At 40.6% G+C, this 284984-nt stretch overlaps 15 protein-coding genes, 1 long non-coding RNA gene and 1 other non-coding gene across 31 annotated transcripts; 9 read left to right on the forward strand and 8 right to left on the reverse strand.

Moving 5' to 3' along the window:
* Positions 1-28768: 28768 nt before the first annotated feature.
* On the reverse strand, positions 28769-36424 carry ddx54 (DEAD (Asp-Glu-Ala-Asp) box polypeptide 54). The gene is made up of 20 exons (XM_051412724.1): positions 36144-36424; positions 35059-35185; positions 34857-34927; positions 34576-34764; positions 34336-34385; positions 34206-34247; positions 34009-34104; positions 33790-33911; positions 33577-33638; positions 32843-32974; positions 32550-32760; positions 32300-32431; positions 31968-32189; positions 31804-31877; positions 31515-31721; positions 30760-30908; positions 30552-30665; positions 30326-30439; positions 30085-30203; positions 28769-29310 (listed from the first exon to the last, which is right to left on the reverse strand). The coding sequence occupies exons 1-20, from the start codon at positions 36261-36263 to the stop codon at positions 29027-29029; spliced, it is 2637 nt and encodes an 878-aa protein (XP_051268684.1). The 5' UTR covers positions 36264-36424; the 3' UTR covers positions 28769-29026.
* trnac-gca (transfer RNA cysteine (anticodon GCA)) lies at positions 35919-35990 on the reverse strand. Its single transcript has one exon. It is a non-coding gene; the product is annotated as a tRNA-Cys (tRNA).
* A 7381-nt stretch (positions 36425-43805) lies between the features above and the next one.
* LOC127370466 (uncharacterized) lies at positions 43806-50698 on the forward strand. The gene is made up of 3 exons (XM_051412548.1): positions 43806-44489; positions 47993-48133; positions 49798-50698. The coding sequence occupies exons 1-3, from the start codon at positions 44420-44422 to the stop codon at positions 49983-49985; spliced, it is 399 nt and encodes a 132-aa protein (XP_051268508.1). The 5' UTR covers positions 43806-44419; the 3' UTR covers positions 49986-50698.
* Positions 50699-51770: 1072 nt separating this feature from the next.
* rab14l (RAB14, member RAS oncogene family, like) lies at positions 51771-64857 on the forward strand. The gene is made up of 8 exons (XM_051411773.1): positions 51771-51892; positions 57083-57141; positions 58330-58383; positions 59129-59306; positions 60201-60267; positions 61602-61689; positions 62162-62192; positions 62312-64857. The coding sequence occupies exons 2-8, from the start codon at positions 57090-57092 to the stop codon at positions 62487-62489; spliced, it is 648 nt and encodes a 215-aa protein (XP_051267733.1). The 5' UTR covers positions 51771-51892; positions 57083-57089; the 3' UTR covers positions 62490-64857.
* A 159-nt stretch (positions 64858-65016) lies between these two features.
* On the reverse strand, positions 65017-99352 carry abl1 (c-abl oncogene 1, non-receptor tyrosine kinase). Of its 6 annotated transcripts, none has more exons than XM_051411771.1 (12): positions 98775-99352; positions 97396-97688; positions 74400-74564; positions 73265-73560; positions 71042-71314; positions 70690-70774; positions 70312-70489; positions 69545-69729; positions 69162-69314; positions 68978-69067; positions 68696-68824; positions 65017-68489 (listed from the first exon to the last, which is right to left on the reverse strand). In XM_051411771.1, exons 2-12 carry the CDS (start codon positions 97520-97522, stop codon positions 66808-66810), a joined length of 3363 nt encoding a protein of 1120 aa, XP_051267731.1. In that variant the 5' UTR covers positions 97523-97688; positions 98775-99352; the 3' UTR covers positions 65017-66807. The 6 variants fall into 6 exon arrangements, with proteins under 6 accessions (XP_051267731.1, XP_051267730.1, XP_051267728.1 ...); XM_051411770.1 differs by having other exon boundaries at positions 71042-71332; XM_051411768.1 differs by lacking the exon at positions 98775-99352 and adding an exon at positions 80932-81088 and having other exon boundaries at positions 71042-71332; positions 97396-97509.
* A 591-nt stretch (positions 99353-99943) lies between these two features.
* Positions 99944-103479, reverse strand: exosc2 (exosome component 2). Its single transcript, XM_051413142.1, has 9 exons — positions 103121-103479; positions 102567-102668; positions 102372-102417; positions 102170-102259; positions 101953-102018; positions 101794-101862; positions 101365-101541; positions 100946-101074; positions 99944-100317 (listed from the first exon to the last, which is right to left on the reverse strand). Exons 1-9 carry the CDS (start codon positions 103240-103242, stop codon positions 100237-100239), a joined length of 882 nt encoding a protein of 293 aa, XP_051269102.1. The 5' UTR covers positions 103243-103479; the 3' UTR covers positions 99944-100236.
* Positions 103480-104475: 996 nt separating this feature from the next.
* On the forward strand, positions 104476-140189 carry ric1 (RIC1 homolog, RAB6A GEF complex partner 1). 2 transcript variants are annotated; one of them, XM_051411752.1, is made up of 27 exons: positions 104476-105109; positions 110809-110916; positions 122911-122990; positions 124272-124379; positions 126414-126559; positions 126878-127014; positions 128067-128158; positions 128853-128941; positions 129569-129713; positions 129802-129850; positions 130226-130414; positions 130516-130728; positions 131231-131269; positions 131743-131853; positions 131972-132061; positions 132181-132341; positions 133244-133382; positions 133472-133588; positions 133689-134096; positions 134311-134622; positions 134818-134976; positions 135363-135499; positions 135648-135928; positions 136017-136229; positions 136336-136513; positions 136637-136825; positions 136943-140189. In XM_051411752.1, the coding sequence occupies exons 1-27, from the start codon at positions 104969-104971 to the stop codon at positions 137259-137261; spliced, it is 4350 nt and encodes a 1449-aa protein (XP_051267712.1). In that variant the 5' UTR covers positions 104476-104968; the 3' UTR covers positions 137262-140189. The 2 variants fall into 2 exon arrangements, with proteins under 2 accessions (XP_051267712.1, XP_051267713.1); XM_051411753.1 differs by lacking the exons at positions 104476-105109; positions 110809-110916; positions 122911-122990; ... (2 more) ...; positions 126878-127014; positions 128067-128158 and adding an exon at positions 128212-128566 and having other exon boundaries at positions 128831-128941.
* A 121-nt stretch (positions 140190-140310) lies between these two features.
* LOC127370057 (endoplasmic reticulum metallopeptidase 1) lies at positions 140311-163932 on the reverse strand. The gene is made up of 15 exons (XM_051411754.1): positions 163572-163932; positions 159397-159701; positions 157511-157638; positions 157231-157336; positions 156647-156793; positions 156370-156462; positions 154067-154279; positions 153608-153828; positions 150802-150976; positions 149410-149600; positions 148907-149059; positions 148165-148367; positions 147964-148079; positions 147125-147288; positions 140311-146206 (listed from the first exon to the last, which is right to left on the reverse strand). The coding sequence occupies exons 1-15, from the start codon at positions 163844-163846 to the stop codon at positions 146030-146032; spliced, it is 2667 nt and encodes an 888-aa protein (XP_051267714.1). The 5' UTR covers positions 163847-163932; the 3' UTR covers positions 140311-146029.
* Positions 152391-160312, forward strand: LOC127370058 (uncharacterized). Its single transcript, XR_007886138.1, has 2 exons — positions 152391-152449; positions 159354-160312. It is a non-coding gene; the product is annotated as an uncharacterized LOC127370058 (long non-coding RNA).
* A 2948-nt stretch (positions 163933-166880) lies between the features above and the next one.
* oaz1b (ornithine decarboxylase antizyme 1b) lies at positions 166881-172327 on the forward strand. The gene is given in 6 exon segments (XM_051413569.1): positions 166881-167087; positions 169861-169912; positions 169914-170000; positions 170442-170614; positions 170999-171084; positions 171222-172327. Coding segments are annotated over 6 exon segments (654 nt in total). The 5' UTR covers positions 166881-166962; the 3' UTR covers positions 171353-172327.
* A 5908-nt stretch (positions 172328-178235) lies between these two features.
* LOC127371017 (E3 ubiquitin-protein ligase UHRF2) lies at positions 178236-207493 on the reverse strand. Of its 2 annotated transcripts, none has more exons than XM_051413568.1 (16): positions 207475-207493; positions 195884-196279; positions 194292-194605; positions 185352-185570; positions 184973-185082; positions 184623-184809; positions 184127-184250; positions 182826-182933; positions 182606-182710; positions 182364-182470; positions 181723-181885; positions 181345-181482; positions 180752-181013; positions 180371-180519; positions 179544-179642; positions 178236-179446 (listed from the first exon to the last, which is right to left on the reverse strand). In XM_051413568.1, exons 2-16 carry the CDS (start codon positions 196277-196279, stop codon positions 179300-179302), a joined length of 2628 nt encoding a protein of 875 aa, XP_051269528.1. In that variant the 5' UTR covers positions 207475-207493; the 3' UTR covers positions 178236-179299. The 2 variants fall into 2 exon arrangements, with proteins under 2 accessions (XP_051269528.1, XP_051269527.1); XM_051413567.1 differs by lacking the exon at positions 207475-207493 and adding an exon at positions 204161-204495.
* LOC127371016 (uncharacterized protein KIAA2026) lies at positions 207281-217790 on the forward strand. Its single transcript, XM_051413566.1, is given in 11 exon segments — positions 207281-207824; positions 208351-209083; positions 209531-209731; positions 209849-211316; positions 211318-211486; positions 211643-211704; positions 211901-211990; positions 212101-212216; positions 212390-212592; positions 212803-214854; positions 215102-217790. Coding segments are annotated over 10 exon segments (7065 nt in total). The 5' UTR covers positions 207281-207824; positions 208351-208361; the 3' UTR covers positions 217084-217790.
* A 28-nt stretch (positions 217791-217818) lies between these two features.
* Positions 217819-220989, reverse strand: mlana (melan-A). The gene is made up of 5 exons (XM_051413570.1): positions 220863-220989; positions 219558-219650; positions 219286-219382; positions 218852-218959; positions 217819-218127 (listed from the first exon to the last, which is right to left on the reverse strand). Exons 2-5 carry the CDS (start codon positions 219644-219646, stop codon positions 218059-218061), a joined length of 363 nt encoding a protein of 120 aa, XP_051269530.1. The 5' UTR covers positions 219647-219650; positions 220863-220989; the 3' UTR covers positions 217819-218058.
* Positions 220990-223371: 2382 nt separating this feature from the next.
* Positions 223372-245028, forward strand: LOC127370462 (nipped-B-like protein). Of its 7 annotated transcripts, none has more exons than XM_051412541.1 (47): positions 223372-223736; positions 225117-225265; positions 225979-226144; positions 226554-226684; positions 229157-229265; positions 229347-229495; positions 229763-229893; positions 229984-230071; positions 230201-230722; positions 230815-232179; positions 232356-232463; positions 232719-232886; positions 233196-233267; positions 233362-233451; positions 233556-233656; positions 233782-233868; positions 233995-234226; positions 234553-234704; positions 234809-234889; positions 235023-235123; positions 235224-235353; positions 235454-235536; positions 235741-235873; positions 235976-236119; positions 236219-236305; positions 236560-236777; positions 236878-236980; positions 237072-237170; positions 237555-237701; positions 238219-238353; positions 238439-238537; positions 238623-238676; positions 238800-238908; positions 239024-239160; positions 240118-240258; positions 240385-240478; positions 240634-240788; positions 240884-240974; positions 241124-241297; positions 241413-241603; positions 241704-241811; positions 242016-242216; positions 242368-242514; positions 242663-243006; positions 243110-243284; positions 243506-243688; positions 244049-245028. In XM_051412541.1, exons 2-47 carry the CDS (start codon positions 225202-225204, stop codon positions 244406-244408), a joined length of 7959 nt encoding a protein of 2652 aa, XP_051268501.1. In that variant the 5' UTR covers positions 223372-223736; positions 225117-225201; the 3' UTR covers positions 244409-245028. The 7 variants fall into 7 exon arrangements, with proteins under 7 accessions (XP_051268501.1, XP_051268497.1, XP_051268499.1 ...); XM_051412537.1 differs by having other exon boundaries at positions 223373-223736; positions 229981-230071; positions 230198-230722; XM_051412539.1 differs by having other exon boundaries at positions 223373-223736; positions 229981-230071.
* Positions 245029-245645: 617 nt separating this feature from the next.
* Positions 245646-258484, forward strand: nup155 (nucleoporin 155). Its single transcript, XM_051412556.1, has 34 exons — positions 245646-245795; positions 246039-246206; positions 247092-247229; positions 247349-247445; positions 247542-247612; positions 247702-247794; positions 248341-248604; positions 248694-248767; positions 248872-248963; positions 249103-249200; positions 249298-249465; positions 249601-249701; positions 249865-250035; positions 250140-250250; positions 250489-250583; positions 250679-250764; positions 250991-251132; positions 251291-251357; positions 251465-251580; positions 251798-251901; positions 252113-252246; positions 252418-252609; positions 252883-253021; positions 253138-253273; positions 253369-253522; positions 253614-253718; positions 253889-254043; positions 254253-254382; positions 254469-254582; positions 254682-254802; positions 254916-255026; positions 255385-255521; positions 255649-255755; positions 257154-258484. The coding sequence occupies exons 2-34, from the start codon at positions 246065-246067 to the stop codon at positions 257290-257292; spliced, it is 4104 nt and encodes a 1367-aa protein (XP_051268516.1). The 5' UTR covers positions 245646-245795; positions 246039-246064; the 3' UTR covers positions 257293-258484.
* Positions 258485-258700: 216 nt separating this feature from the next.
* LOC127370472 (rhodopsin) lies at positions 258701-262094 on the reverse strand. Of its 2 annotated transcripts, XM_051412560.1 has the most exons (2): positions 260943-262094; positions 258701-260766 (listed from the first exon to the last, which is right to left on the reverse strand). In XM_051412560.1, the coding sequence occupies exon 2, from the start codon at positions 260627-260629 to the stop codon at positions 259676-259678; it is 954 nt and encodes a 317-aa protein (XP_051268520.1). In that variant the 5' UTR covers positions 260630-260766; positions 260943-262094; the 3' UTR covers positions 258701-259675. The 2 variants fall into 2 exon arrangements, with proteins under 2 accessions (XP_051268520.1, XP_051268518.1); XM_051412558.1 differs by lacking the exon at positions 260943-262094 and having other exon boundaries at positions 258701-260936.
* Positions 262095-262120: 26 nt separating this feature from the next.
* zdhhc8a (zinc finger DHHC-type palmitoyltransferase 8a) lies at positions 262121-273652 on the forward strand. Its single transcript, XM_051412557.1, has 10 exons — positions 262121-262425; positions 268922-269043; positions 269145-269302; positions 269848-270020; positions 270144-270246; positions 270390-270481; positions 270562-270691; positions 270828-270942; positions 271686-271798; positions 271916-273652. Exons 1-10 carry the CDS (start codon positions 262322-262324, stop codon positions 273206-273208), a joined length of 2403 nt encoding a protein of 800 aa, XP_051268517.1. The 5' UTR covers positions 262121-262321; the 3' UTR covers positions 273209-273652.
* The last annotated feature ends 11332 nt before the right edge of the window (positions 273653-284984 follow it).

A 284984-nucleotide genomic window follows, 5' to 3' on the forward strand; every position in this document is an offset into this window, starting at 1 on the left:
CTTCACACTGCTGGTTTATTTTGATTATGAGTGTATATCTTTGCCATACCTGGGCTGATAGGATTAAAAGAAACAATGCTTTTATCTACTAACGGATTGAACATGTCGAAATGTAGGGAAAATGTGCATCTTAGAACTGTTTATTATGATATGTGGACAGTTAAATGAGAACAAGCGCAGTAAAACAGCACTGAATTCCTTAAGTCTACATCAAGCATCTTTCAGTAAATCCTACATCTTTTTGTTACTTTAGCAGAGAGAAATTATAACAAGTCATCTCAGAGTAATGATGAGTCATGGCCTCAGTCAACCTTAAATCTGAAGCCTAAACAAATCATGGTCTGGGTGCCCCTCATGACAAAGGAGAAGAGTGCAAGAACAAGAGCATTCCTAGGGGTACAAAAACAAGGGAGGGGATTACTTTATTAAGATGTACTGAAACACAGATCACGACAGATGGATGAGCGCTTCGTACAAAGAGGGTTTTCAGAGAATCAAATCCATTTCGTGCAGGAGTCACAAACATCTGTTTGAAAAGTCAAACTGTTGCAACTTTAGGTCTTTCATTAGAGGCCGGAAACCTTCTTCTGAAAACATTTGGACAACAAGCTAAGACATCAATGTCAGAGGGGTCTGTTTAAGCTTTAAAAGACATGGAGAGAAAGGGACAAAGAGGTGAGATCTCCTAATGACTAGGGTTGTGCTTCTCCATGTGACTCTAATAAAGAGGCTCCAACCCGGGTCTCAATCGACAGAGCATCTGGGCCATCCACATAAGGAGGAAAATGCTAATATTGCTCTTGCTGGCAGATAAAATAAAGTCTAGCACACTTTTCTTGGCATACTCCCAGGGCAGATGTTTGATGCTTGGCCTGAGGCTTGTGGTGAGATGGCAGTGGGGGACGGTCTGGAATTAGGAGAACCCTCCATCAGATAACACATTTTCTGGTTCATGTAAAGACGTCCAGCATATCAACAAAGACATGCATCACCATGATGTAAAATCTGCATCTGTGCACGGCAGCCGGTTTTTGCCTCCGCAGCCGGCTGAGACGAGTCCTGGGACAAGAGCGCTGAAATGGGAGCACAGACCCTTCCATCTCCCACCATTCAGTCTTTCAGCACCACTCCTGGCCAGAGACCTGGTGAGAGAGTGGGAGGAGAAGGGGGAGGGCAGGGACAATCCACCGAGGGAGGCAGACAGGGATGGTGCTGTGTTGATAGGGTGAGAACCAGAGAGTGTTTCAAAGCTAGAAAGCATTGTCAAAGCTGTTAAGCCATGTCCATGCGGTAGCAGGGAACCTTCAACTGGAGCTGCTGGCTGTGCAATTCTGCATATAAGTACACAACCATCTGTCCATATATAAGCTGTCCTGCTAAAATCCTAAAATCACTGGTCAACAACTACAAGCCTTTCTGGAGGATAATAACATCCTTCTGTCACAGCAGTGAAGGTTTAAAGCTAGTTGGTCATAGTGCAGTAACTGCTATTGTGGAGGATATTGTTCACTTGCCTGGTAAAGGCAACATTGTGCTGCACTCTTGTAGATTTGTCTAAGGCTTTTGATATTGCAGATAGTTTGAAATCCAGTGGACAATAAATATGTCCCACAGGGATCAATATCAGGCCCCCTGCTATTTAATATTCCCTCTTTATGCTACTGCAAACTGGGTCTTCTCTAGATTACGGTTTAGTGTCGATGATCCTCACACCCCTCTTATTATTTTAAAGCTTGTTCTAAACATCAAAAAGAAAAAATATATCCATTTCAGAAGAGCATAATCCTTGCTCCTCAAGTTGATACAGTACAGCATTATTTATGCTTGCTTAAACACTAAAAATTCTAATTGGATTTCCATTCCCAAACAAAGTAGTTTCTACTTTCAAAACTGAAGAACTTTTATACAGTGCACATGTCTATCTTCCCATACTGCGTACTACTACATTATTATGGAGATATCCTGTATACTCATGCTGCTGCCATTACTCTTAAACCAGTGGAAGCAATTTATTGTAATGCCATTTAAATCATTACTCAAGATAACTCCCCACTGTGAGTTATATGAAAAGGTTTGATGGTCATCACTGACATGTAGAAGCCATCAGCATTCCTGTGTTTCTATTGCCTAAATATTTTACATCCTTAGTTGAATTCAAAGTGAACACCCAGGACGCTTGATCATAGCATATTAGCTTTAAAGGTTCCTCATACCAACTCCAACCTTTTTGAGGACTGGTTTCCAGTTCTGCACTTTACTACTGGACTGAACTGCAAAACTACTTGGCATTCATTCCTCTGAGGTAGTTAGTGCCAATATTTTAAATAATATTTGCTATTGTTTTAATAAGTGATCTTAAGTGATTGTTTGAATGAGTGGTCCTATTAACAAACATAATAAACTAACAGAGTTTTGAGACCAACACATTAGAAAATAGACTGATACAGAAAGGGGGGGGGAGCCCAGTGCACTTTCATCTGACAAGAAACAGATTATTTAACTGGTGAGAAAGATTGTAAAAGAATATTGAGAAACTCTGTGTGAGTCTGGGCCAAATCAATTTACAGTAACTGATGAGAGGTCTTTCTATGACAGGTAAATTATGACATTTCTTATCCCAAAAGCCAGCCCAGTCGGGTGAAATATTGTGCTGTACCAACCATGCTATTCCGTTTAGTGCAAAGAACACACATCTATTCATCAATTACACAATGACATCTTGGTGGAGACTCTTTTTAATCACAGCCCACATTAATCAGGATTTGATTTTAACATTATGTTTTCATCAAACAAAAAGGATTCACTGTCCTGCAATGACAGACCATTTTTAACCAAAAGACTGCTCTCAACTTCAGCTCTCCATGAAAGATAACCAAGAGTGAGTGAAATTATGGCATTTGCTCAGTAAAGCCATCATATCAGATTTGAATGTATGGTTAACATTGTAGAAGTCTCATCCATCCTTGTCATGGGGAGATCGGGCAGGGTAAACTATAAACGTTTCAATGTCAGAGCTGGGTCCAGCTGGAAAATGGCCTCCAGCTGTCTCATCACTAGAGCTGATAAGGCATGGTGGCCAGGCTCCATTCCTCGTTCAGTCTATGGGAATTACAGGTACAGACTGTAGGTACCGGCAAGTAGAAAGCAACCCCTTCTCTTATCCACCTGGGTAGTAGTTTCCCCATATGGAACACATTTAGATTTGGGTCTGTCCTTTGAGAGCGTGCTGGTTTGTTTCAGTTTTAAACATCTCTATCTGCTTTGTCCTGGGAAGATCTTAATGCATTGTATTAGTTTTGTTTCACATGAAACACAACAAATACAGTTATAGAAAGAGCCATAAAATGATAGAGTAATCTTCTGACAGCTATTTTTTATTTAAATGCTTATATATTTACCATAAGCAATCTTAATTGCTATAAATTATACATCAAGTTTATTACAACCAAGGGGTTATTTTGGTGGGTTTGCCCATTTTTTCAATTGGTGATGACAACATCCTCACCAAGTTGAATGCTACAGTCTGGAAATGGTGCAGCATCTCTAAAAGGAAACTTTAACAGGGCAAGGAATGTGAGAAGTCGGACAACAAACCTTCGAATTACGCACACTTCTTGTAAGAGACGACAAAGGCAAACAATAAAATTATCTCCCAAACTGTTCATTATAAACATCCATTATAGTTTTCAGATCATGCTGGTTCAAGCTTCTCTCCATTGTTTTGCAGACACAGTTTTCCTTTGCAATGAAAGATAATGACTGGCATTATGGTTGCATCCATAATAATCTTTTGTTTTTACCTCCAAATAGAGTGGTTCAGATAATCTGACTAAACTGTTAGCTTGTTTTTACGACATGCTGATTGCTTTTGTTTGAGTACAATGTTCTCATAACCAAAACTGTGAAAGTAAAATCCAAGTTGCAATAAAATGTAATTGTCCTAATTGGCTGATTGTCCGAATGTTTTAAATACGCATAATGTCTTTTCTGTGGACCACAAGAAGAGATGCAGCTACCATAGAGGCAATTGAAAAGTAGAAATGAAGAAGATAAACAAAGGTTAGCTAAGATTGTATAATGTTTTTTTAAATAAATTAAATAATACAACAGTGTACAACTTTGTTCATTCAGACACAACAGATGGAAATGGTCACAAAGTAAATGTTCAAATTGATTGGAGATTTTGGTTAAACAAGGTTGTGTGAACACCTAATCCAATACCAGCACGACACAGAAGGCGTAAATAATCTGGTCATACAAAGCTGTCGATTGAGCAGCCTTGTGACAAGAGTGGACCACGCCCTCGCACGAAAACCCTGCTGCATGTTATGAACTAGCTATGGGATACCACGGCCGTGGCTCTAGAGGAATACTCAACAGGGAGCTCTGTAACTGCTGGGGGATCAATACTATGCCTACAGAGTAACTGAACCCAAGGGTAGTGAGGCAGCAACCCTGCCTGACCCCTCTGTACATTCAGAGACAGTGTGCCAACACAGCAGGTCAATATGTCTAGAGGCAGCAGTATGGGGCCATCACATTTTGGGACAGTAAGTTGACTTATCATGCGTGTCACAGCCAGACTTTTGAAAATGGTTCATTCAGATTGCGTTACATGTGTCAAAAGTTTGTTTAATCAAAGGTTTATGTTGCTGTACTACCATTTAATTGACTGATAACATCTGAATTGGATGAATAACATTAGTTGTCAAGACATTTAATCTGTTTTGATATCTAATAAGTTTTAACTAAATAAGTGTTCTATCATTTTTTACAAAAAAACAGTATCGATCTTAATGCATCAAGTTAATTATATTGCTTTTCATACTGTTAACAGTGTAAATATTACATTACAAGGTGACAGGAATGAATGAGTCTCTTATGGGATTACTACAGTTTTGTTTTAGAAAGGTAAAAAGAGTTGACTTGAGTGGAGAATATCAGAAATATCGGCTCCTTCTATTAACACCAGTTCCAAATCAATACATTCTTTTCTCCTGAGGCACTCTGAGCTGTTTGTGGCAAGGTATTGATCTCCCTAAATGCAGGTGTCTGCATGTTGCTCTTGGAGAGACATTGTGGCCTCTCTGTGTGCCAGTATACCCCCAAACCCCCCACCCCCTTTGCCCTTTGCTTTCACTCCCGGTCTCTCTCTCCCACCACCCGGGCTAAGCAGCCAGCGTAGCACCTCCACAGAGGCCGATGTGTGACTTGATGCCATCAATAAAACCATCATCTGAGATGAACTTCCATCGCGCCCGCACAGTAAGTCAGGCCAACTGCGATGAATCACCTTGATAGAGGCAAGCCCTCGAGGAGACAAACACTCAATATCTCACCAGTAGGTTTTCTCAAATCCATACCAGTTCATGTTTCTGCTTTTTGTTTTTTCTCCTTTGTGCTCTAGGTCTTCAGGGTTCTGGGTTAGTCAGTACTCTCCAGATCAAGACATGGTGGGTTTAAAAAGTATTTAAAGTGAGGATGCATGACGGGGAAAAGTCAAGCAGAGAAGACAGCTACAGTAAGACTGTCTAAAATGAAATAAAACTGGACCTAGGAGTCTGTTACAAAAGAAGTATTCAAAAACTGAAACAACTGATTAAGGCTATTAATTGTGTATGTGTGTGTGTGTTGTGCAGTTTAATAGCAAGCTGTTGTAAAGCTGAGGCTAAAGGTATATTGCAGGATAGCCGAAGACTGAGGACTACCAAGCTTTTTGTGTCTGTGAATCAGCTGTTGTGTTTTTATCTTATCCCTGACAGGTTGTTTGGTTTTTGTAACAGCTTATTATCTCCACATGTGAAAAAGGTCACACGTTTGTGTGTGTGTAGGTGTGTGTGTGTCTGTGTCTGTGTGTGTGTGTGTGTGTGTGTGTGTGTGTGTGTGTGTGAGAGAGAGAGAGAGAGAGAGAGAGAGAGAGAGAGAGAGAGAGAGAGAGAGAGAGAGAGGCTGTAATATAATGCTGGTGGTCTTCTTCTGTCTCACACTTAAAAAAACAAACTGGCACTTTGGCAAGATAAATCCTTGATCTGAGAAAGACCAATTTCCACTTTTACAAGCATCAAGATGCCACATAAGCAGATTTTGGAACATATGTCCTTCAGTGAGAGGATTTAGTATTTGTTGCACAAGCCTGGAAAATAATTATATGGCATGTAAGGCACATTTTTCTTTCAAACAGTGAGTCTACACACAAATCAAATTGGGAAGAAGCCAGCACATTTTTTTATAGTCAGTAGAATTCATTTGCATGCTGAGTTCATTGCTTAATGCTTAGCAATGTGAAACTAACAATTGACAGTTGACAGTAACAGTATGGAAGACACCCCGTGGTCCCATATCTTAACAGAGCACACTATCAAGATGGATGGGTCTGAAAGGACACTATGGCTAGACTGACTGATAGGACAACAGACAGACACCAGTCATGATAGCCAAGTCTTTAAATGCTGCACACAAACATAACTGTAATCTCTGTCATTTAGATTATACTAGAATGGTCTTGGTGATACATGAGCCACTTGTTTTCACAGCACAAGTGACCAAAAAGGTAACTAATGAAGTCTTTTGGAAGACATTTGAAAAATTAGGTGCTGCAGATATAGAATCTAGTGATTTATGAAGTCAGTTACTGCCATTAACGTCTGAAAAGGTATGATGTTACAGAAATTCCCATCATAGTCGCTGCTATGTCTATGTATACCCTTGCTGGTGTTGTTTATACAATCTTTTTTTTCTCTCCTCCCAAGATCCAGACTGTAGGTAACCTACTTCTGCAGTGTTTGGGCTCTCGGGGAGAGAACTGCTACACCCGGCGTGAGTCCAGAATGTAGCTGAGATGGATGAGTGTATGACAGCACTCTCCCTTTACTCTTTCTATGGGAGGCTCGCACTGAGCAACACAGTGTGTGTGTGTGTGTGTGTGTGTGTGTGTGTGTGTGTGTGTGTGTGTGTGTGTGTGTGGGTGTGCACGCGCGTACTGGCTGTATAAACTCACCCAGAGGAACCCCAGGCCTGTGGGAGATAAAGACCTCTCCTAAAATGTAAACACTCTCTGAAGTGGCGAGCGGGGCAGCTGTAGTCGCACACACACACATTTAGAGAAATGCAAGCCCAAGGTCAAGGTTAAGCGGTACACTCTTTCAAGGCCCACTTTCCCTCTTGACCCTCCGTCTTACCGTTGGATCTGCTCTGGAGTTTGGGCGCTGAAACATGGGGCGCTTTGACTAAAGAGAAACAGCGAGAATGTGCAGAGGGCTGGTGCTACAGAACGACGGTACAGCTGGACACAGAAACAGTTCTCATTTAGGCCCACTAGCACTTTGAGTGCAAAACATTAAAGAAAATGGAAAGGAGGCAGCTTTAAAGCTAATTAATATGTATTTTAAGTGCATGCTTTTAAAGTGAATGGTTGATTCATCAAATTTTTCAGTTAGTACACAGTCTGATTTCCACTAAACATCACAGTTCCCAAGGTCTGAATATTATATTATATAGTCCAAATAATTTACACTTTACACTATACTGAAGTTAGCACTTGTGCAGACTACATGGAGTTAAGAGGGCAAAGATTGCAGAGAACAGCAACCACAGATTGGGGCTTTGATGGACAGTTGAGCAGTTATGGATATAATCATTCTTCTAAGCCTCATTTAAACACTGTTAACCAAACATTTGGCTTTGCACTCAAAGATTGAGAGGGGTAGTTCATGACAACTTAAAAAAATAAACAGATCAGGATTTGAATTAATGGCCACAGATTAAGGCCAAATTTCCCCTAAAACATTGCAAAGAAAAGAAAAACATTGCGGTATCAATAATAACCATTATCTCTTTTCCTTACTCCCATTTGTGATTAAATGGAAAATTGGGCAAAAAGGTCACATCTTCACTTGAAATATTATGCGTGTTTAATTTCTACAGCACACACACTCCAACACACTGTAACAATAATTTATTCTGTCCCACTACTTTAGGTTCATTTTCCACCTGAAGTCAATATCAATTTTCTACTCAATCAAAATAATCTAATTCACTAGCAGGAGAATAAATATAGCATGGCAACCGTAAAATGCCTGAATTATATATACTGTCAATGGTCTCAATACAAAAGTCTCCAAAAAGCCATGTACAAATAAACACAATAACACCCACTCAAGTGCTGTGTAGGTGTGCTATTACCAGGGTGATGTTTGTGTACAAAGAATAACACACTTAACAAGTACTTAACAAAGTACCTTCTGCTCAGTGAGAGTGCTGTGAAAAATGAGAGGGGCTGGCAGGAATTGCTGGTAATCTTTGCTTGAGTCCATCTTTATTATCTTGGTCAATGCACAGAAGTGGATCCTGAGGTAAAAATACCCAAGCCTGCTTCTCATCAATGTGATGCTCTTATCTGACATTTGAAATACATTCAGCAGGATGAGTGAGTGTATATTGTATGGAGCAATGGCTGAGATTTGTCTACCGCATTTATATAAATGTATGAAAAATCTTTTATAGTTTAACTCTCCTAATCATTTTCTTAATACGTCTCATGAAAGATACATTACAATCACTCAAAATGCCTCTAGATACAAATTCTCATTTTTTTACGGTTACAACTCAGAAAAATCTCTAAGTATTGTGCTTTGTTTGTAGTCATTGCTAGTAAAAGGTGCTAGTATTAAAGTCTAATGGTTAGGTTTTAAAGGCAAATTATGGTATATTTTAGGTTTACAATAAATTTACTATGATATTAATATAAATGTCGGCTCGCCAAGTCTTAAGAAGGAAATAAAATGACTAAAAACCTTCTTTTTGTTGACATTTTTGACTACCATGTGCAGTCTGACAGAAGCAAATGACGAACTTAAGGTTTATTTGTGTGACTGACAGACAAAGTGAAAGGGTTAATAGGAACAACTGTCTCTATCTTTGAAGCGCAACAGATATCAATCCGGCACAGGGCGGAGACAAGAGGAAACATTAGCTGTGTTTCAGAATAACAAGGTGAGAAATTGCAGCTCACAGTCTACAATAGTTCCACTCTAGTGAGCTATTGATTTTGTCCCCAGTTTTTCTTGGGCTCTGGACACTCTGCAGCCTTTGGTCGCACTCTTTCATTCTCCTCTGGGATGCAGGATGAAAGGACGCCGCCACTGAACAAGTAACTCAAATGTGTGGTGAATCATTCAGGGAATCACCTCCAGAGATGGATGTCCTTTTTTTAAACTGAGACAATAGTCCTTCGGTTTGCTGCCGCATCCCTAAGCTGCTTAGGGATGCAAACACTTACTCTCAGTCGGTTAAGTGCAAAGAGAAAGAGACAAGGCCTTGAAAACAAATTGGACTAGAGTGAGGAAAATGAGAAATGCAATAAGTGCACCTTGTATATCCACGTACACACATCAGGGAGAGTGAGTGACATGCAAGGAGAAGTAGGGGTTGAGGACAAAGATCAGACACATCACACAGAGAAGCACTGAAGCGACACAACACAACATCCAGAAAACTTTTGGTAAAAAGAGTACTTGGTGCCTGGTTTTAGAAATGGATATAAGTAAGTGGTTTATATATAAAATGTTGTTCCCCATTAACTTGCAGGAGAACACAGCGAGGCAGTTCATACAAGGTTTCAATCATATATTGTACATACAGGTGGATTCATGACAATAACATTTCTGTTGTTTTTTGTAAACTGTATCATTGAGAGTCATGATTTCATTTTTCCTTATATCTCATCATGCTCCTCTGGCTCATTGTTGCTTTGTTTTCCTTATAAAGTAATTGGAGTAGGCGTAGTTACCAACAGTTACAGGAAAGAAACTGGGAACAGTTCCTAAAGTTTCTGATGAAACTGATCTCATGTCAGAAATATTGTGAATTTTCATCTGTAAAAGTTATTTTCCATGTCCTATTTCAGTCAAATTACAGATATTCAGCACAACTATAGTAGCACCCCTGTAAGCAGACTTTGCTGAAAACAAATGTTTTAATGAACACTTAATAAATAAATAAAAACTGAATCATTTTTGCAACCACCGCCACAAAAACGGAATAAAACTGTCTGTTGGGTTCAATTTGTGACTACTTCTAATCCCTTTGATGATCTGTTAGATGTTTCATCTACCTTGAAGACTTATATCAAACTGGTTACTGCTAAGCCTGCTTAATAGCAGACAAATTGGTGTTCAACTCATTCACGTAATGCTTTACATGTGATTTAGTTTCTTCAGAGTTAGAATTATTTTCCCCTGAAGTGTTTCAGCTATTGAGACTCACATTAAGTTGTCAAGAATAGCTTAAATGTAAAGAGGCCATAATCAATCACAAATAACAGATCAGTTTTTCAGTGCTACACAAATACAAGCTGCAGAATGGCAGCAGCGGTGAAGGCATTAAGGCAGCAGGCAGGCAGACGGGCAGGCGGCAGATAAAGAGGACTCTATTAGTCTCGGCTCATTGTGCCACTCTGATTTCTTTCTACTTCCTAATTGGCTGGCTTCTGTAGGCTTGGCGGCCATATTTCAGTTTAAAGGGGAAGGCTCCATGGGTCACGGGAATAAAGGGGCCCATTTGACAGGTCAGCAGGCTGATGTCTACAGCATAGTCGAAGGTCGAAGGTCAAACTAACATCAAGATAGGCTGTGGCAGTGTGGGTCAGCTCCTACACCAGAGAGCAAGTAAGTCGGCAGACTGACTGGAATGTTGTATCTTAACTTTTTCCTAAGAATATCTTTGCAAAGACAAATGAGGTAATTATTTCATCATACATTATTCAATGAAACTTCTCTGAGCATGAGCCACACTTTTGACCATGCAGTTTTAGAGGTAGAGGAAGTGCCAAATGAAAACATTACAGATTTTAACTTCAATATTTTAGATAAATAATGCCCATTGCCAATGATATATGTTGGATTCAACAACTAAATTAATTCACTTTAAACATTATTATCCATCCCTCCTGGTTTTAGCATTGCATTAGTATAAATCTACTAACTACTAGCTGGTTGGCAAAGATGAATCCATGTTCAGTGCACACAATATTTACAAGGTGTTTCAAGTGCAGGTTTCAGGGAGCTCATAAATTGTGTACTGTTTCATCTGATTAATAAATACAAACATCGAATGCAGTGCAGTTAATAAAAAGCAGCAGTGAGACTTCAGGTTCAAGTTAGAAGTGGTGAATTGAAATAAATGATTGATTTCACTCATTATTCTATACATTACAGGAGCAAAGTCAGACAGAAATAACTAAAGTAATCAAATTATGAGTAATCCAGGATTTGCAGTAGTCAGTGGGATTAAGTAACTGACAACAGTCTTTAGGAGGGATTTGGTTTGTACAACAGATCACATTGGAATCAGCACCCTCCTAACTCAATTAGCATTAACGTTCACCTTTAGGAAATGAGTAGCCCGAAAACACGAAATTCACCATGCAGATTTGCACACACACATATACACATACACATGTGCGCACACACACAAGCGCAGGACAGTCTGCCTGGCACCAGACAGCAGTGCACGGCCAAATGAGATGTGTGAGAGCCCCCTGCTGCCAAGAGGCGGACAGGAAGAAGAAACAAACCCTCTCTAATGGAGACATGACATGCTCGCCGGGGCGGAAACTCAAACAAACGATTAATGGGCCATGGAGCCTTTAGTACAGCAGCAAAATACCCACCACTGCTCCCCCTCTCTGTACTCCCTCAATCTCGCTCTGTCCCACGTTGGCCGAGGGGGTTTGACATTTCAAGACCCAGGCCCCTACCCCGAGGCGACATATTTCTGCCATCCCCTTACCCCAATTCTACTGAGATCCCTGAACTGAATTAAGTGGACAACACAATACATCAATATCATGAACATCTCAGACGAACTTCATGTACCAAATGAGAGTGATTCAACAACTGGACACACAGACGTTTATTTACTATACTATTTCCACAATCTATTGCTATGCCATTGTTTTAAGCTTCACACCAAATAGCTTTTTACAGGTAAGAAAAGGCAAATACTCAACTTATCTACATATGACTTGGGTCACTTCCAAGGAGCAAGAGACAGAGAAGTTCTGTCACTATCTAGAGGAGACAAGAGTCCTGTGAGCAGGTCTTCTGGTAAAGAGCAGCTCAGTTGGGTTTGGCCCCCAGTGGAAGTGGTGACCTAACAACAGTGACGCAGCACCAAATGAGACAACAGGGCCTGGGAAAAGACAGAAAGCTTAATCCACACAGAGGTACACATCCAAGCAATTTCAGACATGGTTAACTGTACTGATGATGCGGTTTATAACAGAAATGCAGCTGACATGCTGGAGGTCGAAAATGGGGGGGTCACAGAGTTTTGAATGAACTTCAAATATTAGTGTGTAGCTTATCAAATGGGAAGGTTTTTTGATTCCAGTAATATTTTATCACAAAGTTAGTTTGTGGCTGCTAAAGCCTGTAGGAACAGCTGAGGCGCCTGAATGAGTCCAGGAAGTGATTGAGTGGGAGTCTTCCATTCTCATGGGGCCATGGAGGTCCATCCTGTCCGGTAGCTGGTGCAGTCTCCTCCTTTGTCTTCCCTTATATCTCAGCAAAGAGTAGCGAAGGAGAGCAGAGGGTAAGAAGGGAAGCCCCTTACGTTCATGTGTTTTGATTAGCAGGTAATGATCTTTGATCTAATGCGCTGACTGGGAAAGTGCGGCTCCCATTGAAATCCGGTGGATGCTTGGCCGACCTGGAGCCAGTGTCACTTCTCGTTAGGGCCTGCAGCTCCATGACCTCCCCATTGCCAGTCCCAGCCCCCTCCTCCCAGCATGTGCACCCCGCGTAATGATATCAATAGCAGCAGGGGTGCAATGAATACAAATCCGCGTGCAGAATGTTTGGACAAGAATTCGCTCCCAGCCCTCCCTCCTCCGGCCGCCCCACTCACCACCGTTCAACCTCTATCCCCCACACAAAGGGCTAGGTTAGGCTGTAATGTGGATGGTTGAGTTCACTCAAAATAGTTGGCTACTGCAAAGAACAAATGCCCCCTGCTGGTTGGCTATAACTGCATATGTTTCATAAAGTACTAGCTAGTCTGTTTTCACATCCCCTCCATCGGTTAGCCATACTGGGCTTAAAAATCAGCGTGTGAAAATGTGTGTGATTGCACTGAATTGTTTAAATTTATTCATGCATGCAACTAAAATCATTCAAGCTGCAAAGTATATGATAATGACTGTTACATGCTTAATTGAAAGAATACAAAACTCAGTTGTCCATTTGCATGAAATAGGGCAGTTCAAAAAAATCTTCAATTATATTGTTTGTTTGTTTCACATTGTCTAAAATAAGGCCCATTTCCCCTATGATGTCATCTAAAACATTTATTATGTGTATGCCAGAGGACTTGCATGTTGTTCTTATGGCCTCGCTGCAGCAAAATATAATTTTATTACTGTATATCATATCATAAATATACAACACCAACCTGCTGTGTGGAAAAGGAAACAACTACACAGTTCTGTGACCAGACACACAACCGTCCCCTATCAAACACTCTGTCCAGTGTAGGTCCTGACATGGCAGCCACCTGATTTCCGTCTCTGGTATTGACACAGCCGTTTAAAGCAGCCTGGCCACCAGTGCCCATAACAAAGGTATGTTCATGGAACCAGCCAATGAAAGCCTCTGTTAAATCAGGAAGGAAAGAACCAATGCATTTCTTTTCCGAATTAACAAGACTGGAAAAGCTATAAAATCCCTGCTATGAGACCTGTTTATTATCAATTACTGCGGCACAATGCAGCCACACTGTGAACTTACATACATGTGCTGCAGCCATGTGCCTCTCTGCAAGGATTGCATGCCATGTGCACATGCCCAATGCACACAGAGTCCTCTCTTCCTCTCTCGTCTGGTTCATTACTGCTGTCTGAACACACCTCTGTTGCTTTCTACAAAACTCTCTGTTACTTGGTTCAATGTTTAATGTGCTGTGAAATGGAGCAGAGTCAAGAACAATGTCCAAGATGCCTTAGATCAGTTTGGAAGAAGGGATAAATGATCATCCCAAAGGCAGACTTTATGGGTTGCCAAACAACACATAATTATAAACGTTTTAAATTTGGTGCAAATACACAGTAAAGTTTCTTGTCTAAAAAATTTATAGATTACATTAGAAAGAAACAGTGGTCATCTGTTGAACTCAAACATGAACTTATATCTAGTTGTGTCAATGTTTTTAAAGTTTTGGCATTTGAATAACTGCAGTTTTATGCAAATGATTCCCTATAGCAAGCCAGTAGGCCTATTTAGTGAACACTGCTGTAGCACAATAAGAGAAACTGTCATAAGTTATTGACTAGCTTCAAAAGAGATGTAGGTGCTTGTTTGGAGAGTTTGCTGTTACTGTTTCCTGTGGTGGGTCACTTTTCCAAATGGTATTGACACAGCCATGGCCTTCTGGGCAGCCATTAGCACTGGAGTGAAAACCACATGGTAAAAGATGACACTGCTCACATGAGCAGCTGGACACAAGATGATATAAACAATGGATATATCATCTTCTATCACAGAAGCTGAAAGCAGGAGCTGTGTGCATCTCCATATCCTTGCCACAGTTTGACAGAGGTTTCGTAGCTTGCGGTCTGTCATCACGGAGGATGACATGGTTTGAAATCTGTTAATTGCAAACACAGAAGTATGCACGCTGTCAATCTGTGGCAAGAGAGGCAAATTTATAACTTCTAGCTGGAACTGCCTGCCTTCCATTTCTTTCCCAAAATGCCCTGTGTGGAGATTCTGTACCTTTCTCGTATATATTTTGTGAGAGATCACATTTTGTATCCCTTTTCTTTTATTAATAGAGAGACATACATTTTTAATAAAGGTTTGTCAGACTTATCAAAGGTTCAGATTTTAGATCTATATTTAAGGAGTCACAAAAGAGTAGAGAGCGCAGATCAGTCAAATGTGGGCTGTGTTGAATATTTCATGGTGTAATGTATACCTTAAAAAACCCAATATGACATTTACACCGGTGTGAAAAGTCCCATCTCCTCTGATTCAACACTCAGGCAGTCTGTCTCTCAAAAGCTTTTTATTCCAGTACATATCAAATGCATTAGCATTAATATGACTACAGGAAATTAAATCTTTATGTGCACACGAAGAGGCTTCCTCGGGTCAAACATTTTTTGTCATACAGTGACAACATAGTTTCAGTTTATTATTGCACAAAAGTTTCAATTATTTTGTTATTTTATATGCAATGCTGACAATATAGTCAACATATCAAGATTATTCTCATAACAAGATGTCCCTCCAATGTTTGATAATGTAATGAAAAGTGAAATGGCCTCCAACTACATCTAGACTAAATGAGAGGAAAGATTAAGATAAATGGCTACATCTGGCTCTCACTTGAAACTCTAAAGGAAGTCGAGATAACCAAGGAGGGTCTGGTTATTCATCACCATCCTGACATGTGCCCGTACACAACTGTAACGGCTTAGAAAAAACAGACATGGACAGACAGAAACTCACCAGCAGTGCATACTAAAAAACAGCACCTGACTTTGGGCCCTGTTTTTAAACAAAATAACAGAGTAATACTGTAAAGGAGCAGAAGGGAAAGCGATAGATTGACAGCTGGGCTAGGAGGGCACCTGGTTAATTTCACCTATCATCCAGACCCTTAGTGCCCCACACATCCCCTTGCATCTCTCTCTCTTTCGCTCTCCACTCTTTTTCTCAAGGGAGCAACTTTTCCTCCAGATCCTGACTGACATAAACCCCAGAGCCTCAGACCCCAAACAGAATTCGCTGCAGACCCTGGGCTGCTTGTCTTCTGTCTGCTTCATCTATCTCTTTCTTCCACGATTTCCATCCCCTTAACCATCGCTCCCTTTGTTCTTGCAGTCGATCGATGCACCATAACTCAACTGGCCTCTCGTGTTTGATGTCTGAGCTCTGGATATCATTTCAACCGTTTTTCGTTGAACCAGTGAACCACACTGATAATACTGTGTCTCACGAACACAGGCGTGCAAATGATGTGTGCATGCACACACACGTATACACTGTCACACCCATATAGGCACAATATATATATATATATATATACACACACATAGTAATAAAAACAACATTGAGACAGAGGAATAAAGTGAGGGAAAAAGAAAAAGACCCTGTGGTAAGTCTTCATACACAGTAGGCCAGAAAACAGTAGGCGATATGTCAGAAGACCTAGAATTCTGTACAGCTCTCAGTTTGAGTCCCAAGCATAAAATATGTCAAATAAAGTTAACCATTTGATGGTAATGTGTTTAGTGTGAAATTTGCATAAAAAAATCATTGAGCACAAAAAAGTAAGATGATCAATTGCATATGGTATAATTTAGTCTCCTTTCATCACATCAGAACGTCATTGTAATTTGCTTTCCACGTTTTCCCATGGCCAGTGTGAATTACACTTGGTAAGGTCAAGTGTTTATTCTGAACACACCAAATTGGCTTTTTTGGATTTGACCAGGAAATAAACAGTGGAAGCTCACCAAAGTGTCTGAAAATGCATGGAAGGTATATTAAGTACAAGTATAAAATATGCCCCCCCACAACTGAAGCATGTGGCAGAAGAGCAGCCGTAGTGGAGATGCAGTAGTGTTGAAGATAAGGGTGATAGACTGGCATAAACCTGCACCTCTTAAAACTTTATCCATTTTAGGATTGCTGTGGAATGATCTTTTGCAGCAACATCCTGATTCATTTTCACAACACTTGTGCTGGTCAGTTTTGTGCTTATGTGCCTTGCTCAAGAGCACCTCAGCAGTGAACAATGAGGGAATGGTGAATGCTGCTAATTCAACTCCCCACAAGACTGAACCTGCAACATAAACAATAGCTACCTGCCTCCAGGAGGAATAGATAAAATGGTGGGTGGGGTCTGATTCAAGCCGATGGAGGACATATTCATAAATGATCACAAAAAAACAGTACAATTAACCTACAATACTACTAATTAATTTAAAGAAATGTTACAAGACAGAGAGCTGAATCTATTTGTTATTTTCTGATTAGTTGATTTAAGTTTTAATGTACCTTGTCAGTGACCACAAAAAATCCAAAACAGGTTTGGCACAGCTTTCACTGGCCTGTAAATTACATCTTGTCCGGTTTGTCCAAAAGAGATGAAGAGAAAAGAAATCTTGTAGGCTGACAGAAATATTTAGTTATCGTACAGTAACTTTATCATTTGCAGCGGTAGAGAACATCAAGTGTGTCCGCCATTTTGTGATTATTCATAATCCTCTTTGGAACCAAAATAACAAATAATAATGAATGTCAAACTGTCCGGATGACGCCATTTCATTGACAAACTTTGGAAAATATGACATATTTTTCATTTAATTGGGAAGCAAAGTTATCAAGTTGCCCTCTGGTGGTTAATTTCTTTAATTTTTTTTGTTAATTTGGGGATGTCAAAGAAATGTTTTGCAACATTCAAAAATGTTACCCCATTATCTTGGCTGTGCTATTTACATTCATATATATATGTATATAACTCCTATATAATATATATTTCTTTCTTTCTTTTGGCAACGATTTTTACGATACAGAGCACAACCAGCATGTATGTTAGTATTCAGATTGCTTGCAAATTTGATAGGAATCAATGATCTATACAACTCCTACCTCAGCTCCCTTGCAGCAGGCTGACTTACCAACGCGCAGCAGTGAGAGATCCGATTTGACCTATCATGTCATGAGATAGAGGAGTGTGTTCAGGTGCAATGAGCTGGGAGGGAGAGCAGTTGTCATGTTCCCTAACGTGTAGCAGGATGTATTGCTGGCAGAAGCAGCAGGGGAGATCCAGAGTCTCTCCTGAACACTCACAGCCTCATGAAAGAATGATGGTTGATTACCTGCAGGAGATGAGCTACGCAGGCCCGCCGGAGTCACAGGATAGCACTTTAGTACTGCTGAAGATGACTGAGAAAGAAGGAAGAAGAAAATCCATCTTTGTCCTGTTTGTTTTTTGTTTTTTTTCTAGAATTGTCCAGAAAATAAGACCTCACACATAGAAATGAACTGTGATTTGTTTATTTTATTGCCTATAATGTAAGCATAAATTGATATAAAGCATGATTTATAACCACATATTATAATCTGTGCACCTTTGAGTACACACCATTACATTTTGTAGTATATATGTAAACCAGCAAAATAAATGACCAAAAGTCTAAAATTGCTTTTGAAAAGGAGGCAACTTTCACCAATAGATCATCAGCAAATTCTGGTGCTTCCACACATACAACTAAATACCTCAAACTATTAATTTTACCAAACCCTTTGCTTTACCCAACTTCATTACCTGTTTACCGTCAACACCTGTTACCTGACACTGGCTTTCTTGTCTTGAAAACAAAATCAAGTCATATTCTCTTTACGTATCCTGCAGACTTTACTGTCAATACCCTTTTTGTGCCACAGCCCCGCTCTCTGGGAGAACAAGGTCCAGATGGCTTGGGGGCCCCGTCAGTTTCCCTCCACCAGCCACTCTGCTTATCGGCAAGTTCACTTCACTTCAAGGAACCACTGACAGCTCTGTTAATTAGCACCTTTAGCCCTTTTTTCCCAGACACGGACAGCACTAAGACATTCATATGCGTATTAACTTCTGTTCTCTTCCCTCGTATTTAGCCTGTTCGCCGAGTTTCGTCTTTGATATTCTGTTATGCAAAAATACCAAATTAGTGGAGGATGACAACAATTTTCCTCATATATAATGGCCTATTTCTCAGTTTAAAGTCAAAAACTGAATGGGTGGCTACTTGAAAGAGATCAGGAAAAAATGCAATCATTATATGTGCAACAAAAGTGTAATTATGAATGAGAAAGTCAAAGTTACAATTAGTAAACTCATGATGTATCTTTTAGCATAGGATATGATTTTTTTCTTTCAAAGCACATAGCACCACTTGTGCAAATTAGCTCTGTAGAAAACTTGAAGTGAACTTTCCATTACCTCCAGATGTTTGTTGTAATCACCACAATAGAGGAAAATTTGACGAACCCATGGCTAAATTTTTGCAGCACAGTTTTCATTTTGACCCCTTTACTATGAACAAAGATATGATTATGATTCACACAGTGTTGGATACTAACAGTGACACAATGCAGACAGTAAAAACTTGAGTCATTATAATTCCATCATCTCATCATTATAAACGCCACTGCCACCATCTCTACACCACCACTGAACAAAAAGATATGCTTTGTCTGAAACCAAAAGCCATGAGACGCAGTTCACAGCACAGTGGCATCAGTCCAGGGTCAGTCCAGGGCCCTTGGCCTCTACCCTTAGCGGAACTGAGTTCCTGACCTGTTGGTCATTTGTCCGAAGTGCAGGTTAGACCCTGGACAGCCTGCAGAGGAGGGAAATCAACCGGGAGCTTTGATCTGTTGTTACCATGGATTAGGAGTAATGAAAGTACCCCTGCTAAATTACAGTGGGGTTCAAAAGACTAATAAATAATCATGTCCATCAGCTACAGGTGACGGATACAGATCTAGGTCACATTCTGTAATTAAACAGCACAGATGATTGCAGGGGAATCAGTATTACTAGATTTATCACAGCAATCCAGAAAAACACACTCAACCTGAAAAATGAACAGTTCTTTTTAACGTTTCCCATCAATGAAAGAATAATTAAAATACAAGAAGTTGGATTTTTTCTGTGATCTGTACATTTTTCTTTTCTTATTGAGAAATTATTTTGTTAATTAAAACTCTATAAGAGTCTTCCTGACCATTAGTGATATGAATAATAATAACCAATAATTTGGTAATTTATATACAGGATAAATAAAAAAGAGTTGGCCATGGGTCTAAGCCTCCTGTGTGTTTGAAGTGGTCAGTTGGAGGGCGGGACAAAGGGTGTTGATTGATAGCCACTTGGCCTATAGGGCCGGCTGAGCTTCCTCCAGAAGGTCACGTCCTGTCTGGCCCCTGTCCACTGCACACTTCCACAACATATCCGGGGTCTCGGCCCTCCAAGCTGGCTGAATCACACGACATACACGCACATACACACAAACACACACAAACCTTGTACCCCCTTGGCGCCATGCTGCGGCGGTGGTCAGGGCCTTGCGTGCCATCCAGGGTCTGGTGTGAGGGGAGGGGAGGAAGCATGAGGGGGGAGAGAGATGGGAAAATAGTCCTCAACCAATCACAACCCTCAGTTCTCCTTATGGAAAAGGTTACAGCACTCCTCCTCCCATTCTCCAGTCACTGTAACTGTAATTTTAGGTCATTCTGTCTTTCACATCTATATTACTCAACACACCAGATGTAAAGTATATAACCTGTTAGCTCTGCACCTGGCTGTATATATATTAGTCTTCAAGGGACTCCTACAACCACTCAACCTTAGCCAATGTTACTGAAAACTAGTGGCCGCTTTCAAAGATGCTGTGTAATGTTAACTTTGAGTGATTCCTGATGAATGGCTCTTTACGCAAACTTTTCCACACTGTCCAGTTTGTCGGCCCTGACACCACGATCACTCCAAACCCGCTCACAAACATCCAGAACTCAAACCACGATGGGAGGCCCCGAGAAGCTCACTGGCTCTGCTCTGTCTGAACTTGGACAATGGCTATAGCGCCATCTTTTGGTAGGTAAGTTGAGTGCAGCAGTACACGAGGAAGTGTGAAAAGTCATTTGGAATTTTTTTTTAAGTAATTTAAAAGAGAAATAGTTTGAAGAAATAATATAAGAAAGAACATTGCAAACATTGATTAAAACATTGCATAAAAATAAAGTAAAGTGTAGCAATAGTTGTGCATCAAAATCTTTTAACAGCTGGAGGAAATACGATGATTCAAGCTATTTTTATGTATGGGCTTATGAAATGGAATAAATATTTAAAGTGAGTCCTTTTTTATATGTTTTTTTAGTGACACTGACAAGTTGATTATAATGTGCAATATTAGAGCGATGAAATGTTCATGATTAATGTGTGTTACTCTATTCTTATTCAATGAATGTGTGTTAAATCTGTGTTCAGCACTGTGGATGAAATTACAATAAAAATAAGCCAAACTATATAATTCAAACTTTCCAAAGCCTTAAAATATCAAATATAAATGATTAATAATTTAAGATAATAAAACATGCTTACGGTTTTTAAAGCATCCTGAAATATTGGTTAAATATGACTTATAAAATAACTGTTTGGAGTGGCCATCTTCTCAAGAGCTCTGTCTTAATGAGCTTTGTCATCTTGTTATCCAGGGTTTGTCTTAAGCTTTCTCCTACTTCAATGTCCAGTGATTATTTTGATTTTTCCTCTGATCCTGGGGAAGACAAATGAAGTGTGTAACCACAGAGAGACAAGAGCGCACACAGAGGGTGAAAAGAGAGTCTGGGAAAACATTCCCTAGACAAGAAAAGGAGAGAAGGGAAGAAAAGGAGGAAGAGGAACAGAAAGGTGTGTTGATAATATTTTTCAATATGCTCAGTCTTGTACAATATCAAACGAGATTTTACAACTCAGATTAGGATGCACTGACATTGTTTAAGTTAAAGTGAGTATTAAGATAAATAGGATTTTATATCTTATAAGCTAGGGTTTTTTTTTTTTTCAACAGTTTTACTGTTACTTTACGGATGCATGAACTACCACTGATTCCTGTTGTGTACAATCAGAGGTTTGACATTATACATAGTCACACTTACACTGAATGCGCACATTTAAATAAGTACAGCGATTTTAGTTTAGCTTTACACTGAAATCCCATTAACCCTAAAGCATTCTCTTGATGTGGCCAAAGCATAACACACCTCTGCTCTTGCTGTTCATCAATAATGTAAAACAGATGAGAAAGGGGAGATAGATAGGGCTTGGAAAGGTTTGAGGAGAGTGTGTTGTCAATGACAAAATTACAAAAAATATAATAAAAGAATGGCAATTAGTGTGAAATTTAATTGACTGGTATAAGAAGCGGTAGAGGAAATATGGTAGAAAGAGATGAATTCAAAGTGCTCAGTAAGGCCACGGGTCACTTTAGGGAGCCGGGGTCGGATCTGTGCCAGAGAAGGGTGGAAGGTGTTGAGTAAATGCAAACGAGTTGGCCCCATCGAGGAGCGACAGTGAAGCTGATAACCCACTTTCCACCCACCCAGAGAGGACCTCTTTATAAGGGCTTTCTGACGGGGCCCCAGGCACCTGAGCATCCCCAAAAATAACCTTCTCTGAATCCTGATCCAACGGGCTGTGGTTCCATGCCAACATGTTTCCCCCTTAACAGCACAGCACATGGTAGTCTCTCTTGTACTCTCAGTCATTCGCACAAACAAATCCTGTCATTTAATGCTAGCTTTAATTGTGCATCACTTGTATGGATTAGAACAAAGGAAATAACTGATTTGGAAATTTGGAAATATATATATTTCATGTGTTTTTAGTAAACATGCCGGATCAAATAGCCAACTTTCAAGAGAATCTGTTGAAATCTGCCCCTCAGTTCTAACTTCACATATACATTGATATGCAATCCCAGTGATGGGTCAATTTTTCCACTTTAGAATACACACAACAGTCCCAACAATCTCTATTTTCGGGCTTTGTGGTCACAATGGCACAAAATATGGAAAGTGTAGTGAGATGTTGAGGGTAATAAAGAGGTGCAAAAAAGAGGAAAAAAAAGAGGCCTTTGCGTGCTGATTGTATTTCATTTTCATGGCACAAAGGCGAGCAGCGGAAACAGTGTCTTGCAGCTTGCTTTAGACGTAATAGTCCCTACAGAAAAGCCTCTTTCCTTTCTCAGAGGGCGCATCCAGATTTACAGCTTGACAGCAGTAACAGATCATGGCTGAGACACAGTTCTCTGGCAATGAAAGATGTTCTTTACATTACAATTGGCAGGTGGTGGTTTCAGACCACATTGTTTAATCAGACAACACAGGGTTGGGTACTTGAAAATTTAAGAAGGGGATTATAATGAGACAGCAGAACATGCTTGTCATACATCTGTAAATCTTAAGTAATCTTAAATTGTCCCTGACACTTTCAAATCCACAGTAAGTCACTGTCATATTAAAATGATCGTTACTGTGGTGTGGAAAATGAGTTTTTTTGGATATAATTATTACAAATGAAAAGGCCATGCAAGTAGAAGGCTTGTCAAGCAGCACACGTTTAGCCAGGTTAAGCAAATGCTAGGGGTCAGGAGGTTCCCAGTTATTAGGAATCGTTCAAACATACCAGGAAAGTTTATAAAAAGACAGAGGGTTTTAAAGGAAAGAACATAGTTTGGTATAAAGTATAAACAAACATTAGAAAATGTCAAGTAGCACATTGGGTCTCACAGAGTTTTTTTCATTCACTGTACAACTGTTAGGGCCATTTCTGAACTTCAGCTTGTCACACTTCATCATAGAAAGTTCACATTTTCAAAGGGTTTCAGATCTATGTGATCATTTTCCCAATCTGGTTCTTATTCAACTTACTGTAATAATGGCCTGCAGCCAACACAACCCCAACAGACATTTCTATTTCTAATTAGGACGTTTCTGGCCCAGAGACAGTCCCACTGACTACAGTTCTCCCCCTGTGATCAAGCTAATTTAAGGTTCCCTTAAAGCATCTGCATGGCAGGTTGTTCCAAACATCTTCATGAGCTGCCTGTTTCCAAAACAAAGCCACAGCACTGTAATTACAATATGACAATAAACCGAGTTAACCAGCAGTTGACCTAACAGAATCTCAGCTCCACCCAGAGAGCAGTACTGATGTGACCTTCAAAAGAGAAACAACAACAAAAGAATATCCCATTGAATCCGCTAATGAGTCGTCAGCGGTTTTCTACGTAGGAGAGTGAAACTGCTGAGGCGAGAGCGGCTAATGTCAGTCATGTTGGCCCTGTCATTCCTCAAGTGGCCTTTTGCCTCGTAAGCGATAGCCTGAGAAAGGGCAGCAATCTTATCATTGAAGGGAGCACACAGAGAGGAGAGCCAGACAGCAGGGACGGCTGTTCGGGAAAGACTGAAAGAGACACAACACACTCACATATCTGGAAACAGATAATTGTTTGGATAATGGATTAAGATTAATGAGATATGGGGAAAAATCTTAATGTGTCGTTCATATACATCTGGAACACAAAGTTACAGTTTTTTTATGGGTTACAAAGCTCTGTACTTTTTCAGATTTGAAGGACCGTGTTTAGCCCATTCACTACACGTGTATAGGTTGTGTATGATTGCATGAATTTCCCTCGGGATAAATAAAGTATCTATCCATCTATCCATCTATCTGTTACATGTTTCCAAACTATAAGATTAAATTAAACCATTACATAGTAAGTAAGTTCATTTCTGTTTTGTCCTTTTCCATACAGGCAAGTTTTATATTCCCCTATATGGGAGTATCAGACAGTGCACTGATTGGTCCAGTCTGACAGTAGATTGACTCTGAATTATACAGATCACAACTGAGTAATGACAATGTCTGTTAGATTAAAACATTTGATCAAATAAATTAAATTTACTGGGAGCGATCAGTACAGCGTGCAGATCTTTTGCCTCACTTTTGTCTTCTGTTCATAACTTTTTGCACTGATTTTGGCAGCCATGTGTGAAAACCCGTATGTCAGAGCATCCTTTAAAGCACCAACAGGGGGAGATATGCTTTTCCAAAAGACACTGTGATAAACTGGGTAAATCAATGGGACATGGTATGAGCTGACCAAGAGCAATCTAAAGGTTACACAGATTCGTAATTATTGAACAAAAAATCTATAACCACTGTTCATTACAGCTATATACAACCAGCTCTAAACACTGACTAGCATGTATATCCCACTCTTATGGGAGCAGCAGTATCCTAATGCTCAGGCTCTTTGGCATATCTCAAGTGGATGCTGTGTCAGTCCTGGGAACCCTAAACAAAGATAAAGCTGCCGTTCCTGATGACTGGAGAGCTGCTGTAGCACTAGAGAACGCTGGAGGAGGACGGGGAGAGGGGCCATCAGATAGACAAGGAGGGTGAGGGATGGTTTCACAGAGGACGGGATACGAGGTAAAGGCAGGCTGTAGTTCTGTATCTCTGTGTGAGGATTAACTGATATCGTAGGCAACGCAACCCACCTCACTCCAGTTTGTTCTGGTCTCAGATAGTTAGGGGACAGACAGTACAAATGCCCTATCTGGATTTTGTTCTCCACAAATTACTTTTTATAGCAAGTCCACGGTTTGCTCAGTTGTGTATTTCATCAGTCAGTTGATGTACAAGCCCAGCCATTATCTCCTTCACTCATACACAAACAGACACACACACACTTTATTTACTTGTCTGTCTGTCTGCATGTTCTTTTGGTCTCTTGTCTCATATTCATCATAAAATGGCTTCATTTTTGAAAATTAAACAATATCCCGCAGAACTTTTTCTCAGTCACTAATACTCTAAATTAGTATTAAGTCTATAGACATGTAGAATGTAGGAAATTAGCCACTCCAATATTGAGGCTGCATTAAGCAAATTCAGTGGGATTACCTCCCAAGAAGTACAAATAAAACTATTTTATAAGCCTTCTTTGGACACTAAGATGTCACATAGGCAGTTATTTTACACAACATAATTACATAATATATTTTGCCAACTAACCTCCATCCTACATGAAATCTACTATACTTACAGTGCATTAAAGGAAATTAAAGTGTAAATGTCAAAATGTCAGCGAATACTATATCTAATGGATAATATATACTGTAAAGTGATTTCAAAAGTAAAGCAAAGTATATGGTATTTATTTTAAATCTGTAGTTAAAAAGGGGTTAGATATCCACATGGAATATATTGTATGTACATGCATGTAAATTAATACATAATACAAACTGCACATTTTTGTAATGTCATAATTATTTTGTATAATGTACATTCTTTGCTGTATGCACATTGATAATTTCAACACAAGAAGTTTGTACTAAATGTGTGCTAATATATTTTTATACTAATAATTAGTTAAAATTTTCATAACATATAGCTTTCCTTTCTCTGTACTTATGAGTAACAGTAGAACAATATAATTATTGGTATAAAAATATATATTTATGCAAATATATGAACACCTGGCATTAATAAGTTATAAATACACTTTGTATTTTAATAGAATACACATTGATACCGTTGTGGCTTGCCATAAACTGCACAGAAAACTGAAACTTTCCTAGACAGAGGACCTGGTGTGCTTAATGAATGATGTTATTTGGGAGATCCCCCTGCTTAGAAATATGACAGTGCTCTGGTGTGTGTCCAGTGACAATCTCCAAGGAGACACTGCTGTGTTTGGACCAAATACATTACCTACTGCACCTACCAACCATTTTCTTCCATCTTTAGCAGCATTCACACAGACGACTTAAAGGCACAAATCTTCATGGAAGAGCCTCGGCCCACGAGTAACTGCAGTCATGAATAACCTATGATAGCATGTGCTCATATCATCAAAAAACAGCTAGCACAGTAACCACATCCAGATGCACTGTGCAACTTGTCTCCCTCACTTTCATTGGTGTAGTACTGCTCTTTCCTCTGAGCCTGCTGTGCATGTGGTCATGTTTTGCACCTTCCCAGCAGCTGAAGAATTGAGACCAATTCTGCTTTGCCGGATGATCGACTGTTGTATCTTCTGCAGGAAATAAATTACATGATCATTTGACACATGTCCAGAAAAAGCACATTCGGATGAGATGATTCTCAGATGTGAGGCAACTGGTCCATTATGGATGACAGAAAAGCTCATGGGTAGTATGATGTTGTTGATTAATACAATCCCAAAGATTTTTTTTTATTTTAAATCAAACTATGGCAATTTATGCCTTAATGCAAATTAAACCTTCAGCACAACTTGTTTAATTTGGTTTTAGTTTAACTAAGTTTAGTTTGGTTTAGTATGGTGAGACTGTAGACACATAAAGTTCTGATGTGAAGAACATATTAAGGGAAATATTGGCTAAAAGCCATAATAAAAAAAATAAAGTAATGACAGATGTAAAAAGCAACACTTTAAACAAATAATCAATACATCAGTTGTTATTCATACTAAAATTAGTCCATTATAGTCATTTTATAGCCACTTGAATCTATTTAATATGACTATAAGATTATTTTCTCAATATGGCTAGCAATCTCTTAAATTCTATTACAGAGATATACTTCTAAGAAATTGTAAGTTATAATTGAGACCTGACTAATTGTGAAAAATAGTCAGACTATTTGTAATCTATGGATACAATTATTTTTATGTATAAGCATTCAAACTGAATCTGGATTAAGATTTAAGGCAGCAGCATTGCATCTCTTAACATATATACCATCTCAATTTTCCCTTTTCTTCTTCCTGTTCTCTCTTGCCACGCACGCAAGTGACCTACCATAAGCTATTGTGAATAAACTGTGGAAAACAGCAGTCTTAAAAACTTCTGGGATGCTTGGATACACTTGCAGTGCTAGTTTTCCACCAAAAGAGTGCAGCATTGTACCTTATAAAGATGCTCTAATGTTTCATAAAGTAATCTTGAACATATCACAGAACTGGAACCACTGAACATATTCATTTGGTGGATAATATTTTTACAGAGGAGATGAAATGAGACATTTTTGGACTGTGCAGTCTCTCTAAAGAAGTGGGTGAATTCATTTTTGAGGTTCACAGAAAACCCACTCACACAAACCAGTACCTCATTTCTCCACTCACACTATCCACTAGAGCAAAAACTGGGTGCAGTCCAGACTTAACACCAGCAGGAAGGAACAGCATATCAACAAATACGAAGGCCAAAGACAGAGAACAAAGTGACATCAAACAGCCTGTGGTTGCTAAGACTGGGCTTTCATTAAAATAGCGATAAAATGTACAAAAGGACACCAGATTGAGTAAGTCAGTCCATACATCCCCTGATAATATAATCCCTGTTTAATAGAGCTAAACTGTCATCCCATATGTAGACGGAGTTTCTCAGATCTTAAAGATATTCTTCCAGACACCAGATTCCCCTCATTAAACAGAGAGGGGAGACTTCAGCATCCCCGGACAGCTGTCATATCACTGCAGCTTTCTAGCACACAAACTTCACACTATTTATTTCCTGAAGGAGTGAACTCACGCACAAGGCTGCCTCTGAGTGGCTGTCATCAAACATGTCCTCATTCACTTTAGTTTTATTCTGCTGGACAACAGAACTGAGGGAGCAATTTAGATGCACTGTTGAAAGTCTTAAACTGTAGATTGTTTGATCCTAGTTTATAGTCCTTCAAAGACTAGAATTAAGCCAGTACTACTCAGCCTGTGAAACAGTCGTATAATGTCATCTGTGGCTCTGCACAATGCTTTCCCATGGAGACGTCATGTTTTTAACAAAAAGCCTGCATTACAAACTGGAATATAGAGTTTGAAAGATGTAGGTGTTTACCAGGCAGGGAAAGATACCATTGGTTGCATTATGGGAAATGTAGAGTTTTGGGAGCTTGACCCGTAGTGAAAACTAAAAATAAGGACATATTGGCCTCTGCTGCTTTAGTTATTTAGTTAAATGGTCTCTCTCAAGTGTCCACACTTTATTAAAGTGGAATATTAAAATCACTGTAGTACCTCTTTAATAGGATTAATTTCAGGAAACTATCTGTAGAAGAAAAGTGCATTAAAGAAACACTTTGCCAAATAAATGTACCATCATAAACACACTTTTGGTTGTTGCATTAACTTGTAACTGACTGCAAATGAAGACGACACAGAACATTACCTCATTATATGTATTTTGCCTACAGTTAATAGTATAGAGATATCTCAGGACACAAAGGAGTTCAGTAGGCAATGATGGAAAAAAGTTCATCTCTTCGGTCTAGAAATGCTTTTCTCAACTCCTTTAACTCACAGTCATGAAAGACTGGGTCAAGTTATTTAAGGGGGTTTGGTAAGATAATGGTGGTCATCATCCAGTCCCCCATGGTGGCCTCCATCTCAGCCATCTCACACCATCATCCGTCTGCGTCGTTCTCAGAGTCTCTTCCTCATCTTACCCTTCTTTTGACCACCGCGTCCAAAACCTGACTTCTTAACTTCTCCAAGCCACTGTTTGTTCTTGGAACGGACATTTTTCAAGCCTCCGCTCTGCAGAAAACGGTGTTTCTGCTCTTTTTTGCGCTGCTTAATGATCTGGTCACTCGTCTTTAGCTCTGAGCGCACTCTGCGGCCACCTGGCGTCTGCTGTAGTCCTCCAGGCTTCTGGAAGTTAGGGCTCTGGAAGTTAGGACCTTGCCTTCCACGGCCACGACCACGTCCTGAGACACAGATGATACAGTAACAAGGATTAAGAAAAAGAAATTGTACGTGGAACTGAAAAAACAAAAAAACAAATAAACACAATTTAACATATTAAAGATAAGTGACTCTTTTTTCTGCCTGGAACACTTTTTCAGGTTTGGATTCAAAATGGCAATATAACAGTCAGTAAAACAACAGTTTGCCATTTTTATCATTAGAGTATCACAATTTTAATTACAAATTAATTTTTTTACAAAATGTGTGATAAAACAGCATTAGAATGAAGTACTGTAGTGCTGTAGAGATTCCCTTTCCTATAAATCTTGTTCTCCAGATGTAAGATGTAAAACTCCAATTTTACAGGGGGTTATGTGACAGTCTATTTTTTGCCATCAACTAGTAACTTCCTGGAGTCTCTACTGGTTGCCTGGGAACTGCTCAGAGCCCATAAATAGTCATATAACCCCTGAAAAATAGAAATTGTATATTTTAAGCTACAGTTTTTGTACCAAAGTGTAAACAAACGAGACATTATGTGTTAATTAGAGTCACAGAGGTGCAGGCAAGTGGAATTTGTTAGAACCAGGCTCTAAGCTAAGCAGCTGTAGACTGTAGCCCTGTATTTAACAGATAAATGTAAGAAATGTATTTTCGTAATTTTACCTAAGAGTAACCTTTGGATTTATTTAGTAGATTATTATTATTAATAATTACTTTTTTAACAAAGCAGTCAATTGGCTCTAATGGAAGTGAATGAAGTGTTCAAATTGAGAGTACTGATGCTCTCCTACCTCCTCCTGGCCTCCTCCCTCTTCCTCCTCCTCCTCCTCGTCCTCGTCCTCCTCCTGTTTCTCCATCTGAGCCAGATCCTCCGTCATCAACTTTGTATTTCTTCTTCCACTCTTCGTAACTGACGCGTTGTTAAGTCATACAACATTTCATCAATACAACTAAATATTGTCAGAGAGATAGAGAGTAACAGCAGTAATCAAGTAAACAAGTAAATAAAGACACATTTTGTTGAAAGGATACAAGTTCTTCTTGTTTTTCTTGTTATTGATGACCTGTCCACCATCTGTCCTGATCCTCTTTTTCTGGTCCTCCTTTCCTCCTGTTTGTGTCACAAAGCGCTTCTTCTTACGGTCCCTACAAATTACAGACAGACACTACATTATAGTAGGAAATGGCTAAAACCAGAAGCATTAGGTGTCAGGAAGAGGAGGAGAGAGAAAGATTTTAAATAAACTTTCATTTTCACCATTTCATTATTTTTTTGTGCTGGTTGAGCCGTTCTCCCTCATCTCCCATGAGGTCCAGGACAGCCGAGGAGGCCTGCTGTTCAAAAGCGGTGCCCTCTCCCCCAAGGCTTAACCTAACATCACACAGAACATGATCCACAGGTTAGAAACACACAGATGATTCATTTTAGATCACGTCTGATGTCATTTTAACGGTTCATGCCTCACCCTCTCTCAGAGTTGAAGTCTTTGGGTCTGTAGGGGATGTAAAACTCCTCGTCTTTGCCCGACTGTTTGCTTCTCTTGTTCTTTGGCCGTTCTTCCCTGTCTCCCTGCAGACCTTTCCTTTTTCCACCAACCACTTCAGAGAACACCCCCTGGTGGATACAGACAAGAATTACATTTCAAAACTAATTTTGAATTTTGATCATTCAGAATATTCAGAATAATTTTAGATTCTGATATGTCTTATTAAAGTTTGCACACACTTCTTACAGTTTTATAAAATGTCTTCAAAATGTCAAATAACTGATTGGTTGAACTATTTTGATAAACAAATAATCTTTGAAGACATTTTTCAAAGAACAAATGCCAAAACATTCCCTCATTGTGGCATCTCAATTGGGATGAAGATTTGCTGCTCATCTTTATCATATGTGATAATAATCTCTTATTTTCTGACATTTAAAAAAACAAATCAAAATTGAATCTATACAAAAAAAACAACTTTTGCAGCCCTACTGTCTCTGGACATATAATGGATGATCAGACCCTCTTTTCACTTTCTTCAGCTGAATATGGGACAGTGGTAAATTACATTTCTTCCACCTGAATGAAGTATCAATGACCAGAACAGACTGTGTGTTCTGGCGTCTGGGTTATATTCTCCACATGCAGAGCTTACAAAAAATGCTCTAGAAGAAACATGCTGTAGATGGTTGGTTTCTAAATCATAATATCACAGAGGTGTGTGAGTGTCTTACCTGTAGGTCGTCTTCCTCTTGGTCTGAAGAGTGTGCGTAATCACCTGCGGCGGTGCTGGGTTTGATGGGCCGCTGCAGCTGGGTTTCTGCCGCCAGCTTGTCTCTCTGTTTGCTGAATTTGTCCACCAACCGCGTGTCTTTGGAGCGCTTGGTCCGCATCACCCCACTAGCCTGTGTCTTACTGCTAGAGTTGATTTCAAAGATAGTCTACAAGAAGACATAAAGAGGTTTTTAGCACAGCACAGCACTTTGAGATATCTTTATTATTACCTAATGTACAGTAACTCACCGATTTGGATTTGTAGCCTTTGATGGCATCAACTATCTGAAGGCGCTCAAGTTCCATTTTCTCCAAACCGGACCCTAAAACAAGATTAATCAAATGCCGTTACCATATACTGCCTGAGTAAATTATCACTTTTCTCTTCACAGTTTGTCCTCTTCCAAACTGACCTAGCAGTGGATGGACAGCCATGACGGACATGTCTGTGCTTTTGACCCGTCTGATGGACTCGGGCGAGGGGTTTGGTCGTGACTTGAGATACTGCTTGTAGGCGTTCTCTGACACGCGATGCAGGTTTTCCAGGTCCAGGGAGTTTTCGTGAGCTGTGATCAGATGGGCACTTTCGTCATCCAGGATGCTCTGAGGGACCCGACCAAACACACCCTCGGAATCTGGAGGAGGGGGAGGAGAAGTTTAGATTGGAGAACGTGACAGCAGAGAGGTAAAGATTGTCACCGAGATACCAAGACTTAGTAGCCTTGGTAGACCGGCGTTAGCCTACCCTCTGTGTGTTCAGGTGTGGCGAACTGAACAGGCCTTCCAAGGAAGAGGTGAAGGTCGTAGACAAAAGGCATCTCATCTTGACTAATCATACTGTAGGCTACGCCACTGCGCCCAGCACGTCCCACACGGCCTGATGGGAAAAGACAGGTGATGACCGATGGCCAAATCCTCAATCATCATATCAACCTCATCGCTTCTTTCCCTAATTAAAATTTGATCAAACAAAAAACAGTGTATAAGCCACTCACCAACTCTGTGCAAGAAGAGCTTGGGCTTGGAGGGGAAGTTGTAGTTTATGACATTGTCCAGCAGGGGAATGTCTATACCACGAGCTGCAACATCAGTCACAATTAGCACCATGGCTTTCCGATGCACAAATTTCCCGATGTTGATTTTCCTGGCAGTCTGATCGAGTGCACTGTAGATGTAGGCACACTCCACGCCTTCTAAAGTCAGCAGCTGGAGATCAGAACAAAACATATCTGTAAATATGAAGAAAATACACACAAAGACACGACTGAGCTATACTGCTGTATCTCACCTCTTTGACGTACTCCACATGGTGTTTGGTGGCTACAAAAACCACCGTCTGCTCCTGAGGTTTCACTACGTTCCTCAGCAGATGAAGCAGCAGTGCCGGCTTGTCATCCGCACGCAGATAGAAAAGTGACAGCTAAGGGAGAGCCAGAGAAATTAACATTTCGTAACGGCTGGACGGAGCTGAAGTTAGGATTTAGACGCATCGTGCACCTTTAACAGTCAGAACTGAATGCACAAGTTCTTGTTATGACGTTCTCACTTATCGAGTGAGTAAGAGCACCTGATGGCAGTGTAACACACTTTGTGTCAGGGGAAAACGCTGAATGATGATGAGGTAAATTGTGAACCTATGGACTCGCAGAGCAACTGTAGACTGTGGTGAAAAAAGCTTTTTGCTGTAATTTCATGGTCCTTATTTTATAGTCTAAGTCTGAACAATCAATTATGTGCCTTATCAGCTCTTTTGAAAGAAGTTGGGGAACAGGGAGACACACTGCTTAACACATCGTGTTATATTTTAAGTAACAAAACTTAAAATAAATTAATAACAGAGCTCTCAGATGGAGATTGCTGACATCACAATTCTTCAGCCACATGTTTCTTCTTATTGAGCATATCTTTCATTTGTTTTATCAGAATAACAGTATGAATTCATTTAAAAATTTTATGTCTATCCGTGGAACACCATGTAAATTATTACACTATCATGTTTAATAAACTGTGTCCTTTCCTTACCTTAATCTGATCACTGAGTTTAGAATCCACATCCAAACGAATCAACACTGGTTCAGTCAACCCTGGAAAAACACAAAGATTATTTAGTAAGCTTGAGTCTTAAGCAGAGATATGTTATTGTGCATATTATTAGGATGATTAAGATGATGTGCTTTAAAAACATTTTCAATCATGATGGACATTATGTAAAACCGAACTGATTGTTGATCTCACCGGCTCTGGCAAACTCCACCAGCAGTTTAGGCAGAGTGGCAGAGAACAGCAGGGTCTGTCTGGTGTCTGGGAGCCTCCGGATGATCTCCTGAAGCTGCTCAGCAAAACCCATTTCAAACAACCTGAGTGGAGGAAGAACACCGGCACGTTCACACATACACACATACACGCATACATGTGAACACCAATAGTGAAATGAAAATATGATAAGTGTCTCACCTGTCAGCCTCATCAAACACCACATACTCCACATTATGCAACTTCAGGTTCATCTCTGTGATGACGTGCATAAGACGGCCGGGGGTACCGATGATTCTGGGGGGTGAAAAGGACAGAGATAAGGACCACAACACTACAGCACACGGATGGGGGAAGAACAACATTATCCTTTAGCACTACAACGACACAACACTCACATGTCAGGGTTTTCGTGAAGAGCAGCGAACTGATCATCCATTCTGGAAAAGAGCAGAGACATTTACATTCATACTCAGAATACAGCAGAAAAATGAAGTAAGAGCACAAAAATATTGAGCATTAACTCACCTGTCTCCACCGAGGATCAAGGCAGTCTTGAGGCCAGTGAATTTCCCCAACTAACACCACAACACAGTGAAAAATAAACATCAGGGACAGCACTAAATAATAATAGTCCCAGAGGTTCTTGTCTCCAAAGACCGAGCAGATTAACCAACTAATTTGTTTAACCCAGAAAACATAGTAATACATGTAATATCCAACATGAACACCTAAGTAAAGTAAACAGTAAACACTCATCAGTCTGACCTCTTTTGTGAACTTCATGGTCTGCAGGGCCAACTCTCTGGTGGGGGTCAGGATGAGTGCCCTGGCTCCTGTTTGAGCTTGAGGGGCCTTCAACTTCTCAAACATGGGCACCAGGAAGGCAGCTGTCTTACCACTGCCGGTCCTAGCCATGGCTACTATATCCTTCCCATCCAAAATCACCGGGACAGTCTAAAGTGGTGAAGAGATGGATATGTGAAATATGGTGTCATTAGACATCAAAAATGTTTGATTTTAGGGATCCTGAAGTGGTACTGACTTACCTTTCTTTGAATCGGTGTAGGGACTTTGTAACCCTTCTTCATGACGCCTTTATATACAGGGTAACTGAGACCTGAAAGCGTACATAATATAGGTCAACAATATTGCTGTGAATCAGACTTCAGAGCACAAATGAATATGTAGAGGTAGATTTCCAATACTGTAATTAACCAGTGACCAGGCAGCTGGGTAACCAGGTCTTACCCATGGACTGAAAGCCTCCAGACTTCTTTTTCTTCTTGTTTTGAGCTCTAACCAGCTGCCTAGTGTCAGGCTCCACATCTGACAGGCAGTCTGCAGAGGCGGGGAACCGCAGTAGTTTCCTCCCCGGCTGTGGGACCAATAAGAAAACATGTTATATTATAAATGAATAAATATACATACTGGTATCTACTGATAAGCACAGAGAAACTTTCTCATTCAGTGTGAAAACAGACAACTATTTCTGCACAGTAATGGTCAAACATCCAAGTGAAGCAATAACTTTTTTGAGTGGTGGTACTGTAAGGGATGGATTCATTAGCAAAACTAGTTGAATGACTAGAAGATTAACAGACTGTTGTGGTATTATTTAGATAATACCCTCTATATACTATACAGATTATATATAAAAATATATAATATTTTGTTTTGTGATATTGTATCAATTCCCAAAAACACTGCATTAAATTGTGTGTTTAAACCCACAACTGCAAGATATCAGTATTGTAAACATAGAGAGCTAAGCTGTTGGATACTACAGGGACAGAAGGCGATAAATACAAATGCAGATTCTAATATTTTGGTTGCATAAAAAAGTTAACTTGTTATGCATATGGTGGTGTGTTCTTTATATGATGACAGTTTTCCTAAAAAGAAAATGACAATATATCGTCTTTCTTACAGTATCGGAATATATGAAAATATACTGATCGTATCTCCTGTATCATGATAATTATTGTATCGCCTGTTTCTTGCCACTTATCTAATACACATGTAATCTATCTATCTGATTATCTAATCAACAAACTGTATAACAGACTATTCCATCACTTATGAATATGTTTAACAGGTATAAAGAATTGAGGGGGCATCCGGATTTGAACCGGAGACCTCTTGATCTGCAGTCAAATGCTCTACCACTGAGCTATACCCCCGTACGGAAAACTACAGGCTGGTTTAAAAAAAAAAAAAAAAAAAAAAAAAACATCTGGTGGAACACAGCTGATCAACTTTCCACAAACTGTGCTACTGTGTCACTACATCAAACGCTGCCTGAGTAAGTCATTTTTAAAAGTATTTTTCCTTACAGAATCATCGTCTTTAACTTCAGCAGCCAGCTCAAAGTCTCCGCTGTCAGAGTCAGCCTCCGGCTCTCTGCTGGCTGGGTATCTCTTCTTCTTGGTCAGTTTCTTCTTTCTCTGGGCCATCCTGAAAAGCTTTAATGCGCCTCGAAGACTGCGGTCGGCAAGTTTACTGTGCTGATAACGAAATAAAACCAAACTACCGTTGAACTCAGATCAACTCAGCTCAACACACAAACAACACGGTAGGCAGACATGTTGGAAACACGTGTGGGCTTCTTCTTCTGCTGCTGTTTCCGTTTTGTTTGACTGCTGATATGTTATTTAAAAGCTCAACAGCGCCACCTACTGCCTCCAGACAGAGGACTAGTATCTATGACTCTCCCTACACTTCTCTTTTGGCCATTATATTGTATCTTGTGTAATTTCTGTTATCTTTAACTCTTTACAACCCAGTGTCTGATGTAACAATATCCAATATACTGACAGAGGATGCAGATTTTATTAACTTCAAAGCCAATAATGCATATATATTATTTTCCGGTTCCTGATTTTTCCATCCCTCCCCCAAACCCTAAATTCAGAGGAGACTAATATTTTGTTTAAAAGCTATAAGCCTTGGTGAGGAGGAAGCAGAGAGGGGGATCCTGATTCGCAGATTTCAGGCCCTTTTGGTTAATCTTTTAAAAATATTGATTTAAAATCTCATGTGCCTTTTAAAATTCTTTCAAACTACTTAATATTTGTTCATATTAATACATTTGTTTTTGCAAGAGTACATTTCTTCACCCATTGTGTATCCATTTATTGCACAAATAGAACCAGAGAGACATTTTTTGTTTACCTTATAATGCATAATACATGAAAAAGAAATTACCATTTTGCTGGTATTTCACCTGATTTATGAGAGAGAATATACATACAGCATCCTCACCTGATATTGTGTTAGCATTTTTATGTGAACGAGGGATAGACCAATTACCGGCCTGGCCCTTGTTTTATCCGATTGCCGAAAAAATGTATTTATTATAAAGTGTGCTACTTTTTTATGCCTCTGATGCAGTCGCCTCTCCCTGTCTATTCACTATTCTGTAGTCTCGCTCAGTGTCCCTCCCACAGCGTGGTTACACGTCATGAGTAATAGCCTACTGAAGGCTGCTGTGCCACAGATGGGGAAATGGAAATACCCAATAAGTGCCTCAAAACTGCACTTACAGTACCTGAGTAAATTTACTTTTTTTATTTTATTTTTATTTGTACAAGAAATGTATGTATGTATGTATGTGTCTAAATATTGGTGATTACTAGTGATCGGTATCTGCATCAGCACTGAAATAACCATATTGGACAATCCCTAATGTGAACAGTTGAAAAGCTGGCACACACTTCTGTGTTTAGTCAGTCTTAGTTTGAATATTGATTACATCCAAATTTTCTCAGTAAAGTCTCTGATGGAGACAAAGATGGAGATTTATTATGCAAAGTTCAATACTGATTTATTCACAGTAGGTGCTTTATCCCTCTTCCACAGTCAGTATACATAAATTTGAAACCTTTCCTTTTAACCAAGCAAGAAAACAGGGACAAGGCAAGTCATTTGCAAGCAAATAAAACAGTAAGCATTATTTGCCTTATTAATTAAATGAACTGAATTAACTTTGACTGGGATTATTTTCTTTATAAACCATCATCCACATGTGTATGATGTGCATGTGCATGATGTCTTGCAGTTTCAGTGTAACATTGTCATGCAAACTTATAGTCAATAGGTTATGCAATTTGCAAAAACTAATCTCAGGACATATCTTAACCTTTGGAAAGTGTTAAATATATTCTTTAGACATGTAGGAATGAGGACAGTAAAAAGTAAGCGCATTGCATAATATGCTTTGTAATGACTGTTTATATAGTTCAAATTAATGGTAAGAAGACAAGCTTTTCTTTTTTATTGCATAACTTTTCATGAAGTGACTGCATAGGACATTTTGGCAGGGAAAGCCTGCCCATTCATGCAACAACTGTCACACTTATGCTACTGGAATCAAGAAATACTGCGTTTACTGAGTTTAGTCCACTGCACAAACATAAGCTTATAGAATTACTTCAGTTTCAGCAGGAATTATGCACTATGCTAATTTTAAGGATTCTGTCCTTAAATGCCAAATTTACGAAACTAAATAAGTAATTGATTGAAAATATTTTTAGTATTTAACACAAAGCTGTATTTTGTCATTCTTTGTCAAATAATACCTTGTCATTGCTGATGACATAACAAAAACAGAGCTCTTCCTCCATTCATAAATACTGCCCTGTCAAAGCTGATATGGACTATCCTCTCTTGACAGCATTGAATAAGAATTAATCTTACACAACCAGTTGAATCTGTAAGGGGATCAAATATGAGTCTCTTACTCGAATTCTCATTTTTATTTTGCTTAAAACGATTTAGGATAAGTAATTTTCCCCAAATTTGTCCTTGGGAGCCTTCAATAATCCATGCATTCTGCACATTGATTATTGGGCAGTTTAAATGTCAGTGACATATCCCATATGTGGTTCCATTAAAATGTGCAGCCAGCTGCTGCTCAAGAAAACAGCTGCCCAAGACATCAAAGACCCAAATGAACTCCGAAATGTACAGTATGTTATTCATTAGGAGGCAATGTCAGGGAAAGATATCAACTGTGTTTTTCTTCCTATTTTTAATAAACATAAGTTCTGCTTTGATCTCATCAGGATTCGTGTGTTTTTTTATGATGTGTATCATTAATGAAAACCAATATATAAAGTGTGGATTTGATTTTGGCAAAAGATGATAACAATTGAAAAAACATTTTGTATTGGTGAGTATATCTACAGCTTGCAGGGCGTTTTGCATTTGCTCATAACTTTTGTTGTTTAGAAGCAGCCACAGCTCAATGTTTTAAATCACCCAGTAGAAATGTGTCCTTTGGATGATAACACTGACACTAATATGGCAGCCAAAACATGTACAGCGCTGTTTGAAGTCAGTGGGCTCATGTACAGTAAATAAGTCAACACCATGGCAACAGCCTGCAGCTAATGCCATTCATATTCCCTCACAGAGCCTGCCTGTGGTGGCCTGGAGCCAAATCTGTTCAGGGAGCTGAGAGGGATGCAGGGTTTACACGCGGGCAATAGGTGCAGGAAGCCACCTATAGGATCCGCTTTTGTTCTTAAAGGTGATTTAAGTGATAAAGCCTGAGGGGATTAAGATATGAAGCTGGCAGGGATGGGAAGTTTGTGGTGGTTTTGACTTGGCATTGGAATAAACCGTGTGTTGGCATCAGTGTGCTATCAGGTCAGCCTCCAAAGCTCCTGGCAGTGTCTTAAATCTCAATTTCCCCTCTATGTCAAGCCCTCATGTTGAAAACGCGCTGCTGAATCACTGCTTCATGCGCCTGTGAACCCGTCTGGTTCAGGCTGTTTATTTTCTGCTTTCTTATTCATGTGGCAGGGCTTTTAATGTTTCTGTTGATGTGTATCATAGGTTATGAAAGAAAATAGAGCAGCATGTTTTAATTTTCCTGCAGGGAGCATTTATAGATAACATCCCACCTCTTACAAATCCCCTGAGAGCCCCATCATTGATTTCATAAAGTATAGCAATAAGGTCTATAACTGACAAACATACACAGATTTGTGAGTACTTAATGAAGGCAAAGCTAAGCTGTATCCTGAGCTATATCGGACTTACAGCAGAGTATCTGACCTTTCATAAATCTATGGCATAAATTGAGTCAGTGATGGTTTTAGATAGTACAAATACGTTGGTTCACGAAGCAGTCAGTGAGTAAATGGGCACTGAATGAAAGTCATTAGGAAAACAGATGTCAACATGTCTCAGGTTGGATTTTTATAAAGATGTTCTCTAGCAGAGTGTGTGTGTTTGTAGCAGATGCTGCCTCTAAGCCTTGGAGATTGAGGGGAATGTTTAAATTAAGAGATTATTGAACTGATGGTTTGTAAAGCTAAGCCTTTAAATGGGGGTAGCAGTTAAATATTCTTCCACTCTATCTGTGTCGATTTAATTATTTATCAACCGCTCTTTAAAGGGCTGGCCGTGGGTTCAGTGGACCTTTTAAAAATAGTCCAAACATCCAATTAGTATTGCGAGTGATGTGCTGCAGCATATCAGGCAAGCATGTCCCTCCAGCAAGCCTTCAAATGCTGGTTTGATTTTTCATGCCAGACGCTGTACATCCAAGGGGCAAATTAATCTCAGAAATCTGATAACGGCCCCTCAAAAAGTTTGAAATGGCTGCATGAGAGGAAATATCAGCTTTGCAGTTGCATCTCATGAAAAGATTATATCCTCATCAAGCTGCTATGTTGTGCATCAAATAAAGCCATTGCTTTTATTTTTTTGGGGCCTTTTCATGCCTTTATTTGATAGAGACAGCTGAAGATTGTCAGGAAAGGGGGGTGGAGAGAGGGGGGATGACACATAGCAAAGGGCTGCAGGTCGGATTCAAACCCGGGCCACTGCAGCAACTCCCTATATGGGTTGCCCGCTCTACCGACTGAGCTAACCAGGCACCTGCCAATGCTCTTATTACCTTCTGCAGAATATGCCTTTTGGATCAGCAACCAGTGTGCATGATGCAGTTGTGAATAACCTGGTGAGGATGACAGTAGGTCTCAGGGCACTTGACGAGAGGGTCAAAGCCTGGTCTTGGGCTCACTGGGCTGCCATGGCACTGCAGACGTGATAGTGCCACCCCCAGTGACAGCAGCAGATGGTGAGTGGGCCCCTGGCTTTATCCTAAGGGCTCCTGGGCAAGGAAGGCAGGGCAGCCATGCGCAAAATACAAGGCCACTGATTGGACCGTGTTTCTTAAGATGCCACAGGCTGATAAGACACTGTGAGGAGCAGCGCTTACATGCTTGAGAAGACGTATAATTATGTTAACCCGGTAGTTTCTCTGGACCTTCCACTTTCCCATCATGGTAGACATTGTAGCTTATTAGGTCAGTTAATGGGAAGTCTCACTGGGGCATTGGCTGGATTGCAATCTTCAGAAATATGTTTGTAGGAGGTGTCAGCAACACTAATTTTATGATTTTTGATGGAGAAGATCAAAATATGCACAAAAGGTATGGATAACACTTGAATAATTTATGCAAAAACGATTACACAGATGCAAAAAACAAGCAGACATTTTAATAAATTATGGAAATGTATCAATTCCAATATGTCTTTGCATTATTAACAAAAGCAAACAAGTGCATTGTTTTCTATGTTTGAGTACATGAACTCGAGAAAGAGAATATCTTATAAATTCATTCAGAAAATGAGTGCATTGAAACCTGATTATATTCCTACATTCCTATAAAATGCTAGGGACCATGATTTAAAGGGCAATGAAGCAAAATTCAGAAATGCTTACTTTTCCACAAATGAAGCTAAGCCCTTTGCTGAGACATCTCCTTTGCTGTATAAGGAGAATCCGGCTTTGCACTCCCTTTAGTGTAAAACTGCAGAGGCACATACATCCGGTCAAACTTTCAATTACTTGATATTCTGGGTGCTAAAAGGCAGTTTCCGTTCAAGGCTTCAGCAGTTAATCTTACAGCTAGTGCCAGCATTAAGGCGATAATCATGAGACATGTGACAAAAGCACAAAAACTTTCCCCTAAAGGGAAGCGGAAGAGACCCCTGAGGATTTCTCCAACCAGCCAAATTGGTGGGGCATCAAAGTCTCAAACCTCGCTGCTCTTCGTGTTGTCTCTAGACCTTTGTTCTGATTCAGCTGCACATAGCCTGAAGAATATCTTTCCATGTTGTAGAGTATTGTGGTCAAACACTTCTGGATTACTGCTCATTAACTCTGAGAACCCGCTGGGCTGTGGTTAATACACGAGACTTAATGGCCTGTTCCAGTCTCATCTCCCCTACACTTTTAGGGGAGGGTTATATGCGATGACAGATGCCCAGAATTAAAGCCCACAGAGCAGAATTAACTTTTCATGTATTTCTTCCTCACATCCTTGTTGTTTCTTTTTGGTTGTTGCTTGCACAGCCTCTGGCTCACTTCTTCTTCTGGTGTCTTAATTGCAATTTCATCAAGAATTTAAAGCCATGTAGCCTTCCCTATTCTTGTCACTGTCACTCCAAACTAGCCACCGCAAGGGACTTGAAGGGTATTTAAAGCAGCTATTGTGTGTCATAAGATAAGTCAGGAGCAGCTCGGGGAAGACTCACTTTCATCATTGTGGTACAGCCGGACCTCCTCTTCCCCTTCCGAATCCATCCTTCTCTCACTCTCCCTTTCATGGCTTTATTACTCAAAGGCTCAAGCAGCTCAGCAGAATATAAATGAATAAGGGCTGTAGGATGGGGGAAATGAGAGAAAAAGGTCCTAGACAAAAATTGCATGTGCACATCAGCATTGAGACTATCACAAGGACTGATCTTTTATGCTTCACACCACTCAGTCGGGTTGTCTTGCAATATGAAAATTTCACATAATAGATTCATTACCCGTGTCCATGACAAATGGGAATCTCAGGATGCTGAGTTGTGCATGTGGGTGTGTGTTTTTGTGAGCGTGCATGGCAAGTTTGTTACTTTTAGAATTAGTACATCACATAAGATAAGGGGTTTTTTTATCATGGAAAGAGTTCACGTTAAAGAAAATGTTTTACATTTTGGGAAATATGATTATTTATCACTTTCTGGCAGAGAGTTAGATGAGGAGATTGATACCACTGTCATGTTGTGAATAGTACCCATCTTCTAATTTTTCTCTCAGTAAGAGTGCAAATAAGTGTATTTTCCCAAACGTCAAACTATTCTTATAAAGGTTACAGTTTACACACACAGACACGCACATACACAGGAATATTGATTAAAGCTTAAGCTTTAAACAGCATCTTTTCCTCCCTCACCTCGTCATGCACACACACACAATTGTCGACATGACCCTTTCTACCTACCATATGCTTTACACAGATAGTTCACACTGCTGGCGTTTCTCTTTTCTTGCCCTGTTTTCCTCTCACACACACTCACACACAAACAATGAGTCATGAATAAAAGCACAGCCAGGAGAAACAACTCACACGCAGCTGCACACACTTACAAATAGAAAGAGGCATATATATGTGAGTGCAGAAACAAAAAGATGGACTGTAAGTCATGATTAGGCATTGTTTGTTTTGTAAATGAGCCTGTGGGGAAAAAAAGCTTATCTGCATTCCACTGTAATCAAAACATATGTGGAAAAATCTGCACACGCCACTGTAAATATGTCTTAATATGAATGACAGCGATCATTGGCAGCCATCTATCAGGCTGGACCATATGTTGCTTTGGGTGGGGAGGGAATGAGGGCTTACCGCAAAGCCTGCCTTATCCTCGGGCATTACAGTCTCTAAGAAAGGATTTACTCTTTAATTCTTGATTAGATAGAATTTTCTCCCTAGTGTGCAAGCACAGTGATACACTGAGCAGAGATAACCTGCCCCATTGGGAAAGTGTGTGTGTTTGTGTGTGTGTGTGTGTGTGTGTGTGTGTGTGTGTGTGTGTGTGTGTGTGTGTGATTTGTATGTTCATTGTCCATTGGCAAGGCTCCCTCTCTGAAACACACACACGCGCACACACTCCCGTACACAACAACCTGGCCCCCCTGATGTGCCATCCCATTTAGTGCCTGGGCTTTTAACACATTGTGATAGGGCTATTATTAGAAGAGATGAATTATCAATCAGGAATTAATCCTGATTGATGTGTTTGCCCCAACTGGAAAAGGACCACACTCACTGCTACACTGTTTGTTGTCACCTCTGCGATAAGAGAAGGTGGTTCTTTCGTATTTTTTTTTCTTCAGGAGGTGACATGAGAGAGAAGAGGATTATTTTTTTTCATTTCTGTGATCAAACCACTAGTTCCACCAGCTTCACCTACTCAGGACGTGAGGAGACCACTGAGGAAGACATTCATTTATTTAGTTCCTTCACTCATTTATCTTCCTCCCCCTCATCTCTTTGCCTGACTGGCTGCTGAGCTGACTGACTGCCTGGATGGTTGGCTCCCTCTCTCACTGGACTCTCTCTGGCGCTTCACTCACACACTGCGTGAGCTTCGCTGAGGCTGGGGTGGGAGAAAGACAGTCGGGCTGCACAGGCTTTGGGAAGTGGGAGCTCTGCTAGATTTCTCTCTGTGTCTGTTTAAGTGGACTATTAGATGAGAGAAGGGGAAATATCTGGCTCTCTCTCCTCCAGCACTGACCACTGACCATTACTACTGTGCTGCATCCATGACTTTACATACCTGGCTTGTGTATGGGCTTGGATTTATCTTGGTTTGGGCACTCTTCTTGACACAGGGTGAGTAAGATTAATTTTGGTATTGAAATGTATGAGGAATTTTGTTGCTTAGAGATATGGACAGGGTGTGTATGTGGGTCTGTGTGAGTGTGTGTGTGAGTGTGTGTGTGTGTGTGTGTGTGTGTGTGTGTGTGTGTGTGTGTGTGTGACACATGCATGTTTAGATTTGTATGTGACAGACAAGAAAAAGTGCGCTGAGCACTAATGATATCACAGATACAAAAATCTTCACTCACAACAGCCTTTTTTAGTGATCAATAACATAATGACCAGTCAAATAAATTACATATACTGCAGAATATAAACACAGTAAATGTGATGTAAAAATTTATATTAAAAAAAAAAACAGTAGAATTATAGAAAATAGGCTGATGAATGTTGTGGACTAACTGATTGGATCACATTAATATAATGAACGACCATGTTAAAAGATGATCCCCGTAAGGATGCCTTTGTTCTGCATGTAATTGACCTGGGAGTTCATACAATGGGTAATATCCATAGATGGCAAACTAAATTTCCCTGTAGAGCAATAACAATTGACTTGACTCGACTTGGCTGTAACCTCTGTTTCACTAGGGACAAAAGAAGAAGAAACTGGGGTGATATTGTGTGCTGAGAGGTTGCTTTGCTTGATTCGTATCTCTGTGTTTGGGTCTGAGTCAGATCACCTCTGATCCCTACTCCAGACCAGAGGGTGAAGTGAGCTCCTGGACCGGTTAATGATGCAGCGTTTATAAATAGGGCAACATCCATGAAAGGCATGTATATGAGGCAACAAAAAGCTGGTCATGGTAAATTTACAGTGCCTGTTCAGAATTCAACAGAAATTCAAAGAAGGTGAAGCTGATAGTATTAAGAGGTTTTAATGTACCATAACCATAAAACAAACATCACCAGAGGACACTGAGCTTAATACCATAATAGCACACCTCTTAATACCTATTATGTATGACATCATTCTTGATTAAAGCAATAATCCTGAATTCATAAGTGGTTTCTAATATTTTTATGGTGCCTTAAAAGCTATTTTGAGCGTAATTTAATTTTCCTACCGAAAAAGCAAATCATAACAACATATAATGAGACTGAAAGCAGTAATTAAATTAAATCCAAATGTTTTTATGATAATTCTTAAAATAATTGCCTTAGTGTTGAAATGCAAATTAGTTTTACAGGCAAATTTGCATGTTAAACATGCTCGAAACCAATAATTGATGAAATAAGATTTAGGTCATGATATATTTTGATGTATACTGAGTGAATCAACATCTGCAATGCATACTGGGAGGGTTATAATGAATTGCATTGTTCCATGAAAGCTGAATGTCTTTACAATATGTCCTCATTATGTTGACAAATGATCATAACGAGCAGCTTTTCAATGTTTCATGAACGCGGTATGCACTAACAACATCACATCACAGTGAATTGATGAATCAGGTTGTTAGTCAGATGTAAATGACCATTCCACTGCATTTCCACAACCATTACCAGGCTCTAATGAAATGCTCCAATATTTATGAGAGCTTTGACTGGTGTATCACCAGCAGGGGAGTATGACACATTCCCTAAAGGCTGGCATGGGTTCACTGTCCCTGTTAGGCTTTACATTGATTTCAGCAGATTTCTAAAGTGATTTTTGTAAGAGCATTTGCCCGGGATTAGTTTGCTCCTGAAAGCTCCATCAGAGCTTTGGGTGGGCTATTTAACAGAGCAGAGGCAGCGAGAGGCTCGCGTCCGCTCACTGCCCTCGCTCTCCACAGGTTTGCACCAGATAAAGAGGGAGGATTGGTTTCAGCCAAAGCTGATCTTCCATCTTGTGTGTGCGGGATTTTGGAGGTCAGGCACAGGTGTGTGAGTAGTCTGAATTCACGGACAATCCCTTTAAGCTCTGGTGGATTTGTTCTGTTTAGGCTTAGCCTTACTTTCTTGAGAGGGTTAGACATTTGGGAAGTGAGACAGTGGCTCAGGAGAAGAGGGAACTAAAGATGAAAGAAGTCTTCTGAGCATTTCATTTCTGAAAATATGTGATCTAAAATCCCATTGTATCATGATCAAATGTGTGCCAGCTCCTTTTTTTAGCAGAATATGAACTAAACATATCATGGCAAATGTTCATGTTACTGTAACTGACTCCATGATTCTGAGGCTTCAGTTGAGAAGGAAAAGTAAACAGCATATTGTATCTGCATGTTGATTCAGTTCCTCTAAAGTCCTTCTCTGTGCTGTAGCTTCCACCACTTACAGGGTGTTGAGTGGTAGAGACAAGGCTTTGAGATCACAAGCTGGAGCTGGCAGGCAGACAGCTTGGGATGGGGTGTACTACTGGGGGTGAGTCACCCTTAAGCACAAGCTGTAGAAGAGAGAAGAGAAGAGAAGAGAAGCAAAGAGGAGCGAAGAGAAGAGAAGAGAAGAGAGGAGAAGAGAAGAGAAGAGAAGAGAAGAGAAGAGAAGAGAAGAGAAGAGAAGAGAAGAGAAGTACCATCAAGATAAGAACAAATATCAGACTCTAAAGCAATGTTCCTTGTTGGAACCGTGAAATCTTTCGGGGGAATCATGTTGCCTTTGATATTCAAGATACTGCCTTCAGTTGAACGAAAGGATTGATTTAAAATTAGCTAATTTGCACTGTTTTTGGGCTGCATAGCTTCAGGAAGGAGAACTATGATACTGCAATTCTACTTCCCCAGTTGTATAAAGATAATTTGAATCAGAAGGCAGATGCCACAGGATTCATGGATACATCTAAGAGCAGCTTGGGATTTGGAAAACGTTAGCTCTGAAGTAACAATATCACCATTACCAACATTGCTACAATGGTGGGTCTTATTATGTTGGATGTCTACCAGCAGCAAGTGTTTTAAAAGGGAATAGAGTCAGACAGTTAAGACTTTCGTATGTGAGATCCCAAAGGCCAAATCATGTGATGCACCAGCCAAATAAATGAATGAATTAAATGTGGCATTGGGAACAAATTAAGGGGAGTAGTCTTGCCAAATGATTGACATATTAGTAGTATACAGTGTAATGGGGTGTTGCAGGAGATAAGGTTGTAAACCAAGACAAGCTGTATCAGCAAAGAGGGGTGATGAACGTATACAGAAAGTAGGCCCAGTCCCCCATTGTAGGTGTCAATCTCTTACTGGATGTACAATCAATCTGTGATTTACAAGTTTAAAGTTAATCTCTATCATTTTCCAATCTTTTCCCTTATTATGTGAAAATGAAATCTTTATATTGATGATCATAATGGCCATGGGTATTTGTCCTGCCTGTAGTACATATAGTGTGTTGATAAGGCTCACACTTGGTGTTGTTCCCGTCATTTTAAGCACACACATTTCTTGGAATAATTGTGATTCTACTCTCTGTGCATACCATTCCTTCCATAGCCCAAAAGCAGCAGGGAAATTGCTTATGTACCGTAGTGAACTTTACACGAGGAAGCTAGCATATCCCCCTAACAAGTTGTCATGTACTGTTCTGTGTGTCCCCTGCAGTCAAGGGTCTGCAGTGCTATGGCTGCAACATCATACAGGGCCAGAGATATGTGGACGTGGGCTGCTCCAACCCAGAGGTCATCACCTGCACCCACTCACACAAAGGCTTCAAACACCGTTTCTGTATCAAGACAGAGAGCAGTGAGTAAACCTACATGAAAATATTATTATGACTAATAAACTGAAATCATATTCACAATTTCTTATCTTCTCTTCATCCTCTAACTTAGTGAGTTAATGCATCTGTGTATGATACTTATTTGAAGAATATTTATGCTGAGGTAGAAGATTAAAATTAAATCATGATGAATTCACTCTGGCGTGCCACTGGACATTAGCATAATTGTTTTTAATCATACTTGTTCTTTGTCCGCTGATGTGAATATTGTATTGCTCCTTGCAGTGAGGATAGTTACATAACCCTACTTTGGTGTGCTTTGCTGAGTAAATTATAAGTCATTCATTGTTTGATGTTAAGTCAAATGGAGGATGTGGACAGCCGCGACAGGATAGTGATGGTCAGATGAGTGGTTCTGCTGATATCCATGGAAGCGTGGATGATCCAGCTGTTCCTTTGCTTGATGTCTAACTCAGCTCACTCATTAAAAGGGCTGATGAGGCACATTTTCCATTGGCTCAAAGAAAGAGAAAGCTCTGACATGGACTGACAACAGCCCATCCAATGCAGTATGACAAGCACTTTGTCAAAATCTTGAAGCAGTGTCTTGGTAGTAATCTGTGGCTAGTCAGCCTGTTAATCTTCATGTGACCCCGCCAAACCCAAATCTAACAGATGCTAGTGAAGTTCCATAAGAGTCTTAGAGTTCTGGTCCCCTTTGTCCTCACTCAGATGCAAGACATCTGTCCTTAGCCAATAGCCAGTCCAATGTCATTCTGTCCTAAATTAAATTAACTCTCACTTCTCCGCTGTCTCCAACCTATAACTGAAGTGAAGATTCTTGACTGGCAAAAAACATCTAAGCTTGACTAAGAATCATCTTTATTTAAATGAAGAAGCCGGGCTGATCTGAGCTGACCCGATCACTCTTCATTTTCAGCTTGGATTTTAAAACAACAACCTGAGCTTCCTATGTCAGGTTGCCATGTGTCTTTCAGGAGATCCTAAACGACAGAGATGTTGTCAGGTGCTAATCAAGTGCAAGAAGGTGATCGATAAAATTTCATTATAGAAATGAATTTGAATGAAAAGGGTGGAAAAGATGAGGTAAGGCTAGAACTCCCCATTTAGAATAGCTTTTATGCCAAGTATTGCTGTTCTCAGATCAGATTCTTACTATGCATTTTAGTTTCATTAGTTCTAAGATGTAAGAACTCAATCTAAAGATCACATGAACTGTATTACATTATTGTAGGTCAGTTATTAGTCCAGCTCTTTTCTTCAAGACTATATATGTGACACTCAGAAGCAGAACCTTAGATTAAGGTTTGACATGAACCACTGGAATGCTACAATGTCTTTGTATATTATTTGGGATTTTATCCTGATAAATAAAGATAATAGAGATTTTAATCTGGGCTTTACAATATTATCTGAATGTTTCGGCATTGCTTCTCCAAGTTTTTATGTACTGCATTTAAGAGAACAAAATGTACTATTTGTCAGAGGCTTGGTTTCTCAGCTGTGAGTACATATTCTGTGGAGTGTACCTTTAAGATCTCTAAACGTCTTCCTCATTACACACTTGCAGTATTTGGTGCTTACTTATGCTTTTTTTTCTTGCTGACCCAAACACCAGCTCGTCACTCTTCTCTGACTGACTGTCTCCCCCCTTCTGTCCCTCCAGCGGCCCTGGGTATTGTCCTGACCAGCGGTTGTGCCACATCCAGACACTGCCAGCAGCAAGAACTGCCAGGTGTGCGCATCCACTGCTGTGACTCAGACCTATGTAACAGCGCCCCCTCCTGGCACCCAAGCACACTCCACTACATCGGTGCACTGTTCAGCTTCTTGCTGCTGAGGATGTGGTTGTGATATGGAGTCAATCAGGAGAGGAACGCAACATCAGTGGACTATTACGGGAGAAACACTTTGTATTAGTTACTCTCATTTCCTCTCATAGGGCTGAATGAGAGTTTTACTCAGTATGGTGTTACTGGCGAGCACCTTGACATTGTAGCTGTTGTCACATAGTCAGACTAATGGCAAAATAACCTTGTGAATCTGTTTGATGAAACTAAACTGATGAACTCATCAGTGATTTTATTGTGCACATCCATTTACTCAAATGTAGCTTGAAGTACAGTTTATGGGACATCATGGGACATTTGTTGCCACGAAAGAAAGATCCTTGTTAGAGTCATAATGTCAGTTCATAAAAAGCTTTCAGTGAAGACAACGTTTATCAGCAATGCGGATAAACACTGACTTCAGTTTTATAAAGGTTTACATCCACTTGTGCTGTAAGACATATGTCAATTTTCTCTGTTAAGGAGTTGGTTATCTTCCTCAACATCAAATCTTTGTGTCCAGTATGTTTTTTAAAAAGTCACAGGCTATTTACTTTGCAAAATTAAAGATATTTTTTTAGTTTCCTGTCCAGTTCTCCAGGCTAAGCTTGGAAAAGCACACTGCATGTGGTTATATGTAGGATTGTAAGAAATATTGTACAGTGAAAGCATGTAATGTTGTGAATTACTGTATTAAAATGTTTCATATTTTTCAAAATAAAAATGCTCTGAACTCTGCTATTTTTGTTATACCAAGACACACCATGATGTCACATACTACACATATTCAGAGCAATCTAAAATTAATTGACATGCGCGAATAAATTAAACCGTGTTAAATAGTTAGACCAGCTGGTTGGAAAGTTATTTTATTCACACAAATATGTTTTACACTAGACAGAATAAAACAGAAATAGAACAACCATATTGGGCTGCTATGGTCATAAAAGGTAAGCTAATATTTACCAGTACACTTACACACAATGGCATTATTATGGCCATACAGACAATTTATAGAGGGCCTTTACTAGTTTAGTATCATTAACTTACACTGTGTGTTTACCTGTCATGTACAAAACACACTGTATTTGCTGATAGTAGTCTATGAAATTTAGCGTAAAAGAGGCAAAGGAGCATAAATTCCATCGTACACAAGAACATTTAGCTAGAATGGCTGCTGTCCACCTCCAAAAGTTTAATAAACAGCTCATAGGGCCACTTTCCTTATGCTTATTGTTTGCATGTGACAAATATGTAATTCTCTCTGATTAATTACATATCAGTTTGTTTTCCACATGGGAGACACACCAACCCAAGCAACGTTGTTGTGACTAGGCTATATTGTTCACTGTTTGTAAATTAAGCTAAACATTCATTGATTTTATATAGTTTCCTAAATTTGGAAACGGGGAACCAAATAAACAATACATTATTTTTGGGCCATAAAATGGTTTAGATGGACATAGTGGACTAAACCTCCCATCTCTGAATTAGAGTGATGTAAAGGTCTTTAAAGGCAAATATGACGGTGAAACAGCAGTGTAAGTGTAAAGACCCTGAACCCATGTCAGTCAGGTGTAATCAAATCCCTGAACCTTGATCCCCCTCTGTCTTACATATGATTTCACCTAAGTAATGATTTCACAATCTGATGCGATACATAATCGGTATTAAATGATGTACAAGCACAGTATGCATGCATACACCTGTGCAGGTGAGGTTGCCTTTCACGACACAGTGCACACTATTGGTGCACACACCGCAAATCGCCGCATATGATGCTCTTTGTCCCAGAAGCCCATTGTATACAGCGGAGGAAACCCTGTGCCGTGAGCAGCCATCTTGGATAGACAGATCATACTTGAGCCAGGATAACCTGCATTCCTCTTCTGAACAGCTCAAGAACACAAAGCTCAAAAGACTTAATTTCTGGTAAGGACAGAAAAAAAGGAAACACTTGAACACACTCATACACACGTACAGAGTGTCTGATAAACGTCGAGACACTGATATTTAAATTACGAAACAGTTGGAACAGTTTAGCCAGCTAAATGACAAGCTAACGACGCTAGCTAACAGATGGCTAATACTAGGTTGGTGTTTGTCGGTAGCTTTCAAGAACAGGAGATATTACCGAAAGCACCGTTTGTGGAATATTATTGTAGGCGACAAATGACTTGCTCGGCGATGACTAAATAGGGGTTGACAAGCTAACTAAGCTACGTATCTAACGTTACCATAATCCAACCACTGCAGCTAGCTGGTGAACTAGCATGCCTAAGCTATCGCTAGCTGTCGATGGTTTGCTCTATGGTGGCTATTGTGAAAAGATGCAGAAGCCACGTTAGTTTTATAAATTAGTTATACTAATAAGATGGCATTGGCTCGATTGTGTGTGTGTTGGCAGGGGCAACCGACTTACAGGCTGTAATTTATGCGATTTGTTGTCAAGATACATCTACAGATGACAGCAAGCAGGTAACTAACGTTAGCTAACGTAAACTTAGCTGTCAAAACAGCTAATCTAGGGCCGTGATGGTTATCAGAGACGATCATGTAGCTACCAATCAAGTAAATGTCACGTTTTATGTCCTTTTAAGCTTAGTAACACTACTTGCTTTTTGTGTGCTAACTAGTGGCTTAGAAATAACTAACCAAACGCTTGTCACTTGGCCGGTTGTTAAGCTAAGCTAGGCACCGTTGTTGGGGAGCAGGCATGACGTTAGTGTGTCAGATTAAAGAGTTAACATCAGATACTACTGTAGTGTCTGTTTGGATGTGTGTATACAGACCGTCTCTCTCTCTCCCTCTTTTAATTTCTTGTATAGAAGTGCTCATTTTTAGTGCAGCGTTACACATAAGGTCCGATAATTCCTCAGCCAACAGTGTGTTAGCCTACACTTTGGCTTTACTTTTCCAAACAACAGATGTGAATCATTTAGAAACGGAAGTTGGCGACAGAATAGACCCTTCGTGACTCAAACATTTGCCTTTATCTAACATAAAATGCCGCATCATTTCTGTTTGTTGTGCCAATGCACTCTCATTACAAGCAGGCTTGAGCTGATACTTGTGTAACAACGTTACTTACATATTATTTTGTATTGATGTTCTATAATCATAATAAATAAAGTAAACCATATATTAGGTTTGTATGTATTCTGATAGTGTGTCTGTCTCGCCTATAAACTGCAGTGATGATCTCATTATATTGTTTTTAGGGCTTGAAAGGAGTCACATGATTTGAATAGTGGGCCTGAACATCATGGGAGGCACTGTGGCTATACAGTATGTGTCATGATTTCCTGACAGCCCAGGGATTTGAATTGCCCACAAGTTGTGCATCCTCTCCTCTATAGGACGTGTCTGTTGAGAGGAGAAAAGGCAGGGCCAGTATTTCTCTGGAGAAAGATTCGGTGTGTTAAAGAGTAAAAAAGAAGTGCTGAGGCTGCAGTCTGGTCACATGGTCTTGACTCGCCTTCTCCTTGATGGATTCTCATGGGGTTTTATTTCTATGTAATGAGAGGGAAATGAAAAAAGGGGGTTGGGTCTCACTACTGAATCACATTTAGTTTTTACTCAGGTTGGGGGTAACTTACTTATAGCTTACTTTCCAGAGCACAGAAAACCGTCACAGTGGGTATAGAAATGCCACATGAGGGTCATGTGACAGGAGGCATTGTGGAAAAAAAAGGCCCTCAAATGTTAACCTAGGACTTTAAAAGATTGCAGTAGTGTAATTGTGTGACTTGTTCATGTTATCTGTTTCAATTTGAAACCTGCTCAGTGCAATTACACTGACTACACTGATCCTCAACTGATCCTTTATCTCATGACCTGCACACCACTAGTGGCCTTTGCCCAGGAACCACAGATGAAAATGAGATTTCAGTTATAGCTATTAGCGTTTTTGCTATAGCTAAAAGCGGATTTTCTAGATATAGGCATCTGGTACAATACATGTATTGTGCATTTTCCCTACTAAATAAACTAACAAACAAGCAAACCTAATTTATATCTTTTCATCATATCAATCAGGCTATGTAGAAGCCCTGATGTTTAAAAAGCTACTTCATACAGATTTCTTTAAGCTTCAGTTAGATACTTTGTGTTAATTGCCTGAGTAATTACCAAATGTCAGGTCAAGTTGCAGAGTTGTTGGGCGATTGCGAGTGTGAGCCAAGTCTTTCCTGGGGCCACCAACAAAAACATAGTTATAGCCTGCTCTGGAATCCCTACATAGTTCCTTACATTGTTTGAAATGATAAGATTCAGCAGCTTCTGCTCTTATCAAAACATTATATTTTTCTTCAGGTAATTAGAAATATACCTTGAGGTGTCTTAGTTTTCTAATTGTATTATTTATTCTCTGAAAATAAGGATACTCTTTTATTATGATGTTTTCAGGCATCGTATTTTTAGTACTTTCCTCAAAGGGTTGTTGGTGGCGTCATTATGAAAGGACCTGACCCAACACCATTTTTATTTGAGCAAATGTTTTGGGTGACACCTTGACCTGAATTAAGCTGAACTAAGTAGCCTTGCAGGCCCTCTTCCTTTCCTGTCTCCAGTCTTTGCTGTTGGTTGTGTCAGCATTAATCTGGCCAGTCAAACGTGGTCACTGAGCTGCAGATGCAGATATAGGGGCATAACACCAGCACTAGGCTCTGATGTGGCACAGTGATTTCAGTTTCCAGGAACTGCTTTAACTGCAGCACAGTTTTCACTGAACTGCGGATCACAGAAAAGCACTGGTTTAAGGTGGACTATCTTTGCCAGGAACACAGAAACCATCAGGCTGCCGAATGATTATGCTCCTGATTGTTCAGCCTGAATTATTTACTTATCTACAGCAGTTATGCTGTACGGCAGCACCTTGATACAGATTTATAGAGCAGCCTTTATTCAGCACAACTACAAAATAGCCTTGATGTGAGGAGATGGCATTGCAATGCAAATTTTATGGTGAAACTGTTCATGAGAAAAACTGCTTGCTTTCAAAAGCAGCTTAATTGATGTCATACATGACCCAATCATTTATTTATGAACAAATCTGTGCATGTTCAAAAAGAGCTTCTCCCCCTTGGCTGTTCGTCCAGCGTATTTGTGTGAATGCACAATTTAAATTGACTAGTAGTGGTGATATTGTGTGGTAAATCTGAAGGCTTTTCCCTACATGCTTTATCTGTGTGCTATGAGTGGAGTGTGAACAATGAAGCATCACTTGGTATCAGATAGGTGTCAGGGCTATTTTTAGCCTAGCTCTGAGCCTGTGATGCTGGAGGTGTTCCTCTGTACATGTAAGTGCCACACTGTTTACTTGTAGACAGACTGTGTCTAATGCCATCAAAATTAGCCGGTGTTGCTGTTTTGGTCTCTCATTATTAGAAGACGCATCACCTCCATGCACCCGTCACCTCCCTTGTCTACAGGTTTATACATTAGGTAATTTTAACAATGCCTACTGTCTCTGAAGTGTGGGCTACAGAAGACAGATGTACCATTATATTTAATAAATACATGTCACTCTTGGCCTCAGTGACTTCTGAGATTTCAGTCTTTAATCAAGAGAGCTCTATTTTTGTTGGGAATACTCTAATCACTTAGGCCCAGTGAACCAACCCACTTGATTTAATTTTCACTCAAGCCAAGTGAGTATTGGTGCATCGTGTGAAAAGCTGCCTGAGCTTTGAGCTCTGAAATATTTTTAATACTTAAATGTGAAGTATGCTAACTTCAGCTGTAGTTATAGCTAACAGTTGGGCTTCCCCATGTTAAATCGAGTTGTGTTGGGTATAATATACATAACTCTGTTAAAAATGTACATCCTGGTGTATTATCTTTACCGTATTCTATCAGTTAGCTAACAGGTGGCACTCTTGAAGGGAAAAAAAGTTTGAAAATAGATTTTGACTCTACAAAGAAATTAGTTTCTGTACTATTGTGCAAGTAATACAAAGTAATATAAAGGGGTAAGGAATCATTAAGGATAATTAAAGTACCAGTGTGTAGGATTCAGTGGTGAAATTGTAGATTGCAACCATTTGAATACAGCTCAGCCTTGGCGAAACTTGGCAGTTCAACATGACGAGTATAAGTTTGTAGATGAACAGTCAGGTTGACACAAGTGGTAAGCATGCATTTACATTTAAGAAACTTAAGCAATTTGTCATTGGTCACCAGACTGTTAAAAGTAAATGACTAGGGTTGTTTTTTTCCCTGCATTTATTTATGTAAGCAGAAATATGAAGTGTGTGGGAAGTGCAGTCATACCACCTCCTAACTGACCAATCAAATGAAAAATATTAGTGTTGACTTTCATTTTTGGTTGCTTGTACAGTCTCAACTGTTGCAACATAGGAATTTAAAAGTAAGTGAGTAATCCCATGATCATGAGCTACGGGCAGATATTTGTGGTTTTGTTCAAGGTCACACTTGCTGATATTGGTTAGCACCATATTTCTAAACAGGTCATTTAAAATGATTTAATACTTACTCAAATGTACTGGACTGTTTACACACAATGTATGTGTTTTGATATGTTAATTGACATTCCTACAGAAGTATATTATTGCTGTACTTAAGCATGCATTTTTAAAGAATCTGGGCTCACATCATTATGGTCCTATTGCTCTAATAGGATTATGGCCTTGTAGAATAACACTTTCTCCTTAATGACCAATTTAAATCCAAGCATGTACAGAACTTGCTGTGTTTTTATTTTTACGTAGACATGCGCAAATTAGATTTTTAAGCCTCACTTCAAGTATAGTACTTGTTTTTTGTCACTTGTATTTAAATGTATAATACATTTGGTTATAAACTGTGTAGCACAACTGTTTTGTATTTTTTTTTTCATATTTATTGTTGATGCGTAACCAAAATAAGTCCTTAATGCTGATTCAGTAACCTAGCATTCAGAATGAATGTGCTCCGTGTTGAGTTTTAGTGCTACAGGTGACTGTTGTCATTGTTTGTAAGATAAAAGAAGGATTTTTACCCAAAAAATGTAATTACATTAAATTGCATGCATTACCTGGACAGCTTTTAGATAGGAAAGCTGCAAATTACCTTTACTGACAGCTTAAATACCTAAATCTTCCTCTCTTCTCTCTCTTTCAGAGCCACAATGGCCACCGCACCATACAACTACTCCTACATTTTCAAATACATCATTATCGGTAAGTGAGCAATGCCAGTAAGTATTTAAGGTCTCCAGCGCCTTGGAGCCAGTCTATTGATATATCCCACTTCCAAAGAAAGGTCTACTTGAATCAATTTTGTGTTTACTGTAGTGTATGAAAATTGACAAACACATTAGTCAAAGAAAGCTGTTGGTCCACTAAGGTTTTCAATGGCTTATTATATCATCTTATATCATCTTTGCAAAATCAATTGCCAATATTTTAATGCCTGACTACACTGTTCTCTTATGAACAGTTACAGTGCAAATAGATTTGCATTATATTCCACCTTTGTTGAGATGTTTGTTAACACAGGGGCTCTAAGTGAACCTACTACTGCTTTTGCTTGTACATACATTTACAGACAGACATATGCATAAACACACCCACAGCTCCAGGTTATTTATCCTCCTCTTCTGTGAAACCTAAAACACCCTGCCTCAAAGCTAACACTCGGCTGAGATCTTAAAGGTGTGTGCGGATGAATCAGCCTGGAGAGATGGTGTCTTGCTGCTTTACTTTTTTCTCATGTTTTTTTTTCCTTCACTAAACAGTAATGGAAACTTTCACAGTTCATTATTGAAAGTATGATTTTAAGATCTCGTGATCCTGCTTCCTGTTGGATTTGATACAGTTTTCTAAGCTTCTGCTTTGTGTTTTTATCCAAATTACTGATGAAGGTTTTTCAGCATTTTCTTGTGTGTGAGAGTATCCCTTGAAAGCATCATTCCTAAATTTTTGCCACACTTTTAATACCAAGGTAGTCAGACAAAAGTATAGATTTTTGTCAGTATTATTCACCGCTAACACAAATACATTTGTGTGCATTTGTTTGCTTGCATCATTGTTTTTAGGTCCAGTTTTAAATGAAGGACTCGGGAGTCACAGATGATTACACAATCAGGATCAAGACACAACACAAATGTACCATTAGTCTGTGTTAAAATGGCTATGAACATGTATTGTCAAACTCTGTTGGACAGTACACATTATATTTAAGTCATTTTCCATCACTCTTACTGCTCCACATTAGATTTTAAGTATCATCGTTGCTTACTGTCCCTGGGGGCTGCTACATCATGCATGGGGGCAACACTGCAGACTTGAATAGAGAATTGTTCTTTTATGTCCTTGGTTGACCTGAGGTTTTTTGTTTTTTTTCTCTTCTGTCTCTCTTCTCCACAGGGGACATGGGGGTAGGGAAGTCATGTTTGCTTCACCAGTTCACAGAAAAGAAATGTAAGTGCTGCCATGATTTTGACTCCTTTTCATCATTGCTTGATCCTCGGTGTATGTAAGGTTGCCAGGTTCAACTAGAGTGCCTAAATCGCTTTAGATTTCTTTATACGCCAGCGGAAGTCAGCGGCATAGAAGTCGAGTGTGAGCTCAACAGTGAGAGACTCTTCTTCTGTGTGTGTGAGTCAGCTGCAGCCTCCCCATTACCATTCAGCTCCGTTTTGTTTAGTGCTACTATTAACAAGCCAGATGCTGTGTTCCTCATTCACTCGCCACCATCACATCCTGCGTACACACACACACACACACACACACACACACACACACACACACACACACACACACACACACATTGGAGTGATTTAGAAATGGTTTTCAGTGTCAGTTTTTAATGAATTTTGACGGTTTCGGGGTTGATACATAAAATTGACAACTGTGAGTATAATGACTCTAAAGACTGTGATTGATTATTGATGCACCTGCTGGCTCTCTGCTCTGGAAAGACACATTACATCATTGTAAGCAAAAATTAGGTACGAGTTGTTTCATCAGCCTGATGAAGGAAGAAAAATGTCAATACATTTCCTGTCAAACTAAGTGTACATTTCTTTTCAGTTTAAAACTTGAATAAGATGAAACGTTGCTAATTCTATCAAAAGGTGAATAAATTGAAACATAGAAACAGTGAAACTAATTGACACAAAATATTCTAATTCAATTTATGGTTAACCTCACTTCCTCTCCCCAGTCATGGCGGACTGCCCCCATACAATTGGTGTTGAGTTTGGTACAAGGATAATCGAAGTGAGCGGTCAGAAGATCAAGCTGCAGATTTGGGACACAGCGGGGCAAGAGCGCTTCAGGGCCGTCACCCGCTCCTACTATCGCGGAGCTGCAGGGGCACTCATGGTCTACGATATCACCAGGTACAGGATACTGGTTATGTGTCAGTGTGTGTGGGAGATACAGTTACATGGTCTTAACTTTACACCAAAGCTTTCATGTGACGTATGCGACAACCTTTTTTAATTTAATGGATTTTTTATAAAACTATAATACTTGTACTTAAGAGGAAGGTTAATGGAAGCAAACACATCTGAGAGTCAGAGGCCTCCCTCCTGAACAAATATGAACAATTTGTCTTACAGCTTGTGTCTGACCTTCTTGCCCAAACTGTTAGATGGCAGTGTTTGTTATGTCATGCATGGTTGCTGTGAACACATCTGATAATTCCATATCCTGTAATTAAATGGTGTGGATTTAATAACCGGTTGTTATATTTGTGTTATTCTCTATAGTTCAAGTTTCGTTATTGTTGGATATGGTCCAGTCCCATTTAGAGGGTACAGTGTGTCAGTGCAGTGAACTCCAGTGCTTTTGTGTCTGCAATACCTTGCTGAAAAACAACTTAAAGACAGTTTGGTAGAACTCATTTGTACTTCAGGGCCAGTTTCTTTGTTACTCATTGACACAGTGGTTGTCATTCAGATCCAACTGTAATGCTGAAGGAATGGTACATTTATTGGACATAAAAGATAGTAGATTAGGCTGTAACTTGTTTATGCTAGATAGTTAGGGTTGTCAGTTACAGACAGAAAGCAGTGGGGTTTGTATGTTTCACCTGTGTGAAACTGCATAAATATATTTAGAACCCCCAGATTCTTTACTCTTTGTAATGATGCTGCCCTGCTCTCATTGTTACACCATCTTTATGATGTGGCAGCTGCAGAGTCTTTCCTGATCCCTCCTCAGAGATGGCATGATGTTAAGTCTTTGCCTGTCGTCATAGTAACCTCTGTCCCTCTGTTGATGTCATGCAGGAGAAGCACGTACAACCACCTCAGCAGCTGGCTGACTGATGCCAGAAACCTCACCAACCCCAATACTGTAAGTACACAGATTAACATCCTTTCATTTTGCACACTGCAGTTATTGTGTGTGTCTTCTGCATATCTAAACTGTGTCTCCCTGCTCTCTGTTTATTTTCTGTGTCATTCCTCTTATTTCTTTAAAGTTATACCCCTTTTAGTCACGTCCGCTGCTTCATTTCCTCTGTTTCCCCCTGTGTCATTCTCCCCTCCCCTGTTTGGAGCCACAGAGCCCTGTCCATTTCTTAAATTGGATTTTGTGGTAAATATGATTAGCTCTAAATCATACTGCTCTCATTTACTGTTCCTTCAATATGCCACTTCCACTCCAGGTTTTTAACATCAAGTGGAAAATGTTTATCTGGTTTATAAACAACAGAGAAGTCTAGCTATTTTCATACACATGTATGGGTTTCTTGTGGAACTGTCTTTTCTTTTGCTCATTTTTATGGATAAATGTGACCCCAAGGTAAACCATATTATGTTATGAATATCATCATGAATATCATTTAATGAGTTCTTTTGGGGGTAAGGGGTTTCTGTCAAGTGTTCTTAGAAACTATCCACAGAAGCCTATTAGCCTAAGCTGTTTTTTTGCTGAAGTAGCTTGTCTCGACCATGCGGTGGCAATGTTGCTGTCTAGTTATGGTCTGTGACACAAGTGTCAACATGTGCTCTTGCTTCAGGAGATGTTTATTTGGCTGCTGTTGTTTAAGATGGGAAACATAATGAACACATTATTTGATCATTTGACTGACGCTGTCGTCATCTGAATGAAAATAAGTTATGCAAGACCTCTTGTAATTTAGCAAGAGCTTCTAAAAATGTGCTCCCACTTTAACCAGTAACAGCCAACAAAACACAAGATGTAAATTAATTAATGTCAGTATCAAATCAGCACTCTCTTTTATGCAGTGGAAATGGAGCTCTCTTATCATCAAATTTTCCCCACAACACTAGTAATCATTAGTTGCTGACACAATGAGAATCTTTGTGAGAAATTCTGAAATAAAACAGGGAAAAAAACAGTTAAAAGACTTGAATGGTTTATGCTGAACATGCAGCAGCTCCAGAAGAGTCTTAAGGAAGTTCATTACATTACAGGTCTAATTACATCACTGTTGCTAGGGGCACCGTCTTGTGTGCTCATGTGGGGGTGTCAGTTCCTCAGTATATCTCTCAATTGATCTCTTAACAGACAGCTCCACAGAATAACAACTGCTTTAGGAAGAGTCTTCCTACACTGCCTTCAGCTTTCTTAGCTCTCGGAGGCTTGGAAAGCACATTTCTCCCTGAGAGACCATACCGTCTACATGATTTTCTCATTCTTCTGTTTTGTCAATTTATTCTCAGGTGATCATTCTCATAGGAAACAAAGCAGACTTGGAGGCCCAGAGGGATGTCACGTATGAGGAAGCGAAGCAGTTTGCCGAGGAGAACGGTGAGCCAGACACAGAACAGCGCATGTTCGGAAGGCTGAAGAAACGGTTTCCCATGCTGTTATACTCTAATCATGTTTAACTAATCATAAGACACTCAGACTCTTTCTGGAAAGAAATCTTCCAAAACTGCAACGGTTTAAAACATTTCAACAAAACAATAATCCCAGGAATCCGAACAAAATGTCCAAATATTTAGAGTTAAAGTGAGATCCAGCCTGTGTTCTTTTCACAATGTTTATAATCGTAGCCCCTTATTATTGATTTCAAGAGACAAAAGTGAAGATTAATATCCTTCTGAGTTTATATTGCTGAGACATAAACTAGGAGAAGGTGACTTGAGGAAAGATTAAGTGAGCAGAGAAATGAACTGAAACGGGGGGGGGGTCAGTGAGAACTTGGTATTTGAGGCTGTTGTGAGCTTGTAACAATGTTTTTTACTGACTGTCATTTTGTCTGTTTTATGTTGTACAGGGCTGTTGTTTCTGGAAGCCAGTGCAAAAACGTAAGTCTGCGCAGCTTCAGCCATTTCAGTGACTGCAGGACATGAAATATCACCTTGCTTACATTCTTAAACTCCCAATTGTCTCCTTTCTCACGTTGGTGTTTATGCTCTGTGTTCAGAGGTGAAAACGTTGAGGACGCCTTCCTGGAAGCTGCTAAGAAGATCTACCAGAACATCCAAGATGGCAGCCTGGACCTGAACGCTGCCGAGTCGGGGGTCCAGCACAAGCCCTCGGCCCCTCAGGGTGGACGGCTAACCAGCGAACCACAACCCCAGAGGGAAGGCTGCGGCTGCTAATGACCAAGCAAAACCCCCCTTCATCCTCCCTTCCTCTCTCTCTCTCCGTCTGTCCTGCCCGCCCTCCCTCAACCATCTCTCCCCCCCACCCTCTCCATCCATTCCTCCACCTCCGTACGTCCATCCACCCTCCTCCATTACTGCACCAGGAGCTGCATAAAAGCATGGGCTGCGGAGGGAAGGAACGGGGGACGGATATCGACTTGGGCCAGACTGAGCTGGGCTGTGTGGACTACATCGCTTCCCTCCTCCTCCTCCTCCTCCTCCTTCTCCTCCTCTCTGCCTGTCTGTCTCCCTTTTTGCCGTCTCACTCATCCTCTTTAAACTCTGTCTGTGTGTCGTCGTCCCATAACTTTCCTCTTTCGCTCCCCTCCACTCTTTGTGCACCATCCAGTGTAGTTCCCCCCCCTCACCCGTCATAGAATCGTAGACGCCACCACGCATTACACGGGTTACTGACACTTTAGATAGATGTAATGTTCATACGATAATGATAAACCGAGACTGTTTTTTATGTTTGGTTTTATAGCTATATATGACATGTAAACACCGCATTAAGTTTCATCCAACTCCGATCAGTTCTTTAAGAATCGGCTCTAAATTATATTCTCAAACTCCTGACGCCTTTCCTGCGTGGTTTACCAATCCAGCATTTTATCGAGGCATGCGGGTGTGATATCTCACTCGCTGTTAATTTTTGCGGGATTTGACAGCGAGGGCAGTGAAGTAGTGTATCATGCAGCCACGCAGTTAAGAGGCTCTTAAGTGTGGCGTCAAAGAATGTGTAGCCCAGTGAGCTATTTTCAGCAGGATTCAAACCTGCTTGTGGCTTTTAATTCTGTTTCTGCTGCTCGGCACAAAGTGAGTTTCTTTGCACGATGTGGCAACACTGATGCTCTCAGGAGAGAGAGAGGGGAAAAATATTTAAAAACCCAGGAATTACCCACAAATTCCTTGTGGATGATTCCTCAGTCTCTCCCCTGAGATATCATAGGAAGGAATATTGGGTGTTTTCCAGCTTGTCTGTGTGTGTTTGTGAGTGTCTGTGCATTAAGAAGTTGGGAGTTTGTTATGACTAAGATAAAATGACACTTTAACAAACAATGGCATTTCTGTTTCTGATAGAAAGATTCATTTACATGTTTCTTTGCACCAGCTCTCCCTCTCCTCACCCATCTGATCCGAAAACTCTCCCCCAGGTCATATCAACAGTTTGTCTTTACCAGCATTTTCTGTCATTGTTTGTTGCCTTATTATAATTAATGTTATTACTCTTTAATCTTCATTGTTTTCGCTGCACTCGCTCTTCACACTGCTGTTGGACCCGATTCAATATATCAACCCTTTTTTAGAATAATTATTGCATTTTACTGGATAACCGAAAATGTACAAGTGGTGGCTCACATGGTCTAAATATCTATCAGCAGCATGGTCTTAAGCCCACATCTCGACTATTCAGATGTAAAAACAAACTGTCAACACTCCTTTATCTCAAGTGCTGCACTGAAGAGCTGATCTGTTGTTCATTTGGGCGGTTGTTTCTCTGCCTTGTATAATACAACACCAAGCAGCATGTCCCCCCCCCCCATCCGAAACAGTGAAATTGTCGAAATCCAATTATGCTTATTTTTTTTTTTCCAAGTACAATTTTTCTGTACCATAGTGATTCCCTGATTGGACAGCTGTACATATTGCTTCTTAACTATTGGTGATGACCTCGCTACTTGGGATTTAGAAATTTATTTGCTGGCTCTGCCAAGATCTGTACAGTTGATGTGCTAGTGGGTTGCCTGTAATTCATGCTTGGGAAATTCTGTAACATAGTTTCTATTAATAAATGTATGTAAAGGACAGACACCTAGACACCCAACCACCCCCAACCACCCTGTCTGCACACTACTGAACCCGTCGATTGGTTGAGGGGAGAGGAAGTGGATTGAGATGATGTGCAAACTAGTATTTATGTCTGCAAACTTCTATTCCTCATTTCTGTATGGAGTGGAGAATGGGGCACTTTTTATGTTTATATTCTGTTTTCTTTTTTCCCACCCAGTCATTGCTCCTCCACATAGGAGGGGCCTGCATCGCTGTCTTAACTTTTGGGGAGTGGGGATTGGTTTGTTATTGTGGGAAGTCGGTGGGCTGGGTCTTCCTTTTTCCTGTGTCCCACCTCTTTGCAGTCTGAGTGACCACTTCCTGCTTTTGTCTGTCCACAAGTACAAAAAAAAAAGTACATATGTATAAATTTTTAAGGAGCTGTGCTAACATTTAAATGCGTTCTTGAGTGTATATGATTTTAAAATGTTGACATTTTGATTTTAATGACAAAATACTCTAGACAGAAAAAATAAATTATACATAACCTGTTGCTGTGTGTCTGTTTCTTGATCTGTCATTGGTTCTACAGAAACAGGCTTTAATAAACAGTCTGGAATTGAAATACAGAAAATGGTTTCTCAAGTTGAATTTTAACTACTGCCACTTTACTGAAGATAAGGTCACACAGAAACAGCACTTCACTCCATAATGTGTTTCAAGTAGCACAACGGCTTTGTATTTTATTGCAACAAAAATTGCACCAAGGCTAGAGGGAGAAACAAATAGGAAAAAGAAAAAATATTTACAAAGGAAAGCAAAGTTTGTCTACAAAATTGGTGAGGAGGCTTAGACACAAAAGTAGAGTAGTGGTATGGTTGGTAAGGGGGAGCAATAATTAAAACAAACCACAAAAAAGAGCCAACACTGACAGTACCATGTTGAAGTCAAGGCAGCTTGTGGTTGACTTGTGTCCTCAGGCATCGCAGTCAGACGGCACGTGGGGTGAGACGACTACAGCACAAATACTGGAAATGTCCAAGAGTTGAAGACGAGCGTAAAGGAACGTTGGTCGGTGTTAGAGTGGAATTTCGTGGGTACTTTTAGTCTATAATGATCGGCTTCTCACTTATACATTATTTTGTAAGACAGCATAAACAAACATTTCAGTCCAGTGTTTCCCCCAGGATATATATTTTGCTGGGGTGGAAAGGCCTCTGAAACAGCATTTAGACCATGTGACATGAACCCTCTATCCAAACTAATTCTTTCAGGCAAAGAGGCCCTTCAGTGGTCGGAGAAACACTGTTTCAGTCGGTGATCCCTCTTTACAGAGAAAAACAGCATGCTGCTGCACGGCCAAACTGCTACTGATGGCTTTTGTGACTGGCATGTAGAGAAAGTTGAATCAAAGTGTTTTTTTTTTTTTTGTTTTTTTTAAAAAGGTCCAGTCTAAGGACAACATAACACAACAGTCAGATCCACTGAGTTGCAGATCGTGCACCCTGGTCCCTCTCCAGTAAAGACTGGAGACAAAAGTTTTTGGTATGGCAATCAAACATTTAAATCCAAAAAAACAAAACAGAAACAAATCTAACTACATTCCTGCACTTGTAAATTGGCAAGTCTTAAACAGATCTGCCAATAGTGTTCAAGGCACTATTTGTTACCCAGGTGTGCAGTGAAGCAAAAAGGTGAAGGCCAGAGGCTCATTCTGCCTCATTTGCTTGCTCCCATTATTATTTTATGGCACATGGTTGCAAATACTGCAAAAAAAATAAAATAAAGCATTCATACAGAACAAACACTAACACGTTTTCTTCACTCAGCACACAACCACTGATCACTGATGACATGGTACAAAGCAATGGAAAATGTTGGGATGTGTTGGACAGAAGCATCAGGTTGTGATTCCGGACGCTCCCCAATTCTTACAGGTGATAACAGAAAACCATGATATCAGTAATTTTAGTGTTAGAAGGCATCCTAGAACAAGATGAGGTTAGGTGTTTTGTTTTTGTTCACTGACATCAGCATTGATGGAACAAACACGGACAGTGATGGAAACAAATATCACAGGCCTTCTTTTCCTACTAGTGTCACTGATAAAGGGGGAAAACACAACTAGAACACGTAAGACATGATCATTTCAAAAATGATTGGTGAAAGGTCATGTTGATAAAGAATTGGCCCCTATACTCTCATTAAGGCCAAAAGATAGCGTTCATTAATGGTTAAGGCTTTTCAATATTGCAAACACTGTCTGACGACATCTAGAGAAAGATTCCTTTGATTCCATCCACAATAACCACAGGCTTAAGTGTTTCAGAGCGTACTGTAGTGGGAGACCTACACTCTGCTGCGGCTCTCTCGCAGGCTTTACCCTCAGATCTCCGACATGAACTCAGGATGAACCGCAGTTCATGCGCATGCTCAGAAAAAAGGGTAATAAGATACAGTTCATATCAGTTTTATATTTTGGTAGTCTAAGATTTGTATGGCGCTACCTCTGAACAATGTCACTGATCTCTTTGACAGAGGACAGCAGCTTGCTGAAGTCCTGCTGTGCATTGGCGCCCCCTGTGGCAGTGGGGCAGATTTGCAGCTCACGCAGGCTGTTCTCAAGCTTGTTGATGGCCTCGCGAAAGGCAAACTTGTTCCTCATCTGCTGTATGGAGTCGACGTAGCTCATGCAGTACTTCGACAGGTTCTTGCCGGCCTCTAGCACGGCGCTGTGGCTACCCGTCTGCTCCGAGTTGCGGCAAATGGCTGCGCGGAGCAGTTCTGTGCCTTCCAGCACCATCTCGCGCGTCACGGCTGAGTTGGGGGTGCGCTCGGCAGCCTGGCGGGGTGCAGTCTTGCGGAGGGAGCGTCGTGTGTTCACTAGGGGGATGAAAGCAGTCGCCGTGGTCTGATCGCCGGGAGAGGTCAGGGAGGAAGAGAAGCCGCCGAGGCTCTGGCTGGAGAGGGAGGTGGTCACTGAAGTGGAGGAGGTGGAGGTCTTTAACGGTTGAGGTTTGGACATGGAGCCCAAGGGCAGCTTCTTGGAGCCTTCGCTGAGGGGTGAGCGGGCTTGGTCACTGGCAGTGGTTGTGTGGTGGGGCTCTGAGACAGAGGGGATGCCCTTAGCTTTGATGTCTGAGGTGGTGGATGAGGGGGAGGGAAGTTCTTGAGTAGGGCTGCGGGAAATCTTGCCCGTTTTGGCATTGGTGGGTGGTGGAGGTGGGGCTGGTTTGGGTTTCTGTAACTTTCCTCTTTCCCTAATAGATGAAGAGTCCACAGTGTGCTTGTGTCTGCGGGCCCTGCACTCTTCTCCAGCTGCTCCTAAAGCAGGAAACACATTGGGTTTGAGAAGCTCAGCGTGGAGAGCGCTGGTCTTGGAGTTCTCCAGCCCCGTCACCCCTGGTCTCCTGACCACCTTGGGTGTTAATGCCTGGGGACTGGAACCAGGACTGGGATCAGTGTCTTTGCCTAAGAAGGCAGAGGAAACATCTGATGATGTGTTCAGACGCGGCGGAGGAGTTAGGGTGCCCATCCGCGGGGCATTCTCCCCTTTTTGCTCACTGGTTCGCTTGCGTGGCAGAGCTGGCTTGCCCCCGAAGGTGCCTGAGTCAAAGTGGCGCTGGCCGAGGTCTCGCGGCAGTGTGACAGACTTCCACTCAGTGCCATCTGAGCCGGTGGGCAAGCTGGAGGACCAGAGAAAACGCTTGGAGTTAGACATGGATTCCTCCTCGCTGGGTGGCGTAGTAGCTGCTTTTCCTCCAGGACCGGGCACTGCGGGAGCTCCCTTCTTCCTGGGAAACAGAGGTCCCGGGTAGGTAGGAGCCCCATTGGTGATGCCCCCTGCCCCGTTATTGTTAGTACTCAGGAACTTTGCAGAGTCGAGGCCATGCGTGACGTCATTACTGGCCAAAGACGCACCATTGTTGAAGGCGTCACTGTCTCGGGGATCTGGAGTCACGCCCCTCCTGTCGGGGTAGACATCCATCTCTCTGAACGAGGAGCTGCGTTTGGGCGGAGCTGGTGCGTTCTTTTTCTTTTTCTTGATGAGACTGAGAAAGCCACGTGTCTTGTCCTTGTCTTTGGGTAGCAGGCGGTCATCCTCATTCAGGTTACTGTCCAGGAGGGGGCGCTCTTTCCTGGGGAGCATGGGTGAGGACACAGCTGCCTCGGGCTCCACTGGGTCTGAAGAAGAGCCCAAAAATTATCAGTGATAAAGAAGAATAAATACTTTCACTAACTACTACAATTACAGCATTTTCCTTTTGCTCAAACATATTTACCTTTTAGTATAAAGATTAAGTTCACTGCATACGCTATTCCTGTCACATATTTTAGAACAAATTGTAGCAGCAAGGGCGGGAGGAGCAGTGGGTGCGAGTGCATCTCACCTGGACTGTCTCCATCCCGGTTGTCCATGTTTTTGCGGAGAGTTCTGGTTTTGGTGGGCAGCTCTGGGGCCTGCTGGATGGAGCCTAGTGTCCCCTTCTTCCCTTTCTTGCCCAACTCCTTCTCCACCTCTAAAAATACAATTACAGTCAAGATTTTACAAGCGACCAAATATAACTTTCCACATCTTAATAACTACGACAGAAGAACCAGTATCTTTTGGATATCAGAAAATAACAACCACAAGGAAAGGTGCTTTGGCTATAAAAGAAAGCAGCACTGACCATCAGAGATGCTGGACTCCTGGAACATGGTCTCAAAGGCTTGGTGTGTTTCAGCAAAAGATGGTCGTTCTGAAGGGTTCCACCTCCAACCTGACAGGAAGACAAACATTTTTTAAAATAAAACAGTCCTTCCAATAGAACAGAGTGCCTCTAATCATATAGATAGATGAGTTTTGTTACTCACAGGCTGTCATGAGCTCATAGACCTTCTCGGGGCAGCCCTCTGGTCGGTCCATACGGTAATCTTTCTCCAGCAGCTCGTAAACTTGGGAAAGGTCGATGCCGGGGTAGGGGGACATGCCGTAGGTGGCGATCTCCCACAGCAGCACGCCAAATGCTGGAGATGTGGGCACAAAGCAGTTAGTTGTGTGGCTCATGCAACAATCAACAACAGAAACATGTCAAGAATGAAATGACTGGAATGTAAAGTCATGCTGGGAATATGTGCAATAGTATAATGAATAAGAATTGTTCTCCCTTGTTAAACAGGAACCTGAAAGTAATTAACTACTCAAGGAGGAACATCAGGAATACATTTTAGGATTGTCTGAATTCAATCAAACTTACCCCAGACATCAGACTTAATGGAGAACTTATTATAGGCCAGACTCTCCGGAGCGGTCCACTTGATGGGGAACTTGGCCCCAGCATGAGCTGTGTAGGTGTCTCCGGTCATTAGCCTGCTCAGGCCGAAGTCTGCAACCTTCACCAGGTGGTTCTCCCCGACCAGACAGTTACGGGCAGCTAAGTCCCTGCAGGAGACAATACAGAGAGGCGAAGGAGTGATAAACAGGAGGGCATGGTGGAATCCTGACTCTTTACAATCAGAAACAGACAATAATCTGCTCCAATCAATTGTGTGTTATTACAACATCCACTGCAGTGTTGGATTTCTACAGATGTTTTGCATGGAGCAGAGTCACAAGCTGTGTCTTGTCAGGTTTAAAAATTAAAATGCACTTTGGCAAATACTAAAGACATAAATCATCTCATCTCTTCAAAAGGATCTTGTTAAACGTGCCAGAACAAACTAGCTATGTTACAACACCGACTTGTCTGTGATACAAGTCAGTCCTCCTGCAAGAACAGATGGGAGAGTGAGAGGAGAGCAGCACAGGAATGAGAAGAAAAGAGAAAATAAGATTTGAGGGCAACGTTTTCCCTTCTCTAGTATTCTTGCAGCTCTGACTGAGCTCACACTACTGAAGAGAGGTAATCAGGCTACCTGACAAACATTTGACAATGAAAACTGAAATCAATTCACTCATACTCAATACTGTCAAATCTCTTTGATTAATTTCTTGACCCAGGAAGTGAAAGATCTTTCCACCCACCTGTGTATAAAGTTTTTTTTCTCCAGGTACTCCATGGCAGAGGAGATCTGTGTGGCCATGTGGAGCAGCACCACTGCATTGACCTCCTCTCTGTTGCACTCCCTCAGGTAGTCTAGTAGGTTACCATGGGTCATGAACTCTGTGATAATGTAGAACGGTGGCTCCCGCGTGCACACACCTGCCAAGGAAACAAAGTTTGCAAAACAAAATGCATCATATTAATTGGAATATAAACTATTTAACCTACATCTGCCAAAGACTAGTTCATCTGAGCCAAAAGAAATCCTATTAAAATGAAGGAGGTTAAACGTTTGATCAATAGTTTTTGTTCTTTGTCCTGTTCAGTAATGACTAACAAAGCAGGGGCTCTTAACATACCTAACAGTTGTACCAGGTTGGGGTGTTTGATCTCTTTCATGACAGCGGCCTCCTTAAGAAACTCCTCTACCTCCATCGTATCCTCCTGTAAAGAGTTATTGGCAAAAAAGTAAGCAACAGCATAAAATGGCTGTAGTTGCATCCATACAACACCAGATGGTAGCATTATTTAGCCAAATTAAAGATTTATAGCTGACTATTAATATCTGATGACAGTAGGTTTTTAAATTTTTCCACTTGACTAGATGGATATTGACATACGTCCTTTCCTCTTAAAGTCAAATGTAAGAGCTCAGGAGCAGCAGGTATGCAGGAATAAATCAGATCACTCTTTTTCGACCTGTATTCTTACTTTTAGTGTCTTGACAGCCACAGTGAGGTTGTACTTCTTCCAAACACCCTCGTACACCTCCCCATACTGGCCCCCTCCCAGCTTGTGCTTCATGGTAATGTCAGTGCGCTCCATCTCCCACTTGTCGTAGTTGGGAGAAACTCCGTAGATGGTGGGCTTGTTGCGCTTCGGCGCCGGATAGTGCAGTGTGGTGATGAGGCCGTCGGCCACCGTGGAATGGTGGTGCACCAGCTCTGCCAGTGTGTTGAAGCGGCTTTCTGATGAGACGTAGAGCTGGAGGAGAAAGAGATTCTACATTTGAGTAGATGCACATGAGAGGTCAGTTCAGCTTGAGATATCAACAGAATTTTTTTTTACTGTGATAACACTAATTCCTGTGCTACACCAAATATCTGACAGTTTTCTTTGGATTATTGCAAGATAAATTATTTCCAATGATGACATGAAGTTTACAGTATTCAGGCAGGTCAAAGGACTGCCAAAACAGTGAAACACAGCTGTTAAGATTTTAATAAACAAAGATGACAAAATCTTGCCAAATAGTTGTTTTAAAATTTATTAACAATGAGTGGTATTTGGGAAATGTATAACACCAAAAAAAGGCAGTAATACAGCATGAAATAATCTACAAAGTCAAAACAAAACTAAAACATTTTCTTCAAAAAGAACGGTCTTAGCCCATTCAAAACTCACAAGGCATTAGTCAGGAAGTTGGTGGAGGGAAGGATATTGGTCAGGGCTCAGTGGACACAGTCTTTTCCATTGTCCAAGTCTTACATAACCCCTAAAAATGATTTGCTCTACAATCTGCACTGTGCATTTCTTTACTTTTGAACAGGCTCTATGAGCAAGCTGAAGGCATGTGGAGGAAAAAAGAACAACCTTGACTGCAGTGAAAAGACCTTTGAAATCTAAAGAGGATTTAATGGTCAGTTGGCTGCTCTCCTGGCTTAAACCATGACCATTTAACTAAATCGAGGGGGGAAAAAAAAACTTTTTTACTAACATAAAAACCTTAGTTATTCAGAGCAGTGTTAATCACAGAGTCAGTGTGAAGCAAAACTGTAGCTCAAGGGAGCGCTGAGGTAATCTCAAATTATGGGAGAAGTCTATCATACCAGACTCTTGAGTTGTAGCTCAGTGGGAGGATGGAAAACAATATGAGATGGGGAACCGTGTGTGTGTGTGTGTGTGTGTGTGTGTGTGTGTGTGATGTGTACTGTATGTGCGTGTGTTCGTCCGTTTGTTCTGTGTGTGTGTGTGCATAGTTGGCTGCATCTGTCTGTGCTAATGCATGTCTTAGCATGGGCGTCAGTGTCTGGCCGGCCTCGCGTCTGCTGGCCATTATGAGGAGCACAGTGGTGGTTAGAGGCATTCTTGTCATAGCTTGCGTTCCTCGAGCTAGCTCACCTCGCTGCATCACAGACAGGAGGTTGACACAGCCAAAATGGCAGCGGCTTCTTGATTGACATAGCCTTTTGGGGGAATCCCTCAAAAGAAATTGAGCCAAACGCACAGTCAAATATGGCCTACACTCATCTGACATTACCACCATCATCATCATGGGGCGCTCAGCACCTTATTTAAAACCTGTTATTATAACTGTGTGCTCCAGATACCCTGCCTTCTTTGCTCAACCTAAGTATTACGTTCTTCACATTTATGGTTTTTGGTTTTTAAGCACTAAAATAATGAACTTGCAATCTCAAATTCAGAACAGAACAATGCACAGATCTGTTCTTGTAAATATGTGTGTGTGTGTGTGTGTGTGTGTGTGTGTGTGTGTGTGTGTGTGTGTGTGTGTGTGTGAGTGTGAGTGTGTGTCTTCCCATTTCTCAATGTGCTGCACCGATTGAAAAGCAGTCCCCTGGGTTACTGCACCTGGCTACTATCTTTACTTTAAATCAGCCATTACATTCCAACAACAGCTGATATAGAACAATGTGGCAGATCCTGCCATGTGCTGTAAGTAACGTCCTGCCTTCATGGAACAAATATTAAAGCTGCATCTAAATATGAGGTTTAGCCGTTAGATTCATTTAGATACCAACATACGTGAACATAGGATGCACTTTGAGGTGTCTGTGAGCATGCTTTGGGGTTATTTTGGCAAAAAGTATTCTTTTAGTTATCAGTGTATAATAATTACACCTTTATATTTAAGTGGATAGAAGACATCTTGGTGCATATATACAGTATGTGTTTGTGTTTCCTGATGCTCACCTTGCCGTCAGACGCAGTGTTAATCCTGTAATGGTAGACTCTCCCCTCGTACCGCAGAGAAATGGACCTCTGGCCGGGGCTGCTCTCACTCTCGCGGACCAGAAAGCTTCCGTTGATGCCTGAGCTGAGCAGGTACTCTGCCGCATTGCGTGACACAGGTCCATGGTACCAGCTGTGCTTCTCCAGGCTGTTGACAGGGGTGATGTAGTTGGACGGCACCCAACCCTGCCCATTCTTGGTCTGTGCCTCGCACCACTCGCCGTTGTGGTTGTAACCAAGCACACGCAGCTTCTCTCCTAGTCAACATGTGAGATTTGATTTCTGTTTTATTATCCAGGCAAGTATCTTGTTGGCTCCATACCTGCGTATACTTTAATATTATTTTAATGGTTACAGCTCATTCCAGTGATCTTGAAAAGAGTATTTCCACAGGTGGAACTGTTATAAATCTTCCATATTTTTTGTATTAAGAACAGGCTACCATGGCATGGACACTGTACTAGAACTAAACTCAGCATGTTTTAAGTCAGACATGCAGGAATTCACTGTATCTAATGTCATGTTTCCTTAGATCAGGAAGCAGGGGCTATTATTTTCCAACAGTTATGTGGTGACCTAGACTCAAGAAATATATTTTCCCCTTTAGTTTAGACTTAAAATTACACATTTAAATAATAAAAGTGGCTAAGTTTGTTGGCAAAACTTCAAACTGAAATTAGTAATGTCATTTGGCAAAACAGACCCAAAGTAAAAGTCAACTTTTTCGTGCAATGGCTCATATTAGAGCGAATTGGAAAGTTATGTTGAGGACATTTTTCTTGTTTATTCCGGTACATATGCTCCCCCCTTCCTTCCTCTGTTTGTCTGTGTGATCCATCTGTGGTATTGTTTTACAGCCACTCCAGTGGAAGAAAACAACCCACGTGTGAGACCATCGTCAGGAAGTGAGAGTCAGACAGGGATGAAGACAGAGAGGGAAGGAGACGGGAAAGCAAATAAGCAGATTCCCAGTAAGATTCATAACCTTATTGAGACCTGACCTTTCTCTAGACATGTCAAAATCCATCAACAGTGTCAACTTGTCAAAAATGTGTTGTCAAATTTATAGAACCGTACCAGTTTCTCTTTTATATACCTTTAGTAATGCTGAGTGTGTTGTCACCACTGGCCACAAAGTCGTAGAGTGCGACAAACAGGTTGGGGTCATTCTCACTGGGTCCGGCCAACAGGTTCTCTTTGGAGTTCCAGCGGGCCGCTTCTGTCAGACCCTGACTCTCAAAGTCTGGTCTCTGGAGAGCTTCTGAAAAACAAAAAGAGACCATCAGTGCACATGGAGTTAACTGAAATCTGAGGGAAAACATCAAACAATGCTTTGCTGAGGGTGAGATTGAGGGAAATCTGTAGGTGTGTGTTTGGTATGCAGCGACATTGTGAAGCAGTTTTCCCATACAGCTTCACACATGCAGGATGATTAAGCAAAGCAATCCGTGTGTCATTTTAAATTCTTCTACGTCACTCTTCAACGAGTCTTGCTCCAACAAGCAGGTCATCAAATGTGATCCAAGGTGGGATTAGAGCAATAAACCTGATCATGTGACCTGCTGTGTCCCTGCTGTCTTTATAACTTTTCATTTCCTGGATTATCCCTGCTTAGTTTTCATTTTCTTGAATACCTAGACAACTACCACACATCAGACCGTGAGAATGTGTTTCAGCATGAATATTCACTGTAACTGCAAAATGGATGCGCTCGCACTTACAGGTAATGAGCCCGAGTTCAAAGTGCTTTAACTTATAGTTATGTTAATTATAGACATAGCTGGAATTATAGCAATTTTAGAGCAGTAAAACTGATGGCTAAATTACAAAATGTGGAAAATGGAAAGAATGTGGAGACACGAAGAAAGGTTTAAGAGTAAGAGAGAGAAAAGTGAGGAGGGAACCTTTAAATGCAGTTTGTAGCTTGCTCAGCTGTTGTCACACATGTTTTAGAGGCATCTTACGTTTCATCTCCAAACCAGAGCTCACAAAACACCCACATTTTTCCAACTGAGACAACAGGCTGGAGCTGCACTAGGGTTTCACCTTCCAGTAAGAATGTCACAAACAGTAGTAAGACGTAAGGAGGAAATATTTCAATTAATATGTAAGATAATAGGAACAGCACATAGTTCACACACAGTACCATTAGGAAACCAACCAAACCTTTAAAAAGTGACGAAACACTCTCACAATTCTCCACAATCACAGTATGACTGGAAAAATAGCTGCTAACTTGTGACAAACTAAAGTGGCCAAGCGCAGCAATGCATATTTAGGCATTCAATGGGCTTTGGGCCTCTGGACAACAAATACTGAATAACAATGAATCTGTTTCTTTAGTAATTCAACCATTATGCCCTCCTACAGCTGTAAAACTACCCACAACATTAAAGAAAGCCAAATACAATCCAAAAACTACTTTCTTCCCTGATGCAAAAATGACAAGTGAAATTAAAACAAATGTGCAGCTGAAATGAAGACATGATTTTTCACACATCCTGACAAAAAAAATGCTTTTCTTAACTCAAACACATCCTGCAACAGAAATATAGATCGGTCCTAGGAAGTAAACTATTCTACAACATTGATAAGTAGAACAAAAGGGTCTAAAGGCAACTTTTATCTCCAGAGGATATAGTAATAATGTTATATACTATGGGAGAATGCGACTTGGTGTCTACGGCTTCTCCTCAAGGCTAAATCATATAAGAAGCAGGCAACTGTGAACTTATGGTGCTCATTGTAGGTGTTTGTGTTTTGTTGCCCAAACTAGATTATATAAGTACATAATTAAAATGTCTAGAAAATCCTTAATATCAGTGGAAACTCCAGTGAGTGAGTTTTTCTCACATCACCAACTGAGCATTTGTTCCTCTGCAAATCTTCGGCCTAGGTATCGTCATTCACAAACATATTGGCTAAAAGGTAAAATTGCAAAATGTTGAATTTCACAGCTCAGTGGATTAAAAAAAGATTCTAAGTTGCAAAGGCTTTTTCTCAGGATAGCTCAGTAACAGCAGACCTTTGCCAACATGTCTGAAATGCTGGTCACAGTCTGATAAAAGCATAAAACCAGCTGTCGATGACAGTTTTAAGTTAGTGCATTATATCATGCAGTTAGTACTGCAGGCAAGAAAAGGGTGGCCAACTTTAAGCATTTCCCAATCACACACATACACAAACAGAATGAAACTGTTTCCCCATTGTTTCATCTCTGTCAATTGAAAACTATATATTTGCAAGTTTTCATATTTTTATGTTTCCTCTGTGTTTTAGGCTCGTAAAACCCTTCAAAAACCTATTCACCTGATAAGATACGTCATTGTCATGGCTGTTGAAAAGGTGGCATTTTGAAGATCCCAGCTGTATAATGTAGCAGATTCCGACTTGCTCGCCACATTTACTGCGTAAGTGAATGTGAGCGGAGAAAAATAGATGTATTTAGATGACCTGTTGTATATGTTACAGACATTACTCCTGTTACAGGTGCTAAGGTCTGTCTGCTCTGAAGGAGACTGAAGTGTAAAAACAGTCAAAATCATCCAGTACCTGTGTACTGTGCCACAAGTGTGATTTATTATTATATAGCTTGGGAAAAGAACAATGTTCACTAAGTGATTAATGCACAGCTGGATTTGGTGGAAACACCGAGCAGAGTTGACTGAGTATGCAGCAGAAAGGATACTTCGCAGATATTTTACAGAAGAGTCACATGCACCCTCTCTGTTGTCAAAAACAAAAGTGCAAGCAACTACAGATATACTCAGCACAAGTAAAATATATTTGTATAGCACCTTTCAACAAAAAGGCAATTCAAAGTGCTTTACATAAGACAGAAAGGCATAAAAAAAAACACAAGGTAGAGTAAAAAGTTAAATAAAATACAAGATTTAAAAAAAAGCTAAAATAGAATTAGACAAATCAACTAGTAGAATAATTATTACAGTGCAGATCAAGACAGGAATAAATAGTCCCTTAAACTGCAGTAGCAAACAGAAGTAAGACTTCAGCCCTGATTTAAAAGAGCTGAATGTTTGTGGAGGTCTCACGTTTTCTGGGAGTTTACAGTACACAGATACGGAGTATACAGATATGAGGTCCGTAAAACAGAATGCTGTTTCTATGCGTTTAGTTTTGACTCTGAGGACAGTTAGAAAGGCCCGTCCCGGACAATCTGAGAGGGCTGGATGGTTTATAACAGAGCAGAAGATTAGAAAAAGTGTTTTGGCACTCAACCATTCAGTGCCTTATAAATGACGAGTGAAGTGTTTTAACATTATATTCTAAAATCAATTCAATCACACTGCAGAACTCCTGTTGATCACATGCACTGATTTTGACTGTGTAAGTTTGTGCTTTATTTAGGTGGCCTGTAGATGTTCCTCTGAAGAGCAACATAGTCAAAAGAAGCTAATTTCCCATAAGATGCCTGTTTACTGTGGTTCAAACTATCAAACAAAATGGCAACTCCACCTCTTTTCTTATCGACGCTACTTACGCTCAAAAAAATGAAGTTGGGAGGGTTTACTCAATAACAAATCCTGCACTGTTAACTTGGCCTAGCCAAGTTTCAGGAAAAAAACCAACACAAAATTGGCATTGTGCTTGAAAATGTTATCATTAATTAAACATGATTTGATCAGCCAAGAACTGTTGTTTAATAAAGCTAAATTTAACATATTAAAAGCATTAATTGCCCATTGAACTAATCTTGTGACAGGACCGAAGACAAACTGTGGATGACAAGTGATTGATATTAAATTTAATAAAGAATTAGTTGATTATTCTAGAACAGGAATAAGGACATGAAGCCCAAAAGAAGAGCCTGCATCTGGTGGTTGGTGTACAAAGAATCTATAGCATATAATACTAAAAGTAGTATTTGAAGTACTAGAAGTAAACATATGCAGGCCACAGCCGGTCACATGACATTGTTGACAAGTTGTTGCAGTCATTAGTGTGTTGGGAGGCCGGTGAGAGACTTTCACACAGCCTCTTCTGCCAAGCTAGGCTTGCCAGCCTGAACACACTGAGTCAATCAAACCCAAATGTGGTGCTTCTTTTAGGTAACAAACCTGCCATTTTGTGTGAGAACATGCCAGATTCAATTTCATCTGGAGCATACTGCCTGGCTCATACTCTCATATTTAACATAATCAGTATGCCAGAAATTGAAAGATGTTAGTCTGGATTTGGTAAACTGGTTCTTTTTCATAACCATGCAGTTAAATGACCAGCAATCACTCAGTTCACTGGCATCTGAAAATGTCTGACAAAGCCGTGGGTCATTATGGTTGATCTGTTCATATTCTCTCAAAGTCACAGTAAAGATTATTTGACACGAGATGGTGACATCCAAGTATTGATATACTGTATATACTCGCAGTTTAATGGCTTTTTAAAATTATTATAGGTACACTTTAAAGCACATTACAATCCAGTAGAAACCAATCAACACCTCTCTAGACATTGTTTTAACAAAATATTACTATTTGCACTGATACTCTACTGGAATACATTGGACAGGTGCTTAGGATATTATGTCAAAACTCTGTTGAATAAATTGAGAATAAAATAGCAGTCAAAGTTTTTAGTTTATCCCTCAGAGTGGCGTGTTCCAAATGAATATTGTAGATGGACAAAACACAAATAATGCTATGATTGAAGTCAATAACACAGCCGTGTTTTTGTCAGATTCGCTCAAGCTGAGGCCAGAGATCAAGCTCTGTAGAAAAAGAGCACCACTAAGCAAGATGCAGACCTTAGAGCACGCAAGACATACCATGTGTTCAGAGTTTGGCCTAGTCCTAAAGTGTGTGTGCAGTGCATTTGAGCAGCCCACGCCACACATGTCCACTTTATGGCCCCAAATACCACAGCTCTTTGAGAGAGGGTGACGGCCCATCGACACATGGATGATGACAACACAAGCTCAAAGAGAGAAGAAAGTAAAAGGAAAAATGAAAAAGAGAACTCGGAAGGTGAGTGAAAAAGAAACAGGGAAAAAATAGAGGCCCATTATCAGACTGCAGTTCACCAAAATCATGCAGTGGATTTCCATTTGCATTTCCATTTCCTGGCTACATTACTGAGATGACACTCACAATGATTAAATGTGTGTGGAACTGGTAAAAATTCATAGCTATGACTGCACTGCTATGAGCAACAGGAATGAATCCAAACTCACACACTGACGCAAGACAAATTTCTTCAAAAAACAAACAAAACAATCACCACGTCTGGTTCCACTTGGTCCTGGTGATCAAGTCAAAGAGAATCCCGCCAGTTTTCATTCCAGTCATCTTAAATGAGCCGATTTACACCTTGGATGAAAGGAAAATGCTACTAACGACCTAGGACAATAGAAACCAGCAGTAGTCTAGCTCCAAAACCACGAGTCAATAGGACAGTGTGGTCCACTTCCATGAAGTCGGCCCTGGTCCCAAACCACATATTTCTGAGGGCTGAAAGGGAGAAAATCTCTATCTTACAAGTCTATCACCTGAGTGGGAGGTGGTGGAGAACAAGGGGATTCAGATCATACATTTGATATGGTTCTGCCCGCTGTGGGAGATGTTAATGAGAGGATGTTCAGACAAGAACCCAATGGAGGTGAGCGGTGAAGTACAAGTGATAATAAAGCAACTAAACACAGAAGAACCTACATTGTCTTTATCATTTAGAATAACTACAATGTGTCACTATTATACTTATAGACCATCTTTGTTCTAATGATGTCAAAGAGCTTACTACTTGGAGCAAAATACAAACAAGACCTCCGGCTAATGAAAGTTTAATTTGGAGTGGAACATCTCAGCATGAGATTTAGCATATGGTCTGGAAATTAGAGACTCTTTTATCAGTGTCATCCACTTTAGTGGGGAGCGTACCAGGACTATTAACTCTATTAAATCATTTGGTTGCGCAATCTTTGGCACACATAAGACTTGAGTCTTCCATTGCCAATCAATTACTATGTTGATCATGCAGAGATTTGGTGTGCCCTGGATTTCGTCGAATTCCCCTTGTGTCCCCTTCATACATCATTGGCAAATCAATTACCCGCTTCATCTGTGACCAGAACTGTCTAATTAGAAGTAATGAAAAATAAGGAACCGCTAGTCTGCATACTACAAAGAGTATGTGAAATATATAGATCTACGCTAACTTCTAAACTCATTACAGATGCAGTGAAGAACATTTCAGCGCTGGAACATAGCAGAGAACTGAAAAGGAGAGCACAGACTGAGATTAGATCCCCTCTCCTCATAAACAAGAGTTAAGTGGGACACGACCAGGAGTCAGATTTCCTTGTATTCTCCTCGCCGTCTCTTTTTCCACTTCTTTCCTCTTCAGCTAGCCAGTGTGTCTAGCCTCCCTCACCCTTCCCTGTGCTTACTCTCTGCTTTCCCCTCCCCATTCTTCTGTTTCCACAGTGCAGAAATCATTGTTGAGCTTTTACACGGTGATACTTCATCTTTTATCCTTCTCCCAGTGTCTCCAAAGCCCCTGATTTATTTTCCTTTCTGACATCCCCACTTTGACTGTTGTTTATATTTGCCAGAGTAAACTTTAATAATCATGGCCCTAGCTAAAAGACTATAGCCATCACAAAATATTCTTACCTTCCAAGTAACAGCTGGAGGAGGACGAGAGGCCTTTCTTAGATTTACACCCCACCAATTTCAGGCATATCTCCAACATTTTCATTTGCTTTCTTTCCCTTCCCGCTGGAAAATGTTGTTGCTGGTTCAAATCAGACGTCCTTCGAGCGTTTCCCCTCTACATGTGTCCAACAGGAGAATTTTTCAAACACAAGAAAAAGACTGGGGAAAAAAAGGAGAGAAAAAGCACAAAACCAAACTAGGTCTTGAAATATACTGGTTTTCTTTTCCTCTGTCCTTACAGTTGCTGTAATCCCCCTTTTTTCCTCACTCCTTTCCGAAACAGAAAAAGCGGAGTCTGCTGTCCGGTGAAGTCTATCAACTTTCTCTTCTGAGCGGCTCCATGTTTTTTTTCCCTCTTTTGCTCTTGGGCTTTTGGTTAGCTCCACTTCTGTAAGATACCAACTATCCAAAAGCGCAGGTTTGGTCCCAAAGCTTTTTAGAGCTGTAGATGTGTCAGTTGAGTGGGCAGTAGGGCAGTCTGAACGGTGCCATTCCTCTCTCCTGTCCCCTGTGTGAGTGTGTATATCTGAGGCACAGGGACTATACTCGTGCTACAGCTGCCAACAAAGGGCCTCTTTCAGGCTCAGCCTGCTGCACTCAATGACATCAGCTGAGCCCTCCCACCTCCAACAGCAACACACAATGAGAGGGAGAGACCGCCAGCACACACACACACATGGACAAACAAGTACTCACCAAGAAGAATACAAACAACAGCATCACCAAAAAATTCATGCCAAAATATGAGACAAAGGCTGCAGAGGTCTCATTTCAAATCTTTAAGTTAAGATTAAGTATAAACCTAAAATAGTTCTTCTTCCATTCTGTTGAAGTCATGATTACAAGAAGCTCCTCCTCCAACTTTTTAACCCCCCTTCCCCCTCTCACTGTCTTTCTGCCTCTCTCCTTTCTTCTCGACTATGCTTTCCCCCTCTCTCCACTCTGAAATGTTTACAGGTTGAGGAATCACTTCTGGAAACAGGACTGGCATGTTAAAGACAATGCTAAGGCTCTCAATCAGGGGCAGCTAACAGGGAGAAAAGTATAACCTTCACCAGTCTACTCTGGACTTCACACACCACTCAAACAAGGCTCATTTGCCACAGTTCATTTCAAACAGGGATGAAGTAAGCAACATATTTAAATTCATCAAATGAAAACATTTCTCTTTTGATCTTTTGTCTGACCATGTGATTTTATACAGCAGCAGTGGCTTGGCCATATGTGGAAGGCACAAATAATCCTTGGTAGGAGCCATGGTGTCTCGCAACAAAACTTTAAAATCTTCTCTCAGCTGGCTCAAAGTGTAGTAATACACAACTCATTCAGTTTAGTCATTGACTGGAAGTAAATCTATTAAAAAAAGGCTGAACATGTGATAAAAGCAACCAAGACAGCAATGTCACTATAATTGTGCTTATAAATGCATCTGGGGGTGTTAATGGCGTCTGTCAAAAAAGGTAATGTTTTGAATTCTTCACTCCTCTCCCAACTGTTGATTGTTCCATCCTCACTCAACAATGCAAACTTCTAAGCAAAATCCAGACACGCCTATTTTTCTTAAAGTCCTTTTCTCTTTTGCTCCAGCTAACCACTGAATATATCCCTACTCAACTTATGTTCAAATTATACTAAAATCTTCTCCCATTTGTTTTAATTATAGGATAACACAAGTAAGAAGTATTTATTTCTCATGTTTCTTATTGTCACAGAGATTACTGAACTCATTCGTAATTGAGGTGGGGGTGAAGGTGTACCATTTTATTGCAGTATTGTATGCGTTTCTGTTATTTTGTCTACTTGTGTAATATGGGCTAAAAGGATTGTCGACTGACTGAAGATTGAAACTAGAAATGGCACAATCACAGTAACTGTAATGTACTAACTATAAAGTATAAAACAAATTCAAATGACAACATCCCTTCAGACTCACAGATAAGAAGCCCAGTTAAGTGGGTGATTGCATACTGGTGGGAGGCTGGCTTGATGACACCATAGCACATAGTAGGAGGGCCAAACCAGTTTACTGTCTGACCCGGTCACTGGAATTTCCAATCAGGGAGCAAAAGTACTGACTAAACATATGACCCATGCAGAAAAAAGTATAATGATTTTAACAGACAATTTATGTCAACCAGAAGGTCTAGTTTGCACCATAAATCATAAATCGCACCTCTCTAAAATAATTTCAACAAAAACAACATTACAACCTGGATGAAGGTGAGGCTTAATGCATGACTACTGTATTTGGGGGGACGTAGCTTTAGCGGGGTGTACCCAATAAACTGCTAATTAACAAACTAGTATAGAGTATACTGACAGTCTAATGTGTTTGGTAGTCATGTTTGAAGCACAGAAATACCATACAAGTAGTGACACTAACTCCTAAAATCTAGGTGTGTGATGGTTGGACCTTCATTGGACTGGACTTAAATTCTAGCATTCCAGGAATATGACTTCTCTACTTGGAAAGTAATGCAAGGAGATGAGAAAAGAACAATAAACAGACAAAACTGATTCATGTGCAATATATAAGACTATGAGAAATATGAGGAGACAGAGAAAAAGAGAAGAATAGAAAATCCAAAGCAAAGGTCACGTCTGTCTGAGCACTGTAAAGCTGCTATTGCCTGTGTACCCAAATGGCTAGGAATATAATGTGTATTATTATGCTTGCTTCATAGGAGACTCCTGGCAGTCGGAAAAGTCCTTCAAATGTGGGAAAGCATAGAGTTTCCAAATAAAAACTGTCATTGGATGTGCTGCCCACCTCTTCCGCAAAACACTACACGGATTGATGTCTGGGGAGAGGGAACTGGGAGAGGACCTTTTCATACAACAATATCCAGTAAGCTGCTTCACTTCTGGTTGATTGCCTGCCCCCGAGGCTCCTAACGTCTTTGTAGTTTTGAGTAATGGAGAAATGATGAAGGAATTAAGACAAACACAACAGGTTTAAAAAGCATTTTAAATTATGTATAACTTAATTAACCTAGCTTAACCTGATCAGATTCGGCCAAATCAAAACAAATAGTGACGACTAGAGATGAACGACTTCTCGATCAATACTGGAGTCAAAAGATTTTCATTTTTCAATGGGAATACTTCAAACAACTGAAAATTATATGTGACTCTAGATGTCAAAAACGTCAACATTACAGACTTGACAAGGTCTGGTCTAACATCTACTGGTCTTGATATTTTAAGTTATTGCATACTTGTGTGTTTGGTGTGGGCAGGGATGCTTTCGTTAGCATCTATGGCTGAGTCGCAGTGGCTTTGCAATTTAATGACCTCAACAGCCCGAACATCCAGTCACATGGCACCAGGCCCTACATCATCGCTGCAGTGCTGGTATGGCAAACATTTGTGTTCCTCTCATACACCACCCCAAACACCAATTAAGAAGAAATGCTGGCTTCCTCAAACTCTGAGAAAGGCCCATTAACTTACCGCAGTCACAAAGTGTTGAGGAGATGAGAGGATGAAGGGAAGAGGAGAGGGGCTATAAAAATGGAGGAGGGAAAGAGGAAAAAAAAAGGTTGCAGATGGAGAAACATGAAGCACATTGTTTGGAAGTGAGCTCATAGGAGAATCACTCGCTTGCGTTTTATAATCCGGGCCGTGTATGTTAACAGTTAGCTGACGTACATCCACCCACGGGATGGTTTTTGGCCCTTTTCCTCTCATGTACCCCCCCTCTTGCTTTCCTGATTCCGTTCTTTATACCTTCAAGCAGAGAACAGGTTGTATTCCCAAGCTCGGAGACGGCATCTGAGCTACAATTCAAAACTATACTGGTGGCATAGCATTTAGATAATGTTGACAGGAATACATATGCCTAACTATCAATTATAAACCATGCATTACTTATGCATACTTTTTTAAAAACCAGAATGCACTGAGCAAGAATGCACATCGGTAATTCACACCATCATAGGATTAACTGCTACTGACATCTGCTATGAACATTTTGACATGTGGCAAGGTCGTGGAAACAGAAGTAGGCCATTAACTTGTATGATAAATTAACTTTGTCACTACTTTGTCAAAAAGAGAGAAATTAAGTAGATGGTAGGAAGATATTGTCTTTAAATGTTACAGTTACTGACATTTAAGGACTGCTTGTATCTGTCATATCCACTCTATGCATTTAAGGACACACACACAAACATAATCACACTGTCTAACAATGTTAGAAATGTAAACCAGCCAACACTTGGCATAAATCATGTCCATTCATGTCGTGAAACAAGAGTTATTACACTTTTAAACCGAGCAAGCTTTCTAATTACAGAAGAGGAACAGGGTGGGAGACGGGGAGAGAGACAAAGCCTAGTAGGCTCCTAATAGTGATTCTGCACATGGTTCATCATTTCACTGCATTGCCTAACCCAGCAGCCCGCAATCTGTAACAGCCAAGTGTACTTAAATATCAGACCCTCAAGAACCAGGTATGTGGTGTATGGATGTGTATATATGCATGTGAGTGTGCATGTGGTTGTTTACTCAGGGCCCTCTGGAGAATGCAGCCAGAGTGTCTGAGGCGTGCAGACCAGCAGATGAGGTTAAGGGGTTTAGAGTTCCACATAATTCTCCACTTAGTATTGTCCACAGGGAGAATGGACACTTAACAATAACACAGTGGCTGCTCTGGTTCAAGGTTAAGGGCTCTAGCATCAAGCTGCGGTGGTAATGAGTTACCAATGTGGACAATGGTGATACTGAACATACAGAAGCACGTTAGAAAATATTTAAATTCACTTGCAAGTTTGCTTCGGCCTCTGATATGCAGAAATCCTCATACGCACACAGAGAACAAAAGACAAACGTTCTTCATGTCAAATCTCTCTGGGCTTTTTAGAAGCTGTTTTCCCACTGTATTTTACATGGAAATTGAAACTGACCCAGAGGTCATTAAACACATTTTATGATGAAATCCACTTTATGTGCATGCTCTTCTCTCTCTCTCTCTCTCTCTCTCTCTCTCTCTCTCTCTCTCTCTCTCTCTCTCTCTCTCTCTCTCTCTCTCTCTCTCTCTCTCTCTCTCTCTCATTTGAGGTGACCCATTAACAGTCCACTGTCGGCTCAGCTTTACAGCAATCTTCAATACAGACAGGCCGGGGAGACCCAGTTAGACCCAGCCGACCTATTGGAACAGGACTGGATAAACCATTTTATCACCATGACGGACGCAAAATGCAACACAACCCAGGTGACTAAGCAGAACCTTTGCTCATTTCTCCACGTGATGGCCCGCTGTAGGCCCAGACGAAACTATGTAGTGCCAAAAATATGCAAACCTGCAGAGAATGGAAACGTATGCATGCTGGCCAAGAGTTAAAATTTCATACTTTGAGCAAACAGAAAGCCAGGTCAAATGCACACAACTATTCATCACTTGTCAGGAGTTTAATGCTGCGCTAATCATCTGTGCTGAAAAAAGGTTTGTGAAAAATTAAGAGGGCAAAGGAGAGGCCAGACGTTTGAGCTCTACTCCGAAATAGCAAGCTGCGTGTGTAGAGAGGAGAGGGTGCTAATCCAGTCATTTTCAGAATTGAGCTAAACTACTCAATTTGACCCAGAGTGCTGGAATGAAAGCACAACATTTTATATTCCATTGTTTTATGAGTGTGCAGACTAGCAGAGCCAAACTCTTTCAGGCGGGAGAGAGAAAGCAGAAGAGAAAAGGGTGCGTGTGTACGTATGAGTGGGAGGTTTGCAATTCTACAGCAATTCAAAGAAAAAAGCTAGTACTTAAACCTTTGCTATTACTTTGGGTTTAATTTATTAATTCAACAGCATAAAAAAGGACAACACTTTGATAAGAGCAGACAGACACAAACAGAGCCAGTAGATGCCCCCGTCTGTTTTTACACACCATCAACCTTAAAAGTCTTTGAGATGTTATCTAGATGACTGGGGAAAGACCCCATTTGTCTGTGTGCCCATTGGGGTAAAAACAGAAACAGATACACAGAAGAGTGACTCTGGCTGCGAGGCTCTCGGGCCGCAGCAGTGGAGCTGCTTGGGCTCTTCTTTGTGTCTAAGTGGATCCAGATGCAGCAAGCATAGCAGGCCCCCTCTTTTAGTGCTATAAAGAGGAGCTTAATGCAACACAAAGGGACAGGACAGCATATCAGTACTGTATGGACTAGACTGGTGAGGGACAAAAAACAAACAAACCAGACAATAATGTAACAGGCCAGATGATGCCGAAGTGGATCGGATTCTTTTAAATTCCTGCACAATGGGAATCAAATTACAAAAAATATTTGACTAATTTATAGAACTCCATATACTGTGACACTAAGAAAAATCGACCTCATATAAAGACATATCATATCATGCCTTCATGGATTTTTATCCTGTAATCTGCGTCGGGACAGAGGCCCTCTAAGGGCCCTTAAATGGCTGAGATTTTTACAAAAAAACAAAGCTGGCATGTGGCATCCTAGGTAGCAGGTTGTCTGCAGAGAAAACAACAGCTGTGTCTGGAGCTGGGGCTGCCTGCTCGGGCATGGAGCAGAGAACAGGGGGTGTTCTTTTTTCCCTGTATGTGTGTGTGTGCGTCGACCCGGGTAGCGAAAAGCTCCCACGCTGCATTCCTAACCCAACTTGGAGGTTCTCGGTATGCATGTGAATGTTGCATGGTACTGTATACATGTGTGTGTACAAGGGTGGGATAACCAGCAAATTGAAGAAAATGAAACTCTTGTGTCCTGGTGGCTTCTTGCTGTGCTGACTCGAATTTAAGATTGACGAGTAGATATAAGATCACAAATACTACCCTGCGACTGGAAAGCATATGAGGATGACCACATAATTTACATTTAAAACACCAAACGATATTTTGAGGAACGTATCAGTATAGAAAATCTAAATTCACAACCAATACATGACTTTTCAACAAACAAAAAGATATTTCAGTAGATAATTACTTTCTTGTCAGAAACTGGGCAATCACAAGACCAGATTTCATAACATATACTGTTGCAGATGCTGAAGTAAATCCAAATAACAAAAACCAGGGTGAGAGTCAATGACTCAACAGGACTGTTTGTCTTAAACCGACATGCTTACACTTCAATTGTTTTGTGCAAAACAGAGTGTACCTTATGTATATGGAAAAAACTGTGATTTAAGCTTTGGTTTGTGCCTCTCTGATTTTTTTCTTCCTCTGTTTGCATTTAGGATTTCCCCCCCTTCAAATTAACTCAATTACAAGTAGCTCATCATTTCTCAATTTTAGCAGTTTAATGTTTTTTCAGCAACGGATGTTAAAGTGTTTTCATTTAAACATTTTCTAAATATTCTAGTTAGAAAATGTAATATACAAATCAAACCGAACAACAACCATGCCAAGTATGGTGCGCTGTTTTTATGGACTAACCAGGGACAGGTACCTTAGTGTACGCATCATTTTCAACTAAAAACACAGAACATAATGCAGCTTTAGAGCAAACACTGGTTAGCTAAATATCAACCACACATAACGTAAAGAAATGCAGAACACACACATAACCAAATTGCCTAAAAGGTACATATTCTCACCTACTACATTCTGAATACTGATACACTGTTGCTAATGCTTGCTGCTTATGTTTTTACTTTATTGCTCTTTTTTTTGCTATTGTTCCTCATGTCCTCAAGAAAATGTAAAATCCACTCAACAAAAACTTAAAAAGGAAATAGAGACAATGACAAAAAGAAGAGAAAGACAAAAAGAGGAAGAGAGAAAAAGAAAAGGGGGGGGGGGGGGTGCACCAGTTATTTGAGAGAGGAATGCACAAGAGGTCACATTCTTCGCTCCACTGCTGTGGCTTGCCCTATGTTCAACTCTCTGTCTTTTTTTTCTCTCTGTGTAAAATAGGCAATATTACTCAACACACCTCTGGTGCACCAGATCACATACAAACATATGTGATTTATATGTGATCATCGAGGATGAAGAGGCTGTATGTCAGGAATCTATTATTGTTACGGTCATGCTGATCAGATATGGTACTGAGTTATACAACAGGCCAAAAATAAAATAAACATAAATACATTTATAAATACATTTATTTATTCATTCATTTTTTGTTTTGTGTTACAAGTAGCATAAAGGGATCTACAATTTGAATTTCATTATACAACTTTGCATTGAAAATTAAATTAATTAAACCTCGAATATATATATATATATATTTCAGGGTTCCCACTCTTTTTAAGAAATAATTTTCTAGGACTTTTCCAGGACATTTTTCCAGTAGGTCCAATGTTGACACATTTAACTGCAGTTTTATTTCTCCTTTTTTATTGATACAGGTTAAAGTGTCTTAAGTTTATTACAGGTAGGTCAGCGTACGTACAGGTCAGCGTTTACTGGACACTCAATGTTAGCTCACTGTCATGGCGCATTTGGCTGATTATTTTGCGGCACCTCCAGTGAATTGACTACAGATTTTTTTTTAACATTAATTTGGCCACAGCCCACCAACAGTTCAAATTAAGTCAAATTTATTTTACAGAAAACTCATCTTCTCACCTATTAGCCTATTAAAATAAGAAGTTGAAAGTCTTGTTGCATGTACAATTAACATTGCTGTGCACAACAAATTTTTCCACTCTGGGTCAAAAAGATGGCTGGAATACAAGCTTTGAAGTGTAATACCAACTCGAGTTCCAAACAACAACATAGATTAAAATGACCAAATATCCAGGAAATGATCAATTTCCAGGTGTTTCCATGACATGATTATTTGTTTCTGTGGGGAACTTGTGGTCATAGGTGTATTTTGTAGAGAGCTACCTTGTCTTCATCATTTAGGCTTTTTGCACTGGCTTTTTGCAGTGTCTTGAATTCAGGTCCCTTTGGACTTTGACAGAATACCTTGATTCATACACACAGCTGTTTTGACTAGTCATCAGCTAGGGTGGTAATAAAGTGGACTCCTTTCCAGGTGGTCAAGACTTGATGAGAGGGGAAAACACTCACTAATCAGCAATGTGTCATCCGGCATGGGACAAATGTGTCTCTCTCACACACACACACACACACACACACACACACACACACACACACACACACACCCATGTGTGTGTGTGTGTATACCCATTAGTGTGGAGACAGGGCCAGCCACGGTGAGGGACAAGCCACCAGGAACCTAACAGCTGGCCTGAAGGAGCATTACCATGAGGCGCCTGCTGCACGGGTACGTACACACACACGCACACACACACACCTCCTGTCTTCAGGACCCGCAGGGATCATGGGAGATTTGGTGTGTAGACTGTAAAGATTCCTCGAGTTCCAGCCAAGAAAGAGAGACACAGACAGAAATGGATTCACTTACTGCATAAACGCTGAATGCAGCTGCTGCGGGCAACTACCACACACACACACACACACACACACACACACACACACACACACACACACACACACACACACACACACACACACACACACAAATGATGTCACTGAAAGGCTACACGAAAGGAGGGGTCAAACAGGCCCAAAATACAACTTTTAAAAATACATTAACCACCGTCACTTAAAAATTACAGCCTCTTCATATGCATTTCATTAGTCTGGCTTCAAACAGATATATGTATATGCTGCTGGAACATATCACCTCACACAGTCTCATCAGCTAAATGTAATGACCCCTCTGACAGGAGTGAGGGCTACTGAACCAACTTCACAGCTGACACAAAAAAGTTGATCACTTATCTACAAGCGAGGCTGAAGATGTTCGCTCTTGTTTTTATATTTAGTCCTGGTTTAGTTGTATCAAGTTTTCCTGGCCACTTTTTATCTGTTGTTAACTGCAACAAAGGTCCCTAACCAGACTTGAACCGCAAACGTTGCAGGTCCCTACATAACCTATAGGCCACCAAGCACCCCCATGTTCACATATTTTCCACTTTCCCCTTTTATGTTCTCCACAGACATGCAAGTCAAATGGTTTATTATTTAGTTGCCCATAGACGAGTGCTAACCAGTGGTTTTTTTCCTATTTTCCACCTTGTGTGCATGCTGCTCCAGCACCCAGTGACCTTAAATAGAAATGAGCAAATAAAGAGAATAAACGAGTGGGGTGTCATCTTCCTTCATCCCCACTTTACAATGTGCCTTGAACATACTTGAAGCTTTGCCAGGTTAGCCTGCAGGCGTCAAACAGGGGAAAATTGTGGGGTGAAGCTTATGAGTAAGAAGAAAAGCCCTCTTGTGCCCAAACGGAAACCTAGCCAAGCAAGAAGCAACACACCAGAGATTCCTACATTTTCTGTAACCTAACTTGTCTGGCTGATGACCATTTGTTGGCACTGTCCTCTTTTTGTTGTCTACAAATTAAAGTTGGCTGTAGTTAAAATTGTAGTGCAATCAGTAGCCAATCACATGCCAAAACCGCTGTCTGTTAAACCCTTACACTGTTTCCAGTTGTTGTTGTTTTCAAGTAGTCATTTGAGGATTTACAGCTAATGGGTTAAGCTTCATACAAAAGTGCATTTTCATGAACAAAATAAACAAAGGACTACAAATCTCTCTCTCTCTCTCTCTCTCTCTCTCTCTCTCTCTCTCTCTCTCTCTCTCTCTCTCTCTCTCTCTCTCTCTCTCTCTCTCTCTCTCTCTCTCTCTCTCTCTCTCTCTCTCTCTCTCTCTCTCTCTCTCTCTCTCTCTCTCTCTCTCTCCTGTTTGATGTAATGTATTAATGTATGACGTATTTAGAGTTCAGGACTTCTGCTGAAATTTGTTGGGATACATTGGCTTAGAAGTTTTATTAGTGCACTCATTGAAAGTTAAATTCAGTTGAGATACCTGTGACATAATGTGTGCAACCATGATCAGAGCCTATGAGGTCTTCCATACAACAGGGATGACATGGTATAAGATGCAGCTTATCTTTATTATACGTTAGAGGTTTTGCGGTGCGCCCTGTGGCCTGCTGATCTAACCATGGATGTGTTTAAACAAAGGATGAGGAATTCAAACGCAACAGTGAATATAGTGTCTTTCTCTATCTAGGCCTGACACAAAAACTATATTTTGATAAGGCTCTAGGTGGATTTTAAATTTGTACTGGATCTAATGGTTTATATTTTAATAATTCTATGACTATATACTATACTATCCTATTGCTGCTTCACAGTAAAAGCCTTCCATTGCTTTACTATTGCAATGGTTTTATGAAGGAGCAACAGTATTGGTAGTTGCATGAGTAATATGACAAATAAGAGCAGCTCAGAAAACTGCAGTTAGATAGAAGAACAGGAATATTGGAGTGAAAGAGGTCACACTGGATGCTTCTGCATTGGGAATATTAGTAACACAGAATTCTGCACATCCAGCTACTAGGGCTGCACGATATAGTAAAAGCATCGACTGTGATTTGACAGATATTGCAATATGATTCACGATTAGTGTGGGAATGATAACTGCTGCATCATGAATTACATTTTCGCTCAAATAACTATTAAAATCATGATGATGTGAAATTGTTGGGAGTCTGTACCAAACAAACATGTTTTCTTAAACCTAGATAAAAAAGATCTGTCTCTGACTACAGTACTTCATTACAATGCTGTTTTGTCATACTGCTTACCCTAAAAACTGCAGCTTCTGTGATTTGGATATTGCACTCGGCCGTACTGCAAGTTTGATAATATTTCAATTAATTGTGCAGCCCTACAAGCTACAGGGCATGGGACTGTGCTGCATTTTTGCCTGTCTGTGTATCTGTTCACTTAAAAACAAGTTGACTGAGGACGTCTTTGCCTTTTTACTGGGGGACTGCATTTCTGGGCCATCGCTAATTTTTGAACACCTGACAGGGAATACACATGGTTAGACAATATGCACACAAAAGTAACACTGAATAAACATGCTCTAATTATAGTGTGCCAACATGGTCACTATGGGGAATTGTATATTAGGTGAATACTCATTTATAAACACTTACAAAATAATTATTTTTCAATGAAAATGGTAACCACAAGGGGGCAAATTTCTCTTTAACCATGAAATGTGGCCACAGCAGTCATATTGCTGTGAGCCATAAAAAAGTAGATGTCTTTTGAACCTTCCAGCCTCCAAATCAACTTTCCTTTCCCACTTCCTTTAGTCAGTTAAAACATACCAGACTTGCCAGTTGTAACATATTGTTGTCCTATGTAGCGGACAATCAAATTAATGGAGGAAAGAGACAGGTGCATATTTGACGTATTTTTGCTATAATACTACCGTTGAACACACTTATTGTCAATGCAGGATGTATTTTTGTATCTACAAGTAAACATGATACACAAGAGGAAATTAGACTTGAAAGAAGGGATCAAGTAGACTCTTGTGTTGTGCTCAGACCTGTTTTTTAAAACAGGCCTGGTAACCTACTTCAGCTTGCAATGTAGTCCGTGAACCATGGAGGTCCATTCTCTACTCAAGGGGATACTTGGTTTATCCAGACCATGCACAGAAAAAAAAAAGTTCTGGCGAATACAGTGTGTGAGTTACGGTTCCAAAAATCCACTACCCTTCTCAAGCCTTATAATCTGTGCTAGCTAGCCAGTGAGATCATACCTCCCCACTGTACAGTACACAGAGGTGCCAAGAGCAGAGACAGGTCTTTGCTTGCCCTTCACTGCCTCTGTCTCTCTCCCAGGCAGTTGCATGCAGCAGAGGTCTGAACCTGCCTGCTGAGAAGCAGCATGGCGCTGTCTAGCCCAGGGTTAACTAGCTAGGGCTCACCAGGAAGACAAAAAAAACCAACATAAATGTAAAATCCTGTGTTGATATTGCCCTCTTGCCCTATGACTCACATCCCCCTCTCAGGGTCTAACCTGCTCATCACAGGAGGAAAGGGCCAGAAAGGGAAAACAAGTATGCCCCATGTCACTGACCTTTTGCCAAATTTGATCCATTTACCGGCAAAGGCTTTCATTCTGTTTTTCTGACCTTCCCTGTCCTGTCCCTCTCTGTGTTATGCAAGACTTAGAGTCAGTGGAAAGTATTCCTGCCAAGGCAATCACAGCCCTACAGACACATTTGGTAAACTTATCAGTTAGCTGGATGCATGGTATGCATCCGGTTCAATGGCAAATGATGATTTTAAAAAAATTAAAAACAGTTTAGCTCTCTCTCAACTTAAACATTTGTTCTGAACTGGTGACAATTGTATATGAAATTTAGTTTTGCTTTGATAAATATATTTTCTGTTACTAATACTTTCCACTGATGTCTTGTGATAGAAATCCACTTCTAGATTTTAAAGTTTTATTGTCCTAACCCCCCACTGATTAATTATCAAACATCATAACTGAGATGATTAGAAGACAAAGCTTATAGGCATGAATACATTATTTACGGTAGGGAATAAGCCTCCCTGTACCTTGGGTTATATTGTGTGCTCTACCATTCTGGGCAACAGAAGACAGACCACCATGAAGGCATTTTCATAAGCCAAAACTAGAGGTAAAGTAACTGATGATGTCACCACTTGTTCTACGGGTTATGACTGCTATGAAAGTCGGTTTCCTGTGTACTGCCTTTCTTTAAAAAAAACATCATCTGATGGGGCATTAGAAAGAACAAAACCTTAAGACTAAAAACCAGGAAACAGACACACTGCTTTATATGATCATGGGTTAAAAGATAAACAAGCCTAGGAAGAAACAACACCAGGTGAGACATCTATCTCCAGTGTGATACAGTAGATACTGGGTCATTGCTTTGCAAAGCACGCTGAGGCTCAATGCTAGCAGCAGGCTAGCCTTCCCAGAGGCAAAAGAGGCTCCCTGAGGTGTGCAGTGACAAAGCTTTTTTCATGGAGCATGAGCGTGATTAGCTCATGCAGAAAGGGCCATGTTTCAGTTGCATTTGTGGCTGGCTACTATGGCTGTGCTTGACAACATTCACTATTTCACCTTTCACCATTCATCATTTAACTGGCAGCCATCTAAACTTGCTGTTTCCCCTGTTTGCACAATGCATGATGGTAGTTACCTCTCAGCTAGCACAATCTGTACAGTACTATAAAATGGCAAGCACACTATAAAGTTGACTAATAGTGATCGTTTTCAGATCGAGATGAAAATGTCTATATTGAAATATTAGTCAATTGGTTGATTGACAGAAAATGTATCTGCAAACATTTCAACAGTTGATTATTCAGTTCAGTTATTTTTCAAGCAAAAATGCAAAATATTTCCTGGTTCCAGCAACTCACTTGACACCGTTTTTCTGTCTTATATGTTAATAAATAGGATACCTTTTTATGTTGGGTTGTTGATTGGAAAATAGATAAAGTACAAAAGTAATCTGATGATGTCCTCTTGGGCTCACAAAACTTTTCTCTAACATTATATTGACAAAAACATTTATTGAGAAAAAAATCTGCAGATGAAACGATACTGCAAATAGCTGTTAGTTGCAGCCTTAATTTCAGAAGCCTGTGGGCCCTCCGCTACGTCCAGTACGTCTTATTGCACTTCATGATACACACTATACCATCCCGTACAAACACAGGAGGAGGCACTATTGAGCTTTGCCACACTACAAAAGCTCTTTTACATCATGGATGTGGAGGTATTCTTTAAAGATTGGTTCTTCTCCATCTGTTTTTCAGTCAAGGCAGACATAGTAAGAGCAGGGGTTAGCACAGAAAGGGCAGATAGACTTGTGTTGTACTGTGTACTCTAGGTTTAAAGCTGTCCTACAGTATCCTCTGTCCATATGATCAGGCCACATGGTGCATAGCCTTCGTGCACTTCCCCCCATAACACTGCTGTGACTCACTGTGATGGGAAGTTAGTTAATTGTTTAAATCTTACCTAAGTCCTCTCTCTTTATTATGGAACCCTTTTGTTTGTTGAATAGATTCAGAAACAGTAGAATCAAATACACTAAGGCTGTCAGACTGGATTTATGGATGTCTTCAAACGTTTTTAATATTACAGGCTTAAATGTGTTTATCATGGGCTGCTGTTCGTTCCTGTGTAACAAACAGATGGCTGGGAAATCTCCAACCACAGGATCAATAACCTAGGCTAATATACATGCATCAATATCAATGTCAGTGAGTAACTTAAACCACCATATGCCAAAAAACTATCCCTTTACACCCCTAAGGAATACCTCAAAGCTCCACAATCTATCTGGTACCTTATACTGCTGATTTTTTAATGGAATATCTACTGTTTGTTTAGCTGGGGAATACTGTTCAGATGTTTTATTGGCAGTGTGTTGGAAATGATAAAATACAGAGAGCCTAAAAGTTTAAAAAGTAAAAATGTACCCTCAATGTAAATGGAATAGATATTAGAAGTTATAAATGTAAAAACAAAAAAAAAGGATGTTTAAACTCTAAACTAAACTGTTCCTGTCAACACTGTATTTCCAGATCAAAACAGGAATTAAGTCCAATCAAAAGTCAACAGAAGAAAAAAAAACACACAATAAAAGTTACTTGTTTGTCAGTAAATATCAATCAATTGCAGATGGTATTTTTAACAGCTTGCTTTTTGAAATAAAAGGCTTTACAGAGGTATTGTTTACTTTAGTCAGTACCAGAAACTAGTCTGTCAGTGTGTCAGTGAGCTCAGAATATTTCAAACAACATTACAGTGGATGTAACAGTAAGGAACACTGCTGCCAAGATAAAACCATACTGGTTACAGTTTACACTGTATGCTTGATTAAAGCTCGCCTTGCTAGCAGGAGGAAGTCATGAGTGGTTGTGTAGCATTACAAAAACAAGTTGCATTCCGTATTGGTCAAGTGACAACCAGTCACAACAAAGACAAAACAAGGGACAAATCAAGGCTTTAGACTCAGCATACCATGTCTCAGGTCACGCTGTGTCAGATTTGACAGCAAAGAGTGGCTTTGTGGGCTGCTTCTTGTATTATTATTGTGTGGTAAGTTTGATTATAAGCATTTAAAATGTATTATAGCATGCTTTGAAGTGAACACCACTTTCTCTCCTCCAGGTTGTGCAAGCAAGTCTGGTATTCATCTGGCAAGCTGCATTCTCGATGATGCAACCACAGAAGTGTTAATGTGTACTCTCTTGTGTTTTCCATTTATGCCTGGTAACATCTTCTGCGTCTTGGATTCTAGCTTTTTCACAACAGTGAATACCATCCACTTTTATCCCCTATATGTACAATGGTCAGTCGAGTCCTCTCATTTTCATTATGTAACTTACTTTGTTGAAAAGTAAAGTAGCAGACAGACTAGGGGAAGCACAAGACATAAAAGTGTCATAGTATTTGAGCATTGGCCAGTTGAGGCACATGATGCTCGAAAGGCAGCTATGCTGATCCCTGACATTCTCATTAAACACACCTATACAACAAAGCAAACTGAGTTAGACAAATAAATCAGCTGTCAATGATAAGCGACCTTACAGGGGTCTTATCAGAAACATTTATTCTTACCGTGCACATCGAAAACGTTCAAGGGCCTTGTCGCATGGCGTGACGACTCTCTCTTTCCACCCTTGATGAAGGCTGGTAGACTGGGTCTCCTCTGGTCCCCTACAAACTTCCCCGGCTGCTGCCCCATAAGGGCAGGGTGCCAGGCAGCAGCCCCGGCTCAGTCTGTCCCCTCCTGGAGTATGGGTGATGCGGGTCACCTATGCAGATCCGTATTACTCCAGTATGTCTCTGTTTATCGTGCATTAATGGATTCTGAGTGCTTCAGAGGTTGAAGAAAGGCATTTCAAAGTAACCTGGAGGGGAAAAAAACAATCAGGAATGATTTTTTAAAGCGTGATATGATATTTAAAAGGACCAGTGTGTAGGATATAGTGGCATCTAGCGGTAGAGTTGCAGATTGCAACTAACTAAACACAGCTCGCGTCTGTATTTGACGACCTGGGAATGAGAATAGGCTGTGAAGTCTGTAGGAGAAACTACAGTGGCAACAACACTTGCGAAAATCCGTATCTATAGCAAGTGTTTGGTTTGTCCTATCTTGGCTACTGTAGAAACATGGCGGACTCCATGAAAGGCAGCTCACTACTGCCTCTATAGATAAAAACAGCTCATTCAAAAGTAACAAAACCACAACGGTTACTATATTCAGGTGATTATACACTAATTAAAACCTACCTATGCATATTATATTCCATTTCTGCCAATACATCTTCCTAAATGTTACACACTGGACCTTTAAAACAGCATTTATACAGTGTACAAAGTGTACGTATGATCCTGGCTTAAACCTGGACGGCAACAACACCCTCACAATGAGGTGGAGAAGAAATAAATGTGAACTCTTAGGCTGAAATAAACATTACAACCAACCCAAGAAAATATGTTGGATCAGTTTCCCTGCCAAATACCTCACTGTATGCTAAACCTGCTGTAGGTATGTATCTAGGTATGCTCTTTTAAACTATGTTGTCAGTGCACCTACAGTACTTCCTTCTGTACACAACCCAATTTCCCTGTTATAACTAGGATATACGTCCACTGAGTTTCCTCTTTTGAATGCCAATCAAGCTCTTTAAATGTCAAGCTAACACTGGTAAATTGCAGTAAGTTATACTTCAGCCTACAGCCACAAATATCAAGAAATGTAGCTTTGAGTGGCAACAACAAAGTGCCCGATACAAAAATATCGGAGACAAACATAAAACACTGTAACTCACAGCAGAGCATTAACTCTTGTTATCCCTGGGCAACTTATCTGACCAAATGTCAAAAACTTTACATCATAAACAATAAGCACTACAGTGGAAATGGCAGACCACATATATCAAACTTGCACCGCAGTTACAAACTTATGTAGTAAAGTGTAAACAGAAACTTACACGGCCATAGAAACATGTATATTGTTGGTTAGCTGGCGACCTCAAGCTAATTTTGAAGGTAGCCATGGAGGCTAACTAACGTTAGCTGGTGGTGTGCAGCGCCCAGACCCTTAAATGCACATTGAGCACTCAACAGTTGGATTTCGCTGGGTCGCTGTTAACACGCTGGCAATAAACGTCGGACAAGTGCACGTAAAAGTCTCAGAAAAGCACCTCCGACCACACCATGTGAATGCTTTGCAGAGTAGTCTTTCCAAAGCCAGAGTATTCAGTTTGTTTCAAACTTCCGTGTCCACTCTTCCCGTCTTGCGGAGTTTCTTCCCCTGTGGTACCCGGGCTAAAGGCACTTCAATCAAGGAGGTGAAGAGAAATCGAGGAAACTCAGCCGGCCAGAGACCGACGACTCTTTCTGCAAGCCCTTTCCTCTGTTTACAGTCTCCGAGCTCTTCGTTAGCGACCCGTCGGCTCGCGTACTTATTCATCGCTTCCACGTCAAAATCTGAGCCATAAACTTTGGCCGAGCAGTAGTAGTGTTGCTGGTGCCGCCATACTTCCATACGCAAGGTGGTTTACAGAAATATGTGGGTGGGGCGACGTGTGACGTCACGTGCGTGCGTGGGCTAGTACAGAGCAATGGTTTTATTATGCTGCGAGTGCAGGACGACAGTGCTCGAGTAGGCTCTGCAGTGCAGAGAGCATACTCATAGATAGGTTCAAATCAGAGGCTCTTGAGTTTACTCCCTTCTGCACACTGGTGTGTTTTAACAAAAGGTGTGTAACTTACAAGATGTAATCTAAATGTAATGTAAATGTAGTGTTTTAAAGGGAAAATAGCATTTTTTATTTTTTTTTTAATCTTTGCTCCCACAACTCACATACATTAAATTGGAAAAAATATGATGGACATCCTATCTTTTGACATTATGTACACTGATAACAAATATAATGTAAGTATGATTTTTCATCAGTTATGCTCTGTTTTCCCATACCATTTTCACCATTTTAGTTTACCAGTATAAGGCAGTACTGACCTATTTTACAGAAACTAAGATTTGCAGATCTACCATAATTTAGACATCTACATTACTGCTACTGCTGATGGAAAAATATTACATAAATACATGAACTAAAACTTATATTTCAACAAGACAAACCACACTGAGAAGTACTGAAAATTATAGAACATTTATTGCATACAACAGTTTTGTTTAACACCACACATTATAAAAAAGTGTTTGAATATACCTCTGTAAATCATAAGAACAGCAGGTCTAGTAATGTATGAATGCTGTGGAATTGTAAAAGTTACCCATCCCTCCCTTTAGCAGTCAAACAATAATCAGCAGTTATGTTAAGTGAACATCAGACTGTCACAAAAGGAAGGGTGCTAGGTGGTCCCTGACGTAGCTGCTTGATGCAATCTTGGTTTTGTGTACAAGGTCACGGTTAGGATTTATGCTCTTTAACCTTCCTGTTCCAACAGCTTCTGTTGCGTCAACATTACAATCTCCTCCATCACTTCTGGTTTCAAGATGTCCTTGACCTACAGAGACAGCATAAAAAGGAGAATTATAGATCTCTTACACCAAACATACAGATTTAAACACCACAAACATTGTATAGATCCTAGTTAACAATATTTACATACCTATGGCTTTATGAATAAATAATCAAGACTAAAAACAAACAGAATAATTATGCATAATGCACATTTGTGAATGCAGCAATTCTACTTTAGCATTAATAGTAAATATATTTAGTTTAGTTTTTTTGGGGTTAGGTTATTAGCAAGGGACAAAAAGCCTTTCAAACTAAGGTCTATATCAACAATGAAGTGTTCCACGTGTTAACAAGGATGTGGTGATAGCACATGAACTAACATCCTGATAGTTCTCCACGTGAAAAAGCAATGAAATCAACCGTGTCTGTTTAAGAACATCAGAGTCAAAGTTGAGTACTAAAAACAACTGTTGCTGTAGATTTCCAATATGGCCACCAGATGGCATAATACATCATGGAAAAGTCCACTTTTTTATTTCAATACGTTTTCATTTCCATTGCTTTACATTTGTGAGGCAGTGGGGGCAATGAAAAAACAATCACATGCTACTGAAAACTGAAATAAGTGACTATCACTACAGTGCATCACATTTTATCCGATTGCTTCCTACCTGGTGTTGAACTGAAAATTCATAGCAATAGAGAACACTGGTGTCATACAAAAGGACCTTGTGTGCAGCCAAAGCCAGTAGGCAGTTTCTCAACCGTGAGATCACCTCTCGATCTGACAGACTGACAGGCTGAAAGGGCAGAGACAAGAGATGAACAAATAAATTACTTCAACATAGACACAAAAATGCAATTTGGATGCAGTAGATTTAAATTGATTGAAACCAAGTGACTCCTCTTTACACACAACTTGCAGATTCCTCAGTAAGGGTATCTAAACAAGATCAGGTGCATTTCTCAAACAAATTGTAGATACCAGTATTTCTATTCCCACCTCCAAACTTCATTATTAACTTCTTAATTATGAAAATACTGCTATTCAAAACTATGATATACTGCTCTTTGTGGGTTCTGTTCCCACCTCCAGGCTGGTGTAGAAGCCCCCAGCCTCTTCCTCCTGCTGTTCCGGTGTGGGATACAACCACACAAAACCGTTATTCCCGAGGATGATAGATGCACCGCATGGCAGGTTGTGGAAATGTGTTTTCTGCCTCTTGATGAGAGAAGGAGAAAGCTGCACCAGCACTCCTTGGCCCAACTGATGGTCAGAGAAAGTAAAAAAAACTGTATTAGTTTCTAGACTAGTGGCTATGTTGAAAATGACAGTTATGTAGGACTGATTACATCCCCAAAGTTTGCATATTTTGCAAGTGACATCCGTAAGTCCATTCACAAGTATATTGTGGCCCTTTGTTTACATTCTGAGTACTACGGCAAACTGAATAATTATTTGAAGATATCATCATAGCTATACTCTGCACATGTCATTGTGTACAGTGGCATAACTTACTTTTCCATACTTTAAACTACGGGTGTGAAGTGATAGGGCTCCATCTGAGAAGACAGACTGCACCTCTGCCTAAAAGTACAGGAAAAGACCAACAAGAACATTGTAAGTGAGAGTAATAAGATGGAGCAGCCAATGGCAGATTATAATAAACTGAGTTACACTGATGAGATCGCCCTCCTGAAGGTATTCTCTCATGGTGAGCTCATCTTCTGCTGATCGTCTCCTCTGAAAGAGAAAATCAAATAAACGTTTTAATAATAACAACAATAAATACAAGTTAGCTTTTAACAAACTTCCCTGTCCAAGCCCATTTCCCCTCTCCTTTATGATGGTGCTAATTCAGCTAACAGTGTAATACACAGAACGAGCATCTCACCAGCTCTCCTCCCGGCAGATTGACAGAAGACAGCAAAAGAACGGAGTCCAGTCTGGAGTTTGTTTCCACCTTCCACCGTTTCTGTTGTACCTACACATATCACAGAGATACAAACATCCACATGTTGAACAAATATTCAATATTTTTAGGACACATCATACAAACATCACATAGCAGAAGATATGTGTTGGCAGTGCCTTACCTCTGTTATTCTGCCAACCACCACATCTCCAACTTCACCGTTGAACCTGCAATTCAATAAAGTACGACAACATTATAATTACATAACTTCTGCAAAAGGTAGCAGTACATAAACCAATTCAAATCTGTGCATACGTCAGTACCACTAGGCCCACTTGACTTTTTAAACTGTAGATGTCTCAATTGAATCACTTACCTGGTCTTAAGCGGTCTGACACAGATCAGTTTGTCCACTCTCTGTACTTCTCCGGCGACTGAAGCCGTCAGCTTGTCCTCATCAACATAGGTGCCATGACCCCTGGAGATAAATGACAATCAATGATAATGAGAAATACAACTACTACAGGAATGTGGTAAAGAAAAAGCTGGGTTAACTATGAGCTACCAGATAGTGCTTATAGACAACACAGCCACACAAAGTGTCATAAAGCATTGACCACTGTTAATGGCAGATCAGACAGGCTACAGCTATAAATATTATTATGGTCTAGATTACAACCAGTTTAAGCTTCCTTCTTTTGAAATCAGCTAACATTTTTTTAGGGGGAGTCACTTCAAATCCACATTATGGTAGCTTCCCCAGTTTTTTTTTTACTGGGAGTCAAGCCTGACCTGGCTTTAAAAGGGATCACTACAAAAAACAGTACCAAAGATCATCACGCTCCTCTCGCTTTCCCACCATGACATCATGGTGTGTCCGCCACAGGCAGCAGCCGATCACCACCACCCAGTGCACCAACCAGTACCTACCTCATGAAACCAGTGTCTGAAGTGATAACATCGCCGGGGACCACCAGATCCTTTCGGTCGAAAGCAGAAACTGATAGGGACACTGCTTTTCGAACAGTTGGTAATCTCATGTCAGCAGCCATGCTTCTTTTTTTTTTTTTGCTTCTTCTTCTTTTCCCCTCCCTGGTAGTTTACCGCCACCTACTGAAGCATGAGTCTGTGTTTTTTCCCTAAATAATGTTACTAACTTAGTAGTTTCCAAACAACTTAATAAGTCCAGAACGTGTAAGAAGTGGAAAATACACAAAATATGTAATGTATATCAGCCACCTTGCTACGCTTGCTAAACTAGAAACAAAATTCTTCTTCCTTTTCCTGTCTTCTATCCTCATTACCGCCACCTACAGTTCCGAAGGGTGTACTACAGATTACAGTGTGTTAACTATTCAATCTTTCTCTTTTAAAGTAAAGAAAAATGAAAAGAAGTAAGTTAAAAAGTAAAGAAAAACAATGCGCGACAATTCCTTAAACCCAGTACCGTACGGAATCGTTCATTTCTGCCTTAAACTCCTACTTGATTTCATAAAATGAATGAGAGCATGGTTGAACCATTGACTGTATATATAAGGGTTGAACACCTTCTCCTGACAGGGTTCACACATGCCCCAGTCTAATTATTATAACAATGACCCCATATTTATCTTAACCCTAATAGGAGTGTGGTTTGGAAATTAAAGGACATTAGTAAAAGTTTTTTAAAAGTGTTTTTATTTTTTAAATTTTTACTTTTATCCCCAAAACATTTTAATTTTGCCACACTTTTTAATACTATACTAATAATGCATTTATTCTTGGTTTATTTATATTTAAGATTAAATTGAATTGATCCATAGCAGTCCGTGTCAACGTGTTTTGCACAGGTTAACAATACAACAGGTTAAACCATGTAGACAGGCACACAAACATACATATCTAAGTTGATTAAGAAATAAAATAACAAATATACACACATTTAAATTGATAATGTATGCATGGTGGAGTCCTCATTCAGTGCAGTGGTTGTATTTCTAGTATAGAAAGCGGTCCACTTCATAGTCTTCACTGTCCTCTTGAACTGAAATCATAAATGAGCTAATGAGAGACAGATTGCAGCATTATAATTTAAGTCACATTGCACAGCTTGTAGTTCAGTAAGTACACCCTGAGTATATGAGCTTCCCTGCACTGTTTCTTCTCACCACCAGGTGTCAGCATCCAGCCACGTTGTCGTCAACGGAAACCGGTTCGAACGATGTTTTCACATAACGGAGACGTGACGTCAGATGTCAACACCACGCAAACGTCTCCGTCGTCGCCAATCAGCTTCGATTCGGAGCGACTGTTGTAAAGATGGCGACGTCGAGGCACAGAGGAGTACAACCTGGACGCTTTACCGCTATTAAACGCCGCTGGTCCAGACACCGTAACAATTGACACGGCAGCGGGAGCGAGAGTTAATCGACCGGTTTGTCCGCCGCGGTGCGCTGTTTGGTGCTGTGTGGTGTCTTTGCGGGCCTGGTTGCTTTTGTTTTCGGTTAGTCGTTGCCTTGGACAGCTCATTAGCTTCAAGTTGGAGAGCCAATGCTAGCCCACGGCTAGCTGTGTAGCCCCATCGGCTGCTGGGATCTTTCTCTACGGCATTCGTGGACTGATAGCCCGACCAGTGTAAACGCTGGGCTGCGGGTACATACTTAAAAGTTTTCTCTCTTTTTTTTATTTTTTATTATGGAAACAGCACCCATGACTCAGTTGGATTAAAAATACTTTAAAGAGGAACAAGGGACACCGACGATCTGGCATTGCGACACAGTTTGGAGTGAGTTTGCCGTCATGTATTTTCTAACCGGCTGGCCCCGGAGGCTGCTTTGTCCGCTTAGGAGTGAAGAAGAGCCCTTCCACATCCAGCCCAGCTCCCAGAGGTTTTACTTCGCCGTGCTGTCGGAGACACAGCTCAGCGTTTGGTTCAGTCGGGTAAGTTTAAGTCAACCTGCAGCTTCGGTCCAGTCACGCTCGTGAACTCAGCTGCACGGACAAAAACAATGCGTGCAGTGAGTGCTACGGTCATTTTAGCTAACGTGAAGCATGTTGCACACAGTGTACCTGAGTAGATTGTGCGTTGCTGCGTGGCAATCTGGCTGCCTGCCCTATGTTTTTATCGAAAGGATCATCATTAAACATAGAGAGCAACGGCGGTGTTAGTGATTAGCGACCTTAAGGCTTTGTTGTACTAACAAACGGTGCCACCTATACACTTACGTAGATGACAGGTGACATTGTTGCGCATCACAACAGTTTGACGATATCCGCATACGTGTGATGCGTATGTAGGCATCGTAGTACAATTTATCATTACGTTGCATCCCTCATTTACTCCCTCGTCCATGACCTGGTGGCTGTTCTCCCTCCCAGCTCACCTGATGAATGCTGTATGTCAGGCAGAGGTCAGTTTCCCCCTTGTGGAAAGTGTAAACTGGTTGAGTTTCTCGGGTACATTCAGTACTTTTTGGTGACATTTTCTATTTTTATCACCCTGCCTGCAAGGTTTAAAGTTTAAGTTGTTATCAGCATGGGATTTCCAATTGTGTTCATAACAAATACTCACTTACCGCATGTTGTGGTATGTTCTTTCAGGCAGCAGCTCAACTTGAACTCAATATCTTTTAGGCTGCCAGAGTTAAATTATTAATGTTAAGCAATCATGTCAACACATCATTTGCTCCCTTTAATTTGTAGTTTGTCCTCCACAGCAGCATAATAGAGAAAACATTTTTTAAATTGTGCCTTGAAAATAATGTTGCTCCTAAGTGACATTCTGCATACTGATGGGTTATATTTTCTCTAAATAGCCTCTGTGTAGTTGAGTAGTTGTATCTATTATGGCAGTCTTTATAACAAGAGGATAGGTTTTTACAGGTAATCTAAAGCCACGACATTTATCAGCAGAATGTGAGTCATGAATTGAACTGATATGACTTCACAAAAAAAGCCCCTATGCTGAAACCAGTTCCCTCACTAAATCTTGAAGCCTTTTAAGCACCGCCATGTCCCAAACTACTGGCTAAATTAATTCCAATATGGCCCCTAAAGTTGCTTGTCTAGAGCCAAGAGACCACCTGTGACCTTAGGCGGCGGGGTTATGTCATAAACATGCCATCTGTGCTAGCTCAGAATCATTGTGTGATCAGTGACGTTTACAATCTTACTTGAGAGGAAAAACTACTCAAATAAAAAACTGTTAGTGGTTTGCCAAAGAGAGAAATGCTCTTGCAAATAACAACGTTTTTAAGATGATCATATTTACCATAACAATGGAACAAATCAAGTTGACATACACGATAAAAAGTTCCCTATAGTGACGACAAATACAAATACACACAAAACGTGATACTGAACAGTCCAGTACAATTTTGACTTTTTGTAGTGTCATGCTCAGTGTCAGCAGACCTCAGCAATGTGTTACACAGTAGCAGCTACTACAGATGAGATCTTATTATCACCATTGTCTATATTCATTCATTTGCTCTCAAGACATTTTTAACTTCCAGACAAATAATTTTGTCATGCCATTTGTAACCGTGGAACTCTTGTACCTAGTCAAGTAAAAGTTTCAGTTTTGTGTAAATGCAGAATGCCTCATTAAATGTTTGGTGGTTCCCCATTCAGCACTGTATTTAGTGCCAGCACCAGGAGCTGATGTAGGACACAAGTCTAGCCTAGCATCCTGTGCTGTGAAATGCATACTCTTGTCCGTATTTTCTTTTTTTAATACACCAGATTTAGCCGTGCTGATATGAAGAGGAGCTGTTTGCTTTGATAACCTGTAGTTGAGGACATAGTTTACGAATGTCTGCGTTCCACACAGCTTTTGTATTATTGAGTTGAAGCAACAATGGATCAGGGTCACTGTTGATTTCCTGAGGCCCATAGAGGATGTGACCATGTTTTCCTTCCCCTCTTTCTTAAGACGTTAGCCTGCCCGAGTATCAGTGAGGCGTCCAGGAAACGCATCGTGTCAGGAATGTCGATTGGAGCAACTTCTTCCTCTTGACATGCAACTTTCACATCTGTTACATCCATCATGTCATTTCAGTTTAATATCCAGCCCAACAGGGATGTAGTATAGGGTTTTGTTTACGCCATTTTATAAAGAACTTTATTTTTAAAACAAGTTTAAATACATTTGTTGAAGTACACAAATATGAAAAATATATCAATATGATATTAGGATTGTGGTATAAAATTAGATTTAGTATCAGTAATGGGTTAGTTTGTTTCACTATTGTAGCTTATGTTGTAGCTAGCTATTATTAAAGTGTCCTGAAGTCTCTTGAAGTTAGACATAGAGTATTTTTGTAACATTTCTTAGAACTGTTGCATGTTGCTCTTGTTGTTGGGTAAATTAAGGTGATTGGAAATCTGCCATTTCCCCTCCCAGATTGGGATTGCGCTCAGCCATCATTTTATCACAAGGTCCCTTTAATCCCATCTATCCTCAAACTCAGCCAGTGCAGCCTCAGCCCGACTAGTTAATTCGAGGCACTGTTACTTAATCCATGTAGCACAGTAGCTTAGCCTTGTAGTCGTTCTGTGATGTCGCACTGCCACAGCTGTATGAAAGAGAGGGAAGCTGCTGCTCAGGATGTCTAGGAATGAAGGGGTTTAGAGTTTGGCGTGGTGGTGCAATATTAGCGCTATAGTTGGCTCTGGGTGCCTGCAAAAATTAGCAACATTGTGTGTATGCACACGTATGGTTGCACATAGTTGGTGTAGTGTGGAATCCTTTTTCGCTCCCCTGGGATTTCTTAAGTTACAGCAGCTAACCTGCATGAAATTGCGGTGGAGCATGGGAAATGGCAATGCAGGGAAAATACATGAGTCACTAAGACATTACAAAGTATTTACGTTTTAGCCCAGTTAAAATAATGTACACTGGTGCTGGTTTGGTTGGGATGTTGTCATGCGAAACTCAGATCTCTCAGGAACAGTTTTTGCTTTTTGCTGGTCTGCTTTTGCTTTAAAGGGCAGTTCAACTGCTTACCTGCAGGGCTGGGTGATGCAGTGATTGACATCTCCAAACATGAACAATATCTTAGAAAGTGCAATAACCAAAGTTATTAAAAGATCATTTGGAAGAATCTTGACATTATTCAGCGAGAGTATCTTCCTGATTCTTTCTTTTTCTCTTTATATTTAATGCAGATCAAGTGTAATGTATTTGTGTTGCAGTGACTGATTCAAACATACTTAATATGTTAAGAAGTTTTGATTTGAATTTGGATTAATTGTATAAATTATGACAAATTAACATGATGGAAAAGCTGACACAGTGCAAGAAAGGCAGGGGGTAATGACTGAAGAAGCCAGACTTTGGCATAGTTAACTATTAGTGCTGCTGCAGAGAAATAGTTAAATGGTTTTGTAATATGTAATCCATAAACAAATTCAAATTCATTTTTGTACTAGAAGACTGTGGTATTGAAAAAATAGGATTAGCAATCTATAAAGGAAATAGGTGAATTTATCAGATGTAGATGTAAACTTCAAATTAATGGTAAAAATCAGCACTTTAACCTCATTGTCATTGTTTCATTTCAAATCCAGTGCACTGTATAGAGGCAAAGCAAAGCGTTCCACTGAGCAGCTGCTATAATGCTGAACTGTTAATTTAATGATAATAGTTATTTTTTTATCCCCAGTTCCCAAATGTAATCAAACAGGCTACCTCTAAAGTGATTCCCCCCCCTTTAAATTACAGGACACCTAATGAGTTTGTGCTGATCGTTTTCTGATGTTATTGCATCTCCTAATGAGGAGAGAGAGAGGTTTCTTTTTCTGTTCCCCACTACTTCACCTGTGCAGGTATCGTTGGCATTATTAAGATTTCATGCTACGAAAGGGACACTGTGGGGTGGAAATACTTCAAACCTGCTCTCTCATTACTGGGACCGGGTACGAGGTCTAATGTTGCATAGCTGGAATTACATGAGATATGTCCCTGCTTTTGTTAGGTGACCATCATTCAGCGTGCAGTGTCCTGGTTTTCCTGTGCAAGGGCTGTTACATGTCTTACTGAAAACAGAATAAGCTGCCTTTACTTTTAAAGATACAGGGCTACCATATACTTTTGATGCTGCAGTTTCTTATTTCTTACTTCCTATTTCTGTGACTAGAAGGATAGAGGATCGAATGAAATCAAGAGGTCACCAGAACAGTAGCAGCACAAGCTAAAAAAAACCAAAAACATGTTAACTGGCAATAATACTTGCTGCTATATAAATGAGGGGTTGTACAATTCTTTTAGTTAAATGTAAGGTACTCGGTAGTAATTCATCTTCTGCAATAATCTGTGCCCATAAAGATGCATTAATTGAAAATATACAGGGTTGTAACATGAATGGACCACAAATTATCTGCAGGGGTTTTCCACTGGTTGTTAAATAATGCCAATGACTCAAGAATTAAGGCTTGGCTGGTGTAGAGGTTTCTGGTGCTGAGAAACCGACTTCATTACCAATGCTTCTCTTCAACAGCTGTTTTAACACCTGTTGAAGTTTCACATTTATAAATCATAAGATACTCAATGATTCTTATTTTGACTACAGATAAAGATACTGTAACTCACTCTTTGTGGTGTTATATTAGGGGAATTGGTATGAACTGGTAATGATTGCTCTCATGCAGACAAATATCTGCTGCAGTGATTCAGGGGGCAGAGGCAAATTAAGGGCAACAGCCTCAGGCAAAGTCTATGTATGACTGTTCATCTGTCTGTGCTGCATGGTATGAACAGTAGCCTGAACATTGCTTTTGTTTATTGGGCGGAAAGATATAAGCTTTACCAGGCAAAATTTAGCAGCATAGCAGCAGTCAGGTATTCTATCCATCCATCCCATTCTTTCAGACTGTGTCTGTATTGCATCATGGCCAAAGAACTAACATTTGAGGCAATTAAATGGCAACAAATCCCCCGTTAGCGCACCAGTTAACAAATGCAGATATCAATGCCAGTCAGCACTGAAAATGTAATTGTGCCTTCTACATGTTTAAGATATATATAAAATAACAACTGATAATTTTAATGATTTTAGTTGTGTTTTTTGGTTATACATATAAACAATATAATAGAAAATGTCAATATATCTTCTTTTGCCCAACCAACAGTCCAAAACCCAAAGATAATAAGTGTACTATGTTAAAACAAGAGAATGTATCGCATTTGAGAAGTTAGGACCATCAAATGTGAGGTATTTGTCCATGATCAAAATAGTTGCCCGAAATTTTCTGTCCATCAACAAATTGTTGCCGCTTTTGAAGAAAGCAGGAAGTGACTCACACTCTTATTACTTGAGGCAGAAATACTGGGGATTGCCTTATTATTTCTGTTTTAGCCATGCTGTTTTTCTCACAACTGAGCTTTATAAATCACAATTACATTGAGACCCCAACCCCAATTAAATGTTTAAAACTATGTTATTTGTGGTTGAAATAGTTAGACTTTCATATGAGTATTTAGATTTTTTTGGCAGCAACAGTACATATTCTGTTTTGGAAGTTGTTGGGGTTTCTTTTGTTGTTGTTTTTGGTTATCATATGTGGTAGTCAGATGTCTGTGACCTGCAGGATTTTTAAAGTGCTTATTTTCTTCCCATATCCCTATTCCCCTCCCACAGCCCAGTGTTTTGATAGTCAGCTATATCGAGTCTGCAAAGGCGGCGGCCCAGTTTGGCTTCTACCAGAAGGCAGAATGGAAACCAGACGACTCCATGATAGCTGTGGCGGTAAGTACACCACTCAATCATCTCATCTCATATTTGCAGTTTGACTGACGCTCATTGGCCCATGTCTTATATAATCTCCTGTAAGTAAAAGGCACTAAAAGTGCATGAACTGCTTGCATACAAAAATAGTACACGCACAGAAAGAGTGTGACTTTGTTGTACACGTCACATGAAGGGCTGACACATACACCATACAATCTAACCCGTGGCCCTTTACTGCAAAAGGGGCAGGATTTAAGAAGGCTCAATTATAGTAATCCATCACTTTCTTTTGTGTCAAGTACAGATCACCATGGATAAAATCATTATACGATACTTAATATGTTCTTGGGCAACCGAGTAGTTTCAGGAATTTCTGCCTATGAACTGTAATTTTCCATCATCAACTGCTGATGACAGCCTGCCATTGTCTTTTTAATCCACACACTGTAACAATGTTGGTAGAAAAACCTTACATGACCTACCCACATCCATAATGCAATAACACAAACTAACTGCATAACTAGCTGCCTCCGTAAGGTCTGTCGTCATGTGCTGTTGTGATTGACTGTTACCTGTAATCACCTCTTATTGTCTTCCTCTCTCACTTTCTCCTCTGTCTGTTGGTTTTCTTTCTACATTTTGTAACCATTATTCCCTCTCTCATCACTTTGTTACCACCTCAGTTTATTGTGTGTAGAAGGTGCTTCAATAATCACTCGCTGACAATACAACTTTATCAGGATCCTTCTGTCATAGAAAACCACAGCTGCAGCTGCATTGTAGCTGTGGAGCATCACAGAAGAATAAGCATGACAAATGCTACAAAGAAAAAAATGAGAAAGAAAAAGTGTGGCAGCACTTTTCTAAACAGCAGAATTTGTCCTATTTTTCTGTTATGCTGAGCTCCAGATACAAGGAAGGTATTCCTGTGGCAATAAGAGCAGCACTGAAACACACTCCCTGAGCTCTCTTCATCATGTTGCAACCTCACTTTCAATCACACGCATATCACACAGTGAACATTGGCATTAGTGTAAAGATAGAATTTTTAGGTGCCACAAAACATCTGTAAAGGTGATTGAAAGTAAAGGAAAATAACAAAATGTCAGGGAAAAAGATGAGAGAGAATTGAGGCTGATTTAGCATGAATAAAGCTTAATTTCCAGTCTCACTGTCTCATGGTATGAGCATGGGCAACATGCAGTAAATGCTGGTCATATGATCTGACTATTCATAAACATTAGGTACACTGGACATCTTTTTAAGCAGCCATTTAAAATTATTTCTCTGCACTTACTATGCGTTTTACATGTGGTCAATGATCAATCAAAAGTGTTTCATTACTCCAGCTTGGGAACTGTTGGGGACTTACTGCAGGTTTCAGGCATGTGAGACAAGAAATATACAGTATGTACATGTATGATATCTGATGCTAGACACACTTCGACTTGGATGGTTATCACTTTAGGTGTGCATCTTGCAGGAGGCCGCACGTAGCGCCAGGCTTAATGCTGCTGGAATGTAGTGTCCACTTATAAAACAATTTTAGCTCCGCATGTGGTGCTTCAGGCAAATACTGCAGCATTTGAAAGTGTACCGCTGGCTGATTAAGTTACACCCAGTTAAAGTGCAGCTATGGACTCCTCCAGGCATAAAACAACTTGGAACACCAAAAATGACCAGACACTAAACTGTGACAGATGAGCTTGTCAAAATTAAGTTAACGGGCGAGGCTCAGCATGTTGCCAAGGATAGGGAATGATAGAAGGAGCTCATTGTGTCCTTATGTCCCACAGGGGACAGCAGCATGTAAAAGTAAAGGCTTCAGCAGTAACATCCTGAAATTGCCTAGGTAGTAATTTGTTAGTAGTAGATAAAGTCACTGAACAAACTGGCCTTTACCATTTTGAGATAATATTTGAATGCTGCAGTTACACTTTGCTCCCTAACTGTAGTATTGTCATACTTTGTCCTGTGCTGATCACTGTACTTTCTATCTGACTGTGACTCAATCAGCAGGAGGTGAAACAGTAGTTCTTTGTCAAGCGGGTTGTTCTGTGGTTTATTGATCACAAATGTTTACATTTCAGCTTTTATGTATTTACTTTACTATCACAGTAGCCAGTACTTCTTTTGGTCTATAAATCGGTTATAAGGTGTGTATCAGTCAGCTTTGCCATTGAACCTTGAGCCCTATACTGGGAACAGATTACAGCCATCTAAAATGATCTAGCTGCCTCAGCTCTTTGGAGAGATGGAGAGGGCCTTATGTTTTTGTATTTCGATAATCAACACAAATTTACCCAAATGCTGAATCTGATGAGAGGAGGATACACAGCTTGCGTCAGCCTGTTTTTCTTCTTCTTTTTTTTCGGTGGATCTAATCATAAAATGTCTTCTTCAGGATCTTCCTTCCTGCCATTATACTCCTACCTTAGTTAAACTTTCAAGAAAAACCCACAACAACAACTAAATATTCAAGTTATCAACCCACAAAGCTTAGAAGGCATGATAAAGATTCATGAGCATTTCCATGGAGATGAAATGACTATGCTACTATATCTCGCCAACATGTTTCTGTATGTAAGCCCACACAAGCTTACTGATGTTTAGCCAGACCTTTTCTCCACTGTCACACCTCCAATCAGATCATTTAATCTGTTGTAGTTCAGTTCCTTGACCATAATATATCACCCATGAAATTGCATGTATTTCTTATGATTAAATTAACATATGCCTGATGAAAAATAAGCAATCAGTCAGTTTATACACCATTTAGCACAGTATAGGCATAAAATCAACATAATTAGATTGCTTTAAAACATAAAGCACCACTCGTCATGATACATATTGAGAGCTGCACTGGCCTTTAAGTGTCCACTGTGTTAGAACACAGGTTACACTGAGGTAGAGAGCATAACTAAGTATAAATTGCACATAATGTGGCACAAACACTGGCCTACATCGGAACGAGGCAGCAGGTTCAGATCCCTTGATCCCCTGAGGCAGCAGAGTGTATCATGGCTGGATTCATGGAGTTGATATTTATTTCCAGGATGGCATGTTATTTATTTTCAGGGTGGAATGCAAGTCCCTTTTATCGAGCGTAATCCCCGGTAACCAGACATGTCTGTGTTGAACTAATGTCTTGATACGTACTGTGAATTCACAGACGGAACAACAGACGGATGCTGCATCTGCTGTGTCAAACATGAAGTCTGAGCAGTGGTAGTGGAATCAGACTGTTTATCTGAGGATGTTCATGTAAATAAACAGAAGGCTTATGAGGATAAGCGTGTGATAGAAGCACTAATTCAGTCGCTTGTGGTCTCATGCCTTTGTTTGACAGAACACGTTTCTGGTAATGATTATAATGTAGTTTCAATAAAACAAAAGCAGCGCAGCATTCACATTACACTCAAGCTTTACTGCCTTCATAAAGAATATCTGAGAAAGCGCACTTTGAGTCAGAGAGGCACTGATAATGAGAACTAGATGTATATTGGTCTAATACAAGAAAAAAGGACAACACTCGGACAATTTGAACAGAACTTCACCTCTGACATTTTCTGTTTATGTTACCATTACTCATGGTTCTTTGCTGAGCGCTCTGCACCTGAGGTAGTGTGAAGAAATTGTCTTGTTGAGTGATCTCACACAAGGCAGTTGCCCGAGTCAGCAGATGACTCAATAGAGTCTCAAAGGGCATGTGATCAACAACACACAAGGATGACCGCCAAGACCCAGAACAGAAGCAGAAGCCATCATAACAGACCACAGACACAGAGAATTGATTCATTAGAATCATTAGTGCCCACTGGATAAATGCACTGCTTTTGTGTGGACTCTAAACTGCAAACTGCCAGGGGTATAAAAGTGTTTGCAGTTGAACAATAGAAAGTTTATGAGATAAACATTTTAGGAATGTGTCATTTTTAACTGTAAATTTTTTTAAAAAATGATTGCAGCTTCCTTAGCGTTTACATTTCCGTAGACAGTGTATCTGAGAATAGAAATTTGTCCACAATTGATAACATAAATAATGCTGAAATTTCCTCTCCAAATAATAGCGTCTGTCTGATTAGAGGGATAATCTTGCTCAAGTAATGGTATTGCAGTCATCCGCGTATTACAGGATCAAATGTTTCCTGTACAAATGTTTCTGTTCTGTGGTTTAGCAATTTCACCAAGGACAAGCCATATTATTTGGTTTCTTTTTATATTATTTCCATACGCAGAATGTGCTGGAGTTTTTCATACTGTTGGAGCCCTGAATCCAAGGACTTAAGTGTTTCCCTTTTTTATTTTATGTTTCATCATGTGCCTTAATCCAGCTAATGATCCTACATCTTTCTGCAAATACTGCCAAGGACATGAGAGGCTGTTAAGAAGTCAGTGTGGCAGAGACAGTACACGTTTCTCCCAAAACACCACCACTTGTTCTCAAAGCCACTCTCGCACTGTATCAAAGGGCTACAACAAGAAAAACACACACACACAGTTTATTGTCAAACTGAATGTTACAGCAGTTTATTTAAATCAGAAGAATCATTTTAACAGAGACAGGTTCACATCAACAAAGAAATGTCAGATTGATTTAAAATAAAAAAGACCCAACACAAAAACACTAAAATATTAGCGCGATGACCTCTTGGCCTCTTGGTGTCTGTCTCGGCCCCTCTCTCGGTATTTTATTTTTTTGAAGCCAAAGTACACATGATTGAATGCAGTGAATGTGTCTGGGAAAGCAGTAAGTCAGGTTTGGTCTCAGGCCCACCCTGCCAAACACAACAGGGAGCAGGTGGAGGAGTTAAAAATATCAGGGCACACTCTCGTTCACTCACTTCCTGGGCTCCACAAATACAGAGTGTGCTTTGACTCACGACTGGTGAAAAGTATTAAATGTTAATTTAGGGAGGACTGGCTTTACCTTGTGTGGCTGTGCGTGCGTGCGTGCGTGCGTGCGTGCGTGCGTGTGTGTGAATTGTGTTCAGTTCATTTATGTGTTAAAAATGTGCATTGGCTGGAACAACCACAGACATAACTACAAACTGTATGCAGATTTGCAACAGAAATCCCTCTAATGCCAACAGTGTTGCACCCTAAACACGAGCTGCAGCTCTAATTGTAATGAATCTTTCATCCTCTCATTGTCCTTTAGTCCCTAACAATAAACTCCGCTTTTATTGTTTCATTTATTCTAGTTTTATTTGCCCTTTTTAGGAGGATGTTTTTGTGTGGTGTGGTGTTTTTACTTTTCTTTCATTTTCATTTAATTGCACTTCCTGACAATCAGGAAATGTTTTGGGTGAGAGTTTTCTAACCTCGAAGCAACAGTTAAGATGCATTGGAATTCGTGTCACACTGAACTCTACTGACTAGAAACGGATCTGTTTATAGGCTTCCTGAAAATGAAATTGAGCTCAGCGTTTCAGGAAAAAGGAACAAGTAATCTGAAGTTTAAATTGTAGACCAATCATTCACTTGTTATTTTACGTGCAGTACATTTAAACTGGAGAAAGCTTCCACAAAGGCACCTCGAGTGACAAAACTAACACAGTATTCTGCTGAAATAAGATCAAAACAACTTTTGATGGCTTTGCTTGAAATAATGAATTTGAGTTTCCTGTTCAAGCACCCAGAAGGGGGGATGATACCATATAGATGTCTTATGTTTTAAGTCAAAGCAAATCATCCACTGCCTTTCTTGACTAACTTATCTCCAAGAAGCCCTAACTTTTCTCACCCTCATTAGCATGTAATTATAGGGAGAGCAGACTCAGAGAAGTTAGGGACTGCAGAATAATAAAGGCCAGCAATGCCCAGGCAGTAGTCCTCAATTCAACTACCAGCTGTTTCCCAGATGTTTGGCTGCTCATACACCCCGCAGACCTTGAGGCTAACGTAATCGCCCTCCTAAACCATGGCTAGGACTATCTTTAGCTTTGTGTGTGCCTGTGTGTATGAGGGCGAGTGTGCAAGAGAAACAGCTAAAACAGTTGACGGAGTGAAAGGGATGGACTTTTTTTATGCAGCAGGAGTCAAGAAAGGATGAACTTCTTCAAAAAAGGGAAATACTTTTTAGCATTTCGCTCCTCTCGTGTGTGTTTTGGGATCTGTCCGAGGCCAAAATGTTCCCTCACTGTTTTTAGACTCACTCAGCAGTGCTAAAGTGTTTTTAAACCAGAGATTGTTTTGGTGACCAGGAATTTGGTGCAGTTCTCTGGCAACGACATAGTGCCACAACATACAAGTACATATTATTAGATTACGTCAATATACGCATTGTAAGTGACAAAGAAGAATGATAAAGTATACAAATATCCTACTGGTAACTTTGCTTGTACTATTGTTCAGCAGGAGTCAACAGAGTGAAAGTTTAAAAATAAGGAGCGGACTCGTAAAATTGCACAGTCAACATTCTCTGCAGCATTTTATGTTTCTGTAAACGAATGCAATCCTCGGGTTCCTATCTTATCTCTATTACACACATTCAGGATGTGGATGCAGTACTAGGAGCATTCTTTAGCTCTGCAATAAACATAATTTTGTTGAGACTACATCAGAGAAGTGTTTACTTACTTACTTTGTGTTTATGTGGCTGTACTGGATTAGGTGTTCCTGTTCTCTGTGTGAGCCCTCCATGATCACACAGAACTGGCTAAATCTGTCTTGTCAGAAAGGGACAGTGATGATTGATCTGATAGCTTTTTGAGAAGTAAGTTATTGTGCTTATTGTTGTAATTGCAGTAGTAATGATTAGTTTTAAATACATTTTCAAGTCTGAACCCCAATGTATGTATTGCTATTAACCTTAATTATCTCTAATTTGATTTAAGCGTTTACTTTAGCTATACACTTTTACTCTTCTACTCCCGTTGACATACCAGTGAGTGTTCCCAACAGGGATGAACAAGATTTAGCTTTCAATTACACATAATTCATTCCCCGTTGGGAAAGATAAATCATATAGTAGTTAGGGCTGCACAATAAATCAAAACGGTATCCAAATCGCAATATGGCCAAGTGCACATGAGGCAAATCGCAGAATAAATATGCAAATCGCAAGAGCTGCAGTGTGTTAATAAAGGTAAAATGTGTAACAAAATAGTATTATAATGAAGTGAGATGCTCTGGCCTACAAATCTGGTTCTCCAGATTTAAGAAACTATGTTTATTTGGTACAAACCCCCAAAAACATGATTTTTGATTATTTCAACTCATTTTTTTACTGTGTGAAAATTACATTTGTGATGAATAAATTCCCACAATAAATGTGAATCAAATCGCAATATCTGTCAAAACAATCGCAATATGATGTTTTTACCATGTTGTGCGGCCCTAATAGTAGTAGCGACATACTAGTGAGCAATTGGACTGTTGCTTTCCGCCCCACTCCTGCAGTCATGTTTTAAATAAGAATATACTGATAACCAGGTGCAGAGATTGATTGGATGTCTTTAGCCTTCTCATTACTTCAGTCAGGACTGTCTGACAGCTGTGTGCTGTATTTGGTAAGGCTGCAGTTACAGACGCACAAATCTGCATCTGCCATTGCCTGCTTGTGCCCTGTTTATACTCGTCCATGCTACCAGCTACCGTTTCACAGAAAAACACATCTGACTTACGTCCAGTTAGAATATCTGTGAAGTGAGTTGTCTTTTTTTTTTTTTTAAAGTGCACTTAAGTTAAGGGAACCACTGCAGATATCCACAAGCCCGTGTGTGAGGACCTCCAGAGCTTGTTGAAACATGCAGGAGAGAGGCCTCAGTACGCTATTACATGGTGTACAGTTTTCTGCTGACTTGCCACTTTCTCTGCAAAAAACTTTTATACTACTTGCAAGTCTGAACTAGTGTACTTAACCAATTCTGCTTGTTCCTCTTCATTTCTGTTTTTTTGTGCTTTCACAGCAGCATTAAATCAATTCTTTGATGTTCCTCATTTTCAAATGCAGTCTTACTTTCAAAAAGAAAATGGATGTGTTACAAGACGAGAGAAGCCTTAAAGCCTTGTCTTTACTCAGTTTCCATCAATTACAGTATTGTTGATTACATGCCTCTCGTATACCGATTCTTGAATATGTATATGTGCCTACAAGACCCTAAGTTATTCAGAGAAACCATTTGAAAGCCGGGCATCATAGAACTTGTTTTCATCCACTGCAATAACCTAGTTATTCTGAAACTAGTGTTTACACACACTTAGTCAAGAGTTCTCCCCTACCCCTTACTTGACATATTTTGTGTGATTTAGTGTATTGTGCCGTGGGTCTTGGCACATCAGTGAATTAGATTGTATTTTTATGGGGAACTCTGATTGACACTGCAGTTCTGAAACTGCAGTGGAAACTGAGCTGGTCCCGGCATCACTCATTTGTATATGCATCCTATTTTGCAGGCTCATGAAAGACTCTTGGGAGCACCACCGTCTGGCTCTGGAGCTGCAGCTTTTTGTTTTCACTCCTACTTGTCAGAGGACATAAAGAGAAAACTTTTAAAACTTCCCCCACACTGAGCCACTGGGTGCTTTTTGCCTTTTGAATCTCACTGCCTGCGTATTTATTGGGCCTTAGTTGACAATGACCAACGTCCCGCCTCTTCCTGTACCATTATCTCTGCATGTGTGAATGTACCAAAAGTCCCCGGAGACATGGAATGCCTCTCAATTGTCGCTTTTCTCTCTTTATCTACCATCCCTTTCATCCGCAGTTTTTCACATATCTGACGAGATGAGCTGAAGTAAACCTCATCATAGTCCCATGAAAAGAGTGTGTGCGTGTGAATGCTTTCATGCATCTAGTGTGATCAAACTGCAGATGAAAGGGATGAGACGTTAGAGAATGGGAGACGCTGCTGAAGTTTGCCGTAGGTTGCCAAATAGTTTTCCCGCCCCTCCCCCTCCCGTCTTTGATACTTCACTGAGAATCCCTGCCTCCTGTAATTGACATGCTTTTGAAGTATAGTAGCAGGCTAGTCACACTCACATTTCCCTTCTGAGCCCACATGGCCTACCCTTGGGATTGGGGCTCTTGGGATTGAAGATTTCACATCCAAGGGACTTCAGAGTTATGATTGGAACTTTGTTTCCATATTATAACTGGATATATGCAAGATTTAGTATTTCTGTCGGCCTCTGCACTGTTGATTTTACTGCTTATTTGTTGTTGTAAGAGACGAGGGGAAAACCTGCACACAATGCTGAGAATGGTCAGTTAAACAGTGGTGGAAAGTAACTATATTTAGAGTATACCAATTTTATGTTAGTTTATACTTACATTCCACTAAATTTCAGAGGGAAATGTTTTATTTTTTACCGCACTACATTCATTTTAGAAATATAGTTACTAGTAAATTTACAGATTAAAATTTTATGTTAAAAACAAAACACATGATGCAAATATGTAGAATTGTGCAGCCATGGTGGAGATACCCTCCTTCTGAGCACTTACTTGTATTCATATGTGGACGGCATGAGCATGTTAGGCTTTAATAACTAACTAGGTCATTTTAATGAGACTGCGTCCTACTGTGATCATCTTAAACTATATATAGTGCTACGCTAACATGAATATGATGAAGTGGCTATTTTATCTCATCGGGCTTAGTGCACGGTGACTTTTCTCAACACACTAAAGTCAGTGTAACATTGAATGTCTCTCCTCCTCTCCTCTATGTAAGTCGTCTCACTTACACAGGGAATGAAACTCTGTAAATATTAGGATACAGGCACTGGTTTGTGTCGCAGACATGTTTGCAGAGTGTTTGGTGATTTAAGTAAACAATGTCTTTGGAAGATGGTGATGGTGGTACTTCCTCCTGTAAAATACGGTAACCTCATATAGTGTCATATTAGCTCACTGATTCACTTCACCACATCTGGGTTGAGCGCCTTATGGTTGGATGTCACTTTATATGTTGACCCTGCCACGACTCTCTGCCTCAACAAATCTTTGAACAGTTATTGATATTTACATAATAATGTCTGTGTCAGTGAAGGAGCTCTAAATACACAACTTGTACATTGTTTATGTTGGTCATATAGAGGCATCAGTATTAAATTAAGGTTTCATAACCTTGTTTAAAACTCCCTGTAGTAATTTTAAGAATTGGACCCATCTAAGACTTACTGACAATAGGCATTTCTTTATGTCAAAGTTGTATGCATGATTGAGTGTTGTTGTTTAGCAGTTTTTTTTCTCCACTGTAGCTCATCTATGGGCTTGTGGAACTGAAAGGTTGTTGATGGATTTAGCAGTCCTCAGCTCGGCTCTGTCCTCTCTCTGGCTGTGGTTGTTCTTTTCTAGTCGAGCTTCATCTTGTTGCTGGCCTTTACCCTCTCTCAGGTTTGGGTTTTCTCATTGCTATGGTGATGGGTTGGTCTGCTACTAACAACATTGTCACCACACTTGAAAAGTGAGTGCGCTGCCACCAGCTACAAATTAATAAACAAATAAACAAAACACTGTAAATAGTAAAATCATGGTTTGTGCAGTGCATTCTGCTTCTAGGTGGTACTGTAGCATATACAGCCTTTGGAAAACCATGGCACAATACTGCTGAGAGTGGAGATCAGGTTTCGTGTCATGTTTCAGGCTCAATTTCAGCAGTTTCCCTGACAGCATTGTGTGTGTGTGTGTGTGTGTGTGTGTGTGTGTGTGTGTGTGTGTGTGTGTGTGTGTGTGTGTGTGTGTGTGTGTGTGTGTGTGTGTGTGTGTGTGTGTGTGTGTGTGTGTGTGTGTGTGTGTGTGTGTGTGTGTGTGTGTGTGTGTGTGTGTAGTTGTGGAAAAAGCACTATTGCAATGTTTTGCTTGCATACAATAATATATAAAAATATTTTGACATTATAGATAGTGCGAGCTTCTCCACAGAATGGAGCCTGTGTGTAACTCTTCTAAAATGCTGACAAATTTGTTTTTTGTTCGGCATTATCAGTAACAGCAGCAGTTTAGACCTGTAAATATATTGAATGAGCTGTTGTCGGTACACAATAAAAAGCTAAATTGACTTATACAAATGCATTTTTTGTAACCAATGTATTCAGTTTTCAAGGCGATCAACTGGCAGCTCAGCCTATTCAGGATTAAGCGCTATTCCTTGTGCATACAAATGTCTTGACGATGAAGTATGACAGTAGTTGTGTTGCAAATATTATCCATATATAGCTTCTACCTAGTAGATAAAGGGAAAAAATTAACATAAAATACTCATCAAGACTCCTTACTGACAGTCTTTGCCAAGTAATCATTGTCTTATAGTAATTTAGGGCTGCTCTAGATTTATCAATTAATTATTTGGTCTATAAAATGTCAGAAAATAGGGAATGAATGGACTCCAAAACAGACACCATCACATCAAACAATATAGTTCTACATGTTGTTTTCCTGAGATAGCAGCATGGTTAGAAAGTTATGAAGGATATGAAGCTGTCACCCGATATCATAAAATTAAAGTGACTGCAATGTCAGCCCTGTGGATGTGGACCTGCAGCTTTAGTCAAATCTGCACCACCTAACATCAACTAAAGTAACTGCACCAGTAGTTTAGATCCGCATATGCATCTAGCCACGCCGGCCAACAATTTATGTGAAAGTGCATATTTAAGTGGCATTTTCAGTCTGAATGCAGCTTCACACACCATATGCAGTCATAAGCACTCTCTCTGTTTCCCTGTGTCCTCTGTGATGGCAACAGATGATGTTTTTGTTTACTGGTAAACCCTGTTTCTTCCCTCCTGTCCTCTTAATATTTCTCTCTCTTGCTGCCTAAAAAGGCATCGAGTGACAAATTTGTGACATTCAAATAATAAAATAAAATAAAAATAAAATCTACTTTTAAATTCTCATTTTCATCCCTTTCCATGTTAACAGTTTCTCCTCCCTTTTCTCAAACATTTTGTGGTTATTTATGTGTTCTCAGTGTCTGTCACTTCTTTCTATCGGTCTGTGTCTGATAACAAAATAGTGGCTGAGTAATTATTTTTCTAATTCCAATCCTTTCTCTCTGTTTTCAGACTGCCAAAGGCTATATCCTCTTGTTTGATGTGCTGGGTGGAGGGGATGACAAGTACCTCTATGAGCCTGTCTATCCAAGGTGAGTGCAACACAGATACAAACCCTCACACAGAAAACATGCAGAGGGAAACCGAGCAGAAAGAGCAGAGCTTGCAGGGAATCTACACAATCTTAAAATAATGTGTCCCTTAAAGAGCCATTTAACAATCATTATTATGCATGTTCCATCAATCTTTAACTCCTACTGTATCAGCTGTGAAAACGCTGTATTGTATGTACAAAACGCTTGAATTGATCAACTAAAACAGCGGGCAGTCCGACATTAGCCCTGCTATCCCCGCTGGGGCTGTTTGCGTGCTGCAGTTCATCTTTGAAATAGAGTGTCAAGGTCCTCGTTATAGTGTGAGACCGGCAGAGTCTTGTTAGCAAGTAGCCAGCAGCTGTCTGTCAGTCCAGCTGGCAAACAATGTTAGTAGGAATATAAGAGCACTTTTCTACTAAATCCTCTTATGTAATGTTGTGCTTGCTCATGACCAAATGCGCAAGAAATAGATATATATATATACTGTGGTTATATGGTTGATACAAGCAGATAGTGACACTTTAGCTAATAATTGCTGCAACTACTAATGAATTTCCATTGTGACAAAATACACTACATGGCCAAAACATAGCACATATGTGATTAGGGAAGGATGATGAGATGGAAGACTTTCCAAACAGCTCTTGACCAAAAGTGCACAAAACTTGAGAGAGGTGTTACGCTACCATTCCTGATACCTGAACATTGCATATCGGCCGATACCAAGTACCGATCTGATACGTGTGCGTTAAGAAATAGATATATATTATTATTTTTTAACGACCGTATAGTTTATATGTAAGTATACTACTAAGCCTGTGTGATTGCAATCATTGTTGTTTGGCCTGGCTATGGTTAAACCCTTTTGTCAGAGTCAGAGTAGGGCTGGTCACAACTTCGCTATTCTGGGAAAGAAAATGGAGAATGGGACACTGTTGGGAAGTAGCAAGGTCCCATTTCAGGGTGAATGAATTACGGGGTATCGAATCGGTGCACAGACCCGTGTACTTCCCCATACCGCATTTTACGCAGTATCGGAGTTGTTCCGATAATGATACTGGTATCGGAACAACTCCAACAAAACAACGCTCATAGGGATTTCCGCATGCTTTTTCCTGTGTGTGTCGCTGTGTGTGTTTCACATTCCTAGACAGCATACCAACAGAGGTCGGGACAGGCTGGGACATGTTGAGAGAACCTTTTCAGTTAAAAATATGTTACCTCACATATCAGTAAAGCTACTATCTATATTTGATTTGTCTTTGTGTGTTTGCACAGAGGAAGTACTCGTGTGAAAGTGACCCCAGGTTATAAGGAGGAGCAATGTGCCCCCGCTCTGTCTTTAGAGATGAAAAAGCCGGTGGATCTGGAGGCCCCCATCACCAGGTAGGGTGAAGTCTTAGTGTCCTTTTATCTCTGTTGTGTCTGTCTGTTTCCCCTTCATATTCACACAGCACAGCAGTTTTATGTTTTGTTTTTTTTACCCCTCCCCTTGTGCATAGCTACAGCAATGTTTACATTTTCATGCACGAAAAGTTTCTTCTCATTTCAAATAAGTAATTGAAAGTCTTGTAAATTACACACAGGTAAGATGCCTTCTTCTAAAAGCGTTGAAAGTCAAAACAAAATTGTGTTATTCTTGATATAGGTATGCCATTCAGTATCCACTCACATGTATACAAATTGTACATTTTTTAGCTTGCAGCATACATTAACCTGCAATTACATGGTTTTTGTGGATATTTAAATAATTTCCACAATTGCAGTAGCTGTTAAACCCACTCTTTGACCTATGAAGGGCATTTGGCTCGGAGTAGTGGCCTCAAAAAAATCTCCTTCCATGGAAAGTCAGCATTGGCAGTGAGAGATGGCTGAGCTGCTGTGAGAAGCTAAGCTCCTCCACTCTGTCAGTTGTAAACAGAGAGGCCTGCAGAGAGAAACACATGAATCTGCAGAGATGGAAGGGGGTGAGTGATGGACAGATGAATAGAGGTGGGTGGAAGGGTTTAGTGATGATTGATGAAAGGATGACAGAAGGAACATTTTTGAGTGTTAGCTGGATGGAGCTGCGTATTGCCAGGGCATTCAAATCAGCCTCATACGGTCATGTGGACAGTATTTAGACCATTTTCAGATTATAAACAATGCATTTTGGGTATTTAGAGATACCATTGCATCAGTCTCGGTTATCAGTTTAATGAGATAGATTGCTTCTCATGTTACCTCATGCCTGTGCTTAATTAATTGCACATTCTAAATGTTTTTCTATTGTGTTTCTATTTTGTGTTTTGGCTTTCAGCATCAGCTACATAAAACAATATAAGGATACATTTGTTCCTTTGCTTTCTTTGAAAAGGCTTGTCACTATTTTAATAATATTTAAATCAGTATCACCTGTATGAAGACAGCATTTACTCAGCTTTGCAAGTTTATTTGAATCATCTTATTTTCTATGTAGGTCTATTTTAAGGTTAATGTGCCCTGTGAAGAAAGGACCACAAGGATCCCTTGTTCATTGTTAATTTCTAAAACCTAGGCCCCCAAATTATAATAATAAGAAATATCCAAAGCCAAGGAACAAACACTGGAGTCTTGGATAAGAACCAGCGTCAACTTCCTCCTTGCTGACTCCTTTCAGTCAGTCTTTGCTAATTTCAGTTCTTTTTTTTTAAAGTTTCTTTCTTCACCTAGTCTTCCCACCTTCCCCCACATCCACCAACTCGACGTCTTTATTTTCAGACTGATAGAAACTGTCACTCTGTCAGTTTTCTGCTCGACTTCCTTTTTGTTCACATTTTTGTTTATCTTGTGTTTGTATTGTCTGTGTCTTTCATGTCCTTGTGCTCATCTGTCACATCTCCTCCACAGTCTGCACTGATAGAGATTATAGGGTAGTCATCTGAATGAGCGCATCCTGTTGGCATTTCACAGGCACAGCCTGAGCGTGCAGGAGATGAGTGGGTGTCTCCTGCTGTGAAACTACAGTAGAAGTCGTTGCCTCCTCCACAGTGAAAGTCCACTGTGTTTAACTCCCTTTCATTTCTCTCTTTCTGCCTCTTGCTTTACTCCCGTTGGTTGTCCCATTGTGCTATCTCCAGTTTTAGACACAATGAGGCGCTTTACACACAAACACACACAAATGCACACACGGTTGTTTGTTCCCTTGTGTATTAGAAGACAGTGAGACTTGGCACAGCCAGCCATGTGGCCTCATCACAGCTGGCCAGTAAAAGTTTCAGGCTTCACTCAGAGGGCGCAGCTGGATGATGACTAGTCCACTGTTTTCTAACACTCTGCGGTTTGTTATCTCGTTCCCACCCTTCCTACCTACCACCCCTGGCTGTTTTCTTTTACTACCTCCTCCACCGTTTTCTTTTCCTTTGAACCTCAATGCTCATTTCTACCTCTTTGTCCCACCAGCCTGCAGTCCCTCCAGGAGGACTTATTGGTGTGTACTGCAGATGGCTACCTCCACGTGCTGCACTGGGACGGGCTAGGCAGCAACGGACGCAAGGCCATCTGCCTCACTACAATCCCCTTCTCGCTAGACCTGCAGTCTGCTCGAGGTTAGAGAGGACCTGTGCACATAGCTAAACACAGGAGAAGAGGGCTGACTTGATTCTAGTTGGCAGTGTAAACAGTTTCAAATCACTTGCTAATGTTGGGAAATAAATTATAAATAAGGTGTTGATGTTAGGAAATACATTATAAATAAAAAGTTGACTTTTCAAACATGAATTCTCTTTTAAAAAATAATTTATAAAAAGTATATGTTACAAGGCTACAAGGGTCCCCATCTTGTCCAATGTTTTTGCTGAACTTCAGCTCCAGATTCAGTCTTATTGTTGCATACAATACTTCAAACACTGTATGTGTGTGCGTAGGTGGTCCCTCCCTGGACCTGGAGGGAGTGTATATCCGTTGTATGGAGTATTGTGTGACCCTAGATGGCTTTGCTGTGGTACTGAGTGACGGACGCCTGGGCTTTATCACACCACTCAGCAACACCATCACTGCAGATGTAAGAATACTCACAGACGCACACCGCTGACTTCAAACACGCACACAGTTTAGTAAAGAGCAAACACAAGATCCAAACCTAGATTAGGAAAAATGTATAAAAATTATAGCACTGAAAAGCTGATGAAAGTCCTCTTTACATCTAGCCATCATAGCCAGTGCTTTTACAATTGTTTATGCCATCAGTAAGAACTTGGGTATATGACTTCATCTGACCCCATGACAGGGGAACAACCAGGACCCATTTCAACCAGGAAAATCCCTCAATTGTATACTGATTTCTGTTTTGTAATGATAACCAGGCTTTTGTTTCTGCAAAGAAATTAGATGTTTTGCTTCACTTTTGAGTAGCTAATGGAATCTATAATCTTGTCATATTTGGGTAGATATAAAAGGCTAACAGTATAAGTAGTAAATAAATAGAGGCAAAATGAAGAAACTGAGTCCTCTTTGAGTGTTAAACATGTTAAACAACTTAAGTTAGAGAGCCGTCGATGGTCTGTCTGGTTTCACTTCATTTTATCAAATTTCAAGAGAAACTGTAGTTTTCCCAACGAGACAAACAGAGACATTTACAGAGAACAATTATCCAAACTGATGATGCAACATGTTCAGGTCAGCAGGGTTCAGATTTTATAGATAAGGCAGCACTGTATTTATTTTTTAATACCGTGATATTATGATTCAATACAAGGCTTGCAGCCATTACTTTATCTTGGCAGGATTTATACAGTAATGACTGCATTGGTAAAATATCTTTCACATTCAAATAGACTATTAACAAGTTGTGCTAAAATTTTGGCCAAAAATTACGTTCTTGAAATCGGTAAGTGGGTGTTGAGGTCACCATCTAGATATAAATGTGTCCACCAGATATAAAACGTTAAATTAAAGACGTGACTAAGCAGTCTTCTGATGTTTTCATGTGTTTCATTTAGACTTATCAAAAAAGTTAAATAATAGCAGTTAACGCACACTCTGCTGACCTGTAATTGACATCATACACACATTCAGTTATTTGTAATTTATTATGTTTTTCGTGTGTTTGTGCAGCAGCTGCAGGGCGTCTGGGCAGCAGACGTGACTGATGGCACCTGTGTGGCTGTCAACAACAAGTACAGATTGATGGCCTTTGGCTGTGCCAGGTACGCGTCCACAACTGTCTCCATGTCCATATCTTTACAATACAGTGATGGGAAGAAGGCTTGGGCGTGTGTTTGTTTGCATCCATGTGTTACAGAGATTGATTGTTGTCCCTGTGGTGTGGGTCCACTGTGAGAATCAGTTAGTTTGTGTTTGCTGAGGCCTACCTAGTGTGTGCTTGTGCAATCTGCCAGGTTGGCAGGAATTTCTCTTCCTCATTGCACCCTATTCTCCTTCTTCATCTATTTCTACCAGTTTTTATATGTTTTGTACCTCACTGAAACAACATGGACACACACGTGATGTTATAGTTTTGAGGTTAACTAACATGTCAGTACGGTGAAGAAGTTATATTAACCAGGTGAAATCACACACAACACAAATAATGACCTTCATTATGTTGTAGAGATGTATGTGTGCGTGTGTGTGTGTGTGTGTGTGTGTGTGTGTGTGTGTGTGTGTGTGTGTGTGTGTGTGTGTGTGTGTGTTCCTGTGAATGCCCAGTCACCTGCACAGACATGCAGACAGGGGAGTAGTTCAAAGCATATAAGTGTAGCTTGGAGCTATTTCTCCAAAATTACAGCTGCAGGTTACTTGTACTGAAGCCCGATTGCACTGATCCTTGAAGTAGCTGTTTCTCATACTCACACAGGCAACAGGTTATGGCTGTTAAAGTGTGTTTGTTTTTCATTACAGCGGCTCAGTGCTGGTGTACATGATAGACACCACGACAGGATCCATGCAGCTCTCCCACAAACTGGAGCTCACCCCAAAACACTACCCAGGTATCACCAATATGCACCCTGTCTCTCTCTTTCCCCCCACTTCGTCCCTCTCCTGTCTTCTTCTGTCTCTCTGTGTCAAACCCCTGCACAAATTCCTCCTTGAGATAACTTGCATTCCTTCAGCTGTCTCTCTCATGGGTGCACATGCTTGTGTTTCCCCTTAGTCAAACATCTGTTTAAGTCAGACTCCTGTGATCTCTCCTAAAGCCACAGCTCCCCCTAGTGGGAGAAGTGGCATGTAGGCCCACCTCCACTCTAACATTGAATCTGCAGGTCTTGAAAAGTCTTTAATTGTAATTAGTTTCCTCAAAAATTTTAATTTATAAAAGTCTTAAATATGTTCTCTTGTCTGAAGTAGGCAGTGATGTTCGTTGTAAAATATTATTGTATCTGATTGCAGGTATTTACAAATTAAAAATGGGATTTAAAAATGGGATTTAAAAAAGGTCTCCTCATTTTCACAGGTTGTCTTGTGACTTCTAACAGCATAATATCTTTTGATTTAGTGTCTGATATGAGAAAATAGTCCCAGTGCAGCATTTGAAAACAGATTTGGTTTTTAAAAATACAACTATAACTCAAACCTTCTGGGTCCTTATAACTTCTCTGCATTCTTTGCCTGTCCAGACATCTATAACAAGACGGGCCCAGTCAAGCTGATCTGCTGGTCACCTGACTACAGCGTTGCCATGGTTACATGGGAGTGTGGTGGCCTATCCCTGTGGAGTGTCTTTGGAGCTCACCTCATCTGCACGCTGGGAGAGGACTTTGCGTAGGTGGACACACACTCAAATTAACTCGTACACACTTAATGTAAACTCATATCAACCTTTTTTCTATTTATTTTTGTGTCCCCTTAGGTATCGTTCTGATGGTACTAAGAAAGACCCCATTAAAATCAGCTCTATGGTAAGTGAATTTATTTATTACTGTCCCACCATCTACATTTTAACATAAAACATAAAATTAAAACTCTTGAATTGTTAAGCACATTCAAGAGAGAAGGTTACAGAGATCATTAACCTTACTGAAATAATACAGTTGGAAAGGTTAAAAGCAAAGGTGTTGTGGTTATGTTAACATTTAGTACCCACTTAACCCTGTCATTTACAAGCAATTCGCTATTCATTGAAGAGTAACAGAGGGAACACAGGCTGTCGAACTATTAGCTGATTCTGTTCCAGTTAGAGTCATTTGTTTATTGTGAATATTTAAATGATTTTGGAAATTACTGGATAACATAAAGTGTGTCTGTTTCATGTAAAATGTAATTGCTGTTTCCAGAGCTGGGGAGCGGAGGGCTACCACCTGTGGGTGCTCCCTATCAAACAGGAGAGGAGGAGGCAGGAGGAGCAGCAGCAGCAGCAGGACGAGGAGGAGGAGGAGATGGTCACACCTCCTCACTCCTCCCTGCAGGCTGGCATACTGCAGTTCCACTTCATCAAGAGTGCACTCACAGTCAACCCCTGCACGGTAGGAGGAAACACATCGTCAGTTTTCTGCATACACACACATCCACACACGCAGACACATTAAACATTCATGCTCTGTTTGCTACTCTCTCGCCCGCACAGAGTAACCAGGAGCAGGTGTTGCTCCACGGTGAAGACCGCCTCTACCTGACCTGTGGTGACCCCACGCAAGTCAACAGCACCTCTGACACGCACCCGCACACACACATACACCCACGTGACGGTAGCCCACTGCACCATCCCCCCAACCCCGACTCCTCTCTCTCTCAGGGACTCAGCACTTTACTGGGGCACAAGCACTGGCACGTGGTCCAGGTAAGGTTGGGCGCTCATCACACCTGGTTAGGCAGGATTTATGTAACGTTGCAAGAGTTTTGAAATATTTCTTGGTATTCACAATTCCAAAATGCCGCCAGTTTGACACAAACAGCATAGCATTGCATTACAATTTCCTACAGCCCTGGCGTCATCAGATGTCTTGTTTAGTCAGATTCTCACATTTGAGAAGCATCAAATGTTTGGCATTATTGCTAAACTATTCGTCAATTGGGGAAAATAGTTGGTGACTCATTTTCTCCTGGTACTTAGTAGTCTTTTCTGGATAATAAAAGCCAAAAAAAACGATTGCGAGAACTTCATGATGATGCTGACAGCTAATATTGCACACAGCTAATATTGCACACAATCACAAGGGAGCTTTATTCATAAAGTACTTTTATTCATCAAGGCAATATCTTGCCTTTGTGTGTATATATTTCAATGCATAGGAAGTACAAGTTGATTATCTTTTTCTCATAGTATTTTTGTATTCCTATAGATTCACAGCACATACCTAGAGAGCAACTGGCCTATACGGGTAAGAGTGAGAATGTGGTTGTTTGTAATTTTCACAGAAACTTGTGTTAAATTGTCTTTGAAATTATCTCCCATGAGTATTCAATTTCTGAAGTTTCGTTGAATGTGATGTTATGTGTGGGAAACAGAGGCATCTGGTACCATAAACATTAATTACAGTTATTATTTCATCCAGAACATGTGTGCTCAGACTGTTAAAAACTGCAATATCCCAGAGTTTACAAAGCAGTCACGTCCACAGAGTAAACTAATCATGCTCTATTCACAAGTGCGTGTACAGGGTTGGGAGCTAGAGAAAATCTATATATACAGTACATCTGTAGCCAATACTTGCCAATACTTGCACCAGGTCACATTCCTCGTAGGCATAAAAAACCTACTTGGCAATAAACAAATTCTGATTCTTATTCTGATTCTGATTTGATATTATATTATATGGTCTGTGTGTGTGTGTCTGTGTGTCTGTCTGTACAGTTTGCAGCCATAGACACAGCAGGCCAGTGCATGGCTGTAGCAGGGAGGCGGGGCTTTGCACACTACTCCTTATTCACAAGGAAATGGAAACTGTTTGGAAATATCACTCAGGTATGTGACATTGTAGACTAGAAAATCAAAATGTCACCCTCTATAAATGGCTTCAGTTTCAAGTATCAATGAACAACTTGTGACTGCAATGTGTTTTTTTATTGTATCTTCTCTGTAGGAGCAGAACATGACAGTGACAGGAGGTCTGGCTTGGTGGAACGATTTTGTGGTGGTAGCCTGTTACAATTTTATAGACCAGCAAGAGCAGGTGAGACTTAAGCACCATTTACTTCACCACTGTTTCTCACAGATCCCACCATCTCTTTCTCTTTGTCGTGATTGTAGCTGTGTACGCATATCCCATTGTTGTCTCTCTGTTGACACTAGTTGAGGCTCTATCAACGCTCAACCAACCTGGACAATGCCTTTGCATCGGTCACTAAGCTGCACTCAGACACTCTGCTGCTCAACGTCTTCAGAGACATGGTCATCCTGTTCAGAGCTGACTGCTCCATCTGCCTCTATAGCATAGAGAGGAGGAACGACAGGTGGGCTCCTGTGTACACATGTTAGACCAGATCCAGATCCAGTCTTAATTTCAGAACCTCATTGCACTCACTATCGCATATCTGACATTAAGCTTAGCCCAAGGATAATCTCATTTGTTTTAATTCTCTTTTGGTCCAGTGTCGTCTGGTAGGTTTTTTTTAATGTGTAACAACGGTAGCAATAATGTGCCTGATGGCTTATACAGCCAAAACCTTTACACTGTTTTGGCTTATTCTTCACATCACAAATCCAAATTCTAAGTGCTCAAAACAAATGCTATTATTATTAAGAGATGACAGCATCTTTTGTAAACTCGAGGCTGTTCTCCATTCAACACAGTTTCTTTCTTCTTTCTCACTCTCCAGCACCAGGGAAATCCCTGGCACCAGTAATCATAATAGTGTTAGGTAATCGTGTTAGTCAGCCACATTTTCCCTTGGGAAAAAAGGCTTTTTAAAAGCTATTGACCTAAAACCCATCACATGACAGAACTGGGCCCCGCTTTACGTCTGTCTGGGACTATACATTGTATATAATTAACGGTGTTTGACCAGCTTCACAACATTAATGTCAGACTTCAGATTTCTGCTTACTTCAGTATTTATAGTGAAATTTCACTTTTTCAGGTATATTTAGTACATTTAACATTTATAACATTTACATTTAATCAGGGTAGTACAATATTTCATTATGCTGTATCAAGTTCTTTTCCAGCATTTCACTTCGAAGACATTCAAAGAAAATTATATTCTGCCCTAGCAGTCACATGCTGTTGCTGTACTACTAAAAGCTTTTTCAAAAACTTCAGAGTTAAAGTCTTTGTCATGTCTTCTTGCATTAATGTTTTTACCTGGAAGTCATGACTCTGACTTAAATTATTTACCTCCATTTGATGTTCCAGTCCACATCCGACAGCCAGCGTAGAGTTGTTGCAGGAGGTGTCAATGTCTCGCTACATCCCTCACCCTGCCCTCGTGGTCTCTGTCACACTCACCTCTGTGCGCACAGAAACTGGCATCACATTGAAGGCGCCGCAGCAGGTAACAGAGGAACACACATATTGAACTAGACTGTCTCTATAGGTGCATGTGCATTCATGTTTTAATGTGTGTGTATGTGTACATCTCAGGCCTGCATGGCAGAGAGCATCATGTTGAATCTGGCTGGCCAGTTGATCATGCTGCAGAGGGACCGTTCAGGGCCGCAGGTGCGAGAGAAGGAGACACCAGCCAACAATAAGAAGCTGGTGAGTCCGTCTGAGTTTGAACTTTTAAACGGCTTTATTCAGAAATGATATGTCAGAAACGTATTATTACAAATTATCCCTATAACTCTTTGTCCCCTAGCTACCATTTTGTCCTCCGGTGGTGCTGGCCCAGTGTGTGGAGAACGTGTGGACCACCTGTCGCTCCAACCGGAAGAAGCGCCACTTGCTGGAGGCCCTGTGGTTGTCCTGTGGCGAGGCAGGCATGAAAGTATGGCTGCCGCTGTTTCCCCGTGACCATCGCAAGCCCCACTCCTTCCTCTCCAGACGCATCATGCTGCCCTTCCACATCAACATCTACCCTCTGGCTGTGCTGTTTGAGGATGCCCTGGTACTGGGGGCAACCAATGAGACCGTGCTGTATGACGGCCTGCAGGGGTCGTCTGAACCACTAGAGGCGGTGTTCCCCTACTGCACCGTAGAGAGGACCTCCCAGATCTACCTCCATCACATCCTGAGGCAGCTGCTGGTTCGCAACCTAGGTGAACAGGTATGTGGAGCCTGCTGTCAGCTTAGTGAGGGAGTGATGTGATACCAGAGGAAAAATCAACACAAATACACTTTTACTAACACGAACTTTAGTCTGAATGTTTGCTTTCAGTGGACCGTGTTGGTGATAATACAAACAGTTCCATATCATGATCATGTTTGCCTACATAAACTGAGTCCATTCTTTCCACTCTTCAATGCTCCCTCCTCTACAGGCTTTGATGCTGGCTCAGTCATGTGCCTCCCTCCCCTACTTCCCCCATGTCATGGAGCTGATGGTGCATGTCGTGCTGGAAGAAGAGGCGACATCGCGAGAGCCCATCCCGGACCCTCTGCTGCCCACCGTGGCCAAGTTCATCACGGAATTCCCCCTCTTCCTCCAAACCATCGTCCACTGTGCCAGGAAGACAGAGTATGCCCTGTGGAACTACCTGTTCGCCGCTGTGGGAAACCCCAAAGATCTGTTTGAGGAGTGTCTCATGGCTCAAGACCTGGACACAGCAGCCTCCTATCTGATTATACTGCAGGTAGCGACTGTGGTTGGAAACGCGTGCTAACACACACACACACTGATGCTACACACATTTATTCAGTTAGCTTTTCATAGCATAATGCAGTGATTGTCAAAAATAAATGTAAAGTCTCATTGTGCATACCTAAATATATCTGTTCATGGTGTCATGACCTCATAAAACCGTCTGTCTCTGTCCCGCTTTGTAAAGAACATGGAGGTTCCAGCAGTGAGCAGACAGCACGCCACTCTACTCTTCAACACGGCGCTTGAACAGGGCAAGTGGGACCTCTGCCGGCACATGATCCGATTCCTCAAAGCCATTGGCTCTGGAGAGATGGAAACTCCGCCCCCAACACCCACCACTCAGGTAAAGAACTTCAAATAATGAAGGTGGAATTAACATGTAAAATATTTCTCATTTCGTTAATGTTTTCATCCATCCACGTTGAAATTCCCAAACTACTGAAATAGTAATAGCAAATTTTTATCATTTTCAAATATATCAACATATATCAAAGTATTTTGAGAAAAACCTTTAATTTGTTATCCATTTAATCTGAAAATTCCTGTTAGAACACCAATAAATGTGTGTGAATGCCCATGACAACAATTCATCATTAAGACATGACTCACATAAACACTTGTTGTGAGTAATAAGCTGTACTTGACATAGCAAATCTGTAAATCATTCTTTGTACCCACAAACACTAAACTATACACATGAAACAATGAACTGTGTATCTCTGTCTGTAGGAACCCAGCTCTACTGGGGGGTTTGAGTTCTTCAGAAATCGCAGCATCAGTTTGTCACAGTCTGCAGACTCCATCACTACGGGCAAGTTCAACCTGCAGAAGACCTTCAGTATGCCCTCAGGACCCCCTGTTAAAGGGTATGGACACACACACACATACAGTAACATAGAATGTGTATACTTGTGTTATGTTTTGTTCAAAATGTTCTCACTGTGTCATCTAAATTTTAAACTTTCCACATTTTCTTTCTCCATCTCTCCTTCTTCCTGCGTTAATTCCTGTCAGTCGGGATGTGGAGTGTGCAGAGAATATGTATATCGATATGATGCTCTGGCGCCACGCCCGCCACCTCCTGGAGCAGGTACGCCTCCGCGACTTGGGATGCTTCTCCGCACAGCTTGGCTTCGAACTCATCGGCTGGTTGTGTCGCGAACGAAACCGCGTGGCCCGCGTTGATGATTTTGTTTCCGCGTTGAAGAGGCTCCACAAGGATTTCCTCTGGCCCTTCCCTGTTATCCCTGTGGGAAGCCTCAGCTCACCTCTGAAGAACGGACGGTGTCGCACAGGTAAGTGACACAGAAGCTGTCTAAAGTGACCAAAGCTCACATATAAATGTGTAACAACACTGTCTTGTTTTTTTATTGTTCCCTGAAGTGCTGAGCACACGGCTGTTGAAGTCGCAGTCAGCTGACAGCCTGTTGAACAGCGACATGGACACAGCACCCCCCCAGGCGACTCCCTCCAACCACACCTGGATTGACGGCCTCGGACAGAGGGCCAAAGACATGGACACGGCCTCGTCTGCTCACTCCAACCAACACTCGCCACAGACGCATGATGCATTCCTGTCCCTGTTGACCAACAAAGGTAATAAGGCTCGAACAGTTAATCCCGTCTAACTGTTAACACAAAACACATTTTATTTTATGCAATTGTCTTCTCTTATTCCTCGTTGTTTCTCCTCCCCCTCTAGTGGAAGAGTACAGCGTGGGCTCGGCCACGGACTTGACAGAGACCAGCTCGGTGGTGGATGGTGATTGGACGATGGTTGACGAGAACTCTTCCACTCTGAGCCTGAGTCAGGCCGAGTTGGAGCACATCTCCATGGAGCTGGCCAACAAAGGCCCGCACAAGTCGCAGGTGCAGCTCAGGTGAGATACCATCACTGAAACCTCACTTCCATGATTCACTGCAGTCTTAATTCGTTATGTGCTTTAACTCACTGTAAAACCAAAGCCAGTATTTCACAGCTGTGCGTCTCTGTGTACCTTCAGGTATCTCCTTCATGTGTTCATGGAGGCGGGCTGTCTGGAGTGGTGCGTAGTGATCGGTTTGATCCTGCGGGACGCAAACGTAATAAAGCAGGTCATCGGCTTCCTGGACAGCCCCGAGGTTCCCCAAGAAACTGTACAGAGTGTCAGAAGCGGCTTATTGGCTGTTGAGACATGGGCCTCAATTGACTGGTGGGTATAGCATGTGACCTGTCCAGATGTGTATTTACTGCCCCTGCTTGTCTCTCAGTGCTGTTAATTGGCTTTTGTAAGGGTTGTTACTTACTTATCTTTTTCTTGTATCCCCAGTTTGGGATACAAACCATTTCTCAACCTGATCCAGCCGCAGCTGCAGCGGTTGATGGATTCAGCTGCCGGCGAGCAGGTGCAGCCCGAGGCCTTCCAGCCCTCCAGCCAGAGCTCCAAGCTCGGCGGCTCCGAAGGGCTGGGAGGCGCTGCATTGCCGCGGCCGGAGGACAGCAGAGGGGCGGCGGCTCCGCTGGGCCTGGCCTTGCCCTCCCTCGAACCTGCAGGAGGTTTTTCCCGCCCCCCTTCTGAGGACTGTCCTCCTGAACAGACAGAGGAGCAGGGAGAGGAGGAGGGAGCCTACGACTGCACCTTGTCCTGAAGCCAGGAGCCTCCTCTGGACACTAACCTGTGAACTTTAGACCCTAGAGAGGAGGAGACAGCAGCAGCAGCAGTGGCTTGAAATAGACTTTGTGTGTGTGTGTGTGTGTGTGTGTGTGTGTGTGTGTGTGTGTGTGTGTGTGTGTGTGTGTGTGTGTGTGTGTGTGTGTGTGTGTGTGTGTGTGTGTGTGTGTGTGTGTGTGTGTGTGTGTGTGTGCGCGCATCTGTGTGTGTGCGCGCATCTGTGTGTGTGCGCGCGTCTGTGTGTGTGCGCGCGCGTCTGTGTGTGTGCGCGCATCTGTGTGTGCGTGTGTGTGTGCACAGAAAGTACCTCTCCTGCAGGTTCTTACTTAAGTCAGTATTATCCACTCTTCAGATTTGCCCTTTGTGTCGACTAGAACCCCTGTGGATACTGAGCTAGCGACAGACAGCCCGACTGGCACAAAGACATCGCAGCACAACCAGAGACAGGGTTCAGTCTGATTGGTCCTTCTCTAACCGGCCTCATTGTACCAAAATGTGCTGTTAGACAAAAGGCCACCTATGTCAGTTTATACATCAGGTTGCGGTGTTTGGAAGCTGTAGACCAGCAGAGGAAAGCACCAGGCTTTTTTTTTTTTTTTTTTTTTTAATTCCAAGATAAATGTTTTGTGTGTGTGGCTTTTCTTTGGCACTCCTTCAAGTTCAACGGGAGACCTAGAACATTTTTTTATGTTGTGTTTTTTTTTTCCCGCTGTCCAGACAAAAAGCTCCATTGTTTCTTTTGGTTGAATGTAAACAGTGCAAGAATCAGTTCAAAGATTAAACACCTGCGTGTAATCACAGCATCATGCTACGTCGCTAAGCAAAATGTAGAACAAAGCTCTAGTCATGAACCATCACCGAGATTCTCTGAAGTGTGTCTGAGCCGACAGTAAGCGCGCAGGTCTGTTCGTGTGCACAAGAGGTGTTTCATACTTTCATACCTCATATGATTTTAAGATATTTTGTGATACCTTTTTCAATAATGTAACAGTGTACAAGATAACATTATTTTTCTATCAATTACACCTTTGCCCTCTTGAGTCTCCCTGTAAAGAAAAAGATCTCACGGTATGAATTCTATGTAATTCTTGAGAAGTGACGACCTTAAGATTTCTAAGAAAATTATCTCTGAGAAGAATCCACTGTTGCGAGTGCAGACTAGTTTCTTACCACTGATCAGTACCTCTGTTCATGTATTTTTCATGCAACAACGCCCCCCCATCACCCCGACTTTGCTGAAGTCCAGGCCCCACAAAAGTGTCCCAGAGGGGAGCCTGAGCCAGAATCAGCCGTCTGCTCTTCTCCGTGTGGTCCAGATTTTAAACATCAGTCCAGATCGGCGGTGAGCAGATTCAAGGTCCTGCAGTGCAGCGAGGGGCTCGGGCAAAAAAACAGACGCTATAAAAACCAAATCATGTGATGCTTTATCCAGCTTTTTTTAAACACACATTTGGGTTTCAGTCTCCATGTGGGAGATTCAAAATGTGTTTCCTATCATCAGCGAGGCAGATCATTTCATATTGTGTTATTAAAGCCATCCAGCTCTGTACATTGTATATCTATTCCTTGTCAAAAGCGCATTATTTGATTCCCTCGTCGGTAGTGTTAACGGACACTCAGTCGGTACCATTTTGAAGCGAGTATGAGATTCTGTCGCTGCCTCGGCTGCGGTTGTCTAATGTGACCCTCATCATCTGATAAGGACTTCTATATTTCGTCCAGTCCGATATGCATATCACATCCCTGAACCGCTTGAGACAATGATTACCGATTTCGCCACATGCGTTTGTGTGCTCCTGTGTGGATTTCTGAGTGCGTGTACCACATTGTATTGACATGTTTGGTGACTTTCATCACATGCAATTTGTTTTAATTGTATTAGTCTTCAATATTACTATTATTTATTGGCATTATAGCTGAGTGGTAATAACTGAATTGATGCTCGGTTTGTTTTTATGACTGATAAACGTTTCCCCCCTTTAGTTAATCAAGGTTGTGTATTGGCTCTCTACCATAAGCACTAAAAGTTTTATCACAGATATGTCAGTATTATATTGTGCAATGTATTGAAATGTTACTCAGCTTTATTTTTTCCATGCTTCTACTTCTTTTATCTCCCCCCCAGCTGTTTGCTTTTACTTTTCATGATAGACCAAATCATATGTTACAGATTTAGTTTTTGCTCTCTCGTCGGTGTGTACAGGATGAGTTGGGTGCATTATCTGTTGAGAAATTAGACTCTTCAAAGTTGAATTGCCTGTATAGTTAGAACACTATTCACAAAAAGGGCAAAAATGACTACGCAGCACAGTGTTGCTGTCGCTGATGTACTGTTGCCACTCAACATAAATCCTGTTGCACCCTCCACTCTGAACAAGCCTACAGCTACACTACGCTGCTGCGCTGTAAGCTTTACTTAACTTGAAAATGGTAACACGATGAACCAAAGACTTTATGTCCAGAGGCCTTCTGTTTTAACCGGTTGCTTCGACTGAGCGCTTGACTCATTATGCAGAGGGGAAAAAACCTCTCACACACACACACACATACCCCATCCCTCTCATCAGAAACTTAACCGTTGATGCTCCAAACTAATGCTGACAGCATATGAGACAATTTCCTACGGAAATGAATATTGCAGATCTTTTCTGGGTTCCTTCTCTGCGGGCGAGGAGAGGTTGGTCAGGTGTGTCAGCGCCCCCCCCCTCCCTCCTGTGTACAGTTGTAAAAGTATTGCCTGTTTCCTGTCCCGGAGTAAAGTTTTATTTCTGGGGTGGGAGCAGCAAACATCCTCAATGCAGTGTAAAGATACTCTCTTGTACATTTGCCTTTTCTACTCATGTTTGGTTTTCTACTTCATTTTTTTCCCTTGTACATAAAGACCAATAAATTATTTTTAAAAATGGTTAGTTTGCCTCATTGAGTCCAGCTGTTTGTTTTTTTTTTTGTTTGCTGTATTTCTAATTATAATCTGATCTGTTTTTTGTAGGTACATGCGATGAAATGACAGGATAATACAACAAACATTAACGTAATAAGAATTTTAATTGTTGTACATCGCTAAATTTTATTCAAGCTTTTTGCATAATGTAAAATCACCCCGTCCATTCAATAGAAGGATACCCTGTAACCAGATCAATCCCAATAGCAACAGTCATATATCAATCACTTAATTCCAAACAGACAAATATGCAATTTTAAAAAACGCAAAACAGCAGTTCAAAAGGAGAAACGGAACTGTTAGTTATTTAAAGTGTCAAATCAATCACAAAAATGAACAAAGTGATCATAGTTTAAAAAAAAACTAATATTAATTTAACTTTCAGAACAAAAAACTGAACAGTTAGAAAAATAGGCATGGGTGTAAAGTCAAGATGTTGGACGAAACAGAACAACAGTAACAATAACATAACAGTTAATTTTTAAAAAGGACATCCTTCAACAACAGGCATTAAGACATTTCAACATGTATCCCAGAATAGATTTCAGTTAAACTAATATGGACATTTGTGTGAATGATTGTTAGATTTTCTTTGACTGACTCTTACATGTGATAAAGATAAAGCTACATCCAAGTGTGAGTTGACACTGAACAACAAAAACACACTGCAGTCTGAACTGAGTCACATTAATACATTAGATTCTGTCGCAAAGTGGCTATTTAAATTCACTTTATCTTGAAAGGAGTTTGTTTTTTTTCTTCTCTCTCTATGTTAAGCTCTCTAGCAGCGCTTGGTGTGAGCTTTAGTTCAGTGGGAGCACATATGGCGTCAAATGAGCCATTTCACAGCGTTTAACGTCAAACATCTCCCAGCTCAGTCCTACGCCTATAGCAGTTCCTCCCCTGTGTTCTTGCTGTTATGAAAGCGAACGCACCCTTTTGTTATTCAGCATCCCATTTAATGTTATAATCAGAACATGGTCAGTTAGAAACCGGTGTCCTGTTCATGGTCAGAAATCTAAACAAGCTGAGTACATCTTAAACTCATCTGCTTTCTTTCAACCTCTAACAAAAACCGCTATGCCACTTTACAACAGATTTTTAGAAAAATATTAATTTACATTTGTTAATAAAGCTTTTTCTCCCATAGACACGACTGAAGCACTTTCAGTAAAACGGATATTCGATCTTCTGCGTGTCGCCTCACAGCACCGACGTCTACGCAACGTTGAACAAACCGTGGGTGTTTGTTCACTGTAGGTTTCCTCAAACCCATGGCTTACTTCAGCTGCAATGACTGAACTCTTAATGTCAGCATGTTACAGCATTTGCAGGTTCTCTGATCATTAGATGTTAAGTCAAAAGGACAAAAGATAGACATTTCAGAAGCCTGGGTCGCTTTTCGCTGTCCACAGTAAAATAAAAAAAAATGCACATTCATGGTTCAGATTTCCAAGTGATGCTGAGCTAATCAGACCAGGCTGAACAGTGACGTTCATCTGACACGTCTGAGTCAGCCAGAAATAAAAATGCTCCATCAACAACCCTGTTAACTGATTACCCACGGATGGACTAAAGAACTTAAATACAAGGCGAGTTGAAACCTCAGAGAGCGAGCGAGGTGATCTCGCTGACTGATCACAGTGCAGGACACACCTGGCCAGCTGTGCAGAGTGAAGGAGAAACATCTGATCAGTCAGTTAGTGTTTCTGTTTGTGGTACATGTTATAACAGCTGTAGAGCAGCACAGAGTCAACGCAGCAGCATCTGTTTCAGACGAATAAATTATTAAATATATTAAAAGAGGACCATACTGGTGTTGTTTTCCCAATGTTCTAGCACATTTACATTCCAGCCAACTATTTTACACTGATTCTTCCAGCAGGTGGCTGTTTCTGTTCACCTGCATTTGAACAGTATGCCTGCTTTCACTGTTGTAAGTGAAAGTAGGGTTATGTGAAGTATGTATGAACTGTTGTAAACGGCTAAAATGTAAAAAAAAAAAAACACGGGTATGGTCCTTTTAGATGAACACAAAACAACCTTGATAAGCAATATAAAATCTCTACATTGTTAACCAAAAATGTTACCAGCCAATTCAATTTAATTTCATCTTTCCGTCTTACAGTCCAAGTCAAATTCATAACAGCAGATGTCTGATTTAATATTTTGTTTTGTTTTTAAAGGACACTGAGACCAGACGTTTTCTTCATACTGCAGTCAGCTGAGAAGATTGTCTGGCTTTTTGACTAAAACAATTTCACCACAGGAGGCACTCCTGGAGCTTTCAACTGTATCACACCATCTTCCTCAGCAGATGGAGTACTTTAAAGACTTCTTGTGCATGTTGGATTAAAGCTGCAGTGTGGGCCAAACCCACAAAATCAAATGGACCTGTGATTGGCTGAAATCTCCCGTCACAGGTTAGATTTAAGACTAAAACCTGAAAACAGAGCCGAGAGGGGGTGCTTAAGTCTAGTTTTCTCTCAAACCACCTAAATTAAAATCTACTAACAGGTTATTAAAGAATTTTTGCCCAATGATGCCAATAAAAAGCTGCCTACCCCCGCAATAAAGATAGAAATGTGATGTTTATTAATGACTTTTAACCTCAACTCGTAAGCCGACATGGATGAGAAGTCAGAAAAAATGTGTACATCTACGTTTCCATGGCTAAAACTGAAAGGTCCAGAATAGCTACTGAGGGGAGAGATTGTGCATAAATGAAAGGATCACAGCAGGACAATGTGTTTTCCAACTTGCCAAGTGCTGTTAAAGGCTGTGAAGGATTTTCAAGTTCAAATTGTCCAACAGACAACAGTTCAGGAACATATAAACTCTGTACAGTGCAGCACCCGATAGCTTTAAGACCACTGAGACGTCTGTGTCCACAACAGTAATAATTTTGTGTGTCTTTGGAAGCAACATGTTAAGGCCTCCTTCGTGTCAGCATTTCTTAGTTTTGTGTCACTGAATCCAACATGAATCACAGCGACGTGTCACCGGGTGTAAGTGGACAATAGACAGTTTTGCTCAGTTGCTCAGAGTGCAAACGAACGATCTCCCAAGTCTTTAGAAGCCTGATTCCACCAGTGATTACATATCGGTGGAGTCAAACAGCAAGCAACAGTGTGACACTTGTTGGGACCGAAGGCAGGGATGGGACGGTCACTCAGATTTTGTTTTATCAAAACGCTAAAACAGGAAAGACATCTCTTCAGATAGATCTCTAAGTTTCCACTTGGTTAGCAGAAAACAGATAGAAAACATTCAAACTAGTCTTAACGAGAACATTAGTAACTGTTATCTCTGTGTCAGAGACTACATTATGATCCCTGCGGAGGTAGTGGTGATACTGAAGGGGCCAACTATACTCAGAAGTGCTTGTCAGATGTTCAAGTAGCTTCAAAAGACACCCCTTTTCTATTTTATTTTTTTTATAACTTTCCAAAACCACCAATCCAACATTCACACCCTCTTCACACCAGCTGAAGGTGAGAAAGGAGCCAGGGATTGAACTTTTTCTCTCTAGCTCTAACAGACAACCAGCTACAACACTACCAATAAAAACAGGTCATATAATAACTGGATTGTGGTTGTGATACTTGGGCTCTGAACACAAAAAGACGCAGGTCCAACATGAGTGAAATAGAAGCAACACACACACCCCCCGAAAATGAGTGGACAACAGTTAACACTATAAGCTGTCTAAAGCAGCACCAATGCATTATTATCCAGATTAAGTGGTTAACGTAGTACAAGTGCGTTGATAATTAGCTGAGAAGCCATACCTTGTTACATTTCTTTCTTGACTGGGTAACAGAATTTAATTTCACCTAAAACTATCTATATGCTTTTGGTGACGCTTTATTTTTACAGGTGTGTTAGTTCCAAATAACTTCCTAGTAAGTTTCCTGTAAAGAAATATGCAATTTGGTTCTAACTGCAGGGAAAATATGACCTAATTTTCAAGAAGAGTTTTGAAAATATTCATTCATTTATCACTGGAAGCCGTATTCTCCATATGTGCTGAACTGTATGCTTGCATGTAGACTAATTTAACGTTTTTGCAGGATCAGCTGGCAACTTTATGGAGGTATACCAACTGAACATAGTTTCTGTGTTCCAGATGATCACTGCCAAACTGCACAGTTCTTTCCGGGAAATTATTCAGAAATTGCAGACCCGTAAAGTAAAGCATTAACTGTTTAAGTATAACGTCTATATTGCTACATTGATTTGCTCATGTGGTTTTTTAAGGGGATTCCAATGAAGCAACACAATTTTATTCTGATGTGAGTTTAGTGGCTAAATTGATTGAAAAATGCATCAAGAAATGATTTACTCCATCTACAGCCAACATGCACAGTTTGATTAATCCTCTGGACTATGAAATGTCAATAAGGCTCATCCGAGCTTCCCCGGAATCAAAAGCTGACATCTGTGTAGATATTTCCTTTGCTATCATACACAACAAAGAAAAGCAGCAAATCTGACCATTTAAGGAACTGGAATCAGAAGATTTCTGGCATTTTTGCTTGTAAATAACTGCAATATTTAATCGATTATCAAACTGGCTGCAGTCTTTTGATTAAACTCACTGAATCTAATTGATTAATCAATTAAATGTTGCGTCTCTACCTTCTTTCATTATAAAAAGATATTCATTGGTGCTGCCAGAGACAGCTCGTAGCACAGAGCAGAAGTCAAGTTTGAAAAACAAATATAATCACAGTAACATGTAAATAATCAACACTTCCACATGAGACAAGCTGACGGACACTGATGCTGTTAATGAGCGTGAAGTTGCATTGCTGGTTTTCCACCCAGTCCCCCTCAAGGCTCAGGGAATAATTTACAGGACATGTAGAGTCCTGGTTTCCCTCTGAGTTCTGGTCTCATCAAGGCCAAAATTACACATTTGCTTGAGCACATCAGAGCAAAAACTTATAAAGACCTCAGAGAAGACCTCAACAATACTCTTGGTGCAAAATCTTCAGGAACGCTGCTCCTTTTAAAGGACATCTTGGCATTTTGATTTTAGCCAGCTGTTTTCATTAAACAGGCACAGTTTTCTGCATCTGCATGCCAGATTCTCTGACAATTAAAGCAGATTGTTGGAATTCCTCATTGAAACGCAGTGGTACGACTTGCTGCAAATCAGTGGTGTTATTGAGGAATGATAATGAGCTAGTTCACTGTTAAATGATTAGCTAATACAAAAACTATTTGCTCGTAATAAAAACAAGTGCGTGTTGATGAAAAGCGACTTTCAAAGTGTCAAAGTTTCCAGTTAAAGTCCGGTGTAGCCATGCAACATTTTTCATTCAGGAAGAGTGTTTGCATGAGAGACAAAAAAACAAGAGGAAGTCAGCAAGAGGGAAAGTAAGGAGGGGAGTGAGATGGAGGGACTAAAAGCAAAGGCACGACAGATCGAGTACAAAAAAAATCTTAACCCCTTCGTTTCATTAACCCCGGAGTGAGCACAAAGGCTTGCGGTGGCCGGTGCGTCGGACGGTGAGTTAGTCAGTCCATAAGCCATCCAGTCAGCTTACCTCTGGCGTGTCTCAGCGTGTCTCTTCCTGCTCCGTTAGGTACTAAGCCCACTGACACAGTGATGGAGGTCTCTCAGGCAGGCTGGGAAGGAGCGTGAGTGTGTGTTAGAGTGTGTGTTTGTGTCAGAGTGAAAAGGCGGCAGGGACGGTCCTCAGAATTGTTTCTTGCAATCTTCTGTCTCTCTGTCTTGTGGGCCCCTGCAGCCCTCGACTCTTACTCGGCATCAGCCTCCGTGATGTGTGGCGTCCTCAGTATCGGTACATGTCGTAGGTGCTGACCCAAGACGAGGGAAAAGCCCAAGTGGGAAACCTGCGGAGGATTTCCTCCAGCTGAGCAGTCCTCTGGTCTGGCCCAAAGAAATAGTGGGAGGAGATGGCAACAGAGATCATCCCCTCAGGGCCCGAGGGGTCCGGGTCCCTTGGAGGCTGGCAGAGGGAGAGAAACCAAGAAAACAATGAGGAGAAAAGTAAACCAGCAGCTTTTAATAGGCCCTCAGGAAATTCCCCTCGTCTTGATTACGCTGCATGTGCTTTAGCTTAGGCAATGGGTTTAGTTGAGTCCATGGAGTTTGTGTCAACCAATGCAATTGTTAATGCAATTCAAATCATTAAAATTGGAGTTTAAAGGTTTTCACATGACACAGTCCAACTGCAGGAGCTTATCTCCTGCAGACATCACTGACAGAGAACCTGAGGTGAGGCAGAAATCTAGAAATGTGAGGAATGAAAAGAATGATGTACCAAAAAAAATCAGTTGCATCTGTCTGGATCCTGCAATGAATTTCAGGCTGTCAAAGGTGCAGCGGTACCTGATGATTTATATCATATTTTGGGCAAGGACAACATTCTTAAAAGAGAAGTCTGACATGTTGAGAAATAGGCTTATTTGCTTGCTTGCAGAGACTTTGATGAGAATATTGAAACCACTGTTGGATATAAAGTTGGAGCTAAGAGACTGTTAGCTTAGCTAGCTGGAAGCAGGGGTAAACAGCTAGCATGGCTCCATCCAAAAGTGAAGAAATTCACCTACCAGCACCTATTTCTCAAAATGAATAATTATCCCTTTAAATATACAGGTTATAACAAATATACATTTTAAATTGAGCTTTGTCAATAAATATTTTGTGTGAAAAAGTTCAGTTTCTCTACTGAATGGTGACAATGACAAAGACTTTGCCCCCTAACAAACGCCCCCCACAAAAAAAAAAACACACACACACACACACACACACACACACACACACACACACACACACACACACACACACACACACACACAGAGCAGAGATATGAAATGTTAATAAGTACAAAAGTACAGACTGCCCTTTTAGCTGCAGACAGTACCTGTATTTCAAACCAGAAGGTCCATGTGGGGGCGTCAAGGCCGTGGGAATAGAAGATGAAATATTCGCCGCTCAGGTCGAACTGAGGCTTCCCGTCACCGAATGACCACGTGGAGAGGCTGGCTCCCCGGTGAGGCATCAGGTACAGAGACATGTGGCTGGGACCTGCACGGGGTACAGGACAGGACCCAAAACTGAATGTGCTGAAATTCTAATGCCTTGATCAAAACTACTCATAAAAATCCAACACATTCAAATGTAGCTGTTCTGAAACCTCTGAGCTTGTCCCACTATCTTCCTCAGCAGACAGAGTTTGCTCCAGTTGTCATGGAATTGCAGATGTTAAAATTTCTAAGCTGACGTGGAAGATTTGAGATGTCCATACAGTGCTCAGAAACTTGAACATCTACATTCTTTCTCAACTGGGCAAACTCCCTTCTCCTTCCTTCTTCGTGTCATAAAGCTTCAGAGCAGCTACTAAATGCACTTTGTGGTGAGGTTATTTTATCAACTCATTGTTTCCAAGAATTACATTTCAATCAATAATTCAACGTTGTTTCAAAATGGCAACCCCTTGTTCATACTCAAAAGTCTCTACAGTCATATTCTCAGTGCTGATGGTAAAACTGGATATTGTCAGTATAACCAGCCAGCTCTGCCTGCTATGTCTGTGAATACACAGCCATGATTCTCCTGCACTGGTCACATGCTCAAGTCCAACTGGAATCACATGGTGTTCAAGTCAAAGTTGAGCTGCAAGTCTCTTATCTCTGCATGTGACTCACAGAAAGATAACCTATCAAGATTTGTGTTGGTTTTGCCACATGAAGTGCTCCTGACCTTTGGCGCTGAAGGTCATCTTGATCGTCCCCCAGCTGGTTTCCTCTTTGGACAGCAGGCTGAACTCCACTGGAGAGCTGGGAGACACTTCTGGAGCAGGAAGGTACCAGTTCTTCCTGCAAACACAACCAAAATACTCGAATACTGGAAACCTCTATAGATGAGGAAAATACCGTGAAACTACAAGGCTGTGTTACTGACTTGCTGAGGAACTTCACAGGCAGGAACCAGGGGTAGCCACAGAATGGTCGGTCCTCACGGCAGTGGGTGCGGACGCTGTCATTGATCTCAGGGACGTGGGGTGTGATGTGCTGTATGCCTGTGTAGTCAAAACTGTTGATCCACAGACCTGAGTCCTGGCTCTCCACCTGGCCCTGGAGATTGTGGAAGGTCCGTGTCGTATGCTGCAGAGAGGTGGATGAAACATTTTTTTAAATAATAAAGTAATTTAAGCACATATATTTCCTTCAACCTGTTTTACTGAGTGTGCAGTATCCCGGTCACAAAACACGTCACATAAAAGGACTTGTGTTTCAACTTCTCCCACCAAGAGGTTTTAATCATGCAAGGAAGAGCTGCACTGCAGGATGGTTAGTGGAGATGAAGCTGAGAAAAACTGACCAAAAATGTATAACTCTGCAGCAGCTGTCATGGAATAAAACTTTTTTTATGTTGGATTCAGGCATCAATGCTTCTTCCATTTTAGAAAGGACATTTATTTTTCCTGTTTTTATTTGTATTTTTTACTAGTCAAATTTAGTACTCAAATATCTTAAAAATCCAAAGTGGAAAAGACAAATGTACAGTATTTTTACTTTTTAAAAGTAAATGAAGAAAAAGATGTAAATGTATGAGTGATTTCTATGTCTTCTTCTTAGCGAGAATTAGAATAAATGCGTTGTATGCAGTGAGTTTGTGCTTCGGGGTGTGTGTGACTCTGAACCTGTAGGAAGACTCGTTTTGGCCGTGGGCTGTCTGGACTGTCTGAGTAAGGAAAGAGGAGGCCACAGGACATCAACAGGAACACAACGATGAAGACTGAGCCAAGACCAGCCAGAATCCACTTAGTGCTGCGCACCAAGTAGATGAAGTGCAGCTGAAACAGACAGAAATATACAATATGTTACTGGAGTGGAGGAGCAATCTACACTGCTTTTTTTAAAATTATAACAAATATTAGAAGTAGCAAATTTGGGTTAAAAATATTCTATTAAAACAAATATGGTATCCAACAAACATTTGATTTTACTGCCACTCTATTGTCAGTTGGTTTGCTTATCTGAAGTCAAACAACTACTGTCAATAAACTGCTCAAAGAAAACATTGCTGCCAGAAGCTTGACCAAAACAATAAAAACTGTTTGCTCATGTTTATTCTGCTCTGTATCAAATCCCCAATTTACAAGATGTTTTGGTTAACTGTTGCACATAATGTGGGAACACTCACAAAAAAGGAGGAGAGGAAGATGGTTGCCAGAGTTACCAGGGAGGCCAGGACCACCTCAGGGGGTATCTCTGTGCCGCTGCGACCCATGATGGGTGTGAAAATCTCAAACACCACCCAGATGAGGAACATAAAGTGGACATACGGCAACGCCAGGCCCAACAGATAGAGCACACTGTACTTCACCGATGCTCCTGCAGAAAGATGGAGAGGTTACTGTCTGTCAGTCTGAACCAGCCAAGGACAGTCAGGCTCGAATCTTTTGGAAAGAACTAGTTTTTGAAACTGGTCATCCAACTCATCTTAACAAGGTCCAGTACAACATTTAGGTGAATCTATTGGCAAAAATGGGATAGAATATTCATAGGTATGTTTTCATTAGTGTACAATCAGCTGAATATTGTAATCATTGTTTTTTCGTTACTTTAGATTGAGCTGTTTTTATCTACAGACGCCGCAGGTCGCCTTCCATTGTGGACTCCATGCAGGGTCACCGTAGTTTCTCCTACACACTACACAGCCCGTTCTCATTCCCAGGTTGTCAAATACTGACGCGAGCAGTGTTCACTTAGTTGCAATCTGCAACTTCAACCTAGATGCCACTAAATCCTTCACTGAAATGTTGATACCTATTCCAAACGGCTACACTCGAAGGTGGATGAAAAGCCTGCCACCATAGCCTCCTCCTGCCTCCATCTCACAGCTGCATGATATGGTAAAACAATCATACTGCAATTATTTTGACAGATTGCAATTTAATTCACGCTTCGTGGGAATGATCATTTTTGCACATTTTTTCACTTCTACTGAAAAAAAAAACTATTAAAATCATGGCGTAACATTTGTTGGGGTCTGGACCAAACATATCTGGATAACTGTAGGTCAGGACATCTCTGCAGCACTACAGTACCTCATTTTAATGATGATTTAGATATTGCACTTTACAATATTTTGATTAATTGTGCAGCCCTAATAGGATACATGCTAAATGTTAAAGAAGTTGCTGTGTGATCAATTAAAAAGGGAACTTGAGAAAAGATAAAAACTGCTTATGTTTACATTTCTGCATAGACAGACAACCATTGCATAAAGTGGGCGTTAAAGTTACAAAAAACTGTCCATTTTGTAGTTGGCAATGGGTTTTTCAGAAGTCGTTAGACCCCAGGTCAAGTGGACAGTAGGAGCTAGCAATAGCAAACATTAATTTACTTATAAGCTACCTAATTCTGCTCTTAAACTGAGCAAGCACTAGTTTCCAAAACTAAAAAAGCCATCAATAAGATCATTTAACAGTGGCTTACAGTCACCTAGTTTGAAGTACTTTAGTCTAGTATTATATATACCTATAAATAAACATTAATTGAAATTAAAGTTGAGTTGAGGCTGTGTGTTTACCTCTATGTTTAAATTCTTTCGCCAGCAGTAGTTTGGTGGCCAGGGGGAAGGCCACCATTAGCATGGGCACGTAGGCTGAACATAGGCCCTGATGGGTCAGCCACACCAGGCTGCAGCACCACAGCAACAAGCTCACGTCAAAATAGAGATCACCCAGCTCCACCAACCGGACGCCCTGCATGGAAAACACACACAAACAGCTCAATATACGAGGAATATGCAGACACGTCAGTGGGATTTCTATTTTAGCTGTATGTTGCTTTGATTGATACAGAATAAACTGAGGAAACTGTCTTTGCCAGAGGAAGAGAATATCACTGTGATTGATGTGAACATATTGCTTTTTTAAAGAATCTTTTACTCTGTATATTCAAATCACAAATAATATTAAATACATCTTTTTATGTATCACTGCATAAAAAGACAACCATTAACTCATGACTGTTGGGGATAAACTCTAAACAGGAACAAATAATCAATTATATGACTTGGTACTTCCCAGTTCCCACAAGAGGAACTTTTTCACAGTGGCACACACACTGTTGTAACCTGAAACTCCTACTGTAAACTAAACAGGATAACAAAACCAATGAAAATGGTTTGGAAAAGAACCTTTACTAATGTAGAATTCACTGACCTGATTTACCATACATTACAGAATGAGAGGCTTGAAATATCTTATTACAAAGCACAACATCCCTGAGTGCACAAGGCCGTACTGTTCGATTAAAATGAACATAAAGATCACAGCTTCACTTAGAGGCACTCACCCAGCTCTTTCCTCACATTGCCTTTTGAATGATTTGTCAGCCAGCTGTTATATAGAAACACCTCACACAGACACACACAAACATAATAAAACTATACATCAGCATACAGGCTGCCACACAAATAAATCCCCAGTGCCTGCAGTGGTGTTTGTACAGCAGATTCTGGTCTTGACTGGACTACAACCACACACAGATTATCAGAAGGTGAAGATTACCTGCATTCTGGTTAAACCCCAAAAGTGACTCCCAAACCAGGGGCTACTTGTACCCCAGCGAGTTCTTTCGCAATTTCAAGGAGCACGTGGAAATAATGTGGAGTAGCTAATGTAATCAAAAAGAATATATTATTTAATAAAGAAAATAGTTAGCTAAAAGTAACAGATAAAAATGGAATACTTAGCTTAAAGTATTGAATAGATTGTTGAACTAGAACTTGTCAAAAGACCATTGCAGTAGTCGACCCTGCTAGAATGTGTGAATGAGTTTTCTCAGGTCAGCATTAAACATAAAGTCCCTGAGTTTGCCAGTATTTGTAGGATGATGCTTTTATGTGGCTATTTAAATTAAGATCAGGGTCAACTATAATGCTAAGCGGCCACCACAGGTCAGGGTTCAGTTAATTGTTAAAAATATAACGTGTACAGATGAAGACATCTATTTTGGTTGGTTATTACATAGTGCTCACATATTTTGTAATAACCACCACAGTAAGAAACCATTTATTACAAAACACAGGATAACGTATTGCGTTCATGCAATCGAGTTATTGCATAATGTGTTGTTACGCTCCCTGTAGAGCCAGTGTTTGTTGTAGAAACAGGTTGGACTCCCTAGAAGAGGACAGGCTGCCTCTGTAGATAAAAACGTCTCATTCTAAGGTAAACTAACAAATATTATTTTCCATTTCTGCCAATAGCTGTTCCTAAATGTTACACTGGACCTTTAATCATTTCTGTCTGCTCTAAATGAAACTTGCCAGTCATATGTAGACTCTATTGTCAAAGAAAATACCATTTAAAATGAGGACAAAAATATATTCTGCTCTTTCAATAGAGGCTTTGTTACATTGGAGATGACGCCTTATGTGGTCTGGGAGAAAGGTTTGTCTGTGTCCTTTCTGGAAAATGGCCATGAAAAGCTGGAGTTCAAAATGTGGTTTGCTCCAGATAAAAAAATAAAACTTTCTGTAACGGTTTTAATCTGTGTACAAATGTTAGGCATACAATATGTGAGATGAACTGCAAATAGCTGCTCTAAAGTCTGAAACTCTGGATATGCAAGAATAGGCTATGCTATTCGCAGGCACAGATGCTAACATTTGATAGCTGAAAGAAACACAACATACTCTCTCCTCAAAAACCACAGTGAAACAGGTCAACTGGCTCTCAGCAGCAGACAATACTTCGGTGAGTGTGTGCGAAAGATAACTGCTGCTCTGACACTTCTACAGTTTCATAATCACACACACACATACATACAAAAAAAAACTTCTGTTCTGTAATCACCATGACCATCATTAAATGTGAACTCAGCCAGTCATCATGAGACATTAGACCCATGATGACTGAATAATGTGACCTCATCTCAACAGGAAACAATATTTCCAAAAAGGCACTGAGGAGAGGAGTTTGATGAGAATTTGATCTCACTGTGAAAAAAACCAAAAAAACAACCGTGGACTTGCAGTTCAAACTAAACTTTTTTTGTGCAATTACAAAGCACTCCAACATTTACTGTAGCCTATATTTAACATTCTGCCCATATAAATACTGTCTGCACATACCTCCAAAGTTAAAGGAATAACATTTTGGGAAATATGCTTATTTGCTTTCTAGCCCAGAGTTAGATGAGAATATTGAGACCTTTCTTTTATCTGTCAATTCAACATGAATCCCAAGTTAGAATATGGTTAGATTAGCTTAGCATAAAGACTGGAAGCAGCAGCAACTTTGGAGGCCTTGAAACAGGCTAATTGCAAGAAATCAAATAAATGTTATTTCCCAAAATGTTGAGCTACACCTCCAAACTCCACTTACCCCGAAGTACAAGTTCTTGGCCAGCGTGTGAACGAGGATCATCTTGCCCGTAGCAGCAGTCCCATACAGGCATATGGCGGCGTAGAAGTGGTTGTACCAAAACATGGAGCGGCCGAGCAGAGTGACGAGCAGAGCTACAATCAGCACTGACAGCAGCGTGACAATCCAGCTCATGACTGCTACACCTGTGGCGCAGGCCAGATCTCGAACATAGCGACCACCTGAGAGAGATAGAGACGAAAAAAAAAAACCAGCTCATCCAACTCTTCTACGGAAAAATGAAATGAGTTTAACAATATAGATTTGACCCCACAAATTGGGACTGTTCAATTTTTCAAGTCTGATATTACCTCTTGCATGAAAGACACTTGAATAAACTACAAAGAGGAAAACAACGCAACACACACCGATAACAGGAAATGACATAACATGCAACCACCAAAGGAAATGGTGACCTACCTCCATTGCCTGGCAGCGAGGCCTTCTTGGCCAGATAAAGGAAGGTGGCTGTGGCGACCATGTAGTTGAGGATGGTGCCAACGCGGGCTGGGTAAGCCACCACAACTACCCCTAACAGGTCAAAAAATACCATGTTGCCATGACGATACTCTGAGGAATCTGCCAACTTCTCTGACTTTAACAGGTACTTCAAGACCGCCAGGATGTTGTCGCCTGAAAACAGGAAGTGAGTTTTAAGGTGAAGAGGTTGAAAACTGACACAGAACACAATAAAGTTCTGTTGCATTCGACTGCAATGATCTCTGCAGTACAGAGTAAATAGTATGACAGGAGGACAGCCATATGGGAGAAGACTATGAATTCATGGGCAAACTAGCGAGAGTATGGTTTTTGGTTTCCACTCTTTGTCATTCTACATCCACAATCAGACAAAGGAAATGGTTGATGTGACTGAATATGAAAGTGATAACTTCACTATCACATGCCAAAAGGGGCATCTTTTATACAGCTGACATATGCAGCGGAGAGTTTATTGATGACTCAGTATAACTTTCTGACCAGCAGGGACATGTTACTACACTGTGATAGTAGCCTTTGTCATTCCTGCATGGCCACCCAGACAGTATTTTCTGCAGCAATAAACCGTGTGCACATGAACACCATGCAAATAATTAAACAAATGAGATACTAGTCTGTTCCTGTGTATTGAGCCTACAATCTCTGCTTTAATCACCAGTTACACTACCTACTAATTTTAAATTATGGAAGACAATTCAGGATGTAAATTATACTTGCTCCAACAGCGACGGCCTCATGATCTTGCACAACACTATGGTGTCCCACACATACAGGAATACATGTGTACTTGTCATCATACTCTCCTACATACACTACTATTGTCTCAAACACACTCTTTCACTCACAGACTCAGATTATAGCTTTCCTATGACAGGATATGTTAGAGAATCTCACCCACACACAATTACTCTATGCCATTCTGTCACACATTCACCACTATGAGTGTGTAATTGTGTTTGTAAAAGAGTATGGTGGTGTATGTGTGCAAGGGCAAGTCTGATTTATGATCTAACAGTCTCTCGTAGTGACAGTTGTATAGCAGTACATAAATCATGAAGAGTAGTATTTGCATGAAATTGGCTACAATTATGATATTGAATGTAGATTGAAATCTGTCGAAGGATCAGTAACGGGTTAGGCATGTTGGTTACTGCTGTCTGAGGCTACGTTTTTTTAATCTGTGCTGCTCTATGTACTGCTGCCTGCATGTCTGCACAGTTAACAGCGCGCGCACACACACACACACACACCAGACAAAGCTCCATTGTTCTTCCGCCTGGTAGGCTCGCTGTGGCCTTAAAGTGTAAACAACTGAGTGTACAATATCTACTTGTTCCTGTTGGGTTCCCCGCTCAGCTGCTGCTTTGTGATTTGCTCACACTTTTCCTGTCTGAATTTCACTATGACAGAACAAAAATAATGATAGGAATTATTAAAAATATTCCACAGTAACATTAATTCTTATTTATATATCTATACAATCTTAACAAAAATAATGTTAATCTACATTAGAGCCATGCTAGCCTTGCGCCTTTCCCCACTTTGTCCAAAAGGCAGATCTGTGAAGGCATCAACAGAGCAGAGCTACTGGTGTATCTGTATCCACTGCCCCTGTGCTGTATCTACTCTCCACCTTACAAAACGGTTCTTCTCTACAGACTAAAAATACCTTCTTCCTCCCTCTGAAATCTCACTTTCTCTCTCTAATACTTCATGCCTTACACTGTGAGTAACTGTACACAGAAGAAGAGGAGGGAGATGTCCAGTAGCTGCTGAGGGAAAGAGGAAAGATGCCAACTGTCTCAGGTTTTTAGTGCTGACTGACTGGATTCTTTGCTAAGCAAAGCAAAATAATTCGGCAACACAGATGCACAAGGTAAATGAGAGCAAGTGCAACAGTAAATGTCTGTGGCTGCTATGCATGTATGCATTTCTTAGTTCTCAGGAAAATAATGAGATCAGCAGAGTGCTGACCAGTCTGCAACCGCGGGATAAAGCACAAATGGACAGCATGTGTTTGTGACAGAAAAAATGATGTTGGCAGCAGTTTTTACAACCCGGATCTACTACTGCAGTGACCGCTTTCACCTTGTAAGACAGACAGACACACCCACCAGCTAACATGTGCTGAATTTATTTGCAATGAGTGTTAAATAGAAGATAATAATAAATTAATAGATATATAAATAAATATAATACGTAAGTACACATGCTTATTTGCATACCAGCTCTCTGTATTGAGTCTGTCAGGATCCTGTCAGCAGTGTCGTACTTGGTATGGTAGATGAAACCGTTTTCAATGAAAGCCAGATCAATTCCTGTAAAAAATTAAATACACATATACATAGAATTTGCTTTTTTTTTTTAAAGACACAAAATAAAACCATCTTTGCTTTGTATGTTGATCAGCCACTGGATTTTTATTTTCAACCCTGACACAGAAAGGCTCCATACTTTCATGACCCATTTCTATACTTTACTCTGAAGATTGTTCAGCATTACCTGGGATGTTACCAAAGTCCCTGTAGATGCGGAAGTCAGTGTCAGAGGGGATGATGCCACTCTGAAAGACCTCCTGGCCGACCACAGAGGCAAAGGGGTGTTTGGCAGCTTGAACATAGGCCTGGACCAGCCACGGGTTTTCTGGACCTGTTGGAGAGGAACAGGAAGAAAATGGTTTGAGGATATTTTACATATTGGACTGTTATCTCACTTTCCTAGGTATTGGCACAAAGGATGATCATTCTGAAGAAAGGGTTTATCACCAGGGTTCTATAATCATGTCCTTTGCTGCCTTGACTACGAGCTATTTTGTTGGTGAAGGCTACTTACTTGGCACACTTGTGCCAAGTTTGTACACTTGTGCCAAGTAAGTGCATTAAATAATGTCTAAACTAAAATAATAAAACTACACCAGCACTCTGCACATCTGTAACAGCAAAAACTGCATTGCATTAAATTTGCAAGGTTTCACAATTACTGCAGAAAGAAATATTGATGGTGGGTGGACACAGAAACATATGCAAAACAAACAGGGAGAGAAAACATGCTTACAAATCAGAACAATGTATCAAACACAAATATACCTGTCTGAAAAACAACCTCCTTGCCCCCAACACCTGCAGCCTCCAAGTTAATGAAGGCTCGCACCTGCTTGGCCCAGGGATGCTGAGTAATGAAACCGTGACTAGCCTGGAGAAGAGAAGGAGTAAAAAAGAAAAAGAGATAAAAGTAAAAATGTAACAGAGAAAATAAGGAAAACATAAAGAAAGGATACGTTTTTAATTAAATGACAATCCAAAGTGGTGAAGGCAGGCTAGTTCAAACATCCAGTGTAAAATATGTTTCCCTGTCACTTGATTTTACCTGCAAGATATTTTCTTCTGCCCCATTAAAGAGGAAGATAACTCCATAAGGAAAAGGAGTAGACTGGTTGGCCAGAGAATGGAGGACTTCCAGCATCACTGCACAGCTCACTGCATCATCACTGGCACCTAGACAAGGAAACCAGTGTATGTGTGTCAAAAATACTAAAAAGCTGCACAGTTTGGGTAATGTGAGCTCCGACTTGCCTTTCACATTTGTATCAGGCAACAGAAGCTTGGCCTGGCATTCACACACAGTTATCCAACTGTCATGACGCAGTGGCTCGGTTTTAAGATTAGGACACATGCAGATGATTTTAACTCTGAAGTACTTCAGGATAACACAAATCCACGAACACATGTGAGTGGAAGGGAGTAGGCTCTGTGCGCAAACATGTGAAGAATGTGGCAATCTGGTAGAAACCTAGCTCCCACTGCCAATATAGTGGCGAGTGCACAAAGGGAAGGGGGTACTAGTGAGAACTAACTAAGAAAAGACCATGTGAACAGGGCATGTGATGCGGAAAGATTAGACGGGTTAGTGGTGAGAAACTATTTTCTGAGACTAAATGCAAAGAAAGGAGAAAAAAAATGCCCAAAGATCAGAGAGCCGAACTGAGACATCATGTGCTCCGGATTTCTGAATTGAATGTGTTCATGAGATAGGGGTGGGAGCCTGTTCACTGTCTGTCTGGGTACCATTCATTCTCCTATTGCCGGCACTTGTGTCAGCTACATATTAATCCTTGTCCCCAGAAATCTCTGTGAGAGCTCATAAGATGGCAAGTACAAAGCAAAGCCTGAATAGTTCATCTGTGCACATAATAACTTATGTGTGGAAAAAAGTATGTTAAAGTAAACACTTTGACTTAAATGAGCAGTTTGCTGTCTGACTGCTTGCTTGTACATACGCGCAAGACAATGTACTACCTCTTTATTCTTCCTCTTTTTTCCCCCCATTATTATTTTTTGCATTACAAAAGTGTTTAGAATTCCAAGAAATCAAAGGCTTGGCCTGCTGCGGTGGACATAAAAGTGTATGTGTATCTTCCCGGTCCACACCTCTTGGATCAATTTCCTTTTGCTAGTGAAGCTGTGCGAGCATGTGTTTGTTCATGTGAAGTGGGACAACATGTTTTTCTAACAGGCTGACGGGTGTGGAGTAAAACATTGAAAGTTCCTGAATTAAAACAAGACAAAAGAATGACTACATACCACAATGTGCTACCAATCATCAACAAACACTGCGCTGTCTAGATATGATCCCCTGTTTGCTCCAAGTAGCTTCCTGTTAGAAGCACAATATGGCTTTATGCAGTAATTTACAGGAAGTATTGTGGATGCAAATCTTCTGGATTGGCTTGCTATGGCTGTCTAATTTCCACATGACTACAGTGGAATACATGGATCGCATGCTGGACAACTATCGCTTGTACTGTAAACTATGTGAGGGGAAAAAGCTGCAGTCCACAGCCATGCTAGAGCTAACTGCTCTCATGCTTACATGCAAACGATGACAATGCTAGCATGTTCAAATTTAGCAGGTATAATGTTTACTATATTCAACAGCTACGTTTTGGTTGGAAGTTTGCTGGTATTTGGTCATAAAGCAAAGTATGAACTGTAAACGTAAATAAACAAATTGAAATGTGAGGGGATCAAAGTTTACAATTCATCCTCTGGGTACTCTGTTTAATTCATTCAAAGACTGATATTTAAACGTCTTTTCCTTTCTGGTATTCCAGGTTTGGCAAATTGTTGTGTGAATGTTTTCTGCATGTACCAACATGCAACTGTGTGCTAGACCTGTTCATCTAAAGCTCAGTCACTTTTATTGTCTTCAGCTTGCAGCAGAAGTCTTCAAGAGAGGAAGGAATGTTTTTGTACCTGGACTGTTGGCCACTGTGTCAAAGTGGCAGTTGGCTAGCATGAGATGCTGCGTACCGCCCTTAGGCTCCAGCCTCACAGCAATGTTGGTGACACGGTCATAGAAGCTGGTGAAGCCTCCAAGAAAGTCAATGGAAAAAGAGCCGGTGGGACGCTGCACATCCACCGTGAGCTGATGGGGGCCCGCTGCGGTCTCAACACGGATTTTCTCAATCTGCTCCAACAGGTAGCCCACTGTCAGGACTTCATTCTCCGGGCTGCCCACTGGCCGAGCGCCGACGCTGGTGATCTGCTCCAAGTGCCGTCTAGATTGTGAGGCGAGGAAAGATTGAAAAGAGCGAAAGAGAATATTGTGATGCGGTTCAACTGTGAAGGGGCAATAAACCATGCCTGCTTGTTCCAACTAATTTCTACCCTGGGGAATCAATAAAGTATTTCTAATTCTGATTCTGATTCACAACATTACAGAATTTCTTATTAATTCCCTTAAGTTTCTGTAGGACTATAGCTACTGACAGTGAATCATTGTATGTATGTACATATGTGAGGTTATAGTCCACGGCTTTCTTTTTAAAACCACCATGAGGTTTAAACTTAACTTAGATTAAATACATTTTCTGTGGGTGTGTTTGCTGACATGGTTGCAAACACACAGTTTGAGCATTTTTGTGAGGGAGAAAGGTCTCTTCTAAATGCACCATATAGGAGAGTGGACACTTAAGTGCTATGCTTACTGACACTTAAATGATTAGCTGAAGTGAAACCAGATTCAAGTTCAGATATCTCTCTATAGACTCTGCTTATGGACTCGTCTTGAATGTCAATGCGTTAAAACATTTTCTCGTCTCAGGTAATCGTAGCTGGTTCATAAGCAGATAATCTCTTTTTTAATCTTTAAAGAGTTGAGACAAACAAATATTCGTTTCTTGTGTATGTATATTTGTTGTATACAGGTTAGCAATGCTACAGCATACAGTTTAGTGTTTTATTGGTGGCTCCAAAAAGACAGAATCCCATTCACTGTATATGGAGGAACTTATTTGATTCAATTTTAATAACTGATTATTCATTTAACTAATTGAACTAGCAAAAAAGACAAGAAGTGCTGTGAATCCAGCACCTTAAATGTGAAGATCTTTAGCTTAGTAAGTTAATTATCTTTGTGCTTTGGACTGATCTGAATATGTCAACTCCCCAGCACTCGAAACCAAGGATGTCCCATTGTCCCGGGAACAATAAATATAGCTCCTGGGACAAAAAGTTTCTGGGACATTCTGGGACAGCAGAGAAACTTCTCATTACAAATTATTATGTTTATGCGACATGGAATATATATCATTTTCAAAAATGTGCAGTGGCACTGTGTTCCCAACAGTGTTCCCAAATTGGCGACTTTCTCTCTAGATTCAGCAACTTTTCAGACCCTCTTAGCGACTAACAACAAATTTAGCAACAAGAGGAGAAATATAATCAAATATATTATATCGTCATTAATTCTCTTCTGCCAAAAGCATCGGGGTCTCTCCCTCTCCTCTTGTGCCAGCAGTCATTAGCTGTGGTGTGTGGGGCATTGTTCCTATAGTAAATAGTATGTTTGACTTTTTCTCTGGATCTCTGGATTAGGGTGTTCCTCGAGTTTACATGTGTTTGTTTGAGCTTGTCAATATTTAAAGAGTTTGTTTGATCTTTCTCTCTTCTCTTCTTTTTTTAAAAATGTTTTTACTTCAAATATATGATCTCCCTTTAGTGAGTTTATGACTATTTATCTTAATAATGTTCAAGGTGTGCATATGTAAATATCACTGTATACCAATAAGAAACAGGTTTGCATTTGCACTGCAGTTTGCAATGATGTATTTATTGATGCAACTGTTAGAAATAAACAAGAAACAATTACTACAATTAACTTGTAACATTAAAAGTGTTTAAGAGAAAACACTGACTGGAAACTCACTTGGAGTTAAGAAATATACAAGTCAGAAAATTGGGTGTCATCCCTCTTTCACATAATGATCTGGGAAGAATTAATTTATTTTCCATTTATTTCAAATTAATTCATTATTAAAAACAAACAGGGTGTAACCAGTCTTTGTTATGTTAGCTGAGTCCTGAGTTTGGACCACTGCCCCGACTCCGACGATTAAGGTATGCCATGTTTCTGTATTACTTTGACCTGATCTTCCTAGTCACTGCACAGACTCCCTTAGGAGGTGGAAACAGGAAATGAAACCTAGCAAACCCATACGGCACAGAGAAAGGAAAGACAGATGCTTTTCCTCATCTTTTCTTTTCTTAAAAAAAAACAGCAGCTGTTCAAGAAAGCCAGCCGCTGCCACCCCTGCCCACACCAGCAGTGCTAACTGATGCTCACAGCCACCAAATGATAACCTTTGTCATACAAGTATGGTGGGTGAAGCCATGTGTTGTAGTCCAGCTGTTACAAGGATCAAATACAGCAAATGTAACACAAAACTATAACAAAGTCCTCCCCTTACATGTAGTTGTCTTGTAGTGCCAAATTATATTAAAGATGTCTGAACTGGGGCACTCTGGTAGCTCACCTGGTAGAGCTGGCACCCCATATAACAAGGTTATAACAAGGCTCAGGCCAGGGGTTTGAGTCTAACCTGTGGCCCTTTGCTGCAAGTCATCCCCTCTCTCCCTCTCTCTCACCCATTCCTGTACATCGTTAGCCGCCCTATCTATGTCTGAACTGCAGCTTTCATTCTCTCGTCTTTACAGCAAGCTTCTAAAGGCACCATTTTATGCGAAGGCTCATAATTCAAATCTGGATTGGTGGGCCATGGACTCGTGAAAGCAATGATTGTGACCAAAGAAGCTCAGAGCCGTAATCAGTTCAAATGCAGCACGCCTGACTCATTTATAAAGCAACCGGCCAAATGTTGGCAAATCCCGTTGCCCAGCACTTTGAAAAGCTCAACTGCAGCCCTGCAGACCTCAGATTCAGAGCCATAATCCCTGTCTCTCCTTCTGACAGGGATGGAAAATCTGATAAAAGCTGCTGCACTGTCAAGCACAGGAGCTTGTTTTATCTGGAGATGTACAGGATACTGTTTCCTCTGTTATGTAGGCTGCATATTATTATTATTATTATTATTATTATTATTATATCATGTGTAAAACTTTAAAACCTTTACACAGCAGTTGATCTTCAAAACTGCCACATTGAGTTTTCTGTTGTCACTCAAATCAATCGACTAATTGTCAGTTATTGTCGTAGGACAGCAGTTGGTGATCATTTTCAATATAAATCAATCAGGTGATCTTTTTTGATTAAGTTTTTAGTCATTTAGTCTCTAAAATGTCAGAAAATAGAAAGAAATGCCCGTCACAAAGCTCCCAGAGCCCAAGCTGATGTCTTCAATTTGCTTTTTTTTTTCCAATAAAGAGCCCACAACCGAAAGATATTCAGATTACGATATATTATCAACTAACTGCACGTACACAACAGTGGTTTTACAATTTTATCTTTATGAAATGACTCAAACGACCACTTCTATATGTCAGTTTTCCTCTTAAAATACCCACCTGTTTACTTCCTGTCCTTTTAATTTCAGAATGAGAATCACTTTTATTGACCAGGTATGTGAACACACACCAGGAATTAGACTCCGACTAGGCAGAAATAAACAGGACAACAAGCTCAACAAAACAGACATAAACTACTATGTATATTTGTGCTACAATATCTCAACGCTGTATCTCCTGTTTATTGTTGTGATGCATGATGTTAGACACTTTAAACTGCCTTTGCCTTACCTGCCAAAAACTTTTTCACATGTTTGGATTCAGAGTTTCTGGAATAACAGTCTTGTTTTTTTTTGGTATCTCTCGGTCATTTAAGCAGCAGCTTTTGACTTGTTTTAAGGCTACCTCATATCTAAAGATCAGTCCTAGGGGCTGCTGGTACCTGCTGGCAACCGTTAAATACCGTTAAAGCACCTGTCTACCTTGGTAGGTAAAGGTGGAGGTGGAAAGGGAGGAGACACCCGGTAGTGGTTTCTAGGCGGGTCTGTTGCCAAACTAGAGGAAAGGTTAGCCAGGGCTGCTGCTGTTGCTGCTGTTGCTTCGAGACCGTTAGCCAACATTTTTAAAGACAAAAAGAGGCGAGTGTTACATTAAAGCAAAGAGAGGGGGGGAGGTTAAAAACTCACCTAGCTCTCACTGCGTTGAACTCGCCGGTCAGCTTCCCAACAACGAGCTGCTGTAGCGATAAATGAACAAGTCCCCACAGCACCAAAATAAACACAGAGACCAGGGAAGCTGCCAGCCCTTCCCGCAGCAAGTACAGGCTCACTTCGGGCTTCCTCTTCGGGTCACCGTTGTAGCCGTTGTTCCCGCACCGGTCCCGGGAACCGTCGTTATCTTGAGCTACATAATTCTGTGTCCCGAAGGGTTTTATTCTCCTGACAGTGGTCTCACTCTCCATTTTTGAGCCAGCGGTATATCAGCTGCAAGCGTCGCTCTCAGGCGTCGCTTTTTTTTTTTCTCCTTTTTTTTTTTTGCCTGGCCAAACGATGGATCGCGCAGAGGGACAAATTTAAATGAGAGGGCGGGTGGACGGACAAGGCGCTTGGGAAATGAAAAGCAAAGGAGGAGTAAACGCTTGTGTAATCACCACCCATAAGCGCATGAGACACAATTAAGTGAGCAGTTGGGCAGTAATGTTGTTGATGCTTTAAAGGATCAGTATTTAGGCCGACATTCGCTTTGACAGGAATAATAAGGAGCTTCTCAGCTAAAACTAAATTCACTTCTCAGATTGTCGAACTATTCCTTTAACGTGAACTCAGTGAACCGCCTGTATAAGTAATGCAATCCAGCAGAAAAGCTCTGCAAAAAAAAAAAGAAATCCTACATTTGTGAGATTTATAACAAGTATTCAGATTATTTACTAAGTTAAAGTAGCAGTATCATAATGAAAAAGTACTATATTGCATGCATGAGTAAGACAAATGTAAGTATTTGCAGCAAAATGCACTGAAAATACCAAAAACAATAGACAAAGACAAGGAAATTTGATTTATAGTTCCTTTTAACAACAAAAAACGTTTATGTAGACAATATGGTCCCTTTCTAAGTGTATTATATATTATATTATTGCATTTTAATCATGGATAGATTACCATATAAGTAGCATTGTTACAGCATTAACCTTACAATGTATAATATTTTGTATGTAAAATATCCTCCGTAACATAGAGCTGTCAAATAAACACTCAAATAAAATACCTCAAAACTGAATTTTTTTTACATCCCACTTTATAGCTTGTTGACTCAACTACTCTATAGTTAGGTGTGTAGCTGTATGGGAATGCATTATGTTACAATATTTTTTGACAAAGTAATAGAAACACCGTTTCCAGATTTTGTCCACCTATTCTTTTCTTGGTTACCTGAATATTAAAACTAGTCTAGTGTCCATTCATATTTCTAAGTGTATTGACATGCATATCCAATATGCAGTTTCAGTGTGCAGACTGCCTTTAGCTGTATAAAGTTTCCTTATGGAGCACATGAAAAATGTAATATGGGGACATAAAAGTACATTTTACCATTAAGCTTTATATGAAATATTTTACTAACTCCTTTCAGCTAATAAATAAATCGTTGTAAAAAAAAAAAAAACAGACATCAACATTAAGTATTATTTAATTGGAGTGATATCATTGCTGGCTGAAGTGAGATCATGATGTGATTTACCAGAGGCCTAATGCTGCTGCTTTGTCTCCATCGTGTGGACAAGATGGAAGTACAACACGAGGTGTTTCCTACAGCCATTGCACACTGGCTTTTCTATCAAAATCCTTTTTAAAGTATTACCTAATATTTTGTTTCTACGTTTAAATCCATACTGCATACAGCAAGCTATAAGCTCATTTTAAAAAGCCCTGCATTCAAATGTTACTGAAGTAAAAGTACAGAGCAATCAGCAACAGAATGCACTTAAAATATCACAAATAAAGGTTATTGACTCGTTATAAAGAATGGCACTGTTAAATTATTATGTTACTTTTATTGATACAATAACTTTAATGTGCTAGTGGGTCTTTATAGAATGATGGATGATTCAATAAATAACCTTCAACATGAATATGCCAGGTAACTAGTAACTATAGCTGTCAAATAAATGCAGTAATACAATAGTTCCCTTTGAAATGTAATGGAGTATAAGTACCACACAATTTAAATAATAAAGTAAAGAACAAATACCTAAACAAAAACAAAAAATGTCTTTCTCTGTCCTTGGTACTTTTCCATTAGACGCTCCCATGTAAACACAAAGCTATCCTAACGCGAGCTAACTTAAACTATCTTAATTTAATAATCATTAATAATCAAGAAGGACACGTAGTTAGTTTAGACTATTAAAATTAATTGTAATATATATACACCATAAACATATTTTAAAGGCATTCCAGATAGTTTCCGATGTGTTATTGTTATTGTCAGTTCCCTTTACGTGAAGTTACGTTTCTTTACGAGACGTTTACTTTGCGTTTCTGGTTAGCGTTAGCTTGTTAGCAGGAGTGTGAAGCTGTGTATAAGCAATCTGGCTGTAACCATGGTTTCCTCTTTCAAAATAAAAGTCCAGGCCTTTGTTTTTAAGTAAGTAATGGGAAGTCATTTTAAACTGTCACGTAAAATCATAAAATGTGGATTTATTCTGTGTTAAGCCAGGGATTATTTCTATGTTACATTGGTTTTTTTTAACAGAGTTCTGGCTGAAAATCCTGCTCACCTAAAATGCCCCAAATGAAATGCAGAGGGACCAACTACAGTTTTTAACCTTGGAAAAATCATCATCTTAACTTAAGGTCCAGTTATTATCTCTTCAAGCATCTTTCGACCTCATCTCATGGTCTTCATTGGGAGAGCAATCTCAAGCCACTAATGAAAGCTTGGAAAAAGCTAAAAGTAAAGATTATTTTGTCAAAACATTGTATACTTGTGAACTGATGTGATACCACAGACAACCACACACTTTTTGTTTTTCTTCATAGGATTCATTAACATTTGGTGAAAGTACCTCCTGGTGGATATTATGGAAATGTTTAAATTTGACCTTGGACTTATGCCCTCACTTGTTCTGTACATTCTGAATACAGTCCTGTTGTTTTTTAGAAGTTAAATATAATATATAAGACATAGCTGAATAAAAGTATATCACCTGTGTGCTTAACTTCTGAATTATTCTTTTTTTTTTTTTTTTTTTTTAACATTTTCTGGTATTATACAGCTATAGCGATAATGTAACTGGTCATTTATAATCCAGCATATTTTGTCATATCTACAAAGACTCTGATTTATGTTAATCTATATTAGTATTACAGAACATTTACACGTTTAACGATGTATGACAAGCCATCCGACCTTTATTTTGAAGTCGAATAAAAGCCCTAACGGAAGTGTGTAATTTCCATTGCGGGTAACTTAACTCCTGTATTTTTTTTTTTTTAACCAGCTCCCGACTCTCCGACCGACCACTACCCAGCAGAGCATAGCAGAGAGCAGTCAGCCCGTCGTGTCTCTACCCGAGGCCGGATGGTAAAATCCAACCTCCAGCGGATCCTAAACAGTCATTGCTTTGCTCGCGAGAAAGAAGGAAAACAGCAGTCTTATACTACCATGGCGGACTTGAGTAGTGGTATTTGTGACATGATTGGGAAGTAAGTAAACGATGGGGGGGAAAAAAAAAAAAAAAAACCTCACCTAGCTAACTGCTAACCGTGATGTGGGGGAGGGGTGGCTAAGCTAACCTAGATAGCATCCACAGAAAGCGGAAGTAAAACACGGTTAACTTTAAATGTACAGCTTTTATGTAATTCACTATATCACCAAACACCCCCCGCTGCGTTACGTTTTTGTGTCAACCGTAGATGTAGCTTTATTTTTTTGACGTGTCATATTAAAATAAGCTAACGTGACGGACATTCAGTCGCTGGCCCGAGAGACAGTTTGACTAGCGTTAGCGTTAGCATTAGCGTTAGCATTAGCATTAGCGAACGTTAGCTCAGAACGCCGTCGAACTTGTGGTACGTCACTGCGGTTAGCTAACTGCGCCAGCGAGCTAACCCGTTAGCATTAATATTCTGCTACAGTTCACATCAATGATTGTGTGTGTCTGTGTGTGTGTGTGTGTGTGTGTGTGTGTGTGTGTGTGTGTGGAGACTACTAACAGGTTTTGTAGTTCAGTTTGTCGTGGAAGCCATTGGTGTACGCAAAAAAAAAAACAAATCGATAACAGACGAGGGATTTAAAACAGAATTATTATTAACTCATATTTAAATCCAACACGACCAATAAAATATTGTTAGTTTACGATGAACAATTCAAAACATCAAACATTTGTAACTTTTTTTTTTTCTTCCGAAGAGTGCCTGTTAAACAGCGTACAGACACTTCATCAGCAGACAACCTGGCCTTAACTCGTGTTATTATTTAACTATGATATTTGGTGGCTTCAGGTTAAGGCAGAAGAGAATAATGACTCCAGGGTGTCAGTAAAGTCTCCAGGTGAGCACATGTTTTCTGGCCTCGTTGATCTCGTGAGCTGACAACGGAGGTCAGGTTGATTATTACGCAACTGACAGTTCACTGCGGCAGCCTCTTTGACGGCAGGGAGAAGTTGCCGTGCTGTGGTGCAGTGGTCCAAAAAGATAACCCGCTATCTATTAAGGGACAGTTTATCGTCTTTATTTTTTTTAATTTATGGTTTTATCAGCTTGGGCCCAGTGCCGAGTAGCCTTTGCACGAGAAGGTGGATTAACTTCGGTGCTGAATGATTTTACAGCCTCATCATTTGAAAGGTTGATCTGGTGTATAAAACACGGATTGGGAACTTAGCTGTTGTAAGGAAGTCACACAAGAAAGATATTTCGACTTTAACATGAAAGCTGCAGTGTGGTTAAATATAGTGTTGTATAATTGTATGTGAACTAGAGCAAATTATTAATTTGACTTTAGATTTTTCGATGGACAGAAAATTAATTTGCATCAAAAATGTATTTTTTTAATAATCACTGGTTCTTCTCAGACGTGAGTCTTTGATGCTTTTCTTTGTCAGATAGGAGAGTTCACTGGATATCTTCGGATTTTGGGGTGTTATTTGAATTAAAAATATTATTTTAATTAAATTGGACTGCTAGAAATTTGCATTTTTACTGTTATCAGATATAAAAAAAAGAAGATAAATTGATGATGAAAATTAGTTGCAGCCCTAATTTTGATAATCAGTTAATTTGTTTAAATTCTTGTTAAAGAAACAAACATTCTCGAGCTGAAGCTTCTCAGGTAAAATATATACATATAAATCTGGGGTTTTAGGAAAATATAATGTCTTTTTTCATGATTTTATATGCATAGTAAAGGACCCATTTATTGAAAAAATAACTTGCAACTATATCAGTGATGAAAATAACCATTAAATGCGGCCTCAATACAAACCCTACAGAGATCGGAACATGAAAACCTCTCAATTGCACGGCTTTGTCGGTGCCTTGGTTATGTGCGTACGAGGTCACAAGATACCATATGTTTACCCAACAAAGATTGTGTTTGTGGATGTTTGGTAGATGTTCGGGGCTCTGATAACAGCTTAATTTACACTGGCTGCTTCAACTAACCACAGTGAAATTTAATTTGAAGAATGTGAGTCTGGGTTTGTGCTTTTAACAGCAAATATTTTTGGTTTGTTGCCTCCCACCGCATCCTGCTGTGTCGTTGCACCGCTCTTAAACATTCTGTTAACAACTCTGTAAACACAGAGCCATTGTTTTTAGGAACACAAACTGTTAAGTGGTTGGAAAGAGCACCTAGGCCTGCTTGTGTAATACGGGTTGTGGATTGACCACTATGCTGTTAGTAGCCGCAGCAATTGTTTTTAAGTCCGTCTTGCTTTACATTACATTAACAGGTACTTTTTTACCAAAGTGACATAAGAAACCTCATAGGAACCAAAGCTATCATAATTTGGAGGTGTATTCTTTCTATACAATAATTAAAACAGTACAAGTGCTTAGGTTTTTGTTGTTTTTAGAACTGAGAAAACAAATCCCAGTGAGCTACTTCTAAAACGTAACATTTTATGGGCTTTAAAAAACAAGGCAGTGTACCGTTAGTCTTGATAACCGTAATATAATGCTAAAAGCATTTATCCTTGCAAGTTTGTGTTTTTAGGCAAAGAATTTCTATTGCTTGTGCACACTGTGAGACGCAAACATCCTTCTGTAGTTATTTGTGAAGTTACATGTGATATTAAATAGCTGCAGTTGGCACACTATGGCAAAGTTGGTCAAAGCCTTTATTTGTTTGTGCTGAGTCCCATGATGTCATATAAGGTACATGTTGAATTACAGGAAAAACCTTTTGTTATTAGTGCAATGTGGATTGGGATTTTTCAGTTACAGTATTGTGATTATGTCCTTCTGTCCTCCCCTCCAGTCTGTCCCTGCACTGTAGTAGTACCCGTGGCCCAGGGCCTCTGTGGTGCTCCTGATGCCCCTCTCCCACCCCTGAAGATCCCAGGTGGGCGAGGGAATGGCACGCGGGATCACACTCCTTCAGCTCGGCCGCTCTACTCAGTAAGTCTAGACACACACACACACACACCGTCTTACGGCTGAAATGTAGTCGATGGGACAGCGTTTTTTTCCAGAAGAAAAATAATGTGTCAAGTATACGAGCTGCTTCACACTGAAGCTATTTCCTGTCACATGATGCAGTGTCAGTCTGTTTACACAGCAGAGGAAGGCACACCAGGGTTTCACTTGATTCAGTCATCCATGCTCAGCAGTGACACATCATTCAGTTTCTTTTTCCCCTCAGTATTCAGTTTATTTATAGGCTCAGTTGCTTTGCTTGACCAGAGTTGCAGGATAGAAAATGAGGCCCATATGTGCATACCACATTTTTATTGTAGTCTAACTGGACACTGTAGAGAAACCTGCTGTCTACATGACATTGACACTTTGAATGTAATTCACTGCTGTTTTCAGATATGTTACTAGTATTTGTGTTTTCAGGACCGAAAGTTGACTGTAACGGAGGAGCCAGCAGGGAACGGTCGTCCCAGGATACTCCACTTCCAAAGTCGTCCCACCGTTACCAAGACGATACAGTGGGATGCTGTCCTAAGCAGCAGCGCACTCTATGTGGAGATACCTCTTGACCCTCTTCCCGAAGGCAGCAAGGAGAGGTGAGGCCAGACTGTTGGCCAGAGGAAAGAGCTCAAGTGGATTATAGCTTTAGGTCTTTGCAGTAGCACATTGAGCCATGTCACAGGAGAATAAACAGACAAGTTTAAAGTTAAAACAAGTAAAAATAGAAAAGTTGGCATGGAAAATGTTTAATCTTTAATCCTTGATTACCTGTTTTTTAATTAATTACATTTTAATTTTAGAGCTTCAGGTCAATTCATTTTAAAACATCTGAAAGGAAAGCCAAAGTAAAGATAATCACCAAATACACACCCATTTAAATAGTATATGCATGAGATTCAGCCAGTTGTGTTTTTGTGCTTGCATGTTAATGGGCTGTGTTCCCGTTTTCTAACCTAAGCTGCCCTCTGTTGTGCCTCCAGTTTTGCGGCTCTCTTGGAGTATGCTGAAGAACATCTGAAAGTCGTTAGCGTGTTTGTCTGCTTTTACAAGAACAGAGATGATCGTGGTATGTGCTAACAGCCCGGTTTTTTTCCCAGCACACCTTTTTCATTTATAACAGCCAGACAACTTTGACAACACAATTATTTTTGGCTTCTGTACTGCATCCTAACATCTGTTGTCCCTACCTTTTTATTCTTCCAGCTAAACTGGTGCGTACGTTCAGTTTCCTGGGCTTTGAGATTGTGAAACCGGGCCATGCCCTCGTCCCGCCCCGACCCGATGTTTTCTTCATGGCCTACAACTTTGACAGGGACTCCTCGGACGAGGAGTAGCCCTCTGGACAGCCCTTCCACCCCCCCGCTTACCTCCCCTTTTCTTCCCATTGTATGTTTGTCCATCCCATCCCAGTTTAGTCATACACCCCACCAACCCTCGGTGGTAGCAAGTATTCATCTCCCCATGCTTTTTGTGTTCAAGGGAATATGTAAGATGTGCATTTCCTGTTTCCACAGTCTATCTCTGTGTGTTTTTATTATACTGTTTTCATTGAAGATTAATCGGTGTTGTCATCTGAAGAGGAGGGAACCTTTGTTTTTTGGACTTCATATTGCAGTTGTCATCGCTATAAGTTAAGTTTTGGTATAATTTTCATTTCTCGTCAAGTCTTTGTTTTTATTGATATTCGTTTTATGATAGATTAAGGTGGGGGATTCTTCATTTCTTGAATGTACAACAAAAAGGTCATCAGGTTTACACTCGGGTACTCCAGCTTTGTTTTGATTGGCTAAATAATGACTTTAAATTTGTCCCATATTTTCTTTCTGTCTCAATTGAATTATAAATGCATTTCAGCGGGACCAGATTTATTTTGTAGCACTAATATCCTCTTAAAAGTATTAGGAGTTACTTTTGAGCGACAGCCCCAATAATTGGTACTTCATAGCTGCATAGTGAATCCATTTAGACTAGAGGTGGAGTGAAAAGATGAATGCTGTTGCATGTGTCTGATGTAGGCGCTTCAGTTTCAAGTTAAAGATCCTACAATGAGTGAATTGGTACAAAGTGAAAGGAAAGTGAATAATCCAAAGTGCTTTTGCTTCTTTCTGCCATGTATATCTGACTATATTGTAGTATTTTGTTTTGGAGGTTGAAAAAAAAAACATGCTGTGATGTTATGATTGAATTTTTTTTCCATTTTGATTAGCATTACTTTTAACTTTTTTTCATGATAGTATTGAGTTTGTTGTTCACCTGCATAGTGGTACCTGTTGTGCTTCTGTGATAATAAAACAAACAAACAAAAAACATCCCTTTTTTGTACAGCCTTATTTGGATTTAAACTAAAGTGTCTATTCTTTGGGTTAGAAGAAAAACCTAATGAAGAGCTCAGATCTTGATTCCTCTTCTTAAAATTAAATATCCAGGCAGTGAATTCATTCAGTGTAAAGCCTGGGGAACATTTGTCTGCTGGAGGTTCACTAATACTACTGCATGTCAGCCAGTGGTGGATTTTAAACTGGGCTTACTACAGAATTATATGTAATAAGGGATTTCTGTTTTATTCAAGTTTTATTTATACGCATCCTTATTACCTAACGGCACTGTAAAGCACATTTAATGGTCCCTGGTCATATTTCACTAGTACCCAACATGAAGTAGTCTGTGCTGCTCAGTCTGCACAAATTGAACAAAATCAGGTCAGTTACAAAAGAGCAGTAGGGCAGACATCCAGAACATGTCCTGTGTCTTCATGCCACCAGGAGGCTCCACACAAACTACACAGGACCATTCAGAAGATGATTTTAAACTTTTCATCTGCAGTATACATAACAAGATTTGCAGTTCTAAAAGCGTGTTGGTTACCCCACAGCCTCACAAAGCCTGATGAGGTGTGAATAATCTCAGAGTGACAGACTTTCACCTAACTGGTCCTCAAATTAGCCGCACATAATGATTCTGCATTGATACACGCTGGAGGGGAACACTAAACAGTTAATGACTGCTCACCCAGTACCATTACCTCACATGAGCTTTGGGTCATAGTACACCCACACAGTTGATTTCACTTAATTTGGTTAATTAGACCTTATTGTATGTGTACAGAGTGTGCTTGATAGTGTACCTACTCTGCCAACTTAAATCTACTGTCTTTATGATTAGTCCATTATAGCTCCTGCCTTACTTCAACCTGCGTAGAAGTATAATAATTTCTTCACAGCAGCCATTTTGACATGTCACAGTAGGAAAAGCACAGGTGTTACTAACAATGGTTCTGTTCTCAAGCTCCCCAGTCAGCTGTGACAGTGAGCCACCTAAAGCTGCTAAATGCACTTCAACTATCACTGATTTTTATTATTTTCCTGCTGTGACATGTCAAAATATCTTCCATAACATAAGGGCTATTACTGTTTAATTGAAACTAATGGGATTTGTAAGTGCTAATTATGATGTAACGTAGTGTATTTTTAATGGCGAAACATCACACAGCGTTCTTTGACAGCACAGCTCAAGCTGCAGTCCAAGTTTACGCCTGGCCAGTGACGTGCTTCTTGTATCGAGTTAAAACAGTTTGATGAAAGGTGTAGGTTTTTCGGTATTCAGTGGGCAGCAACAATAATTAACTAGAAACTAACATCAGAATCTGTATCCCTTCCCATGTGGACACAGCGTTATCTGCTGTAGACCAGCTTCAGTTATTTCCACTACATACTGACTGAGGAGAATAGTGATTGTGCCAATTTAAAGCACGAAAGGCTGTAAAATTCACTTTTTTTTTTAATTTTGCAAAGACACACCACCTGTTTAACTTAACTATAGCAGGAAACGTTTACCATTTGTATCAAGAAATTCATCATCTGATCATTCATCAGAACAAAGTATCCAACAACAGCAGTTTGGTGGAAAATATAATGTAGAGTTACTAAATATACGCCTTTAAAGGGTTTTATGGGAATTTTATTATTAATTTTCTATGACAAAAACTATAATTAGTTGGCCTAATGTCAGAGAGCTTTGATTAACATCACTATAAATTAATTTGGGAGTAGGAGTTGGTCTGCTTGACCACTTTAGATATTAATTTCATGGTAGAGACATTAGCGTCACTCACTATAATCTACCGACTTCACATTTTACAATCTAAATCTAAAGTCATTAGCTGCGTGAAATCTGTTAAATACAGGACAAAAAGAAAAGAAGCAGGTTTTTTTTTTTTTTTCTGGAATCCAAATATTTAATAGGTACATATCAAGTATTATTATGACATGTATAAAATTTCAGATCACAATATGAAGCAATGAAACTCCTCAGACTGGCATATGCTGCAAATGTTTGAGGTCGCCACATAAAAATGACTAATGATTAAAATAGAAGAGAAGCAACTAAAATGGTAGAAAAATGGCGTACAGACATAGATAATAGTAAGCATTCTAGGAAAATTAAATGCGACTTTTCAAACTTTTTTCTTCAATAGAGAGTGCAATAAAAGTAAAAAACAACACAGCACTGAAGCCAAGCGTCCACAAGACGTCTAAAAAAGTGTTAGTAGTGTAGGATCACGGAGGGCAGAAGACAGCGGAAAGAGAGGAGAGAGAGGGGGGAGAGAGAGCGAAGGTCACAGCAGAGAAAGAAACAAGGCCTATTAGCTTGCCAGTCAATGCAGGAAGAAAATAATCTTTGAACAAGATTGAGCAACAGTGGAAGTAATGCACATCACAGTTAGCTTTAAAAGACCATAGTAGCATTTGTACTTGCATGTTGTTGTTAAAAAAACAAAAACAAAAAAAAATCCTGAATGATTGAACAGAAACAAGGACATCACCACAAACAAACAAACAGCTGGCCAATGACAGGGTGGAAGAAGTTAACGGTAACAATTGCCGGGTGTGTGTGTGTGTGTGTGGGGGGGGTCGGAACAGAGTAGTAAGAAACTGATGTGTACAGCAGCAGTGTGTTATCTCAGCTCAGCTCTACACTAAACATGGCTTTGCGTCAAAGACTGTTACGGGTGTTACGCGATGATGTCGGTGAACGAGAGGCTACATTTTTCTCCCACGAAACCAACTCAAGAGTTAAAACTATTCTCAGATGCGTGATCTGAAATTCAGCACTCCAGGGTCCAGATCACAACAGATCAGCACAGAGGACTGCTGCTGCTGCTGCTGCTGCTGCTGCTGCTCTCCACTGGGGTGTTTTTGTTTTAGTTCCTATCAGACCTGCCAACCCTGGACATTTTAAAGTACCATATCAGCACAGGAAAAGATGCAAATCTGTGTCAGCTGCTCAAGGTAGAAAGAACTATTTTAACTCAGATCTAACAGATATAAATGTAAAAATAACTGAACATGTATGGGTGCACAGGACATCATTTACATGGTAACAATAAAGCAATAATTATTTAAAGATTATCAAACAATTTGGGGAATAATGTACAAAAAAAAAAAAGTGGAAAGGATGAATGACATGCAGTCGTATTCTCAAAGGTTATGACATATTATGTCATTGGTCTTATTTGTGGCGGCGTTCTTTTAGCAATTACAATTTATGTGAAGCTTCCAAGTGCATTTAAAAGATATGGAGTGGGCAGTTCTTCGCTGGTCGGGCTGAATCCACTGGACAGTAACGTATAAGAACATGTAAACATAGAAAAGTAGCTTAAAAAAATAGTCAAGAAGTTTTGAGCTCTGTACAGGCTCGTTGTAAGAGAATTAAAAAGTTGTGGGTCTTTTGGTCTGCTGCATCTGAGGAAAGCACGCGCGTTTTGGACTGTACGCTGCTGTAGGCGGAGGAGGAGGTATTGGGAATTTATCACAAGTTGCAGGATTTTCTGCCACCGAATTAGGCTTTCACTTCCTCCAGCGGCGTCACAGCGCTTAAATGAAATGATGAGCTATGTCTGGCTATGCAGACTGGGCTTTCGCCGTTTGAAGGGACGTGCGCAAATGAACTGCGATTGACCAAAGCCTCCCATTTCGTCCCATTTCTAAAGCCTGAACACAGAGCCAAGAGGAGGTGCAGAAGGTCTAGTTTTCCTTGTTTCATGTTCACAGCTGCCGTTAAATACTTTACTTACTATAATTTTGGACCATGGTGTGTTCATAGCTGATGATCTAGTGAAACAAATGCTTTCCTAAATGTTTCAGTTGTTTTTAGGTTACGCCTGGAATCCACACAGACCTGGCTGTCTCGCACTGATTGATTGATGATTGATATGGTATGTCACGCATGCTCTTAATCCACATAAACGTGTACAATGTTATCCAGCATGTGCAAAAAAAGAGAAAGAAATGGAGCCAGTTCTCTCTCATAGGATACCTCGTCTTTGGAACCAACTGTCTGTGTGAAGAAATCGGTTTCTGTATTTACGTATTTGAGATCTACGTATTAAGTGCAACCGACAATCAGAACTGATCAGTAACTCTCAAACATTTCTGTCTGCTTCCAGGTCTGCTCTGTTATTAACTCAGACTTCTCTTTCTCTAAAACCTAAAGTGTAAGTAAGGATGAAATGAAGGGAGGTCCATTGCCTCGTGTCTTCTGTTCTAAGTGTTGTTTTTTCAATTGAAACGTCTTTACTTTTTCTAAAAGCTTCTTCATGACACTTCAATGTTTTCTTTTTTGGCTGAAAGGGGCATGCACATTAAATGATTAACCCAGGCCCATATTTATGTTTCACTCCACATCTGACAATGGGGTGCAGTAAAGGACATAATTAAAACTTTACCTTGCACATACATACAGTTTTCTATTATGTATTCAAGGTTATGTTGAATTGAAGTGTATTAAAACACCCTACCTATCGAAATGTGTTATGCTCATATACACCAGTGAACTCTCACATATGCACTCTTTAAAACCTCTCGCAATACTGAGAAGCTCTCACTTGTGCCACGAAAGGATGGGTATTGTTTACATTTCTCAGTATTAGTGTCAATACGATTGAACAAAGCCTTTTCCATACTTTAGACTATGACTTCTTTCTACAAAAAAACTTTTTCAGTTTTAAAAAAGAAGTTCTCAAATGCTAAACGTTGTCTAAAGGCAACCAGCCATGCAATAACTCGGCTTAAACAAAATAGTCTAACATTAGGATTTTAAATCAGTACATTTCTGATTTCGGTACTTCAGATAAGAGGCGATGAAGCTGTATCTTGCATACAATCTAATGTTTTAATCCCAACCAATTTCAGAATTTGTTAGATAAATCCTTTGTTGCAAATCTTTCTTAGTACGTCAAGTGTACAATTGGTGAGACAACCTCATAGCACTGAAAGTACAGTATATTTTGTTCCATTTTTCTGAAAAAGTATTGACAAATAAATGACAATATCATACTGGTCACACAGTACATTTCTATCTAGCTTATATACTGTTATATTGGGGAACACTGCACATTTTGGCAGTGTCCCTGAGCCTCTGATGGTGTGAATCCACATAATTATCATGTTGATTAGAAAGCTCTTTGTCAGAAATCAATGGCCTTTTTTTCCAGGCTCATTGACACAGATGTATCTCCATTTTCTGGATGTAATGTGACAACAAATAACTGACATCTTCCTGGCTGTGCAATCACTCATCTGACTACTTTTCTACAATGAGGGAGAAGCAGCTCTCCACTGAACATTACACTAAATCTAACAGAAAGAAGAACAATAGTGAAAGGATGTCTGCTGAGCACAATATATGCTAACCGTCTTTGTGTGAAGTCCTGCTTGATTGTGGTTGCTTGGTAACACCAGGGACAACCGCAGTGTGCCCTTCTGTGTAAGCGGCGCACCTCACGCTTTTCAAGCATTTCAGGGCGCTGCATGTAAATCTTTAATTTTCATTATATCATTACAGTATTTCTCTGGTAGACCAATTAAAAAGGGAAATACTAGAACGTACTCATCTAAAATACAGTTTAGTCCATCTGCCTGAAGAAGTGGAACCATGAATGAACGCATGTGTGAAAATGCATATGGATGTGAGAACTTCATTTATGAATGTCTTAACATTAATGTTTAACAATGATTTTTACAGCGTCGGAGGTTTCAACAGCACTTATGGGAGAGATTTAATACTAGTTGTACATGTTTGTTTAACGTGTCTTGCTAAAGACAATCATTTGGTACTGCCCTGTTTGATACTTCACAAGTATATATTGCATTTTCTTCCTAGGCGTGATTAACCTGCTCTACAGCCTAATGTCTTTGGTATGTTTATGAAGTGAGTGCCTTTATTTTTTTTTTGGACTCCACATAAAATCTAAGGAGAGAGTTGTGCCTGTTGATCATTGTTGTGTTCACCAAGTATGCAAGATTGCTGCTCAGAAATCTCCTGACACTCTCAAACAAACCGGAGACAGCTGCCAATTTCTGTTCTCTGCAAATGCACTGACAGTTTTCTCTGGCGAGACATTTGCTATTCTTATTAGCTCAAGGCATGGCGATGGCATTATTCCAAGTGACATGAGCAGCTAGCAGGATGCTAGCATGTGCTCCTGATTAACATACAAAATAAGTCTGCCGCACATGTCATTGATAAAGTGCTTCAAGGGCATAAAACACTGTGTGCTTCATTTCCATAGATTAATAAATGTAAATTCTTGACTGTCAGTGGGTCACATGACCTACTTGCTCACATTGAATGCTATGCAGGGGTGGTTACCTTAAAATTGTCTGTCCTGCTGTGCCTAAAAATCACTGTATTAAACTAGCACCTTTATCTGCCAGCTGAGTAAAATACTGCACATACCATATATGATGCATCTCAGCTGAGTATGTTGGTGTAAAACTGCGTACATGGTACACAAAATGTGCACAGGTTGGCAGGAGTCTAATGGATAATTAAATTTCCACTCAAACAATGTGCTGTATATCAATTTGTTGAACCAACGGACAACACAGTGGAAGGGCAAACCAAAAAAAAGAGAGCTAATATCTTGAGGTGGCTAGTGGGTGTGAATTGGGGGCTCCTTTTGTGCGTTTGTCTTTGTGTGCGTTTGTGTGGCAGGAGTAGGGAGGTTTAAAAATTTTCTTGAAATTCAGGCTGGTGATGTTAATGGAGACGGTCCAAGTTCAACAGATGAGGTCAGTCCCTACTGAGGTTGTTTGTGTATGAATGATTGTATACATAAATGGCTGTATATGCAATATACATTTGCCCGTGGGTAAGTACAGTATGTGTGCGCAATGCGTTTTAAAGTGGAGCTCTAGGTTCTCGCCGGTATACGTGGGTGCACAGAATGGATGCTTATGTGCGTGTATGTACGTATTCTACTTATAAACGTGATTTTGACCTCATCGGCCCTTGCTGTAGCCGGGAAAGAACTGGTCGAGCAACAGCTGGAGCGTCACGTTTTGGGTCATGACGTAGTCTTTGCCCAGGTCGTGGCGGCAGGCAGGGCAGGTGTACACCTTTGCTCGGAACGACCGCTGGAGACAAGTCTGGGGAGAGAGGAAGGTAGGAAGGGATTCGCACATAAATACAAAAGGCAGGGTGTTTTGAATAGTGGTGGTTACAAGTGTTTCACTCAGCACGTACCTTGCAAACGTTATGTGAGCAGACAGTGGTGATGGGTTGGAAGGCCAGCTCCTGGCAGCACACACACATGAAGATTTGCTCCATCTTGCGCAGGAAATTCTTTATATGTTCACAGACAGAAACACATGAAAAATATATATTACTGTAGGAAAAAAACTTTTACAGTCTTACCCTTTATGAGGTAGGTTGGTCATACTGCCATTTTAAAATTCATAAGATTACATCCAGCTCTGCCAAATATAAAACAGTAACATACTGGTCTTGAAATGAGGGAATATGGAGGAAACTGATTCAGGAAGTTAAAATCCAACTGCAACTTAAAAAGTGCCTTTCCAACGTTGGTTTTCACGCTTGATAGCTATTTGTTGCTCAGCTGAAGCCCATTAAACACACATCAAATATACCTGTAAATGTCACTTTGGTCCAGTTAGATGCTGGTGTGGTCCTTATGCTTCAAAATCACTACTAATAACACAACGTCTATCAATGACATGGAGCTAATGCACAAGTCTGTTTACTTTCTCTCTCACTCCCTACCGGCACTCTGGCACCCTGCCAGCTGCTGTCAAACAGACACTGACGCGCTCAGTGTCTGACACCTCCAGCCAGTGAAAAGGATCAATCCTGATCCATCTTTTATCTTCCTTTTAATAAAACAAAACTATTAACAATACATTTAAACCCCTTACTGACATTGTTTTAGACTATGCAAAGGAATGAGTAAATGTGATTTCAGCTGGACTTTAAGATCTGAGACTAAGGGGATGAATTTCATCAGTGACATTAAATGAGCTGTCCTTGAAGAGGCTGCAAACTGGGATTCATACCGGTCCCTCTTTAAGGTTTCCCATGGCTTCATCCCAGAGTTTCTTGTTGGCTGTGTCCTTCTGGATCAACTGCTGCTGCTGCTCTGACAGCTGGAAGGTCTCCTCTATCTTCACCCGTTTACAGGGAGGCTCTGCCACCGGTGACGGCTCTGGTGAAGACACACAAATAAGACTTAAAAAAAAAAGGAAAACAAAGCTATTCTTCCAGAATAAAAGACAGTTAGAGTGGTCCATGCCTGAGGAAAATAAGATGCTGATGGATATTAAATTTTTACAAGCTATCTTATAAAATAAGTTTCACTGCTCACACTGTTCTCACCTGTCCTCTTCTCACAACACCTTGTCTGACCTGCTTTAAGCTGCATCTCTAAAAGCACCCACCACTATCTCTGGTTGTCTTCTGCTCTCCATTACTCTGTGGCTCTTCTTCATCCATACTGGCCATTGGCTGCTGCTGCTGCTGCTGCTCCTCCTCCTCCTCCTCTTCCTCTTCCTCGCCATTCTCCTCTTTCTCCTTGATCTTGCGGTGTCTCCGTGGCCTCCCCCTGCCGGGATAGTGCTTACTCCGGCCGCCGCGACCTGGTCTGGCACAGGCCTCCTTCTTTGTTTTGTTAGCCATGGCTGCCAAGTAGCCTGGCGGGTACTTTAGACAGACGGGGAGAGACATGAGCACCGCTTTATTTGGAAGAGGGAAGTAGTTTTGTTCTATATTCAAGATGTACATTTGCAAAAGAATGCCTTAGTGGATATCTGTAGTGTGTATCGGTGAAGTACACACACACACACACACACACACACACACACACACACACACACACACACACACACACACACACACACACACACACACACACACACACACACACACACACACACACACACACACACACACACACACACACACACACACACACACACACACACACACACACACAGAGAGAGAGAGAGAGAGAGAGAGAGACTCGCAGTCTAACCTGAACAGCAAGGCCCAGCTTTTTGATCCTCTCCAGTCCTTCGGGTGTCCATGGTGCTGGTTCCAAATCGTCCCGTCTCAGCAGGTACCGCCACACAAGGTAACCACACTTTCCAATCTCTGGCCAGTACTTTACCACCTAAAATTCACACACAACCAGAATAACATTAAATGTATCAATTTCAGAGCCATTTTAGGTATTTTTTTTAGGGAAGTGCATAGTGGCACTACTGCTGTCATAGGGGCTTGAACCCAGTTCTAACTAACATTACAATAACACTGGTGCTGGTCCATATTTGTAATAACGTCTCTGTATTTTAAGCAGCTTCACTTGAAGTTAGCCGATCTGTTTTCGGTTTACAGCGAAATGCATCATTACCTTGTATATACCATCATAGCGGTTTCCCTCCTCAGGAGCGTATTTGCTGATGCGTCGCCCTTTGGAGCTGCGCACCACTCTCACTGGCTTTCCTGCCCGCCAGTTCCTCGATTCTGCCCCGTCTTTGTCATTCAGAGGTGCATCGCAGTTTAAAGCCAATGCCCTGCAGGAGTCAGGATCCAAGAGTTATAGAAAGACAGAAGGACGTCTGACTAAAGATGATGGATGATAATGAATAATCAGTTATTGATTGCTGTTAAGTCTATCTAGTTTATTTTTTAAATAAAATCAAAAAATCTTTCCTTTTTTTTTTTTTCCCCCATAGTTAGAGCTGCAGCCATTTTCCTGCCCTGGGATATGATCGTTTAACCGAAATAGCTTTCAGACAAAAACATAATATCAGTATTTTATATTGTGCAAGTTCGACCCCTGAGCTTGACTAAACTGAGAGAAATTGAGCTTTAAATTCAGCCTGAACTGAGCCAACAGGGTCCAGTAGGAGCCATCTATTTTAAGTTCAAACTTGATGCACTGCGGTGCCTCAGTGGACATTTCTGTTCTCTATTAAAATGACAAAACACCATACTTGTATCTTTGAGATCAAACTTACATACATAGGAGGTCATCTTTCAGTGTCATACCTGTTCATGTGTGTCAGGGTCTGGTCAAAAGAGTGCTCTCCGATCCGTTTGTTTCCTGAGAGGTCACGACCCCCGCTGCCCGTGTAGGTGAACTCATCTCCCCGGTCCTACAGCAAGTCATGGTAACCATAAAAAAGGTGATCAGCATATGTGACTCTGCCAACTATGTGCCAGAGTAAAACAACAGGTAATCCACATAATAGAGTTTAATCCACATCTATTAAAAAATACAAATAACTCACCACTTCATCCTCAAAGCCCCCAGCCAACACCAGCGAATAGGAGCCATCGTTACTCCGTCCGTGGATACCACCGACATGTGGCCTGTGAACACCTGCCTCACTCACCTTTAAGTGTGAGGGATATATTAGGGAAAGATATTATCCATAACAACATAATGTTTGTTTATTTAATTTCTATATATACCTAATTCATTTGTAATGCACTGTAAAAACAACTAACCTGAACTCTGAATTTCCAGGTGGTTCCAACAGGAATACCGGGTATGGGTCCGTAGTGGTTTGATGGAACAATTGTGCACTCCTTGGTACGCCCCACACAGGCCATACCCTGCAATTACACCAAGAAAGACAACAAAGAATCTAAGCCGCATGCACAGAAATACCACCAAATGTCAGCGAGTGCCAATGCCTTTAGATCACATTATGATGAATGCGAGGACAATGATTCAGAATTCAGCATTCTATTCATAAGCTACACATGATTTCAAAAGTAAGAAGACAAAGAAAAGTATTTTATTTTAAGGGTTATAAAATTACGATAATGTGAAAGGCAAGTATAAATGCTGTGTGACTCACAGCACTTAAATGTGCCCAAACACAAAAGCCAGGCTGTTTTCAATTAGTCCACAGAGAAAGGGAGCATTCTGGTAAAGAAATGAGTTATTTTCCGTTGGCAGTTCCAGGAAAGTGGCTAAGTCATGCTTAATGGCATTGTTCACATTACACCATGGAGCAGAGCGTCAGGGAGACAGCCAGGCCGGGATGGAAACGAGCCACACAATATCTCAAAGTGTTGCCATGAGAAGACTCTGAGGAGATTTTGAGGAAAATATTTAACAGTATGTTTAAAACAGATGCTTTTTAAAAACTATTTTCAATACATGTCAGCTGTCTTCCCTTTATCTTATTTTCTGCCTCGGCAGCTAGCAGTGAGGTAATTTGCAAAGTAAGAAATTCTAAATGTAATTTTGCCCTTGTGTGAAAAAGGAGGTGTACACAGTGTTCATTAGTCATGTTATTATTATTATACAAGAAGAGCTTTATAATCAATAACACATTAATATTTATACAAACGTAGGCATTTGCAAAAAATGCTATGACTCAAACCAACATTGTTAATCCACCTCGGGACGCTGATCTAAGTTAAGTAGATGTTAAGTATTGTTGACTGGATCTTAAAGTTCTGATCTGATCATTTGATTCGCGGGGAAAAGCTAAGATGTGCACAGGCAATATTTGACAGAGCTTCAAAGGAGGTGCACACAAAACGCTTCACATGAAACACACTATTTACCTTTGATAACGGCACAGGCACAGACACAAACACTTGCTGTTGTGTACTCCATTTCCATTAGGACTGTTATGTTTTGATGAAATTGTAACTTTGCTGGTGAGATTTATTTTACAGTTCTTAAAGGATTGTAAATATACACAAACATGCATACATACATATATTTATATATGTATATATGTGTATATGTATATGTATATTACAGACCTTGAGGTGCCCCTGGGTCTCACCTTTCCCCAGTCCCTTTGACTCTCAGTTGTTGCCGAAGGCATCTTGGCTTTCTTCTTGCTGGCTTTGAGCTTCTCTCCAGCCTTAACAACCTCACTGGTGTCGTTCTTACAGGTGGGACAGTACCTGGCAGAATGAGAGGAAATTGCTTCTGTGGATGTAGGCAGGTGAGTGTGTGAGAGTTTGAATAGAGCTGCAACAAAAGCTCTACATACAAATTTAATGTTTAGCTTTTTGCTGTTTTATTTCCACTAAGCAATACATGCAAGACACAGAAACAGAGGGTGCTGATCTTGCTCTCCCGAACTAAGCCGCTTCATTAGATAATCTCACACCTGTGACTGTATTGTGTCATTATTCTATGTTTATTTCAATCTCAATCACCCATTAATTACTGCTTCAATGTGCTTCAGCTCACACCAAACACCATTAATCAACCATTTCAAATTGAGAAGCACAGGATGTTGTGGCCAATTGCTGAGTTATGCGCTTTCTCACCAGTCCTCGTCTTCCGGGATGGTGGCCAGTGGCGGGTTGAGGCAGTAGATGTGAAACGCCATGTTACACTCATCACACAGCAGCTGCATGTGGGCATCCTGCTTCCCACCACACACGCAGCAGGAGCAGAAGCGACACTCTGCTTCGGGGTCAGCCTTGCAGTGCTTACACTCTGGCCCACTCTTCCCTGGATCCAAGAACAGAATTGAAACATTCATACACAGATGCACATGTGTGAACAGAAACTTAAAGATGATCTTATGGTATGGTCACGCTAAAATATACCTTCAAAAGCAATATGGACAAGTTTTGCCACTATTTTCACTGTGTGTGTATGAGTTTCTGCATACGTTTAAATTGTCCATCTGCAGCTGAGAGTGCACGAGCTCCTGGTTTCTCCACCTGGTAGATTTCATCCAGAAACTGAACTTTACAGTCCCCGATTACATCTCCAGGACCCCTATGGGGAGGGCGAGAGACAAGAATGAGAAAGGAAGAGAGAGACAGAGACGACAGTGCAAGACAAAAAAAAAAAAAAACAAGAGGAAAGTGAAAAGATGTGTTATTAAGAATGTTATAGAGAGATAGAAAGAAGTCACACAGCGAAACGTTACATTTTATGTCTTGGTAAACAACAAAAACACAAATTGGCTGAGCAGATATTCTAATAAAGAAAATAAAACAGCAACCCGACGCATCACCCTCCCACCTAGGAGGGAAGATCCTCACCCCAGGAGGATCTTGACTCGGAGCTCCTTGTTGGTGCGGGTGGTTTGGCTGACTGTCTGAACCTCAGCGTCGAACCAGAAGCCCCTCTCATCTGGTGTCTCCATATTGTAGTTGACCATCACGTGCATGCCCACCTGGAGCTGGTCCCACCGCAGCAGGGTCCTGGCACGTGGCCGCACATCCACGCATCGCATCTCAACCACGCCGTTCTCTGGGTAGCTGGGAAAGAAAGAAGAGAAGAGAGAATGAAGGCGGTTAACATGTGTAAGTATTTTAATGTCTGCTGTCATCACTCTGATTTTCACACTGCTATCTTATCTACTGAAATAAGGGTTGAGCACTAAAGCACTTGGCATTAATTATATCCTCATGGTGGCAAGAAATCTGCGTAAGAATCCACAGCAAAAAGCGGCTATTCAGAACAGCATATTCTATAAAAACAGATGGACGTGAACTATTTAACAGCTCAATGCGTTAAGTCACAGACTGCACCACTGACAAGCAATATATGCCTCCTTTGTGCAGGAACATACAAGTCCATGCAAGTCTGCAGAAGCCCACACAAGCACAGAGGGGTGAAAGCTGTAAAAACAAGTGGATTTTGCATAAAAAGCTGTCACTGCTGTCAGTCTACAGACCTACGTCAATTTAATGAAATACGAGTTTAGCGCTGTGATCTGCCTTCTTCGGTCTGCCGCAGAATGCAGTGTAAATTAAATATGGCTAACAGCACAATATGGTGTTATTTTTTGTTTTAACAAAGGTTCAAGCACTGGTCTACTTAAAGACAAGGCCAGGCAAGATTTTAGCTAAAACCTCCACTAGAAGTCAAACAAAGTCAAAAATACTATTACCAGTAACCATGGATTTAAATTTAGACTGGACTAGTTTTACACATTATGTCTTCAGGACAAATAGGATTTTCTTTCCCACCAGCAGCTCATACATATTCTATACGAGTTTCTGACACAGAAAGCTCAAACAATTAAACATAAATTACTTTACCCCACTTTCTCCTATTGCTTTACAGAAGCCATTCACATACTGTAGATTGTCAAAGACTTGCCTCTACATACCATGAGACATTTGCACAAAACAGCTTTCTGCCTGGGTTTTTGGAACAAAGGATTAAGGAGGATTTCCACTACTATGGCCTCCCTCCACACACCTAGTTATCTACACAGAAATTAAATGCAATACAGCAACCTTAGTGCCGTGGTCCTAACACTATTCTTACTCATTTAGTCAAACTTTGACCAGTCTTTTCAAAGTCAATATGTAGTACGTATGGACAGCAATCCCCACATTCTTTTTCTAGATTACAAACTTTTAGAGGCTCAGCACACGAGTCGTTGTTTTAAGGAAGGAGGACGGAACCGAAAATGATCATTATTCTCCATAGCAGCATCTTTGTATTTACTGTATATTGTCTGTGCCCAAGTGACAAAGTCAATTGTCTGAGAAACATCAGTATGGTTTAATCAAGCTTGAGTTATCTTAATCCTGAGCATAATTTCTGGGAACTGCTGCACTCACTGCCACATTCAGCAGCAGCGTGAGGAAAGGTGAGGTGACTAAAGGTGATTAACAGCCAAGATAAACAAACATGTAGTAATGGCAGGATTAGGCTGAATAATCCATCCATAGTTTTTTTTTAGATATTTGATGTTTGAAAGCTTTGGCTCAATCTTAGCTGATGGACTAAATACACAGATCATATTATTTGATATGAGCAACAGTACAGTATACAGAGGTGGGTCTAACCAACAATGAACTGGAGAATCTGATTAGTTCGGGAAACTAGAGATATTTGGCATCACTCCTAATACAGTATTTTGTTTTCAAAGTTCATTAAGTTGATTAATTTGACTTTATGTTTTAATTAAAACTATACAGTAAAATATATATATATATATATATATATATATATATATATATACACACATATATATACATATATACATACACGATTTAAAACTGCGCATGTTATAAAGCCGGGATAGACAGCATGGCCAAACATATGGTGTCTTAGTGGACTGTTTTTAACAAAAAAAATAAATAAATAAATTAATTAATATCATAAATCCGATGTGGTGTGAAAAAATCTGAGATTTTATTTTTAGGGCATATTGCCAAGCCTTAGTTTCAGTTTCACTTCTAAAACATAAAGGATAAACACTACCACAAAAATCCTTTTACCTCACACAGATTGTTTGACAAGTCTTTTAAAGAAATAGTTTGGCAAACCTGCTCATTTACTTTCTAAAAACAATGCTAGTTTTATCCTCTTGACGTTATGGTCAGGCCGCCAGGCAACCAACGGCAAGACAGTTACTCCACCTGACCAATGAATAGTCTGACACATAACTGCCTGTAAAACCACAACATGTTGTTTTTACACTTCAGTTTTTGGACGTATTAAACAAACGAGCGACCATCAGAGGCATTAGCAGGCATATTTTGTTACATTACAAGCTGGCAGTTTTCCCATTTTTTCAAGTCTTTGTGCTAAGCTAACCAGCTGCAGCTTCATATTTACCGTACAGACAGGATAATGGTATCAGCCTTCTCATCTAACACATCTATTATCTAACTATTGGCAAGAAAGGGAAGCTTAACTTAACAATTAACAATGTTCCTCCTTTTCCAAAAGACGCTCTGCAGAAGTGTGAAATGTCTTTTTGTCTAGCAAACTTGGAGTGGAGGTATTGAGGTTAACTGTGCAGGTATCCTGCCTGCCAATCATCATTAACTGTAAGGATCGGGCCAAACTCAAGAGATAAATTGACAGGTTGCTTGCTAGCCAATAGTTGGAATTACGCTTACAGACGAACAATGTGTTAGCACTGAAGTTTAACTGCACAACAGCATGCACACTCGGGTCTACTTACACAGTGGGAGGTGAAGGGGGAAGTAGAGAATTGTGTGCATGAGCGAGCAGTGTATGTGTATGTTTTTGAGGAAAAGTGGAGCCTAAACTGAGTACTTTCTCAAGACAGTCTGCACTGACACAGAACCAACAATGGCCTGTTGAGCTCAGGCTAAAATGATTATATCCGACATTTTAAGATTTCAGAGTATGCAATACGTACGCTTTACTTTATTACTAAGAAGACTACGCTGCATATTTTAAGCCATTGTAAATTGACTGAAGAGTGTCTACAGAGGCAGACTGTAAGAGTTGTAGCACACAACCAGCGAGTACTCCCAGGAAGAGGAGGCCAGGGCACAGTGGAGGGATTTCCTTTTTTAGGCCCAAGGGATTACTGAGGTTTTGGGTAGGGTAGGGTGAGGGGGGTGAATACTAGCAACACAAACACACACAGACACACACCAAAATGCACATGCATATACACACACACACACACACACACACACACACACACACACACACACACACACACACACACACACACACACACACAGGAGGGGAATATCAACCTAGCAGCACAATGGGACTCAGCATGAACAGAAGGGGAACACGGAGCAACACAAGGGGAGCAGAAGCACCCGAGTATAAGACCACACAAGCTCACGCTCTGTACTGTTGTACACTAGTTTAGACACATGAACATTCACCTACAGAAGCACTAGGAAAAAAATAGAACAATATAAAATTATTATTATTGCTAGCTGAAATATCTTACTAAGCCTGATGTGATGTGAAAAAAGACAATTACATTTTGTCAGTGTGAACAGAAACAATGACCTTCACTGACCAAAGGACTAGAATAGGATTTCATTCCTTTCATAAACATTAAAAGGCAACAGAATAAAATAATGGATGAACTACAATCATCTTAATGGACAAAGGTGACTGTTCACATTCTCAGATCAATTTACTGGCCCTGCAATGTGATACATGCATTAGAAAGCCTGTGCTGGTTTTTTTTCTGGCATCTGACAAAACATGCATGTATTTTGTATTAATATACAATTATTGATGATGTTATTACCTCAGATTCTTAAATTTTACCCATCTAAAAACAGACTTAAAAACTATGACAATTCAGATTTGGCCAGAAGACAAGATTTCTGCATACAACACTAATGACGCCTGTTCAAACATTTTGGCAGTGATTCAACAAGAGGCATCAGTACTTCATGCAGCTGCCCATGGTTGATGGAAGCTACTCTCTAAAGATTTATTTAAAGATTTTGCTTTCAAGCTCTTCCAAAATCATTCAAACAAAAACAAGAGAAAACCTTTTGTGGACAATTTTAATATGTCAAAGGGTGACTATGTAACCTTTAATAAAGAAATGCCACATTACCCCACTTACGGAATTAAAGCAAGCAATAAAATGCCCCCTTGCACAATTAAATTCACTTAGAGGTTTTGATGCTACAACTTTACCTGGTTTTGTATGACCAGTAGTTGTCATCTTATGGCAGATGTTGCTGAATAATGGAGTTTACTAAGTCAGTTTATGGACTCTCTGACTCTTCTTGTGCTCCTGCTGCACTGCATTTAAGCATGTACGCTCTCTACCCTCTAATGAGGGTATTTATGTGGCAAATCCCCTGAGCACTTACAATGTGCAGTACAATGACATGTTTATCTGCAGCTAAACATCTTTAGAGGCATCCATACAAAATATAAGCAGTTCTCAAATAACTTCATCCAAACTTTTAAACCTGAATTATACACTTCACAAGTAAAACAAGTATCATAGGCTCCTTCTTCAGGACAACTGCTACACGTAAACATGAATGGCTACTTTGGAAACACAATACAGTGATTTCAACTGAAACACTGCTTGAGTTATTCCACCTGCTGGTATAACATGCTGTAGAAGAACCTGAACTGTAAATCTGAAGGTTTGAAATCTAACATTTGCAGCATCAAATCTCTGCACAGTTAAACAGACTACGCCTTTGCTCTCACAGCGGCTAGACTCAAAGCCTGGTATTAAGTGTAAAATGTGACTTTCCCTTGAGTTGTGGGAAGAAGAAAGAAAGACTTAAATGAGGTAAACAAGAACCCAAAGTTGTGTCAACACTCTTATCAATGCATAGCGTGCCTAAACAAAATGGAGAAACATATTTAATCAGTTGTGAAATTGAGACAACATGACTTATCAATAGAAAGGCTCTTACAGTCTCCTCTGTTATGAACCATCATTAGTGCTTTGTGTGCTGAGCTGAAGTCCCTGTAAAGAGGGAGAAAGGCAACAGAGAAAATGAGAAATCCTCAATTTGCTGATAAGCAGCAGAGTCAGAACTCACTTTGACACTAAACAAGCTACATATAATTGCTTCACAGTAGTGAGGGAAAGTGACTGCAGTCTCTCTTAACCTTGGCTTTGTTAGTAATTGAGGCCAAAATATGAAGCTCCAACTTTTAAATTTTTTTTACCTAAATGACTTTAATCTGAAAAAAGAGAAATTTTAAAGTTCAGTCATGGCCAAGACATTAGAAGGCAACTTCAGGTATTAAAAGGGCCGATTTGCTCGCGATTTTCAACCTGGATCTTGTTATTCTAATGTGACAGCAGAGATCTCTCTCCAACGCACTCCAATCTCCAATTCTCCGAAATCCATGTAAGCGAAAGGCATTACATAAAGCAACACACTGACGCGCCAATTTTTACTAAATCCCGTCACCTGCAATCGTGCAAAGGATAAGCAGGTACAGATAATAGATGGTGGTTTTGTTTTCCTACAAACAAAAACATACGCCATATAACATTTAAAAGATGTTATAAACGCTATAGTGGTCATACAGTTGTGACAAAGATATGCACGTACTGAGGACGGGTCTTACGCAGGCGACCAATAGGTATTTTTCACAGCAGACATTGTGACCTCTCACATTACCAAAAAGCACAGGTGTTATTGAGAACATTAATGATGGCTGAGCATGCAGCATGCAACAGAAACAGCGAAATGGAATCCAACCACCATCAATTTCAATAATTACACCTGTGCTTTTAATAGTGTGACAGGTCAAAATGTCCTCTGTGGAAAAGGGCCTATAAAGCACAATGTCAAAGATTACAGTCTCCGAAAACATGCCCCTAAATGTAGTATAGTAAACAGCATATTATCAACATAAATGCTCCTACCAATATAACTGTAGCCGATGTCTGCTATCTAGTATTCCAGTACCACAATCAAGCAATGGCTTTCAAAAAGGAAATAAGAGAGTGGATGAGTGAGAAAGAAACTAAACTGAAACTGGAATTACACTATCTCATCCTCATTTCATTGTCACTTACTAAATTAGAAACTGCAGCAAATAAAACTCTCGGCGGCACTCAGGTAGCAGCCGTGCTCAGATAATGGCAGGCCAACTGCCGCAGCTGAAGACACTATAAGATCTCTTCCACTGCATATGTTGATCCCTGCTAATTAATAGACAAAGCCCATTTAAGAAGCGGCTAAGCCTCTCTTTTAAGCAAAACCTTCCCAAAACACACATTTTTAGTTTAAACAGCTTCATATCAAGCCTGATTAAAAAGAAGCTTGATTTCTCACAAGGTGCAGAGCTACAGATGGGAACAGACCTTTTTCACCACAGACATTCTGACTTGTCATTGTAGGAAAAGCACAGGTGTTACTAATAACCTTAACAATGGCTCCATTATATTCAAGTCTCCCAGTAAGCCATGACAGTGTGACAGTCAGCCAGCATGCACAATACCAGGACCACGAAACTGAAACAGCTAAACGGAATTAATTCAGCCATGATCAATTTTAGTATTTACACCTGAGCTTTTCCTGCTGTGACATGTAAAATTGCCTTCCATGTGAGGACAATGCTTCCAATAATGTAGATTCGGAAAACTCAAGGTATTTAATTATTTGCATCATATTTAAAAGGACCAGTGTGTAAGAGCCAGTGGCATCTAGCGGTAATGTTGCAGATTGCAACTAACTGAACACCACTCACGTCAAGTTTTTTTATATATATATATATATGGCAAAGGACTTTTTTGTTTATTTAAATCTGCCCAAAATTCAATCTCACATGCATTTAGCCTATTGGCCAACCCAACCACAACACAAAAGGTGATATGTCATGGGGAATGCTTTTTTTCAATCAACTTGGGCAAATGAATTGGTATTGAGGTGGTTAAAATGACAACATTAAGGTACCATTAAAAGGATGCCTTGATTGATTTGTATATAACAAATAGAATGGTCTACTTGAAAGCTACGTGAACATAAATTGTTTGCCCATTTCATGTCTATATTTGTTACTCTCTCCAAAGAGAGACTTAAACATATGCTGAGCTCAGCCAAGATTTAACCACGAAACCATATCTGTGTCTTGTTATGGAGCCACACACACACACACACACACACACACACACACACACACACACACACACACACACACACACACACACACACACACACACACACACACACACACACACACACACACACACACACACACACACACTATTCGGTTCCTGGGAGCAGAAGAGGGGAGATTCTCCCAACATATCCCTTTGATTTTGTGGCTCATTACATTCTGTAGAAATGCTCAGTTCAGAACGGCTTCATGCAAAAACATGGCAGTTCATTTTGCAGGGCTGGTTTTTCTTTCTCAGACTATGCGGGCAGGTGTTTAAGGGGAGAGAGTGCGTGTGCGTGTGTGTGTGTGTGTGTGTGTGTGTGTGTGTCTGTGTTCGTGGGAAGGCGGAGCAATCTTACCCACCCTCCACTTTTCTCTGGCAAACAAAATGATGGAAGAAACCTGGAATGGCGCTCAGGGCAGAGAGGAATACTTTGCATTTAGCAATAGGCAAAGCTGACAATTTAGATCTTTTGCATTTGTAGCTGTGGGTTCTCAGCAGCACACAAAATTGGGAGTTTTATTCGTGACTCAGTTGGTGAAGACGCAAATCACACATTACTGTGACATCCTGGGTTTAAAAATGGGACCTTTGTTGTCATTCATGTCTCCTTTTCGCTCCCTACTCTGCCTCTCTTGACTGTCAACTATCTAATAAACCAAATGAGAAATATGAGGCGAAAACAAACAGATAAATAATTAAAACCATTAAAAAGGGGGGCACAATATGGTGTGTATTATTGGACTGCCCCTGCAGGAACACTCCTGTCCCGTTGCAAATGATGAAACAAATAAAAGCAGAATACCGGGGATTTGGAAGATTGCAGAACGTCAAATGGGAATGTCTGCCTAAAAGAAAACATACATTTACTGCTCAACAACCCTAGATGGGAGTTTCTCTGGCATAACATCCCGTGACAGAAACGCACACATGCACAGGCACACACTACGATAGACGCAGCGAGGAGGCTATGTCTCACCGGTGGCATGTTCACAGCAATTACAGACAAAGCTGAAGGAGGCAAGCAAAGAAGTAATGCTCCTGAGAACTCATGAGTTACCATGGAAACATGGGCTTCTGAATGAATTTGCTGGAAAAGGAGAGCGCAAGAGATAGAGTCCAAATTGTAGCATCAACTACACAACCCCCCCTCTCTCTCCGTCCCCTGGACTGCCAGGAGAAGGCAGAGGCTACAATTCCCAACACACCGAACCGATGTTACGGATGCTCGCTAGTATCATACACACACCCTGTATTAATGTTTGGTGGACATTTTTTATCTTGAGTGCCACACAACAGCAGCATGAGCAAATACATTCTTCACATTGGCATAATTAGCAAGAACCCTATTTTCTGCTGTGCTGTAACACAGCACATGCAAAGAAGAAGGCACACTCTCGCACTATCCTATCTGAGCCACAGCACTGCAAATTCCAATCTGAAACAGCATTTTACATTTCTGTTCGCCAGACCAAAATGCCTGCCGCACTGACACAGTGCAGATGTCTGCTAAAATGCAAAATTCAGATCTTCACTTTATGAAAGCCCGTGGTGATGTGTTTGTTATCACTGCAACCAAAATCAGTTCAGTTGCAGCACGAACTCTCCCCCAGAAAAATGAGCCGTCACTTACTCGTCATATTTAATGTGGTAAATTACGTCCTCTTCTCTCTCCTTGCTCTCTGCTGTAGAGTCTGTCTGAGAGGTTGAGGCTCCATTACTCTCTGAGTTTAACACAACATTATTCCTGTTACTGTCTGTGGTTTGGCCCTGGCCGTGGGCCTGTCCCTGCTCGACCTCCAGCTTTCCATTAGTCCTTTTTGGGGGCCGGCCCACCTTGCCCTTGGTGGGCGTTATCTGTCCTTTGGGAGCGCGTGTCACATTTTCAATGCAGGCCTCAAACCAGGCACCGATGCTGACGTCTCTGCAGTCCACCAGTTCGTTAATCTGAGGAGACACAAAGACAAAAATAACACCTGGTCTCTTTTGATCCCATCTGTATGTTGTTTAAAAAGACAAAGGAATCATATGCTTTTAATGAGAGCATTAAACAGAGTAACAGATTTTTAAAAATGTTCTTCCTACCCTGCGTAGCCAACTTTTGTTGTCAGTCCAATATGAAAATCAACTTTCAGAAATCCATCACATCATCAGAGTCAAATGCTTGACTACATTTCATCCAAGGCACTGATTGGATATGTGTCATTTGGGAAAACCACAGCACATATTCACTGAGCCTGCAGAGAATGCTTTAAGCCTGTAAAGGCATGTGACCTTAATATTCAGTGAATTCAGCACAATTTACAACTCCACAACTTAGTTTCAATATTGATCTTCCTGCATGCTGGTTTTGACTTTTGGCATAAAAATGAGTCCAGTCCCACACAAATAATTCTCAGACATGTGGGTCAGCCAGCCAGCAAAGCTCAGTAGTACAGTAGTAGAGTGGAGTCAACGTACCAACGTACCAACGTACGGGTTTTGACTGTAGTCTATTTATAATCTATAAGTTGGTTAGTGACAGCGTTGCAATGACCTGTTTCTTATGTGTGGTTTGGCATGTGCGTCCCTGGCAAGGTCAGCCACATGCTTGTGTGCATGTCATTAGTCCTAATACATTAAAAGCATTCAGGGCATCAGACCTAAAGACAGAGCACTGAAATAGTGAGAATGGACAGATACATTTGGCACCAACACATGCGCTCCCACACAAGGACACATAAATACAAACAGGCTCGGGACGTTTTGGCTGGAATACTGTATCTAAGCAGTGTGAGGTACAACAGCGCAGGGCAATAAAAAAGCACAAACTGCTATAGTATTAAATACAACTCTAGGAAGGCATATTAAAGTACAAAACCTGCAGAAGCATGCACACTCCTTGTTTCATTCAAGCTAAATTATGTCAAATTACGTTAACATTTAAAACAGAATTTACATGGACTTTATATTTACAAGGTGGTTTAGAAGTTTCAATAGCAGTGGAGCACGAGATACATTTGGTTCATAATTTAATTTGACATCCATACGAAAAAGAGTGCCCAAGAACTTCTGGCAGCGGCTTGGCGTGTATTAAATGCTCTGTAATTTATTATGAGGCAGACCAGTCAGTTTCATGCAAAATCTTGCATCTTTTTGACAGCAGCCATTTTGACATGAAATAGTACATGCTGCATGCTGGCTCCCCGGAAAGGTTCTGCTACACTAAATGGAACTGAACCTTACCTTATACACACCGATTCCTGGGTCGGCTAGTGTGTTTCTGCTGGATGTGGGGGGCTGGGTGTCCCGTGCCGGGCTGGAGGACTTGAACCCATTTTTGGTACTGGCTGAGTTACTGGTAGCGCTGGTGTCCGGCTTGGTTTCGTTAACAGTGCTGGTAGTGACGCTGCTGCTGTCATTGTCTATATTGGTGGAGGTTTCCATAGCAGCAGGGGAACCAGGAGCTGGGGAGTTGTGGCTGTCCGACCTGGGGTCAGGGGGAGGAGCTGAACTACAGGCAACACCGGAGGAGTCCTTGTTGGTGGGGCTGTCTGGAGGATCAGTCTGTGAGCGAATCAGCAGCTGGACGATGTCGTTGAGACCCACATTGTAGTCAAACAGTGTCTGGCCATCTTCCATCTAAAAATATAAAAATAAAAAAAGCTATTAACATATATAAATGGGCACAGATGCAAAAACTCATAATTGTGTATTGTGTTATTTTCATCATTCAATAAAATATATGTTTTAATCATCTAGTCCACAAAATGTCATAAACGTCAAAAGGTATTTAGTTCACATTGAAAAGCTCAAACAAGAGAATGTTTTTGTTTGTTTTTGACAAATCACTTTAATAATTCATCTTTAAATTTCCCCAAAAATGGTGTATTTAAACTGCACAAATGTCAATAAACACTGTCCCAAATTTCTTTCCTAATAGACATCCGTGTGATATGAAATGAACACCACTGCACCACAGAGTGCCCTCAGACAAATACACTCTGCTGCTTGTCAAGGACAAACAAAGAACACACAAGACAGAAGACAACATTGAGCACAGTGAGAGAAAACAACTATGTATTGTTACGGTACTCAACAGCATGCCGACATTCAAATACACATACGGCACTTTGCTAAATCTATATGCTTTTAAACACACCACTGGTGTATTATACATACATATTAATGTATTTAAGGATGTTGCTTCAGAGTCCGCAGCAACAACATCTGTTCTCTGTTCTCAAATGAGCCAATGTTTAGCAAGTGATTAAATGCGTATAACTGTACAACAAAGTGAACCGCTCAACCGATTCAGCTTTGTTTTCAGTCTCAAAAAAAAAGGGAGGAAAAACATTGGAACCATTAGCACGACTGGCATGACTGGTAAGCAGTTACATGGCACTACTGACTGGCCACATTTGTGTGCGCTTACATATCCAGTCCGATAGAAATGGATGCTGAACTGCAGCTCCACTCACATATATCCCACACTGGTTTTCTACTGGAAATAAAAAGAAGAAGAAATAAATAAAATGAATGCATGAATTTAAGTGATAGTAGACGTAGCGGGGGAAAGCAATGACTGAGTTGCTATGACAACCAAACCAGACCCCCCCCCACCGCACCCCAATGAACCTGAATCATGTATACAATCTCTGTCGACACCAATCCACCACCACCACCAGCACAACCCTGTCAGGCAGCGCGGCTTATGGGCATCCGAAAATGATTCTCTCTCTCTCTTAAAAAAAAAAGAAAAAAAAAAAAAAAGAAAAACATGGTCTTGGGAGAAAAAAAAATTATGATGAGGGCCCATTAGAAAGCCATATTTACTCTTCTACCAAAACCGATCTACTGTTAAGTATACAGTGCAGCTACTGTCTTAGGAATGGAGATTATGGCGACACGCAAACTCATTACAGACATCAGCTATTCATTTCAGCCCTCAACCCCACAAGCCCATTGTACTGGAGAGATGAGCATGGCCGCCACTCTCACTCGCGCTACCCTTCTCTTCTTCGTTATTTGACAGCGAGGAGGAGAGCAGTCGGAGGCGTAGCAGGAGAGAGCGGTAGAGGGAGCAAGCGCAATTTCCCCATCCCTCCCTCTTCTTAATAGTCTCATGAAATTTAGATCAGAGGAGCAGTGGTGCAAACACAGCCATACAGTGGTTGCTATACTCACCTGTCTGTCCGTCTTTGTCTTTCTGTGGTAATCTATCTCAGCATTTCTTTGTCTGTCTGTCTGTCTCCCTGCCTAAACTCTTGTCTTTGATTCAGTCTCAGTAATTGCCTATCCTCCTCTGTCTTGAGTTATTTTGCAATAAGAAAAGAAAGGAAAACATACACAGTAACAGAAAACATCCTACACACGCACAATAGGATTGCTGGTAGGACCTGCGGCAGGCAGCCTCACTGTTAAGAAGTACTGGATAGATGGGCAGAGAATTGCGCAGACAGACCTGAGTATCAGAACAACATACAGTAGAATTTCATGCACCGCACCAAACCTCATAAATAATATCTAAGCTGTAGCCGCTTTCCACAGCGACTTCATTGTGTGATCAGCCTCTCACTGTGAGGTGTTACAGCCCTGACATCAGTAATAACCAGCTGAAGAATCCTTAAAACAAAGAACAGGCAATGTTAGAAAAAAAAAATCTTCATATACTCATGGAGGCGAAATTCTCTTTGACAGAAATATTGGCACGTTGACTATCTCTACCATGTAGGACGAATACCATCATCAAGGATGTGACATTTCTCCTTCATTATAAATAATGCAGAATAATTAAAAAACTGCTTCTGATATATTCATTATGTGACTCAGTGAAATGTTGTTCAGTGTTGTAGAGGGAGACGTCTGTCCTGAGCACATATCATAACAAAGCCTTAGACAAACCAGAGACACTCGACTTGAAGATTTCTCAAAAGGCTTGAACAAATCAGAGTCAAAAATCCTTGGCATGGCAACGCTGTGTGTGTGTGTGTGTGTGTGTGTGTGTGTGTGTGTGTGTGTGTGTGTGTGTGTGTGTGTGTGTGTGTGCGTGTGTGTGTGTGTGCGTGCATGTGTATCAAATTGTTGAGTGGAATAAAATTAACACCTCTCCACAAAGCTAATTTCTCTGTTGCATTTCGACAGGCAGTCTTTCAAAGACTAATTTGTTATTGTAACCGGCACTAAAGTACGGTGTCAGAAAGAACCTCAAACAAAGACAAGAGAAAGACCTGTGGCTGCTAGGATACTGTAAAAACATACTGAACATGTAGACAGAGATAAATGTTTATACCTCATTCTGCCTGTTCTCATCTCATCTAATATCAATGATGGAACATATGTTAATATTATAATAAATCTACACCAAATAATACCTATTATAGAGCAGAAACTGCAGGTGGGGGGAGATTTGGCTGTAATATTACATTAAATTTAATTATTGTGCCAACATGCTGTCACACAGTATCTTACTGTAAGACTTTAAAAGCTCTTAATGCAGAAACCATTTTGAAATTATAGCATCGCCTACTTAGTATCTATGCCTGCATAGCAGTGACCGAATACATTAACCCATTAAGTAAAGGTGAAACCAAATTGAAAGACTAATCATGGTGGGCCATTTAACATCGGTCCCTAGTTCTAAGAAGTGGTTTAAAAAGGTGCGAGATCCAACCTGGACACACACACACTGGTGGTGGAGAAGGAATTTCATAGCTGAGCAAAAATCTGCCTCTTTTGCTCAGGCAGGCCATCCAAACCCCTTACTCCTACACAGCCTCTTCTTCACCCTTGTTTCCGCCCGCAGGCCGTCTTTGCAAAGAGCTGAGAAAAATGGGTCATATTTCCAAAAACAATGACATGGGGTGTGTCTGTGTGTCTGCCATCTACCAAGGTTCCATCTTTGATCTTTTATCCCTCATTCTGCCAACAGTCATTCAATCCCGTACCAAAAATGCTCACCGCTAATTAGCAAGAAATACCTGGAAAGGTGACAAAGGTTGTTTTTTTGCTCTCGTTTGCAGCTCTTTTCTTCTCTTTATTTTAGCTCCTACACCAAGCTTGTACCACTGTACAAAAGGAAAATGTTTAACTGTGATGCAGAAGCAGTGTTCCACTTTGGCAATTTTTCATCTTGCCCCCATTCGTTAAATAGTGAAACAGCTAAAACACTTTTCAGCTAAGTTGGGGAAAATTCCTTAAATTGGATTTTTGTTTTTTAAAATATATCCAAGATTTCTTGGGATCTACCACTCTACTTGAGTGCTATGGCAGGAATCTGTACATGCTCATTTCACAGCCTTTTCCACACATTTTATATGTTTTAATGTATTCGTTGTTTGATACTTTGTCATTAAGAAGTAAGACATAATAGTGAGTATAAATGCAATTTACTGTATGAAATTCTTATTTATGCTCATAATTGAGAATGGTTGTATACTGTGTAAACAACCCTCTATTGTTATCAGAAAGTATTCATCACATACTGTAGACTGTTGTGTTAGTCAGTATAATTATACTGACAGACTAACCTGAGTGTGACATAATTATGAGTCAATCTCTATGTTTATATTTAGATCACAGACTATGTTTATTAGCTGCAAACATGTGCCATTAATGACATAAGAAAACCTAAACCCAAGAAACATGAGACAGTTAGCAGTATAATAACCTGGGCAGCCCTCTGGTAATCTGAGCTTAAAAACAGTAGGGGAAACCCTACCATTTACAATACACACAAGAGCTGGCAGTAAACAGGTAGGACATTTGTCCACTAACTGAGCTAAAGCTACTATGAGAATGAGTGGCGAAACTATGAAAACATGTGGGAGTGTTAGGAAGCCTGCAGTTGTAGTCTAGGTTGAGTGCCTCTCTTTGTCTTTGCTCTTTGTCCAGCCTATCTGTCGAAGAAGGGTGTGACTGTTTACATGCATGGCTGCAGCAAAACTCTGCTCCCCCTAAAATTCTCTATGAAATTCTACAGCTTAGCAATACCCAACGAAAACCCATCAATCGAGGAGCCACAACATCAATGTATGTATAATCAAATTGTAACGATATCTAGGTCACTGCAACAGTCTGTAAAAGAGGGCAAGCCAATAAAGCGTTCCTACAGCCCAACAATAGGCAACAGCTAACAGTGGACGACAGCCCAACTATTTCAACATGAAACATGTTGCTGCCTCAGTAGAAAAAAAAAACACCAGTGAACTACAGCCTTATATTTGAAGCACATGGACAAATACAAGCTTAGCTTTAAACCACTTGATAAACAGGCCAAACCGTTTTTTTTTAATTAGTAAATGAGAAGTCTACTGCAAAAGTGAGTGTGGGCGTTGAGCAGAAAGGCTGCACGGACAGTGAAAGGTGTGTGTGTGCGAGTCTGCTCGTGAAATGTGAGTGACATGAGATGTTGTTTTTCAAAGTGAAACAGAGACGCAATGAGTGCACAGGCATATTGAAAAACCCATTAAAAAAACACTGAGGCAAAGTTGTGTGGCTGCTGGCTCGAGACCCTTCCGACTGAAGGGCAAGCATGACTTTGAACTGGCGAGGCAGCGTGCGCAGTGAGCTGGGGGGAAAAACAAGACGCCATTTTGAAAAGGAATTAGACTGAGTTATTCTGCTACAAGTCTAAATCCTAACAGAGCGCAGGCAGCACTCCAAGCATGTAAGGGCACTAGCTAGTGTACGCTGCGTGTCACTGGTTCATTCCTTGCATTACTTAACACATGGAAATCCCCTAATCAACCCTCCCCACTCATTTTCCAGTGAAATGAAGGAAGCACAGGATTTACTACACGGGCCTAGCCTTTGCAACCACAGCTCCGGCAGTCAAGGACCACCCCAACATAACAGCTACTTAATTGTTAATAAAGCTAATTGAAAATTGTGTCATATGCAGCTATGAGTTTTGGTGAATTTGTTGAATTGAGAGAACAGTTTTGCTTTGTCACTGAAGGTATTTTAAAGTTGCATAGGGCTTTTGTTGATTTTAGAACAGAACAATGGAATTTGTTTACTAGTAAAAACATGCAAAATACATCCAGAGGCACTGGTGCAAACAACACACACACACAATTCTTTCCATAATAACGGTTTACTATTATTAGGTTCGCCACTTAAACCATTATTTTTGACAAAAGAAAAAGGTGCTGTAGCCTATAGAGATACAATTGCATTCAAGGCATTAATATCTCTCCTTCACCATTCGAAACAGATCTTGGAAGTATTTTCGTTCTCTCTGTCCTGCAGTACAGAACATGCAGCACACGAGTAGAGAATAAAGTCAACCCATTGTTGCCTCTCTGATGCAGAGTTGAACGTTGGGAGACTTCATTATCATTCAATTACACAACAGGAAGTAGGCTGGACAACTTGAAAATGGAATTCCTTGGCCTACAGTACTGCCTGACACCTATGAAAGAAGGCAAGTGTGACTGAATGTAAACAATGTGAGATCAACACATCATGTAGGCCGTTTGCTTCTGAGGGCTTATCTGCCCGGCTGAGTCATACTGTGTTAATATCAGCTTTGTAATGTTATGCTAAAATACTAAGTAAATTATGGCACCAGTGTCCTGCCAGAGCCTCTTCTGCTTATTACTGATAGAACACAGCTGGCAGAGGGAAGGTTTTTACCGATCTATCACACAGGATACATATTAAGATACAGTGGGTCAGTGTTTCTGGATTGTCTTTTATATTTTGATCGTTTTATATACTGAATGTTCACATATTTGAACAAACAGAACAAAAATAGTGAATAATAGTCTTCTGTTCTGACTGAACTCTCGTCATACTACAGCACTACGTCTATGGTTGCAGGATATACATTTTCCAAATATTGGTTTGCATCTACTACTTTAACAGTTGTGGTTACAGTGCAAGTGTGTGTGGTAGCTCATAAAATATGCCTGTGTGTGTTCAAAAAAGTAAAACCGCAGGCTTTGAGGATGCATGTGCAACCATCCGTCACGACATACAAAATATACATGTGCCTATGTCAGGATGGCAGCTTGCAGTTTTTATACCATTCTCTTCCCACCAACTGGTATTTCATAATATTACACAGACATCTGCTCACATTTCTAACACAACGTGATTTAACAGTGTGTGGAATTGCCATCACACCAGGACAGTGACTAAATATCTCTGCCTGGCAGTAGCCTTAAAACCAAAGACACAGTTTTAGTCTTATTTAGGTTAATTAACGATTATTGTGGTTTCTGAGCTATTTTCCTCTCAAAGAAAATGACATTGTAGTAAATGCCCAAACACATTTTTTTTCTCCAGAGCACTATTGGTTTTCTTGTATTACGGATTATCTAAGTCATATTGTAGTATGAAGAATGACAATCATGTTGAAATTAAGTCTACAAACAATGATAAAAGGTTTAATTTATGTTGATCGCATTACATTTTTTAGTATTTTGCAAAAGGAAATATAAAAACCACCTGTATTTGTTCTTTAATATTTGACACTTGTTAACTTGTAACTGTTGAATCACAATATCCTAATATGACACAATTCTATGTAGATACAAAATGCTTAGGTAAAAACCCTTGAGCCAATTACAGTAAGTAAATGAAGGCAGTGTTATTGATGTAACCACACAGGTATAGAGTGTAGTAACCCCAAACAAAATAGGGTGGCATGGGATCAGCAAAGATAACTAAAAAGTGTTACCCATCTACCTCATATGGGTAGAGTTACATCTGAATTGTGTTGTACTGTATTTGCACACACTACTACCCAATGATCAGGCCATGAGAGGACAGGTGCGCCTCTTTACAGCAGTCAGCCCTGCCTGTCCTCCCTGTACCGTGTGCATACAGCCAAGGTGTAAACACAACTACTCCTGCTTTTAGATGTCAGGGCACGTGGAGTCCCCTCCTCCCTCAAAAAACCATTAACATCATCAAAACACACCACATGCACGAGCCTGGTGCCTCGCTAATGGGCTCAGTGCAGCCAGGAGCTACGGGTGCCACATGTTACAAACGCAAAAACAGAAATGCGTAATTAAGATAGACATTTATGGACACCGGGCTGTTACGCGTGTGCACGAAGCTGCCGTTAATTCGGTTAAACATGTGCTCTCGATGCAGGCATGTTTTGTTTGCACTGCACTACTTTTGTCTACATGTGGAAACAGAGGGCGATGTTCTCCTTTCTCTCTCTCGCGGCAATGTAAACAAACATGTCTACGGCGGTGAGACATTTGTTGCATGCGGGTCTCCTCAGCCGCCAACCCAAACAATGTAATATAGCTCCATAGTAACACCACATATTTCTTGTAATATATAATTATTTTTTTTTATCTTGGGGGGGCTGGCACACCACGTACACCGGGCTCTTGCGCAAGAACTATTGGCGAATTCCTATCAAAACAGGAAGCTCGCATGGGTCCGAAAACGGCTACAACACCAAGAAGACCACTCACTCACCAGCACCAAACCCTTTGCCAAAGCACCAAAAAACCGACTGTTGCATAACGGGGTGACATAAAGAAATAGGTTTACCTGCTTCCCTCTGTAGAACAGGCGCTGCTGTCGCGGGCTTACATTGAAGATATCCTGTATTTTCAACCGTAAAATCTCAATTTTGGTCAATCTAGAAAGATCCTCAACGGTTCGCGTCTCCTTTCCGTCTATAGTACGAACCTGGATCCACATCGTTGCACCGCCCTGTTACGCTTCAAATAAACAGCGGGTAGAGCAGTATTTGGATACGGGTGTTGTTTTCCAGGGGGTTAAAGGAGATATAAATGAACAAAAAAAAATGTTCAGGGCTCCATTGCGTTTTCCTCTGCAGAGGCAACGTCGGACTGGCTCGCGCAGGAGGTGTCTCACATGAGGTCGCGGCGCCAAGCAAATCTCGCGAAATAACGTTTAAGCGAGCACAGTTTGCAGTTAAAGGCACAGCTCCCCCTTTAATGTAAGAGGAAAAGAAAGAATACCCAGGCCATATCCGAAGGCCTTGAGACTGAGGCCTTTGATAGAGCAGTAGTAGGCATCTATTATAGTGGTGCCACTTAAATATGTCTGGGGATAAGACATAGGGACATGTAGTTTTGACATGGTGTGTTCTTCCTGTCAGCAGAATTGGCCTAATTACCCCCCCCAAAAAAAAAAAAATCAGAGTGTGTGAGTGGCCGGATCAGTGCTGGAAAGTACATTTGGAGGTACTTCTATTTTTGCTCCCTGTAATTCTACATTTCTGAGAAAAATATTGGATTGGATTTTCTTTACACGCCTTTGCATTGCATTCGTCTGACAGAATACTGAAACATTAAAATCACTGCTAAAGCTAATATCTAGTACAGCCAATGTGCAATAATTCTGACAGCGGCCATTCTGCTGCACCATGAGAGCTCCTTTATGTACATTTTTCTGATAATACTTAAAGCAGAGAGTATTATTGTTGTACTTTAACCTGCTTTGAGCCATGGGGCAAACACTGTCTACTGGGCCTCTATTAACCTCCTGTTCCTCCCACTCTCTGTGCTTTGTGTACATTATTCCCATGCTGGAATATTACATAGTCCCAGGTTTACTGCGTGGTAACTCGATTAAACACAAATTTCAATTCATGCACTATGTGCAATAGGCATGGTATCAGCTGAGGTAATCATGGTCCTAAAACTACATTTTGAGACAAACTCTTCAAGTCAGGACCTCAAGATAAGCCAATGAATCAGGACTCACCTTAAGGCCATCACCATGTCATTTGAAATTTAACTTTAGTAGTGCATATTCCTATATATTTCCTATATATATTCCTATATATTATATATTTACAATTCATCAAATTACAAAGCAATCTCCACTGTGAATATGGGGCTTTTACTGGCCCCTGGGAGTAAGGACACAGGGCAGTTGGCTGGTAATCCAGTTTTGGTTAAATGTAGTATAGGATTAACTAAAGACTATAGAACAAGTCTCTCATCTTTTGTCGTCCCAAAAAGGCTGTTACACGACTGCATTACATTCAATATGCTGCTGCCATAGTTCTAATAAGAAACAGTCAAACTGAGCCCATTGGCTTACAATTAGTTATAAAACTTATTTTAAAGTGCCGCTCACTTAAGGCCCTTGAGCAAAAATACATAGCGGATATGCCAGAAAAAGAACCCTAACAAGCCTCTAAGCTTTTTAGCTGCTATTCTGCTCGACTGTCTTCAATGTGCCCAAACTTTAGTGAATTTCACATTTAAATTAAAATCTCTCCTGTTCTCCTGTCCCTTTGATTTTTCCACTGCATATTTTTTATTGGTGCAACTTAATACTGAGACTGTATTTCTTGTCTGTGCTTATTTGTCTATTTGTACCAAATTTGTTTTCTATTTTTATGTATTATATTTTCCCTCTCCACTGTGGTTTTATTGTATTCCTCTGCCTTATGTAACGCCTTTTGAATTTCTTCTGCCTTTATACAAAAGTCTTTTTTGTGTGGGTTGAATGGACAATCTTTCATTTTATGTAGGGATATTGGTTTTATATTAATCTACATAAATGCGGTCTCAGTTAAGCATTTTATCATAAGATAATCAATATCGTAGTGTTATAGTGATATAATGATGAATTATAATACATGTTTAAATTCAAGTTTCTTATATTGCATCAAAATCTATCTTTACCAAAACATAGAGCAAAAGCCTCAAAGTATTTGTGAACACCACTGCAATGAACATCAGATATTCTTCCATCATTGTGTATCAAAAAGAAGATTTATATTGGACTGAAAAACCCTTTTCCTAACAATACCTTGTGGCTGAACAGAAATCACTGTAGCACATGCCTCTCGTGGCATAATTGCTTAATTAACAATTGTCCCAGCTGGAGACCTCCTCACTGTGCCGTTGGCAACTCTATAGCTGTCAGTATAAGAGGATAATACTACTGCTTTCCTGATGCTGCATATTCTTTCCTATGCACATGCTGTAACAGTCAAAGTCTAGTTTTATTAAAACAATAAGGTGTTTTAACACATCAAGCTGATGATAAATCCCATCCCTCACCCTACAGCAGTGTATACCAACATGCAGGAACCCAAACACAACATTATGGGACTCTCTTGCCCTGATAAAAGTCTGTGGGGTGTGTCAATTCTCTCAAGCAGTGTTCAAATCCTGCCTCCTGCGCTAGGATCTGACACACACTTGTCCAAAACATTGCATAATCAGAATAACCAGAAGGTGGTGGGGGGGGGGACCCAAACAAAAGGTAAGATAGAAGATACTCAGCAGTATGTTTAACATTAGTGACTAGCGACATCTAGCGGTTGAAAGGGAGCAACGTGTGCAGCTCAAGTTTACACTGTAGGCTACATGGAACAGTACCTGCTGTGTCTCCTGTGAGTAGTTGAATTACACTTTAAGCGCACACGTTTATGAATGAGAGTTCACCGTCTGATGCCACCACGTTGTGCACAGTAGCCCTTGCAGACGATGCAATTTATTGATTTATTTCGAATGACAACCGTCTTCATTTTGCTACTCCTTCAGTGACAATGGGCGACACACACACACACACACACACTACTACTATCACAGTAAGGCCAATAGCACAGTGTTGAAGTGAGTGTGTATCAGCACCAGCTCCAAAACCAGATTTTTTGGTGTGACACGCGACGGACTAGCTACGTCAGGGCAGGCTGCGCACGTTTGCATCGGGCGCACGCAGGGTGGAAGTGAAGTGGTACAGTAGTCTTCAGGCAAGCCAGACAGGGCTGTCGGTTTACTAGCTTTTTTTCCCCCCCTAGACCCTTACAGGGTTCAGGAGAAACCTGACACATTGCGCACATTTGACTCTGAAGTGAACCTAGTAATACTTACATGTCATAAAGTAGCTGCCAACTTGCAAAACCTAGCGGGTAAGCGTTGTTGGTGATAATGAACTGTTGTGCATTGTCGGACAATCAGCTACTCCGGCTAATGCTCCTTTAGCGATCTTGCTGTCACTGACATGACTCCGTGTGCCGGCGACATGCGATGTATGCACTTTTTATCAGCAGGACTTTTAATGGCTACACAATTTTCAGTATGGACAGCGAACGCAGCAACTGCAGGCCCCAGACTGGAGACAATAGCAAGCTAACCTAGCTAGCAAACTGTCGTGGCTGCTAAGCTTTGCTAAAAAGCGGTCCTGCCTGGTGCGTGTCTGGAGCCGCACTGAAAACGTCGAGGTATGTTGTTTCACCAACCGAGCTCTGCCTCTGGTCAGTTTGTTTTGGTCTTATTTTGCACGTGATCAGGAGACGGGACGTGATAAAACAATGCACTGTAGATCCCTCTATGAGCAAGCAAGAACAAACTTTGTTTACTTACTGTTAACTCGCGTTAGCTTGCTCGCTAATAAGCTAACGTTATGCTATCTAGCCATGGATCCAGGGAAAAGGAAAAGTTTGCAAAGATCAGACAGGTTGATAAAGTGAGTTCAACTGCTGGTAAGTAAACACTCCAGTGTTTCATCATGTGGCTGTAATAATGGGAACACCTGCCATGACAGGAGTCTTAGCCTAGCAGTCTGAGGTATGTTAGTAGTGATAAACATAGCATCTCCCTGATTTAATTTTTTTTTTTTTTTGGACCACGCAATATGAACGCTTAGTAAGCATTATTTATTTAGCTAAGTTTAATTTTCCCTGGCATAAAAACTATGTTGGAGTCTTGTTTGCAACATCAAAGCTCACCACCTGTTACCCTCTTCAGGTGTCTGCACCATGGAACAGGAGGATATAACAGACCAAATCACAGCAGCTTGTAGCCAACCTTTGTTCCACACCCAAGACTTGACTGTGACTGACCAAGACTCAGCAGCCCAGCAGCTCAGCTCAGACATCATGTCCTCACAATCCAAATGGGAGAGCAGCAGCACTGAAGACACCGACCTGGTTGTACCCAAGGATGGGCTCAGTAACGGCACCTGTGAAGTTGAGACTGCAGTAGCGTCTCACTGTCCTGGCGACAGTGGAGATGTTACTGCTGAGGGTGACCAAGTTGCACTTAGAAATGATGGCATGTCAGAGTTTTCCAACAGTGACCTCTCGCTGCCTGAGGTCTGCATTTCCACTAACAGCAATAGCTTTGAGGAGGATATGAACTATGAGGTCCAGCAAGCTTATAGGATATTCACTGGCTTTCTCTTAGACAAGCACAAAGGGATCACCAGCCCGTTCCTCCATCCCATCGGCCACCAGGAGGCCCAGCATGGTATTGGTGGGGTACGGGGCTGGGGTCAGGCACAGCTCAGGCAGTCGATCTGCTTGCGGAGGATGGAGGAGAAGTTTATCAATCAAGAGTATGAGACCATAACAGAGTTTGTTGCAGACTTCAGGCTAATGTTGGAGAACTGTTATCGTTACCATGGGGTGGACCACTGGATCTCCAAACAGGCTCAAAAGTTGGAAATCATGCTGGAGCAAAAGCTTACATTGCTATCCAGGTAAACACAATGTAATTACAATGTTGAACAAAGGATATTTTCTGCGTCATGTGATTATATGTTAATGTTGCTGGGCAACAAATGTTTGTCTCAAAGGTTAGCTCACATACAGAAAGTACATGCAGTTTTTGTAATATAGTAGTAGAATTACTAGATTGCCAGCTGGTAATACTACACAGCATAAATGTAGGTGTCTATGGTATATGTATTGCTATTAGTAATGGGAGAATGGAAGTTTGTGATCCCACAATCACCCTATTAATGACATTTACTCAGTTACAGCTCAGCTTTAAATAGCCATAGTACATTTAATATGCATTTTCAACAATTGTGTGGCTGTTGGATTACAGCAGTAGTGTACCTATACTGTCTGTTTACTTCTAACAATCCTGAGAGCAACTTTAATCATAATGAGTTTTTTTTTATCTCCATCTATCAACAAACAAGGACACTGCGAGAGAAGACGACCTTGGCAGTGACTTCTAAGGGACGTTTTGGTGCAGAGGAGGAACGGGGTTCAGGTGGCACCTCAACAAGGCGGAGACTTGCACCTCGCAGCTTGGCTACCATCACTGTCGGGGGGCATGAGTCTATCATGGTCCAGGCTCTACGGCTGGAAGAGCAGCAGAGGGCCAAGGACGAGAAGAGGTGAGTGAATATTTGAGAGAAAAAGATTATAAGTTGCTTTAGTAGGGTATAATATTACAAGACATTACATTTTAAGTAAATCCACCAATAATCTACATATGACTTCTGATTTTTCAGGCAACGTGAGCTTGAAAAGAAGGAAGCAGAGGAAATGTCAGCCAAAGAGGTTGAAGAGTGGGAGCAGACTTTGTTGTCACAAGCTTCCCCCCAAACTATAGACACACTTTGGGAACTCCCTGCTATAGGGCACTTCCTCTGCCTGGCACAGACTGCCCTTAACCTCCCAGAGATTGTATTCTTTGAACTGGAGCGTTGTTTGCTGATGCCCCGCTGCAGCCATCTCCTGTCCAAAATAATGTCTTCCCTACTGTCCCCACCCCAGCGGAGGGCCACTCTGCACCGCCGGCCTGCCCTGCCTTACCGCCGCTGGGAGTCTGAACTCAGGCAGCGGGTCTTGGGGTGGTATCGGGCTGTTGGTGCCTCGCATGATCAGCCAGGTAAGGCTGAGCAACTGGGACTTTGCCTCCAGTTTTTCATCATCCTTGGGGAAGTGAGTCCTTTGGAGGAGAAACCCTTCCACATGCTGCCCTTCTACCAGCGAGTATGGCTTCTGAAGGGGCTGTGTGATAATGTGTATGAGACACAGAAATATGTGCAAGATGCATTGCTGTCCCAGCCCATCCATGAATGTAGGGAATCTATTTTGGGCTATGACAGCAAGGAGAATGCTTACATACATTTCCCACATTTCTGTGGGGCAGACTTGAGGATCTACTGCCAGAGCCCTAGCACACCCCCGGCTTTCCCTTTCCCATCTGTATGGGTCAAAAGGGTTGAAATGGAGCCAGGAACAGAGGGTGAAGAGTCAGATGGAATGAAAGAAGAGGGGGTTAAAAGTGAGAGGGGGTGTTGTTTAGGCTCCGTGGACACGGAAGAGTCTGATGATTTTGGAAATGGGAGAGCAGAGACCCTTGGGGTTTTCAAAGGGGAAAATGGGGATGGTGAGGAAGATGAAAAAAGGTTTAAATCGTGGTCACTGAAGGAGGAGGAGGAGGGGTCTGAATCAGGGTCGTCTGATGGAGACTACTGTGATGACTCTAAATTGAACTTAAAAATACACACTAACTCCTCATCCCTTTCACACACTAGTCATATCGGTGGAGGTGGTGTGGAAATTAATTTGAAGGAAGAGACTGTAGAGTTTAAGCATCAATCCAAGCGACTCACATTAAAGCAGGAACAAGGCATCTCACTGGGCTCAATGCGCACCATTACAGCAGAGACAGAGGAGCCTTGTCTGAGTGTAGGGGAGCACAGCTACACAGGCCGGTCACCTGCTCGCTTAGTGAGTCAGGCCTCCCCAACCAAATCAGTGGGGCTCAAAATGGAGGGAGGAAGTCTCAGCCAGGGACACCAAAGATCTTCCTGTTTGGAATGTTGTAAAAGCAAAACTAGTAATATTAAATCTGAGGAGCACAACTGCTGCTGTGGCACTTCAGGGCTAGCAACACAGTTGTCTTCTGACAGTGCTCTAAACTCAAGTGAAGAGAGGGTGAATGACAAAATTTGGACAAAAAAAAAAAGAGAGGAAGAAAAAGCGAGCGAGGGAACAGCTGCCGAGGGTGAAAGGAGAGCTCAAGCAGCTGCAGCACATGGACAGGATGAGGCTGTCCCCAGCTGAGGCTGCCATATCTGCCGTGCGGGGAGTTTCCACAACGATCAAAAGAAAAGAGAAGAAGAAGAAACATAGAACAGGTGAGAAAAAGTTAGTATTGATGTTAGTCCTGTGGTTTCTTCTGGTATTGCTTCCAGCTCATTAGTCAGTTTGCATTCATTGCCACAATGCAGTATGGGATATTTGTTTTTTCAATTTAAAGGGAAAATGGTAATATATTTTTGTCTTGTTGGTAGGAAAAAAACTTGAATCATCAAAGAAAATTAAAGATGAATCTCCAGTTGAGCCATCGTTTAAGGTAATCAAGCTCATGCCAAAATATACCTATTTGTGTATTTTAAATGCTGTATAAATTGAGTTGTCATTTTTAAAAATAATTTTACAACAATTTCATAGTCTTAATTTAAGCCCTCCTATTCTTCTGCCCCTCTTTTTTTCTCTTATCTTTTTCTCATTAAGATTTTCTTACTTGATCTGTTATTTCTGTTCTGTAGTTGGTATGCACCAGTCTTGAGGAGTTGCGAGATCTGATCAGTAAGACAGAAGATGAGCTTGATGACCTGGAGAGCACCAAAAAGAGATTGGTAGGTTACAATCACAGTTCGGTCAAGAGGATTTACTCAAGAGGCTTCTGAACTTGATGGAGAATGTTGGTGACATGACTAAGGTTTCCTTTGCATGCTTGAACTGACAGGGTCGATGGTATTATAGGAGAGAAGCAGTAAAAGACCTCCACAGCACTCTAATTAGACTACTGAATGAGCTTTCACCCTGGGAACCCAAACTTGTGAAGGCCTTTCAAAGGAACAGGTAATACTTATTTTACATTTAAACAATAATCTGATCAAATTCTTAGTCTTGTACACTTTGAGCTCAGCTGACCAGCAAAAAGCATGACCCCAATGACAATGACAATGTTTAATAGCATCATGGCTGGATTAGAGACAAACCGGCAATCTATTATTTATTTTCTACTACATCAGGCTTCGTTTGAAAAAGGAATTTGATGACTTCAAGAAGCACCCAGAGTACAATAACTTTGTGCGCGAGGAGTGCATTTCATCATCATCATCAGATGATGATGAAGAGAGGGGTTTGGGAAAGGAGATGTGTTCACTCTCGGATCATTATAGAAGATCAGAAGAGGACCTGGAACATATGGTTCCCAGAGGTCTTTGGAGTGGAGGTAAAGTCATTAAACTAGAATTAAACATTTGAATTTTGATTACTGAAATGTAATGATAGAGACTTAAATTGTGTTTGATGAAATGACACAGTTCTGAGCTTATTTAACTGTCCCAGAGGAATTTAAATGGGTGTCACTCCTCATCTTTTGAACCTTTTTATGGCTAATTGATCAGTGCATCACTAAGAGACATCTCTATTTTGTTCTCAGCAAGTACCAGGGAGTTTGTGGCTGAGTCCGCTGGAGAAAGAATGACGACATACATACCTCCCAACCACCTAAAACACCCTCTGATCAGTACAGAGAAAGACGTCACTCTGCTGCCAAGCGTTCAGACTGGCTGCAGTAACATTACTTCTTGCACTGACTCTGGGCCACAGTCTAGATTTGAACTGATCCCATCAAATCAATCCAGGGATTCAAACTCAGCATGGCCAGCAAGGGTGCCAGCCCAGGCTTCACTGTCACCCAGACCCCCCATCCTCCATCCCACCACTGGACTACCTAAGGGCTACACGCCCATCCCCACCCTGCTGGCTAAGAGTGTGGGAAACAAAGTGACCTTAATGAAACGGCCCGCTGATTACCCAGGGTTAAACAATGTAGATAGACTGGACAAAGGGTCTTTGGTCTCCCTGCCTAGCTCTGCAGTGACTACCACAAAACTTTCAAAAGCACAAATTTCTCCCTCCGCTTCCCATAACTTACAACAAATGCAAACACAAGGACTACAGACGGAAATATTAAGACAGCAAGGAATGGACACAGTGATGGCAGCTCCTCCTAAATCACAACAGCCCAAACCCACCCAGACTGTACCAAAAAATCCGGTCCAAGTGGTGTACAAGGTATCTGAGGGGCTGGGGCACCTTGTAAGAAAAGACAGCGGCAGCCCAGTCAAGATTTCTGTTCATCCTGTCATGGACCAGAACACTGGGGAGAAGATCATGCAGCAAGTGGTGATTCTGCCTTCTAACCTTCTCATTCACAAAACTGAAGAAAAGGCATCTTCTTCACATCAACAGCAGTCTAAGGGCATTCAGGTCCCAGTTTCTAAAGTGTCCAGCCCCTTATGTATGTCCACCAATGTGCCTGGGTTCACCATTCCTGAAAACAAAATCCCTGTTCAGCAAGTGGCTCCACTAAAAGATGCCAGGACAGTGAGGACCCCTTCTCCTTCTGTTTCCCCTTGTCTGCAACAGGGGGCCATAAACACAGCAGGGTTCAAGGGGGCACAAGTCTGTAGTCCCCAAGCTAGCACAACACAAGGTATCACTCCAAACCCCTCGCCCATCACAGCTCCTTCGAGTGCAGTTTTGACTGAGCCTATTAAATCCACAGACCCCAAACAGGAGCTTAAGACTGTGTGTATCCGAGACTCCCAGTCCATCCTGGTAACGACTCGAGGAGGCAACACAGGCATTGTCAAAGTCCAGACATCCTCGGACCAGAATGTGCTTGGTTCATTGCCCACCAGTCCAGTCATCACCATCTCACCTCAGTTTAAAGCCTTCCTCGTATCCAAGACATCACCAACCCTTTCTTCTTCTGCTCCCTCTTACACACCCCCTTGCACCATACCAGCATTAACAAGTATATCAATGGCCCAACCTCAGAAGCAGGTCTCTTCAGTTTTAAAGTCCCCTTCTGCTGTCACAACTCCCATGCTCACTGCAGTCACTGGTGGCCATCCTGTTACAGGCCTTGGAAGCCAGACTTCAAGCACTACTGTTGCTTTCGGTCAATTCTCAAACACCTCAGTTGGTTCTACAGTTGCAACAAAGATTTGCCAGGTAGCACAGACAGCTTCTGCTGGTTCTAATTTTCAAACTTCATTAGTAAAAAACACTGTTGTTGTCCCATCACTGAGTAGTTCTGGTATTCCCCAAGTTCTCACACAAGCAGAGTTCATCAGCAAGACTGGTGTGAAACGGGCCAGTACAGATGAGAGGTCCCAAGTTACTAAATTCATCCTGGTTACTCCATCTTCTTCCTCATCAAATGTAGCTTTATCAAATCCCTCTTCCACAAAATCACTTCCAAGTTCAAGAGTCATGTTCATCAGCCAGCCCACAGCGACAGCATCCACCACCTCTGTGGCAAGCATTCCAAAGCCGATGATAGCAACAGGGGCTAGTGGACAGCTGCTGACCACTTCGTTATCAAGTCAGACTCTAAAGATGGGATTAAGCCCAGGCCAACCTGTTTGCGGTGTCAACTCAGAAACATTTTCCAAGGTCAAGAACATTACTCTGCCGTCAGGTGGGTTTGTTTGATTTACTTTACTGGTATTCTCATTACGTCTGCTGTGTCTTTTGGTTTATACAGTCTGTACATTTTGTACCGATTTAAAATTATTCATTTGTACTACTTCATAGTGTAGTTTGGGGAATGTGAAACAAATTTTCAATTTTAAAGTATTTAGTAGTTTGAATATTGTATTAAAGTGTAATAATCATACCCCAAATACAACCCCATCATCCCCATATTGTACTTTCTGTGTCTTCAGGGGTTCAAATCCACTTGTCAGGGAAGACGACAACCATTGGACAGACCATTGGTGCCCTGTCACGTTCTCCTTCCAAGAGCACACCAGTATCTGTCTCGGACACAGGCCGTCCAATCGCCACCACCACTGGACTGGTCCCGGTTTCTAATTCAAATACCATCTCAAGCGGTTCTGCCCAGCTTGCCTCACATGCTTCTCTGACCACCACTTCTCATCTCCAAGGTATCCCTTCCTTCCCCCAGAGCTCCCAAACATCAACGTCTACTGTTGCCAGTCTGACTGCGGGGAACATGATCAAGAAGGACCTTGGTATTCCCCCAAATACACTGTCCAGCCACTCTCCTGCTCAGTTGGCCACTACTGTGCAGAATAGCCCAGGACAAACCTCCACACCCACTCTTGTCCGTCAGTCTTCAAATATCCAAAGTGGCATTGGTGAGGAAACCACTTCCTACTTATCTTCCTCTCAGCATGCTTTCAATAAAACCCAAACACCCATCTCCTCTGCAACAACCACCAATACCCAGTTCACCACCTCTGCTGTCTGCCAGCAGAGGATAGTCATCAACACCTCTACTCCCCTTGCTGCTGGCACACAGATCCTCCTTAACAATGCACGTTTTGTAGTCCCTCCCCAGGGTTTGGGTCCAGGCAGCCACGTCCTTATCATCTCTAGCCCTGTACCACAACAAGTGCCTACTGCCAGGGCTACCAGCGCTGGAGCATCAGTACCTCCCCAAAGGGCAAGCCATGGCACTGTAGCCCATCAACCACCAGTTTTACCCCAGTCCCCAGTCAGGCTTCCTGGTGTGCCAGCCGTAAGTTGTCCTTTTGTAGCATGCACACCTGCTGTTGGTCCATCATTGCTAGCAACCACTCCCAATGTCACGCCAGTCAGACTAACAGGAACACCTGGCCTGGCCTCAACGTTTTTACCCAGTAAAACAAATGTAGTGTCTGCTCTGCCTAGGTGGCCAGCTTCGCAGGCCAATAATTTTGCATCACCTCCTGTAGGTACACCCACTGTGGTCTCATCCCTGCCAAGGGTAGGCAGTGTACCAGCCCTAGTTTCCCCAGTGGTAACCAGTGCCCCTGCCCTCGGCTCAGCACTGGCTACACTCAGGTTAGCTGCTGGTACACCCACACAGGCTGAATGTTCATCAACCATTTTGCCTGCAGTAGCACCCCCCTTGTCTGTAATGTCAGCACCTCTATCATCGTTGCCTGTTTTTCCCAGCCCTTCAGTTGCCTCACCCCTCTCCTCAGCTGTAGCTCCTGTGGTAGCAGGCACACCAGTTTTGCATTCTTCTCTTGCTGCCAACAAGATGGTTTCAGTGACAACCCCGGGCCCAGTCATACAGCCCCAGCAGACAGCAGTTGGAATTGCAGCATCCTCGACTGCTCTATCGCAGGCTTTAGTGCATATTGGACTAGACAACACATCAATTAAAAAAACGGTGCCTGCAGTCATGCAACCAGTGCTTGCTGGCACACGGACACAAGTATTGCCAACAGTGTCTGTACCACCAATTGTGAGTGCTGCATCTAGGATGCAGACACTGCCCATTGCAACGGTTACACCAATCGGAAGCACTGTCAACACTTTTGAAACAGCACCTGTGGTGACCATACCTTCATCTAGCAGCACTGTATTAATAAGTCCAGCTCAACCAATCACATCACTGAAGACAAGCAACACCACCCACCCATCTGTCCTTCTGACCAATCAAGCACTTGGAAAGCACTCTCTGCAGACCTCATCCTTGGGTATACACACCAGTGTAGCATCCAAGCTACTTATTAGTCCTGATGGCGCTGTTTTGAACACAGTTCAGTGCCAGGTCAATCCAGCAGAGCTGACTGCCTGCCCAAAGCCACTGGATGCACTGGTGGTTTCCCCCAACAGTTCCACTGGAGCACTACACACACATGATTCCTCGTCACAGCTGCCACAGGCAGACAGAAGTGCACCAATTGACTGAGACTGTGCCAGCTCTGTGAGGACTCTCAAACTATTTTCATCTGGTTAGTTTTGGCAGGGCTCATATCCATTGCTTGTAGTAATCCTGGGGTTAGTTAAAGAACTGCTTTCCAGCTGTAGTTTGACTTGTAACTTACATTTAGGATACAGTAGGTTATACCCTCTGGTTAGACCATCTTATAGGAAGACTGTATTCCCAATCAGACATACTGGAAATGTATACTGTGATGGGTTGAAAACTGTAGAGGTTGTCCTCAGATGAATGTTATTTCCTTTTTTTGTACTTAATGGCCAGTAATGACAACTGTTAAAATAAATCAGTTGACCGGGAGGGTAGATAAAATGAATTTCAACTCAAGCTTTTGTAATACTTTTCAATGCCATTAGATACTGCTTCAAGAAGTAATAATTGGGATACTATTCATTGGTACAAGTTGCTCTACTTTATTTGTCAGTTTAAACAATACAACTGTATGCAGATTCTGTCATCCTTTTTTCAACTAGTAAACTACATTTTACTTTTTAGAAATATAAATAAAACTAATAGATGAATTTGTACTACATGTTTGAGCCCATATAAAATGTTTTGAAGTCACATTTATTTATTTTTACCATATAGATTTTTCAAAAATATTTACTAGGTACATTTTCATTGAACAAATGTGGACATTACTGCATGGAAATAAACAATGCGACTGTCCCCAACAAGTGTGTTGCTGATTCCTTACGCACAGACTCTTGTGAAATCATTTTTTATTGTTTGTTGAAACAACCTACAGTATATACATTTAATTGTCCATTTGGATAATTTTACAAAGTGAGGGATACAATACTTGGACCTGTTGGTATATTTAGCTACAAAGCATATTGACATACATCAGATTATATATCATAAAACAACAGATGAAGTAAAGCGTTTGTTTTTCGGTATTTTCCTTCCTTTTTCAGACATCCGTCCATGTTCTATGGAAGTCCTTTAGGGGGAATAGGGAGGGGGCAGTGGCCCTGAGGATATCTTTTCATAGGCTGGAGGAGCATTAGGAACCTGGAGAAGAGTGAAAGAGTAAACACATACAAATGAAACGGCTGAACATTTTCCCACACTGGTAATTATTTTGTCACTCAACCTCTATTATTATACAGGATTAAATATTCAAACATCTATTTTTACAGCTATATCATTATATACAGAAGCTCAATTTTACGTGCATGGAATTCAGCATCATATCTGGAAAATCTAGGCATGCGTGGTGGGTTTAAACAATCTTGGTTTTGGTGACTCAACAGTTAGAATTCTGGTAAATGGTGCCATAAAAAATAATGGGAATTGTTCAAAGAAAGTGTACTTTTGTAACTTCATTTCATGAGAGGGTGCTGATCTGAGCCTCCTCCCTTGATTTTCCCACACATGGATAAACATACCTCCCTTGGGAATGATTTTAAAAATTTAAACCAACCCCTAGTCTGGTGACACCATAATCTCTCCTTCAGGCATCCATTGCATCAGGTTCACGTGTTCAACACTGTGTTCAGAACCCTGAGGCTTTGTACTAAACAAGCACCCTCTGTCATGGACTTCTTGTCCAGAGTTTAAGTCTGCCCTCTAGTTAACTGTTGATTGGTGATGTATTTTTTAAATAGACCAGCTGCGTCGAGCTGTTGAATTTTTATGGTATCAATCTTTTTGCTGACAAATAATTGATTTAGGGACCGGGAGATACGATAGAAGGTCAGTAAAGTCAGTCATGGGGTAACTGCCTGTCCCTCACCGCAGGTCGGAAGCTGCCAAAGTCAGTTAGAGCCATCTTATTTTCTGATGAAGGTCCCGCCTCTGAGTACTGGCCTCCCGTGAAACCGGCTGACCCCGATCTAGGGTTCTGTAGGAGTGAAAGATGTATTAGGAATAGTGGGAAAACAGCAAGAATTAAGTGATAAATTGTGGAAAAAAACAGAAGCAGAAACAAGAGATAAACAAAGAGGAACATAGATCTTTGAAAGATGTTGTAAATCAGATTAGGACACAAATTTTCATTTGCACACAAATATGTAACATTACATCAATTGATTGACTCGTCAAATTAAGCTTTGGAATTTTTCTTTGCTTTTCCTTCCTTGCTTTTATTAGTCAGGAAAAAAAAGAGATAAACCCTTACTCTAAGTATGAAATGTGAATACTTCATTAAAGGAAGTATGATGCTCTCACCCTGATTATTTTGTAGCCACTCCTCTTCTTGAAGTACCAGCATCCCATGATGAGAAGAGCTGCCAGGATGACCACCAGCAGAACTATACCCACTGCCCTGTAGATCACAACACAATTCACAAAGAGACATATTTAAGGCTTAATCTATTACTCTGCTATATCTGTTTTATAGTATTCACCATAATATGGCGACAGTATTCATATCACAGTGCAAAAAGCTGCTTTAACCAAAGTGCTGATCCCTGATTTCAAAATAAAATAGACACACATACTCCTCAGCTCTGACATATCCTCGTCTGCTGTTGGCAAAATAAATGTTGAAGTCTCCACGAGGCATCCCGTCTGTATGATTACACAGCATCCAGCTGAAAGTCAACAGAAAACCACTTCATAAACTGAGCAATGTACAACATTTTTTATTTTATAGGCTAAAAAAAGTAGATAATGGCCTGGATAATAATTAAAACTAGACAATCATGTCAGATTTCAAACCAGTCTTAACTGTGCCTTTGTCAAGAACATTATCCCCACACCATGGATGGAGATGCATAGTTATCAGCAACCAAAGGCAGCACATAGTCAGTGTTGACACACTTAACCACCATGAAGCTGTGCACTGTTACACTGATTTGTTGTCCCTTTAGAATTATGTAGTTCCTCATAACTCATTAAGATAAATAAAAGATAAAGAAAGTTGAAATATTATGAAAATGTATCATATTTACATTTTTTCCCCACAACATTAAAGGGTTTCATGTAAAAACTTAAGCTATTCTTACTGGAAATTGATTATTTTTGACTGCTTTCTCCACCCCACTGCTCTTCAACGCTTCAACAGGAACATTTGGTTAACATTTTGTTCAGATAGACCACTGTTGACGCTTTTTAGTGGCACGAAACAGTTACAAGCTGCTGGGATTTGAACCATTTGCGCATTCCGATAAAGTTAAATTCATTCTGTTCATTAAAATAAAATTGTATTGGCCATTTAATGGATCAGTGCCCTCACTGCTCAGAGCTTATAGTGCCCTGCTGCGTTTTCATCCTCTCTTTCTCTCTCTCTCTCTCTCTCTCTCTCTCTCGCACCTGGCATTGACTGATGCTCACTCGCCCAGTGCTGACACACCAATCCTGTAACTGAACAGTGCTTTAAAATGTAATATTTATGTTAGCTAATAAGAAAAATGCACAACCATGTTTAATATTAGTCGTAGGTTCATTCAAGATGTAAAATCTGCAGTTTAAGTACAAAGATTGCAAATCAACAAGTTGTACAGACGGTAAACCAATCGGAACATAATCTTATCGATTAGTAGATCTGCTCTTGTGCCATTGATATCCTGATAGGTGACAGCATCACCTGTTTAAGTAGCAGTAAAGTATCAACAGGCAGTCTACAGCACCTATTTGTCCTTTCTGATCAGGTGAACTGGCTATTTGAAATCCATCCATCTGGTAATGTTAATCAATTACAATGAGCTACTCTTTGCACAGTGCAACATATTCTACAGCATGCCTATGATACATGGCTACCTCTGCTAGAAATAATTAATAAGATAAACAAACCATCATCTTACCAAATTGGATAATTAGATTGCAGGGAACAGTTCCTCTGGTTGGGATGCCTTCTCAAAAAGACTGGCTCCTCGGAGCTCTGTTATTTCACTGCTCAGTGTGCTGGAGAGCAGAGAGGGGCAGAAAACCCTCATGACCGTCACGGGTTAGAGGCTCATGGTTAAACCCATTGAAGCAGAGTAATTACCGTGAAACCCCGCGGTCCTGAACGCAACATTATTATCCACTCGTGAAACTACAGGCGTCAGCTGCTAGCTTTTCATATGAAAATGTGTGTGTGTGTGTGTGTGTGTGTGGGAGGGGGGTCTTGTTTGTCACAAATATCCTAATCCAGTACAGTAGTTTTATAGGCCTGCTAACACCTTCAGCACATTAATAATAAATATAGGGGGAAATAAAGTTAACGCCTCATTCAATAGCATATTATTTGTGCTTTGGAAACATTAAAGTTGTATCATAAAATACCATAAATCTGAATACTATCCTTATCAAGTACTGCCACAGGTAAAAAAGCTAAAGGCCCACCAATATTTGAGTTTTTCTTTTCTGAAAGACTGAGAAAAAGTCCAAAATCATGGATTGTGGGATTCTTCTATAGTCTATTACCTTTTGTCTGCAAACAATCAGAATCAGAATCAGAAATAGTTCTTAAAAAAAAAAAACACTTCCCAAAAATAAAGGGGTGAAACACACCACAAAGTGATAAATCACTTTGTTCTGCTAGAAAATAATGATGTACATATAACCCTAGTGTGAAGAACCACTCAGACTTACCATCTTTATAATATTTTACTTTGAGACAAATAATGAATACGTTTAGAAGGTACATTGTATAAAATGATTGCTTTACATGATTCTGATCATTGCCTCATCCTACTGCCAAGCCTTGAGTCTACTGTCATATTATAACAGGGAAAATTTGTGCTATTTTTATATGTGAAACCAGAAGTTAATGATTCAACAAAATGAACATTTCTGTGTCACATTTAACCACAGTCACCACCCTTGGAAAATAAGAGCAAAGCCTCTCAGGAACATGGCTTTTCATGGCTGTTAAAAGTGTGTTCAATGTACTCATGAGGGGCTTTTGTCGTCCATCTGCTGCAATGTGAACACACTTTATAAAGCTGTTTTGAAAATAGAAAAACACAAAAGTATGCTTGTATGGTATCACCAGTTAACAAACTACACACCATACATATAGGTTTCAGTTTGGTGGCGTCCATTGAAGCTTGCTGTGAAGTAAAAAGTTTGGCAAATGTGTTTTTAACTTGTGAATGACACAAAATAATTAAGTTTAACACCTCATTTCAGTGACAGAAGGGATACCCAGATGACATTTATTGCATTATTGGCATTATTTTTAGTCTTAGACAGAATTCAAGTGGCCCCACACTCATCATTTAAATAAAATATAAAATGATATATAAATAAATCACACCATTGATCTTTGATGATAGTCTTCATCACAATAAATGTAAAGAATATGAGTATATTTTCTTACAGTGGCTTATTCTCAGTTATATAAAATGGTTCTTGTTTGTTTTCATCCGGGCCTGATCTGTTGTGTTACACAGATATTTACCTCAAATGATCAAAATGAAAATGTCAGCCTAAAAAAAAGCTAATCTGGACAATGACACACCCAGACTGGAAGATAGGGAAACACACAAGAGACGGCCAAAAGTTTATTTTAGTCTGCAAAACCATTTAACTTCTCTCCACAAGGGGGAGACCAAAACCTGTTTATGAAACTGAGCGACGCGTCTCAAGCCGAATGCATGTTGGATAATATGAATTACTTTATGTTTTCAACTGGCCTCAACACTTCTGAATAGTTTGGAGCATGAAGAGAAAAAACTTAAGACGAGGAGACGTTTGCAGCTTTGAGTAATGCTGGGTCAGTTTGTTTCGGGAAGCTGTCAGCTGATTGGCTGATTGTTCATGTGTTTGTTGTGATGACAAACCCATACATACCCCCCCCACGCTCAGTTGAATAGACAAGACTTTAAAAAGTAATCGGTTAAGTAAAGATAAAACATATAATTTACGTGTTTGTGAAGGAAATGCAGCATAATGTGGGGGAGAGTAAATCCTTAAAGCTCCAGATCTAAAAACATCACAGATCCATATGATGTAAATCCTAAAGATAAGATAAAATAGACTTTATTGAAATCCACACAGCAGATAAGGGGAAAAAAGAAATACACATTAAATAGCAACATAAAATAGAAAAATACAAGATACAATGAAAACAAGTGAGAATCTTTTATTAGCACTGGATTTTATTATTTCAATGTATAAACATCATTATATATATATAAAAAAAATTACCGGCGTAATAACATTCACATAGTTAGCTCCCCGCCGGTTGAGGGAGTTATTCCTTTTCCCGGTTCTTCCGGTCGGCATTTTGAAAGAGAGAGAGAAAGAGAGAGAGAGAGAGAGTAAGGGGGGTATACACTGTGGATCCCCCTCGTTTTTTTCCCCTCTGTCCCTTGATTGTTTTAATATCAAGGAAATAACCCGGCACCTGCAAACATAATCTCCAGCGACTGATAAAATCGTCGTCCGACCGGTTTTAAAGGGGGGGGGATGCTCTTTCCCCTCTCCCAGCAGATATGTCCGTGAGAAAGAAGAAACCCCCCCAGTCCTCCCAACGGGAACCACTGCCGTTGTGTTTGCTATTTACTCGGAGAGGAGCTGTTTGAACGGTGGGACGGAGAGGGAGCTAGAGACTCTTTCTCCAGCTCCAGCTGCCATCCTACTCCTGCTCCTCCCCCTCCTCCCCCTCCTCCTCCTCCTCCTCCTCCTGCTCCCTCCTCCTCCTCCTCCTCCTCCACCAGAACCACTTCTCTTTCTCATCACATCCAGAGGTAAATAAGCCACATTCAACAATAACAACCTCTTTTCAGATGAATCGTTTCGCCTCCTGAGTGTTTCCGCGTTGTCAGACACACCAGGCGGCCGTTGGGGAGCCGTTAACGGGATCAGCCAAAGGGGGATAATTCTGATTTGTGATGGGGTCTTTGCTTTGTACCCCTGCCTCCCAGGCGTCGGGTCGGGGTTACGCTTCCTTAGGCAAGTCCGAGGTCCACTTTGTGAGCTAGAGATGCGTCGACGAAGGCCATAGTAAGTGTGAGGTGGGAATCTAAACCCGTACACGACCTGTGTTATAAAAAAAAGGAGCGACACAGCGTAGGCTATCCACGGCTAACCGGGCTTGATGCACTCCCGGTGATGCTAGCTTAGGCAAGTTACAGATATACCTTGCCAGTTAGCATACGTTAGCTAGCTACATCTCCAGTTTGTTGCTAGCCGGCTAACCCCGAGTTGATTTTTTTTAAGTCACTTTCACAGACGTCGATATGCGGCTCATTCTCTTACCAAGTGTCTACAAAGCCAAGATAATAATAAGTGGGTAATAATACAGTCATATGTGGTGTTAACATGAGCTAATGTCGCTGTTTAGGCAGCCCCGGAAACCTTAGCGTTAACTGACACTAACAAAAGAAAGAATTTGAGATATAATGCTAGCTTCACTGACGGCAAGGCTCTCTGTGTTGTCGTTGGGTTATGTTTGGTAGCTTTCAGCTGCGGGAATTTATATTACAAACTCAAGACAAAGTGACATTCTAGGTTACATATGTACAGAGACACACACACACACACACACACACACACACACAGAGAGAAAGACGTACTCGTAACTTTTTATCATTAATTCCATGATAGGAAGATTTGTCACCTCCCAGATCTACTTGCAATGCACGACGTACTGCATTCACATGAGAACTAAAATTGTTAAATGCCTCAATGTTTTCTGCAGCAGTTGCATGCTCGACCTGAACAAGTTGAAATATCATAGCCTACAAATGTGCACGGACTGAAGGTGCGTAGGTTATTGAGGAAGAACAGGACCAGGAAGCAAGATGGTCCGGACACCAGAAGCTGATATAAATCAATAACTTATAATGGCATGCACAGGCTTGCTACAAGGCCGGTATAAACGTCTACGTCAGAGGTGCAGTTATGTTGGCAGTGTAATAATGCACACTCATGAGCTGACACAATTTTTAAATCCTCATCCCAGAGGAAGCACACTGTAGTCATATGGAAAACCCTTGGCTATTTATTAATACGTGAAATCCTAATAGGATCAGTGCTGCATGTGATGGCATCCAACCTTGTTGACAGTGAACGTTCTGTAAGACTGTCTGTTGCCACTATTTCTATTTTTTTTTTTGTCTCTGCAGCATTTTGGAGATGTGAGGAATAGGAAGAGATTGGTGATATTGAGCAGCCTGTGCATTGACACGACCTCTTGACCTCATCTTCAGCATGAATGGTGATATGCCTCATGTTCCCATCACTACTCTTGCTGGAATTGCTAGCCTGACAGACTGTAAGTGAAACATAATTTCTCTAATGCTGTTCACACAGCCTAAACACTAACAATTCAAGTAACATTCAAACCAAAATGTGGCAAAGCTAAGGAATACTTATCTGCCAAGCAGGCCGAAATTGACTGGCTGTGTAGTCACCAGAAACTAAAAACGGGTGTGTGTAATGTTTCTTATTGCTGGTGATTTCAGGGCAGACAGAGGTGAAGTGGCTTGTATTTTTGAAAATGGGAAGTTGTAAGCTCAGTGACCCCAAACCAGTTTAGAAGAAATTGAATAACTGTTAAAACAATGTAAATGTAACATTGTGTATTTCACAAAGATATCATTTGTTGCAAAACTATTGCATTAGATTTGAAAAGTTGTATACCTAATAAATAGGTAACTTGATCTTTCTTCACCTTTTTTACCATATGTTAAAGTGCGTTTAAAAAAGACTGATTGATTACAATATATCTTATATTCTATTCCGAGGCCTTCAGAATGTTTATTCTGATTAGAAATGTTGTGTGTAAAATATATCAAGCTTAAGTTAACATAAGCGTACATTGTATGGCATTACTAGTGCATAGAATGGGTCAGTTGCATGTTTTCAAACTTTTCTCCTGACATACACATATCTTAACATACTAATCTTTTCCCAAAAGTTTTATTTTCTATCCTGCTTCCTTTCATTTTCCACTCAACCTAACTTGTCTTTCCATCAACCTTTCAGTGTTGAACCAGCTACCCTTGCCTTCTCCTCTCCCCGCCACCACTGCTAAGAGTCTGCTCTACAATGGAAGGATCTCCGAAGAGGTCAGCAGCCTGCTGGTGTGTCGCGATGAGAATCTGGTGACTCAACTGGCACAAAGCCTTAACCAGGTCTCCACTGAACACATGTAAGTACTACTCACCCATTATTTCACACATCACTGAAAGTTTAAAAGAGAATTAAAGTTTAAGAGAGGAAAGCTTGCCAGTAGCTGCTACAATAGGTCAGTAAAGGTGTGCTAACTCTAAAATTAGTTTTGAATTGGGAGAAAATAAATCATTGTTGAATTGATTTTGTTGTCAGCAGTGTTAGTAGATATGGACTACAAAGAGTTGTTTCACTGTTAACTTAGACAATGAAGTCAGGTGTTGCTGTTTCAGTTTCAGTCATCACATTGCAGTCAGTGCTTTACCAGATCGGTCAGCTCATACTCAGGGGTTTTCAGAATCATGAGGTTAATGCAGAACTGCACTTATGTCAGTGGGCAGCTATTGCCTGCAAGATGACTGTGGACTATACTTTTGTTTGCTTTCCAGAGAGTTGAAGGACAACTTGGGGAATGATGAACCCGAGGGTGACATGCCAATGCTTCTACAAACTCTGCTGTCCAGGGACCCCAAAATCTTCAGGGACAAAAGTACGCCAACCCAGTACAAAGGTCGGGGTGGTAAGGAGGAGACATTGAGCTGTTGACTCTGCAGTTGAGCTCAGTGCATGCTCTCTCACTGCTTGTATTCTTGGTTTCCATTGTAACTAATTAGTCACCTGAGCATTTCCTTGGTCAGATGCACTACTTTCACTACACTAGTTGTTCCCAAACTGAAGGCCATTGTGAGAGGAATGTACAGTGAAATCTTAAGTTGAATAGACCTTTTACACAGCAGAGCTTTCGACCTGTCAACCACAAGTAATACCATTATTACTGCATTATCGCACTGCAGTAATTATTGATACTAAGAGATCATTATTGTTATGGAATCCACCTGTACTTTTGTCTGCTTTAACAAGTCAAAGGGGATTTTCTTGTCTTCCAAACACAGACATGACAAAAAAAGTTTGGGAACCACTAGCAACCTCACTAGTTGTGTTGTTTACTCTTTGGCATCACTTTGACTGACGTTTTGTCTGGCTGTAATGTTAGGTGACAGTTTATCTGTGAATGTAGGTGTAGGCCTAATTGGCCAGCAGCGGCAGTTGTTTTTATTTTATCACAAGAGGTAAGGAGCACTGCTCACACTATAGTAAATACAGATAATGAGTAGTCTGTACGTATGTAGTCTAGCTTATTAATTGTTAAAAACAATTAGACTAGCTCTGTAAACTGTAAAAAAAATTTAGTAGTTTACTTAAGTATGTTAGTTATTTCTTAATCTACAACAACTGGGTCCAGGAACTGTGAAATTTCAAAAGTTCTGTCTTCGGAGTGAGGTTGCCAGGTGTGCGCATTAGTGACTAACTTGCTAGCTAACAATATACAGCATCTAAAATGAGTTTTTGCAGAGGCTAGTGTTATACCAGTACCTGCTTCCAGTTTTTTAGTCATTTTGGGTGAACCTACCCTTTAAATTTGTGTCTTCAGTGAACACACAGCGATTAAATCTTCTGTCAATCTCTTAGTCTTTTTTAAAATCCTCATGGGTGGGTATAAAGCTGCTTGTACAGTTCTACCTTGTATGGTAAACGCTTGTTACATAACTTTTACATTAGAATTTTTAAGTAATGCTTGAACTGAATTGAACTTACATTTTCACCTGTTTATAGTACACCTGATAGTTTACAACATAAAAATATTTTAAAAGATATTTATCAGTAATCCCATACACGTTTCTTAAAGGCTTAACTGTGTTTGTGTTTAGTATCATCAATATCGCTAATTGTCATAAACAGTTCTATATTTGTCTTTTAACCTTTGTTCAGTAAAAGCCTTCTAGTTTTATGAGCAGCTGCACTAGCCTGCAATTACATGTAATTGTAAGTGTACTGTATGCATACACACTTAAATACTGAATCATTATTTATGCCAAAGAAGGAAAAAAGAGAGAAAAGCTTCGCACACAGTGTGTACTGCGTGAACTAGAGGTGCTGGCAACTGCAAGATGAACATTAGTCAGAAAAATAAACCGCAAGCAATTGTGGTAGTGACCACACATTCATCCCCTGAAAATATATGATCGAGGATCTTTTACTAACACTGATGCATGAGTCTGTTGAAGCACTCAATGAAACGTGTAGCTGTTATCATTATTTGTGACATTTTAGCCAGCAGTAGGAACTTAGTGCTTCTGATCCGGTGAAATGCTTCTCCGAAGATGTGCCCAATATGCACTTGTCACCAGACAGGATGTACTGCACACAACATTGCACCTTGGTAAACCCTCACCATTCTCCTGCAGCTATAACCTCCTCCTTCAACACTCTGAACTCCGAATTGTTTTTGTTGTGATACATTTTATTTTCAGGATGATTATTAAGTATTCAAGATCGGACATCCCATGATGTCAAATCTTGGAATCATACCACTTTATTTCCAAATATATATATTGTTACGGTGTATATATGACTGAAATTCGGAGTACTTTTTACAAATAAATTACCAGTTCATAGATAAGACAAACAATTACAGTAACCGTGCAATAATTCCTATCTTATTCACTTTTTGTTGGCACTGATGTTGAGTCGTTTCATTTTTGTGGCGGCATGTAGTGGTGTTGTATTGGACGGCATTATATTGAAAGCTAATGTTAATGATGTTTCTTCCACCCCCATTTGCAGTTTACAGTACATGAATCAACAGTAGAAACACCTCGGAATATAATGCAATCCAGTACAACAACACCACTAATTACAACCTTAAAAAAGACCATAAAGTGACCTTTCTGACACACTGTTAATGGGAAAAAAAGGATTTCTAACATTGTAGCTTGTTAGTAGTTTCCAGCATTGCTATTGAGTAGATGGTGTTTAGGTTAGCTGGAAACTGTTGATACACTAGCCATGTTATTCTATTTCACTTTCACCTTTGAATATTTTTTCATTGTTCAGTTATGAAACCCTATATTAGTATAAGTTTCTTTTCCCTTGGTACACTGGAGTTTATATAATGTTAATTGTTTTGTTTTTTTAAATCCTTATCTCTTAGGTGTAATGCAGCAGCCAATGATGCAACAGTATAAAATATCTCAGAATCAGGTGCATGGGAGTCCAGGATCAAACTATCAGCAAACCACTGTAACTCAAAGCCCCTCCGGGTAAGGCAGTGCCAGCATACTTTCAGATAATGAACAGAAGTATCTGTACTTCTACTAAGACTACTTCTCCCTCCTTCACAGATGCTTTACATCCCCGCAGTCTGGATCGGATACTCGGTTCGTACCCCAGCAGAACAGCCCTATACCTAGTCCCTATACTCCTCAGAGTCCTACAGACTACATGCAGTACAATCCACCCAGTTATTCTCAACACCAACAGACTCAGCAAGGTGAGTGTAATTTTAAATCAGGAAAAATGTGACATTAGCTGCCTGCACACCTCTGCCAGGACCAGCAAAAAGCAAACATTTGATATTAAGGAATCACATCGCTTGCTTTTTTACACATATGTGGCGAGGAGTAGGTTTATAAGTTGACACTCTCTTAGTGTAACATGGTAAAACTACAGCTGACCGTAACAATTGATCTGTCTTAACAGGACATATGAGATATTGCAAATAATTGAATTGGATATATGATTTCTCTCTCTGTTTTAGTTGCTGGTGGTGTGAGAAATATCCATGACAACAAGGTCTCTGGGCAGCTATCAAATAATCCATCTAATCATAATGTGAGACTAGGCTCAGACAAAGACTACATGAACATGGCTCACAGACTGGGAAATGAGGTAATGCAGAAAATCAAGATATCCTGAACTGGAACTCAGCAGATACTGACTGTTGAAAGTGCTGATAAATGTCTTTTGTTCCAACAGCAGAATGACCCCTCCATGAGGGCTGCCGCGTTTCCAGTTAAATCACCAGAGTCTGTGTGTTCCCCTGCTGGGAGTGAAGAGACTGCAAAAAGTATGCTGCCTTAGCAACAAGTCAATTAATTTTGTTGATCAAAAATAAAGCACAATTGTATGATTCATTCTATGCCAAGACATATTCTCTTGTGTTCACCTTTCCTTGAATGTATTTGTCTTTAAGCAGCATCCAGGACTCCTCTCATCATGCACTCACCTCCACCCCATGTGCCACCAGGTGTAGCACCTGAGCTGCTCCTCACCTCTGCCGACCGCAAAAAGAAGCAGAAAGAAAGGAGTAAGGAAGAAAATGAAGAAATGGAAAAAAATGCCTTGTATGGCATTGTTAGTTCTCCAACAAAAGACTCTGCTAGGCTGACTTTAAAACTGTCCCGTGTCAAGAGTTCAGACATGGATGAACCTGAAGAACATCCTCCTAGGGCACATATCAACTCAGACCAGGAAACTGATATGATGAATAATAATAATCAGTTGTCAAGGACTGCCCAGGACTTGTCACACAAGTTTGCTTCTGAGGAGCAGGCAAACTGCCAGCAGGTTTCTGCTCGGCCTGGTACCAGGGACTCTGGAGCCATCAGCGGGGTTGGCTTTGATGATTCTGAGATAGACACGCTTGCAGAGATCGAGAGAATAGAACGTGAGTCAGCCAGCGACAGAGAACGGTGGTCTAAGGAAGTCCAGGATAAAGGTATTGTGTGCCCAGGGCATTCTTTCATTAATTTCATGACAGATGTTATTTTGTTTTTTGTAAAAGATCTAAGCTCTATTTCTTTATTGCAGATAAGCCACTAAAGAAACGGAAGCAAGACTCGTATCCTCAGGAACCCGGAGCTGAGTCAAGTGACGGGCCTACTGTACAAGGAGGCAACTCTGACAGCAAGCTGACACCCAAGAAGACGAATGCTGCAAGTAATGGTGCCAGTCGGCCTGCTTTGATGGTCAGTATTGATCTGCAGCAAGCTGGAAGACTCATAGGACAGCCTGTAGTGGTCTTGGAAGCAAAGCAGTTGTGTGAGGACCACCTACGGCGCATAAAGTCAAAGACTGATGTAAAAGTAGATAAGGTTGTTGAAAACAGACCTGGGATCACCAAACAGCATGCAGACAACCCCAGGAAGTCTGGCTCAGATGGGCAACTAGAAACCCCTAAACAGAAGCAGGAACGGCGGCGTGAATCCAAACACAGACATGATGGCAAAACTGAGAGCAGCAAAGGACACTCAGATGACAGACAGACAGACACACCACGACAGAAACAGGAAAAGCATTCAGACTCACGCCACAAAGAGGAAAAGAACCAGAACAGTCATCGACCCCTTGTCAGCCAGCCTAAGACTCCAAAAACCATGAGCAAGGCAGAGCATAACTCTAGACATGGAGAGGAAAAAGTCAGGGATAGAAATAAGGAGAAGGTCAGAGATGGAGAAAAAGATAGAGACAGGGATAGAGACAGAGATAGAGACAGAGATAGAGACAGGGACAAAGAAAAAAACAGAGACAGAGAAAGGGACAGAGACAAAGAGAAAGACAAAGACAGGGACAAAGACAGGGACAGAGACAGAGACAAAGACAAAGACAGGGACAGAGACAGGGAAAGGGAAAGGAAACACAAAATGTCAAGGGAAAACTGCAACAGAATCTCTCCTGACCAGCATATTAAATCTGACAGCCCTAGAGTGAAGCAAGATGGAAACAGAAAATCCGCTGACCTCAATGGTCGACAGAGGACAGAGAATTCCAGCCTTCAAAACGCCCAAAATAAGGAAGAGAAGAGAAGTGGGGATGGCAGCATTAGCTGCCAAGCTAGAAACAAACAGCAATCTTTTGAGACAAAACCTAGTGAGTTCCCGTCATACCTGCTAGGTGGCAAGTCAGGAAGTCTGAAGAACTTTGTGATTCCTAAATTGAAACGGGATGGGAAAGATAAAGAGCCTAAACAACTAAGTAATTCGAAAGTGCCCTGGAGTGAACCCCTTGTCAGACTGGAGAGAGTTTCGCTGATAGAGAACTTAAACAAAGGAGCTAAGCCTGTTGTTGTGCTTCAGAAACTCAGTGTTGATGAGGTTAAAAGGATCATGAGGGAAAGTAGGGATGGACACAGCTCCAAATCCAGGAAGTCGTCCTACGTTGACAAACCAGACAGAGGTATGATTTACTTTGTTTATTAAATATTTACTCAGAAGTGTTTGTGGATGTATTTATTTACTTTAAACTATTGTCTCAGGAATAATTCATAAATAAGTAATTAATCCAAATAAATACCCGTGGATTAAGTGTAGATTTTTCTGTCATGTAAACTCACTCACCTCTTGTGCTTACAGAGATGTCACTTATGGAGGGGACAAAAAAGCGAAAGCACAGTGTGATCAGTAAGAGCTCCAAGTACGCCGAGGTGGACTCAAGTGGAGATGAAGGCGGTGACTCTGAGTGTCAGTATTAAACCTAAAAAAACTTTTTTTTTTGTACATCAAAGTGCTACAAAGTTGGTCAAAAGTGTTATGGTCTCCATTGACAGAATATTGTTTTAGCATGCAGTAATCCTTAAGATGAAAAAAGATCTACCTGCAAATGTTTTATATTATGGTTATTGCATTTTATTAAATGTATTATCATTTTTTAAAAAGATGGTGCCCAAAATTCAAAGTCAATATTTCTGACATATCCTCTCTCTGTTATTGTTACAGCTACAAGGAAAAGGTGCAAGAAGGATCACGACAAGACATGGAAGCATGAAGAGAGGAGAGGTTCTGGAGAGCACCGTCGAGGCGGAGGTCGGGGGTCCGGTAGCCATCACCGGGAATGGAACCCTAATGATTCAAGTGAAGGCTCTCCAGCACCAAGCCTGAGTGATGGTGAGGCTTCTTTGCATAGGCTTGCCAGTGGGCATAAGCAAAAGAAAAAAAGAGAGTGTAGAGAATGTTTTTATTTAGATATATATCTCTAAGAAGGCAAAATGTTTGTATCTCAATTATAACCTTAGACAATACACATAGAAAATGTTAATTGTGATTGTTTGATGGCTGTCTGTTTGAAATCAATGATCAGCCAGGCCAATTCCCTGGACAGTTGGATTACTACACCCAAGTCTTTCTCTATTAAATATTCTGTGCTTGAGGGTTAGTTGCTGTCAAAGATTTGACTAATGTTATTGTTTTGTTCAGTTGCCAGAAAATTGAAGAAAAAGGAGAAACAGAAAAAAAGGATGGCGTACGAGTCCAAGCTGTCATCAGAGGGTATTGTTTCACCACTCAGAATTTTTTCAATAGTATTAATGCATTTTAAAACGACATGTTTTAATTAAACAAGTTGTTTACACTTGTTTAACAGAAATGATGGACTCCTCCACATTTAAGAGATTCGCGTCTAGTGTGGACAACATTCTTGAGAGCCTTGAGGATGTGGACCTCACCGCTGCAGGTAAACATCAAGCACTGCAAAGTTTCCAAAGTTCTTAACATTTGTTGAAGCATTGAGTTGAAAAATACAACATGACAACATTATATCTTTGGGCCCACAAACAGATGACGACGAGATCCCTGAAGAGCTCTTGCTTATAAAGCACCAGCTGAGTGAGCTAGGCAGTGATTCTGCTAAGATTAAAGCTATGGGCGTATTTAACAAGGTAAGAGGAGGGTGCACTGTCACATGGCTACACTAAGGTTCACAGGTGTTATTTAGCTGTTGTAAAGACCATCAATTTACAGCCACATCGTGATGAAAGTAACCAATCATTTGTTTGATCCACAGTTTCCAACTAGTAAACTAGTGAAATTTTTGAATATCCTGGAGAAGAACATCCAGGACAGCGTCAAACTTTCCACACTAATGAACCACGTAAGTTGATGTTATTTTTTTGCTATGGAAGTGATCATGCTTTTCTTTCCCAGTTATCTTTTAGAGCTTTTCAGTGAGTTTTCGCCTTTATTTTGTTTTTTAACTCATTGTTTTGGACATTTGTAGGGTAATGATTCCATGGAGGAGGAGCGGCTGTGGCGTGACCTTATCATGGAGCGGGTGACTAAGTCCGCTGATGCCTGTCTGACTGCACTCAACATCATGACATCTCCACACATGCCAAAGGCTGTTTATATAGAGGATGTGATTGAGAGGGTTTTGCAGTACACCAAGTACCATATGCAAAACTCTTTGTACCCTCAGTATGACCCGGTCTACAGAGTGGATCCCCATGGAGGTCAGTACAGTTTCCTTCTGTCAGTTGCTAATACTTAAACTTAAATTCACAAAGATGGGGCTTATAGCTAAAGTTAGGGGCTATTTCACTTTTTTTAAATGAAAGTTGATGATAGAACATTCTTTTAGTCGTATTTTCTGATTTAAAACCCTATAGTTGAATCTAGAAATGTCTACCAAGTGTCTGACATATTTGCAGCACTATTTTATAAAAAAAAAAAAAAAAAATTAAATAACCTGCAACTGTGGTATTTTGCTGCTGGTGTCTGAAGTGGGTTACTTATCTTTTATTCAACTCTTATTTTCCCTTTATCTTCCTCACCTAAGGGGGCATACATACTTCAAAGTCCAAGAGAGCGAAGGCTTCCACCCACAAGCAGAAGGTGGTAGTCATGCTCTACAACAAAGTGTGCGATATTGTCAGCAACATCTCAGAGCTCCTGGAGATCCAGCTGCTAACTGACACCACAATTCTCCAGGTGAGGCTCTTAATCTGGTCTAACATCATTCAAATTCATGACCCTATTTAAACTTTGACTCTTGAGTTCTAACATACTTGATTGCTTTTGTGCCCGACTTTCAGGTGTCTACCCTGGGTATTACACCATTTTTCGTGGAGAATGTCAGTGAGCTGCAGCTATGTGCCATTACACTAGTGACAGCAGTAAGTCTTCCATGGCATGCAATTTTAGTGTTGTCGTAGCTGTTAACTTTAATTGTTTTTTTCATGACATGCTCCTGCACAGCGTCTGTTTGTTGTGTTTTGATTTAGTGCTTTGCATTTTACTCTTCCTTAGGTGTTCTCTCGTTATGAGAAGCACAGGCAGCTTATTCTTGAAGAGATCTTCACTTCCTTGGCAAGACTCCCTACCAGTAAACGCAGCCTCAGGAATTTTAGGTAACTAAATCTAAGTAACTATTTCCTCAATGAAATTACATAAATGAAGAAATTGATCATTGAACCCCCCCAATGATACTTACATCTCATACTCCCTCAGGCTAAACACCAGTGATTCGGATGGAGAGCCCTTGTATATCCAGATGGTCACAGCGCTGGTTTTTCAGCTCATCCAGTGTGTGGTACACCTTCCTTCAGAGAGGGATGCAGACGACGAACATAATAAGAAGGTAACTACTGAAGATTTAACTGATATTTAAACCATATTTATCCGAAAAATGTTTTGATTCAGACATTGTTTTACATATTGAGTCGCTTTATTTTATCTAGGTCGATAAAGATGTCTTCATCACAAACTCTTTTGAAACTGCCATGAGGACAGCTCAGAACTTCCTATCTGTGTTTCTCAAGAAGTAAGTCATTGTTCCCACGGCTACGCAAGACAAGAGTATATTCTTGATCTCACACACTCCTCTTTAACTGCAAGCCATAATCTATAGCTCTGTTATCTCTGTCATTAAACTGTTTCTGCTTCTGCTATGACACAGGCTGTAATATTAACTTGCTGCATGTTCAAACTTATGTTATAATAAAAGATTGTATTCTGTACGTTTCAGGTGTGGCAGTAAGCAGGGAGAAGAGGACTACAGGCCTCTGTTTGAAAACTTTGTTCATGATCTGCTGTCTACGGTCAACAAGCCTGAGTGGCCTGCAGCTGAACTGCTGCTCAGTTTACTGGGCCGACTGTTGGTGAGTAGCGTCATTCACCTTAAAGTTGTCACTCAACGCTTGTCCAGTATTGTTGATGTTTGTATTTGTTATGACATTTCTCCTCCACTTCTTGTGCTCCAGGTGCACCAGTTCAGTAACAAGCAGACAGAAATGGCACTCAGGGTGGCATCGCTGGACTACCTCGGCACTGTCGCTTCTCGCCTGCGCAAAGATGCTGTCACTAGCAAGATGGACCAAAAGACTATTGATCGCATCCTAAGAGAGGTACACTAGATATTTATGGAATCATTTTAACGATTGTGAATTTACTGTAGCGTTGAACTGCTTTGTTGAGATGTTTCTGACTTATTGATCTCCTGGCAGACTCCAGGCAGTGATGAAATTCAGCAACTCCAGAAGGCCTTGCTTGACTACCTAGATGAAAACATTGAGACAGATCCATCTCTGGTCGTGAGTGTTTAACTTTCATACAGACATCAGTATATTCACAGAAATCATTATGATCATGTTTATTATTCCTTAATCCATAGATGCTCAGTGTTTGCAAGCAGTAATATCCTCTCAAATGGCTTGACACAGGGATATGTTTGTTTAGCTTAAAAGAGACATGGATTAAACAGGGTTCCTTTGTGTCAAAGTGGTTTTATACTCTATAGTACGCCTTGAAATGTTTTTCATCACATGTATGCATTTGCTTCCTATAGTTTGCCAGGAAGTTTTATATTGCACAGTGGTTCAGGGACACTACAAGTGAAGCAGAGAAAGCGATGAAGTCTCAAAATGAGAACGACGAGGACTTGAAAGGTCGACATCATTCCAATGATGTTGACTCAACTGGGGAGATAATGCAGAGGGCTGAAACACGAAAGAAATTCCTTCGCAAGGTCATCAAGGCATCACCATCACATTTCAGTTCCCTGAGGTAGATACCACTTCACTCTGGATGATTTCAATAGTAGTTTTCTACACTGTTTGACTTGTTCACCTATCCTGATGTTAAACTGTCTGTATTTTTCTTGCAGATTAAACTCTAACACAATAGACTATGAGGATTCCTGTCTGATTGTCAGATATCTGGCCTCTATGAGGCCCTTTGCACAGAGCTTTGATATTTATTTATCACAGGTAAGATGATTTATTTAAAATCAATCTGAGTGAGAGATTATATTGTGTTGGCTGTCATATACATTTTCCTCTTACGGTCTCTCTTGTATAGATTCTGAGAGTGCTGGGTGAGAGCGCCATTGCAGTCAGAACTAAAGCCATGAAGTGTCTGTCTGAAGTAGTAGCTGTGGATCCAAGTATTCTGGCACGGGTAAGTTCAAGGTTCAAGGTTCATTCATTTGTCATTCTACAACACACAGTTGCACAACAAAATGAAAGTTGTAGTCAAGTCAAGGACTTGACATGGCAAGTTTGCTTTTTTTCCCTTAAGGGGTTTCTTAACCAGGGTGTAGTAAGTCATCCTGTAGTGGCTGTTATGCACCTCTCAGGCTACTGGATTGATAGCATGATTTTTTCTTACATATATTTATTTTATTTTATCTTATAAATACTAACAGGAGATTATGTTTTAAGTTTTAGTGTAGTGTTGTGGCATTGCCAGTCAATTATGCTAGTTCACCACAGTCAAACTAGCAGCCATAATCTTTAGTAATGTTTATCTGTGCTTGACCAAACTCCCCCATTTGTTTTTCAGTTGGATATGCAACGCGGAGTTCATTGTCGCCTCATGGACAACTCCACCAGTGTGCGAGAGGCAGCTGTGGAGCTCCTTGGTCGTTTTGTGCTAAGTCGACCGCAGCTCATTGAGCAGTACTATGACATGCTCGTTGAAAGGATATTGGTAATTTCTTAAGCTTCCATCGTCACCTTTCACCTAAGTGTGAGGTTCTATATCATAGTGTAACAATTCTTTCTCTGGTGGTAAAGTTATATCATTATGGGCCCTATTCGGGGGTTTGTGGAAAGGAAAGTCTATCAGGCTGAAGATGAGCCCTTGAATTTAGAAAATTCTGACCAAAAAGTTAATTGAAAGTGCAAAAGTTCAACTGAGGTTAAAAAAACCTTTTTTCCCACACTGCCACCTTAAGATCAAAGAAGAACTGCAACTGTATCACTTTACTTTTACTTTCCCTTTGACGTTTGTCCATCATACATATTTCGATTTTCTACAAAAAACAATGAAATTCCATAATCAAATGTGTACGTGTACGTGAACACATACTTGGCCAGTAAAGCTGAGTCAGATTTTCACATTTTCACTGAATACTTTCCCTTTCAATTCAACCAATCAATGACAAAAAAAGGCACTTTATATTAAGTCTGTATTGAACTGTCCTACCTGTTTTGTCTTTACACAGGACACAGGTATTAGTGTAAGGAAGAGGGTCATTAAGATCTTGAGGGATATTTGCCTGGAGCAGCCGGACTTCCACAAGATCACTGAGATGTGTGTCAAGATGATCCGAAGGGTCAACGATGAAGAGGGGATTAAGGTTTGTGTTTCAATTTAATTTAAAGCAGTAATTTTAATTTTTTTTATGAACAGTTTATATACGTTCAGCATCTTTTCTCATACAGAAACTGGTGAATGAGACATTCCAGAAACTGTGGTTCACCCCCACACCCAGTCATGACAAAGATGCCATGACCCGTAAGATCCTGAATATCACAGATGTGGTACGTACTATCTCGGCTTCGAATAAGAATAAGAAACATTATAGCGTTTGACATTGTCACAAGACTCATGATGATTGTATTCCAGGTGTTGGCATGTAAGGATTCAGGCTATGACTGGTTCGAGCAGCTTCTCCAAAATGTGAGTTGTTTAACTTGTGTAGCTGCTTTGATTTCTGAATAGCAGCTTGTGTGTCTTTATAAATAGCTCCTGCGTGCATATTTGTCTAGCATCTTATCTAACTTCTGTATGGCAACTGTTTAGCTGCTGAAGTCAGAGGAGCAAGCTTCATACAAACCTGCAAAGAAGGCCTGTGTACAGCTGGTGGACAATCTGGTGGAACACATACTGAATTATGAGGAGTCTCTCGCAGGTAATAAAAAGAAGTCTAATAGTATGTTTGCTTACAAAATTCTTATTGCATTGGTATTATGTTAAACACTACCGTTCTGTGACAAGTGTCAATGTTTTCTGTGTTTGTGTTTCAGACTGTGAGGATAAAGGGGTCAGCTCAGGTCGTCTGGTCGCATGCATCACCACTCTCTACTTATTCAGCAAGATCAGACCACAGTTAATGGTCAAACATGCCATGACTATGCAGCCCTACTTGACCACCAAGTGCAATGTAAATACAGCAACATTTTCTTCAATATTAATCTGTTAGTTTTCACATGCCTGGAGGTGTGAGAAATTACTTGTTGAGACTGATGCCCCAAGGGCAGAAATACAGAAAACACTAACTTTTATGTTGCACTATAGGACCATCTAGTGGCAGCCAAATGAAAACACAAGTGTTCAACAAAGGGTCCATCTCAATACCCACACTATTTGTGAGTCAGACAGAGCTGACTGGGACACACTTAATTAATGAGGACAATCTGTCACTCATGCAAATATAAATACTGTACATGGCACAACTGAGCTCAGATGTTTTGTTGGAATGAATAAGTAGGATCAACCTTACAGTATTACAGCTACAGCCAGATGGCAGTAAAAATGCCCATTCAGGAACTGAGGAAGAATCTCATTATTAAAGCAGTTAAACTGAGTTAACTAGAAGCACTTAGATCTACTGTACATGAAAGGGACATAATATGATGTTATTTTGAATAGCTTTTTCAAAATAAAATTATATGATATTAAATATTTACCTTCACAGTGTTAGCTGAGGGATATTATTCTTATCAGTCCCTTCAGGGAGAACATTAGTGTTATGCAATAACCACCTGTCGAGGTGCAACTTTGTGTTGAATATACCCTGAATCCAACATGTCATAAACTGAAACTTAATAATATCTGCTGATTATATCTGCTGATATTAATATCAGTCCAAAAACCAGCCTATAGCTGCATTACTGCCAGCAACATGACCGGTATGGTGCTGTAGACCGTGGTGAATTGTGGGGAGCACAACTTCAAATGGTATTAGGAAAAGTGCACATCACATGTTGGTTGCACTTGCCAACTAGCTTGAACGTGCATGATCCCAAGTGTGCATATTGGGATAGACCCATAGTCGTTTACAAAGTTATTTTCCAGCTCAGCTTTGGAGTATGAAGTTGCCTCTGTGTTGACCTTTCAGACTCAGAATGACTTCATGGTGATCTGTAACGTGGCCAAGATCTTGGAGCTGGTCGTGCCTTTGATGGAGCACCCAAGTGAGACTTTCCTCACAACCATAGAAGAAGATCTGATGAAGCTCATCATCAAATACGGCATGACGGTCAGTGTCATTTACAGCTTACAGCTTTCACAGATAGCTCTCAAAGAACATTAACAACTGGGGTGTGAAACTGCTGCTTTGAGCATTGATTGAAGCATAATGTCATTTGATGTGTCTGCTTCTCAGGTTGTACAACACTGTGTGAGCTGTCTTGGTGCTGTGGTAAACAAGGTCACACACAATCACAAGTTTGTTTGGGCTTGTTTCAACCGTTACTATGGTAAGATTTATGTACTGTTACATTTTTTATACTAGAATTCTTATATACCTGGAAATGGAAAAGGCTTGTAATTATTAACCTGCTCATTCACCTTCAAATTAAAGGTTACATTTTAAGCTCATACTCATTGTCTTATTTCAAATGCATTTTTGTAGGAGCCCTGGCAAAACTGAAGACACAACATCAAGAGGACCCTAACAGCTCCACTCTGGCTGCCAACAAACCTACTCTCCTGCGCTCTCTGTTTACTGTGGGGGCTCTCTGTCGACACTTTGATTTTGACCAGGAGGATTTCAAAGGTTCTAACAAGGTAAACAACCGGCAATCTGCTTAATCTGTGTACCGAAAGAATGTAGAAACTGTTTTGATGACTGATTTGCTATCTCTCCCCTCCGTGTCTCTTAGATTGTCATCAAGGACAAAGTGTTGGAGCTTCTGTTGTACTTCACCACTCACGAAGATGAGGAGGTCCAGATCAAGGCAATCATAGGTTTAGGTATGTTGCACCTGATCTCAGACTAACATTATGATGTAATTGCTGTATTTATACTGTAATTTATTGCTCTTCTGATCCCTTTATTTGCCTGTGTCTGTGACTCTAGTTTCCTCAGTAATAATAATTTAAATTATTTCCATTGTCTCAAGGTTTCCAGTTCATCATGCACCCAGAGCTCATGTTTGTGCAGGATGTGAAGGTTCTGTATAACAGTATCCTGTCAGATGAAAGCAGTTTGGTCAGCCGGAAGATCCAGGTGCTAAAAAACCTGCAGACATACCTGCAAGAGGAGGACTCTCGGATGCAGGAAGCTGATCGCGAATGTGAGTTTAATGAATCCATCTTAAGTAGTGTTACTTAGATGCCAATGATTATCACTCTGTGGTGTTAATCTGCATTGAGCATGTAAATAATGAATCTTTTTTTTTTTTAATTCAGGGAAGAATCAATCCAAGCAGGAGGATCTGAAAGAAATGGGGGACATCTCATCAGGCATGAGCAGCTCTATAATGCAGATTTACCTGAAGCAGGTGCTGGAGTCCTTCTTCCACTCACAGTCCACAGTTCGGCACTTTGGCCTGAGTGTCATTACACTGACTCTCAGCCAGGGCCTCATCCATCCTGTACAGGTATGTTCACAGTCTCACTCCAGAATACTTTAAACGTATACAGTCCCTCTTATAAGCAAGTACGTAATAATGACAACATTATCTCAACATTGTTTTTTAGTGTGTGCCGTACTTGATTGCCATGGGAACAGACCCCGAGCCAACCATGAAAAACAAGGCCGATCAACAGCTGGTGGAGATTGACAAGAAATATTCAGGCTTCATCCATGTGAGTGTCTTTCTGGTTCATGATCAGTGGGTGTAAATCAACGTGCTAATATGATGTTTTGATTAACAGTATCAATGGGCAGTGGAGTGTATTTTTTTTTTGTGGTGTTACATAGAAGCATGCTATACATTACACAAAGACGTTAAAACCATTATATTTGATCTACATACATGCATTATGAGTTATATCTCTGTGAATTTACAGATGAAGGCCGTAGCAGGGTTGAAGATGTCCTACCAGGTGCAAGAGGCCATAAATGGATCCAGAGGCGCAGCGATTCGAGGTTGTCATCGCGATGACGCGGACTCTGCCCTCTGCTCTCACCTCTACACTTTGGTCCGTGGGAACCGACAACACAGACGGGCTTTCCTCATTTCCCTGCTCAACCTTTTTGATGACAGTTCAGTAAGTTTTCCTCTCTCCTCTTTAGAGTGATTCTCTTCTGTGTTTGTAGGTTCGTGTATCTCCAACCGCCCACCCATCGAATTGCTGACTTCCCTGCAGGTCATGAACAGTTTATTTTAAGTAGTGACGTTTTACACTTTGTCCCTTGCAGAAAACGGAGGTGAACATGCTGTTGTTCATAGCAGACAACTTGGCCTACTTCCCTTACCAGACCCAGGATGAGCCTCTTTTCATCATGCACCATATAGATATCACTCTATCTGTCTCTGGTAGCAACCTGCTCCAGTCTTTCAAGGAGGTAAGAAGCTTTTTTTTTTTTTTTTTTACTTTTGTATGTGACTTATTGCTCTTAGTTGTTTTGTTTATCTTGAGATGAAAATCCAAGCTTGTGTCATATACCCACTTTATATGTGGTCTGTGATTGATTGGCTTTGTTCTCTGCGCAGTCTTTACGGAAAGAGCCCGTGCAGCAGGAAAAGAAGATGAAGACAAAGAAGAAAAAGAAGAAGAAGAAGAAGAAGCTCCAGCAGAGGAAATACAGCTCCGATGATGATGATGATGATGACGAAAGCAGTAGCAAATCCAGCAGCAGTGATGAGGACCATGAGGTGGTACACAGGCAAAAGAAATCTGTGGCTTCAGATTCTGACTCTGATAATGAGGATGCACTGATGGACCGTCTACCTGAAAACCCCAATCCTATTCTGGATTTTGCCAGTGCTTCGCAAGGTATTCTGCTGCTGTTGATGCTCAAACAACATCTGAAGAATCTATACGGCTTCTCAGACAGGTAGGCCACATGAAACATGCCAGTCAACAAATATTTTAATCACTCTTCCTCATTAGTGCACTTGTTTACGTGACTTAACTCGACTTTTGTGTTTGCATTACAGCAAAATCCAGAAATATTCACCCACGGAGTCCGCCAAGGTATACGACAAGGCTGTGAACAGGAAGTCCAAGGTGCACTTCAACCCTCGTCAGACACTGGATTATCTGAAGAGCGATATAGCCAACCTGGGTCTCAGCTACGAGACCAAGAAGAATATTGTGAAACAGTATTTGGACGTAAGCATTCAGCACTATGTTTTGAGTTTATGTGTCATTTCAGTCTCAGGAGTGTGTAATGTGTGTGTGTGAGCGAGAGTGTGCAGAATACGGTATGTTTCAGAATTTCACTAATTGTTTGTCATTTTAGTTTAGTTAGCAGCGAAGCACTTTCCAATTGGCTATAAATAACGACATCAAGAAACTATTCAGCTGAAGTTCTGCCTGCTTTTATCTCTTAGTTTAAGGTACTGATGGACCACTTGGATCGTGATGAAGAGGATGAGGAGGGTGAAGCAAGTGCCAATGCCAGAAACAAAGCCATTACTTCACTGCTGAGGGGCTCAAAACCCTCAAACCACAACCACAATAATCACGCTGTCGAGAGCGATGAGGAGGACAGTGAGGATGAAGATCCCCCTGCAGTAAGAAATTTTTACATGTTAACTTACTTACTTACTTGTTCTGCAGACATACTGGGCATTAGCGATTTGACATTTGAGGTACACAACAGAAGTCACTTGTGTGGAATGTGGAAATGTGTGGGACGATGTAAGAAAAAAGAAAAATAACTAATGGTTTTATGGATTTTAAATTTCTACTTATCATTGCATATAAATAATAGAATAACAGGATAAAGACTGATTTATATTTACATTACATTTACAGATCAACTTACATTTGTACTGCAGCTACTGTTAACATATTATTCCAACAAGATTTCTGTATGATCCTTCCTGTGTAAGGAAAAGGTTATTTTCATGTCTAACACACTCTATCCACAGCGGAAACCAAGGAAAGGTGGGGATTCCGCAGAGGATTCAGGTCATATGAATGAGACAGTGGAGGCCATGGACGTCGTTGCCATCTGCCGTCCCAAATACAAAGACAGACCACAGATTGCCAGGGTCATCCAGAAGACCAAAAATGGCTACAGCATACACTGGATGACTGGATCTTACACTGGGCCCTGGGTTGTGGCAAAGAAACGGGACGGTCGCAAAAAGGTGCCTTGGGTTGACACTATCAAGGAATCAGACATTATTTACAAGAAAATATCCTTGACAAGTGGACACAAGCTGTCGAACAAAGTGGCACACAAGTTGCGGGCGCTATACGCCGCCAAGGAGGGGACTAAGAGCTAGTCGGCTGAAATTATTCAGGCAGAAATCCCTCAGAGCCCAAATCTATGTGGATCCAATAAGTTACAGAAGAGAAGACGGACCTGGTGGAGGAAAAAGTATTGAGAACACTGGTCTGTTTGAATACAGACATGTTTAAGTTCAAGAAAAACACAAGAAGGAAATGTTTTGGAAAACATTGTGTGGGAGTTCCTTCGCTGTTGTGCAGCAGCTTCGTTGTTTGATTTTTACTCCCACTGTATCATAGTTTAACTAAACACATGTTTATATCTGAACATAATTCTGTAAAAAAAGAAACTGAATGTTGGAAATTAGTGTATTGATGATGTTCTTAATAAAGTGTTTTTGGAGTTTAAACTAGCACCAGATGGATTTATTCACTTGACCAGAGCTCCAGCAACTTTTAACTTCTTTTTTTTTCTTGTTTACCCACATTGTGTAATGGAGTATCTTTGATATAATTTATTTATGTTAAAAGCAGTGCAGTATCTGTGCCTATATGCAGGGGAAGTTATATTGTTTTTAATATAGATTTTGATGTTACAGAACACAGAGCAAGAAAAAAGTGATCCCCCGCTCCTTCTGGTGGAACAAATACTGCAATAAATTTTTCTTACATCTTTGTTACTTGTTTGTGCTTTCTTTCCTCACTTCAGAGTATGTATTATACCTTTTTTAAAGCCTCATATCATAAAGGTTTAGACAGGTCTATATGCACCTGTTACTTGAGTCTCTGCTCACTGAGCAGTTTGCCATAACAAAAGATCTTCTTGCCAGGGTGATAATAACTGTGAGGATGTGCACATTATCAGCTGCTGTTTATTTTTATTTTTTGAAATCTCTCGGACATTGTCTCACACTACTGGTTGAAGTACTGGGCACAATTTCAATCTAAGACTCTGCCTTTTGGTAAAAAAATATATTAAAACCCAAATACAGACTGTTTAAGTTGGAGGAACCACATGTCTTGTTAAGAGAATTATATTTCTCTGCTGCTGAAACAAACACCCCAAAATAAATATACTAATTAATAAAACAAATGATATTTCTTTATCATGTGGGAATTCTAATTTAATGTATAAAACCTCTTCACTTCAACTTGTTGCATATATAACTATATTAAGATATATATTCTATAAGGACGTGTTTAAAATGACACCGACCGGTGGGTGGCAGCACAACGCTGCACTTGGCCCCGGTCTGCGGAAAATTAAGGAGACGAAGAAGACGATCACCAGCTACCGGAAAAGACCCTTTCACCTCTGCCGCTGCGCATGAGGTTGGCGGGCTGCTAGTTGTTGGATGTGTTTGTTTAAATGTTGCTGCTGAATTGGTGAAAAAAAACTTCTTAGCCAAATAACTCAATACCACGCGGAGTCGTTTCAGTCGGGTAAAGCAACGAGTTCACTTTAAAACACTTGTGTTTCGCACTTAGCTAGCCTTTAGCTTGCATGCTACGTTACATTGGAAGGGTTTAATGTGTAATGCTAACAGCCAGCTAACTAACCGGCGTTCTTGCTAACACCAGCTAGCACCGTATCACAGGAACATTTAACTTCTTGTTGTGAGGTCGGCGTTATGTTTCTCCATTATACGACATCTCGCCTAACTGTGCTGACGCTCTTCCCTGCAGATAAGTTAGCGGTGGTTAGCGCAGCCATGCCGTCCGGCTCTGGACCCAGCAGCCCCGCAGCAGCACTCGCCGAAGCCTTGGAAAACTCTGCCCGGTTAATAGACAGACACCTGCAGGATGATCGCTGCTTTCCCGACCTGTCGGAACTGCTCAGCGTCCCCTCTCACAGTAAGTCATGTGTAGGGACGCGGCAGAAGAGAGGGAAGCCAAGTAGCTGAAAACTAGCTGTTTTGTTTACACTAGATCTTCCATGCCAAACTACGAATTGCAGGAGACAGTAGGAGGTTGGACAGTGTTGATTAAAAGTATGACACCAAAGCTTTGATACAGATAAAGGTAGTTACTGCTGGTGCTTTTTAAATGTTGTTTATACATAAAGAAGAACAACCCGTGAAAGATTTGTGGAATGAGACCTTTATTGTTGTATCGTGTAATGCATAAAAAAAGTTGTCATTTCCTGACAAAATGTGTTCATATATTATAGAAAACAGTGATTTTCAAGCCATATCAAAATATTTTGATACATTTTACACATCAGCTCATGATAAGACACCTTTATTATATGAGCTCTTCAGTCTGTAACTGTAAAAGGAGGAAGACTAAACACCAACCAGATTTTTATACAGAACTGAGGTATCTGTTGTTTACACCTATGTCATGTCTTTTTGTGGCTGTTTCCCTCTTAAATGAACATGTTTTCGAGCACAAAGTTGAAAGGGTTTGAAATTTGGGTTGACGTGGAACCAATACAGGCTGGCAGATATCTCTTCTTCAATATTTAATGCAGAATACACTATAATAAAATGGGTCTTACATTTTATAATTGGCATAAGCAGGCGGAGATTGACGATGGTTGACCAGATTTATATACCATACTATACAAGGGAAACACATTTCAATTAGTAGAAAACAAAATGTGGTAAAATATGTCCCTTTGACTTTTTTTATGCTATGAAGGAATTTGTATGTATACATGATGTGAATTATGATTGGGCTACATAATTTGGTCTGGGGATGGTGCCTAATCAGACTTGTTGTTGATTGTATTGATAGATATGCCGTCCCTCTCTGGAGTGTCGGACATGGACTACCCCCTCCAGGGGCCGGGTTTACTCAGTGTACCAAATCTGCCGGAGCTCAGCGCAGTCCGCCGAGTCCCTCTGCCACCGGAGCTGGTGGAGCAGTTCAGCCGTATCCTTTTGGTCATTTAAGCTAATAAAATGCATTGGGATGGATCCCGAGGTTTCCCCTAGACATGTAGTAAAAATGTTACGCTGATTGCTATGAGTTTCAACTTAACCATTTTACAGATATGCAATGTAACTGCATGATGGGAGTTTTTCCTGAGATCTGTCGAGCTTGGCTCACTATTGACAATGACATCTTCATGTGGAATTATGAAGATGGGTGAGTACACGTAACCTATAGACTGACAACGTTCAGTATTCATTTTTCATAAACCTGGAGTTAAGACTTGATATTTATTTTTTCTGATATGTTCAGAGGAGATGTGGCCTATTTTGATGGCCTTATTGAAACCATTCTGGCGGTGGGCCTTGTAAAACCAAAACAAGGTGTGTGTAATTAAACTCCTAAACTTTATTTATTTAGTTTTTTCTTTTCGGAGTAATGTTGTATTGTAATGTTGTGTTTTTCTTCTTAGGGATTTTACAGCCACACATTCACTACCTCTTAGTACTGGCCACTTCTGTGGATGTAGTGATCCTCGGGCTGAGCTTCCCCAAGAGCCAGGCTGGTGAGTCCCTCCTATCACCTAATCACAGTGACAGAGCATTTCAGTTGTTCCGTCATGTGATGCCAGCTTCTCTCAAATTAATTGAAATTTTAGTTTTAAGAGTTTAACCTTGTACTGAGTCCTGTAATAATATGATAATTTTCTGCTGTACTGTAAAATACGTCCAACTGCTTTAAAACTGCAAGTGGCGCGCTAGTCATAGCAGCTGACAGGCACAAGCTAAATACGTTGTTACTTACATAGTCTGATATGTACAAGCAAGTGCCGGATATTCATAAGCTAGGCAAATGTGCAGCATAAGTACAGCTGTTTTACCAAAACCCTGTCCTATTGTAACTGTTTCACTAAGTCTGTTAAGATACATGCTGTATTTAATTGATATGGTACTTTTATAGACATCAGGGTTAGATATGACGACAATAAATAAATTGTGAGAGATGTCATATTCCATATTCTTGCTAGGTTTTGTTTGCTGCTATTAATATCCTCATGTACCTGTGCTGGTTTATCTGGGTCATCTTTGTGTCTCCCTTGCTTTTATTGTAGGGTTGAATGACAGCATGTCTGGTGGGATGCAGCTGCTTCCAGACCCCCTCTTCTCAATCCCCACAGACAACACCTACATCTTATCCATCACCTCCACAGACCTGGGGCGCATCTTTATGGCAGGAAAGGACGGCTGCCTCTATGAGATAGCTTACCAGGCTGAGGCAGGATGGCTGAGCCAGCGCTGCAGAAAAATCAACCACTCCAAAAGCTCTCTGTCCTTTCTCGTCCCCTCTGTGCTCCAGTTCTCCTTTTCTGAAGATGGTAAGGAGGGGGGACACATTTCTATTTGGAGTGTAAGAGTTCCTCGATTTAACTTCACTGTAACCTTTTGTCGCCTTTGTGCTCCACAGACCCCATTGTGCAGATTGCTATTGATAACTCCCGCAACACACTATTCACACGCTCTGAGAAAGGTGTCCTGCAGGTATGGGGATTAGTGAATTGCATGTCAGTTATACATACATGATTGATTGAATCTGTGGTGATTGTCAGGGTTCTGAAATAATTAACAATTTGTCTGTTTCTCAGGTGTATGACCTCGGTGCTGATGGGCAGGGAATGAGTCGTGTGGCAACCATGTCACAGAGCTCTATAGTTGCGGCTGCTGGAAACATAGCAAGGTATGTGCAGGTTTGTTGAACCTCAAACATGTGTCTTTCGCCTCAAACATGGCTCTTGTACATCCCTCATTAATTGTCCTCCATAGAGAAGAAATAATGTTTTTTTTCTTGTTATCTTGAAACTCTCCTTCCTTTGCAGGACAATTGATCGTTCTGTCTTCAAACCTATTGTCCAGATCTCTGTGATTGACAGATCTGAGTCCTCAGACTGTCACCTGCTCGCTGTCACTCATGCAGGTAAAGATTACAGGACAGTTGTGAAGATGCAAAAATAGTAGGATACGTATAGGGGAATATAATGTCTAACCTTTTAATGCGTGCCTGTGTTCTGTAGGTGTCCGTCTCTACTTCAGCACCACACCTTTTGCGTCTCCACACCAGAGGCACATGGCATTTCGACCCAGCCTGCTAGCTTTGGTCCATGTCCGTCTGCCACCAGGGTTTTCTGCATCTTCAACCCTAGAGAAACCTGCAAAGGTCCATAAGGCACTACACAGTAAAGGTAAAAACAATTTTATCTGCTATCCTTTTAACTTTTAATGCTATGTTCAGCTCACCAGTGTACAGGCACACTGGTGCCAATAATCTAGAGCTCCTGTAATACCATTTTGTCTTTTCTTTATTTTAAATCTTGCAGGCGTTCTCTTAATGGCTGCTTCTGAGACAGAGGACAGTGACATTCTGTGGTGCATCAACCATGACTCCTTCCCCTTCAAAAAACCCTTGATGGAGACTCAGGTAGGCACAAATGAAACCGAATAAATTGATTAAAATTTTAGGTGTCGCTTTAGTTGTGTAAATACAATTGATTGCTCCTCCGTAGTGCACCCTGTGTATACAGAATTCACTGGTTAATACAAATCTTTCAATGTGCCTCTCTTACTTCTGTGTTCTGCTACAGATGATGTCTAATGTAGATGGACACTCTTGGGCTCTTTGCGCCCTCAATGAGGAGAGGCCAATCAAGATTTCTACTCTTCTGAACAAGGACCAAATCCCCATCACTGATTCACCTGTGGTTGTCCAGCAGCACAATATCCCTCCGCAGAAGTTTGTCCTTCTCTCTGCAAAGGTTCAAGCTGCTGTCATGATTCATTATGTCACATTATGGCTCAATCTTGCCAGAACAGTGTTTTAATTTTGTATACTAAGTGTAAACTCCTTGCTGTCATGCAGGGGAGTCATATCTTCCAAAAACTGAGGCCAGTGGACCAGCTCCGTCACCTGCTGGTGAGCTGCGCTGGAGGAGAAAGTGAAGAGGTTGAACGCTTCTTCAAGCTGCACAGGGTACAAAGCATAATAATGTCAATATTTTGTAATCCCCTTATCATGACCTTTACTCTTAAGCTTATGCATGACACACATGCGTGGTTTAAGGTTACACAACGTGACAGGATTAAGGCATGCAGACTTAAACCAGTGTCCAGGCATGTTTTTCTCTTTCTCACACACACACACACACACACACACACACACACACACACACACACATATAGTATATATTTTATTTTTCTGTTCTGTATAGGAGGAGCAGGCTTGTGCCACATCACTGATCCTGGGTTGTTCCAGTGCTGCTTGTGACAGAGAGGTTTCACAGTGGGCCACCAGAGCCTTTTTCAGGTAACAGATAACTTTGTTTATACACACGCCTAGACTTTCGCTTACTCACACTGAGCACAAACTAAAAGCCGTTCTTCTCTGGTTGTTGTGATCAGATATGGAGGAGAAGCACAGATGAGATTCCCTGCAGCCATGACATCTCCCAGTAATGTTGGACCTGTGATGAGTTCTCCAGCACCAGGTAAATGATAAGTAAATACTCCCCACCTGGCCTGGGGTGAAAAAGACAAAATATGGGAGCTTAAACTCCTGAGACATTGTGTAAAGGCTCTTACATTACACTACCATATCTGCAAGTATTGACTAATTGGCTAAACAGGATATGCAAACAAAATTCAAACATGACATTTGATATTATACCAAAATAAATGTTTAACCCTTTGTACTTCTTGTCACTCTCCCATCAGGCATTGTGCCCCCTGCCTTGGCCACACCTTTTGCACCAATGTACTCTGGGTCTGCCCCCATCACACCCATGTCAGCTGGCCCAGAGGTGATTTTCTCAGGGAAACACAACGGCATCTGCATCTACTTTGCTCGCATTCTTGGGTAAATACATTCTTTGTCACACTGACATATTTTGAATCCCTTTTCTGGGTGAGAACCTAAATATGTCTCTTTAGTCAGAGTTGGGGATACAGATATGTGATGATGGTGTCCATACTGATCAACATGTATTTCTCTCCTTGCTGACTTAACTCCAACAGAAATATTTGGGATGGCAGCCTTGCAGTTGAGAAAACCATAAGCAAAGGAAATCAGACTGTCAGTATTGTAAGTATCATAATCGCACCAGGCATGTATTTAACAGTTTAATAGTGATTATAAGTTGTTAAAATTAGGCTAGAAGTGGTTCTAAATGTTATCTGTTGTTCCCACAGTTGGAAAGCAGCGTTGGTTTGTTTGATCTGGAGGCAGTACTTCTGGAACTCTGTGGTTTGCGGGAGTTTCTTGATAAAAACTCTCAGTTCAGTCCATCCTCTCTAGGTGCTGCAAGGTATGAGCTCCTTCTCTGCTTGCTTAGGCTTACATTTAACTAACTGATGTGCCTTAGAAGGTTCTGCTAGTTCTTAAACACATCGGCATACATCTTTCCTGATCAGACCATAACTTGCTATAAATAAATAGAAAGTATATAAATAAATAGATTATTTTATAAAACTCTGTCTTGTTTTCCATCCCTCCTGAATAACATCTGTTCTGCTCCCTGTTAGTTTTAGCTCCCCTGCCAACCTGCAGCAAAGGCTGCTTGGATTTATGCGTCCTGACGGAGCCAGTTCTCAGCAGGTCCAGCAGGAGCTCCAGAGGAAATATCACAGTGAGTTATGAGTGCAGGTTTCCATATTTTCCTGAATATTGTCATGAGAATCAATGTCCCAAGTATCAAGTATCTTATTCAAGATGTGGAACTTTGATGTACCAACAAAAGATGAAAAGTGATTTACTTTGAAGGAATAAAGGCATCAGTGATGAGGGTGAAACACAAATTCCTGTAACTCTTGCCTCTTTGTGTTTCCATCTGCATCCAGCCAAGGCTCAGGTCTATGAGAAAGTATCCCTGCAGGGTATACAGCAGTTAGTGCATCGCTCCTATCAGACCCTGGCCCTCTGGAAGCTTCTGTGTGATCATCAATTCAGCCTCATTATGTCTGAGCTGCCAAAGGTAAATGGTTACACACAAACACTTCTTCTGTAGGACAATAGCAGAAGCCCTTACACCATCACTGCAATATTCACCACCATCCAAATACGTTTTATGTTTTTCGGCCCAAGACCTGGTGTACAATGTGAAGTGCTCACTACTCACTCTGCCACTTTTCTTCTGTGTTTGTAGGAGTTTCAAGAGCAGATGAAGGGAGCAAGTTTTAAGGATGTTGTGATCCGAGGCAAGGAGCTGTCTGGAGCGCTCATCACAGCAGTCATTAATGTCTATATCAAAGATAATGCTTCTGTGGATGCCATCAGCAATCACCTGCGGGACATCTGTCCCCTGTTGTACAGCAGTGATGACAATGTTTGCTCCAAGGTACATACACACAAACATAGTGTTTTTGGGTCCTTTAAAGTTAAAAATATTCTGAGCTGAATTAAGACCTTTAAAAGGTACCAGATATAGTTAAATGTGTCTATCTGTAAAACAGACTCAGAGGTCTGTTTTATTGATGTCTTTGGTGCTTTTACATTTCTTGCAGTGTTTGGGATAATTTGGGGGTCATCAAGGTCATAAAAAGGTATTGATTTACCGACATTGATTCATGTCTCTTTTATACTGAATTTGTTGCCTTTGTCTCCCACTTAGGCTAATGAGTTGCTGCAGAGCTCCAAGCAGATTCAGAATAAAGCCGATAAGGAGAGAACACTGAGGGAGTCTCTACGGCTCTATCAGCAGATCAGCCAACACACTGACCTGCCGCTGGTCTGCTCCCAGTACAGACAAGGTAGGGACACAAAATCCTATTCCGTTTTCTGTATTTGCTCTGTATTTATGTATTCGATATGTTAATAATGGTCTTATTTATTTTTTTGACACTAAAAAACTGTTAAACTGTCTCAGTGCGTTTCTACGAGGGGGTCCTTGAGTTGTGCCTCACAGCTGCAGATAAGAAGGATCCACAGAGACTGGGGCCCCACTTCTACAAGAACGGAGAGCCTGAGGACGACAGAGTGGGACAGCAGGCCTTCCAGGAAAGGTAACCCAATAGAGTAGTTCACACATTCAGCATCATTGATTGCTAATTTAGCTGATTGTCACCAACATTTTTCATCCCTCCTGTCTCTGCTCCAGACTTTCGTGTTACAAGTGCATCACAGACACCATGCAGGAGCTGGTGAACCAGAGCAAAGCTGCCCCTCAGTCGCCCAGCGTCCCTAAGCAGCCTGGGCCTCCTGTCATGACCTCTGACCCTAATATGCTCAGTAATGAAGAAGCAACAGCTCATGTGAGTAAGAAGGGGACAGTTGACTCTTATTTCTTGTCACAGCAGCACACATGATCTGCATTATTAATGAAAATATGTTGTTTCCTTGCAGTTTGAGCAGATACTTGGTCTGGCCCAGAGGTCTCAGGATGAGCTGTTTCACATCGCTCTGTACAACTGGCTGATTCAGGCCGACCTGACTGACAAGCTGCTAGAGGTAGTGTGTTGTTTTCTGTTTGTAGTTCCTGTCTGTGCAAATTGTATATCCAGGCTTATTGTTTTCTTTTTCCTTTTTTTCAAATCCCTAGTATGTCTATTTGCATTGTTAGTATAATTTCATGCCATCTGTCTCATAGCTGTCCTTTTTATTTGTCCTGTGTTGTCTAGGTAAATTCCCCATACCTGGAGGAACATCTGATGCATATGATCAAGCAGGACCAGAGTAAGGTGCACAATATGGACCTGTTGTGGCGCTACTACGAGAAGAACCGCAACTTTGGCAAAGCATCTCATGTATTGGCCCGTCTCGCTGACATGCACAGGTTTGGACACATAACTGGATATTAAGATTCATTCTGAATTATTATCCCAATATTATCACCTATCATATCACCAGGGGAAAAAATTACAACCCTGAGTTACCACATATACCGTGTTTATACAATATGTCTTTATTTATGATAATAAATTGCTAATAACATTTGAAGTGAAGAGATGGAGAGAAAAAAAGTATCTTTTTGTCAACATGCAGCACAGAGATCTCATTGAAGCAGCGTTTGGAGTATATCGCCCGAGCCATCCTGTCTGCTAAGAGCTCCTCCTGCATCTCTGCTCAGGCATCTGATGGAGAGTTCCTTCACGAGCTTGAGGAAAAGATGGAGGTACGTATGTGGCGGTGATCACAGTAAAGAAATCTAGGTGTGATCCTCGTATGAAATTTAGTGATGTATTTTGTTCCCCTCCCCAGCTGGTGCGCATCCAAGTACAGATTCAGGAGACCCTGATCAGACAGTACTCCCATCATCCCTCAGTCAAGAATGTCATCTCTCAGTTGGACTCTGAGCTCATGGACATCACCAAGGTAACACAAGCAGAAAAATTATGATCAGGGATTATTAAGAATTGCCATTACAATGAATGGAAAATGTTTATAAATGCCGAATAATATTCTCTCTTGTAGCTCTACGGGGAATTTGCTGACCATTTCAAATTGTCCGAGTGCAAGCTGGCAATCATTCACTGCGCAGGACACTCTGACCCAATCCTGGTGCACTCGCTGTGGCAGGAGATCATGGAGAAAGGCAAGTAAAATGTCAACACCTCTTAAAATAACAAAATTGCCCCGAAACCATTTTTGAAAATACCCTTCACATGCTGGTATGTGATGTGTCAGTGATAACTTTGTCTTTTCTAGAACTGGGAGACAGCGTGGCCATGAGTCCAATAGACAGGATGAGGTCTCTCAGTTTGAAACTGGTATCACTGGGGAAGATTTATGCTGGAACACCAAGATATTTCCCTCTGGGTAAGCATTCATACCCTGCTGTAATTATGTTCAGTTTTCCTCTTGTTATAATTTTCCAGCTTGCTGTTTACTGTTTTGTTAACAGTAATATAATTAGTTATCCCCTTTGCATCATTTATGTCAGCATGTCTCTGTGGTACAGGTCTGCAGGGTCACACTGGTGCTCGAAGTGATTGCTTAATTATCCACTGATTACAACCAGCCTGTTCAAACTTGTCCCCTCTGTGGAGACAATGATTAATTTTCTATCCATCCTTGGTACTGGTACAGAATCAGACATCAGAACACATTTTCCCCAGCAATGAACAAACTGATGAGTATGCAGCGTAATAAGTGCGGATGTGTCCTGTGATTGTAGAGTTCCTAGTGAAGTTCTTGGAGCAGGAGGTGTGTCGATTGAACTGGGACGTGGGCTTCGTCACCTCCACCATGCAGGAGATTGGAGTGCAGTTGCCGCGTCTTCTGGAGGTCTATGACCAACTCTTCAAAACTCGGGTACAGATAAAAGTTTCAATGCATGACTTTTTCAGATTCATTCAAATGAGTGTACACAATTATAAGCAGCAGTTGCAGCTTTTGCGGATTGAGGAATTAAATTGTCTCTTGATCCATCGACCTGTAGGATCCCTGTTGGCAGCGGCTGAAGAAACCTCTCCACTTGGTGGAGTGTATCCACGTGCTGCTGTCAGGATATGTGGATGATCCCAGCAGAGTACCAACCTATGACAGGTAATCACTGTCTGAGCTGCTGTTCAGCTGCTGGTCTGTAGTTGGCGCCGTAGTGTTGGCCTTGTGTTCACAGAGACATTAGCATGAGCATATCGTCGCTGGCTAAAATCCCTGTGAAAATGAATGTATCCTGCCAAACTGCCCTTTAGCAAGACAAGAACCCTCCCCCTTCACTGACTTTATTATAAGCTCCTCTAGATGAACTGTAGTTGGATTAAACCTTCCACTGTCTACACAGGAGGAAGAATGCTTAAAAACATGGTTAGTTCGATGAACCTTAAAATCTTGAAAAACAGCATCTCCAGTGAGGGCAGCAAAAATTCAGCGAGAGGCATTTTTGCTGTTTCTAGGCAACACATCGTCTCTGTCAATCAGTTGTGTGCCATCAACAGCAGATACATTCAGGCAGTCAGAGACACTAGACAGACAGATCTAAAACTCCAAATGCCCTCTAAAGCTTGATGCTTATAGTTTGTGTCATGATCATTTCTCTGTGAATTCAGATAGCTTTGTGTCAGAACTACCTGTAGCTGGGGGTTGTTTGTTTAAAGGATAGGTTCACATTTGTCATCTGTCTGAAAACAATACTCTCATGCCCATATGTACACTGAATGGTTTACTGGTCTCTAGGGATGCACCAATATATCAGCCCAACATCAGCCTATATTTGCCTTGTTGACTGACATCTGCTTATTGTGGCACTTATGGCACTCACCAATGTTAGTGGTATGTTTTGTGTTGCATAAAAATTACACTGGCCAAAGGATGTGTTGGTTATTTCCAACACAAATATTGGAGAAATAATCGCCTCCGTTTTCCAGCACTGGCTCAAAAATACCGATGTGCTCCACAGTCAGTTGCGGCTCAGCCTTGCATCTCACATCTTGGATGAGAAGAGAAATATACTGAGCTGCAACAAGGCACATATGCTTATCTTTGTAGAGTTCTTTGTCTGGCACAAAATAGTGAATAAATAGCAAGAAAAAACATCATCTATCAGCCAAATTGTTATATTAAACATCGGTATCACCCCACAATTTCCCAATCTGTTCATATCTACTGGTCTCTGTAATTGTTCCTCCTGTCCATACTGGCTGGGAAGAAATCCACAGTCATTATTCTGTGTAAAAATACGTACTGCATCCCAATATGAGGATTCAGCAGCTTGAACCAAAATCAACTGGATATCTTCCAAATTTAAGTTCTTTTTAGTACACATGTGCCTCTTTGTGTTATTTTCCCTCCACCACAGCTCAGCAAGCTAACAGTTTGCACTTAAAAGACAAACTGGAACATCCCTATTTGATTTGACTGCTGCTTAAATGTGCCTAGTGTGTTACTGACATTCTCAAAACCTGCAGTAAAGTCCTTTCAACAGCTTGTTTCCCTCCATTTCAGACGCCGATTCACTAACGTTTGTCTGGACAACATCTGTGGATACCTTGTGGAGCTGCAGTCTCTGAGCCCAAACTCGGCCCTCCAACAAACCATCGGCAACTTCAAGTCGCTGCAGGCGAAGCTGGAGAAGCTCCACTGATGTTACTAATAACATTCTTCACAGGACAAGGGAAAGGTGACCTCTGGATCTTGCACTGCTGGCCTTAATTAAATAGCTGATTAAAAGCACGAGTACATAATCAGCACACCTCTTTTTCTCTTCAGCGTGATATGTTGCAGGTTGGCAAGTGCTTGTTGTTGGGCCGGTCGGAGCAGTTGGCAGTGAAGTGTTTTGATAAAGATGAGACCGAAGATACAAGTTTTATAACTTATTTAATACATTTTGTTATAAGTCTAAACATTGTGCTGAAATACAACAATAAGCAAGACACTGTTGCTTATTTGCATTGTGTGCAAATAACTGTGTTAGATACGACAAGATATTTCAGTTTTTCCTGTGTTTATAAAGACATGAAATCACTCAGTTTTCATATATTGAAATTGCACTTGTACGAGACAATTGATTTGGGAAAGTTTTTATGAGTCCACTTGGTAAATATACCCGACTAAAGCCTTTTGATCACAGGGGAATCATTTTGATTGTTCTACATTTGCCTCCAAACAAACAGTTTAGTGTTGGATGTTGTAATTATGTACATAACGTGGCCATAATGTCATCTCTTCTGCCAAAGGTCATGCACACACACCTAAAAATCTTTTTTTTCTTGTGTATTATTTACAGTGCGCGTTTTTCCTACATGGGTGAGAAATTTAACAATGCTGTTGTGTATGAGTGCTAATGTGATTGTTTTGAGTGTAGAATTTTTTTTTAACATGGTGCAGTTCACAGTACTACACTGAAAACTTTGGCCTGCGTTAAGGAAAAAAAATCATAAAACATTTTTATAAAGAAATAAAACTTGTCATTGCTTTTGTGTGCAGGGATGTTTTTGAAAACACTACAGAAACTAGTTGTTACCTGTGAACCAACAAAACTTCTCGGGCACAGTTTTGTGTTAAATTCAACAAATGATTAACAGCAAAAAAGAGGATTTAATTGCTTTGGGCTGATAATTTGACACTGCAGAGGGTGTCAAATAATGGGACTAAATGTCGTCACTGTTTGTGTTTATGTAATTATCTTTAATTGAAAATGGCACTCAGGATTTCTTACAGTCATCACCAACAGGGCAGTGATTGCTAAACATCTTTTTCTCCAATTAGCTGTGCACTCTGGTACACAATTATGTTTAATTTCTAGCCCCATGCAAAATAAAACAATTTTTACTTAATGCTGAGTTGATTTCTCTGAGTCAGTCAGTGAGTCAGTGCACTTACACAAGTACCAATAAAGTATACCATACATAACTTTTATCACATAAGACGTCAGCTAATAAAACAATCAGTGTGAACAATACCAATCTTTCCATCAAATTAAACTAACTTAAGCGCATCATCATAAAGTTAGACTTATGAATTATTCCACCACACATTATACTCCTGCTCAACATGCTGTTTTAACAAGAAATGCATTAAAAATCCATGAAGCGAGTCACTTAAAATGTTTAGTGTGAGTTTAAGCATCTTTGTGCACAACATGTAGCTAGAATACATTTGTGCTGCAGTGTGATTCATGTGTTTGGTCAAAATAAAGTTACACCGTCATTCGTAGTTGAGACGTGAAAGACTGAACAAGTGCCAAAGTATGAAATAAGGTAAAAAGCAAAAATAACACATTTATAGTATATCATATGTATGTTGTACTCTGGCAGACATAAATGATGCAAAGGGGATAAGGTTTAAATGTTAATTATTTGTTTAAAATGAGTTAAAATACTGCTTTTCCCCATTTTTGTTCTTACATTTATGTCAGAGTAAAGTTAAAAACTTGCATCTTTTGAGAAAACACACCAGAAGCAACAGGGGTGATATGTAAGGTGATAAAACGTTTAGGGCTGCAACTAATAATGATGTTCAATATATATTAACCTGAAGCTTATTTCCTCAATAAATATATGTATGGAAATAAATTCCATGTCTGGTTTAAAATAGCAAAGAAAAAAAAAACCTGCAGCAAATCCTCACAGTGAGGAAATGTATGTATGTGTTTTTTAAATACATCTCAGCGCATCCTAGAGATTATTTAAAACCATATTGATAGCAGATTAGCTCATAACAGACAGAGAGCTTTGCACTTAAGCCACACGTTTTCATTCCCTCTTCTACAGATTCTTGTACAACTGATGGATACTTTTATTTTTCAAAGGGCCAATCGTGACAGATTTTTAATAACAGGTTAACAGATAATGTGAGTAAAAAAAAAATGACGTAGGAGGACATTTCTGAGTGGATGAGTGACAATAGATCAATAGAGGTTTTAGGATATCTTGAGAATTAGATTAGAGAAGCAGTACAGTGAAGATCAGATATACATAACCACGCATTACATCCAAGATTAGAAGCTAAATGTCACGCACACTTTTCTATCTTTTGCACGGGCAAGAAAGCTTTTTCACTCCGTACAGGAATATGTAGGGGATGATGCTGGTGTAGGAGGCTGCGATATAACTGGCCACCTCCACCACTATCGACGAGGTGTGGATGTTGTTAGTGATGCGCAGAAGCAGATGAGTCAGCCAGCAAACCAGGAACACGCTGGCTACAGCCACCACGCTCTTGGCTGCCCTCACCTGAGAGCTTGAGCCTGGACTCGGCTTAGCTGGCATCTGGCTGGGCCTTGAAACATTTGGTGGAGCTCCAACTCTGCTGTCTGTGTTCGTTTCACTGTTGAGGGGAGAGCTGTTGGAGCTGTGACCCAGCAGCTCTCCGTTTGGACAGGAAGACGCAGGCACACCTATATAAACAGGGGTTGGGGATGCAGAATCTTTCTGATCTTTTGAGGGGTCTGGACCATTAACAGCACTGACTGACTTCTCATTTCTGTTTTCAGTGCTCTTGTTTTCATCCTTAACCATCTCCTTGGTAGCGTCAGTATTATGACTCTGTATGCGTTGCTGGTTTTGGAGCAGAGTGATGACAATCTGAACACTGGCAAATACAATTCCAGCAACAGGGAGAGCGTTAGCCAGGGTTAAATAAAAGATCTCATAGGTTTGCCTGGCGACTGCGTTAGGGAAGACTTCTACACAGTCATCGTAGCTCTCATTTCCCCCTTCCACTGTGACAAAGAAGAAGTGTGGGATACTGAAAACCACAGCCACCATCCAGCTCCCAGCCAGCAGACAACCCACCAAGCGCAGGCTATCCAGCCGCACCGGTGCACCTCCTCGTTTCAGGGAGCCAACAAGCTTCTGGTGCCAGAAAGCACTGATGAAGAAGGTTGTATAGATGCTGCTGGTTTCAGATAGGTCAGCACAGAAACGAAACACGCCACAGAAGGTTTCCCCCAGGAACCAGCGTCCAGCGAAATCTGCCATGGTGTCAGGCAGGTCCACCAGGTAGTTGGTGATGAGGTTGGAGACAGCAAGGTTGATGAAAAGGACCTCGTTGGTGCGGATGCCAGATTTCTGCCCGGGCAGGGAGCGTATAGCCAGCCAGTTGTTTCCCAGGATCCCTGCCAGAAACATGAATGCTCTGATAAGGGCTTCAATCAACTCGTCTGCATCCATCGTCTCACAAGATCACGTGACAACTTCACTCAGTCTTCAGTGTGGTTTGGTTCATGGAAATTTATAGAGGAGGGTAAAGAGCCAAACCCAATCATACTGTAGAGTTCAAACGACGTCTTACCATTTTGTTTATCCGTCAAGGAGCCTTCATCATATAGCCTAGTCCCACTGAGATGGAGGCGTATTCTTCTCACGACAGGCCCTCCCAAGGAGCTTCTTCTGACAGAAAGTGGACTATGATCTACTGTCAGATTGACAGAGAAACTGGAAATCCCTGAAGAGCCACGAGTTAAAGCTCAGAGTCCTACTTATGACCTGAATTACTCTCTATACTGTAGGATCACTTTAAGGGGAATGCCACTCATTTTATCATCTCACCAGTGTTATTCCTGTGCTCTAGTGCAGCTCAGTTTGTGCTTTTTTTGTTGTTGCAGAATGTGACTAAAGAGACACTGACTGTTATGTACTTAGTTTTGTTTAAAAATCCTGAATGCAATTGGGATATTAATCTCCTCAACTGTTTTTGAATGTGTGTATGAAATTAAATTGTCCTTGTACAGCTGCACAAAGTGAGTACACTTTGCACACTTTGCACACTACTATTTCTCCATGCAGCAGCAGCTGATTTCACACCCCTGTGGCAGGAAAAAATGTGATTTTCTCACTGTTTTTTTTTTTTAATCTTCACAAATAAACAAACACAGGAAATGTCTGAAAAGTGTGCCATTGCCCCTTTAAGAGGTCTCTGGAACTTTTGGTACCACTTTCTTTTTCATTTATGAATGTAAATAAGTCATCATGTAGGCTAGGCTATGTGGGTCCAGAGGCTCTGCAAAGCTCTTCCAGAAGTGAACTGGTCCATTGGTCTTCCTGTTAAATTAAATAAATAAAAACACAAAGCAGAAGCAATGCTGGAAGAGTGAGTTTCCACAGCCTGGCATCCAAAATGTGGTCCTATTAATGGATTATAATAATAACCACCATTAACCACTGATTGTACCTGGTCTTCAACCCATATAACCTAAAATATATAACCTACTATTACTGTTTTTACTATCAAGTTTTGCGTGCTATTAATAACTAACAGTGGACATGGTTGTATACTAATATAATGGGATAGCAGGGACTAACAATACATTTCATCCTATGTTTTAAAAGAGGAATAAGCATGTCCTCCGGCTCCCAGCGTGGGCTCTCAGTGTAGTGTAGTGTTTCACGTGATTCGGGAGTAAAAGCTCCACCTTTGGGATAAACCAGAGGCGGCATCTGTGAGCCGCTGCCTGCCTTCCTGCCGGGACAGACGGGGTCGGGATGCGGGAGTGAGCGGTGCTGCTGTCGCTTTTGCGGGCTTCTTCTTTTTTCCTCCTCTTAACTATGGTTTTGGTTCCGAGGTTAACGAAAAAGGCTTTGTCCGAAAACGACACACACACAAACGAAACTGGTCACTTGCCGTCGCTTCCGTTAGTATGATGAGACTCTGATGTGTGCGGAGAGGACAGGATGCCCGCCAGCGGCGCCGACTCACTGAAACCCAGCGCCTTCATCCCGGTGTGCACGGCCGCCTGCCTCCTGGTCGGCTCTACCTCCCTCTTCTTCGTCTTTACGTAAGTGCGACCCTAATGAGAAAGTTGGTGACATGCATTGTTGGTTTGCTCCCATCCATCCAGAAATCCATTGCTCTTCATCCACCGTGCATCAGGTATTCTTTCATTCATTTTTGCATGTGCATAAAATAAGATAAAAAAAGATTATCTTCTTTTCTTAAATGTCATTAAGATGAATATTGACTGTGCAGTTTATTATTTCAATTTGTAAAAAAAAAAAAAAACATTTCTTAAACTAAACATGCAGAAAAAGAGCACCATTTCTCTTTTTCACTGACTTCACTCTTGCTGGCAGACCCACCAGGGGCGGCTAACATCTGACCCCTTTGGCTCACACTGTGGGCTAGGCTGGGTGCCTGGCCAATGCACCCTGAGGACTAAGAGTAAGCACACTTTAGGGGATAAGCCACCCACAATCAAACATGTATCAACGCATCATTATGACCCACATGTTTAATAAATACAGCAGGAGGAAGTCAAATACACTATCTGCAAACGCCTTTTAAACCTCACAGCGTGGTTTGTGATCAGAAAACCTGGTTACAATTTAAGTTTTAATGCAGCACTTGGTGAAAAGTGTTGAAATAGTTAATTTTAGCCTCCTGGTTTTGACCTACTTGTGAGGAAAGGCAGAACTAGTGGGAGGTTGGAAAGATTTAACTCCAACGCTGGCACACTGGAAAAAAATTCATATAATATCTTATAATACCCTAGAATCCAATTTAAATGACTATAGGTTAGTCAGATTTATCTTATTTTCCAAAGCCTTTACATTAAGAACCATACAGAAAAAAATAAACAGACCAATTTCAGATATTGAAGCACTTTCAGTATGAAAACCACTCTGATATCCACCATTGACTTACTGACTGAAGGCTCCTTCCTCATCAGCTCTATGCCACTCTACTGACCCTTGACCTTCGTAGCCATATCTGTCCTAGTTTCTCATGTATTCTCGAGCCGTGCACCGTTTCCACTGGAATCTGACACCAGATTGGGAGTATGGGATTAGGATCCTTTTGCCAATGCCATGTGATCCCCCATCTGGAAAAAAATGAGTCTGGGATCTTTGAAATTCCTATCAGCAGATATTTACTCTACCCTCTTTCTGGGGTAGTTTGACCATCAGATACATTCATTTTATAGTTTTATATTTTTTTTTTCCACACACTACTTCATTATGTCCTCTTTATTTCCTTTTTCTTTTTCCTTTCTTTTGTTGTAAAAGCTGGTAAAGTAAAGACCCCAGAGCGTCTTTATATGAGGGCATATATGATACAGGCCTACATCCTTTTATTCCATTAATATTATACAAATGACTTGAATGGGTTTGAAAATTGAAAAATTTCAATTAATTTGTAGCTCTCTCCACACTAGATTACAAAAATATGTCACGCTCAAAATTCACATGTTAACTTGACCGCTGTCTAATTGCTGAATTCGAGAGACGTTTTGGACGTAGAGACTCTAGAGGCTCGCAGGCCAGAAAAGGCAGAGATACTCTGATGAACTAACATCTATACTGTGTGAGAGAGAGAAAAAAAAGATCAATGGCCTGCTGACGTGACAGATTGAAAAGAGACTACTTAAATGGGACTGCATTGCTAAACCAGCAGAACCAGGACACTGCAAATGATTGAAAGAAGAAGTGATGAATCTGCTTCTTATGGGACAAGGGTTGCATCTGAGCTGAAATGACCTTATAACTTACATTTATTTTTAATTAACACAGCCCAGTAGAAAAGGGCTTAAAATTTTCTGACTTGATGGCTACTGTATATCAACCTCTGAGGACAGTAGCTGAAAACCAACTGACTGACAGGCAGTGTAATACTTTGCTATAATATCTGCAGTTCATCTTGTGTCTTAAATACTCTTCTAGCTGTTTGTTTGCCCTTATTATCTGGAAGTATGAACAGTAGGTTTAAAGGCCATTCACATCAGCATTCAGCAGGAAGTTAGAAACATTTTCTTTCAGGAGAAACTATTATCAACTGCCAGTTAACATAACAGTCTTCTGTTATGAGCAGTAACTCTGTTTAATATCCTGTGTATCTGCCAAGCCAGCAGCTGCAGCTGGAGTGACTCCAGACAGAGATAGACAGGTGCCACGCTCTGTTCAGCCCTGCCTTGGTAACGCTGAGTCAAAGGGACATCGCTTGTCATCTGCCATAACATCATCCTGGCCTTTACCCTGGTTGCTGTGAATCATGGGAACATGCTTGAATGCTGTGCAGTCAGGCCTTTTGTAATTTTTGATACTGATGAAACCTTGTACCTACAATTTTAATTCCAAACCCTGCAGACATGTTAAATATAAATTCTCAGCCCTTTCATCTGGTAATATTCATAAAACAAGCAGTGTGTTTGCATTTGTAGTGCAAGCATGCTTCCATTTCTGTTTCCACTGCAGGTTCTGTAGAGCTGGAAAAACAACCTTTGTGAATTGTGGAGGCTCTTTTGTCTTCCTTCGGCTGAAAAAATTAATCAGTTACTGGTTTCCTGCTTTTGTTCGTCTGACCGTGAACTTTTGTTTGGGTTAGTGCTAAAGGTTTTGTGCATTGTTAAACACAGGCAGGTTGCCTACGCCCAACAAAGGCCGCACACAAGAAGGACCAAGAAAAATGTCCCTTGTTAATTAAGTTATGTTCCGCTCTGCCCAGACTCAAAAACGTTGCATATCTACTGAGTAAACTGTGTGTTCAGAATACTGAAATATATTGAAGAGGCGTTATCTGAAGAAAAGGGTACTTGCTTACGCTGAAAATTGCAGGAGCAAACACTGTAAACACATTAAAATGTCATAAAACGTTGCAGGTTAAGTTGTAATATATACAAAATTCACTTTCCACTGGATGTCACACTAGAGCGCAGCATTTAAGATCAAAACAATGAGACAGAAATAAAATAAAACAACAACAACAATCACCAACTCTGGTTTGGTTGAAATAAACCCTTAATTCACAGAGTTAGATGTAAAAATATTCGTGAAAAGGGCTGTAATGGCTGCAACGTAAGCTCATGTTAATCCGGGACAAATGGGCCCGTCAATATACGTCCACTGGTAGTGGTTGTTTTTGACCAGAAACAGCCATAATATCCCTATTGCTCGTCATGCTCCATAGACAACATGGTATAGTTGCTTTACTCAGCTGCTCCCGGAGCAGGCCATTTTTAAAAATAACACAGAACTACCTCTTCATATAAAATTGAAATAAAAACACAATGGTGCCCGAGAAAATGTAGATGACACAAGTCACAGATCACGCCGTACCCATGACACTGTGAGTACAACATTTATTGTCCAATCTGTGGGAATTTATTCACTACCAGATGTTTTCTGTACTGATGTAGGTGTCTAGAAATCTGACAGATACACGGCAGTGATGTCATTCATGTAACTGTGACAATATTTCACAAAAGGAGTCATGGCTGTCAGAAGTGGTGAACTTGCCGCTTGACCAACTGTGCAGCGTCTGCTGTGCCACTGACCCACTGCGGGGATGAGGGCAGCGTGCAGATTGCAGAGCAGCTTACTGTTCTGTGTGATTTAATACAGCTCTGCCGGGGCTGTTTCATTAGGTGGGACTTGTCTTTGCCACGCTGCAGTGTAATGAACTGTCTCTCCCTGCGGCCCAGATGGTCTCAGACCAATGATGGAGGCTTGGCCGTCCGTGCAGAGGCGTCCGCACTGTAATCTGGTCCACAAGAAATCAGTCAGATGAACCCAGCTCACCTCCTGTGTTTCATCTGCAGCGCCATTGTTGACGTGGAATAGGCTGTATTTGTCACATTAAGCCAATTTGGTGATTGTAATGATCTATCTATCTATCTATCTATCTATCTATCTATCTATCTATCTATCTATCTATCTATCTATCTATCTATCTATCTATCTATCTATCTATCTACTTATCTATCTATCTTTTATTCTTATTTTTAAATAGTAAACTAGAATATGTATGAGCCATATTGCTGTTACTAACCAGCTCGAGTTACACAGTTTAATCTAATGTATCAGCTATGACAGTTTAAGCACATGTCAAACATGACTGTATTTAGTGAGAAGAACTTCCTGAATAGCAGCCTTTGGGATGTGGGGGGTGGGTGGGATCATATTACGCTCCTTAATCTTTTTGTCACGTATTCACTGCTTCTGAAGGTTCTCATAATTTTATTATGCTAAAAAAAAAAAAAATCCATGTCCTATTTTAATTTTTTCTCATCATCTGTTGTAAGAGGGAGTCTATTGCAGGTTTCGACTGCCAGTAGTGAATCCATTGGATTTATGTCATGGTATACAATGTATAGTAGCGTGCTGTGTGATATATGGTGCGCCTTGATAGCACTCTCTGTTTGTATCTGATGTGAGGAATACACAATGCACTGGACTGGCAGAAATGGTCTGTAATCCAGAGTTCATAATCCAGGGATTACTGGGTTTGCAGCTGGCATGGCATCAACAGCCGTTCCTCTCGGGGGTGGGGAGACCCCATCCCCCACAGCCTAAAACCAGCCGGGGGGTTTGGGGATTGGAGCTGCACTGGGATGAAGCCCATAATTGAGGCGGATGACTCTTAATTTTGTCAGTGTTTTCACTTTCACAAGACTCTGTTTAATCACTAATATGTGTTCACTCTTTACTTTTCTATAGTCATATCTGCAAAATATTATACAGAAAATATAACCAGTTTGACAAATCTGCCTGGTTTCTGGTATAACATTAGTATTTACTAGTATACTGTTTCCATTTAACAGCCCTAGAAGGTGTACAATTATTTTTTTTCTCCACCTATATTGATATCATACTAAAAACTGTAACATTTGACAATTCAAAAAGAAAATTCCCATGCAGTATATATGTAGGTTAAACATGTGATTTTCAATCAAACACTGTTAATATAATCCAGTGAATCTTTTCCTCTCTGTCTACCACTGTAACCTGATTACACTCCCCCTCCCTCTAATCTCACACAGTGGAGATATAACCATACTCCCATTCAGTATAATTCAGCACGTACTCACACGCACACACACACACACACACACACACACACACACACACACACACACACACACACACACACACACACACACACACACACACACTGAGTTGGTGGAAGAGATAAGGGCTTGGTTCTCCAAGATTTTAGTGACCACAGAAAGATTTTATACCGCTCAAAATATACAGGAAAGGACACTCAGCTCAATTCTGTGATAAAAAAAAGAATATTTTGACATTGGTTAGTTTAGAAGCAAAATTAAAATGTAACACCAGTTTGAATTCACTAATTTAACATTTGTTTTAACCGGGCAGATTTAATTATCTTATTGCTTATCGTTGTCACTTTATTCAAGCGTGTTATTTGTGTACATAAATGTTTGTTCAACAGGAACTGAGGGCTGCAACTAACAATGATTTTCATTATTGATTCATCTGCTTATTACTTTCTCAATTAATTGATTAGTTGTGTATAAATGTCAGAAAATAACAAAGGTGACATCTTGAAAGGTTTAGTTTTGTCCAGCCAACAGTCCAAAATTTAAAATGTTGTAAAACAGAAAAAAAACTAAATTTTAACATTTGAGAAGCTGGAATAAGTAAATATTTTGCATTTTTGTTTGAAAAATGACAAATGAAATGAAAAATCAAATAAGTTTCCTGGTAATTTTCTAACGATTGGCTAATTGATTAATTGTTTCAGCTCTACATGAACCTGACCACCCTGTCCCAACATAATTCATCTTTGCAAAAGACCTTTTTACTTTTCATGACAGCAATGTGACAACCTGACACAATTGAGGGTTTATTAAAACATTTATTCATTAACATTCATAACAAAGTAATTATTTAAGCTCTCAAGATCAAGGGAAAAATCCAGATATTTGTTGGTTCAGGGTTCTCAAATGTGAGGCTTTGCATAATTTGTCTGGTATTAAAAAAATATTTATTGTAAGCTGAATATATTTGGCTTCTGTTGTTGGACAAAACAAGCCATTTGACAACATCACAGGAACTTGTGTTTTGCATCTTTCACTATTTTCCGCCATTTTAGAGACTAAATGATTAATGGAAAAAATAATCAACAAATTAATTGATAATGACAATAATCGTTGGTTACAGCAATTTAAGTGTCAAGACCTGCTTCGTTGTGTAACACAGACACAGTAAGTGTCTTGCCTCTCCTGCAGAGTACCCCGTCATTTAATCCCATGTTGTGGGCACTGGTGAACACACACTAATACATGCTTATCTTTCATTGTAAACAATTACTTCTGGGATCCACTGGTCCCATCAGAAAAAATGGGATGAAGATTATCCCTTAAAATCTTTGTTGCCCTGATTTGTGTTAACTTCAACCTCTAAGGGATGGATACTCGCAAGGCTCAAAAACACTGTCAAACTCTCATTTTACAACATGAATTCTGCTTTGAATGAACACTCAGTGGCAAGTGCAGTAAATTGTTTTCCTTTTTTCCCCCTTTGTATATTCAGATGCCCATGGCTGGCTGTAACCATCTGCCCTGCTGTGCCACCATGCTGTGCCATCCTCTTCCTTTTTGTGCTGGCCAACTTCACCATGGCAACCTTTATGGATGCTGGTGTGCTGCCAATGGGTTAGTAATCAGAGTGATGTTATGCTTACACGAGCAAAGATCATTTTTATTTTTAAATTTGTGGACGTGTTATTCTAACATTTTCACATATAATTTTCCAGCAAACGAGGATGAGGACAAGGATGATGAGTTCCGCGCGCCGCTGTATAAGAACGTAGATGTGAAGGGCGTCCAAGTGCGGATGAAGTGGTGCGCTTCGTGTCATTTCTACAGACCTCCACGCTGCTCCCACTGCAGCGTCTGTGATCACTGTGTGGAGGTTAGTGTATGGACAGATTTAAATACAGGAGAAGAGACACACACGACATTGATAGTCAGTTTTTAGTTAGAAAAACTACATACAATGTGGTGGGAAATTTAAACTGAGCGATGAGGGTAAGAACATAGAAGGCATGGGTGAACAAATCAGGGGGAGAAAAGTGAGTAGTGCTTATGAGTGAGTGTAGCAGTGTGTGTGTGTGTGTGTGTGTGTGTGTGTGTGTGTGTGTGTGTGTGTGTGGGGAAAGTCAATAAAGGGGATTTCTGCAGAGTGAATGATGGACAGAGTGTGATGGATGGAGAGAGAGATCTCATTAATCAGGTTAATCCTTTTCTCAGATCCCTTGTAGTCTCAGTGAAAATGCAATTTGAAAAAGGGTTCAGGCGGCCTGTATTAAACAGTGTATTTCGAAAGCACAGTGGATATTCCTCAAGTTTTCACCAACTGCCTGGTTTTCAGTGCAGCAAATATTTCGATAAAGACTCGATGATGTGTTGTTGTTTTTTTTGGCTCCGGGTAATTCGATTTTTCCTTTCGCCTCTCAGGACTTTGACCACCACTGTCCCTGGGTGAACAACTGCATCGGGAGGCGAAACTACCGCTACTTCTTTCTGTTCCTGTTGTCACTGACAGTTCACATGATCTGTGTCTTCACCTTTGGCCTCATATACGTCCTGCACCACTTGGACGAATTATGGAAGCTGCACTGCACTGTCACGTATCCTTGTACACACTCAGTATGTGTAGACTATGCATCTATCTATGCATTCATTTGTGTAAGTGCATTAAATTTGTCTAATTGAGACTAATATGGAGCAGTTTTCCTTAATAGCATCTACAGATTGGTAGTGATCAGTATATCCGGGCTGTTTCTCATCCCAGTCCTGGGTCTCACTGGATTCCACCTGTACCTGGTGTCAAGAGGACGCACCACCAATGAACAAGTCAGTTTGATTTTCCAGATGTTAATCTACTGTCAAGAGCAAAAAATCGATTAACAATTGTGTTATTTTGATGTGGTATCTATTATAAATTAAAATATACAATAATAATACAAGTGTACTTTAATCTCTCCATGATCCCATAGGTAACTGGGAAGTTTCAAGGGGGAGTAAATCCTTTCACACGAGGTTGTTGTAATAACCTTGAGTATCTGGTTTGCAGTCCCATCTCTCCAAAGTAAGAGCCATTTCTTCAGCTTACTATTCAGCTTTTCAGAAAGCCTCATAACTCACTGGCTGTTTGTCATGCGACACCAGGTACACAGCACGGCCCTGTAAGAAAACAGTGATCCATGTTCAGCCTCCATTCCTGAGACCAGAGATCGACAGGCAGATGCCAGTGAAAGTCAGAGACAACGGGATACAGAGTCAGGATCTCCGGAATAAAGTATGCATGAACAAATTACATGTCAAATTCAAATCACACGCAGTTAAATATATTCTCACACATCATCTAAGGATTGTAACCTCAGTTCTCAAGGGATTAGATCTCTCATGTTTCTCTGTTTTTTTTCTCCTGCCAGCGAACCTCAGCCGGAGCTGTCGAGCTGTCAGACATCAAACATCTGAAAACTCCACCGCCACTGCCACCAAAACCAGACCATGGCCTGCTGAAAAGCCAACTATCTGCCATGGATGGTACTGTAGGATTAAACATATATATACTGTGATAACCAGACAGAACCAAAGCAATATATTTACAGCATCGCTTCTATAGCGACAAATATACCAAAAACATTAAGGATGCATACAGTTTTGTGAGTCTGCAGAGTCAATTAAAGGATATATCTGATGAGATTCTGCATTTCTCTATCTGTTGACAAATCCCACGAAAAGCCCAAAGCCAACAATGAATTGATCCTACAAACAAGTATTGTATGTGTAGCCAAAGCCTTATATAGCGTATTCCTCTTTGCCACAGAGCTATTAAAAACTCATCAGTAGTATTTAGAGTCGACTCCACATACACCGCCTCTGTGCTGTAATTATGCGTTGGTTAATGCACCAAATGTGTATTAAGCAACAGCAGTAGTCCTCAACAAAAGCCCCATTTCCTCCAATTTGAGTAATGTTGCTAAAGGCTACAATGTCCAGCTGTTTTAGGACAAAATTTGACCCTTTTTTTAAAATGTAAAATATGTATTTTTCACTTGCTTTTTAAAGCTTCTTCAGTAGGAATGAATGGGCTTGAGGCAGAGTACCCCAGACATGCTGGGGAAGCTGAAGCAGAGGCAAATTAACTAAATGTTAGTTTTTTAATCTCGCCAACCTTATCTTTTATTCCTTTTTCGTTCATAGTGTCATTGCTGAGCTGTGTCTCTGGATTTTAACTGTATGATTTCTGTATCCTATAATCAATCACAAAGTGTTTTCCTTTCCAGAGATGGGACACCACACCAAATCCATCATCCCTGCATCCATTCCCACTGTGCCACAGCTACGGCCTGTCCTGGAAGCTATATCCAGAGGATCTTCACCCATTCCTCCAGAGCAGGTGCTTTTCAGTCTAATTTTAATTGTATATTGTTGGAGAATGATCCTCAATATCCAAGTCCTGGTTTTGATCCTTGTCTAACACACACTGCTGTCTGGTTTTTGTTGTATTGTTCAGTTGCTGAAGACATCAGAGCAGCAAGGGAACAACAGAAGTCCTGACCTCCGCTCTGAGTCTAAAAGAAGCCCAGCGAGAGGCAGCCAGCAGGCCAGCCTGCCTGTCCAGACCAACAGCATCTCCAGCTCGCTGCAGCTCAGCTCTCTGACGCTCAACTCCCGCTCTCTCACCCTCAAACACAGCAGTCGCCACGGCAGTAAATCCCAGCTGCCTGCCATCCATGCTGACGGTTCGGGATCCAATCTCCCACCGGGCATCATCACCTCTCCCGGTCTGTTGGCCAACCACAGCAGCAGCCTCTCTTATGATAACCTCATCAACCCTGCAGACCCTCAGTACCTAGCTCAGAGAGGGGCTCCTCCAGTCGGCTACCACCCTCACTTTATGACTCTGGGCACAGACGGGACTGTGGTGCAGCGACCCCATCCTCACGCTTACAGTCCCGTGTTTATGGGCGTCACCAGACAGTCTCCTCAACCTCGAGACCCCTCCCCGTCTTTGCAGGGCCTAACCTCAAGAGATCCCTCGCCTTCCTTCCAAGGTTTCATTCAAAGAGACTCTTCTCCGGCTTTTCAAGGGCTGATGCCAAGAGACCTCGCATCCCAAACCATAACATCACGAGATCTCACCCCTCCAGGTCTGGTGATGCGAGATCTGACCTCTCAAAGTCTCAGAGACAGCCTTCGTGATCTTGGTCCACAAAGCTTAACACCTCAGAAGTCTGCTGCTGCACGCTATGACAACTTTTCAAAAACCATCATGGCATCTATCCAAGAGAGACGGGAGATGGAGGAGAGGGAGAGGATGCTGCGACTCCACGCCAGATCCCAGGCCCTCTACGGCCCAGATGCGGGGATATATGACATCCCCAGCAGGAGGAGTCTACCACCAGACAACATCCGACCCCCAGGCTCCCGTGGACCAACCCCTCCGGCCTACGGCTCCAGGGAGTTTCTGATGAGCACAGGAATCCTCGGTTATGGCTTGAGGACCTCACCCCTTTCCAGCTCCTCCACGTCGTCTCTGACTCGAGGTCCAAAAACGTCCAGCTCTCCTCTGCAGAGCAGCAGCAGCAGCAGCCTCCAAAGCAAGGGCAGGTCTTCCTCTCCAGCTTACTGCACTACTGACAGACAGACTCAACCCCTCCCTTCCTCTACATCCACTCTTCCTCGCTTACCCTCCTCCTCCACCTCCTCCGCCCCCTCGTACGCCTCCTATGCCACCGCGAAACGATCCTCACTCACATACTCCTCTGAGGGCAAGGACTCGGTCACCCTGGGGGCCCTGAAATAAAAAAAAAAAAAACATACTTTATGTTTCGAATGGTGTGAATGAATCATCTATGCAGTGTTAGTCTCAGTCTTCACAGCTCCAAAATACTTTGTAAATAAGAGGCCATTTGGGACTTTCCTGCGTGGGAGGGTGTGTGAGAACCAAACACAGTGAAGGATAAACTTAGAAATATTCTTGCAAAGTCATGTAAGTTTGACCAAAACCCGAAAATCTCAGGATAGATGTGCCTCGTCTTACAAACAGAGCGAGCTCTATAAACTCAGTCGAAGCAAAAGGGCTTTGTTAAGAATACAGATTAATTTATGATCTGTTTGTATGTGTTTTGATATTGCTTTTGTGAAACACTGTAATACCATATCATCCAATTTGTCTCCTGCTGCAAAATACCCAATTTAATAGAATTTTGTAGTTGTTTATATGAATAAACTTATTTTGTAATTTTAATTTCTGTTTTTACATTATTTTCTCGTGTGAATTGCTGTTAATGAAGGCACCTGCACAGAGCTGCAAACAAATTGAACTGTGAATGAGGCGTTACATATTTAAAGCACTTGCTGCTCAAAGCAACAAGAGGAAAATTTCATTTTACTGTTGGTTATCAATCTTACTTCAAAGATATTATACTTCTGCTTGATTTTTGTTTTCCAAATCACAAGATAATTTTAGCTCATAACTCAGCAGATGGCATAATTTATGGAGATAAAGCCAAAATGCACTTTAACATGTTTATTAATTTCCCTTTGAAACTGCTACCATTCATAAATGCTGCTATACATGCTATAATGTATAGCAGTGATGGCAGTATTGCTGGAAATGAAATGATGAGTGTAATGGGGAGTTTAGTGAAATATAACACTGTGGTGTAATGATTCACTGCCTCTGCAATGCCAGTTTCTGCACTGAGTGTGTGTATGGCACCCTCTAGTGAACAGTTTCAGAAGGTGGCGTGATGTCGGTTAGATTATCAAGTAGATGATGCCATTGTGTGTAAAATGCCAGAAAACAGCATGTTGTCTGTGTCAAGGTCTACATGTAATGGAAAAGACTAGAGGAGGCTGTGTGCCCTATATTCCAAAAGGTCAGTTTTACACAGCAGTTTATTAGTAGTAGTAGTTCACATTAAAATAATATAAAATAAAATATATAATATATAACAAATAATCAAATATATATAAAAACTTTACAAGACAGAAACATTTTTCATTTAATCTAGAGGAGAAAAAGCATATGTGTTTGTGAATGTTTAAGAGGGGTCGGATGAGGACTCCAGTGACAAATTTAGCATTTTACCTTTTCAGACAGCTTAAAAGTCTGCTCTTCTGTCTGGCCTTCAGTTTCAGGAAAGTATCATAAGTCTTTCAGAGTCTTTGTGACAGAAATATTACTAATAACAAGGACTTTTATTACCTTGAGCAGTGATCGACAATCGCACATTTTTGTTTAGGCAATAAATGACAAGATGTGACACTTTGAGGTTGGACGTTTTTTATGTGAGTTATTGTCGCAGTTGACCTCATAGCAGGTGGAAGTGCAGATATGACAACTAAAAAAGCTTTGAAGCCCTGACTGATTCAAACGGTTGGCAGAAATTTACAACACAACTAAATAACTGACAGATCTCTCACCAGACCGGTAAATTCAATTGGATGTAAAAACGACTCACTTGTACAGGCTTAGTTAAGGATCTGATAACAAGAGATGTGAAACATGAACAAAGAAAACAGCCTCTCAGTTAGAGTGCCAGAGAACAACAAGTAGCCTAAAGTGTAAACAACATTGTTCACTATCGGAGCAGTTATTCTTGCCAGAAATTTCCAACAAGATTGCAAATTATATTACACAGTCTTTTCACTCAAGAGATTGTGAAAATGACAGTAAGGAGAAAGATGAGGACAATATCCAGGCCTTTTAAAGCAACACAAGAACCCAAGAAGGATGTGATCAAGCTGCAATTTATATGAGTCATTGCGTTCCTCTCCTCAAGTATCTATTAACCAGAGCTCAGCAAACCTTTTCAAATGTTGCTTTATTTTTAATCTACTATTTTAAAGCCCTCCATCCACATTAAAACCATGTTTTTCTTTTCCCTTTTCTCACTGGTTTTTCAAAACGGTTTCCAGAGTGGATACATCTTGAAATGCTGGCTTAGTGTGTTGAATCTAAGAAACACATCTTTTTCACTTTGTTTTAGCCCTCTGTCCTCTCTAAGTGCTTTTGTCAGCCAAAAAAAATATTTTTTTTTTCAAAACAGTCATCAGACAGGATCAATCTTAAAAAGCTGTCTTAGTGTTTGCAGGACACCGTGAGCACATCTCAATCCCGTTATAATGGACGATAACAAATTACAATCATGCTCTCCTTCACATTTCAATGTTTTGTCACATGTGTTATAATTTGCAAATATATTTCCTAACATATACCTGTTACTTTTCTTGTCCTGTAGTCTCTATTATTCTCCTGTAATGCTGTACATTGTTGTTTGTCTCATGGAGGTAATGGTGCTGAAATTTCAGTGTTATCTCTTTCTCTCTTGGAAATGACTCTCCTATTTCAAACACAATCAAACCTGTTACGATTCAGTGTTCACATCCATTCTTTTGACTACTGCTTGACTTTTTCCCTGTTTGCTAAAAAGTCTTGCACAAGCTAATATTGTAGAAATGACGATGACTTATATGTCAGGGTAGACATCTGTTTTTCTCCCTCACTCTCTCCTCTGTTGTATTCCTGCTGTTTTGGTGCCCCCCTTCCTCCCTCTCACCCATCCTAGTTTCTGTAGCCGGGGGTAAAATGGTAATGACGGTAATGACAGGGCTGCTGTGCAAAGAGGGATTGCAAGTCGGTGACTTAGAGCGGTGGATCAAAAGTACAGACTGTGGTGTCTGAGAAGCCCTCCATCTTACATCATGCTATTTTTATAATGTGTCTCCATAACAAATATGTCTTAGAGGAGACTTATACTTTACATTTGTCTCAAATGTCTCAAGCTGGAAGTACGATATTAAAGCAATGCTGAACTACAATATATTAGTTTTGCACCATAAACATTGCATATAAAGTCCAATGGAAATCACATTTAGTCATTTCTTTTTGTTGTCAAAAATAATGTTTTTTTTTTTATGTAAGGTTAATAGGGTTCTCTGCTTGCCTCTGTTTATCCCAGTCACCTCTTCTCCCCATTAGAGATGACTCTTTTGGCATTTGGAAACAGAGGCAACACGAAGGCCCTTTTTATAGATAAAATATCCTTTGAATAACTGCAAAATAAATTTAACTTTCATAATCCCACTTTTCCAGACACCTTCCTTTCCCAATTTGCCTGGTGAATCACCCATGTAATCCCTGTTTTCCTTTGAACGTTTAAAATAGGGTGCAGTATCTTTTATTAATAATTTCTTGTCTTACCCATCACTTAAGATTCAGGGAGAGGGAAACTGGGATAAACAGTGGCTTACTTCAATGCTAGATGCTACTGAATCCTACACACTGGTCCTCCAATGCCTGCTGCAGCTTCAAATAGAAATGTATGGTAGGTAATAATTTTGTATTATGAAAAGGAAGAAAAAAAATGTCTTTGGGGAAATATGAGAAATGCTTGCTTTCATCTCAGCTGGCTAGAGGGGCGTGTGTTTGATTGACAGCGGCTGGCAGGCTGAGCTCCAGCACTGGAATGACAAACTTGGCTATAAGTTACAGGCATACAGTGTTTTGTAATATCCATCATATTTTCCAGTAGATTTACATGCTGTTTAATGTACTGCAGCTGAGCAGCTCGCTAACTAGTCTGCAAAAGTGACATTAAGTGCACTTCTCCTGGCTGTGTGTTTATCAGGTGCATCATTTAAACAAGCTTCATGACTAAGTTATAGAAGAAGACTTTAGCAGGGATCCTAATGTGGATTGCTGCATGTAGTTCTTGTGTTGTGTAGCAGGCTGTTGTCTCACTGTTTGTGTGACTTTGCCTATGATTGATCCAAGATTTGATTTGCTACATTGAAATAAGGTCACCATGTAGATAGGCAGATACCTAACCGTATTCTGTCAAATTGATGCAAAAATTAAGGGGCGCCATCGTAAAATATACATTTCTTCCTTTTGGGTTGTGATATTTTTCTCAAAGGAAAACACAGTGTATGTAAATTATAAAGCAGAGCTCTAGCAGCCAAAAAGAAGAAGCAATAGGGCTTTTTCACAAAAGTTATTTTGAAATGAAATAGTGTAGACACAGGCATTGGCAATGACAGATATGGAACATAATATTCAGGTATTTTTCATTAGTGTATAATCACCTGAAAATGGGAATAGTCGTGTTTTTGTTACCTTAGAATGAGCCTGTTATATCTACAGTCACTGCAGGTCAGTTTCCATGGAGTACGCCATGTTCAACCGCCATGTTTCTACAGAAGCCCAGAACGGATAAACCAAACACTAGCGTAGGATAAAGCCTTCAGCGTCATATACAAGCGTAAGTGGTGTTCAGTTAGTTGCAATCTGCAACTTCTCCACTAGATGCCATTAAATCCTACACACCTCCTTTAAGGTTCTGTTATATTTAGTGTAGCAGAGCCTTACCAGTGAGCCAACATGCACAATAGCAGTACCCAGACTTGGTAACACCTTACTACTTCATGTCAAAATGGCTGCTCTTCTCTGTTATTTTGCTGTGATGGAATGATAGTAACAAATAGAGATTTTTGGATTGAAAAGGAAAATACTGATGAGGTGGGTGTATGTGGATTTGATTTGATTTGATTTGATTTGATTTGATTTGGTTTGATTTGATTTGATTTGATTTCAAATACTATCCTCCTCTTATTACATTGTAATCCCATTAAGAATTGATCTGTTCAGTGTGGACAGGAGGAATAATTACAGTGACCCATTACTCTTTCTCAAGACAACTTGAAAAAAATGTCTCCAATGAACCTTTAAGAAATTTCCAAGACCGATATTTCAAAACCTGGGCAGGTAAAAATCAAAACTATCAGCACTGCTAGATTCCTCTAGAGGTAAAGTGAGGAAATTAGTTTTTTTGTCATTTGGGTGAATTAACCCTTTAAACCCACCAATACCATTACTTAGAAGCAACATTTATATAAAACTTTACCTTTATCATTATCTAAAAGTAATTTGTGTGTATTCAATGATAAGTACAATATTCTGATCACCTTTAGTCCTCAGTCTCGACCTTGAGATGCCCCAAAGGGTTGTGACCTAACAAATTAAACTTAATAATAATAATAACAACAACAACGTACTAACCAGTGATTACTGTTTGAGAGTTTAATCATATTCAGCTTTTTCTGCCTCTGGATCTCGGTTTGCTCTGCGTTGCCATGGTTCTTCTTGTATCTAGATGCATGATTTTATGATAGGCAGAACAATACAAAAAAAGAGTAAATAATTGTGAGGCTTCATCGGAGGAATATGGACTCATGATAACCTCTTGACATGGGTTCATTTCATTCTCATCAATCCCCAAGCCATCTAAATCTTTTATGATACTTCTAGAGATGCTGCAGACTGACCTACATTCTTGCTGCTGACTCTCTTTCTCTGTAGCAGTGGGTGTATCTCTCTCTCTCTCTCTCTCTCTCTCTCTCTCTCTCGCTCTCTCTCTCCTTCAGGCTCTTTCTCTCAGCTCATTGATATGCCTGATCATCAGAGGCATCGCTGAACTGGCTGATTGTCATTTTCAGCTGCAGTGGCACTGATGCATTTCATTTCCTCTCTGGGCTCTCTGTTGGTGTGATTAAGCACGTGCTGCAGTGACACTTGACAAAGAGGAGTTGGATTGATAGCACCCTGGCTTCTTTCTCCCCTGGAGGAGGGGGTGGGGGGGCATATTTTATAATATTTACATTATTTATCAAATCACCGGAAAGGGATGTATTGTAGCTAGCCTGAAGACTGCTTCAGGGGAAGTTCTTTTCTATATGGGTGATCCTGTCTGACTGGCAGGTACTGCTGTTCCTATATCTCACCGAGGGGGTGCAGCAGTAAGTTGATGTAAAAGTCAGGATGTCAGGTGTTGGTTTGTCATTTATAGTCTGTGTGCACCTCTCAATCTGACTGGATCCTTTCCAGAAGCAGCTAAATTTACACAGATTTCAGGTTCACTTTCTCCAAATAGAACAGTTTGTCTCTGCTTAACTTAAACGTTTATATTATTTAAATATGAAAATGAAAGGTGACCTTTCTCTTCTGAAGCCATATCGGTGACCTTTTCTGGTATTTCCAGTGTTATTATGCACTCTGTGTGACAGCGCCATCTGAAATACAAGCAGCATTCAACACACTGCTGGCACCTATTTCCCTTTTTTTGTAAACTCTTCATAGATGTTTTGTCTCCACGTTAAATTGAATTAGCCTCAGCAGCACATGCCAGCTTCAACAGAGCAGAGGTGGGCAGTGCGGGGGTTTAATTAGGACAGAAATCTACACTGACTGTGCTTCTGTGTGGCACAGTCCACAGGAAAAGGATGTGAAATGCCCCGCTGAGCACCAAAGACTGTGTGGGCATTTCATTGCAATTAATACAGCAGTACACACACTATAATGCAATGTCTTTCCCTATATGGGTTTTTCGGACAGTGTATGTGTGTATTAAGCTGCACTGTACCCCCTTTGTTTATCCCAGTGTGTACAGATAATGGGCAGCAATAATTACATTCATCTCTGTCACATGGTAGAGGCAATTCACTATCCAGTTACTGTGGTAATGACAAAGAGCTTCATCATCTGTACAAGTGCAACAAAACAGCATTTACACATAAAGCTGAGACGTGTGGTTGCAGATATGTGTACTTGTTTTGCACTTTAAAATTCGTCATTACACTCAGTGGAATAGGATTTATTGTTGCTGTTTAGATACAGAAAATTGTTTCCTGTGTACGCTTGTGTAAATGGTATCAGGTCAGACAACAGGAGCAGAGAATAAATCACAGAATGCTGAAAAGTGACATTTCCAAGTATAATAGGAGTCCAAGTAGGAGAATATGTCCTTATGTAAAAAAAAAAAAAAAAAAACATGGCTGGAGTTACAACATTTTAATCCCAGCACAGAAAGTCCTTGGTGGTATCAGCATAGTATGCAGGGTATTTGCTGCTGTGGATTCCTTTAAGGCATTTTGCTGTCTTTTTATTAGTTAGTAAACAGATAATAAACACTGAAGAGCGCTATGAAATATGGAGGGAGAGAGAAAAGAGAGAGATGATAACATTCAAAAATGGTCCCCAGCCCAGGATGCTGAAGCCGTATGAATACAAAATACACAGTATGCACTTTAGACGACGGAGCTTCCCAACTTGATGAGAATCAAATGGACAAACACTTTTTTCCCCATGAATACACCATGCTGGTTAGCCTTTTATACCCTGCTATGATTTAGTCAAGACAAATCTTTTATCCCTGAATCCCCTTGAATCACTTAAGCAACTGTGCAGTGATAGTACTGAAGAAGACACCGTGGCTCACCACAGTCCTCTATATTTATATAATGAACTGAAAATAACACATAGACTGCAGCGGTTGTCACAGGGAGTGTCTCATTTCTCTAACACCAAAAACGTATTCAATCAGAAAAATTTAAAAGATTCTATAATCACATGACATTTTAAAGCTGCTGTGGCTTCTGTCTCCTCGCTGGCTCAACAGGACTGATCTCCATCTTAAGAGCAGATTGAAAACACATGTAGCTGGAACATGTGCTCCTAACCTGGCTGGCATTGTTACGATCCCTGCAGTCATCATGGCTAACCAAGTGAAACATAAATGGTCGACTGAGAGGTGTAAAAAGTTTCATGGTCACACGAGTCACGCTTAATGTCATCAGCAAGTAAAAAAGTACATTTCGTGTGTTCAAATCTTCCATGTTCTTTGTTGTATTTCTTCAGTAAAGAGCGTTTCTTTGTACATTCAGGCACATGGAGACAAACTATGCAATAACCTACAGTTTAATTAAGAATGTCTGTGAAGTTGCTTTTGAACAAGTTACAGAGAAAGCAAGATAAATGGGAAAAGGAGGGAGAGATTGCAACACCAAGGCCACCGAAGAATACAAACAGGCTTGCACATGTCCCCTAACAACTACAACTTTTCATTAAATTTACAGAGGCTATTACTACAGTGTGTAGATCCTGTCTGCTTAGTATCTATTACATGTGTCACACATACATCAGGCACACACACAAAAAGGTCTGCAGGTCCTTGAGGTTGTATTATGATGTGAGATGTGTTCCTGTTTAAGACTGCTGAAATCCTTAGAGAGTTAAGTCATTTCAGTTAATATAAAGCCTATGAAGACTCCTTTCCTGTCCTGGTATACGGGTAGTTTTTCCACCTCCAGTTTAATGAAAGTGGAAATCATGTGGTTGTGACTCCATTCAGCACATACATATGTAGTTGACCAAAAATGTAAGATGATTCTGGTGTGGCTCATGGATGCAGGTGAATGTCACTGAAAACAAGACAAGAAGGTCATTGAAAATCTTAGCTTACTTGAATTCAAGCTCATAAATTAACACAGGATATACAGTATAAACAAACAGACATTGTTATGCTAATTTATAGACAAAGCAATTGAGTGAAAATGAATGGGCAAGGTGAGCTGACATACTGAAGAACTGTATGAGTGAATACTCCTTGTGTCACAGCAGCTCCCACAGTTGTTCCAACAAAGAAGCAGTTTCTTTATTCAGCCTGCAAAGATGCTGCAGAAGGAAGTCCTTGAAGAAAGTTATGGTTTAGACTTGTGTAACATATCTGTGTGCACAATCTGTTGCAAAAGAGGACTGTTGCACGTGTGAGGTGGTATCAAGTTTAGCAAAGAAGCTCATAATTCATGAATCTACACAGCTGATATTTTCTAATGTTAAGTGTAATAAAGTCAAAGTAAATTTACATCCTGAGGAAAAGTCAATAAATCCAGTATAATTTATTTTAACTATAAAAAGGTCTCAACCATCATGAGTGACCCACCTATGTGCAAGAGGTTAGATTGTATAGCTTGTAGTGTACATGTATACGCATTCTACATCACATTTAGCAAAACACCAAAAGATGAATAGTTTCATATCTTAAACAGTTTTGACCAGAGGGTTAGCCATTGCTCTGATATTCTGGTCAAAAATAATAATCTGTTTGTCAAAACATATTTGAGCTTTATGATAATAATTTCTCACTGCAGATCAAGCATATTGGTAAGCCAGCAGAGTTGGTGGTGAGGGCAAATGAATTCATAGCTAGCCTAGCTGAGGAGACTCAAGACTAGTAGCCATGGCTATTCAGGTTTGGTGAAATATAGAAGAAAACGTGCCAGATCAGGATGTAACGAATGTTGCACATTTTAGTTGGCAAAATAGTTCTTTAAATTTTTATTTGGTATCTGATGGCTACACAGTTTTACAATTGGAGAATGTAAGAATTACTTTAGACCTACAACAATCAAAATATGAAAAAAATAACTGTTATTCCTTTCCATATAATTTTCTGTAAAAGCCACAGGGAGCCTCTGGAGAAGGGCCAAAGAACTGCATGTGGCTCCAAAGCCACAAGTTGCCTACACCTGTTCTCGTAGCAGAGAGAGAACCAGGGTAGAGAGGTTGTGTAGTTGAATCTGCTTGTCTGGTCTGTCTAACTCATTGATCCTCTTTCCTATTATATATGATATTATCCTTAATCTATCCGACTGAGGTTTGGGCCAGTTAGAATCTATGGCCCCGACCATGGCTCTGAAATATCAGTAGCTTACTGTGCTGTGTATTGAGAAATCCATGGCGCTGTCCGTGGTGCTGACTGCAGATGTTAGTTTGTAATTGCGCCTTTTTCTCTCTATCCAGCCCTTGTGTCATTTTTGTCTATATAGCATAGCAGAGAGAACCATAGAGACACACTGCTGCTTACTGTATTCCTGTAATATCCCAATATATATATTTCTATTATGATTTAGTGCATCATGTCAACAGATATAGTTTTTACTCTACGGTTAGAGCCATCCCCCATTAAAAATGAATAAATCACAGACTGTTTATAACAAGGTATTTCACCTTGATTTTAGCCATTATAGCAGCATGACTCAGTGGAGTCCAGCCTCAGTCTGTTGGTCCGCTATTTAGAGACTGAAATATCTCAACAACTCTTGGATGGATTGCCATGAAATTTTGTATAGACATGTTCGCGGGATGAATCCTAGAGACTTTGGTGATTGGCTGACTTTATCTCTGGTTCCATCATGAGGCTGACAATTTAGGTTTATAGTGAAATATCTTACCAACTAATGGGTGGATTACCATAAAATTTGGCACAGAGATTAATGTTTCTCAGAGTATTAATTTGAATGACTTTGATAATCCTCTGGCGCCACCATGAGGTTGACATGTGATGTTTTGAGTGAAATGTTCTGAGAACCATTAAATGGATTTTCATGAAATTTTAAGCACACATTCATGTCCCCCACAGGATAAATCACTTTGAGGATCCGGTCTACCATGAGGTAAAATGTTTATTTTGTCCAATACTTTGGTTTGTGACCAATTTCTGTTAACTCAATTATATTTCCATCAGCCTCAGCTGCACAGTTTAGCGCTAATTAGCAACCATTACTAACATGCTAGAGCTAAACATGGTAGTGAACCAATAGGCTACCTCCTCAACATCAGCATGTTAATTGTGAGCATGTTAGCATGGTGACGTTAGCATGAAGTTCAAGGCACTGCTGTGCAGAATCTCAGTCTTGTTGACAAGGTATGTCACAGGTTGTAACATCCACACAGAATTTAATAGGTAGCAACTCACATTTGATTCAAGTGGAGACTGGGTTAGGTGCTTTTTGAAAATGAATTCTTGTCCTGTTCAAAAGTGTTGATAGACATGCTGTTTTAGATTAGATTAGATTAGATTTTGAAAGAATCTGTGTCATGGGTAAAACTACCTTTGAGGTGTCCAGACAGCCTCTCTTTAAAAAAAAGACTTGTATTTTTCTCTGCATTTAATAGCTCTGTTCATATTTCCCTCTGATGTTGTTTTGTGTGTTTAAAAACATAATCCTTCAGCAGAATATCAAACAGTTAAAAAATACCTAGTGTGATGAAGCAGCTCTGGTGCCTGTCAGTGACCCAAAACCATTAAGACACTTAATGTTGGTATTTTCCATTTGATGGAACTTTTTCAAGTGTGTAGATGGAACAGTGGGAGAGCTGTGAACAGCAGTAATCATTTCTGGAACAAATGAATCCATTTTCACATGTCAGTTAATCTTTCTAATGTGAAAACATGCTGTTTCATGGATGTTTCTTTGATTTCACTATGTAGGGATCAAGAGATTTTTTTTTAATTAAAGGAGATGTCTCAAATGTTAACTCCTCACTTTGAGGGAGCTTTTAACTGATGTACTTAGATGTATCTCTCTTAACTTTTGATGTTTGAAACAAAGATTTCAAGATCGATTTTTAAGATGAATGTCACTTATTTCTGTTGATAATCTACGGGTGTATCAAGTGATACCATAAAGTGAAAGATATCACTAACAAGGGTTTACATAATAAAAAATGAGAAAAGGCAGACGTTAGGTGTAATAAAGTCAAAGTAAATTTACATGCTGAAGAAATGTCAATAAATCCAGTATAATTTAAAGTATAAAAAGGTCTCAACCATCATGAGTGACCCACCTATGTACAAGAGGTCAAGGCGTTTAATGAAACTAACCTTAAAAATGCAAAGGTGTTACTTAAAAAATGACGAACTGCAGTCTGTTTGAAAAGTTTAGACAAGATGAAA

Source organism: Dicentrarchus labrax, unplaced genomic scaffold (assembly GCF_905237075.1).
Source record: "Dicentrarchus labrax unplaced genomic scaffold, dlabrax2021, whole genome shotgun sequence".
Classification (NCBI taxonomy): Eukaryota; Metazoa; Chordata; class Actinopteri; family Moronidae; genus Dicentrarchus; species Dicentrarchus labrax.

Coding starts and splice junctions, on each gene's coding strand:
- ddx54 (XM_051412724.1), bottom strand. CDS start 36,263: ATGGCCCAGAGAAAGAAGAAACTGACCAAGAAGAAGAGATACCCAGCC. Junction 33,912..34,008: donor GTGTTTGATGAGGCTGACAG/GTGAGACACTTA, acceptor TCCTCCACTCAG/GTTGTTTGAAATGGGTTTTG. Junction 30,204..30,325: donor AAGAAAAACAAGAAGAACTT/GTATCCTTTCAA, acceptor ACAACGCGTCAG/TTACGAAGAGTGGAAGAAGA.
- LOC127370466 (XM_051412548.1), top strand. CDS start 44,420: ATGACTTTACATACCTGGCTTGTGTATGGGCTTGGATTTATCTTGGTT. Junction 44,490..47,992: donor GGCACTCTTCTTGACACAGG/GTGAGTAAGATT, acceptor TGTCCCCTGCAG/TCAAGGGTCTGCAGTGCTAT. Junction 48,134..49,797: donor CTGTATCAAGACAGAGAGCA/GTGAGTAAACCT, acceptor CTGTCCCTCCAG/CGGCCCTGGGTATTGTCCTG.
- rab14l (XM_051411773.1), top strand. CDS start 57,090: ATGGCCACCGCACCATACAACTACTCCTACATTTTCAAATACATCATT. Junction 59,307..60,200: donor ATGGTCTACGATATCACCAG/GTACAGGATACT, acceptor GATGTCATGCAG/GAGAAGCACGTACAACCACC. Junction 61,690..62,161: donor GCAGTTTGCCGAGGAGAACG/GTGAGCCAGACA, acceptor TATGTTGTACAG/GGCTGTTGTTTCTGGAAGCC.
- abl1 (XM_051411766.1), bottom strand. CDS start 81,708: ATGAATTTTTTGGTGATGCTGTTGTTTGTATTCTTCTTG. Junction 69,730..70,311: donor AAAAAAAACTTTATACACAG/GTGGGTGGAAAG, acceptor TGTCTCCTGCAG/GGACTTAGCTGCCCGTAACT. Junction 68,490..68,695: donor CCGGGATGGAGACAGTCCAG/GTGAGATGCACT, acceptor GCTCTTCTTCAG/ACCCAGTGGAGCCCGAGGCA.
- exosc2 (XM_051413142.1), bottom strand. CDS start 103,242: ATGGCTGCTGACATGAGATTACCAACTGTTCGAAAAGCAGTGTCCCTA. Junction 102,260..102,371: donor TGGTTGGCAGAATAACAGAG/GTAAGGCACTGC, acceptor TGATATGTGTAG/GTACAACAGAAACGGTGGAA. Junction 101,075..101,364: donor GCTTCTACACCAGCCTGGAG/GTGGGAACAGAA, acceptor CTGCCCTTTCAG/CCTGTCAGTCTGTCAGATCG.
- ric1 (XM_051411752.1), top strand. CDS start 104,969: ATGTATTTTCTAACCGGCTGGCCCCGGAGGCTGCTTTGTCCGCTTAGG. Junction 132,062..132,180: donor TTATAGACCAGCAAGAGCAG/GTGAGACTTAAG, acceptor TGTTGACACTAG/TTGAGGCTCTATCAACGCTC. Junction 136,826..136,942: donor ACATGGGCCTCAATTGACTG/GTGGGTATAGCA, acceptor TTGTATCCCCAG/TTTGGGATACAAACCATTTC.
- LOC127370057 (XM_051411754.1), bottom strand. CDS start 163,846: ATGGAGAGTGAGACCACTGTCAGGAGAATAAAACCCTTCGGGACACAG. Junction 157,337..157,510: donor CAGAAGAAAATATCTTGCAG/GTAAAATCAAGT, acceptor TCTCTTCTCCAG/GCTAGTCACGGTTTCATTAC. Junction 154,280..156,369: donor AGACTCAATACAGAGAGCTG/GTATGCAAATAA, acceptor TCCTGTTTTCAG/GCGACAACATCCTGGCGGTC.
- LOC127371017 (XM_051413567.1), bottom strand. CDS start 204,313: ATGTGGATCCAGGTTCGTACTATAGACGGAAAGGAGACGCGAACCGTT. Junction 185,083..185,351: donor CGAGTCAAGATCCTCCTGGG/GTGAGGATCTTC, acceptor CCCTCCCCATAG/GGGTCCTGGAGATGTAATCG. Junction 179,447..179,543: donor GCTCACATAACGTTTGCAAG/GTACGTGCTGAG, acceptor CTCTCTCCCCAG/ACTTGTCTCCAGCGGTCGTT.
- mlana (XM_051413570.1), bottom strand. CDS start 219,646: ATGCTGTGTAATCATACAGACGGGATGCCTCGTGGAGACTTCAACATT. Junction 219,383..219,557: donor GGATATGTCAGAGCTGAGGA/GTATGTGTGTCT, acceptor TGTGATCTACAG/GGCAGTGGGTATAGTTCTGC. Junction 218,960..219,285: donor GTGGCTACAAAATAATCAGG/GTGAGAGCATCA, acceptor TCACTCCTACAG/AACCCTAGATCGGGGTCAGC.
- LOC127370462 (XM_051412537.1), top strand. CDS start 225,202: ATGAATGGTGATATGCCTCATGTTCCCATCACTACTCTTGCTGGAATT. Junction 237,702..238,218: donor TGCTCGTTGAAAGGATATTG/GTAATTTCTTAA, acceptor GTCTTTACACAG/GACACAGGTATTAGTGTAAG. Junction 243,689..244,048: donor AGGATGAAGATCCCCCTGCA/GTAAGAAATTTT, acceptor CTCTATCCACAG/CGGAAACCAAGGAAAGGTGG.
- nup155 (XM_051412556.1), top strand. CDS start 246,065: ATGCCGTCCGGCTCTGGACCCAGCAGCCCCGCAGCAGCACTCGCCGAA. Junction 252,610..252,882: donor ATGACAATGTTTGCTCCAAG/GTACATACACAC, acceptor TCTCCCACTTAG/GCTAATGAGTTGCTGCAGAG. Junction 253,274..253,368: donor CAGCAGGCCTTCCAGGAAAG/GTAACCCAATAG, acceptor TCTCTGCTCCAG/ACTTTCGTGTTACAAGTGCA.
- LOC127370472 (XM_051412558.1), bottom strand. CDS start 260,821: ATGGATGCAGACGAGTTGATTGAAGCCCTTATCAGAGCATTCATGTTT.
- zdhhc8a (XM_051412557.1), top strand. CDS start 262,322: ATGCCCGCCAGCGGCGCCGACTCACTGAAACCCAGCGCCTTCATCCCG. Junction 269,303..269,847: donor TCTGTGATCACTGTGTGGAG/GTTAGTGTATGG, acceptor TTCGCCTCTCAG/GACTTTGACCACCACTGTCC. Junction 270,247..270,389: donor GACGCACCACCAATGAACAA/GTCAGTTTGATT, acceptor ATGATCCCATAG/GTAACTGGGAAGTTTCAAGG.